Source organism: Anastrepha ludens, chromosome 4, assembly GCF_028408465.1.
Source record: "Anastrepha ludens isolate Willacy chromosome 4, idAnaLude1.1, whole genome shotgun sequence".
In the NCBI taxonomy this organism is placed as follows: Eukaryota; Metazoa; Arthropoda; class Insecta; order Diptera; family Tephritidae; genus Anastrepha; species Anastrepha ludens.
The window spans coordinates 7932845-8221202 of NC_071500.1; the positions used below are offsets into that span (position 1 = coordinate 7932845).

At 39.1% G+C, this 288358-nt stretch overlaps 3 protein-coding genes across 3 annotated transcripts; 2 read left to right on the forward strand and 1 right to left on the reverse strand.

Moving 5' to 3' along the window:
- Positions 1 to 62663: 62663 nt before the first annotated feature.
- LOC128860875 (uncharacterized) lies at positions 62664 to 63557 on the reverse strand. Its single transcript, XM_054098661.1, has one exon. The coding sequence runs from the start codon at positions 63555 to 63557 to the stop codon at positions 62664 to 62666; it is 894 nt and encodes a 297-aa protein (XP_053954636.1).
- Positions 63558 to 76433: 12876 nt separating this feature from the next.
- Positions 76434 to 221711, forward strand: LOC128861380 (G-protein coupled receptor dmsr-1-like). Its single transcript, XM_054099492.1, has 4 exons — positions 76434 to 76482; positions 174145 to 174412; positions 190397 to 191577; positions 221369 to 221711. Exons 2-4 carry the CDS (start codon positions 174351 to 174353, stop codon positions 221614 to 221616), a joined length of 1491 nt encoding a protein of 496 aa, XP_053955467.1. The 5' UTR covers positions 76434 to 76482; positions 174145 to 174350; the 3' UTR covers positions 221617 to 221711.
- A 63774-nt stretch (positions 221712 to 285485) lies between these two features.
- On the forward strand, positions 285486 to 286718 carry LOC128860880 (uncharacterized). Its single transcript, XM_054098668.1, has one exon. The coding sequence runs from the start codon at positions 285486 to 285488 to the stop codon at positions 286716 to 286718; it is 1233 nt and encodes a 410-aa protein (XP_053954643.1).
- The last annotated feature ends 1640 nt before the right edge of the window (positions 286719 to 288358 follow it).

Sequence of the window (288358 nt, forward strand, 5' to 3'; positions counted from 1 at the left end):
GTTTCGACTGGAATCTTTGAAGTATTTCGATGTTTGAGTTAGCGGCAGTGCCCTTGAGCTGGATGCCATATGTTCATGTCGGTTTCAAGATAGTTGAGTAAAAATTTCGATGTAGTAACCAGTTTAGGTTTCTAAGTTTTATTCCTAGAGCCATCCGTTGGGTGAAAATATGGGGTTTCCATGAGAGTTTGCTATCAAGATGCATGCCGAGATATTTTGTGACGTTAGTGTGTGGGATGATTATATTATTGAGCTTAAGGGGTGATCAAAATTTTCGATTTAGAGTAAAAGTGGCTTGGGAAGATTTTGTTTCGTTTGACTCTTTCAACCACTGAGTTTTTTTATCAAGTCCTTTCTGGAGTTTTTGGGGTGGCCACATGGAGGTGGGGGTCACTTGTGTATACGGCAGGGTCCTTCACGACGTTCCGACTATTGTTTCTTCAGAAGCTCGTAGATTGTTTGTGTATAGCAAGTATAGGATGGGGCCCATAATATTGCTTTGTGGTACACCAGCTGAACTTTCACTTAGCACAGACTGTTCTTCGCGATATTTGACAAGGGAATATCGATTTTCCAGATAGGACTTAATATCATAAATATGTATAATTTATTTCATAAAGTAAGCCATCATGCCAATCGCGGCCAAAGGCTTGAGATATATTAGGAAATGCCGCCTTGCAATATTTTTTTTGTTCAAATGCTTTGTGAATCCTATTTACGCGTCTGTGTACTTGTTCGATGGTACTGTGAATTTTCCTGAAACCGAATTGGTGATTCGGCATTATACGAGGGGTGCTCTTTTATATTTCGGGATTAGAAAACAAAAACAAATTTTAATCATCGAAAATCACTTTATTGTTTTTCAAAATATTCTCCATGAAGATCTATACACTTTTGCATGCTTTTGAATCAATTGTCGAAGCACTTTTGCCACTCTGAATGAGGTACCTCCAAAACATGCATTCTGAATGCCGCAACCGCTTCTTCAGGTGTCGAAAAACGTTGACCTCTCAGTTTGTTTTTTACGTACGGGAATAAAAAGAAGTCATTCGGTGCCAAGACAGGACTATACGGCGGATGACCCATTAATTCGATGTTTTGGGTGCTCAAAAATGCAGTTGTTTGAGCCGATGTGTGAGAGCTCGCATTGTGCTGGTGAAGAGTGATCCGTATTTGGCGATTGGTTTTCCTAATTTCTTGGAAGACAACTGGCAAACAAATGGTTGTGCACCACTCAGAATTTACTGTTCTGCGTTGTTCTAGTGGTACGGTTGCGACATGTCCAGTTTTTTCGAAAAAACAGGCGACCATTTGCTTGGAAGTGCTTCGTGCGCGAACAACTTTTGTTGGATTTGGCTCACCTTGAAACACCCATACAGTCGACTGCTGTTTACTTTCGGGCTCCTACGCGTAAATCCATGATTCATCACCTGTCACGATGTCATAGACGTGTTTCGAAGCCCCGCGATCGTATTTTTTGAGCATTTCCTTCGACCAATCGACACGAGCCTTTTTTTGAGCGATTCCAACGCGAACAAATTTTTTTGACAGTCAAATGTTTATGCAATATTGAATGTATGCTGGTCCCACTGATGCCTAAGATTGTCTCAATCTCATGATAGGTCACATGACGATCGTGCAATATCAGTTCGCGCACAGCATCAATGGTTTTCGGAACAACAACTGATTTTGGACGACCTTCACGAAATTCGTCTTGGAGTGAACTACGACCACGATTGAATTCACCATACCATCGATAAACACTGGTCCTTGATGGAGCTTCATCGCAAAAAAATGAATTAAGTTCATCCGCGCAATGTTGCTGAGTTAATCCACGTCGAAAGTTGTAAAAAATAATCGTACGAAAATGTTCACGATTTAATTCCATTTTTGGACCGAGATGAATCTTTTAAGTTACTGTAAACAACACAAATAGCGCTGGTATTTCAAAACGTTCTGAGTACGTAAAAGGCACCCCTCGTATTTCGTTTGTCAATTAAAGGCATCAGTTTTTTGAGCAAAACGAGTGCCATTATTTTAGAGGCAATTGCCAATAGACAGATGGGCCGATATGATTTGACTTGTTCAGCGCTTTTTCCTGATTCGACGATTATTTTTAGTTGAGCTACTTTCCATTTAGGGGGAACAAAACCAGATAATCTAATAGAATTGTAAATGTTACTACGTAAGGAAAGTTAGTGCTTCTTCTAGGAGTTGTTTTAGTACTTCTCCTGTTATGAGGTCATATGCATGGCACTTCTTTTTTTTAAGTCTTTTTTATCACTTCTTTAACAACATTTAAATTTTAAACAAAGCAACTCATTTGCAGATGAATTTATCATTTTGCTGCTAATATTACTCAAGTGAATGCTGAACAAGTACCAGCATTTTACCAGTATTTTTTCCTGCCGACTATGAACTGCCTGGCAGTGTTGTGGTGGGTAGTTATTATGGCAACTAACATTGACACTTTTCCATTGTTTTTTATATCCATATATTTTTCCATTCCGCTGATGAGAACATTTTGCTTTGTCACATCGCATGAGAACTGTTTGCTGGCACATTTGACAAGTTAAAATTGTATTTACATATTCGCTTGATGCGGTCTTAATATGGGTCAACTGCTTTCTCCGCCTGGTTAAGTGCTGTTTTGCTGCACACAAGCATTTAGCGCCTTCTCGTACACATGAAATTATTCATATTTAAGTACTACTTAAGCAATACTTACATGCATATGTATCTGTGAATAGTGGCAATCAAGATTGATTATAGGCCGGTTGCCTCATTAAAGCTGCTCGTATTGAATGCCATTCTCATTACTGCTAGTTTTTGCGGAAAATAATGATTAATCAAGCGGAATTACACGGACGTATCACGCACTAAAATTGTGTTAATCCGTTATGATTGGAAAATAGTACGGCAATGTACTGTAACTTGAAATTAGTGATGAGCGAGTACGAGATTTTTAAACAATCGAGAGAATCTCGATCGGTGCAAAAATGCAATCGGGTCAACAATGGATTGGGTGTCCGACTGTACAATCGAGATATTTTTCAGATCGGCTGACTTTTATGTAACAAATACTAATTACACTAATTGGGAGAACTTCTGGGTATGCGGGCTAAGGAAAATTAATTTATTAATAAAATCTTTTTTGTCATTTCATGTCCCATTTATAAAAGCAAAATTGTGAATAAATTTCGCAAAAGACCATTCATCCAGTATGAGCTCCTTTTGATTTCTTTTTCCTCTTGTTTGTTTTTTAACAAAATTTATAAAAGAAATTTTATATCACATATCAATTGCAGTGATTCTATTGAGCTGGACAATAAGTTCGTAGCGTTTTTATATTTGCTTTTATTTTTCAGCGATTCGTTTGCTGTTTGGCAAAGGATCAGCATTCATTCGATAGAATCCTTTCTGCTCTACAAAACTAAGCTAATTGTAATTTTGAGTTATTTAATATTTTATTAATTTTGAGGCTTAGAAATGGAATTCCATGGAGGAAAAATTCAACATTTTCGACACCTGCTCTTCTTTGCTTTTCATCGAGGTATATGGAAGAGAAATCTTAGGCGAGTCTCAGATTGAAAAGTTGAAAATGGCAACTCTGAGTTCGCTGACACGTCTCAAAGCGGAAGGCCTTCTGAATTCGATGAAGAACGTCTCAAATCACTTTTGAAGGAGAACAATCGCCAAACTAGTCGTAAATTGACGCAAAAAATGATCATAAAACGATTTTCAATCACTTTCGTTCAATGAGATTTACCGAGAAATTGGGAGCCTGGGAACCAGGGTGCCTCACGAGCTCAACGAAAGAAACAAAGAAAGTCACCTCAAAATTGCTTCTCAGCATCTCGCCCGCTATGGCGCATTGACGGCCGTGGTAGCCGAACGGGTTGGTGCGTGATTGCCATTCGAAATTCACAGAGAGAACGTAGGTTCGAATCGAAACACCAAAATGAAGAAAAAGTTTTTCTAATAGCGGTCGCCCCTCGGCAGGCAATGGCATACCTCCAAGTATATTTCTGCCATGAAAAAACTCCTCATAAAAAATATCTGCCATTCAGAGTCGGTTTGAAACTGTAGGTCCCTCCATTTGTAGAACAACATGAAGACCACCGCAGATACGAGGAGCAGCTCGGCGAAACACTCCAAAAAGGGTGTACGCGCCAATTATAAATATAGTATATAATATATATATTATATATATATTGGTAGTCAAAAAAGTCTTTTCGTATTTTGTCAGTAAATGTCGTTGGAGTCATCTATCTCCTGTGCTACCAATCACATTGTGTCAAATCATATGGTGTTAGAAAGGTGACATTTTAAGCTTCATTTAACCAAAAAAAATTAAATTCGGAGAAGTTGAAAAAAAGCTATGGCTGTTCAAAAATGAGTGAAAATAATGAAGAAATTCGCTATATTTTGAAAATTTTGTATAAAAAAGGAAGAATGCCCCGCAAGCCACCTATGAAATTTGTGAAGTTTACGGAGACGATGCTGTATCAGTTCCTGTAGCACAACAATGGTTCGCTCGTTTCCGTTCTGGAAAATTCGATGGGAAAGATGCACCTCGCTCCGGTCGACCTATCGTTGAAAAAGTCGATGAAATTATGGAAAAGATTGACCAGGACCGTCACATAAGCTGCCATGACATCGCCAATGCACTAAACATTCATCATCAAACGGTTTTGAACCATTTAAAAAAGGCTGGTTACAAAAAGAAGCTCGATGTTTGGGTACCACATGAATTGTCTGTGAAAAATTTAATGGACCGAATTAACATCTGCGATTCTTTGCTGAAACGAAATGAAATCGAACCATTTCTGAAGCGAATGGTAACAGGAGACGAAAGGTGGATCAAATACGACAATAATGTGCAAAAAAGATCAAGGTGCAAGGGTGGTGAAGCTCAACAAATGGTCACAAAGCCAGGATTGACGCCTCGAGAGGTTATGCTGTGTGTTTGATGGGATTGGAATGGAATCATCCACTATGAGCTGATCCAGCCTGCTCGAACGATTGATTCTACACTTTCCTGTCAACAACAGATGAGATTGAAGCAAGCAATCGAAAAAGAAAGGCCAGAACTGATCAGCAGAAAGGGCGTCGTCTTCCATCAGGACAACGCTAGGCCACACACATCTTTGATGACTTGGCAAAAACTGGGAGAGCTTGGCTGGGAAGTTTCGATGCATCCACCATATAGCACTGACCTTGCACCATCGGACTAACATTTGTTTCGGTCAATGCAGAACTCCCTTAATGGAGTAAAGTTGGCTTCAAGAGAAGCCTGTGAAAATGACTTGTCGCAGTTTTTCGCCGAGAAACCACAAACGTTTTACACTGATGCAATAATGTCTCTAGAAGAAAAATGGCAAAAGGTGGTCGACCAAAATGGTACATATTTGGTTTAATAAAGTTCATTATAAATATAAAAAAATGAGTTGAAGTTTGATTAGAAATACGAAAAGACTTTTTCGACTACCCATATATATATATATGTATTATATATATCTCGCCCGTCTCCAAAGAAGATCTTTTTTTGTGTTTGGTGGGACTGGGAAACGCTTGAAAAGAATGCCACTGTTGACAGCTACACGACGTGAATGTCAAACCGTTCTCCTTTACGACAACGCCACTCGCCATGTTGCACAAGTCGTCAAAGCCACACTCCGAAACTACCCACAAGTTGCAATTAAATTTTCTATGTGGAAGGGGATTCTACACATGATATCCACATACGATTACTTTTAGTTTAAATTCTGATGCAAGATGCAAAGTTTGTTATACGCAAAATAGCTTTTCGATTAAGTAAAAATCATTTAAGTAGAACTGAAGAGATTATGAACGAGAGGATGGACGTTTCATCTGAGCTGCCATACAGTTAGAAAAGTTTTATAATAAAAAGCCTTTTTGGTAAATAAAATCCTAGAGAAAAAATAACTACATGAGCAAAATGAAAAATGAAATATTCAGCAGACTAAAATTTTAATTCACTGCATCTTTCCTTTATAAAAAAAGAACAAACATGAAAACTGAATGTCGCCTGCGAACGAAGAGGTGACTGAGAGTGATTGAAATGTTTGTACGTGCACAGGAATATTAATTTGTGTGCGTTAAATCATCTTATGATAGTCAGTCAGATAACCAAACTCTTCTTGTTCTTCTTGTTATTCTTCTATTATAGGTTTTCACCTGTTTTTCTTCACACAATTACATAGTTATATATTACAAAGTATTATTAAAATTCAAAATGACGAAATGTTATTGTCCTTCCGTTGATGTCGAAAACCAGCTTTCGCGCCATCTCTTAGAAGTCTTCCAGGTCCGCGCTTTCCATATGGTATATAGTCCCTCGCTATTCGGATAATTCTGTCGTCACTAGCTCTAGAAACGTGATCATTCCAAGCTCGTCTTCTTGTTCTTATCAACTTCACTACGTCATTAACTCCAGTTTCGTCACGAATGACCTCGTTTCTAATGCAGTCAAGACGTGTTTTTCTTACGATAGATCGTTGAACTTGCATTTCAGCTGTACGCAGTAGCTGTTTTGTTTTTGCGTTTACAGCTCGTGCTTCGCCTCCATAGGTCAGTATTGGTCTTATTACAGTCTTGTATATACGCGTCTTGCTTTCAGTGGCCATATATTTATTCCACCATACAACATCCCTTATGCAACCAGCAATACGTGCGCCCTGCATACATCTCTCTCTGACTTCCTTAATAATGTCGCGGTTACTGGATATTTCTATCCCCAGGTATTTAAATTTCATAACTTGCTCTATCATCGTCCTTTCTTTTTCAAGTTTGCATCTGATCGCATTCTTGGCAACTACTAAACTTTTTGCTTTTTCTCTGGAAACCTCCATATTAAACTGTTTGGCTGTAACTACAAACTTATGTAGTAATCTTTGCAAATTGTCTTCAGAGTCGGCAATTAATATGGCATCATCCGCATAACATAAAATTGGTATGCTCATAACCAAACTCCTCATGAAAAAATTCTTTCGTCACAGCTTTAGAAGTAAAGTTTTTTTAATTCTTGTAACTCCTTGTCAGATCTAAGCATGGAATTTAGAATGTAATGCACTAGAATTTGAATAAATAATATACCGTTACAATTTTTTTTTGTTGGCACAGACCCGCAAGTACAGCACTCAGACAACATTAAGTCCACTGTACTGCACACATGTTCCCTTTGTAATTCTCTTTAAATCTACTCGACCTCCAAAAAAATCTGAGTAGGTACTGTGGTACCAAGTAGGCAAAGTGGTCGCTTCTTAGCACATCAGTGCTAAAGGCCTCAAGCCTGATTCGAGTGATCGCCGGGCAGACACACAGAAAGTGGTTCGCCGTCTCATCCCTCATCCTCCTCTTCACATGCTGGGCAGAGTGCGCTGTCTGAGATGCCCACCTTTTCCATATGCTTCGCCCGTAGAAAACGGCCCGTCATACATCCAACCAGCTGCCTGCAGTCCCTTTCGTCTACTAACAGAAAGATATGCGACAGTCAGGCGGACATGACAGGTAACATAAGTTTTGTTCATCTGTTAGAAGTTAGTGACGTTCCTAGTCGGCACATGGAGCGGAGACTAACGCGATGCATCTATTTCGATTTTGAGCAACTCCTTGAAGCTACACCGAAGCTCCCAGTTACCAATTTGTTGACATTCAGCAATTACCGTTCTTATACATGCACTTTTGGGTCGCCTTCTGCCTTGTGAACCTTGGAAGTTCCACACAAGTGCCATTATTTACCTTTCGCAAAGTGTGCCCAATCCAACGCCATTTCCGGCGTTTAGTCTCGACATTAACAGGTTCTGGAATTCTTAGTGCTAGTAGATTGCCACTCGATATAATGAAGGGACAGATACTATTTTGGGTCCATAGCGATACCTGATCAGAGCCGGCCTCTTCTTCCATTTTCCATCCATCGTTAAATACATTTACGGGGCTACTTCTCGGAATGAAGTCTATGCGCCATCCCTCGCCTTGAATAACGGTCTTTGGCGGCTTTCTAAAACTCGTTAATGGAACCATATAGTCTGAACTGACCGTGGCATTCCAAATAAGAGAGCGCGTTTTTTAGAGGTATGCTGATCTTTTGCTTGTAGCCTCACAGCCCGATTTTCTGTGTTAGGTTGAGCATAACCTAAAGAGCCGCCGTTGCAGTTGATTTCATAGCTCCCGTAATGCAAAGCACGGAGATTAGTTGAACTTTTACCAATGGCTTGAAATATGTTTGCTTCCTTACCGCCTTCCACCTCACCAATATGCCATAGAGTTTTATAAGTCTAGCAATTGCAGTGTAACACCAATGCATAAAAGCGGGTGTAAGACCCGTTGTGCTTCCAAGTATCCTTTAATATGCTTACAAAGAGCAATGATTGCCTTCTCAATTTATTATCCGCTATCACTACTTGGCGGCCTCGGTAGTCTAGCGTAAGTGCACTAGCCTGCTATCGCAGAGGTTGTGGGTTCGAGTCCTCCGTAAATCACGGTTCTGGCACTTTTCCCAATTTAGCTACTTTCCTAATTTCTATAAAAAAAGTTCATTCCACAACCCCAACAACCTTATCCTTACAATCCTAACTCCTGCGCAAAAGTCAGCGCATTACTTGCATTGTGGCTGCTAAAATAAGCAAAGTAACAAAGGAAAAGACACAGTTACACATTGCATCAGTGGCGCCAGCAAGAGCAAGCAGGCAGTCGCGGTAATAGCGCAGACACACCAAATTTAGCGAGGTCCTCAACCATCTGTGCTATCCTGCTGCCAGAAAAATGTGACACACAGATGACACTTCAAGCAGTACAAAGGTGTTGTTCCTAAGCAACGACAGGTGGGTATTCCCACTACTTGGTACTGGCAGCGGCAGGCTAATCACCTAATCTGCCAGAAAGCAAAATAGATTAACGAAACCAACGCAAGACTGAGTCTTGTCGTGGCCCTATGCTTCCAAGTGGAGGGAACAAGAAAAAAAAAAAAAAAAATTACTACAAGGGGTGTATTTGCTTCACAACTAATAACCAGAGAAATGGAGATAACACACCCCCTTGAGGAGTCCCTCTATGTGTTTCCCTTGGTCATAAAATCCCATTTCATTCTGCCATAATCCTTCTGCATCCATTTCTGGACCCATTTCTACACCAGATTTCTACAGCACTAATAGCGTTAGTTGCATGCCCCAGTAAAGTCCAGAAATACTCTTAAAGCGTAAGGGTTATATTCCAAAGTTTTTTAAACATTAAAGACACCAGCCTCCGTAGATCCGTTCTTAGTGTACAAAAAGTTTCTATAAAATTACGTTACGGTTGCTAAACTTTTCAAAGCCATTGCCTTCATACGATTTCCGATGTCAGCTTTTGAATTTATCATCACCACAAGGAACAAGGTCCCTTATATGTATTAAAGGTGCTAAGAAGGGAATTTAATGGTACTGATATCTTTAGTAGATTATCTCTCAATATACCTATTTGGAACTTGCGCGATTTCGAACTGTTTCATGTACAATTGAACAAATTCAATTATGCTTTTAATGCACCCATTGCGCGAACTTTAAGTGAATTCAGCAATGTTTAAGCTATCGACCGGCTATTTACTGGAGCGACATTGAAAATCTTAGTTCTAAGACATAACAAACTCATAGATCCCACTCAAAAGTGCGTAGTTAGTAATAACATAATTGCATTCCTTAGTTAAATAAAGAAATAAATAAAACATAGAATATCTACAATATATATATATAACTCGTTTAATGTACCTGCAAAATTAAAACAAAAAAATTATTTTCTTTTTCCTATTATTTTCAGCGCTGCAGCCTCCTCGCTATGTGCAATATATAACTCATACGCCATGGCGTACCCACAGGCATAAATTGAGATATTCGTTTCGAAACTGGTATGAAAGCTTTGCATTATTTTTGTCATGTTTAAATAATTTTTCAGTTTAAATTAATTTTTTAGCTAACAAATTTTTATCAAACAGATTTGTAACGAAATACCTGAACTACTTTCAAACTTGTCTGCAAACGCAAGAATATTTACTATTATTTCTTGATTAGTTGGTCGTAGATGCGTATGCGCCAGTGACGTTAACCAATGCTATGAGGCAAAACTTTCTCTGGTCACCATAAATTACTTTGTAAGGCGTTGGTTATAATGAATCCAAGGGAATAGCTTCAAAGAGGCAATGCATTTTGACGCCGCTTTGTTAATTGTAATGGAATAAAACTGTAGTAAAACCTTCTGGCATCACGGCTAATTTCTATTAGAGTGCGTGTAATCATCAAAAAGAAAACACAAATCATTAAAAATAAGAAAAATTAAGAAACTATCAAAAAAGTTGTGAAAAAAAGTTTTTAACTTCAGATAAAAATAACCAAAACGGGAACGCTGACCGGTACTTAATTTTACAAAACCCGAACAATTTGTAGCCAGTTTTTAGTACAAAATTTGATGTTTGCATTCAAATCAAGCAAAAGCATAGCCAAAAGTATTTGATTTCGCACACCTGCTTGTACAAGTGGACGCAAAATTAATCACCCCCGAAAACTCTTTGGCCCCAGTACAATTTACGGAGGCCTCACAAAGTTCTAGGAACTCCATATTATTTAATTTTCAAACTCGAAGCTGTTTTTACCGGTCACTGGACGATCGGCACACACGCAAAAAATGGGTTTACCATTTAATACTCATTGCAGAAGCTGTAGGGACCTTTCAGGATACTACTGAGCGACTTCACTGTAAATGTCCGGTTTTGGCAGCTAGACGATTGAGGTCACACAGATTGCTCTTTTCTTCGATAGTCTGGGGCAATGTTCCAACGTAAGTTCATCAATCCATTACATCAACAGCTCTGGTTGGCCGTAGATACCTGCCTATCTGAGCTCTCATAGTGGTATTAAACGGCTCTTTAGTGCCATTTCACCTACCTCCCATAAACCTTCATATGGGTAGTAAATAAATGAAAAAGAAGAGTTCAAGCTAGATGAATAGCAACAAAATTGCAGCACTGCATACTGAATGTATATTTTCCAATATATTTGAATGCTCGCATTTCCACTTTAACGAAGTTCATATCGTCCACTCTAAATGGCAGCGTTTATCTTGCATCGAAAGTAACATTTGGGTGCGTTGGTTAACAGTAATCCTGTGTCATTAGCCTACATTTTTTCTACAGGGAAGGTGTGTTTTTTTCTTGTTTGGTTTCAATGCAAGTCATTTTCATTTCCCGTGGTTATCAAATTACATTTGAGAGCTTTGAGTATTGATGCCAATGACGGTTTAATGTTGCAACAAAATGTCTTGTCTGAAAGCGTTAGAGCTGCTGGTGGTTGAAGGGATAAAGTAGCAACAACAAGGAAACGAATAACATTTGCGCGCCAACCAACACCCAAAGGTATTGACTGCACATCCAGAGGACGCTTTAGTGATTACATTTTAGCAGTTGTTGCAATATCTGCAACAGAAGCAATTCGCTAAGTGACAGTTTTACGTCTGAGAATTTTCCCATTTTCACATAATGTTTTTTATTCATTTTGAAAAGATTCTGTGTAAATAATAATGCAGATGATTGCGGGCATGCAGTCTTAATATATGCATACGTACGTTTATTTATATATATCTACGCCTTTTTTTGGTTACTTTGTCGCATTCCCAGTTGTGAAATGTGAGTAAATTCGATGCAAAAATCACAAATGTCACCTGAGAATGTATTGAACCACATCGGTGCTCGATTCTCTTTCTCTCGCTTAAATTCCTCAAATTCAACTGTGAAATGTTAACTGTGCGGTTAACATCTACCAGCTGCTGTATGAATGTTGTTTAGTGAGAAGAGTGGAAGAGATGCCGCTGTTGGATCAAGGCATATTTTTAGGGATAAGCGAGTAGAGGGTAAAACACGTGTAACATTAATGCCTTTAGTGAGATATGTCTCACGATGAATGTAATGCCTAACACTTCTTTTAACATTTCCTTTTAACATTTTTTACATTTTACAGCGAACCAATGAAAAATGAGTCTAAAATATGGCTCCAGCGAAATGTTAGCATACGTGCATGTAATTACGTGCATTTGTAAATAAATATGCGGTATTTTTCACTGGCTCGCTGTACGTATTTGCATATAACTCAAAAGTTATGTGAACTCCACTATGAAACTTTTAGGGATGATTGAGTATAGTCGCAGCTGTTAATGGCAAACCTGAAAAAATAAAAAAAAATTAGGAGGTATTTTTCAAAGATGACAAAAAAGCTTTATTTTCAAAAAACATTCAACAAAAAAATACATATATCATTTTTTTCGAAAATTAAAAACAAAACAAAGAAAATTTGCGGAAATTTTTTTTATGAAACATAAGTACATTTTGTGCCTTAAATGTGATTTCTTTTTTGAAAAAGAAAAAAATTAATTAAAAAAAAAAATTTGAGGGGGGTTTTTTCAAAGATGACAAAAGAACTTTATTTTCAAAATAATTTGAATTAAAAAATAAATATTTTTGGGGAAATTTGTTTTAGGAAAAAAAAACTTTTTGTGCTTTAAAGGAAAAATATTTAAAATAATATTTGAGGCGGTGTTTTTCAAAGATGACAAAAAAGCTTAATTTAAAAAAAATTTGAATTAAAAAATAAAAATTTTTTCTGTAAATTTTTTTTTTTATGAAAAACAAAACTTTTTGTGCTTGACACGTGATGTGTTTTTAAAGGAAAAATATTTAAAATAAAATTTGAGGGAGCTTTTTTCAAAGATGATAAAAAAACTTAATAAAAAAAATTTTAAATTAAAAAATAAATAATGTTTTTCCGAAAATTAAAAGCAAAAATAAAACATTTCCGGATTTTTTTTATGAAAAATATGTACATTTTGTGCTTCAAATGTGATTTCTTTTTTGAAAAAGAAAAAACTTAAAAAAAAATGTGAGAGGGCTTTTTTCAAAGATGACAAAAGAACTTTATTTTCAAGATAATTTGAATTAAGAAATAAATAATTTTTGTGGAATTTTTTTTTAGGAAAAAAACTTTTTGTGCTTAAAATGTTATTTTTTTTAAAAAGGAAAAAAATTAAAAAAAATTTATTTTTCTAATTAGCAATTAACAATTAGAAACAAAAAAAAATTTGAGGGCGCTTGTTTCAAAGATGGCGATAAAACTTTATTTTGAAAATAATTTAAATTAAAAAATAAATAATTGTTTTCCGGAAATTTTTGGAAAAGAAAAAAATTAAAAAAAAATTTGAGGGGCTTTTTTCAAAGATGGCAAAAAAACTTTATTTTCAAAATTATTTGAATTAAATACAATAATAAATAATTTTTCTGGAAATTTTTTTATAAAAAAGAACTTTTGTGCTTAAAATATGATTTTTTTTTAAAGAAAAAGATTAAAAGCAAAAATAAAACATTTGCGGAATTTTTTTTTATGAAAACTAAGTACATTTTGTGCTTCAAATGTGATTTTTTTTTTAAAGAAAAAATCTGGAAAAAAATTGAGGGGTCTTTTTTTAAAGATGACAAAAAAATGTATTTTCAAAATAATTTGAATTAAAATATATACTTTCTACGGAAATTTTTTTAATGAAAAAAACTTTTTGTGTTTAAAATGTGTTTTTTTAAAGAAAATATTAAAAAAAAAATTGAGTGAGTGTTTTTCAAATTTGACAGAAAAACTTAATGTAAAAAAATTTGAAATAAAAACTAAATAATTTCTTTCCGAAAATTAAAGCAAAAAAAAAAATTCCGGAAATTTTTCTTGTGAAAAATAAACAAATTTTTTGCTAAAAATGTAATTTTTTTTGTATTTTAAAAGGCACCGATGGTACTCGTATTTCACATCAAAAAAATCTATCCTAAATTATTATTTTTTAACTTTTTTTATAATATTTTTGCAGTTTGCTTCTTATTATACTCAAGCCTACAAATGAACCAATTCTCAGAAAATATTACGTCAATGTCCAATGTCGCTTGATATGGAATCGCGCGTGTATAGAAATTACCGGGTATTTCGTTCAAGTGGAAGCGTGACAGTGACAAAACTTTCACCCCCCATTGCCTCACACCTACCTACTCCAATGGGCATAGCTCGTGGTACGTTGTCGCAATTAACTGAGAAATCCACACAACAAAAACCATTCACCACAAATTAATATAGTTTATGTGTATCTAAGTACAATTTTCCTGCCCAATTTAATGACATATTTACTTTGGCTTTGATAACTTCATTCGGAGCTAAACTAGTTCATATATGTATTGTATATTTGTATTTATACATTTATGCGCACTAGGGTGGTCGAATTCGCGCCTGATTTTGTTTCGGCGACTGATACTACTCGCAATCCTGAACAAAAAAGGGTAGGGAAGCAGCTCTAAAATGGATTGCGAGCTTTCTTATTTCTATTTTTGTGGAAGTAAGTGTAGGTATGGTTCTAAATTTAGGGTGCGGCAAATTCATTTTCTACTGATTGGTTTAGTTTGCTCAAAACACCCCACTAGAAAGGGGTTTCTTCCACAAAATTAAAAAAAAAAATACTTGATGGCTGATTAATATCTAAGGCCTAAAACCTTTTTAAGGTCGTGGGCTAAAACTGATATATTTAATATCTTATTACACTTTCGTTATAGATCAAAAAAGTCCTTAGACGCATAGCTATAAAATGGATTTCAAGCTTCTTTGTTTATAACTTTAAGGAAGGGGCTCGACTCATTTGAAATGGTGTTTTTAGGCGTGTTCTTTAAAAGCGTGTAAAACGGAAACGAAAAAGACTTTTTTATTTTTATTTTGAGTATTTTATTTTTGGATCCTTTGTTAAAAAATAAAATTTTTTTTTCACATGGACTGTGGACACTAATATAGCCGGTTCTACTGAACCGAGTTTGATTAAATATAATTTTAATGAGGTAGAATTGATGTCGTTATCCTTGATGATTTGGAAAAAAAAATTTGGTTTTTTTTTCGGATCTTTAAAGTCAAAAAAAGGGTCAAGCAGCAGTTTTTCATTTTTGATCGTCCGCAACTTTGTCAAATTTCACTCGATAATGGCATTCATACAGAGCAAGAACCTTTTTGTTCTTTTGTTTTCAGACACCTATGAATCCCGGAATGCGTGTCGCTAGAGACATACATTTTCCTCGAAAGACCATTTTGTAAAGGCTGACAACTTTTTGAACGAACCTCGTAAGATAAAAAAAGTTATATTTTTTAACAATGGATCAAAAAATAAAATACTGGAAACAAAAATAAATTCTTTTCTCGTTTCCGTTTTACACGCTTTTAAAGGAACATCCAAAAAACACCATTTCAAATGAGCCGAGAGTCTTAAAGTCATTAATAAAGAAGCATGAAATTCATTTCAGAGCTATGCTTCTCTAGACTTTTTCGTTCAGAAACGAAAGTCTATTAAAATTTATAAATTTTGTCATTTTTATAAAAAAATTAAATATATAAAAGTTTTAGCCCGCCCTAATGCACACGCATGCTTGCAGAGAGTTTTACTTGCTACTTTAATTACCAGCTAAAGATACAAACTATGTACTTACCAACTTTGTGATCTGCAATTAGAAAGTTTGGCTGCTTTCCTGATGAGTGGCTTCGTGATGCTGCTTACGCTTTTATTTACTACTGCGTACAATTTAAGCTCAGCATTTAATTTTAATTAAACCACAGCGCAACCTCAAAGCATGCGACTATATTGCTGATCTCACCTTAAGTACCTGTACAACGTAATTGGTAATTTGCGATTAAACGTGAAACAGGCAAAGGAATAGTGCATAAATACTCCTGCAAGTGCTTTCCCATAAGCATGAAGACGGTTGAGTAGCCAACTAAACAGAAAAATGCGTATGCATGAAAATGCGGACATTGAAATCCGAGCACGTAAAAAATCGCGGTTTTAAGTCTTCTATCCAGTCTCAAATTGGCCATATCTACTCATAAATTGCGTATATAAAAGTATACTTTGCCATAAAACCTCTAAATGACGCCTTTTATTTGGAAAGTACAACAGAGCGACTATCTTTCCGCTGACAAATTTCTGCACTTCACCTGACGAATTGCGCCTCTCAAACATTACGCTGCCTTTCATTACTTCTATGTGGCCAGCAAGCATTCTTTATTGTTCCCATAAATGAAGTTATTTTTTCCTTTTTAAAGGATGATAAAATGGGAAACATTTCGAAAATCACAAACACTGCCTCTCTATGTGTACAGTTCTGAGGACGCTGGATACTCGGGCTGTTCGCAAAAGGTAAGCTGGGTTTGGTGCTTGTTAATGTGAGCTATGATATGCCTTACTGCTATTTAACTGCAGCAATTTGCATTATTTGGTTTATGACGATACTTCCTTTGTCAATCAGCCTCTTCGGCTTTCCATGCATGCAACTGTTTGTGTATGCATTTTGTCTATTAATGTTGGTTCGCAATTATCACTACTCAACTTGTTGCCTGCATTCCGTTGAACTCAATTAGTGAGTGGACTTGCAAATTCCTTTTTCGAAGTTCAGATATAGAAAGTAATCAATAGTTAAAGGAAATATACGTACATAAATGTACTGTACAAGGTGAAGTCCAAAATAAGCAAGACTGAGCTAAAACAGAAACGACAGGAGCTTTGTTCTGATAACTTCGAGTTTCAGTTGATGACATCTGTTTGCGCGCTGTGAGACCTCAAATTGCTGACAGATGCCATGCAGGAAAAGCGGTTCCAACTTTCAACCGGCCTCGAATTGAATGTCGGAAAAACGAAAGCGCTGCATCTCACTGACACCATATCGGAACCACTGATAGTGTGTGCACAACAGTTCGAAACCGTTGATGGCGGTTCTGAGGTGGATGTCGAGCATAGAATTAGCAAAGCTAAATCAGCCTTCGGCATCCTCGCTCCAATGTGGCAAAACAACAGTATCAACCCTTCACACTAAGCTGCGCAGCTTCAATCTGAACGTGAAGGTCATTCTATTATATGGTTTCACCTCCGGGAAAGCAACTGCGCAGATTACGAAGCGCCTACGAACGTTCATAAATCGCTGCATTCCGTGGGATTTTGCGAATTTTCTGGCCCCGAACAATAACCAGCGCCGGGTTGTTGGCGCAAGCTAACCAGTTCAACGTTGCATCATAAATAAAAAAAGGAAGCGGCAGTGGATTAGCCAGGCCAAGGAAAAATAACTACAACGTCGCTAAAGAAGAGCTACGCTGCACCTGACAGCGCTGAAAAGAAGTCTCTTTGATTATCGGCGAGCAAACTAAGATCCCTAGCACAAAAACGTGTCCGTTGTTTAAAAGGAGTGGTTGACGCCTTATGCTCTCTAAGCTACTCGAATATCAAATTCTTTTCGCTTACTTGTTTTCCACAAAGGAAGCAAAAAACGGGAAATAGTTAGAGGAACGAAAGTCAAAGAAAGCGTTGCATAACCGTATTTATCTACTTCTGTCTGTGGGAGAGGGATTTTGTGGCGAAGGCGTAACTCGCATAAAGGTCAAAATAAAGATTTTCCTTACTCAAAGTAGTTCTTTTTCCAATGTTGGTTCACACATATTAAAAAACAAATGATGAAACATATGATTAATTTTCCGCCACTCAAAATATTATGGGGACTCCCTTGTGTATGTAATTACTGAGAATAATCTCAGCTATTGTTTTTTTTTTTTTTTTTTATTACAAACATTTAAATATAAATATATATATTAGATATACAATGTTTGTTGGCACTACAACCATGGGTTTTGATGGGTTTTTTATTAAAAGAATTTTAAAATCTCTTCTCTACATTAACTACCAATAAGATTATATGGTTTTTTTCGCTGGAGTCGTCGGGCTTGGCCTACGGTGTTGAGAAGTTTGCTGGCTTCCTCGTTTACGTGCCTCTGAAGCCTCTTAGGCTTGTATTTTAATAACTTCAGCGACCGTAGGAATCTTGAGGTCACAATGAATATCTGCATAGCGAATGTACCAAAGTGTGTTCGCAATGTTTTTGAGAATTTTATTTTGAAATCGTTGGATTATGTTAATAATATTTTGACTGGCACATCCATATATGTGCGCCATAAGGCCACTCTGGTTTGATGATGTGATTGCGTATCATTATTTTGATATGGGGGCGGCAAGTTAAGCAAATGTAACCGGAAAGGAAATCTGGCATATCACTGATTAATTGCGGCAACCTAGTTGTATTAATAAATATTTATCTACATATACAGACATTGCACCATTTAGGAGGAATTCAACTGCCAAATGATAGCTGCCAAATCTACAACGAAAGTACTACAATCAAGCCCAAAATGTTAGCGTAGTGATGAGGTCCGCACGGAAGGGATCTGCCTGCAAGTATTTGCGAATAATATTTCTAGCTCTCCTTGTGTTGTACACAGATAAAAATAATGCCGCTGTGGGTAACATTTAATTTAAAATAATTTAAACGATTTTAGCTGTGACTTGACCGTCAGTAGATAAGGCACTTGCGTTGTCAAGCAAACGTAAGGCGACTACAAAATGTTAATGGACTTTTTCTATACCATATGCGAAGAAAATGTTTTTATATGGGAGGTTGAATTAGTTTTAAAGGTGACACACAGATGGCGCTATTTATCACTTTATCGCGTTGGCAATACTGAATATATATTCATGACAAAGCCTCATCCCTAGGCTTTGTTTATCAGTATCTGTCATTTCGCTGAAGTATAAACAACGCAGTGTTTTCGTGCTCCGAGTATGTCAACTTTCGTGCCGTCGAAACGCAATTTGCGGGAAGCTTTGCTTTTCTGCTTCAATTTGAAAAAAATACAGCCCAAGCCCGTGAATTGCTGCAGGAGGCCTACCCAGACCATACTCCGTCGATTTCAACATGTGAGTACTGGTTTCGACGATTCAAAAGTGGTGATTTTCACACCGAAGACAAGGAGCGTCTTGGCCAGCCCAAAAAGTTCGAGGACGCGGAATTGGGGGAATTGGTAAACGAGGACTCATGCCAAACCCAAGAAGAGCTTGCTGAATCATTGGGCGTTGATAAATCAACCGTTTGCAAGCGTCTAAAAGCGATGGGAATGATCCAAAAGCAAGGACATTGGGTCCCGTACGAGTTGAAGCTGCGCGACGTCGAACGGCGACTTTTTACGTGCGAATTGCTGATCGAGCGACAAAATCGGAAGGGTTTTCTGCATCGGGTGGTGACTGGCGACGAAAAATGGATCCACTACGATAACCCAAAACGCAAAAAATCATGGGGTTTGCCCGGCCACGCATCAACGTCGACGGCCAAGCAGAATATTCACGGCAAGAAAATCATTCTCTGCATTTGGTGGGATCAGGTCGGTGTCGTATATTTTGAGCTGCTCCAACCGGGCGAAACAATCACGGGGGATCGTGCAATTGATGCGTTTAAGCCGGGCATTGAAAGAAAAACGGCCGGAAACGGTAAAAAGGCACGACAAGGTTATTTTGCAACATGACAACGCTCGGCCGCATGTTGCTCAACCTGTCAAAAAATACCTTGGAACGCTTGGCTGGGAAGTGTTACCCCACCCGCCGTATAGTCCAGACATAGCTCCCTCCGATTATCATTTGTTCCGGCATATGAGTCTCGATTTGGCGGACCAGCGGTTCTCCTCGTACGAGGCTACCAAAATATGGGTTGAGTCATGGATAGCCAAGCAGCGGCCAGAATTTTGGAGAAACGGCATCCGGAAATTGCCCGAAAGATGGGCGAAAGTTGTAGCTAGCGATGGCCAATACTTCGAATAAAATATTTTGTACCGTTTTTTCACAATAAAGCGCCAAATCTTCGAAAAAAACCTTTAAAACTAATTCAACCCCATATGAATTGTACTTTGCTATTTTTGGATACCCTATGCTCCAATGGGAGATAAAGGAAAGCATGAAGGTGTTGATTTCTATTAATACGGATTCTTAGTTTATTCTTTTACTTCATTGAAGTTGACAAACAGTTGTTTTGTAAAAGAAATACAGTTAACCATCTCAAAAAATAATAAAAGTGTAATTGAATACAAAAAAATTTTTTGTAACTACTAAGAAACTCCCAGCTCCCATTGTTGACATTCAGCATGTACCGTTTTTATCTATGCCCTTTTGGGTTGTCTTCTCCTTCGTGAACCTTGGAAGTACCACTCGAGTGCCATTATTTTCCTTTCGCAAAGTGTGCCCAATCCAACGCCAAATCCGGCGTTTAATCTGGACATTAGCAAGTTCTGATATTGTTAGTGCTAGTCGATTTTTATTCGTTACAAAGTAGATTGTCATTCGTTATAATCACTTAGCATAATTCGAAGCACCTAATAAAGCCACCCACTGACGGGGACGACAGGACGTATACGTAACATACAATTTGCAGCAGTTGTACACACCGGAATTATGATTTTGTTTACATAACGACTGCTTGCAAAAGCATAAAGGAATCGAGATAGATATAGACATATACATACATTTGAATATTTATTGATTTATTTATTTACTTTTTTTTATTTATTTATTCCTTCAACATTGGTGAACCATATCCCAGAAAGGTGATTCTGCATCGACCGAAACAAGTGATAATCAGAAGGAGCTATGTCTGGGCTATAAGGCGGGTGAGGTAGAATTTCCCATCCGGCATTTTCCAAATCATTTTTGACCGGTACTCCAACATGCGGCCGAGCATTGTAATGATGCAAAATCAATATATCGTGTCTGGTCGCCCATTTTGACCGTTTTTCTGCTATTACTTGCTTTAAACGTATCAAAAGTTACCTGTTTAGCTCTACCGTGATCGTCTGACCCGATTTTAACAGCTCATAGTACAGCACACCCTTCTGATCCCACCAAATACAGAGCATTACCTTCAAACCATGAATATTCGGCTTTCGTGTCGATTTGGCTGGTTGGCCTGGCTTCACATATGATCTTTTATGCTTTGGGTTGTCATAAGGAATCCACTTTTCATCGCCAGTGACAATACGATGCAAAAACGATTTCTTTTTGTGGCGATTAAGCAGCATTTCAGACATGCAAAATCGTCTCTCGACTTCAATTCGTGTGGCATCCAATTTCGTTGTTGGTGAATGTATCCGGCTGTTTTAAACATTTAGAAATGGCTTGTTGAGTAACTTCCAATATTTTTCCAAGTTCTTCCTGAGTTTAACATGGATATTCAACAAGTAATGCCTTCAATTCTTTTGACCCTCAAACAAACATCAATAGCGCAGTGCGAATTGACAAAGTTCTTTCGTAGCCATTTGAAACGAAACGGAGTTTCAAAGCAGGCGATCCCTTAACATGCGATTTTTTCAATTTGGTGGTGGAGAAAGTGACGCGTGCAGCCAACATCGAAATCTTCGGCACTATTTTCTATAAAATAGCCAGACTGCTTGCTTACGCTGATGATATCAACATTGTCGGCTTTAGTCAGCGGGCATTAAGTTCAACTTCTCCAGTCTTGAAAAACAATCCCGGCCAGTGGGTCTTGTGGTAAACGAGGACAAGTCAAAGTCAACAACCAAAAACTCTACGCGTATTGGATAGTAGGTTGCGATTGACAATTATGAGTTCATCGCAGTTAAAGACTTTGTCTACCTAGGAGCCAATATTAACCAAAACAACAACGCCAGCCAAGAGATCCAGCGAATAATAACTCTTGCCAACAGTTGCTACTTTGTACTGGGTTGACAATTGAAAAGCAGAGCCCTCTCTCGATGGACAAAAAAAAAAAAAAAATCTATCAATCACTCAGCCTCCCGCTCTTACTATCTATATGGCGCTGAGTCCTGGACACTGACGAACACCGATGGACGAATATTAGGAGCTTTCGAGCGAAAAGTTCTTCGCCAGAGCTAAGGTCCGTGAATAATGCATATCGAATGTGATGGAACCATGAGCTGTGCGAGCTGTACGCCGGCATCGACGTAGTAAAGCGGAATAAAATTCAGCGGCTGCGCTGGCTACGTCATGTTGAGCGAATGGACAATAAAACTCCAGCAAAGTAGGTGCTCGCTTTGAAATGCACTGGTGGAACTTGCAAAAAAGGACGTCTTCATCTGCGTTGGAAAGACCAAGTCGTCGATGATCTGATCGCCTCTGGTGTTTCTAACTGGCATCAAGGCGCGCAATGCAGAGGCGATTGTCACAACATTTTGGTAGCGACCAAAATCGACCATCGGTTTTAGTTGCCCGCTAAGTAAGTAAATCAATTCGCGTTATGTCACAGGCAAGATAAAGTCTCCATGTGAAGGAAACATATTCCACTTCAGAACGAAGAAAGAGAAGACATATAATTGGCGCTCCTCCTCCTATTCGTGGCGTGCGTCTTGATGTTGTTCCACAAATGGAGGCACCTACAGTTCTATACCGACTCCGAATGACAGATATTTTTTATGGGTCCCTTTTTCATGGCAAAAAAAAAAACACTCGGAGGTTTGACGTTGCCTGCCGAGGGATGGCCGCTATTAGAAAAAAAACTATTAGAAAAAAAACTTTTCCTTCATTTTGGTGATTCGCGGAGATTAGAACTTGCGTACTCCGAATGGTAGTCACGCACCAACCAGACAGAATGAGTGCTCTCCTTCTCAGAGCATACAACCGCAATTGCCACTAAGGTCTAAAATCGCAACAAGGTCCTCAAGTCGCTTGCCGGCAGCACTTGGGGCAAAGACAAAGAACTGTTGCTATCGACATTTAAGGCAATTGGTCGGCTGGTTCTAAACTATGCTGCGCCTGTCTGTTCGCCTGGAACTAGTGACACGCAGTGGATAAAGCTACAGACTTGGCAAAATACTGCCATTCGGACAGCGACCGGTTGCCTCCTGATGTCCCCTATTCAACACCTTCACAACGAGGCACAAATGCTCCCTGTAATGGAGCACAATAAACTGCTCAGCAAACTGTTCCTGCTGGGGTGCTACCGCAGGTTTCACCCTGGCAGACACCAGCTTGAGCCAGAGCCGCCTCCTAGGCGCGTCAGAAGACACCTTTTAAACTATTCCGACGAGATCCAAGACAAAACTGACAGAAATCTACTGGACCAGACAGTATTTAGACAGTCAATAAACGACATTCACCGGGAGACCGTTACCACCTTCATGAACTCCCGTCCTGTGAATGCCGTAATCGGAGACCAACTACCACCAATTGCAGATGAAGAGCTGCAGCTTCCCCGTGAGACACGCGTAACACTGGCACAACTACGTTCTGGATACTGTAGCAGGTTAAACTCCTACTTATCCAGAATCGACCCGGACATACCAAACATATGTCCAGCATGTGAAGATAGTCCGCACGACACTAACCACCTCTTCACATGCCCACTCAAACCTACTCATCTAATACCCCTCTCCCTCTGGACCCAACCCGTCGAAACAGCATGTTTTCTGTGCCTACCTTTAGATGAGCCAGACGAAGACGACCGGTGATATACCCTACACTGACGGGGCTTCTATTGCTGTTAAAACAACGACAACAACAACAACAGTGCAAGGACTTATAAATTCTGTACTGTTGCGCTTTATGAAATTATGTAACTATATTGACTAGTAAAAAAAGTACTATAAATAGATGTCTTTGAAGGAGAAAAACACTACTGGGTCATATTTTTATAAGCTGAAAAACTAATAATCCACTTCAAGTCATTTTGTTCTTGTTGTATCTTGTTGTTACTATTGTAACAGGTATGCAACAGATTTTATTGGTTAATCGCTAAGTCGCAGCAGCCAATCCAAATAAATGAGAAGTGCAAAGCAGCGGAAACAACTGACAACAACTGAAGTGCTCGAATATCCATTTGTATGCATGAAAACGCTTTGGCGTCTCAACACTTGACAAGCAATTACGCTGCTTCACTTCAACGGTTTTAAATAGATATTTGCAGTGAGAAGAGCGACAGTAACAGTGGAGCTATAAGCGGCGCACAAACACACATTCGTATGCGTGCATGGCCAGCTATGGCAATAAAAAAATGAGGAACAAAGAATAAAGTAGAAAATGGAAAGTTAGCTCGGGGTTGTTGATGGTATTCAGTGTCGTTGACGTAAATGTAAAAATATTAAATACAAAGAAGAAGACGAAAGTGTTCTAGTTAAAACGATGAGTAATAAATCATTGTGTGAAAAAACTAAAAAAAAATTTCATATTTGGTATGTAATTTTAGTTGAACTAGGGTTAGTAAAAGCAGCAATCAAATCAAAGAGGTCACATTTAATATAGGTACGTCTGTAGGTGTACTGATAAAAAGTTTCTCTTTTAGCAGGTCATTTAAGGGGGCAGATACCTGTTCACTGATTTCCATTAAAATTATTTAAAATGAAGAAGTCAATATATTTTTTTGAAAATTGTCACACAGTTTATTTATACATGAAAATAATATACAATTTTTTTTTTTATTTTAATCATTCCCTGTATATGAAGCACCCTAAATGAAAAACATGAATGTCACCTTGAAGTTTATTAAACGCTCCCTGGAAGGAAAAAATCCCTGTTTTTTACTGCCACTTGGTCAGTAAATCTGAAAAATGTATTTATTTGCGTGTATGTCTTATGGAAAAACAAAAAAAAAATAGTAAATCGCAAGGTGTTAGAATAAAATACTTTGCTTGAACGACGGAGCAGCGCACGGCGCGTATTTGCTGCTATTTTGTAAAACTTGCCTTGTGCCATTTTTTGTGTTCATTATGTAGCACAGTTTTGAAATATGCATGCGCCAATTACCCGTAAATTTAAAATATCCCCTTCGAACATCCAACAACAATAACATATGGAACTAAGTATGATATGTACGCTTACATATTCGTTTGATTTTACTGCTGTAAACAATTTATATGTCTGTATGTGTGTAAACTACTGTATATGTATATGTTTGTGAGAGCGAGCTGGTTTACTTACGCAATGCTTGGTGGTAGCAAGTTCCCAAGTCATTGAAGCTTTCTTGCGCGTCCCTTAGCGGCGCATTGAAGTCTTGCCTTAACTAAGTAATGGCAACCTTGGAAGTTTACCTGCAGGTGCAGACACACTGGTGCAGGTGTAATAAAGCGCTCGAATTACTGTTTGGTTGTGTTCAGTTTTGCTTGCAGCACTTAAGTGCTGTTCTAGTTGTTGCTGTTGCTGAGTGAAGTTGTTTTCGTTTTTTCAATTTAGTTGAAAGACTTCGGCGACTGTCATCGCTTGCATTTCATAGGTGATTGCATATGCAATAAATTAAATATCTTCAGTGATTTTCGATAAGGATTTTTGAAAATTCGTTTTTAACTTTTACTTACGAAATTGTGCTTGAACTGAATTTCAATTGCTTATTTAATTCCAAGTAAATAAAATAATGACTTCATTTGTTATTCGTAAGGAAAAGACGTCGTTAGAGCAGCACCTACACTTTTAAGACTTAGAAGGCTAAAATTATTAAATTTTGGCTTGTCTGGGGTAGGAAGTTACTGAAAAATATACATTTCAGTGTTTGGAGAAATATATTAGACCGAAAGATCTTCAAAAAATGTACATATTTGCTTTGTGTTGCAAATTAGCGCTACCCAAAAAAAAAAATTTAAGAAAACTTAGTAAGAAAGGGCAGGAAGCTAGAGCATCACCTCATAGCCCCACAAGGTGGACTGAGGTGGGAAATGAGCAATCAAACCTTACTTGTGGTAAAGCCTATTCTCTATGGCACCACAGTTTTCTGACCCACATTTAACAAAACAACTCAAAACAACAAAAAGTGGGAATAGTTCAATAATCGGCTTTCACGCTTGACGCGCAGACTTTACCTTCTACTCCTAAGAAGCCTTTAAAATATTTATGAAACCTTCTTCCAGTAGATCTCTTTGCCAAACTTCAAGCTAACTATGAAGCCAGGACAAACTTCAACCTTGAAGAGACCATAGAATACTCTACTAATAAAATTCTCCACAAGCATCCCGATAATAAAACAATAGAAAGAAGTCACAAGTCTGGACGGAAGAACCACTATGATTTTTCCAAATGGCTGTAAGCTGTATGACAGGTTAGGTTATGCGATTCAATACAATAATCTCTCTCGAAAACGAGGCCTGCGTCTACATGTATATCAACGGGATGTAAACAAAATATGTTACAACAATTGCGTAAAGAGCGGAGTGGCGTGATAATTATTTGCAGAATTATATTCCACTAGGGCAACAACAATGAAGAACAAAATTGTTTCTCAATAATCACCTAGCAACAAACATATGTATGTACCTATAGTAGACCGACCTGCAAAGTGGCGTTAGAGAATAATGTACCACTAGTCCAGCAACAAATATCCGCTCATACATACGATTTGTACACTAAGAGCTATGCGTAATGAATTGAGTTTTGTTAAGTATTAAGCAGAAATAGAAGAGTAGTTTGTAGCAAGAAAAGAGATGAAGATCTCATTTCAAGCTTTGAGTAACTGTAGTGAATGTATATAATTATAATAATAATTATTACTTACTTAATTGTTGAACTTTACGATGACAGTGTCAAATTTCAATAAACCGTTTTCCAATAACAGGTATTATGAGTGAATGGATTGCGCTATCAGGAGATGATTAACGTTCTTTTACGGCCGGAATTGGATAGTATTGCTCCGGACAACACTTATTTTCAACAAGACGGCGCTACGTGCCACACAAGCAACGAAACCATTGAACTTTTACGGGAAAAGTTTCCGGATTGTGAGTTATGTCTCGAAGAGGTGATCACAATTGGCCACCAAGATCTTGTGATTTAACACCTTGTGACTTTTTTCTTTGGGGTCACGTGAAAGAGAAGGTCAACGGCAATAGCTCAGGGTCGATTCAAGACCTCAAAGATGGAATTCGTGAGGCTATCGAGGACATAGGGCAGCCACTTTGCAATTCGGTTATGGAAAATTTCATGAAAAGGATATTATCCTGCAAGCGTGGTCGATGTGCTCATTTGTCTGATGTTATTTTCCACTATTAACGGCATATTTTCCTCTTTATAATAATCATCTGATCATGTATATTAAAATATAGCATTTTCCTTTGAATATCAAAATAACACCTCTTATTAGATAACCCTATATAACTATAACCGTTGCTGTCATTGCGAAAATCATATGCGTAGGCCAAAGAAAAAACGTATAAAAACAGTAAATTACAAACTTCCATAACATGGACTTCCTTTCATTTAGTTTTTAATGCAAAAATAATATTTGCTTTATTAAACTCAGGTCTTTTTTGCCTAGCGTATGCAAAGCTTATGTTCGCACTCCAAATATTTTCCTGCTTTTTTATCTTTACAATATTTCTCTGTCGATTTTACAATGATTGTCCTGCCGGAATAATCATTAAAGTAGTAAATACAAGCATGTTTGCGTTGTAAAAAATAAAATATAAAAATCGAATATGAAACTTGCGGAGTACGTTACAACGGTACTCGGGATGACAGATGTATGCGCGTGCATTGATAACATTTTTTATTGCCCGCATGTATACATTTTATTATTTAATTAATGGTTTATGCAAAGGCACTGATGGATTATTTATTAATTCCATGACATCACTAGCGCATATTCGAACAACTTTGTGAGAACTAACTGCTTTTGCTAAAGTGTGAGTAAATATGCGCAATTTGCTGGTGTGAATTTTGTGGTGTTAATTTGTTGATGAATATTTGTTGATGTAAATTATTATAAATTTATTTTCAATTGTGACAACTTAAATTTAACCCTCTGCGACTGACGTGACTTAATTTTCACAATTCCACTGGCATGGTAGTATATTAGACACCATTTCGACGGCTTGCCTTTACCAAGTTCCGGCTTGTAAAGTTCGTGAAACTATTTTAATTTTTTCCTTAAAGGTTTATATTTTTATTTATTAACATATTTATTGAATTAAAAATGGCAGCTTATGTTAAACAGGTTTTGTTCTCATTTCACAAATTAAACCTTAAAACTTATACTCGTATCTATACAAAAACAACGAAAAATATTTCGTACATTATTTTTTTTTCAACAAATGTTTTACATTTACTTAAACTTAAACTCAACGATATATTAAGAAAAAAGATAAATTCAGTGGTTAAGTTAGAAATTATTTCATGTTGAACATTACTTAAAAATTCGTCCTCCAAAAGTGATGTATTTAAAAAAGAACAATATTCCATTCATTCATTCGTTCATTAAAAAATATTGTTTGCATTCTATATTAAGCTTAAACGTATCAGTCTAGTAAAAACAGATCATATGAATCGTGTAATAAAAAGTTACAAATTTTTTTGGCAGGTCTCACAAAGTGGCTTAGAGAATTGGAGGCAAATTGGCTTTAAGCGATTGCAGCAACAATATCTAGTTACTCTTTTTATTTTTGGCGGACAAATAGTGCAAAGTTTTATTCCACTCGATGAGTTAGATCGAATGGTTGGTGGGGGAGGGGGAAGATTTTTACCGAGAACCCTGTTTATAGACATTCTTAGTTCTCTTGGCTGGCAATCTTTCATTATACACCCGAAATTTCATGTGATCTAACGCCAATTCAAAACAAAGCTATTAATACCAATCATATCTATTAGTCTTTGGCAAACTGTCATAGAAATATCGAACTTTTTTTTCAACTTCGTCGGAGGAGACGACGTATGGTATGGTTGTAATCTGCTATCATAACTGTTTTTTTTGTGTCAGCATCCATTTCTTGATTGTAAGTACGTTGTTGTTCAACCATGGACCTGACTTGACTTGAAACAATAAGTTCTTCCTCTGATTCATCATTTGAAGCTTCATTGTTTTCAAAAGTTCAGTTTCTGGCTGAAAATTGGGGTCAGTGGTCAGTGCCTTCGTCATCAAAATCGCTGAACACATGCTTGGTTTCTTCCTCCAACCACTGTTGTATCTGCTCGCCACGGCTTTTAAAAGTTCCATATGATGTGCTCTTGGAAAAGTGTATCCTCTGATTTGTATTTAACTGCTCCATCAAATCAAAACTAAAAAAAATATAAGGTAATGAAACAATTTCACTGATACGTTGTTCAGGAGACACTACGAAAATATAACAAAAATACTGAGGTGATTGTTTCTCAGACAGCTACGTCAATACTGATGTGGTTGACTTGTAGACACTTTTTCACTCACACCGTCGCGTGTGCTCACTTCAACTGCCTTTTTTCACTAACATACTCATGAGAACGTAATAAGAAATGACGAAAAATTCGAGAGTGTCTGCTTATAAAAGACCGGAGCAGAATAGTGTTTTGTAGTATTTGGTGTCTGTTATATACCACGTCCGTTGCACAGGGTTAAATGATAATTAAATATGAGCACTTGGTGCCACGGCCATCGGTAGAGTAAAAATATTAGTATGTATATACGCGCCCGTAAATCGGGTTATGTGGCCACTAGTGCGCAACTAACCCTTTTCGGGGTAGTTCTATTCATTCTGCCTTATTCACACTTACGACCCAAAAGTCCAATGCAACTCGCATTTGCCGGCTGCCGTATTGAGAACAACGCTTTTTTAGGCAATTAAATTTTGGACCCTGATTTTTTTTTAGTTTGACTGCAAATAACTTTTCACGTATCCATAACTGTTTTATATTTATTACAAAAGTGGCTACAAAAAATTTAAGCTGCCGCGTTTATCATTTGCGGGCGCTATAGGAAGTTGCTTGTGAGCAATTTAACCCAAGTCGTAGTGAATTCGAATAAGATGTTAAGGCCATCGTATCGAAAAATCGGGTTGATGAAAAAACGCTGGCACATCTGCAATATATCTGAGGAGGACTAATTTCAAGGAGATAAAATAGAAATTGATAAATAAATAAATATTTTTTGAGGAAAATAAAAATTCAACTTACTTTTTGAACACACTTCGTATACAGAATTTTCTAAAGCTTTTGACAAAGTTAACCAAATCGTTCTTTTGCGTAAACTGTTCGTATACGGCTATGCCTGATGATGATGGTATTCACTTCGTACGGAAAGAGGTTTTCGCATTTTAAAGCTTAGCTATTCGTGAAGGTTATTCTTAACACAAAAGAGGTTTGTTAATAGGCTAAAATGTGGGAAAAATCATCTATTGTAGATTTTACTATAATACTATAAATAGAAAAAAATACATACAAATAAATAATGGGCGCGTACACTTCTGTTAGGTGTTTGGCCGAGCTCCTCCTCCCATTTGCTGTTCTTCTACAAATGGAGGGACCTACAGTTTTAAACCGACTCCGAACGGCGCATGGTTTTTAATGCCGAGCTTTTCCATGGCCTGCCGAGGGTCGACCGCTGTTAGAAAAAACTTGTTCTTTACTTTGGTGTTGAATGCGCGGAGTTTCGGCCCTACGAATAGCACTAACGCACCAACCTATTCGGCTACCGCGGCCGCCTTAGCTATAATTCTTCTTTGTCATGTCTGAAACCTTGAAATGTTGACTTTCTTTCTGCATCAATCGATTTTAGTTAATTATTTTCTAATACATTCACAAATTATTAAACAAAAGTGACACTTTTTCACACTAGAAACTGTTTGTGTGTATGTTCGCTGCGTGCCAAATGTATCGAACTGCGTTCAGTGGGAATAAACAGGCACATCAACAACACTTTTCGCATTGCCAAGCCACGGTAGGAGTAAGAATAATTATCATACTATATAATAAAAAACAACTAGCTGATAAGCAAAACGTTGTTGGCGTAGAAAAAGTTATTATAGGAATATCGTTTGGCAATTAAAATTGATACTGAAGTTCTTAAATTCGCGATGAAAAATTTACAACTTACTTGAATACAATGCGCGTATAGAGGATGTTGCTGAGAGCTCCACGGGTTTGATTGAGACCAACAAATGATTGTTGTTTCAGTATTGGCTGTGCTATTTTTCATTTTACAAAAATTTGTATAAGTTTGATCATCCTAATTTGTTTATAAGTACCTATATTTTTATTTTTATTTTTATTTTTTCTATTTCTTTTCTTTATTTTTTTTTATATTTTATGTTCTTTTATTTACTTCATTTTCAATATTTTTTAAAGAGAGAACCATCCACTTTGGAATTTGCTTAAAGTGCAAATGTTGGAGTTCTTAATTACATTTCGTAACTCTGGCGTCGTCTTTGATGCACGACGATGCACATGCAGTTCACTGTACTTATAACGGTAACAATTTGCTTAATGGATTGGACACAGATGCGCCCTGGTAATGAGAACATAAATTGCTTAGTGCTAAATTTCCTAGCTAAGGTACATTTTGTTGCAAGCATTACGGTGTTCGGAGAATGTCAGTGGCAGCCAGGACACAGTTTTCACTGCGGGATATCCGTACATAACTTATTTATTTATTCATTTCTGCATTTGTATATGCTTGCTTGCATATATAAACAAGGAGTTGGTGTTCACTTGTTGTAATGGCTTAGTTGGCTTATAAATTTGTCTAACATGATTGGTGTTATGTGAGATATAGACATATGTGCATAAAGCGCGATCCATATACAGGGTCCGATAGTCGAAATGTGAGCAACTTCAGACCGCGCGCAACTCACGTACGGGCATCAGCTTTCTGTTAGTTGGCTAAATGGCAGTCCACAGCATTGATTACAAGGGCGCGGAAGCATTTTGCAGAGAGTAAACGCGAAAAAAGAAAATCGGTAATGGATTTCAAACGTAATAGTTTGATTGCATTATAATTGGCTGGAAAATCACAACCAGCGATTGTTTTTGTTTATCGCAGCACCATTACTCAATACAACGATACTGGTAACATCGCGAAACGTCATGGAGGTGGTCATCAAAGGACTGCAACGTCACGCGAAATGGTTCAAAAAGCAAAGACGCGACTTGAGCGTAATCTCCGACGAAGTGCCAATTAAATGGCGAAAGAATTGAAAATATCTGACCGTAGCATCCGCCGCATACTGAAAAATTATCTCAAAGTCAAGCCTTATAAGAGCCAAAAGGCGAATGGTCTGACAACAAAGCAGCAACAAGTCAGACTTGAGAGAAGGAAGGAGTTGCTTCGAGTGTCCGAAAGCGGTCAGTTTCCGAACATTGTGTTTTCTGACGAGAAAGAGAAAATTTTTCAAATTGAGCAATTCGTAAACTCTCAAAACGATACGGTTTATTTGACCGACCGTTCATACGAGAGTTTGAGTGATGGATTGGCCACCAGGAGGCAGCACCTCAGTCACAGCCACAGGTAATGAATTGGGCCGCTGTAACCGCAGATGGGCACTCTCCAATAAATAAAGGTAAATGCGAAATATTATCGGTAAAGAATTCTGGAGGTTGCTTTGAAGAATTCTGGAGGTGGCAGACAAACTTTTTGGTGGCGCACCGCGGACGTTTCAACAGGGCTCGGCACTCTCTCACAAAGCTCGAGTGAGCCTAGAATGGCTAAAAACTACGTTCCGAACTGCGTAACGTCCACACAATGGCTCTCAAATTCATCAGATGCGAATCCGAGGGACTACTCTCTTTGAGCCATTTCGGAGAGCAAAGTCCGAATTAAAAGATTCACCAGTCTCGAGGCGCTGAAAAAAGCCATTGTCAGCGAGTGGGTCAAAACACCGGCAAGTCACATTCGGGTAACTTGCAATTCGTTGCTGTACCATCTCAAGGCCATAGTGAAGTCAAAAGGTGGTCTTATCGAGCAAAAGTAAATTGATTCTTAATTTTGTATTATTTTCACACACTTTTTACTTTGAATTGAATAAAATTAATTTGCCAAACTAAATTTAAGGACTTTGTAATTGGTTACACTTCGGATACCAGATCCTGTAGCTTGTGAAAATAAAACATCATTGGAATGTCCACCATGAGCACGCCGATGGGTAAAGTCCGCCAAACATTCAATTCATGACTCTTAGAGATCTGCTATTTCCATAATAAGTTTTAATAATTTCAACGCGTTGTCCTATCGTGTAAAATTGTAGTCTGTTTACTTGACAAATATCAAATGTACAGGAATTATTCCCCACTGACACCTAGGTGTCACTACTGAAAGACCATTTACCCAAAGGAACTGTAATCCCATGGTGGAAAAAAGCTTGAGAAAAATTTGCTGAAAACAAATGAAGGGTCGAAATCAAATTGCAGTTTTTGTTTATATTTTTATGCGTGCTAATATCTTTATTTGCTCCATTGTGATTCGAGTTTTATTCGTTTCCAAAAAACTGTGCTCTTCTTTGTTTGTTTTATTATTAAGTTATTTTTGCTTTTTTTGAGTACATTGAAGGTGCTTTTATTTTATTTCCTTATATGCGCCCATATGAAGTTGCATGCGTACCTGAATATGTATGTCCATTTGCAAGTTTTACCACTTTTTATAAATGCAGTAATGTGAGAAAACCTATTAATACTTTATATTTTAGATTTTATATTTTGTATTTTATTTCTTTTATTTATGAAAACGTTTTATAAAAAAAATCCCATTCTCGCGCCCGTCCACCGGCCAAACGTTGTTGTGCACTGCTATGGTTTAGTTGGTTCTGTTTTTGGATAGCTCGAAATTGAGTTTTGCATTTAAAATTGGCTCTGCTCCTAATAAAAACAAAAGCAGCGCGGAAAGGTTTATGTATGCTTAGAAAGCTTTGATATTGAAATTGCAAACATTTTCACTTTTGCGAATAAATGGATTAAAACTGCAAAAATATCAAAATTTCACACAACCTGTACGAAGTGGTGTTTTTTTTTTTGTATTCTTGTATAGTTACACTAAACGTAATTACAATAATATTCTTATACTGGTTCATATAAAAAATTCACTCATTTTGCGGATGATCAGATTCGAGGTACTTTTTCCAATAGGGTTTTTTTGCCAGATCACGCTGGACTACTATCAAACAAAAATAAGTAATTTTTTCAATATTCATTGACATTTAATCATGGAAAGACTTACGTCTCATGTAACGGACTACGTCCACGGACTAAGATATCCATTTTATTTCATCAATGAAAACTGACATACTTAATGCCACTAGAAAGGATTCAACGACTCGCTGCTCTGTGTATAACAGGAGCGATGAAAACCACTCCAACGGCGGCACTGGAAAAGATACTCAGCACCTATTGAGCTTATGGCGGAAATCTGGCAGCGAAAACCGCGAGTTGGTGGCTGCTGGACTATTCACCTGCAGAACCTTCGGTCACAGCTCAATAGGAAAGTGGAGGTCAGGTTGCACAGACTACATGACTCCGTACTTTAATTGGGAGAGAAGGCTTCGCACTACAATTGAAGAGGAGGGATTGCACAAAGGAATGAAGCCTGGTCATAGAACTTTTCCAATCTATACGGACGGCTCTAAAATTTAGATGGAGACCACAGCAGTGTTTTCTAAGCGGATGTTTTTGCTGTGGGGAAAGCCGCAGAGCTAGCCTACACGAGGACAAGAAAGAACTCAACATGGACAGTCAAGCATCAACAAAAGCAATAAGCTCATATTGTATTAAGTCCACAAATGTTCGACGGAGCAGGGAGGCCATAGAAAGGCTAGCCGCAAACAGTAGGCTGCATATCTACTGGGTACCTGGCCACAAAGGCATCATGGGGAACGAAATAGTAATGAGATAGCAAAAAGTGCTGTTAGACTACATTTTGAACAAGAGAATGACATACCAAAATCGCTTAATACTATATACAATGAAATGGACGACTACATGAAAAAACTAGTGGAAGTTGGGTGGACTAATTTGACCAAATGCAAAACAGCGAAAGTTATGTGTAGAACTAACGACAAAAACTGACTCAATGCGTACCTACGCTCTCGCGAAAGGACTGCAGAACTATCATAGGTATGCCAATAGGTCATAATCTATTGGCTGCACACACGTACAAGATAGGGATTGCTAACAAGGACAAATGCAGGAAATGCAGAGAGGATGCTGAGGAAACTTTAGAATCCTTCTGTGCGTCTGTCCAGCATTATTAAAAACGCGACTAAAATGCCTGGGAGCCGCATTGTTTGAGGGTCTGGAGGACGTTTCAAAAGCGGATCTCTCAGCTCTGCTTAAATTGGCCAAAAGCGCTGACATTCTGCGTGATGTCTTCTTTAGGTATTCATTGAGGTATCGCTAGGGACCAAAAGGTCTATGAGTGGCTTGTTGCCAACCAGGCTAACCTAACCTAACCTATCTCATTAATCTCAAGTACTATCTCAACCCTACCTCACCCTCCAAAATAAGTACTCTAAAATTCATTAAAAATTTGACCGAGCTCCTCCTCCTATTTGTGGTGTGCGTCTTGATGTTGTTCCACAAATGGAGAGACCTACAGTTTCGAGCCGACTCCCAACGGCAGATATTTTTATGAGGAGCTTTTTCATGGCAGAAATACACTCGGAGGTTTGCCATTGCCTGCCGAGGGGCGACCGCTATTAGAAAAATGTTTTTATTAATTTTGGTTTCACCGAGATTCGAACCAATCTATTAAAGGTGGTGTTGGTAAATCAGCTGATTTGTTTTTTTTTCGCCTCGTCCATGGGGCTCTCAGCTCAGAATGAAACAAGGCGAATTCATTATCTGTTTTCTAGCTTCCCAATAAGTTGCTTTGCAGTCAAACGTACAGAACATTTTTGTTGATTCTTAAGCAACTTTTTTGTTCAAAGCAATTTATTTTTCGTATGCCGATCAGTCAAGCAGCTATAAAGGCCTTAGACTCCAACCACATTTCATCCAAACTAGTCGTACAGTGTGGAGAGGAGCTGGAATTCCTTAGCCATTGGTTTGAAATCACTCTGATATGCGTTCCCGGTCATAGGAACATACGGGGTAATGAGATAGCGGATGAGCTAGCAAGAAAAGGTTCGACACTAGACTTAGCAGAGGCGGTGGTAGTCCCCACCCAACTGAACACATTAAAAGCATTCATTTCTTCACACTATCTTGCTTTAGCCGAAAGAAGATGAAAGTAAATAACTGCATGTATTACAACAAAAAACACATGGCCGTCATACAAAATCCAAAGGACGAATCACCTGTTAGGAGGTTTTCGGCCAAACATCTCACGCATCACTGCAGGTCATTGGAAAGTAGGGGAGCATGCAGCCAGACTCAAGCTCCCCTTCAATCCCATCTGCAGAAGCTGTCAAGCGGAAGGGGTGAAGGAAACTCTTTCCACTATTTATATGAATGTCCGGGGCTAGCCAGGGCACGACTCCGTTCCTTCGGTAAGCCTTTCCTACAGCAAATTAAGGAGATCTCAGACATCGAGATAAAGGATTTGCTGTTATACTTGGACCTCACTAAATGGATCTGACATGGAAGCACAAAAAAAACAAAACAAAAAAAAAAAACAAAAAAAAAGGAATCATCACTCGAGACAGTGGTAGTAAAACGGTGCTGTTCACTAATTAGGAGTATTCCAGTGGAAATATTCAACCACTTCAGCAACAACAACATACCGATCCGGTTCAGTGTTCACTCGCACATAACTATATTTTTGATATATCGAGACCTGAAGAGAGACAACCATTCTTTGTGGCGACTGCCGCAGCCGAATGCATTTGTGCGTGGCTAACATTCGGAAGAGCCCGTGGTTCGAGATCCACTATGGGCATGCAACACCAAAAGATAGAAAAGACCACCGCCGGTCTCTCCTCCGATTGTATTTCTACCTTGAAACATCAAGAGTACTCATAAAAACCTATCTGCCATTCGGGAAGGAGGAATAAAACTCTAGATTCCTCCACTTGTGGAATAACATCAAAACGCACACCACAAAGAGGGGATTCTCGGCCAAATACCCAATTATATGTAATTATATTCAGGGTGCACACGTTAAAAGAGGACAAGGTTAGAGTAAAAGTACTTAGCTTTTATTTTGAATTACATTAAGCTTTGGATTAGAGGATGACGACCAGCAACAGCTAATTACGTTTGCATGCTTCAAGCAATTAATGAAATTCACCATGGATGTGATATATAAATCCATAATACAGGCGTAAAAAAAATGATAGCCCAGATGGCTAAATCTTTGTCCGACAAGAGCAGTGTAGTTGAGAAAAAGAAGCTGAGTTGATTCCTTCTTATCCTCCAGACAGCTGCTGCAGAAAGAACTTGAAGCAATCCCAAGTCTCACCGCGTAGATACAAAACGGACAAAGTAAGTTAAGTATACCTAACAAATTCGAGAGCTGTGGCTTTGTTAGCTTTAAAAGTTTCCTCTAATATCCCCGATCTACCCGTGGACAGAAAAATCTCGCGACCTTGCACATTCGTGCACTAGCCCACCGCTCGCTAAGTTTACGCGAGGCCCATCTTTCCAGGAGTAGACCAAATGGTCTCATAGGTGGTCTCATTTTGACATGAGACCATCTTCAGGGTCCCCTGCCAAGCCAATCCATCAGACCAGCAGCTTTCCTCAATGTCGATGTGACCGGGAACCCAAATTAACCTAACATCGAAGTGTTCGAATGCAATCGAGAGAGAAGTCAGACATTCCCCGACTAATTTCAAACGCACGAACGACGAGTCCAATGCTGTAATTGTCGTTTGGCTGTCGAAGTAGATATTTATGTCCTTTACGGCAATAAGAGAAGCAAGCAACTAATCCACTGTTTTCTTAATTGCGGCTTACACAGCGTGGAAAACACTACAGTGGTCCGGAAGCCTAAATTTGAGCGTGATGGGGAGCTGCTCGCAGTATACGCCCCCACCAACTTTGCCGTCAAACCTCGATCTATCCGTAAACATGTTTGCCATACCCTGTCTCCAAATGTTGCAAGCAGCTCCGTGAATTACAGAACTTCCCGGAAATTTTGAATACGAGATAAATTGGGACATATTTGGCATAATTAGAAATATTTCGACGGTACTTGGGTGCAATATTTTCAGGAGAAAGTAATTTAGATATAACTTTGTTAAAAAGTTCCTTTACCCATCAGCGTAGATTTCGTCAAATTCAAAGGCCCGTTGATTGTCGAAAGTTCTTTTGATATACAGGAAGGCACAGGGACAATTCGCTCCTTATGTTCGAAGAAGGAATATAAACAGAAGAACTCAATTTGCAGATCAGCTGGTTACTAGGGTTTAGTTTAAATATCTCAGCTCTTTGTTACCATCTTTTTATGTCAGTAAAATTAAACAAAGTTATTGCAAAGTTACGGCTTATTTTGGTTTACTAAAGTTTTGAAGTTCTATCAAATAAAAGGAAAGATTAATTGTGCCGCTTCATGGTATAAAAATTTAAATATTTTCAGACAAACACACAACTGGTATGACCAAATTTAATACAAACAAAAATCACAGCCAATTCGTACGTGCCTCGGCACGTTTATGCTATTTTCACTTTAAGAGAAGCAATCACGCGTAAGACCATAAAGAATAAAAATCAATTCAACACTCACGCCAAGCCTATTAAACTTTTGCCAAACTTTCGATGGCCTTGTCATTGACTTCAATTAAATGACTCGAACAAAGCTATGGGAAAAAAGTGAAAACAAAAAGGAAAGCAAAACAAATTCCCATAAAGTGAGGCGTCGACTAGAGTGGCATCAACTGCCGTGGGGCTAGTGATGGCTTGGCAACTGGGTATTTACCCAGCCCTACACATAAATACAACCATCTTTACCCGGGTATAGAATACTCGTTGCTGCGTAGCGTAACCGAAACGTGGGCATTTTCGCATTTAATTTTGGCAATACTTTAGTGTCGTCCACGAATGTTTTGTTCATAAATTCGTTTCTACTTTCTACTCTGATGTGGTGGTTCCACCGGCAACAACAATTGAATTAGTGAATAATAATTAGTGAATCGGGGGTGCAGTTTTCGATTGCTGCAATCGGAATTCTTGACAAAAAACCACTTGAGCTTCGAAGTAATGAATAAATAGCATAAAGTGCGCGTTAAATGATTAGAAGACCAAAATCTAAAAAAAAAATGTAACTATTCGGAAACTTTTCAAAGCAAAAAAGTTGCGTACATGCAGCACAGCGAAAATGGTACAAATTTTCAAAGTATTTAATAACGTACGACATTTAGCCATTTTTAATAAAATAAGCTAAACCATGAGTTGGAAATATGCTTGTAACCGATCCACGGAAAAGACAGACTTCAACAGATTTTTCGCCACCATCTGATTTTCAAATGCTTCTTCCATCAAACTCAGCACATGAAGCAAATTAGAGAATCCCAAAAGATGCATGCACTCCAACCGCTACTCAACCTCAGCGGGTACTTAGCTTCCGCTTCATGCAGCACTCACAGTTTCCTTCACTCAAAACAAAAACACAAAAAAAAAAAAAACGATTAACAACACGAACAGCAAACCAAATAATCTTTGCGAATATACGAGTAGGTAACATGCAATTGAAATTATTTTATTCATTATAGAATCATCATCTCACCATCTTCAGTAGAAAAAACGCAATCCACTCACGTTGAAAATGTGTCGCGTTTAGAAGAATATACTAAAGGGTGTAGCTCTTCAACTTTAACCGGAATTTTCACGCCATATGACTTTTTTTATCGGATACTTAAAGCGAGAGTGACCTTAATAACCGCGCTGTTAGTTCTGCCTTTTCCAAACTGGATAGAGAAGCAAAGCAAATGATGGGTTCAATGGTGAACGAGGACAAAACGAAGTATATCAAGTATATCGAACAAGTAGTCCGCGCACTCGCGCATCCGCACCCACGTCGCTGTTGGCAGTTATAATTTCGTGGTTGTAAGAGACTTCGTTTATTTAGGAATCAGCATTAACACCAATAACAATGACAGCCTTGAAATCCAACGTAGAATCTCTCTTACCAACAACTGCTACTTTGGACTAAGTAGGCAATTCAGTAGTAAAGTCCTCTCTCGCCCAACAACACTAACACTCTAAAAGGCTCTCATTACCACCGCTCCAACATATGTCTTAGAAGATTGAACGCTGACAATCTCCGATGAGACGTGACTTGGAGGGTTTGAGAGGAAGATTGTGCGGGTTGCACATTGGCGACGGCAAGTAACGCATGTGATGGAACAATGAGCTTTACAACGACAGACCTTTGCATGTTGGTGATGGCGAGTATCGTAGGCGTGGACGTATAAATAATATACATAATTGGCTGTTCTGTTAGGTGTTTGGCCCATCTTCTCCTCCTTTTGTGGTGTGCGTCTTGATGTTGTTTCACCAATGGAGGGACCTACAGTTTCAAGCCGACTTCGAACGGCAGCTACGTTGGCTGGGTCATGTTGCCTAAATGGATGCGGCTCTAAAAGTATTCGATGCGCACTAGCTGGTGGTAACAGAGGAGGTTGAAATCAAAACGTAAGAAACATCTCAAAGGTACCGTCACACCAATGGTATGTAGAGCACGCTCCCATTAATACTATAACAATCCTCCACCTCGGCTAATTGTACTCTGAGACCACAAAAGTATAACTTCTGGGTAGAGGCGCGTTTATGTAAGAAGACACAACAGGTACCTGCGTCCAGGTTCCTGCGTCCAGGCATATGCATATACACCGTCGATAGTCCCAATTACTCCCACTGTGTTTATAAGTGGTTCCACAGTAAAGTTGACATACGAAAACTTGAGGTAGTGTTATCTTAACTCTCTACCGTCTTGTCTTTTGTACGATACTGTATTGAGTGTTTCACTCAATCGTCTGTGCTTGTTGTCGGTTCGTCAGAAACTGTCCGCCTTCTCTGGTGCTGCAACTGTTGTTTGCATCGCTTTGCGTTCCCAATCAATATGGCGAAGTCGTGTCGTAATCTTACCTGCGAACGTTTCCACTGCCCCCCACTTACCGCTGGTTGCGCACATATCTCGTATGAGGGTGCTCGTTCCTCTCTAAAGCGGTCGCAATAAAACATGACGTGTTCTGCGTTTTCGTCAGTATTCGAGGAGTTTGAACAGAAAGGGCTGTCTGCCAGCTTAAAACGGTGCAGGCATTCCTGTAAACAGCCGTGTCCGCTGAGCAACTGCGAAAGGTGATAGTCGGTGTCTCCATGTTTTCTCATTAACACACTTCTCTACGTTGGAAAGATCAGGGGAGAAGGACTTTTCTTCACATGGTGTGTCTAACAGACGCCGGTTAGCGCAAGAAATTAAGGAGTAACGCACTTTGTTAAACTCGGCCAGAATCGCTTAAGCGGTTATTGAGCTTGTCAAGAATAAGAAGAAGAAGAAGAAGTTAATTTTTTAAAGAGAAATCGGTTCATTGAAATATACAGAACATAGAGCAAACGAAATAAACGACTTATGTGTAGATATATAGGTTTATAGGTCCACATGACAGTCAAACTATAGTCTCCTGTTGAAGACCGTGCATCTAATTTAGAGCATACAAGTGAGATGAATAATAGTTTGAAGGTGTAAGGAGCATCAAAATCTGAGCTGAGTAAAACAAGCACAAAATACGACTTTGCTATAGTGCAGTTTAAGGAACTTTGGAATAGGAACTTAGGTCAAAATATTACACCGAGATCGTGAATTTCTCCTTAACTTTGCGCTATTAACAGAATCTAAATTACTTGAGACAGTCGTTAAACCTTTCAGGTCATCAGCATATAAAAGAAATTTAGAGTATTTAAATGGTAAAGGTAATAAGCAGAAGGGGATCTAAAATGCTTGCCTTAGGAGTGCCAGAGAACCCAATCAAAAGACAAGAAGTAGGATAATCCCCTACGATCCCCACATCTGCAGGACGAGAGTTATGATTTTATAAAGACAGAAAAAATATGCTCTTGGTTTGCTTAAATTTTCTGATCCCTTCGCACTCTATAAATCCTAGAAATCCCTCTACTTTTAATTAACATAAAGGCCATTGAAGTCAGAATGTCTATCCACTCGCTATCTCTTGCGCAAAGAGTTTTTCAATCCAATTAGGAGTCTTCGTTCTTATTAACCTTTTTGTATCAAGAAATTCAATACGAATTATGCAGAATATGTCCCAGTAGCGCGAGAACTAAATGTGATTTCGAATTCGTCTATGTGTGATTTTTTTCGCCCTTAAATGTGTTTTCTAAATAAATAAACTCAATATTATTTTGATATATTTTTCAAAATATTTAAGTCTACACCATTGTGTTAAAGAACTTTTAATTCATTGACTTTTCCAATAAAAATAAAAAAAAAATATTTACTCGTTTATTTGAAAAATTCTTATTCACGATTTATTATGTAGATACCTGTGAAATGTGACAGTTTTTCAATTTCAAACGTTTATTAACAAAAAATGGTTACAAATTTAATCTTCAAACTAATAGCCATCGCTAGCGACACATTTTTCCCATCTCTCAGACAATTTGTGAATGCCGCGCCAAAAAAATTGGCCGTCTTTGGCCGCAAACGAATCATCGAGCCATTTTTTGACTTCTTCGTGAGAATTGAAGCGCTGCTCGGAAAGTGCGTGGCCCATCGATGCAAACAAATGATAATCGGAAGGCGCCAAGTCTGGTGAGCAAGCCGCATGCGCCAGCGGTTCCCAATTGTACTTCACCACCAATTCCCGGGTCGCTCTTGTTCGATGTGGCGGTGCATTGTCACATTGTCAGTTCATGCGGCACCCATCTTTAAAATCATGTTGGGTCACTCCCAACTACTCTGCCATCATTTCTTGCATTTGACCATCATCTTCATCCAACAATGCTTGCAATTCGGCGTCCTCAAACTTTTTCGGTGGCCGGCCACGGTCCTCATTCTCCACGCTAAAATCACCACTTCGAAATTTTCCAAACCACCTGAGGCACTGTGCTCTACTTAAAACATGTCCACCATAAGCTTCTATAAGCATTTGATGAGCTTGAGAAGCGGTTTTCTTCAATTGCTAACAGAAAATAAACGATGTCCGCAAATCGTAGTTTGAAGGCACGAAATTCGACATTTTTAAGAGCGACAAAAATGCTTTGTTGTATGAAACGTAACAAACAATGAACTGAATATTGTTGACAGATGACAGACGAAAAAAAGCAAGATATTTGGGAAGGTTTAAAAATACTCCTAGCGACATCTATGGACTAATAGCTGAAAGTCTCATTTCATAGGTATCTACCTTAGTTTGCGAAAATGCCCAATTACTTGGTATTTGGTTACCTACCTTTAAGTACCCACTTTTTGGTTGGGTATTCACGCTTGTTCCATCACTATGCGGCATATTTGGAAGGCAAAGTTGAATAGCAGCAAACAAATTGGCGAAAAAAGGGAAAGTAAGCAAATGAAAAAAAAAAAAACTCTTTGTATTCCAAGTGGCTGAAAACAAGAAAGATGCACGAATCTCGCAGACAACCGATAAAACCACTCAAAGAAAACCCAAGTCCTAAATAAAGCAAAACAAAAAAATAAATTAAAAATAAACAACAGTAGCTAAAAATCGGAGTAAAAATTAAACAATAATAAAAGTGACAATGAAATTCAATCAATGGGCGACTGAAGAAAGTAAAAGAGGTGGTGATAACGCTGAAAACGTCCACAATGCTCAGCGAATGAATGCCGCAAATTACACATAACACACACACAGACAGACACATCTTAAGAAATTAGGATACACTTTAATCAGTTGAATCTCCAGCAAATTTAAATGCACACATACATACCCACAGGGAGTAAAGAATCTGTTACTGGTTTGATATAATGAATGGAAGACAATTTTCTTTTACGCGGAGAAAGTGCGAAACAACGTTAAGAAAAAATGTATCAAAATTCAACGAAAATGTTGAGTGATTTCAAATTTGCACTTTGTTGGACTAAAATTTAATTGGCTTTTTTTTAATTCTGGTTAACAATTTTTAAATTTTGATGAAAATTTTTCAAATTTTGCCTTTATTATAGAATAAACTACATATTTATAAAGAAAAAAAAAAGTATAATTAAAATTAAAAATTACTACTCGCCAACATCTGGTACCTTTATAATGATTTCGGGCTTGTAGTTTAGCACAAAAGGCGGGTAGAAAAATTAAGTTAAAACTACGCAAACTATTCCATTTTTTGCCAGTCGTTTATGCAACGAAGAAAAGCTGCGGCTCTGCCATTGTGCTTGAATTGGGGAATAATCATTGTTGAAGTCATATTTAGAATACTTTTGAATATAGACACCGAGCTGACTTATTTAATTATTTGCATAACCAAATTAATTTTAGAGGACAATCGCTCTTGAATTATTTATTTTTCGTTTGTATAACCAAAATGGTTTTGGAAAATATCCGAATAATGCCAATCGCTCTAATGCAATATGCGGTCACGTGCGAAAGTGTTGTGTGAATAGGCGCGATAAAATATTATATAACACCATTCGTTCAATTTGTTCAGCAGTTGGAGGCATTAATTATAATCTATAAATTAACCAAATTTAAACAAATAATATTTTGAAATTTTAATTGAAATCGGCTGGTCAGATTTTAGTGAACTACAACAGGCATACGAGTGCACACACATCAATACACAGCCACAATACAGTTATAAGTACACGCGTTAGTGGTCATTGTATATTTGATTATTTTAGGTGAAGTAATACAAGTTTTTTTTTATTATTCGACGTAATTTATCTACTGCCAAAGGGTTTTCCAATAACAGGTGTTATGAATGAGATCGATATCGAAAGATGATTAACGATTTTTTATGACCGGAATTGGCTGGTACTGATCTAAACAACGTTCATTTTCAACAAGACGGCGCTACGTGCCACACAATCAACGAAACCATTGATCTTTTATGGGAAAAGTTTCCGTGCCGTGATATCTCTCGAAGAGGTGATCACAATTGGCCACTGAGATCTTGTGATTTAACACCTTGCGACTTTTTTCTTTAGGGCCACGTGAAAGAGAAGGTCTACGCCAACAACACAGGGTCGATTCAAGACCTCAAAGATGTAATTGGTGAGACTATCGAGGACGTGGGGAAGCCACTTTGCAATTTGGTTATGGAAAATTTTATGAAAAAGATACTGTCCTGTAAGCGTGGTCGTGGTGGTCATTTGCCTGATGTTCTTTTCCACTATTAACGGCATACCTTCCGCTTTATAATGAAATAAACATCCGATCATTTATAGTAAAAAATAGCAGTTTTCTTTGAATATCAAAATAAAACCTCTTGGACGCTTGTGGCTCAATCTCGCGAAAATAACTGAACGAATTTGATTACAATTTTGCACACAGATAGTTAATGCATAATTTGATTAAAAAATCGGCTACCTTTTGAAGAAGTTGCCGCCTATTAGAAAAGTTACGCTAAATTAAAGTAGTAGGTTCAGTCAAAACTTACAATAGAGATGGCAAATAAAAATGGTTTAAGAAAGCATAATTTGGAAACTATTTTCGAAGAGAGTTGCCGCCTGTTTAAAAAATAAGATTTAAGTAAAAGTAATAAAGTAAATGAAATATATGTTCAACGCAAAAGGTCTTAATTTCGAGTGTATTTTTCAAATGAGTTGCCACCTGTTTAAAAAAATTAGTTCAGTAAGTCAACTTTTTAACAATAAATAATTAAAATTCTACATAGTGTATGCCAAACAAGAGAAATTTCTGAAATCAAATTTTAGAAAATATTTTTAGGTAGTTGCCACCTTTTTTAAAGGGTTCATTAATTTTATTAAAGATGTTAAGTGAAATACTAGTACAAGGGGGTCAAACGAGAAAATTTTAAGAAGCCATATTTCAAAAAATATTTTGGAGATAGTTGCCATCTGTTTGAAAGGGTTAGTTTAATTTAGTAAATAAGCTGATTGAAATACTTGTATGTGGGGATCAAACGAGAGAAATTTGAGAAACCATATTTTAGAAAATATGTTTGGAAATGGTTGCCACCTATTTCAAAGGGTAAATTCAATTTGTTAAATAAATTAATTGATGTGCTAGTAAATGAGGGTCAAACTAGAGAAATTTAAGAAATCAAAGCTTAGGAAATATTTTCGGAGATAGTTGCCACCTGTTTTAAAGGGTTAATTCAATTTAATAAATAAGTTAATTGAAATACTGGTATATGGAAATCAACCGAGAGAAATTTAAGAAATCATATAATAGTTAAGAAAATATTTTTAGAGATAGTTGCCACCTATGTATTTCAAAGGGCAAATTGAATTTGTTAAATAAGTTAATTCATGTGCTAGTAAATGAGGGCCAAACTAGAGAAATTTAAGAAATCAAAGCTTAGGAAATATTTTCGGAGATAGTTGCCACCTGTTTGAAAAGGTTAGTTTAATTTAATAAAGAAGTTAATTGAAGTACTAGTACATGGAGCCCAAACGAGAGGAATTTAAGAAATCATAGTTTAGAAAATATGTTTAGAGATACATAGTTGCCACCTGTTTGAAAGCGTTAGTTTAATTTAGTAAATAAGCTAATTGAAATACTAGTACGTGGAGATCAAACGAGAGAAATTTAAGAAATACAATTTTTAAAAATAATTTTAGAGATAGTTGCCACCTATTTGAAAGGGTTACCGAGAAAATGCACAAGACCGCCAACAAAAAAAAAATTGTCCAAAATCAAATAATTTTACAGCCTTTTAAAACTTTCACTTTGTTACACAAAGTTTCAATGCGTTGTAAAACTGCATACTTAAAATTTTTCTTAGTCGAAAAAGTTTGAAATTTTTAGTTTTATTTATTTTATTTATCCAAGATATGCACAGAATGTTTTATAAATGTGCGATAATTTTATCAACGCAATTCAGCGCATGCCTCTAAAAAAATATTAATAATAAATGTAATTACTGACTATGTAAACATACAAAATATGTAAGTAATTCAATGAACTCGGCGGGGTTCGCATGTTGGTTAAACATTAGCTGATTGCTAACACTCTCCTTTCCGGCCAGTCGATGCAAACACGCCAAACACTTAGGCCAAAACTACTTCCTTCCTCCCTGTCCCTTTGCGTACTTGTTGACCAGGTCATTTGCGTGTTTCGGTCACATTTTTCTTCTTAATAAATTTCATGATTAATAAGCGTTCATATTGTAACGACAAAACCCCTTTATCGGTGAAAGTGCAAACTTAAATTAGTGTAAATATACATATGTATGTATATAGTTTAAGTATATTTTGTAAGTATGTGTTGTTTGTATGTATGCATGTATTTATTGTTGTAGATGAGCGTTGAATTGGACTCTTATTTTGCTTAGTTGGTTCTTTGAATTTAATATTTTTTGCAGGCGGGTTTTTATATTGTATTTATTTGCATTTATGCCAGTCACTGCAGGGCATAAGAATTTATACGTACAACACCAAACACATCTCCATAAATATTTCCATGAAAGCCAATAAGTGTCTCGTTTGAAGTTACTAATTTAACCTTTTTGTGCCAATGCGACACACCTGGGTATGTTTCTGTGCTTTCGAACGCCTCTATGAACTTTTCCAAATACTTGTGGGAATTCAGTTTCCTAGTATTCGAACGAATATTTACTTTGTAAAGTCTACAAAGAAAGAAAATTGGGGAATACTTAGAAATTTAGTAAAGAGTTTATTTAGTATAAAGCAAATAGGATTTGAAAGTGAATCAAATTAAATTAAATAAGGCGTTGAAAGCTATTTTCAAATTTGCAAACCATGGGCATGTACAGGGTGTTGTTTTTTTAACTGCAGGGTCCGGCGCTCGAAGTGAAATCAATTAAAAAGGCATAAATTTAGTTTGAAAAATCACTTTTATTCAATTCAAAGTAAAAAATGTGTGAAAATAATACAAAACTAAGAATCAATTTATTTTTGCTCGATATGACCACCTTTAGCCTTGACTACGGCCTTGAGACGGTCCAGCAATGAACTGCAAGTTGCCCGAATGTGAATTGCCGATATTTTGGCCCACTTGCGGCGGACAATGGCTTTTTTCAGCGGCTCTAGACTGATGAATCTTTTAGTTCGGAACTTGCTCTCCGCACCCAATAAATTCGTGCGACTGCCACCCAAGGTCTCTGCCCTCGTATGGTGCGCACTGAGCAAAATGTGGGTGCTGTAGCAGTCGCTGGGAGTGTACAACTCCTTTCCGTACTGTTGACTCGCCATTGATCTCAACAACTGGATATTTCACGTTCTAATCCAATGCGAATTTCGCAGCGAGACCACGCACTCTTCGCTTACAAGGCCCAATTGACGCAGCAATCGAAGGCAGCGGACCATTCGCGTTGCTATCGCTCCTCAGTTTGGGCCTTAGAGCAGCTCGAAATTATGAACGATTTTGCTTGAAAAATCATACTTTCTGATTAGTCGCCTCTTCATATCGCCGATTTTGTTAACAAGCAAAAGTACTGCTTCTGAGGATTGGATCGTGCTTATCGAGAGCCAATGCATTCTCAGTGATTGCCGACCCGCAAATATCAGCTGAAATTGTTCATCCCCACAACACAGCCGCCTGGCGCAATGAAAAGCTGTCTCCGCCTGCGTGACTGTGGCAAATTGTAGTCGCGATCATACAAAGCAGGCTCAAGGATATCGAGCAATCAGTTAGTGCCACTCCCCGCTCTACATGCTGTTCGTAAACTTCAAAAAGGCTTTCGACATTATCAAACGAGACGCAATATGGCCGGCACTGAGTAGAACGGAAGCTCCCGCCAAGATTATCCACCCCATCAAGGCTCTGGCACGCACTGCCGGACCCTGAGAGTTAACCACAACAACGCAAGGCAGATATTGGTTGACGGATGCCCGGTGGAACTCGTCGAAAGCTTCAGCTACCTCGGCGGCATCATCACGGCAGATGGTGGAGCAGATGAAGATGTCAACTGCAGCTTAAACAAAGCAAGGGCGGCATTCGGGCGAAAGCATACAATATGGGGGAGTTCGCAAATCTTCAGGCGCACTAAACTACGAATATTCGGCGCATGCGTGAAGTCCCCATTGTTGTGCGGAAGCAAAACGTGGCTGGTCTCTAACACCATCTGACGAAGGCTACAATCCTTCACCAACAAATGCCTCCGCATCATCGTCGGAATATTCTGCTCAAACACCACCAGTAACGACGCATTGTGGAGATTAACGAACGAAGAATCCATCCTTAGGAAAATCAAACATAGAAAGTGGCGATGGATAAGTCACACATAGAGAAAACCACCAGATAGCATCACAAGAATGGCACTGGACTGGAACCCGGAAGAAAGCAGAGGTAGCAGTCGACCAAAAACCACTTAGAGAAGGTGTACGTTGCGCGAACTAGCAAATGCCGACATCTCATGGGACCGTGCAAAAACAACAGCGCATAACCGTATACGATGGAAGAGACTTGTCGAGGCCCTATGCTGCCGAGAGGAGTGAGCAAGGAACAAGAAAACTAATGCATTCTCAAATAGCACCAATTAGGTGCGGATTTTTAGGCTGTGACCGCTACAGATGCCAATATCAATATCAGCATGCCGATAAGCCATAAGTTCAAAAATTCTATAGATGGACTTGGACGATCTTTGGTTTCAGCAGGATTGCGCGTCATGTCACGTAGGCCACACCATATTTTGCGCGCAAAGTTCGGTAATCGTGTTATCAGCTGTTTCGACGATATCCGTTGGCCACGTCGGATCATCTCTTTTTTCTTTTGGCATGCCATTTATTTATTCATTAAAATAATATAATTTTTTGTTTTTTTTTTTAATAATTTAAAATGGCCGACGTACACTCAATTCTTTCAGGAAGGTCGCAGCGGGGCTTCTCAATCGGCGGGCATTGTAGCATCGGCGTCAGTGACCTGAATACAAAAAAGCAACAATTTGTTTTCTATATGAAATAAAAAGAATGGGGAAAAAACTGGCGGAGTAAAATGCTTCAAAAAAAAAACGAATTTTGGGGCGCATTTGCCTTCTATTTTTGCTTCGAAAAAATTATTTTTTCGAAAAATTTTCGAAAACTGGAAATACATAGAAAGTAATTTCATAGAAAAGATGTGTGCAATAACTTTTCGAGTTATCGTGTACGCCAATTCGAAAAATATAGTTTTGAGAAAAACGCGTCTAAAGTTTGAATACCAAGTAACTATAGGTACCTCTCCCAGCGCTCGAAAGCAAAGAATAGAGTCGTAACGGTTGACGATCTACAGGGTTGCCCTTATTCGACGGACCTGACGGATTTCAATGACTCTTTGGGCCCATTCCAATCGACGAGGCTTGTCCGCAGGCAACAATCTTTGCGTCAATTAAATCTTATACGGGAATAAATGCAAATCAATACGGATAATTCGTTGTAAAGTGGTCCGAGCAATGCCCAACTGCTGAGAACGGCGATTTTGGGATATCCTTGGCGACGTCTCAACACTGGCCGTACAATAGCAATATTCTCATCCGATCGCATTGGTCGCATCACCAGTCGAAAACCTTTCGTACAAAAGTTTAATGGTGTTCTTAGAAGGCGCACTTTTCACATTATTTAATATTTTATACGCACGTTGAGTTTCCACAATCGACTTCTTTTGTTGAATGTTAATCTCAACAATTTGGGAGCGCTCGCGTCGCGTGTACTGTTCCATGGTAAAAATCTGCTTGGATTGACGCTAATATACCAACGCGGTATATTATTAAGCGATCTGACGTCTCTGTCAAAAGATACAGGGTTGCCAGATGGGTCCGTCGAATATTGGCAACCCTGCATATCTTTAAATTATTTATGAAAATTCTTAAACTAAATTAAGAAAAACTCGCATACAAAAATAGCTTGCTGTTCAGGGAGGCATTTTTTGTGTGCCCAAACTAAATCGCTTTGTAAACACGATAGCCATGTTGAGGTGCCTTCGTCCATCTCAAATACCTTATCACAAAAAGCACACACCGTGTCATTACTAGGTGGAGCCTCTATCCAAGATCTTCATCTGCACTCGTCAGCTGCAAACTTTTTTCAGATTCGCTCGAAGAACTTTCCTTATTTGGCTTTCTACGCTTCTTACCGCTACAGGATTTAAGTGGCTTAATCTTTCGCTTCTCGACATTTCTTATGCTCTCCTCCAAAGATGCTTTGAATGGCGATGTTTTTAATACCGTCGCAGCAGATCATTTACCTCTGGTGCTAGTAGGCTGTTTTATTTTCGGCGGTAGTGACATCTTCCAAGGTGTTATAAATTTGCTGATATCTGCGTTACTAGTACTGGCGATGGGTTCTTCTAAGTTTGCTTGCATAGAAGCTTCTTCTTCGGAAGATATGCGTGGAATTTTTGGCGAAATCGTCACGAAGAACGAGTGCAGTCTGAGACGGTGCATTATCGTGATACAAAAACCAAGAGTTGTTGGCTCATAATTCTGATATTTTTAGACGAATTGCTTCACGTAAACGAAGCATAATGCTCAAATAATATTCCTTATTAACAGTTTGGCCAGGTGGAAGGAATTCATAGTGCACCACACCACGGAAATCGAAAAAAACTATCATCATGACCTTTATTTTTGAACGACTTTGTCGTGCTCTTTTCGGTCTGGCCTCGCCTTTAGCACGATATTCGCTTGATTGATCGGTTGTTTCAGGGTCGTAAGCACAAATCCAAGTTTCATCTTCCGTAATGATGCATTTGAGCTAGTCCTGATAGTCTGAAAGCATTGTTTCACACACATCAACGCGACGACTTGTTTCGAAGAAATTGAGAGTTTTCGGTGCCAAACGGGATTTGACTTTTTGTAGGTTTTTGGTTTTCACAGATCCTTCGGATATTCCGATCATATCAGTAAGGTCTTTAACAGTCAACCGACGATTTTTGAGCACTAACTCCTTCACTTTATTGACGTGTTGGTCATCTGTTGACGTCGATGGTCGTCCGGAGCGCTCCAAGTCATCTACACGTTCTCGACCCTGTTTGAAGTCTTTGTACGACTTATAAACATTTTTCTGCGCCATGGTCGAATCACCAAATGCCTTTTGCAACATGCTAAACGTCTCCGCAGCCGAAATTTCTTTCCGCAAACAAAATTTGATGGCACTTCTCTGCTCAATCAAATCAGAAAAAAAAATCGAAAAATGCACTCTTGGTCGTAAATATATTACTGATAATGACATTCACATGAAAGTTGGCCCAGGTGTTATTAACAGTGCTGCCAACTCATGAAAAAATAACTAGAGCGAAATTTTAATCCCACAAAGTTTGACAAATAAATTCACCTTACTTTTTGCCTGCAGTCTTCTTATTTCGTCAATATAATACGTTTTAAGTGGCCCCATAAACGATTTATCGAGAGGTTGCATCTTGTGGGTACCATGCGGTGGTAAAGATATAATTACAACACCATTTCGACGAGCTTTATCAAGAACCTCAATACTTCACGTATGACTATAGTGGCCGTCTAAAATGAGCAGCACTGGGTTTTCTTTTGAAGGATTTGTGAAGTGTAGGAAATGATCAAACCATTTAGTGAATATTGGTATTTGTATCCAGCCGGATAAATGGCAAGGAAAATTGAAGCCGGGAGGGGTATGTCTCATTAACAGTGAAGAAGATTTTTTTCTGGGAAAAATAAAAAAGGGTGGAACAAAAGCCACCCCTGCACTCATACAGTTCACCACGGTAATGAGTGATCCTCTTTTCGCTGACGTCATACATCCAATTTGCCTTTTTCCTTTCGCCGCCAAAATTTTTGGCTACCTACTTTGAACAATAGACAATCCGGTCTCGTTCACGTTCCATATTCGCGTTGGAGTGAAATTATACTTTTCATACTCGTTCTCCAATAAGCTATACAATTTGTTAACACATTTTGCGCATTAAATGCTTTAACCCTAGCCATTGAGGTTCCTGTCGCACTTCGTAGGCTTATTTCAGACCTGTGAAAGCCATATAACTAATCTTTACTCGCGCGTTCCTTAATCAAAGAAAATGGGTTGTCAATATGGTTGCGCTTCGCTATTTGAAACGCGAGAGAGCGGATATCACTGGGAGTGAGTGCACAAAACCGCGACTCCATATCCTTAACATACTTTACTAATTTCATTTCTAAATCTGGGTTAAATAGGGGTTTATGACCTAATAGCGTATTCAAAATATCGTCTTTAGATCGGTCACTGCGAGCGGCTCTTTGTAACGTTGCAAATGGCACACAAAATGTTTTTGAAGCCAAGAGTATGCCCATCTTTTCTCCTCTCAAGCTTAAATGGCTTTCCTCATACTCTCACATCCCACTTTCGAATATCGCCTTTCTTGGGCATGACCTAACGAAATATAGCAAAGTACATAATTTTTTTGGTGTCAACGGGTTGTACGTTTAATGTAATATGGTATATCACATTAGCCGAATTTAACTTTTTCAAATTGAGTTTGTTTTTAAAAATTGAAAAAAAAAAACATTTCATATTAATACAAAACTGTTATTTTTTTTAATCAAGCTGAAACGATATGGTGGGGTAAATGTTAATAAAAAAAAACTAAACTAAGTCAAAAATTGAACAGTAAAAAATCAAATCATCTTACCGGTTTTTAGTTCCCATAAAATTCCATTAGCATCCAAAATATTTATTTGCGATAATATTATAATTTTTCTTACATACAATTGACGCATGCTTCTACTCTCATTTGTGGTGTGCGCGTTGATGTTGTTCCACAAATGAAGTTTATTTAATGCCGCCTGGTTTTTTTCCGAGGAGCTTTATCATGACAAAAAATGCTGAGTGGCGATCGGCATTAGAAAAAAATCCCTTTCTATCATTTGGTCTTTCAAGCCCATAATGGGTTTCACACCCAGCCTCCACCGAATGGCACGTCCACCGCACAAACTTCTTCCGCTCCAGCGGCCTACACTTACACTTCATACATACACATTCACATTGCGCTAAGTAGTAAATACACCAGACTTACGTTGGTAAGTTATTACTGAAATAATTATTGCATTATTCTCGCAGAAGATATCCTTAATCCAGCAATATTTTTGCAAGGACCTGCTCAATTATTTATGTTTTAGTTATAAGCCAAATAAATAAGTTTCTCAAGGTAATTTGTATATTTTATTACAATAATTTTATATAAAAGTGACTAGTACCTGCTGCCTACATACCGGCATTAGGGATATATAAGGTAAAGTTCAAAATAAAGATTTCCATAGCTAAAAATATATTTTTTTATTTAGTCAAAAAAGTTAGTCAAAAGCAAAACTGGATATTGAATTGAGTACGCTGTCTTCCCACTGGAATTCAATCTTCAGCCTTAGCTAAAATCAGAGTAGGTTGTCTAGGTAAACACTTTTTCAATTCTCTTACAGAAGCCTCTGGCGAGGGGATTAGACCAATCCTGCGCTTCATAAGAGCCTCAAAATGGTTTCATGAAAGTAAATAAACAAGGTTCCCGCATCGCACAGTGAGTTGGTCATTCGGACCGACTACCACCATAACCTACCTAAACAACTTAATACCGTCAGTGGTAGTCAAATGACGACTGTGGCTATTAAAGGTAACTAAAACAAATTAATATTATTGATACTCGTATTCTGAAAAGAAAGTTTATTTGTTCTACTATATTTTACAAATAATCATTTTATGAAAAAATCAAAAAAAATCTATAAAATCATTTACAACGCATTTAGGGAAACATTCTAAATGCAAACCAACGTGAATACCTATGAAATGAAACTTTTTTTTCAATTTCAAACGTTTATTAACAAAAAATGGTTACAAATTTAATCTTCAAAATAATAGCCATCGCTAGCGACACATTTTTCCCATCTCTCAGGCAATTTGTGAATGCCGCGCCAAAAAAATTGGCCGTCTTTGGCCGCAAACGAATCATCGAGCCATTTTTGGCTTCTTCATGAAAATTAAAGCGCTGCTCGGAAAGTGTGTGGCCTATCGATGCAAACAAATGATAATCGGAAGGCGCCAAGTCTGATGAGTAAGCCGCATGCACCAGCGGTTCCCAATCGTACGTCTCCAACAATTCCCGGGTCGCTCTTGTTCGATGTGGCGGTGTATTGTCATCAAGAAAAATTACTTTGTGACGCCGATCGGCATATTCTGGACGTTTTCGGTGTATAGCGATGTTCAAATCAACTGTTTCACCTAGTTTAAATAGCTCGTACCAAATCATACCACGCTGATCCCAGAAAACACACAGCATTGCCTTGCGGCAGAAGCGATTTGGTTTGGCCGTTGTTTTTGGCTTGTGGCCGGGCGGACCATACGATCGTTCACGCTTGGGATTGAAGAAATACACCCATTTTTCATCACCCGTAACGATTCGATGCGAAAAAGACTTCCTTTTGAACCGGGAGAGCAGCATTACACATGTGGTTTTTCGGTTCTCTTGCTGCCTTTCAGTCAGTTCATGCGGCAGCCATCTTCCGACCCTTAAAATCATGCCCATGGCTTTCAAACATTTGGAAAAGGTTTTTTGAGTCACTCTCAACTGCTCTGCCGTCATTTCTTGCGTTTGACCATCATCTTCATACAACAATGCTTGCAATTCGGCGTCCTCAAACTTTTTCGGTGGCCGGCCACGGTCCTCATTCTCCACGCTAAAATCACCACTTCGAAATTTTCCAAACCACCTGAGGCACTGTGCTCTACTTAAAACATGTCCACCATAAGCTTCTATAAGCATTTGATGAGCTTGAGAAGCGGTTTTCTTCAATTGCTAAAAGAGAATCAACGATGTCCGGAAATCGTAGTTTGAAGGCACGAAATTCGACATTTTTAAGAGCGACAAAAATGCATTGTTGTATGAAACGTAACAAACAATGAACTGAATATTGTTGACAGATGACAGACGAAAAAAACAAGACATTTGGGAAGGTTTAAAAATACTCCTAGCGACATGTATGGACTAATAGCTGAAAGTCTCATTTCATAGGTATATGGTTTTATGTTTTAATCTCTTAGTCTTCGACTTTGCTAGGACGTTATTGTATCCAAGGCTTTGTGTAGTTCTTTCAGCACGAAATTTCTAATGTATGGTAGTAGGTTGCTGGCCTGGCTACTTAAGATTTTACGGGCATACTCCCATTGGTTCGCAGGAAGTATTTGATTTTTGTTTTCCCATTTTCCTATTCATCATCTTTTGGCTCTACAGCTCTTTGTGAGCTTTGGCCTGCTGCACGTGGGACCTCCATACGTTTCGAATGCTTGCGACTTTTATCCAGTTCGTTGCCTTAAGTTTCTTGATGTTGTCCTTTAGTTCGTCGGTCCATCTTGTTCTCGGCCTTCCTCTTGCTCTAGTATTGAACGCTCTGGCTTCTACGATTTCCTATGGCGTCATCGAAAACGAAAAAGTTGGAACTATCCGATGAGGCAGAAGCGTATTTCCAGTGTTTAAAGTGCGAGGTACTAGTTGCCACACGCCTAGTTAAAGGGTGTACTAATTAATAAAAATCATCAATAAAATTTGAAACCAGCTTTGACAGTTCCAAATGGCTGCTTGAAAAAATTTACTTCACTTCATTAAAAAAAAACAAAAAAAACAAAAAAAAAACGTTTGCATGGAAACTAATCAGAAAATAATAATATACCTCCACTTGTAAATGTACAGAAAAGTTTCAAGCTTAAAGCAACTCATACCCTCAGCATGCATGCATACATTTTCTTACAAGCGACATTTGTGATTTATGTAGCAATTTGCAATTTATTCGCTCTGATGAACCTTGAAACATACACAGCTACAAGTACACATGCATATGTATGTATGTGTAAGTACATAAGCCACATAGGAAATTAGCCGTGGTTTAACTAAGTAACTTTTCCCCATTACGATTATTTCTTCCTCCCATTTGTTGTCAACTCAAATCGCGTTTCTTACTACGTCCAGGAAATTACAATTTTGGCGGTTATTCGAAGCCATTTTGGGCTGCGGCTATTTACACGCATATGCGAATATGTACGTGGACGCACGCAATGCGAGCAAAAACTATGATACTTACTCCACTAAGCAGAATGTTTGAGAAGAGTTTGCTTTATTGTCGCTTACTCATTTTTCACTCCAAAGGTTCTGTAGTGAATTATGGCAGGGTGTCATGGAGCCGTGGATGCCAACAAGCCAATATCAATTAAGACAACAGACATATTCGGCTCAAGTGAGTTTAACCAGGCTGCAGGCTGAATAGTTAAACCAAGAAGTAGCAACATAAATACCAATAAGTAGCTGAAAAAGTTCCACATTTGCGTATGAAAACGCGACGGGAGCGTCACTGATGAATATTTTCAGGCTACCCAACATTTCATTTATTCATTTAGTAAGTCGAGAAATAAAAGGTTTCTTACAGACTACAAAGAACTAAGAGTATTTGTAAGAATTTCATATGTATATGTACTCACATGTTTCGATACTATGATATTTAAATCAAAAGCCAAAGAACTTGAAATACGAGTATGGTTGGATTCATTCAATGTTCTAATCATATATGCTTTCGAAGCATAAACAGTTCTAACACGCTCAAGGAACAATAAATCATGACTCTGAAGTTTTTTTCGAGGTATGTGAAAATGAATGCGCTCCAAGAGTACAGGCGAGTCAACTAACTGTCCCATTTATAATATCGAAAACAAAGCAGAGTTACAGTATACTGCTTCTATTTTGTAACGATTTAAAGTTTAATAATGCACACCTTGCATTATGTGAAGGAATCGGATCAGTAAAATACAAAGTGCTGAGTGCAAAGCGAAACAATTTCTTTTGAATACGTTCATGTCTATTGATGTGGCATTGATGACAAAGCCTCCAAATAAAGACGGCAGCTTGGATCGTACGAGTGAAATAAATAGTAACTTCAAAGTGTAAGGATCCGTAAAATCGGAGGTAAACGGCCGAATGAAGGCAAGTGTAGAATACGATTTGGCGATGTCAAAATTTAAATGACTAAGAAACTGAAAGGTGGAGTCGAAGATAACACCCAAATCAGTAATTTTGTTAAAAGTATTTAGACGCGAATTCTTTATAAAATAAGAGGTAGACCTTAAATGGATTGACTTAAAAAATGGCACATGAGAGCATTTCTTAATATTTAAGAGCCACGACGTTGTTGTGGTCTGATTTTAGATCGTATGAATCAGACAGGTTTTCGTACAGTTTTAAGAATTTTTAAGTCGTCTGCACATAAAAGAAACTCGGAGAAAAGAAAACATTCAGATATGTCATTAATAAAAATTACAAAGAACAAAGGGCCCAAAATGCTGCCCTCAGGGACATCGGAAGAGGCAATAAAAGCATAAGAAGATACATTACCGACAACAACTACACATTCACGATTGAAAAGGTACGACTTTATCCATTTAGGGAAAGTAGAGTGAAACCCAAAACTTATTAATTTAGAGATTGAGGTTGAATGGCATACTTTATCGAAGGTCTGAAAAAAATCCGTATTACATAGCTGCATCAACTTGAAGGCTACTATTGAAAGCCGACGTACAAAAATCTGAGAAACGAGCAAGATTAGTGACAGTTGACCTACCAGCCATAAAACCATGCTGATTACTAAATATATTATTATCAAATCATTTATTATCATTTACTCAAAGAGCTTTGAAACCGTTGAAAGTTTGGCAATAGGTCTGTAGTTCGCGATGCCATTTTTATTCCCAGCTTTGAATGTATGTGTGATAAAGGGTTTTTTTTAATAAGAGGTGTTATTTTGATATTCAAAGAAAAATGCAATTTTTTAATAATATATATATTAAATGATCGAATGTTTATTTCATTATAAGGAGAAAATGACCACCACGACCACGCTTATGAATTAGCCCTTTGAAATATGTAGGTGGCAACCATCTCCAAAAATATTTTCTAAAATATGATTTCTCAAATTTCTCTCGTTTGATCCCCACGTACAAGTATTTCAATTATATTAGCTTATTTACTAAATTAAACAAACATTTTCAAGCAGGTGGCAACCATCTCCAAAATATTTTCTGAAATATGATTTCTTAAATTTTTCTCGTTTGACCTCCATGTACTAGTATTTCACTTAATTTCTTTAATACAATTAATGAACCCTTTAAAAAAGGTGGCAACTACCTCTAAAAATATTTTCTAAAATTTGATTTCAGAAATTTCTCTGGTTTGGCATACACTATGTAGAATTTTAATTATTTATTATTAAATAGTTGACTTACTGAACTAAATTTTTTAAACAGGTGGCAACTCATTTGAAAAATAAACTCGAAATTAAAACCTTTTGCGTTGAACATATATTTCATTTACTTTATCACTTTTACTTGAATCTTATTTTTTAAACAGGTGGCAACTCTCTTCGAAAATATTTTCCAAAATATGCTTTCTTAAACCATTTTTATTTGCCATCTCTATTGTAATTTTTGACTGCCTACTTTAATTTAACGTAACGTTTTGAATAGGTGGCAACTCCTTAAACAAGTAGCCGGATTAATCAGATTATGAATTAACTATCAGAAATGCATTAACTATCTGTGTGCAAAATTGTATTCAAATTCGTTCAGTTATTTTCGCGTGAATGAGCCACAAGCGTCTAAGCCCACAAGACCACAAACATACAAACTTTCACATTGATAATATAGGGATTTCTAATAGGAGGTATCATTTTGATGTTCAAAGAAAACTGCTATTTTTTAATATAAATTATCAGATGTTTATTTCATTATAAGGAGGAAGATATGCCGTTAATAGTGGAAAATAACGTCAGGCAAATGAGCACATTGACCACGCTTACAGGACAGTATACTTTTCATGAAATTCTCCATAACGGGATTGCAAAGTGGCTGCCCTATGTCCTTGGTAGCCTCACGAGTTAATTCTTTGAGGTCCTGAATCGACTCTGGGCTGTTGGCGTAGACCTTCTCTTTCACGTGGTCCCAAAGAAGAAAGTCACAAGGTGTTAAATCACAAGATCTCGGTGGCCAATTGTGATCACCTCTTCGAGAGATAACACGGTACGGAAACTTTTCCCATAAAAGATCAATGGTTTCGTTGCTTGTGTGGCACGTAGCGCCGTCTTGTTGAAAATAAACGTACACCTGTTATTGGAAAACTCTTTAGAAGTAACTTTCCAAGCATTTAACGGGCTAATTGATTTATTGAAAATTAGCAGAAGTGGATAGGCAAAAGCAGAGCATTTTTTTAACAAAAAAAGATGCTAATCGATCAAAATCCAATTGTCATGGACTTTTTTTTGTGCTAATTATCATCCCAAATAACATCAACAATTAACTGGAGAGAACCAAAATTAACAGAAGAAGCAGGGTCCTCTTTATCATATCTAATTGATTCTGACGCTGGTACAAAATTGGAACTAAAAAAGTCCGCACAAAGGGCAACAACAGCCTAATAGGTAGAGGAAGCGCAGTTTCCATTGAAGCAGACATCTAAGGGAATGCTAGAGCAGCACTTCCTGGATTTTACATATCGTCAGAACGCTTTAGGATTCGTTTTGATTTCATTCTCAAATCCTGGAACATAATTTCACTGTAAAACTTTGTTATTACTCGTAGTAGAAGGCCATTACGCACAGCGACCAAAGCTGATCTATTGTGAAAAGCCTATTTTTGTAACCCTAGAGTTTTAGGTTTTTTTTTAATTTTAGCACAATTTATGGTTTGTTGTTCCAAAGATTGCATGGAGATTCTACGATACCACCAAGGTGATGGAGTCTCTGTCTGCCCAACGATGGACATTCACAAGGCACATGTTCTGAGCTTTCTATGTCCATTTCGCAAAAGCGGCAGACATTGGTCTCAGATAGACCAATATTATTTAAATGACACCTCCGGCTGCAGTGACCTGTAAGATATCCTGTTAAAAGATGCAGATCTACTCTGCTTAGTGAGAGTAGCTTGTTAGATATTCCTTTGTTGGGACTTAGGAACAGTTTGGCTTAACGCTGACCGGCATAATTTAGCCAGAGTACAGCAAATTTTTCCTTCTTCCCATTTCCTAAGGAATTCATTAATGTGTCACAAAAAGTCCACAGAAAGGCTCAGGACCAGTAAGTTGCATATTTGCTCCTTGTTTTGCAAGGTCATCAGCCATTTCATTTCCCTCATGTCTTTTATGTCCCGGAATCCAGCCTAGTGTTACTATGTTGAGGTTTCCTAACGTGTTGAGAAGGTTTAGGCAATCATTTACCAATTTAGAGGTGATAGTTGTTGATAGAAGGGCTTTTAGAGCCGCTTGGCTATCTGAAAGTATGTAGATGTGAGTACCTCTCATTTTCCTGCTAAGGCATTCTCACACACATATTTCAATGGCATGTATTTCTGCCTGCAATATTGTTGGGTAGCGTCCCATCGGAATCGATTTTTTGAATTTATGCCCATTGATTCCTGCCCCTGTTCTACCATTTTCCAATTTGGACCCATCAGTAAACCATATATATATATTTTCCCGTGGTTCCTAGGTGGAACAAAGGGCCTCAATAAACAAGTTAAAGTTAAATCTATTAGAAGCTAGTAATTTTATTTGCCGCCAGGAGCGGCCTGCTTGTTGCACTTCTCTTTCTACTAGTCGCCTCCACGTGTTAGATGGTCTGCCAGGTCTGCGGCTGCCTTGGGGGTTCCAATCCAGGGCTGCTCTAGTGATATCACCATATGGCTTTCGAAGTGTGTGACCGATCCATTTCCATTTGCGGCGTCGAATTCCGAGATAGACTGGTATCTGTTTCGTTATAGTCCACAGATCGGAGTTTGATATGACGTTAGGCCAAAAAATGTGCGTGATCTTGCGAAGGCTGCGGTTGATGAATACTTGCATTGCTTGTATGTCACGTGTTGACGCGTTCCACGTTTCGCATGCATACAAGAGGACAGATTTCACATTGGACTCGAAGATTCTCAGTTTCGTGCGCCTCGTTATATGCGTTGCTCTCCAGACTTTATCAAGCATGCCAAACACTACGCGAGCTTTCGATATCCGGTTACGTATGTCAGCCGCTGAACCGCCGTTTTTATTTATTACACTGCCTAGGTAGCAGAATTCATCTACAGCTTCGATGTTTGTGCCGCGTATCTGAAAGATATGTGAATCGGTGGTGTTGATGCGCATTATCTTTGTCTTCGCAATGTTTATTTTCAGTCCAGCCCTCGCTGCGAATTCGCTCACCGCCTCTATTTTTGCTTGCATATGTGAGTGTTTGTGTGATAGCAGGCAAATATCGTCAGCGTAGTCTAAGTCCTCAAGGTTGCCGCTCAGGACCCAGGATATGCCTCTGTTCGCCGCTGAGGCTTGTCGCATCACTAAGTCCAGTACCAGATTAAATAAGAGCGGAGATAGCACGCATCCCTGTCTTACTCCTGTTCGAACTCGAATAGCGTTGCTCAGGATGCCCTCATGTCTCACACGGCAGCTTGCTTCACTGTACAGTTCTTTGACAAGTGAAATGATTTTTTCAGGTACTCCTTTGCAGTAAAGTGCTCCCCAGATTGCCTCGTGGTTAAGAGTATCAAAAGCTTTTTCAAAGTCGATGAAGCAGAGATAAAGTGGCGAACGCCACTCGACCGATTGCTCGACAATCACTCTCAGGGTGTTGATTTGATCGACGCAAGAACAGCGTGGTCGGAATCCCGCTTGTTCATTCCGTAGGCCACTTTGCAGTGCGTCGGAAAGCCTTTTATTAATTATATGCGCTATTACTTTATTGACCATGCTTAATAGTGTTATGCCTCTCCAATTCTTGCAATCGGATAAATTGCCCTTTTTCGGTATGAGCGTGATGACACCCTCCTTAATGTCATTCGGGATCTTCCCGGACATCCAAATGTTTTGCAGTAGAGGGAGTAGCCTTCGAGCGCTCACCTGAGGGTCAGCCTTAAGTAGTTCAGGATTGATGTTGTCTGGTCCTGGCGCTTTATTGGCCTTTAGGGCTTTAATTGAGTTCATAACTTCGATCTCATCAGGCGAGGTGGTGGGGATATCGCGTCTTACCAAGTGACGTGGACATTCACATGGCTGTATTGCTACGGATGGTGTTGGCGCAAGGAGCTTCTCGTAGTATTTTTCCTAAATGCGTACTTGTTTAGTTTTGGGCGTCGTCATTTCGCCATGCTCATCCTTAAACGGCTTACTGGACTTCTGTGACTTGTTGGTTAAATTGCGTATGGCGAGGAAAAGATCACGGGTGCGATGCGTCTCCGCCGCGGACTGCGCGTTGCTGGCTATGTTGTCGTTCCAGATCCTTTTGTCCGTTCTTGCACTTTTCTTAACCTGCTTGTCCATGTCGCTGTATCGCTGCTGCAGGACTGTCTTAGATAGCCTTGTTTTAGCACAGTTTAGTTGGTTTTTGATGTCTCTGCGATCATTAATTAGGTTCCAGGTTCTGTCTGATATCCAGCACTTGCGCTTGATTGCCTTAAAGCCTAAATGGGTCTCTGCTGAGTTCAGGAAAACTTGCTTGGTTCGCTGCCACTCATTTTCGTGTGGTGTAGTTGGGGCAGTGGTCGAGGTTAGTGCTTCGACGAACCTAGTGGAGGCCCTCTCGTCCTTCAATTTTTCCACATTGAAGCGGCGTTGCGACTTTTGTTGGGTTATTGCCGCAACTTTTAGCCGGACTACAGCGATGAGGAGATGGTGGTCGCTTGATATGTCCGCTCCCCTCTTGTTGCGAACATCCGTGAGGGAGCCGCGCCATTTACGACTTATGGCAATGTGATCGATTTGGTTTTCGGTAGTATGGTCAGGTGACGTCCACGTTACTTTGTGAATGCGTTTGTGATTGAATAATGTGCCGCCAATAACAAGGTTATTACTTGCCCATAGCTCAGTGAATAGTTCACCATTCCCTGAGAGTACACCTAACCCATGTCGACCCATTATCTCTTCGCGGCCCAGATTGCATTGGCCAATTTGTGCGTTTAGGTCACCCATCAGGATGGTGATGTCTCCTTTTTTAACCATACTGATTACACTCGTGAGGCGACTGTAAAAAGCCTCTTTAGACTCCGTGTCCGCCAGGTTCGTTGGTGCATAGCACTGAATGATTGTCAATTTCCTCACTCTCGTACGCAGTCTCAGTGAGATAATTCTATCGGAGTGCGCTTTCCATTCTATGAGAGCCGCGGAGGCAGATTTGGAAAGAAGGAATCCGACCCCATTTTCTCTCCGCTTGCCGGGTGAGTTGCCAGAGAAGATAAGCTTCTGCCCCGTCGCTGTTGTGATTTCACCAGAGTCGGCCCATCTGATCTCACAAAGACCGAGTACTAAGAGTTGGTAACGCTGGAACTCTTTACAAAGTTGCGCTAGTTTGGATGTTTCTAACAGTGTGCGAACATTCCATGTGCCTATTCGTGATCCATATTTCATGCTGAAGGTCGTCATCAGATTTTCGGGATTTATATTTACATTGTTTACTTTGGTTTAGTTAATCCGTTATTTTGAGGTGGGTAGGGGATTAGCCTTCCGCACCCGAGCCTGTTTCCGGGGCTGCCGGTACTGCCTCCAGGCTGGCAGGAGAAAGGGAATTTCTTCCTTGCAATCTATAGGTTATACCGCCTTATTGCTCGATCGACAGAGCCTCGTTAGCGAGAAACAGGAGGCACCAAGTCCGAATGGACAGTGGGTGAGGTTGTCAATTGGGAAGGATTGGCTATATATTACGCATCACTTCCCCATCAGCCCCCCCTCAGTAAACCATAGCTCAACTAAAACTTTACTTAAGTACATCAATTTTTCAGCAAAGCGCAAATATTTAACTCTACGAACTTTGGCTTTAGATAGTTTTAATTTTTTTAAAAACTTGTTCATCAAATTCTTAAGCTTTTTTTATTTTAGTGTACACCAAGAAATGTTATAGCTCTTACTACTAGTAGATGGTATATATTTACAAAAAATAGATATACATTTTAGTTTTAAAGTAGCACTGCAAGTTGATAGATTAGATCCAGCAAATAATGAGTCCCAAACCAAAATTTTAGTATTAGCAACACTAAAATTACACCGTTTAAAGCAAAAATGTTTGTTTATTTATACCAGTTGCTTCAACTATTCACCACCTACTAACGCTTGGAAAAGAGGCCTAAGAGGCCCTATCGATTATCTTTAGCGATAAACATCAATTGTATCTCTTCCGATGTAACTTTGTGGTCTACCCATAGCGGGTATGGATGGCCAATTATGCTCACGATATGTCACATGTTGCAGCTGATTCTGGAGCTAAGCGAAAAGTGTGCAACGCAGTAGTGCTGACAGCTGACACGGACTACAAATATTCAGTTAATTCAGTATTTGTTTACATTTATCCACACACATACAAACACACATACGTACATTTGCCTTGAAGTCTGTGTTATTGTATTTTCAATTTTCTCATATTTGTCGTGCCTGGAGTAAAATGTGAAGGCAAATGGCTTCTGGGAGTTGTGCGTGTTCAATTTCAGCTAAGCACGTGATATTCTTGTAGAATTACGAACGTGACTTGTCTGGCAAATTCCAATGTACGTAGTTAGGTGAATGATAACACAAAAATACATACACACGTACATATTAATGCTACATTTTGTACATATCCTTAATATCTTCTAGTTAGAACTGAACTGTGTAGCTCCTACTATGATCCTTTCACACATACGTACATATAATTGTTTCTTTTGAGGGAAAATTGTTTTCTCACGTAGCAACAGTTTGTGTGGAGCGCAGAAGAAACGTATGCTTATATACTTTAAGAACCTGAGGTAGTTATTTTCATAGAAATTTTGAGAAGCTACAATGGTTTCATACAAATAACTACATTCATATGTATTTGTCCTTCCCTTGGCTGATTGTGCACATGTCACGGCTGTCGTGGCTGTCATGGGCGCCAGATTAACGCCAGTGGTATACTTAGATTGATTATATCCGAAAATGCTGTTCAATGATTTACCATTGGAAATTACATTGGATTTGTGTTTCTTCATGCGAATCGAATGAAGAGTAAAGTGCAATGAGGCACAAGCCAGGATTGTTAACGTGCTTTCATTTAATGAAATTACAAGTCACTAAAAGAGACCAACTAAATATCGAATTTTATGACCGAATCCAACCGAACTTTTTTGCAATACACAAGCAAAGAATGACATTTAAAAAATCAAGTATTTTTATTAATAAAAAAAACCAGTCTAACGGTTAGACGCGATAGATGTGAAACCTTCCGTAAAACAAACTGAGAGAGAATGAGACGAAACCAGCAATAGGAGCGGGATAATTATAGGTTCATTATAATATTGCTATAAAGTTCATATTTTATTTTCTTCATTTTATTATTATTCATCCTCAATGTTTTCAATTTCAACAAATGATACGAGTGGCTTATGATAGCTAAAATATGATACAAATGCTTTGGTTTCGATGTTGTCAACATATCTTTGAAATACCGCGTCAATTGTTGTTTTTGATCGTGTTGTCGATTCAGTGCGATTGTTACACATTTTTAAATTGAATGTTGTATTGAGAAAGTCAATTAAAGGAACTGCTGTGTCCAATGCAAAATTTACGTTAAAATCGCCACTTAAAATCATTGGAACTTTATCGTAATCATTTCTAAGTATCCGCGATACTTCTGGTGTAAACTTTATTAAATTTTCGTGAATGACTTCCGTGATGCTATTTATTGATTGATTTGGTGAAATATAAATTGCCACAATTATCATTTGATTGTGGTATATTGCAACATCGCCTGCAATTGCGGTAAATATTTAAAAATGAAAATATTTACGAATATAAAAATACGGACGCAATACAGCACACGCGGGTGCTTTATGAGCGACGTAACGCGTATATTACACAGACGTACTAACATACACACAAACATTCGTAGGACGCTTGGTCTAAGCAAGTATTAGGTAGTGTGGTATAGGTATACATAATGCCTTCTCGCTCACCGTGGCTCCGTAATACGCAGGCGCGCACACATACGTACTAGCATACATACAAATATACATACATATGACGCTTGAACTAAACACCAAAGCAAGTAATAGGCAGTGTAGTATACATACTACAATACTCACTATACTAGCGTGGCTCAGCAGTACGCAGCCACACACATATACTTATATCGACATATAACGCTTCGTAGTGTCGCTTTTTCGTTTCATCAAGTTTCAAATCACTCCCAACGATTCTAAAGAAATTTTCACTTCAAAAAGCAAAGCAAAGGTACATACGCGCCAATCACGTCCATTTCTGCTGATATCTTTAAGGGGTTAGGGGTAGTCAGAGGTCTTAAAAAATTATAATTTTCAATATTTTTTTTTGCTAGTCAGTTGCTTTATTTTACAAAAGTAAAAACATAGCATTAATACATCATGTTTCGACTTGACTTTAAATTTATAAAATAAAAATTTAAAAATTAAAAATTTTAAAATAAAAAAATTAACAATTGTAAAAGATATCTCTGTTTGTGTGGAGCCCGTTTCTTCAGAAGTCCCTTGCGGTGATAATCACATGTCCTTGGAGATTCCTCTAAATCCATCGGACAAGAGAAATTACTTTTCTTAGTAGATAATTTTTAAGATATTAGGTGCGCAGCTAAGTTCCCGCTGTTCTTTTGATGAAAATACAACTTTAATCTGAAAAAAGGGTTACGAGTGAATCATTGAAAGTATTACCCATCGCTGGCTGCTACTTTTTCCATCTTTCTGGTAGATCTCGTATACCGTCGCGGTAAAACTGTTCATCTTTTGAGGCTATCCACGGGTCAAGCCATTTTTTGATGTCTTCATTTGAGTGGAACTGCTAGTCAGCTAGACCATGTGCCATCGATCGGAATAGATGATAATCGGACAGCGCAATATCTGGAGAATATGGCGGGTGGGGTAGGATTTCCCATTCAATGTTTCCATGTAGGCTTAAACGGGCTTGGCAACGTGAGGCCGAGCGTTGTCATGCTGTAGAAACACTTATCTTTCCTCCCTCCCGCTTCTCGCGCAGTGCTAAGCTCAATCGCATCAATTGACGTCGATACCGATCCCCAGTGATGGTTTCGCTTGGTTTTAACAGTTCATAATAAATAACACCAACCTGGTCCCACCAAATACATAGCATAACCTTCGCAGCGTGAAAATTCGGCTGAGGCGACGACGTAGAAGCATAACCGGGCAGTCCCAATGACTTTCTTTTCTTTGGATTGCTGTAATGAGTCCAGTTTTTAATCACCCGTCACGATGCGATGAACAAAACCCTTCCCTTTTTTACCGCTGGAGCAGTTGATCACAGACGAAAAAACGACGTTCAACATCCTTTGGTTTTAACTCATAAGGAACCCAAGTCCCCTGTTTATGAAGCATTGCCAAAGCATGCCTGAGCCTGACAAAAGTTTTTATATTTTTGATTGGCAGATTTGCAGGAAATGTTGATCGTGTATCATCGGGGTTGTAGGTTTTATTGGAATGCCGGTATTTACTCCATTCTGTATGCCATGAGGGAATCGAAAAAAAGAAGAGGCTCGGAGCCTCTCAATCTGATTTCCTCTAATATCTGTATGTCCAGGTACCCACATTACTTTTATGGAGCTGTACTGAAGTAGATTTGGGCAGATTTTGTTTATGAGGTGGCTTTCGTTCGATGGATTGAGAATGGCTTCTATTGAAGACTTACTGCCTGTGCATATGATATGCTTACCATTTGTGCGCGAGGAGTACAGTACCGCTTCAAGCAGAGCACCTACTGCCAAAGCTGGGTAGTATGTGGGCAGAGCACCGACGGTAATGGTGCACCAAGTGCGTTTGTAACAGCAAACGTTGTACTACCATCAGATTTCGATCCATCGGTGTTTATAATTTCGCAGGCCTCCTTTGTATGGCTGTATGGCTTCCCTAAGTACTTGCAGGTATACGTAAGAATAGTTGTCTTTTGTCCAGGATGAAGGCAGTTTGTCATTTTCCCAGACGGCGGTGATGTGGAAATGCAGAATTTCCGCTGAGATTTCTTTATCTTAGCCGTTCTTTAACTTATTAATATTTTATTTCTATATCGAGAATCGAAGCCGGGAACCACTGCCGCTAGATACTTTCTGAAGCAATGTTGCTTAGCTCTTATAAAAGTAAAGTCGACTAGTAGTGATTCTGAATTCATTAGAAACACACCCGTACGATGGTGGTAATTTTCCTGCAGTGAATTTTACCAATACATTTCGAATTTTATTTTACAAACTATGTTGAGCGCAAAAGGGTTTCCACTGCCTCGCGCACTAGTGAACAACTTTACTCTGTGCACAATAGACACACACATACACATGCGAACGGTAAAAAATGCTAGTCTAGTGAAATTTAGAAAATTTCTAAGGCCAAAAAACCAATTAACTGCTAATGAAACCCGCAATAAAAAACTGTTCATGAGTTGTGGCAAAAATAGAAGTGGAAAACGTAAAAAAAACTGTATTAAAAAGTAAACAACGACAACATCAAAACTTATTTGCTTGATGTACAGATTCATTGCGGTTTGTAGCAAAAGTTTTATTGGTCAATATGTGGCGTTGGGGGAAATTTTCGAACCGGTTGGCAGAGGTAAGCGGAACAAAAGGGTTGCAGGCAAACAATTGAGGTAGGCAAAAGTAGTCCAAATGTACAAAAATTTGTATAATAAAAAAAAAAAAAAAAATAAAATATGGATATGGATTAAAATATGGTGATGCCGGATAGCTTTCAATCAACCATCTCTTTCATGTAGATGACGTAAAGTTATATGCTGACAAAGAAAAACACTTAGAAAAATGGATAGAATGCATAATTAGCTTCTCTAAAGATATCCGTACGCCCATAGGATTTGATAAATGACGAAAAATAAAAATTGCAAATGGCAAAGTCATAAATGTTGAACCGGGTGCAGATGGCAACACCACAGCGAACATTAAGGAAATGGAAAAAGGTGAGACTTATAAGTACCTTAAAGCAGTACAAAACAACAATGTTGATACAATGCAAATGAGAAAAAAGCTTATAGCCGAGTATCAAAGACGCCTCCACGTAGGTACTTTGCAAGACAAATCTGAATGGCAATAACCAGGTCAGAGCTATCAACTCATTTGCAATACCTGTAATTTCGTATAGTTTTGGCATAGCTAAATTGGTCAACAACTGAGCTGAACAACCTGGAACGCATGCTGCGGACAAGTTTAGGTTAGGTTTGGCAGCCGCAGCACACGTAGAGGCAACGATGCCACTTAGACCACGAAATGGGTCCGTTGTGAGCCGCAGGGGCTGGGCTACATTTCCCTCTACATATTGAACCATCCTAAGCTTTTGACAAAGCGTAAAAGGTTGTTGATATCTAAAGTGTATAGATTATCTATACTCGTTTAGAAGTAGGATTTTAAAAATCGGTTCCTGTTTCTGGCTAGAGCTGGGCATGTGAATTGTTTCCAACTCCTCCTCATTTCTGCAGCTACGACATAAATCATGCGTATAAACGCCTAATCTCCTTGCACGATTCCCTATGAAACAATGTCCTGTGAGGGCCCCTACTAAGGTCCTGATTTGAAGTCTACTCAGTTTTATAATACTCTTGGATAGACGTAAATTTAGCCTTAGTCATGTTTGCCTAGTAATTTCACAGGTGTTAGCGATAATCCTTTGATTTGTAGAACTGATTAGTGCGTCCTTAATGAGAAGCTTAGAAGTTGCGAGAGGTATCTCCATAAAACTACTTATGTCTGGCATACCGGTACCTTCTCTTGCAAGTTGGTCTGCCCTACAGTTCCCTGGAAAATCTCCTTTATTTCCACTTGAAAAACACTACAGTGATCCGGTAGTTTAAACGATTCATTAATAGAAAGCTCTTCGCAAAATAACCCTGATCTTACACCGGTGTCCATTTTAGATCCGTCCGTGTAAATCTTAACGGGTGTGTTGGGTGTTGAATCCTCTTCAAGCCATTCCAGCCTAGAAGGGATTTTCATTAGGAAATTCCTTTCGAAGCAGAGAATGGGAGAGTGATAATCACAGTCACTGGGTATATCCGTGTAGGAGTCTAAGATGGTTGAATGCCCATGTGTGACAGTCTTCCATTGTGAGCTCGCTTTGAGCCTTAAAGCGGAGCAGGCCGCTGAGTATTTGCAGAAGAGATCTAGGGGTGGCAGATGTAAAATGATATCCAAAGCCATGGATGGCGTGGTTTTTATGACGCCACATATTGCTAATTCCGCTGATCTCCGCACCTTATTCAATAAATTAGAATAGGTTTTTTTCTGCATAGCACACCATCAGACAACATATCCCTATAAAAGAATGACTCTGACGACAGCAGATGAGCAACCTTAGGATTAATTTCCCAGGTCTTACGTAAAGCTTTATTACAGGCATAAAAAGCTAGGTTCGCTTTCCTGACTATTTCTAAGATGTTTGACTTCCAAGTCAGTCTCCTATCTATGTTTAGTCCAAGTACTTGGTTTCATCCGAAATCGCAAAAGCTTCCCCCTTGAGCACAATTGGAATTAGCTGAGGGATTCTGTGCTTCCTCGTGAACAAAGTGAATTGTGTGTTTTGTCTGGGTTGATTCCTAGACCATAATTTTCTGCCCACCTAGAAAATATATCTAGAGCATTTTGTATTAGGTCTCTTCTCATGTAGATACAAATTTACCAGTGACAGGAATAACAGCATCATAGGCGTAAGCTATCACCGATTCCAATATTAACAGAAGTTTATTTACAACTGCGCTTCATAAAAACAGTGAGCGGACTCCACCTTGCGGTGTAACTCTACGTACCAATCTCTTGAGTACCGATTCTCCTAGTTTCACTTCAATGATTCTGCTATTTAGCATTTTGCCAATGAAGCCTACCAAGCCCGGTTCTAACCCAAGATCAGTGAGAGCTGTAGTCGCCCATAAGAGCCGATCCTCAGATATAGCGTCTATTCTGACTTCACGACAGCGTACTGTATCTTCCAAGTTATGCCCAGTAATGCCTCAGCAGCCTGGAAAATGAGTGTGGAGTAAAAGTACTAAAGACTCTTTACTGGTTTTAGTGAAAGTATCATCACTTTCCTGTAGCAGTTCCCAATTTTGAGGACTTCCCGCTAAAATCTTACGAAGCCTGGAGGTATCAGTTGCCCCCTCAACCTCTTCACAAAAGGATTTCCAAGATTGCCTTGCTCGGAAAGAATGCCGCGGTCAACAAGGAGCTCTACACTATTCGACTGAAAAGATCTGATTGACATGGTCAAACCATACTCCTTCACGACAACGCCATGTTGCGCAAGTCGTCAAAGCCGCATTTCAAGATTTCGAATGGCTCGGCGCCTGCCGTATTCTTCCAACCTTGCACCAACCGATTACCATCTTTTTCGCTCTTCCGCTCCCTGTCAAACCATATGAAGGGCGTTACCTTCGATAACAAAAAGGTCATTAAAAGCTGGCCCAATAACTTCTTTGACACCAGACGATGTGATTTTTAGTGGAACTACATCAACAAATTGGTCGAGCGGTCGGAAGAGGTTGTAAACAGCAGCGACGAATATATAATTGATCAACTTAGCAATGGGGCAATTCAGAATGCATGCAGGGAGGTTTGACGGATATTTTCTTTACCGATGGGTCCAAGAATGAAATAGGATATGGAGCCGGATGGTACTTAAACGATAGTAATAAGTATCACTATGCTATGGGGGAAATGACAACTGTTTTCCAAACGGAAATTTTCGCCATCCTGAAATTAGTTGAATGAATAATCGAGAAGAGATGGAGCGGGAAACAGATTGGAGTTTTCAGTGACAGTCAGGTTGCACCGAAAGCCCTGGAGAACGCGAAGAAAACCTGAAAGATTGTTCAAGAATGTAAGAAGAAGCTTAATTCTGTCGCAAGACAAAACCGACTTGTACTTATATGGGTTCCAGGACACTCCGGTGTTCAAGGAAACGAAATTGCTGATGAATTGACCAACCGTGAATCAGCGGTTCCCCCACAAGGTCCAGAGCCAATAATCGGAATCAGTTTCGCAGGAAGCATGAATTGGATCAGCGATTATGTAGGCAATCTGCATAAAGAGCGATGGTCCGGTCTAGAATGCTGCAGAACTGCAAAGTGTTTTGTGATAAGTCCGAGCAGAAAACTGTCAAACTTTCTACTAAAACTTAGAAGGAAAGACATTCGGTTGATTGTCGGTATCATTAGAGGACACAACCCATGGGGTGAGCATATGACCACAATTGGAATCATTGAGTACCCAATGCGCCTGTGCTGCTTGGTGGAGGCGAATAGCACTGAGCACTTTCTCTGTGAGTGTCCTGCCTTTGCCAGAGCAAGGCTACGAGTGTTGGGTTCCGATGTCATGAGAATGAGTAATATTCGATCTCTAAAATTGGAGGATATTTATAAATTTGCCAAAGAATCAGGAAAATTGTCACAGGACTAACTATCTCCATCTCTGTCTCTATTCTTTTCTATCTCTTTCTCTGATACTTTTCACCTTCCCTCCTTGACTATCTACCCTCTTTCCAGAGCTCTAAATACAGTGGGTTTTTTAGCCTGAGTGTTTTAGGAGCCACCAAATCTCCTGGTGCTCCTTGGCTCGATCTATTCAAATTTCAATTTCAACTTATTGATATAATTAGTGTTTTTGTTTAAATGAAAGTCTTCGGTAAAAACGTTACGAACTTATTCCCGGATGAAACTCGGAGTATGCGGCATTGCGAAAAACTTATACTGCCGCAAGATGTTATTAGGCTGGGAATAGAAAGCTCTCTAAGAGCTCGAAATTTTTGCACGTAGGTATGCAACTAATGCATTCTCATATTTTTGTATACGAAATTGGGTTAGAGTAAACGTATAAAAATCAGTTTAAATGGCACTGCTCTTCATTTTCGCAAGTTAGCTATAAGATAAGGACGTAGATCCAATGCATCGCTGCATATAGTCATTAGAAATTGGCTTTACTGTAATCGGAGAAATCCAATTAACCACACAGAGATATATTATAAATTGTCCATTAAATCATTTTACATATCTCCACGTTTGAAAATGATTTCTCTCTGCGTGCTACAAACGCACACATATACACGTACTTGTATAGATTAATCTGTAATTGTTTCAGTTGTCATTATCGCTGCCTTATTCGCTGTAATTAAATACCGGAATAACTGTCTGTTAATTATCCTGGCAGCAGGAAATTGCGCAATTGCACAATGGCCTCGAAAGTATTTTATATTTCGTTAAATGATTTGCGAGGATAATAAAAATGGCAATACATCTTTTTTCAGTTTTTCTGACATTCCATTTCATTAAGTTACGCGATATACATATATTCGACAATTCGCTTGTTCAATTGATGCAACTAGGAAATTAAACGCATTGGCGCATTAAGGGAAGTGCACGTAAGTGGTCAATTATCTCTTAGCAAAAAACAAATTAAAAGAGAAGTCTGCATCGAGGAGAAATATATTGTTAGAAATAATAAGTAAGGAAGTGATAAATACGGTGCGGACCGAACTTTATGTGCCTCCGCAGATAGGTAGGGTAGGTAAAATGGCAAGAGTGCCGCAGGCACACTTCAAGTAGCAGTTACGTGCCGTTTTGATGCCACAATGTAGACCATTACCTGTGCAAAGAAAAAATTTTGGGAAGAGAAAACCTTCTACAGTCATCCAGTGCCGTTGATGTAGTCGAGGAGAGAAAAGGGATCTAGGCTGGAGAATTTCTTCAAGTCATCCCCAAAGGGCACGCTAAGGAATCTCAAACGCCTAGCCGCCAGAGCCGGACATTTGCAGAAAAAGTGTTCAACAGTCTCTTTCTCTGCAGGATCCCCACAGCTTGTTGTACGGAATTCCAAGCTTCTCCGCATGAGTACCGATCACCCAGTGACCAGTGAACACCGCAATGAGTTTGGAAATTGAATGGCGCGAGATTCCCATCACCTTAAGCGTTCTGTTTCTATTCGTATTGGGGCCATATTGTTTGCGAAATAGCACACGATGAGACAGACCTCCATTTATCTTGCGCTTTTTGTAGATAAAAATTGTGTAGTTTCCCTTAAACAACGGACAAAGGGACGCCGATGTCTGAGAGGGGGACAGCAGACACCGGTTCTGTCGACCACTTCCTGGCAAGCTCGTCGGCAATTTCATTTCCCTCTATATTCCTGTGCCCAGGAACCCAGATAAGGGAGAAGTTTGAGTTCTTCCTTACAGGAGTTCACCAGAAGAGAGCTGCAATACGGCGACGACAGGGCCTTGATCGCAGCTTGGCTATCGGAAAAAATATTAATGTACCCCTCCCAACTGTCTGCAGGATTGTAAAGAGCTCTGCTTGAAAAACGCTGCTCGTTTCCGGCAGTTTAAAGGATACCGAAATGCTGGCTGATTTAGAGAAAACACCCGCTCCCGCTCCAGATACCATCTTGGATCCGTAGGTAAAAACAGAGGTACCTATATTCGTGCTGACTCTCCCCTCCTTCCAGTCTTGCTTGCTCGGAAAGATAGCCCCAGCACAACCCTCAAATCCCAGTTTGCGGATGGAGAGATCAGTGCGAAGAACAGAGAAGAAAGGGGAGATCTGCTTCAAGATGCTACTATGTCCTACAGGAAATTGTCTCAAGAGGTCCAGCTCCTTCAACCTATAACTCAGTTTGGGAGTATTCCATTTGTACTAAGTTTAAATAATTTTCCCATTTCGATAGGCATCTGAAGAGTATCACCAGACAACCTGGCCCGCATTTCGATATCATGCGTTGCCGAAAAGTAATAAATAGAAACTTGTTCGCCTGGATTCAATGAAGTGCCGCACGATTTGACCCAAACGGTTTTTTTTTTCATTGTGACTTTTGGGACATTAACAAACTTAACGCCCCCTTTTCCCCACCAGGCGCAGCTCAAACTGTATTGCCTGCTAACTTCCAAGCAAAAGTTTTAATTTCTATGCTTTTGAGCACTTTTCTTTAAAATTCGCTCTGATATAAAAGGTAGCATTTCAAAAAGGACATCACGAATTTGTTAAGGAGCTCACGATGGCTGGCTTACGGTGAAAATTAAAAATCTTTCAAAGCAAAAATATAGCGAAAACTGGTCGAAATCTTGAGGTGCTTTATTTTTAAAAGCCCTAGAATAAAAATAAATAATTGACGCCTGCAATTCTGCTAGGTGTTTGATAGAGTTCCTCCTCCTATTTGTGGCGTACGTCTGGATGTTGTTCCACAAATGGAGGAACCTATAGCTTTAAGCCGACTCTGAACGGAAGATAGTTTTCATGAGGAGCTTTTTCATGGCAGAAATACACTCGGAGGTTTTCCGTTGCCTGCCGAGGGGCGACCGCTGTGGTACAAATAAAATGTTCAAGAGCGTATGTATGGCCAGCATTAAACGGTTTAAGAAGAGCGGCTGCACCAAGTTCCTGCGACTTATTCTTTTAGATGGTACATTTTTGTCGTAGTCATTTAAACTATCTTAAATAACTCTCTGAATTGGTCTAGCATAGATGATCTTAAACTCACATTTATCGTCTGTGAGTATAGCAAAAGCTGGCCATCTTCGCCAAATTTTCATTCCTATTAGAAAGTACACTTAAAAGGAGTTGCAAGGTGAGGCGGGGGCTTAAATGCCTTTTAATAGTTTTATTACAATTTTGACGATTTTACAAATTTAATTTTGCCATATGAGAAATTTAGTATCTGGATACTTAAAAGAGTTAAAGTTAAGTCCTTCGTTGAAAACTCTATAACCGATGTCTTTCAATATAAAATAATAATTTTTCGATTTTAGTGTATCTTTACAATCCATTAGACTTTTCAATTAACATATAAGATGTTTTAGAAATTAGTCGAGTTATTTTTTTAACTAACAAGAGAAATATTATTTTTTACATTTCAGATTTCGAGGCAACACACAAGCATACAAAAACGCGTGCACATATAAGCAATCATGTAAGTATGAACCATGAAAAAATGTCCGTAGCTGTCGTTAATTTGATGTCTGCATAGGTTAAATTGTGTTTCACTAATTTAATGTTTTTCTATCACATTATTAACTTTAACTAAGTTAAAAAAAAAAACACAAAAATAATAAGTAAGTTAAATTTTATGGAAAAGTAGTTGTCAGCTTTCAAATAGTTGTTGAAAGAAAGTTTTCAGCCTTCCAAAAAAAGATATGCCGCTGGCGACACGGATTCGCGGACTCAAAGATGTCTGAAATCCAAAAGACAGAAAGCTTCTTATTCAGTATAAAAGTCGTTGTTGTGTGAGCTCCGACCTTTGAAAATAAAATAAACTTTGACAAAACGGCGGACGTTCACATATGAAAAACCGTTTTTTTGACCCTTTTTTATACTTTAAAGGTCCGAAAGAATACTAAAAAAATTGTTTTCCAAATGATCGTAGTTTAAACGATAACGGCATCAATTCTCAGGCAAAATATATCGCGCGTAGCAATAAGCAATAAGGCTAAACACTCTAAGTAAGTGGTCAAATTAAAGCTACGGTCACGGCAAAATCCTGGCTGGCACTTCGGGAACGAGACGATGTAAAACAGGGCGAGTCTATCCCTGTATACACAGATGGCTCAAAGCTCGAGGGCAGGGTGGGCGGAGGTGTATACTCCGAGCATCTGGGGATCCCCTTCAGTTTTCGGCTCCCCGAATGAGGAAGAGACAATTTTGCACCAACTGTGTCACTGTCCTGCTCTATCCAGACACAGATTTATGGTTCTAGGCAGACAATTTTTTAACGAATTGGAAGATCTCAGTTCCGCAGAAATAGGAGGTATTCTAAAATTTTTGAAAAGCTCTCACTGGTTTTAGGAGAAATAGGGAAAGCTCCCCATGCAGCATCTCAATGGGCTAGGAGCCTGAGTGTGTCCCACAGGACAACCGCTTCAACCTAACCTAACCTAAACCAGCTATATCTGTGTTCATTGACCATGTGAATACCATTTTTTGAAGGCTGACAACTTTTTGAATGGAAATTTTTTTTTACTTTTTAGCAGTGGATCAAAAAATGGACTCCAAAAACATGGTTTCAAATGAGGCGAGTGCCTTATGTTAGGTTGAACTGGTTGACTTGCAATCACGTCCCGCCCATAGCGATGGAATTCATTAGTCATGTGTTTTGAAATAGTCCACCCACTTGGTATCTGCTTCTATTGAGAATTTTGGAAGACATTTCCACCCTACTGCTCAGATATCTCCCAATCCATCACACTGTGGTGCCCCAAATATTTTAAACATGTTTTGAATAACGCAGCACATCCACAAAGGAGATGCTCTACAGTTTCCCTTGAGCATTGCTCTATGCATTTCCAGTATTCTTCGCTGTCCGCGATTCCTATCTTATGAACACACGCTACTACTGAGCTATGATCCGTCAGCACGGCTATCATACGAGTAGTTCTACAATCTCTACGTATCTATTAGTGAAAGTATAAATCAAGTAAGACTGTGAACGTTTTGGGTTCACTCTTTGCATTCCTGCAAGTGGGCAAGCTCTAGCATGAATTTTTAGATCATATTTTCGCCTAGTTCACTGTAAAATGTTCATATTGGTTTTACGTAGTATTTCGTTGACAAAATCCCAGAATAGAGAGACCCTATTTTTCACTATATCGTCTTCGTTATGTCCCTGCAATGCTCTTCTGGTCTGGAATTCAAAAGAAATGTAGGTTACAATTCGCTATTCGCTGCTAACCTTTCTACTGCCTCTCTGCTCCGAAAACGATCTTGGATGCTATACTAAACGAAGTAAATTATTTAGTGGCTGCTCGATTTCTTGATTGGCGCGATAGCCATTTAAGAGATTTTTTTTACTAACCGCCGCCAGTTGGAAATATCAGGTGAAGCCAAGTCCTTCTCCATCTAATTTTCCCAACGCAGAGGAGGCCGTCCTCTTTCTCTGCTACTACTCAGCTGGTATTTCATCGAATACTTTCAGAGACGGAGCATTTGTAACCATTCAGACGGCATGACCCAGCCAACATAGCCGCTGTGGACCTTTATTCGCTGCGCTATGTCTATGTTGTCGTAAGTTTCATACAACTCATCATTCCGTCGCTTGCGATATTCGCCGTCACCAACGTTCAAAGGTCCAAAAATCTTCCGCAGAATCTTTCTATCAAATATTCGAAGTGACGTCTTATCGGATATTGCCATCGTCCAAGCGTTAGGACGGGCTTGATGAGCGACTTAAAGAGCCTTAGTTTTGTTTGCCGTGTGGGGTCTTTACTACTCAATTTCCTACTTAGTCCAAAGTAGCACTTGTAGCCCTTCTTCGTCCTGTCGGTTTGAAGTCGACGAAAATAAGGTGTGTGTGCCCTCTTCTTTCATTGGTCTTTCTTGTCCAAGACTTGGCGTATTGTGAATATCTGGTCGATGGGGGACTTTCCAGGTCTAAAGCCACACTAATAAGGTCTAATCAGTTGGTTGATGGTGGACCTCAGCCTTTCACACAATACGCTCGCTAAAACTTTATAGGCGATATCTAGAAGAGTAATCCCACGGTAATTGGCAGAGATTGCAGGATCACCCTTCCTATGGATTGGGCAGAGCAAACTTAAGTTCCCATTGGCAGACATGCTTTCATCCGACCATATTTTGCATAGAAGCTGATGCATGCACCTTACCAGCTCCTTGCCGCCATGTTTGAATAGCTCACCCGGCAGTATGTCGGCGCCTGCGACTTTGTTGTTCTTTAGCCGCATTATCGCTATTCTCCCGTCATCATGGCCGGGAAGCGGAACGACAATTCCGTTGTCAACGATTGGGCTATGGAGATCTTCATATTCTCTATGACATGCGCAGCTGTCATTATTTAACTATTTCGAGAAGTGTTGCTGAGGTTCGAATAATATTGTCAGATTTTTTACTATAAACAGGAGCTTGAGCTCATTTTATTTATAGAGCAAAAACATTCTTTATTTCAGCTTAGAGTATCACCTCGATTCTTGCAATCTGCTGTTACTATTTAAAATAATCAGAGCCCGTCAACCTGCGTAGCTTTTTCGAAAATAAAATGTTGTGCAACTATGTATCTCGGGCCCATAATATTGTTGCCCTTAAATAAGAAACTTTAATGGTCTCTAAACTGATTCTTTGTTAGTAATGTTGGCATGTGGAGTTCCATTAAAAATATGCAATCCACGCGAGTGCACAAATTTTGGTCCGTGCCGCAATTAGCAGTTACTTTTTAATAATTTTTTTTAATTCTCGCATGGCGTGAATCTTTCTACTTGCATGGTTTTACAAGTACACCATTTAGTAGTCCAGCTCATAATTCGATTAATTTTTGGGTCATATTTTTAGATATACACATACACACACACATGCACGAAACAGCAAAACATATTTTATCGTGTTATGCGACCATTTGGTGCTAAGCAGCAATAAAAAGCATGGAACTAATTCCTCTCCCTAGCATACATGCACACATACATACACATGCATGCACATATTTGCTCAACAAAGGCGATGTGCTTAACAAAGCAAATGATAATAACAATGAAAGCAATTATTTATGAAGGAACGTTATTGCTGGGCCAAACAGCTCATGCCAATTTTCCATGCCACTAAATGGTCGTGCACTGCTCCTTCTGAAAAATGGGCAATCTGCGCATATTTTATTGGCCTGAAAATATGCTGCGGTTATTTTCAGGCTCGGTAATTTAGTTAATTTTTCTCATTTTCTTATTTTATCGAAATATGGATGCAGATATTTTGAAATTTGCTTTGAAATGTTTGCTATTCGAAAGTGTGAATGATTTCAAATTAAATATCAACATTTTTGTTTAACTGTTGACTCAGCTTGGAAGCTTGTTCAACTGTCTATTTATTTGAACTGTGTGGGCACGCATTGTGTAAGTTATAAATGTTCGTGCGTATGTTAACTTTCATTATTGGAAAAGTATTTACATAGCCAGCAGAGAAACTCGATGGGCCTTCAGAAATCCCATTGAGAAAACGATTGCTAATTGTTAAAAATTATGAAACACTCAATTTTGGAAAGCTAATGCCAAGATATCGATATATAGATAAGGATTAGTTAATTATTTTGAAAAGCTTTTAAGGAAGTTTGTGAAGAAAGTCTTAAGCTACGGCGACACGCTCATGCATTTGCTGTCCACCAGCTTATATGTGTGCGTGTCGGGTGACACACGTACTTGTTTCATATCACGCATACTTCTCGGCTTTTGCATGATGAAAATTAAAAATTTTAGACTTTTTCGCGGGCAAGCGTCATGCACCCGACATGTACATATACAGGGTTTGATTGAAAAGTAATTAGCCTTATTTTTTTAAGCAAGTTTATTGAACCTTTTGGCTTATACAACTAATATTCTTCAAAATAGGACCCTTGAGCGTCAATAGACCGCTAGTAGCGGTCCTTCGACTGCAGGAAATATTTTTTAAACTCATCCGCCGGAATCGCGTTCAATTCGGCTGTCACAGTTTTTTGGATCGCCTCGATGGAGTCGAAACGCCTCCCTTTCAGCTTTCTTTTCAGGGGCGGCAACAAGAAGAAGTCCGGAGGGGACAGGTCTGGGCTGTAGGGAGGGTGGGGAAGCACAGGAACCCCCATCTTGGCCAATGCAGAGGTGCAGAGGAAGGCGGTGTGCGCCGGCGCATTGTCGTCACGAAGGGTCCAATTGTTTTCAGCCGAAAGAGCACTTCTTTGTAAAATGCCGCGTTTACAGTGCTTCCTAGAGGTACAAACTCCTTGTGGACTGTTTGCGTCGTCGAAGGCCTTCCAGATCGCTGTTCGTCTTTGATGTCCTCCCGGCCTTCCTTGAACGACTTGTGCCACCGTTTTACCTGGGCACTGGACAGAGATTGGTCCCCGTAAGCTTCCTTGAGTAGCCCAATAGTTTCGGTACTCATTTTGTTGAGCTTTACGCAAAATTTGATCGAGTAACGTTGCTCCGACGATCGCTGCATTTTCGCCACTGCAAAATCCTAACACACTTTTAAAACAGCTTTCACGGGCGGAGCGATGTTAACTGCACCGCTGTTGCCAGCGAACTGGGACCGGTTTCTAGTGGAAGGGGAAGGTCCAACGATCATTTTCCCCCACCAGCCGATTCGGTTGATGGCTTGGCAGACCGGGAAGGCGCATTACTTTTCAATCTAACCCTGTATAAGCTGTTGGATAGCAAATACATGAACGTGTCGCCGTAGCTTTACTTAATCTTCATGTCTACTGCATAGCAAAATGCATTAGTTCACAATTTCTTCTCGTGAGACATTCGGGAGGGAGACATTCAGGTTCCCTAATGTGACCCACATCACTAAGAGAAAGCACCCGTCTCTTATCTCTGCAGTATTTCGCTGCAGCTTTCACCAGCCAAACAGCAAAAAAATTGTTGTAAAATACAAGAAAATAAAGGTTGTCAAAAAATTCTTGCGGTATTTTTATTGAATTTTCAATTGTTCATAAAATTGGTTATAATAATGCGATTTAAGTCAAATATGCGCCGTTTTGTTCGATGACGAGTTCCCAACGAGATGCCAACTTCATAATGCCCCTCTTATAGAAGCTCGCTTCCCTATTGTCAAAAAACTCGGAGAGCCAATTTTCACAGGACTCTCTTGTGGACAACTTCCGACTACCAAGCTCGTTCGCCATGGACAGAAATAGGTGGTATTCACTTGGTGCGAGATCCGAACTATGCGGTGGATGCAAAAGAACCTCCCATCCGAGCTCCCGGAGCTTCTGGCGCGTCACCAAAGATGTGTGTGGCCTGGCGTTGTCCTGATGGAAGACAATTCGTCCTCTGTTGATCAAAGATGACCTCTTTTGCATGAGTGCTGCATTCAAGCGGTCCAGTTGTTGGCAGTACAGGTCCGAATTGAGCGTTTGGCCACAGGGGAGCAGCTCATAGTGGATGATTCCCTGCCAATCCCACCAAACACACAGAAGAACCTTCCTGGCCGTCAATCCAGGCTTGGCCACCGTCTGGGCAGCTTCACCGCTTTTCGACCGCGACCGTTTGCGCTTCACGTTGTCGTAAGTGACCCACTTTTCATCGCCAGTCACCATCCGCTTCAAAAACGGGTCGATTTTGTTGCGATTCAGAAGCGATTCGCATGCATCCATACGGGCAAAAATGTTTTTTTGCGTCAAGTCGTGTGGCACCCATACATCGAGCTTCTTTTTGAATCCAAGCTTCTTCAAATGGTTTATAACGGTTTGATGACTCATGCCCAGCTCTTGGCCGATGCTACGGCTGCTACTATGCCGGCCTCTTTCGATCAATTCAGCGATTTTATCGCAATTTTTGACGACAGGCCTTCCGGACCGTGGCGCATCTTTGATCACCTCTGCACCAGAACGAAAACGTTGAAACCATCGTTGTGCGGTGGAAATGGAAACTGTATCGGGTCCATAAACTGCACAAATTTCATTGGCAGCATGAGATGCATTTTTGCCTTTATCGTAGTAGTACTGTAAAATATGCCGTATTTTCTCTTTATTTTGCTCCATGTTTGCGACGCTATAACTCACGAACGACTACAAGCAAACAACAATTAATCAAACACGTGTTAGCACGTGAAAAGAGCTTTCCAAAAAGCTCTAGCGTGAACCGATGCGACGCATACAACTAGAACTACGCGCTTGCAAAGACAAGCTTGCGGAAATACCGCAAGACTTTTTTGACAACCTTTATAAAAACGCTATGAACCTATTCCCCAATGCAATCCAATAGTTACATACCATATACATACATGAAGATTTGCAAAACTGTGGGCCAGAAGTCTTACCGTACTTTGTGCTTTCACCAGATTTAGAGCCTTCCCATTTTCATTTATTTCGGTCGGTGTAGAATGAGCTTCCAGGAACGTAATTCAATTGCCCTTAAAGCATCAAAAATTAAGTTAATTTTTTCTTAATCTCAAAACATGGCTTTTTTTGACAAAGCAGCGATAAATTACCAGAGAGCTGGAAAATGTTGTAGTTTCGCACGGAGCGACAATACTGTGAATAAGGTAATCTTTGGTAGGCATTTGAGATAAACCCAAATTTTTGCATGTTATACCCCTTTTCAATTTCAAGTCACACAACTCAGTAAAGACGTGTATTTCAAATCTTCTTCTTTCATAGCGTTACAACGCGGGTTGTGTCAAAGCTTCCTTCAAAATGCTCCTCCAAAGCGGTCTATCTTGAGCTGTTGCTTCGTAGTTGCGTATTCCCAGCTTCTTAAAATCGTGTTCCACTGCGCCTATCCAACGGTTCCTCGGTCTGCTTTTGGCCTTCACGCCCATTAGCTTTCCTGTCAAGGCTTTCTTCACGGTACAGTCAACAGGCATACGGATCACATGACTTAGCCTTCTTATGCGCTGCGCTTTAACAAAACACACAGCTGTCTCGTTCTGAGTTAGATCGTTCAGTTCGGAGTTCAATCGGATTCTATAGGTACCATCATCCATTCTTATTGGGCCAAAGATCTTTCTTAAAATTGTTCTTTCCATGCGAGCAATCAGAGCAGAATCATCAACCTTAAGAGTCCATACCTCACAACCATATGTTAGGATTGGTCGAATAAGGGTCTTGTACATAGTGAACTTTGTAGCTTTAGACAAAAGTCGGGACTTGAATAAGTTAAGGGGGGCGTAATACGCTTTGTTGGCGACGTTGATGCGATCCCTGACGGCAGAAGTTGAGCCAATGCTACATGCGAACATAACTCCTAGGTACTTAAAATGCTGCACTTCTTCAAAAGTATAGGCTCCCACATGGAAATTTGGCATTTGTGCAGGCCGCCTCGATTTCAACAGTTATTTGGTTTTGCCATCGTTTACAAAAAGGCCAATATCTTTCGCAATTTTGTTAATTTTTAAGAAAATTTCTTTTAAGTCATTCCTATTTCTTGCGAGAATAGCGATGTCATCTGCATAAGCGCATATTTGGGTTGTTTTAGTCATCAGGGTACCACCTTTGTTGACTTCCCTTACGACAAAGTGCAGCATCAAATTGAATATGACTGTTGATAGGGCATCACCTTGTTTTACAACTGTTTCAATAGGGTACGACTCTGTGAGCTTCCCTTGAATGATCACTTTTGCTTGTGTATTTGTGAGCGTTGCGCTAACGAGCCTTATTAGTTTGGCAGGTATTCCAAGAATGAGCAATATGGCTCGTTTGAAATCAATGAACAGGCAGTGAACATCTAGCCCGTATTCATAGTGTTTTTCAAACACTTGGCTAAGAACGAAACATTGGTCGGTGGTAGACTTACCGTGTATTTCAAATAGTAGATTGATTAACAATAAAAGCGCACCTGCGCACACATACATACATATGTATATATGGCCATTTGTTTGTATGAATTGTGTTGGTGCCGCATAAAGGTGTTTGAGCAATATTGGATATATTTCATCGTTACTTCTAATAATCTATTTGTTGAAGAATCTTCTGATTACAATTCAGTTTGTGCTCATAGTGGAGTCATTTCTAATGAACTGGTCGCCGGGCTGAAGTTTTTTGTTGTTCTCAGAACCGAATGCGCACATAGCCATTCATACTCAGTCATAATTATTACTTTGCTAAAGCGCATTCGTTCTAGGCCTGCACCAGTATTACTCTAGAGAAATGCTGAATTCCTTACGAAAATTTGTACGAAAATAATTAATATGAAATTTGTGTAACTTGCGACCAGCGCGTCCGTTGAAGATTCGTACTTTCAGTCGAATAATTTGTAATTAGATTTTAAAGCAGTGATGTGAAATAATTGAAAACAGCTCTTCTAAAATATCGCAACCGCCAACAAAAAGCCAACAAATCAGCACAAAGCAGTTCCCCACCTATGAATTCAGCATTTAACAAAGCAATCGGTTTCGGCTAAAATGATGTGGTAGTGTGCGCTTCTTCGTATGAGAGAAGGGCGAGATTTTTATTCTAGTATCAGAAAAAAGAGTTGGTGGGTTCAATTGGCTTATTAGTGATTTGTGTGCCGATTTTATTTACCATAAATTAAAAAGTTTAGAGAATAATAAAGACACGATAATGGGGGAAAAAATTAAAGGATGCACTCCTCGGAAAAATGGTAGCATACCAATATTTTGAATAATTCCGACTACTTTTCCTTTTGTTATTTGAATTTTCAATTTTTCTTGTGCAAATAAAAAAGCTATCTTGATTATATCGAACTCAATTAAGGCTTTAATAATATTGGGTAGACGAAAAAGTCTTTTCGTATATCTAATCAAACTTCAACTCATTTTTTTTATATTTATAATGAACTTTATTAAACCAAATATGTACCATTTTGGTCGACCACCTTTTGCCATTTTTCTTCTAGAGACATTATTCCATCAGTGTACAACTTTTGGGGTTTCTCGGTGAAAAACTGCGACAAGTAATTTTCAAAGGCTTCTCTGGAAGCCAACTTTACTCCATTAAGGGAGTTCTGCATTGACCGAAACAAATGTTAGTCCGATGGTGCAAGGTCAGTGCTATATGGTGGATGCATCGAAACTTCCCAGCCAAGCTCTCCCAATTTTTGCCGAGTCATCAAAAATGTGTGTGGCCTAGCGTTGTCCTGATGGAAGACGACGCCCTTTCTGCTGATCAGTTCTGGCCTTTTTTTTCGATTGCTTGCTTCACTCTCATCAGTTGTTGACAGTAAAGTGTAGAGTCAATCGTTCGAGCAGGCTGGATCAGCTCATAGTGGATGATTCCTTTCCAATCCCATCAAACACACAGCATAACCTCTCGAGGCGTCAATCCTGGTTTTGCGACCATTTGTTGAGCTTCACCACCCTTGCACCTTGATCTTTTTCGCACATTATTGTCGTATTTGATCCACCTTTCGTCTCCTGTTACCATTCGCTTCAGAAATGGTTCGATTTCATTTCGTTTCAGCACAGAATCGCAGATGTTAATTCGTTCCATTAAATTTTTCACAGACAATTCATGTGGTACCCAAACATCGAGCTTCTTTTTGTAACCAGCCTTTTTTAAATCGTTCAAAACCGTTTGATGATGAATGTTTAGTGCCTTGGCGATTTCATGGCAGCTTATGTGACGGTCCTGGTCAATCTTTTCCATAATTCCATCGACTTTTTCAACGATAGGTCGACCGGAGCGAGGCGCATCTTTCATATCGAAATTTCCAGAACGGAAGCGAGCGAACCATTGTTGTGCTACACGAACTGATACAGAATCGTCTCCGTAAACTTCACAAATTTCATTGGTGGCTTGCGTGGCATTCTTCCTTTTTTATACAAAATTTTCAAAATGTAGCGAATTTCTTCATTATTTTCATTCATTTTTGAACAGCCATAACTTTTTTTCAACTTCTCCGAATTTAATTCTTTTAAAATGTCACCTTTCTAACACCATATGATTTGACACAATGTGATTGGTAGCACTGGAGATAGATGACTCCACGACATCTATTGACAAAATACGAAACGACTTTTACGACTGCCCAATAGAGAGCATAAAGAGATTTTGAAAGACCAACTTAAAAGAACTCCGAGCTACGAAGAGTTTTGCCCGGAATATTAAGGTAAATCCTTTAAAGGATCACCGGACAGTCAACTGCACCACGAATCGAATCAAAAATGAAAGACAAAAATAAGATTATTGATTTTAAGTTAATCAATAAGCATTGCGCTTCATAGTTAGGAATAGAATACAAAAAGCGTAAATTACTCAACGCAAATTGTAAGTACACTTTCTACGTTACATTTTCAATAGATTTACGCTCTCATATTTTATATTCAGCCACCTCCATTAAGATTACCACTTGCTGTGGTTTCAACTAACTGGCTTGTCTGGCTGGACTGTAAGAGCAAAGGTAGCATTCAGTGGACCCTTCAATGATACTTTAGGGGCTGCACAGGGCAAAAAATATGATCGCAACTGTAAGAGTTTTACAAGTCCCATTGCAGCAGTGAATTCACCGCAGCAGCTCGCCACCAGTAGCCACAAAACAACGCGTGTTGAGAGTTTTCAGAGCTCGGCGCCAAAAAACTACACACTTTTCTTTGTTAAATCCGCATCCACGCCAGTGTCAGCCACGAGGGATTATTGCTTGCCTTTTTTGCTTAGAAAGATGACTGTTAACGCGGCTACAAATAACAACAATAACAGCGACAACAATAAAAGTAGGCTGTTCCGGCTGGGTGGGTAAATTTCGTAAAGCCTCAATGCCTTAATGCATTAGGAAGAAGATGAAGCAAAAGTGTTTGAAAGGAAAATAGTGAAAATATATGTACGAGTATGTGTGTGTGTGTGTGTACCACATTTATTTGCATAAAAGATGAAATTATTTTAAAGCATTTTTTACCTCGTATTTTATTGTAACACATTTTAATATTATGGGGGCGATTTCAAATGTGTTCAAGAGTGTATCTTCCAAAAAAAAAGATGTCAGGGTCGCCTATTTAGCCTAAGTTCACTTGCCACTCACTTCTGCTTTTATGTAATTTTCATGAATTGCAACTTTATTTACGTAAAAATCAAGTGGGGTTAACTTAATTGTATTTGTATATTCCATTTCGCAGATGAGTCCGGCCAGGCTTTTTTTGGTTCAAATCATAAATAGAAAAAGAACATTTCTAACTGAGTTAACTTTCTGGAGTTTAATGTAGGCTGTGTGGTAGTAATGTGGCCTGAGTCCGACACGAAATTGGGATTGGCTGTTAACTCTTGCAATCAACGAAACTCATTTCTAAAATATTTTCTTCACCGTATATCCTTTTTTTGACTGCATCACTTTTACCAAATGTGAGTATCTCGACTTTATTTGCAACAGAGATATTACGTTTTGTTCTATTGCTTTTTTAGTTTCCGTAAAATGAAAGGGGGCATGGCTATTGACCGATATCGCCCACTGTAATATCTACCTGCCTTGGACAATGAAATAAAATTAAAATTTTTACATAACGATGCATCTCCTATAGTAGATAGACTGCCATTTGAATAGCTTTGCCATGTGGCATCGATTCATAGCGAACCCCTGTCGTAACCGGAGAACAATGAGCACGCATTTGATAATATTTGTATGCTTCTATTTCAAGTAAATGAATAAATAAGAACCGTTCGAAACGCAAGGTGGCGCAAAATTAATCATCGTATCTGACGCGGCACTTATTGCCAGAGGAAAGTGTTTAGATACTCTAATGGAACTGATGCAGGGTAATCTGAGTCTAAGTATGAAATGGGCCGCAAATTGCGGCCTATCGATAAATCCTCTGAAGACGCAGCTCATCTTATTTACGAGGAAATATAAAATACCTGGAGTTTTCCTCCCCTCAATAGCAGGTGCCACGTTGGTGCTCTCTGACAGGGAGAAAAATCTGAGACTTGTCCTGAACAGAAAGCTAACGTGGAAGCCCAACATTGAGGAGAGAATTAGAAAGGCAACAGTCGCCTTGAATGGTTGTAGGGGCGCTATCTGCAAAAATGGGGTCTCTCACCTAAAGTAGCGTTTTGGCTTTTTAACACAATTCTAAATCCAATTTTTCTGTACGGATCCTTGTCTGGAGGAACTCGTTGGAAAAGATGACATCAGTTAAGAAGCTGGAGAGGGTCCAAAGGTCTGCCCTCATTGGAATCAGTGGGGCGCTTCGTACCGCTGCTACTCTAGCACTCAACGCTATGCTGAATGTGACACCCGTGGATATTGCACGAAAAACTGCTGCTGCACGCGCCGCAATCAGATTGAGGTGTTCGGGCCATAAACTAGACTTAAGCTACGGACATTCTTACATTTTTATAAACTTCGAGTTCATCCCCATGGTGCTGAATAATCTTAGACCCACGCTAGGTCCAAGCGAAACCTTTCCCAATTCATATTCTTTCAAGTGAAGAGTGGTCGGGGTGTAACATTTGGAGGCAGGGCATGCAAAACATGTCCACGGATGGCTCGAAGTTGAACCGAAGAGTTGGTGTGGGAGTATTGTGCAAAGAGCGCCCCATCGAGCTCAAATTTAGGCTTCCGGACCACTGTAGTGTTTTCCAAGCGTAAGTAGCCGCAATTAAGGAAGCCATGGATTGGTTGATCGCTTCTGTAATTACTGTAAATGTGGTAAACAACCACTCCGACAGCCAAGCGAAAATTAAGGCCTTGGGCTCGTTGTTTGTGCATTCGAAATAAGTCGGGAAATATCTGACTTCTCTCTCGATTGCATCGCAATACTTCGACATTGGGCTCATTTGGGTTCGCGGTCACATCGACATTGAGGGAAGCTGCTAGTCTGAGGAGTTGGCTGGAGAGGGGACCCTTTAGGTGGTTTCATCGCAACATGCAAAGATTGGAGTTTCCTTAAGAACTTGTGGTCTGCTACTGGAAATATGGGTCTCACGTAAACTCAGCGAGTGCTGGACTAGTGCGCAAACGTGCAAAGTTGTGAGATCCTTCTAGCCATGGGTAGATCGGGGGTGATCGAGAGAACTTATATGACTAAGAAAGCCACAGCTATCGAAAGCGGTAGGTATCCTCACCGCACATTGTCCGTTAGGTGTCCATGCGGTGATGTCTGGGATTGTTTCAGAAGCTTTCTGCAAAAGATTTTAGGAGAACGAGGTGAAATCATCTCAACACCTCTTCTCAGATGTCCCGCTCTCGTCGAGCAAAGGTTTAGACTTCTGGGCTCTCACTTTTCGGTTGCACCAGCGGATATTGCGGGTTTAAATATCTGGTGAAATTCATAATCTGGTAAATATAATCGTAAATTGCCACTGGTGGTCGTCATTCTCAAGTCCAAGTCACTTCCTCCTTTTTCTTTTACCTAGTCTGGTTCCTTCCCCTCTCCTTTCCCCTTCCCCTCCCGATGTATGGAATCACAGCGGATAAATTACAAATTTTTTGTCTGAGGGCCAAGGCTAGGGGCCCAGAAAGGGCAGCCATTTAACCTAATATATTCAAAAACAAAATTGGATGATTAATTTTGCGCCACCTCGTATATGCTCAAATTTCTTTAACACAAACCTTACTTACATATAAACCAATTTCGTTAAGAATCAACCAGAGGTATTCCTCCGGTTTATGATGTGATTTTTCGCACCAGAAGAAAAGTGCTCTTTATTATTTTTACAACAAAAACTACTTCAAAATTAACAGGCTCTATGCCATGCACAGGCACAGGCGATGCTGACAGCCAACTTACATACATACGTACATACACCCACACACATACATGCATACCTACTCTTTTCATTTTGCGTTAAATAAGCCATAACTCATTTTCATGCAGACTGGCCCATATTTTAAAGTTTTTCCGCTGACCCAAGCTCCCATCCCACTAAGCTTATTATTAATTTATTTACATACGTTTTTATAAAATGGGATTATTTGGCTCATATTGAAATCAGAGCTGAAGTGCATAAGACTGGAATTTATTATTATGCCATTAATTTGGTCAACTTTCCTTGGGCCCCTTTTTGTTTTCGTTGTTAAATTGTTGATGCTGGTCAGCATTTTTCGTCTAACGCTTGTGCATGTTTATGTATAAGCAAATACAAGGTGGCGCAAAATTAATCAACTTTACGGAAATTTATAATTTTTTGCAAATGATGTCGTAGGTCAATCATATTTGACACTTGTGAAGTGAACAGCTGCAGACACACAGGCAAACAGTGGGGTGCGCAAAATCTAAAATAAAGATTTTCATAACTCAAAATTATTTTTTTTATTTTGTAAAAAGTTGTGCAAACACAAAATTGGATGATTAATTTTGATCCACCCTGTATACGTAGGCACAGCTATGTATGCATTAATTTGTGCGGACAAATTAAGAAATTCTCAACAGACCAACTATAAAGACTTTGAATAATTATGAAATGACAAAAATGAATAATTAGAAGCATTAAGTTCCCATACGAATGCACATTCCTTCTTATAACTGAGTTCAAAGTAAGGTTAGGTCAACTTGGCTAATCACCACTCATCTCCCATAACATAATGGGACAGAAGCTCATTAAAAGTGGCAAAAATATCAAGTCATTGGTCGATTTTTCTTGGTATTTTTGTGGTCGCTGATTACGAATCTGAAGTTGGTTTTGCAAAATTTATATGACAGATCCAATGGGAATCTTCGTTCGTCGCGTGAACGCAGCGCTTGCAGTTCAACGCAGTTGGATTGTTTTACTTCAAATAATTATAGAATTTATAGTTTTAATTAGTCAATTCCTTTGATACTTTCAAATAATTTAAGACACTATGGATAGTGTCATCCCATCTTTTCTGATCTTTCTGGAAAAAACCTTCTCGAGATGCTTGAATGGTTGTCTACTTAGTATGAACGTTTCGGGGCCTCTCGCCTAAAGTCACTTTTTGGCTTTACAACACGATTATAAAACCAATCTTGCTGTACGGAGTCCTTGTCTGGTGGAACTCGCTAGAAAGGATGATATCGGTTAAGAAGCTGGAGAGGGTACAAAGGTCTGCCCGCATTGGAATCAGTGGGGCGCTCCGTGCCACTCCTACTCTAGCGCTTAACGCTATGCTGAATGTGGCACCCGTGGACATTGTAGGAAAAACTACCGCTGCACGCCCCGCAATCAGACTAAGGTGTTCAGGCCATAGGCTAGACTTAAGTTACGGACACTCTAGCATTCTTAAAAACTTTGAGTTCATCCCCATGGTGCTGGATCACTGTACACCCACGCTAGCTCCGAGCGGACCTTTTTCTACTCACATTCCCTCAAGGGATGAGTGGGCGGGGTGTAACATTTGCAGGCAAGGCAGGGCAAACATGTTCTCGGATGGCTCGAAATTGGACGGAAGGATTGGTGGGAGAGTATTCTGCAAGGAGCCTCCCATCAAACTTAAATTTAGGCTCCCGGACCACTGTAGTGTTTTCCAAGCAGAAGTATCCGCAATTAAGGAAGCGGTGAGCTGGTTGCTTACTTCGGTAATTACCGTTAAGGAAGTAAATATTTACTCCTATAGCCAGTCGGCAATTAGGGCCTTGGCCTGTGGTCTGCTCCTGAAAAGATGGACCTCGAGTCAACTCAGCGAGCGCTGGGCTAGTGCGCAAACGTGCAAGGTCGCGAGATCCTTCTGGCCACGGTTAGATCGGGGACGCTCAAGGGAACTCCTAAGGCTAACGAAATTTGGTGGGCATTCTTACCGGACATTGTCCGTTGGGTGTTCATGCAGTGAGACTTGGGATTGCCTCAAGTCCGTTCTTCAGAAGCTTTTTGGAGGACGAGGTGAAATAATCTCAACACCTTCTTCTCAGCTGCCCTGCTCTCGTCTGGCAAAGAGTTAAATATCTGGGCTCTGATTTTTTCGCTACGCCTGCGGATATAGCGGGTCTAAATATCATAAATTTGGTGAAGTTCATCAGTAGCTTGTTGCGGTTAACTATGAACGAAAATTAGCCACCGTCGGCGTCGTCGTAAAATGTATGGTCATGATCGTCCCTAATCCCAAGGCTCCTTCTTCCTTCCCTTCTCCCTTCTCCTCTCTCATGTATGGCACCACGACGGACGAATTTTTAATATTTGTCCAAGTGAGGCCTTAGTTAGGGCAGCCATTTCACCTAACCTAAACTATGAACGTTTCGTTCATTTTTCGCCAATGATAAGTAAGACTGAAAATACAGAATTTACTTCAAGAAACTTTAGTTTATAAATATTCGTGATTCTTAATACGAGATGATGCATTAAAAGCACAACTTCAACTGCGAACTAATTTTGTGATATTTTCCTACGCTGCCAAAATGGAGATTTAATTGGCGTTCAAAAAGTTCAAATTGAAAACTGCGTAGGAAAATGAAACAAAATGTTATTCACTTGATACCCCCTTAGCATATGTTTTGAACAGTACACAGCATATATCCACAGTTTATGTATTAGGCTGGCATGAGGAAACCATTTCGGATCGCATGCAGCAAGCCCTTACAATAATAAACAAATGGTGCACGGAAAAAGGGCTCTCCATCAACCCATCCAAAACAACACTTGTACCGTTTACCAGGAGAAGGAACATAAATCTCAAATGTCCGACCCTTAATAGAACAACACTTGAACTCTCGACAGAAGCGAACTATCTTGGCGTTAGTCTTGACAAAACGCTTACGTGGAACTCCCATATTGAGAGAGTTACTTCAAAAGCCACAAAGGCATTCTTTGCCTGTACAAGGCTTTTTGGTAAGACATGGGGACTAAGCCCTAGAATGACCTTCTGGACATTCACCACAGTTGTAAAACCCATAGTCACTTATGCATCCTTAGCATGGTGGCCCAAGGTCAAGCAAAGAAAGGCGGCAAACGAATTAAGCAAACTGCATCGCCTGGTATGTGTTGGTATTACAGGGGCTATGAAAACGTGTCCCACGGATGCATTGGGTGTGCTCCTGAACATACCACCGCTTCCAATTCTAATTGAAAGGGAAGCTCGCTCGAGTGCCTTAAGACTAAAAGGTATATCTGAACTTAAAAGTGGGGATATGAAAGGACATTTAAAGATCTTAGGTGACTTCCTACACAGTCCCATTCTTCATAGGGATGATATACTATCACCCAAACCAATACTCTTCAGGAACCTCCAAGTTATAATCAATGAACGAACAGACTGGAGAACTAACTCTATCACTTTCAAACCTGGCTCCCAGCTATGGTTTACTGATGGGTCCAAATTGGAAAATGGTAGAACAGGGGCAGGAATCAATGGGCCCAAATTCAAAAAATCGATTCCGATGGGATCCAACCCAACAATATTCCAGGCAGAAATACATGCCATCGAAATATGTGTGAGAGAATGCCTTAGAAGGAAAATGAGAGGTACTCACATCTACATACTTTCAGATAGCCAAGCGGCTTTAAAAGCTCTTCTATCAACAACCATCACCTCTAAATTGGTAAACGATTGCCTAAACCTCCTAAACACGTTAGGAAACCTCAACACAGTAACACTATGTTGGATTCCGGGACATGAAGGACATGAGGGAAATGAAATGGCTGACGACCTTGCAAAACAAGGAGCAAATATGCAACTTACTGGTCCTGAGCCTTTCTGTGGACTTTTTGTGACACATTAATGAATTCCTTAGGAAATGGGAGGAAAGAAAACTTGCCGCACACTGGCTAAACTGTGCCGGTCAGCGTCAAGCCAAACTATTCCTAAGTCCCAACAAAGGAATATCTGACAAACTTCTCTCACTAAACAGAGTAGATCTGCGTCTTTTAACCGGATACCTTACAGGTCACTGCAGCCTGAGGTACCATCTAAACAATATTGGTCTATCCGAGACCAATGTCTGCCGCTTTTGCGAAATGGACATAGAAAGCGCAGAACATGTGCTTTGTGAATGTCCTTCGTTGGGCAGACAGAGACTTCATCACCTTGGTGGTATCGTAGTATCTCCATGCAATCTTTGGAACAACAAATCCAAAACTGTGCTAAAATTTCAAAAAAGCCTAAAACTCTAGGGTTACAAAATAGGCCTTTCACAATAGATCAGCTCTGGTCGCAGTGCGTAATGGCCTTCTATTAACAATAATAATATGTCCACTTAAATTGCAATGCCTACCGAGATAAGTGTGTCAGATGAACAGACTTCCAAAGCGTTTTACAACTCAATTGTTCATTTTGAAAGCAGCACCATACGAAAAAATATGGATTAGAGCAAGGAGTATTCATTAAAGGTGGTGGCGCTAGACCAACAACACTGTTCTTTACGTTTGATTGTCAAAACAAAGTATTGAGAAACTAGAAAACAAAAAATAATGAATTCGGCTTGTTTCATTTTATGTCCGCAAGGAGGAGTTCTTTATCCACTGCTATGGTCACTACTAGTTGATGGCTTGGTGCAGCACCTAAACAATAAGGGATTTATAACCATTGGTTATGCAGATGGTGTTATAGTAAAAGGCAATCATTCCAAGGCAACCCTAACAAAACCAAAATTATCCCCTTCACATGAAAAAGAAAGTTGGAGTTTCCTATATTGAAAATAAATGAAACAGTGATAGAACTAAAGGAAGAGGTCAAGTATCCAGGTTTAACCTTAGATAAAAACCCACTTGGGAGTCACATATAAATAATATAACAAAAAAAGCCACGAAATCTTTGTAGACAACCAAACAATTACTATGGAGATCCTGGGGCCTCAGCCCTAGTATGGCCCTCTGGATATACACCCAAATGGTAAGACCAATCATACTGTATGGGGCACTAGTATGGTGAAGAAAATTTATTCGAAAAACAGCGATAACCAAACTGGGAGAAGTACTAAGGCTTGCTTGCCTATGCATCACAGGGGCTATGAGAATTACCCAAACAGCTGGCATGGAAGCACTCCTTAATCTCCCACCACTTCATATAGCAATCCAAGAGGAAGCAGCTATGCAAGCACTCATGCTACACATGAAAGAAAATTTCAAATTAGGCAATCTCACCGGTCACCTAAGCATCCTAAATAAAGTCAAAAACACCATAAGCTTGGCCCAAGTTTCACACCACATTGACCCAACCCTCTGTTTCACAAAAGGATACACACTTACCTTTCCTGAGAGGAACGAGTGGAAAACAAAACAAAATGGATGAATGATGATTCACAAAAATGGTACACTGATGGATCAAAAACACCTTATGGTGTAGGAGCAGGAGTAGTGGGGCTCAGAATCCACAAATCATTCACTCTCACCAGAGACACCACCATCTTTCAAGCGGAATTATAAGCAATAATGGAAGCAGCAAACATCATGCAACGGAGAAACCACAAGAGAGTAAAGATTAGAATACTCTCGGACAGCCAATCAGTTCTAAAAGCTTTAGATAGCTATACATACAACTCAAAAACCCTCTTAGAATACCACAAGGCACTCAATAATCTGGCATCCAAAAGCAAAGTCTCATTAATTTGGGTACCAGGACATGAGGACATCTAAGCTGACAGCCAAATGGACACGGTGAAAGAGAAAAAAATAACTCAGCTGATTTACCAACACCACCTTTAATAGACTCGCCTTGGAATAGAATACATAGACGTTTCTTTTTATTATTATTAAATCAAAAATCAACATCAAATATTTCCATGGCAACTCAGCTGTTCACAAGCGTTTTGATGTAGATCGCGTTTATACGGGCATTAGCACGGCTCGGAGGTTATCTTATTACGTATTAATTATATCAAAATAATTTGAATTAAGTTAATTCGCATTAGTGCAACATTTATGCACAGTAGAATTCGTTAACCTGCCTCTTCGCTTAGCTGCACATTCCGGATAAGTGCGCAAAAACTCATATTTTCCTCATTTGCATGCATTTTTTTAGCTGCACATTTCGCTTAGCTGCCTCAAAAATTGTGTTTCATAATTATATTTCCTATATAACAAATTTCTTTTACCAGCACTTTGAGAAATCGTATCTTTTTGAGCGCTTTTAAGCTTAGTGTTATATTATCGATCTTTACATCGCACATCACTCATATAAAATATGGTCCAAATTTTCGATGACGCTGAGGCATAATTGAGGTTCTATGCCGTTAATGTGCCGAATTATCTCATCCTTTAGCTCTTGAATTGTTGCTGGCTTATCGACGTACCTACACATTTTCTTTCAAATGACCCTAAAGGAAGAAGTCCAACGGTATCGTTGACGTTTAGGTGTGGTTCACATTCATTTAGATTGGTTAAAAAAAAGAAACTTTCGGATAATTAACTTATTTGTGCATATAAAAATCCGGATAATTGCACCCTTCGCTTAAATGCGCAAAAATGCTTGCGTCAAAATTCAGTGCAGCTAAGCGAATTCGACCGTATCTCTATGTAGGAATCAAGAATGACTTCCTATTTTTTGGTTAGGTTTGAATGCAACCAATTTAATGATTTTATTACTTCATTATCCAAAGGCAAGGCCTCTTCGCAAGTGTGTATCTAAATTCAGGAGATCAATAGAAAAAATATATGCCTCTTCAAAGAGCCTCCCTCTTAAGTACCCAAATTGTCTAATATTACGTCTCCTTTTATTTATTTCTGAAATTGTTGATGTAACGTGAAATATTAGCCACTGGCTTAGCGCACAGAATCGCTTTAGTAGAAGTAATAAATGAAGCAACTGAAATGGGAATGACGCAAAAAATAAACTAAATTGAAACGTTTGTTTTATTGTTATTACTAACCGCATCGATTTCGTTGAGCAAATATTTGTACTTACATATGCACAGTCTGTCTAATAGAAGCGTGACCGCAATAAGGTGGAAACAATTGACCAATTCCATTCGAGGAAACTGTTTGCATGGGGTATAGTATTTATTATACGCAATTTATTCAATAAAATCTATAGCTTCACATTTTCGAGTCATACTTTGTGTTAATTGCTGCGCAAGTTGTGGACGCAATGGGCTTCAAATCAGCTTAATTTTCTTTGCTAACAGTTAACTATGACTCAACTATTGCCCAAACATTTTCAATATGACTGACATCAGGCGACTGTGAAGGTCAATCCCACATTTCAATCCCATTTTGCTGTTTCGACTCTATACAACTTCGGGTTGGACGCTTGGGATCGTTGTCTTCTTATAAAATCCACGGTGGTCTAGTTCTTCTGAATATCTTCGCAGCTGGTGGCAATGATGCTTTTTTGTAAATTTTATTCATAAAAACTGCTTTCAAATTGGTGGTAAACACAAATAAACGGCCAAGTTCTTTTTTTGGAGCAGCAGTCCCAAACATAAACCTTGACTGAATGTGTAACAGTTCGCTGAGATTGGCGATTTTCAGCAGTAATCTAAATTGACTAAATTCTTACAGTCAAAGTTCTATAACTACTTCAATTTTCCTCTGTTTTGCTTGACATTTTCACACTAAATTATGGAACTCTTAAACTTTTTAAATAAAAAATCTTGCGTGATTAATTACGCTTCCCAATTCCGTGCTGAATTTGTCTTAGCCCATGCAAGTCTTTTCTCTATGTATTATAATGAGAGCAACGGTTTTTTCAATGTACTCCGGAATTTGACGCCTTTTGTAGGTAAACGTCGTTGAATCGTGCCTTTAGATACATGTATACCACCTTTCCTGAAAACTGCTTTAGCCTCACGCAACGATAAGTTCCACTTTGTCGCAAATACTTCTTAACTTCGGTGTATCATTGCATACATTTATTTATGATCGTTTTCGAACCCAGGCGTTGGTGCCGCCTTTGAAAAAGAAAGAGAAAGGAAAACAAAACATTATTTATTTATTTTGGGTTTTAAAATAAACTACATTAAAGCTTAGGATAGGATAAGATAGAAATGGCTGCCCACACAAGGGGGCCCACTTGGACAAAGAATCAAAATTGGTCCGTTGTGGTACCATACAAGGAGGCAAACAGAAGGGAAAAGCACTAAAAACGTGGAAAAAGATGAAAGGGCTTTGGATTAGAGGTGGACAGCCAACAGTGGCTAATTATACTGGTATTAATTGCTTCAAGCTACCAGGTGTGGGATATTTAAACCCTCAATATCCACAGGTAAGGCAAACGAGTAAGAGTCAGAAGCCTAAATCTGATAAGAAAGGCTCTGAGATGATTCCAGTACATTCTCCAGACAGCTTCTGCAGAAATGAGCATCAAACCTAAATCAATATATTTTTCATACTGACGTTTCTCGGCAATAAGAAGCTCCGCTTAGTTCTTGCCTGCAGAAGAAAAGCAGCATTGAGAATTTACCGACATTGGAAGATTAAAAAGAAATGATAGAGCTAATGCGGATAGAAATGGATATTTTTGTTTTCTTAAGCAGCGCCACCTTTAACCCTCGCCACTTCAAATTCTTCCTTTCTTTTGTACAACTTTCAGAATCGTTATTCTGTTTTGCTGTTGCTACTATCTGTTGTACTGCCCCTGTCACAGGCACCAAAACTATTTTCATTTCCTACAAATCTGCCACCACATCGCACAGTTAGTCGCCTAGTTTGTCTGTCGTACAAGCGATAAGCTTTTGCAATTTCAGAGTACTCAACAAGCAAATACTCCTTGCCTTTCACACTAAATTTTCCACTATGCGTTTTCTCCAGCACAAAGCAGGCGAACCAAACGCACTTAGAGGTTTTACTCACGGCTTTCTTTTGTACTGCGCACGGCGCGCAAGACTTTAGTGGCTTTTTAGGCGATTGATTGCGCGTCACCCCACAGTTCTTCTTCGACACTTGCGTGCACCAATGCATGTACGATGAGGTGTAGTACTGTAGCTGCCGCACAGCCGACAGCAGGATGGGCTTTTTCTAGTGAGCGAATGAGAGTGGGCAAATATCGTATAACTCAACCTTAATCGAATGAATGGCTTTGGCATATTTGGAGAGAAGCTTGCAGGATGGCATGGTGACAATCTGCTTGGATTTGAATTGTAGTAATGAGAAACTTGCGTTTTCGATTCCTTTGACTAATTCCACAAGGACTCTTTCTCTTTCAGTGAACGCTGACTGTTCTTAACCCTCTACTGCATAAGTTAATAAGGCGTTGAATAAAATTTTCTTTCGCGGTGGGAATAACTTTAGTTAATTATCAATGAGACATATTAAAAGAAAACTATTATATTGTATTATTTATATTGGCTTGGGAAATAAATTCATAGCATTTAATATTTTCTTTTATTTTACTACGATTTGTTTGCTGTTTGGAAAAGGGTCAGTAGTCATTCGTTACAACTCTTGCTTCTCCACAAAACTACAATAAGTTAATTGTATTTTTGAGTTATTTAATTTATTAATAGTTTTGGGGCTTAGAAATGCAATGGAAGTTCTGCCATTAATATTTCGATAGGCCGATAAGGCTCTGGCGGCTTTGCTTGCCACCGTTTCGAGGTAAGAGTTGCAAGTTACAGGCTTATCTAAGACAACTCCTACATATTTTTCTTCGTGGCTTATCGTAGTTCCTTCTACAAATATTGTACCCAGGTCCAACTTGAATTTGTTTGTGAAAGGAACAATGATTATCTTCCTAGGATTAATAGATAATCCCTCAGCCCGACAGCAGTCTGTGACGAGGGTCAGCGCTTATTAATGATGTTGGAATTTGTGCCTTCAAATTTACCTCGCGCAATGTCGGAAAAATCGTCAGCATATCCAATAGCACCAAAGCCTGTCACCTTAAGATTTATTAGGAGAACATCGGTGACTAAAGATCACACAAAAGTAGTGGCAAAGCATCTCCTTTTGGACAGCCTTTCGTTGCCTTAACTGAGGCGGCAGTTTCAGTCCCTAGAGTTGAGCTAATTATTCTGCTGCTAAGCATCGTTTGCACCCACACGAAAGCCGAGGTATCGATTTTTCTACTAAGATGAGCTCTTTCTATAGAGAAATAATCCGTTTTGTCAAAGACGCCTTCAAATACCTAGGTTAGGTTAGGTTAGATTGGTAGTCGGTCTGTGCGGCCAACTCACTTAGACGTTACAGGTACGTTGTGATACCACTGAGCGAGGGAACGCCATTTACTTTCGCTCCTGGAACAGTTTTGTGGTTCCTAAGAAGCGCAGGATCGGTCCTATCTCCGAGCCAGACAGTTCCATGAGAGTATCGTAAAGATATTTACCTAGAAAACCTGTTCTGATTTTAGCTGAAGCAGCACAATTGCATAGGAAGTGCTCAACTGTTCCTTCCTCTTCCTCATCTCTACAACTTCTGCAATATTCATGAGAAAAAAGTCCTAGTCTCGAGGAATGCCGGCCAAATAGCCACTGACTGATTATACAAGCCACGACCTTCGAGATATCTTTTCTTCAGAGACTAAGCAACTCTTTTGTCTTTTTCTTTTTTTTCTTTTCTTTACATGTCTCCATGACTTATTGGCCTCTTGGATAATATTGTTTTTGAATATTAGTTTAGTCGTGGCCATAGGCATCTCAATTGAGATGTAGTAAGCTGCTGGTACAACATTAAAAAGGAACAACCGATTACGCTCACACCAACTATAAAGTTATTCAACTCACACTGGCGTGGTAACCATCTGTATTTCTTGTTTCCTTTGGATTGGTCTCCCTATCTTTGTCTTCAGTCTACTGAGTACGGATTCGGGGCTTTTTCCGGGCTTTCTCTGTTGCGCGTTTTATTTGCGCCCAAAAACCTAGTCTTGGGTCCAGTCTTAACCTTGGCACTTTATAATCCTTTTTGCGGTTAGCATATTTGAAGAACTTTGCACTCTAACTTGGTTAGTATTAGCACCGTTTTCTTTGTGGCTAATTTGAGGCTTTAGTTAAGTTTTCTACGAGCTTCTTCAAGGACTACTGTGATATCGTCTGCAAATCCGATTAGAAAGGAGGTAACGGGCACTTCGATATTGAATATCTCGTCGGAGCTGACATTCTACAAGTCGGGAAAAAGAATTGATACTTGTGACGTTTCGAAAGTGACTTATTTATTAGTCCATAGATTCGTTTATGTATTCTTTTATTATTTGGGTTGGTAGTCACTACGGCTAGAGGATGGTTCCATGTGCAGCAGTCCACACAAGTGGGAAAGTTACTGATCGCCATTCATTTGGGAGTGGCCAGGACGATTCTTCTGCATATGGTTCAAGCAGCTCATAACTTCCGGGATTAGCCCACGTATCCTCTGGGTAGCTTCCGAACACCCATTCGGAAGTGAGCTAACGTGAGAAGGCGAAGCATTCCAGGAAAGCTGGTTGTGCGCTGGGTTTGGGACCCGCCACTTTAAAATGGCAATGGCAAACCTCCGAGTGTATTTCTGCCATGAAAAGCTCCTCATAAAAATATCTGCCGTTCGGAGTCGGCTTGAAACTGTAGGTCTCTCCATTTGTGGAACAACATCAAGACCCACGCCACAAATTTGATAGGAGGAGGAGCTCGGCCAAACACCCAAAACGGGTGTACGCATCAATTATATATATCACTATGCAGTTTGGACCGTAAGTGAAAAAGGAAATAATTTTCCTTTTTGTCAAAAAATTACTCAAACAATCTTCGTCTGCCTTTTGTCCGTACGTGTGGCACAAGTCTTACATTCTGCTACCACAGAACTAAAAACTGAATGAAAGAAGTAAACAGTTGTCTAGTTTTTCCATTTCATTACTTTTCAATGACATTTACAAATTTTTTTTTTATTAATTTTAATGAAGTTAGCAATTCGCTCTGGGGCACTCTCTTCTTCATCGCCACTAAAGGTTTCTCTAACCCACACAAACGGCTTGTGGCACTTACAAATTTGCTTTATGGGATAAAACGGTAGGAGTGTCGCGATATGCTTTTGGAATAATTTGGTGGCTTTCGGCAAAAGATTGACGATCCAAAACTCAATTGCAGCTCATTGCGTAAGAACTCATTTTTCGAAGGGAGTGTCAAATATTTAATACTAACACAACGAAGTGGTAACTTAAGTTATTTATTGTGCATTCAAGCGTCAGACGTTCTCACAGTGCGAGAATGCTGGACTAGTACTTATAGCAAATTTAGATCTCTTTCAAGCTATGCTGGCAGTAGTTACCTTTTCTTTACCAATTAAGAGCTCTGCTCTTGGAACAGAGGACGCCATCAGTTCTTTTTTCTTATACAAGCTTTTCTTTATAAAAGCTGTTTTCTTTTTTAGCCGAGGGTCTCATATTTAATATTCTAATCAGCCACCTCCATTAAGATTACCACTTGCGGTGGTTTCAGCTAAACGGCTGGTCTGGCTGGACTGTAAGAGCAAAGGTAGCATTCAGTGTACCCTTCAATGATACTTCAGGTGCTGCACAGGGCAAAAAATATGGTCGCAACTGTAAGTGTTTTACAAGTCCCATTGCAGCAGTGAATTCACTGCAGCAGCTCGCCACCAGTAGCCACAAAACAACGCGTGTAGAGAGTTTTCAGAGCTCGGCGCCAAAAAACTACTCACTTTTCTTTGTTAAATCCGCATCCACGCCAGTGTCAGCCACGAGGGATTATTGCTTGCCTTTTTTGCTTAGAAAGATGACTGTTAACGCCGCTACAAATAACAACAATAACAGCGACAACAATAAAAGTAGGCTGTTCCGGCTGGGTGGGTAAATTTCGTAAAGCCTCAATGCCTTAATGCATTAGGAAGAAGATGAAGCAAAAGTGTTTGAAAGGAAAATAGTGAATATATAAATATGTACGAGTATGTGTGTGTGTGTGTATGTGTGGGTACTACATTTATTTGCATAAAAGGTGAAATTATTTTAAAGCATTTGTTACCTCGTATTTTATTGTACCAAATTTTAATATTATGGGGGCGATTTCAAATGTGTTTATCTTCCAAAAAAAAGATGTCAAGGTCGCCTATTTAGCCTAAGTTCACTTGCCACTCACTTCTGCTTTTATGTAATTTTCATCAATTGAAACTTTAGTTAGGTAAAAATCAAGTGGGGTTAACTTAATTGTATTTGTATATTTCGTTTCGCAGATGAGTCCGGTCAGACCTTTTTTGGTTTAAATTTTAAATAGAAAAAATATATTTTTAACTGAGTTAACTTTCTAAAGTTTAATGGTGCCTGTGTGGTAGTAATGTGGCCTGAGTATCCACCCAGCTTTTTTCCGGAACCTCTGTTCCGACATGATTCACTTTTTTGCACCAACGATATGGATCAAATTATTATTTGGATCTGATTAATTTTTTTCTTGTTTTTTATACTTTCAGCATTCGGATGCATACAGAATCAGAATTTTGCTTTAGTTTAAGCAAAGAAAGGGGGGATTCCCATTTCAAACGCCAAAAAATACGGTTTTTTTACGAATTTGTATTGGGAAAACTATCAGTTAAATCTTTTGGAAAATTTACAGCCATATTTATTATGCATTATATAAAATCAACTTCAATTTTTGGTCGATTTTCTTGAAAATTGTGGCTTTGACAGCGCTCGAGGTGAAATTTCTATGAAAATTCCTGGTCGCTGGCCGCCACGATAACTCAGCTCCAGGTTGTCTGAAAGGAAAAATTCAAATGGCATTTTACTACTTATGAATATCGTTTCAGTATGAGCTATTAATTAATATATCTGCGATGGTTGAAAGACAAAGTTTGTTTTTTCGCACATTTTTTCCTCGGATTTTTATTTATATTGTAAAAAAAAAGTCATGCATGTATCTTATTTTCCGTAGTTTATGTAGAGACAGATATTATTTCGAGATTCGTGACAAATTTGACAGCAATCGACCGAATAGTTCTCGAGATATCATGGCGGCTGTATAGAAAAATGCTGTTTTGAGAAAAACGCATTCAAATATTTATGTGAAAGAATTTATATATTTAAGACTCACAGCATTTTTGTGTTAATCAGCTATTCCAGGACCATATAGTACTCTTTCTTCCTCTTCAGAAAATTGGTTTTGTACCATTAGCTGATACCGACGTAAAATTCGAGCTTCTTTCGTTGCATTAAGGCTCGGCTATTGCTCGCGCGCTTTCTCAGTATTATGGAGCGCGCGGAGTTCATTGATCACGCATAACTTCGTCAATTTAACGAATTTTGTCATGAAATTTTGCACAGAGTTCTTTGAAAGTATAATAAACAAGAATCGGTAAAAACAAAAAATCGATTTTTTTAAGCCGGGTAATGGGAATCCCCCCTAAAGCACTAGCTCAAGCCATCGGCTGGACTCGAGTGCATACAAATATTTCAGATTCGTTAATTATCATCAACAAATTGATATCACAAAAGATGGGTACGCAGGAATAGGACTTGATTGCTATTCAATATAAGAGTACTTAATATTTTCCAATGTTTAGTCTTCAAAAATTGATGATTGGGGAATGAAAACTAATTTTTGAAAAATCGAAAACAATTCATATCCTTCGAAAAGGTCGGCCGATTTAGCTGAAATGTTGGGTTGGTTAAGATAAATTACTTCTAAATCGAAAATCGCATACAAAATTTTCATGGAAAGTTTTTATTACCAAATATTTTGGTATCGCAACGTCCTTTATGCTATGGCTTGAAAAGCGATCTCACGTACGCGTGCACAGCTGGCAAGTTTCGTATCCTGATAACTTTCTAATTCCCACAGCATAGCCCGTGCCTAAATAAACTGTCTACTCAATTTGGCATTTTTATTGTTTCTATTGTAGCTTAATTCCCAAAAATGTATGCGGAACGCTTAAGCGAGCACAGGAAACGATACATACACACATGCATACATATATTCATCCTATTTACATGTACAAATTCGCATATAATTGAAACATTTTATGCATAAAATCTCTGTGGTCTTACACCATAGTAGCTCAAGTCGGCTTAAGATAAAAATTAAATTGGTTTCCTTACCCTTAGATGCCTGGGTGGGCCATTCAGGATATATGCAAATATGTACATATCTCAGAAAGTTTACACTGAGCTACTCGATTTTACGAATCTAGTTTTTATCCTCATCTTTGAAATTTATGTTAAAAAAAAATAAGTTTCAGCTGGACACCACCAGTTGGCGCTTCACAGTTAGACTCGCTTGAGGTCGCTCCCAAGTGGGGTCAATGTTGATATCCCGCATTCCACAGCAAAATTGTGAGTTATAATACTTTTTCCGACAGTTTGAATATCGCAAATGCTTTGAGTGAAGCAGAAAACCCGAAGGAAAAATATGTAATAAATCAAAATTAGGACATTTCGTGATTTGCGTAAGAAAATCTGATCGAAAAAAAATAGACTATTTAAAAGGAAAGGAAATGTACCTAAAGAAAATGCCACACGCATTTTGAAAATAAAGCATGTCAGAGAAAGCCAATAATCAGTCAATTATAAGTTCATTCCACTCAAAAGAAAATTAGAATTTTTTTTAAGGGAGGAATCTGCTTTAGAGGCTTCAAAAATTCGATTTTTTCGTGGATTTTTTTGGGAAGGAAAGAAATATTCGATTGAAACGAAACTTTCAGGTTTTATTGTTATATATTTCAACAGTGTTGTTGTTTTTCATTAAAATATATGTCATATTATGCCTAGTACAATCATTTTGCCGAGGCGCCTCGAGTGTGCATGTGTCGTGCGGCGGGAAAGATGCAGGTCGCAATTTTCATCAGAAACCAAAAACCGAAAAAAAATTATTTTAGTATAGTATAGCTTCTAGTTAAACCCAGAAAGTTAAAAAAAAGTGAGGGTAGTCCTTAAAATACAAATTTTCCCAAACTTTGTTCAATAATTCACTTTTTATAGTTCTCTTTAGAAATTAGAAAAGGAAGAAGAAAAAAGTGGCTCAATTTGGGTGCAGCACGGGTTTAAAAGGCGAGATGCGTGTTTGCATATGCATTTTTTTACACTTTCTACAGGATGAACGATATGAAGTGTTGCCTATTCAAAACACCATAACTTTTTTGTGTGAAATTAGTTTTTATTGATTTCAAAGACAAAATTGTTCAAAAATGATTGCAATTTTAAGATATATTCACCTTAGCTCGATAGGACCACCTTTTGCCATGACTATAGCCTTCAAACGGTTAAAAAATCAGTTGCATGCTGCACGAATGTGATCTTGAGGTATTTTGGCCCATTCTCGTATAATCGCTTTTCTTTGCTGAGGTGAAAGATCGCGTGCTTTTTGGAACTTATAAGCCTTGATCTTGAGCTCATTTTTCAATATGCGTCGAATGTTGTCTCGCGATATTTTCAGTTCTTTGCCATTTTTCTTCCACTTCGACGTGGATTTCGTTCAAGTCGAGCCTTCACTTTCCGAACCATTTCTGGCGTTGTTGCGGTTTTTTTGGTCCACCTCCATAGCGTTTTGCAATGCTACCAGTATCATTACAAGGTTTTATAGTGTGATACACAAACATTTTATTCACTTTGAGGTGACTGAGCTCACAAACAATGGCTGGTTGTGATTTTCCAGCCAAATATAACGCAATCACACTACTACGTTTGAATTCCATCACAAAAAAAAAAAAAAATTCAACAAAACTGAGACGCAAAAGCTTTTGATGGCTTATAAACAATATATTGAACTGTCCTTAGAACAATTTTGGCGTTGATGTCATGAGCTGTTTAGAGATTCAAGCAGTGTGAAGTTGGTAACACTTCATATCGTTCACCCTGTATATTAGCGTTTTCGCCTAGTTCTCTACATTTTCTAAGTAAAATCGTCAACAAATCCACACGTGAGGAGCGAAATGAGTTTGAACCGATTTTAACGATTTGTATGCCGTCTGCGGCCTGCCTTATTTACATTTTTTTAAAAGTTCGTTCTTCTTATTCTTGTTCGAGCAATCAATTCTCTCGCTCGCAACGGCAGTGTTGCCTAGTTTTGGATATAAAAAAGCACTAAAATTTCTGTTGAGGGACTTTACTTGGGATGTATGGGATTTAGCAATACAAGGCAACGGCCTTGACTGGGTTTAACATGACAAGCTCCAGGGACCTATCCTTGTCACTTGCTTTATCCAAGTCGACACACAGCCCCCTGGATTTGATCCTGTCTTTTCCTTGCCATCCTGGATAGCTGCTGAGCACCCGCCGGGCAGTGAACGAATGTGTGAGACGAATGTCCCCCCAAGACATTAAATTTGGGTTGTGCGCTGGGTTTGGGACCCGCCACGGAAAGCAAAACACAACCAGTGAAGACCGCAATAGCCTCGGATAATAAACCCCTCAACGTTGACGACTATCGCAAACGAAAACCGGACTACGATTTACGGAAATGCACCTGGAATGCTCGAACCCTAAATAGGGAAGGTGCCTCTATCCAGTTGGCGGCAGCCCTCGAAAAAATTAAGGCTGATATCACCGCCATCCAGGAGATAAGATGGACAGGACAAGGCTGCTCTAAGCAAGCAGGCTGCGATATCTACTACAGCTGCCATGCGGAGCGGCACGAATTAGGATGCGGATTTGTTGTAAGCGGGAGGCTTCGGTCCCATTTTTCTCGAAACTAAGTTTTTGTATACGGTGTACACGATATCTCGAGTTCTGATAAATGAATCAGCTTAAAAATTTAATTATATTTCAACGCCAAAATTTTTTATCGACATAATCCTACGTCAGACGAGAGTCAATACTATGTATATGATATATTAACAATATTTTGTTTTTTTGTTTTAGATCACCGAAACGTAAGATTTCATGTACACCGTTTAGGCACCTAAGAAAAGCGGACCTGCGCTTGCAGAAGTGCCACAGCGGCCATTTTGAATATTTTGACTTAAAATTTTTTTTTCAAAAACTTAAATATATAATAAAGATAAGAGTTTAAATAGATTTTATGTACGAGCAATATTTTGTTAGAAATAAAATCCGGAAAATAAGCCTGTTTTTTCCCTTGTCACAGTAGACTTCCCCCTTAAGAAGCGACCACGTTGGCGCCCTGGCTCCAGAATTAATTTAAAGAAAATTAAAAAGGGAACCCGCGTGAAGTAGAATGGACTTAATGTTGGTTGGTCTGGTTGTCTGAGTGCTGTACTTGTTAGTCTGCCCCGACAAAAAAAACAACGCACAGTCAAACTAGTGTGCCGCTTCGTACTCACTGATGGACGTTATCTTGCTTCTATCAATCTTTTCGTTAATCCTTATTTATATTTATAGGCAAAAGGAATGATAAGATTGTTAACTGGAACAAGTGAGCCTAAAAATTAAACAAAAGTGGCTATGTGTCCAAACTGAAGCTACTATGCACGTCATACGAACACAACTTCATAGGCTGGAGAAAAGTGGGAAAATGCAATCAGGTTTCACAAAGTACTTCCTACCTATGCACATATCTATGTATGTTTGTCCCTACTAATATTGATGGGGATGTTCTTAATTGTTTGGACTTTTATTTTTTATTTTTTGAAAGATTATTGTTTATGAAAGAAGTTTGTTTAATAAGTTTTGCGGTTTGATAAAAAAAAAAAAAAATTAATTTTATGGTTTGAGATACACTTGTTGAATATCGAGGCAGTGGAAGGGCTGCTAAATACATTTCCACACCTGTTGTGACCTCATCATTTGATGAAAAACATGGATAACATGAATTTTTGTTAGGACTGAAAACAGATGGAAGTCGCTAGGGACCCAATCTGGTGATTATGGTGGATGCTCCAACAATTCGAACTTTAATTCATGGAGTTTAGTCATTGGCAAAATGCTCTTGTGACACGGTACATAGTCCTGATGGATTTCGATGAAGTTTTTTTCTCTTGCAAACTGGATATTTTTTCACAATTTTTTTGCTTCAATTGGTCTAAATCAGTAGCTGGTTTGCTTCAGTTAGTCAGCAGTAATATTTAGAATTTATTGTTTTACCATTTCGCAAATAATCCACAAACGGAACTTCTTTTGCATCCCAAAAAACTCACAACAACTAACAACTTCTTGGCTGATTTCCGGACACGAACTCGTTTCGGAGGCGTAGAATGAGGTTCACACCTCTCTTTAGCCTTTTCTTTGAATTTAGGATCATGGCAATATACCCAAATCTCATTCATAGTGAGGAATCGACGCACAAAATCCATTTTATCCTTTCTAAATGAGGCTGAATCGGTGCGGAGTCGCATTCGAATGTGAGTTGCATTCTGAAATCGAATACTTCAGTAAAAATATTGCTTACACTGCCCAGTGAAATGCCTAGGGCTTCTACTAAATCTCGTTTAGTCACTTGTCGATTTTCCAATACGATTTCCAGTATTTTTTGTAGCATTTCTAATGTTGTTGCTGTTTGTGAACGTTCTTGACGTGGATCGTCTTCAGGGCTTGTACGACCACTTTTAAATTCAGCGACCTAATTTTCTACTGTACTAATAGATGGCGAAAAGTCCTTCTACACTTCCAACATTCGTTCATAAATCTCCTTTTCTTTTAAGCTTTTAAACCTGCCAAAAATAAAAATTCCATCACTGCGCGATACCTGATTGCACTCACTCTGCAAGGACACCTCTATGTATTTGTCGACAACCTTTCTGTGGCCTAGGATATGAATAGTATAAGTCTCAAAAGGATGTGGTTCCATTGAATTTATATGGTGAGAGTTTCGAGAGTCTCGCCATCCTGCATGTTAGCGGCATTCACTGGCCACCCAGATCTATATATATAGGATTCTCCAACTCCTAATTGTAGCATAGGGTGTCGGAAACTCCTCTTCCCCATCGAACATGGTATTATGCACGGGCTCTAAAATCATTCCAAGTCTTATTCAAAGACCTTATTTCAGGTGGTTTGTCTATCTACATTTCATCCTGTCTGGAAAGAGTTGCCTGATTTTGACGTCACTCGCCCTCAGGATGTGTTCAATCCCTTGTCATTTCCTTCTGCAAATTTCAGTCGCCACATCGGATTGATTAGCCTTCCTCAGTAATTCGGTTTTAGACATAATTCGAGACCAGAACACATTGAACAAGCATAAAACAGGATAGACTTGCTTGAAAATTCACCGTTGAATGTGCGAAAAGGAAATGCTCTTTCCAACGCCGCAGCTGATCTTCGTCTGTCATTAAGTTTAAGTCTTTGATGAGTTCCTCAACACTCAAGCTTTTGTCCACTATATTCTTCATTCCCACCGAGAACCACCACCAAGAACCACCGATTCTAGCTGCTGTTTGAACATCATCTGTCCTTTTAGCTGTCTAGCTTGATCGCCGCTTCGGTCTGCCACCGATGATAATTTTTCCCTGATGGATTTTCTTTCGCATATTTTCTCCTAAGTTTCGTGCATTTTACCTTTGGGGCAACACAATTGCACTTCCTTTCAGCGGAAGGCCTTCTGAATTCGATGAAGAATGTCTCAAAGCATGGCGGAAAAAATGAACTACGATCATAAAGTGATTCTCAATAACCTTAATTAAATAGGATTTACCGAAAAATTGAGAGCCTGGGTGTTCAACGAAAAGAACAAAGTGTCGACTTGAAATTGCTTCTCAGCATCTCGTCCGCCATCGCGCAACATGCGGTCATAAACAGCGCTTTTTGTACTGAATCGTGACAGGAAATGCGAAATGGTGGCTTTACATCAAAGAAAAGAGGGGCCGGATCTTCATCCAAAGAAGATCAAGACTGTGGTGGGACTAGGAGGGCATGGTGCACTGGGAAATGCTCGAAAAGAATGCCATGGTCAACAAGGAGCTCTACATTGCCCAGCAATACCGCGTGAAAGAAGCTATTCGACTGAAAAGACCTAATCGACATGTCAAATCATACTCCTTCACGACGCCAGTCTCCACGTTGCACAAGTCGTCCAAGCCGCACTCCAAGAGCTCGAATGGGTAGTCCTTCAGCATTCGCCGTATTTTCCGGACCTTGCACCGACCGATTACCATCTTTTCCGCTCCCTGTCAAACCATATGAAAGGCGAAAGGGCGTTACCTTCGATAACAAAGAGGTTCTGAAAAGCTGGCTCAATAACTCCTTTGATACGAGACCAGGTGCTTTTTGATGGAACGACATCAACAAATTTGTCGAGAGGTGGGAAGAGGTTGTAAACAGCAAAGGCGAATATATTATTGATTAACTTATTGATATAATTATGGTTTTTTGTTTAAATTAAATCTTCGGTAAAAACGCTACAAACTTATTCCCCAATCTAAATATTTTTCCACCGTAAAAGTATCCGACGGCAAGAAGAGCATCCCCGCCGCATTTCTGTACAATTTATGCTATTAAAAGTGTCCCCAAATGACAACAGGTACCTGTCACCCGTGAGGATTTTTTGACAAATTTTATTAAAAGTAGCTACAGGATCCATTTTTTGATAAATTTTAATATATATTTTTTAAATGCTTGTAAATGATTTTCGAAGAGTTTGTCTAGGACAAAATATGAATTGAATTTTTTTTTCTATTACAAGAAAACACGCCCTTTTTACAAACTTTTATGGAAAGTTAAGAAAAACTTTGAAAACAAAAAGTTATACGTATTCAAACTCGGTTTGACGTTTTTGATAGTTTTAATTACTGGTAATACATCACGGCAAGTATGCCTAAATTATCCCAAAGTTAGCAACTTACACGCAGATAAAACTGTTGTTTAACTAATTTGAAAGTGAAAAGCAAGGGCACCCCTAATAGTTTGGCATGGATGTATGCATTTGCATATTCTCGGCTGTCGACAAAAAAGAGCAACGCACTCAGTTTCAAATCAATAGGTTTCCATGAAAACCTTTGGCAAGGTTCCTAACCACATGCAGAGTTGGTCCAATAAATTGCAAATTCGACAAATTTAAAAGTCTTCCGGTAGTGTTGACAAAGTTAATTGGAAAATCAAGCACCAACACAAGGATATATGTAAGTATTACGACGCAGAGTTCATTTTTTTTTACGTATACATACGGATGTATTAGCTCGGCTTATGACCGTTGAGGAAATTGGACTAGCGGACAAGTAGAAGTCTCGATTCATTACGAAATGTACAAATACATACTTACATTTACATATCTATACTAATATTATAAAGAGGAAAACTTTGTTTGTTTGTTTGTTTGTTTGTTTGTAACGAATAGGCTCAAGAACTACTGGACCGATTTTAAAAATTCTTTCACCATTCGAAAACTACATTATCCAAGAGTAACATGGATTACATTTTATTTTGGAAAAAACTAGGGTTCCGTAAGATATTTCGATTTTTCGGACACAAACTGAAAAAAATCGTATATATAAAATAAAGTCAACTTTTTGTGTGTGTTCGCTAACCGGCCGTGTCTGCACCGAATTAAACCAAACTTACACATATTGTTAAGAAGGTATTGAAGATGGTTTCCGTATAGTTTGGATACCTATTGGTGGATAGGGCTCGAGATATAGGTCAAAACGTGGACACGGGTAACCTTCGGATGTGTATGTATAATATGGGTATCAAATGGATGCTGTTGGTGAATGCTTTAGTTCAGAGTATTTTTCATACCGCTCCGTGACTAGGGTCTCGAGATAGAGACCAAAACGTGGACCCTAGAATGTGTTTGTACAATATGGATATCAAATTGAAGCTGTTGGTGAATGCTTTAGTACAGAGTATTTTTCATGCCGCTCCGTGACTGGGGTCTCGAGATATAGGTCAAAACGTGGACCCGGGTAACCTTTGGCTGTGTATGTACAATATGGGTATCAAATGAAAGCTGTTGATAAGTGCTTTAATACGGGGTAATTTTCATACCTATTGATGACTAGGGTCTGGAAATATATGCCAAAACGTGGACCCGCCGTGTCTTTGCACCGAATTAAACCAAACTTACACACATTGTTAAGGAGGTATTGAAGATGGTTTCCGTATAGTTTGGATGCCTATTGGTAGATAGGGTCTCGAGATATAGGTCAAAACGTGGACCCGGGTAACCCTCGGATGTGTATGTACAATTTGGGTATCAAATGGAAGCTGTTGGTGAATGCTTTAGTTCAGAGTATTTCCATCCGCTCCGTGACTAGGGTCTCCAGATAGAGACCAAAACGTGGACCCTAGAATGTGTTTGTACAATATGGATATCAAATGAAAGCTGTTGATAAGTGCTTTAATACGGGGTAATTTTCATACCTATTGATGACTAGGGTCTCGAAATATATGCCAAAACGTAGACCCGCCGTGTCTTTGAACCGAATTAAACCAAACTTATGCACATTATTAAGTAAGTATTGAAAATGGGTTTCGTAAAGTTTGGTTGTAATTCGGAGCAGTGGCAACGGGTACAGCGTTCTTTTGAGCCAGCCATAATGTCGCTTACTTTTTTAACGCTTGGGGCGGAACTGAACTGTCAAATTGACAGTGTGAGTTACAATGTGTCAATATTTCTTTCTGGTTTGGATGCCATAAGGAAAAAACGTAAGTGCAACATGTAAAAATTGTTTGTGAATTTTTTTGGAGTGGATTTTGGAACAGTGAATAATTTCTTACGAAATTTGAGAATTTAATGGGAAATCCGAATGAAATTATGTGTTCGTGGAAAAAACAATTTTTTTCGTTTTTTTTTTTTTAAATATAAATGGATAATGGTTAGAAAAGCTCCAATACTTAATAAAACATATAAATTGAAACGAAAAATTCATGGATGATCAGGAAAAAAGACGATTGTTTATTCATGTGCGTTGATTTGAAATTTAAAAACAATCTTCTTTTTTCCTGATTTTCAATTTATATTTTATATTTACTCAAAAACAAATAGAAAAACAAAAAATATTGTTTATGCCAAAGCGCTTGAATAAAGAATAAAGAAATAAATAATATGAAAACCATATATTTTCTGTTCTAAACCATATCTATTCTATTTTAGTGTGCCCAGCGAAGGGGGCCGGGTTTGCTAGTATAGGTATATCTACATTCATCCCCGCAGTCAGACAAGTATACGGTGCTTGAAGTCTGGTATATTTCCCAGGAGATGGAAGTGACAGCGTCTAGTGTTACTGATAAAACCAGGCAAATCGCCATATGATCCATCAGCACAGAGATCCTTATGCCCGTTAAATAGAGTGAGGAAGGCGTTTGTAGAAGTACCTGTAGGGACCAACAGGACTTACGTAGCTTCAGGCGAGCAAGATCCATTCACAACGCCATTCGACTGGTGAGGTATCCACCTCTATGAAATACTGCGCTGTCATAACGATTTCAACTCAGCAAATCGAACGCTAATTCTTTCGTCACTGAGTGGTATTGGAGTGCCTTTGTACCTGCTTTGGATTATGTGGAGCTATTTCGATGACAGGGTTTTTGAATACAACACCGAAAACGGACCTCAGAAATACACAGTCACGGGTGGTGTACTGCAAGACTCGGCTCTTGATCCTACTTTGTGGAACGCAATGTGCGATGGCATCATCAAAATGAAGCAGACACCGGTGGCATACGCAGACGATATTTCGGTGGTTGTAACAGCGAAACGTGTCATTTATGTGGAACTCACCTTCAACTATGTGATACCGAGGATTGAGCGGTTGTATAATTACAATGCCAGCGCAAAAAACGGAAGCAGTTCTGTTAAGTAAAAAGAAGAAGAGCGAGAGTTTGACGGTAAGTGTAGGAGATCTCAACATCTTCTCTAAACCAGTGCCCAGGGGTTATGATTGACTCACGTATGACCTTCAGAGTGCACGCGGTGAGAGTCAGCACAAAGGGCGCCTTAGTTACAAATGCTCCAATATGCTTACTGCCTAACATTGGGACTCCATGCTGTTATATGCCCATTTCATTTAGTCTCAAGTCCGAGAAACAGACCTACGAGAGGTCAGATGGGTTTATAGGGTGCTAGTAGCCTGTGCTTGCCGGACAATATCGGGGAATGCAATTTGCGTAATTGCGGTAAAAACCTCACTGGATATCCGAGCACGTGAATTAAACCGTCTCTATCCAAGGCAAGGTGCAAAACCAACAAGGGACCAAAAGTTGGAAGATGGGATCTTTCTATTAATGGCCACTGGGCACACAAACTCATCCCTAACCTAGCTACGTGGCTACAACGATGACATGGAGAAGTGGATTACTTCCTCCACACGACATTGGTAGAGAGCCCGGACATAGGCTCCTTTCGTGGTTGATAGTCACATTCGCGGATCCATCCTCAATGTAGTGCAAATGTGGTCACGGGGGGAAAGTCAGCTGAAGAGGGTAATTCTTTTAGTGGGAGCATGCCCCACATGTCATTGGTGCAACGGCAACAAGCGAAATTTTTCTATCGTCCCTTCAAAAAATCTAAAAAAAAAGAATGCTCAAATATTTGGTTGGTCTCCTCAAATGGACTGATCTCGAGCTAGCAGAAATATGGATGGTTCGAAAAACCAAAGGTTTGTTTGACAAGGAGTCCCTCTTCAGTACCTTATTCCACTTTCGCTAAACAACTAAGGTCGCCTCAGTCGTTGGCAATCAAAAGCGTCTAAACTATTGCTATGAATTTTAAATATATATTATAAATTTAAAGTCCTACAACCTTCACCGAAAGCTTTATAATTCACAATTGCCAAGGCTAAAGCTGTAATTTAGCCTGCACAAGGATTTCGTTTATACTCGACTCTCAAACCTATTACTGTTGAACTCATTTACAACCAGCTTTCTATGCAGCTGTAATAAAGGTTGTCAAAAAAGTCTTGCGGTATTTCCGCAAGCTTGTCTTTGCAAGCGCGTAGTTCTAGTTGTATTCGTCGCATCGGTTCACGCTAAAGCTTTTTGGAAAGCTCTTTTCACGTGCTAACACGTGTTTAATTAATTGTTGTTTGCTTTTAGTCGTTCGTGAGTTATAGCGTCGCAAACATGGAGCAAAATAAAGAGAAAATACGGCATATTTTACAGTACTACTACGATAAAGGCAAAAATGCATCTCATGCTGCCAATAAAATTTGTGCAGTTTATGGACCCGATACAGTTTCCATTTCTACCGCACAATGATGGTTTCAACGTTTTCGTTCTGGTGCAGAGGTGATCGAAGATGCGCCACAGTCCGGAAGGCCTGTCGTCAAAAATTGCGATAAAATCGCTGAATTGATCGAAAGAGACCGTCATAGTAGCAGCTGTAGCATCGGCCAAGAGCTGGGCATGAGTCATCAAACCGTTATAAACCATTTGAAGAAGCTTGGATTCAAAAAGAAGCTCGATGTATGGGTGCCACACGACTTGACGCAAAAAAACATTTTTGGCCGCATGGATGTATGCGAATCGCTTCTGAATCGCAACAAAATCGACCCGTTTTTGAAGCGGATGGTGACTGGTGATGAAAAGTGGGTCACTTGCGACAACGTGAAGCGCAAACGGTCGTGGTCGAAAAGCGGTGAAGCTGCCCAGACGGTGGCCAAGCCTGGATTGACGGCCAGGAAGGTTCTTCTGTGTGTTTGGTGGGATTGGCAGGGAATCATCCACTATGAGCTGCTCCCCTGTGGCCAAACGCTCAATTCGGACCTGTACTGTCAACAACTGGACCGCTTGAATGCAGCACTCATGCAAAAGAGGCCATCTTTGATCAACAGAGGACGAATTTTCTTCCATCAGGACAACGCCAGGCCACACACATCTTTGGTGACGTGCCAGAAGCTCCGGAAGCTCGAATGGGAGGTTCTTTTGCATCCACCGTATAGTCCGGATCTCGCACCAAGTGAATACCACCTATTTCTGTCCATGGCGAACGAGCTTGGTAGTCGGAAGTTGTCCACAAGAGAGTCCTGTGAAAATTGGCTCTCCGAGTTTTGTGACAATAGGGAAGCGAGCTTCTATAAGAGGAGCATTATGAAGTTGGCATCTCGTTGGGAACTCGTCATCGAACAAAACGGCGCATATTTGACTTAAATCGCATTATTATAACCAATTTTATGAACAATTGAAAATTCAATAAAAATACCGCAAGACTTTTTTGACAACCTATATTTATGAAGCTCATTCTTGTTGTTGTTGTTGAGTAAGTTATATCACCGGTCGTCTTCGTCTAGCTCATTTAAGGGTAGGCCCAGGAAACATGGTGTTTCGAAAAGGTTGGTTCCAGAGGGGGAGGGGTGTTAGATGAGTAGGGTTTAAGAGGCATGTGAAAAGGTGGCTAGTGTCGTGCGGGGAGCCTACACATGCCACAAACATAAGTTTGGTATGTCGGGGTCAATTCTGGATAAGCAGGACGTATTTGTGCCAGTGTTATGCGGGTCTCACGGGAGGAAGCTGGAGCTCTTCATCTGCTGTAGGTGGTGGTTGGACTCCGATTACGGCATTCGGTGGTCGGGAGCTTAAGAAGGTGGTAACGGTCTCCCGATGAATGTCGTCTGGTCCAGAAAATGTCTACTAGTTTTGTCCTGGATCTCGTTGGCGTAGTTTAACAGGTGTCTCCTGACGTGCCTAGGTGGCGGCTCTGGCTCAAGCTCGTCTTCATACACTGGTATCGCACGAGTTTATGAGGACAAAGACAACAGCTGTTTCTCCATCCGACAATTACGGGTATTCCTGTTTTAACCACCATTTTGTACATCCCTCACTTTGTAGTCAAAGAGGAATACTCGTTTTCCGCCTACCTCTACTGGGTCACTTTACAACTAGTGCATTTCTAACTACTCTGTAACTAGTATAACTTCTTCAAAGAAATAGCAGTTCAAGCCCTAAAATATTGACTAAGTAGTGTGGCTTTTCACGGCAGGGTATTTGCTCACAATATTTGCTCGGCACGAGTAAAATAGGTAACTGTATGTTCGTATTTAGACAAATACTCGTATTTATACATACATACGCGTATATGAATGATTACTTGTATTTTCACACTGCCGGTAGCAGACACTTCTTTGAACAATTTTTTGCATCCTTGCTTTTCTTTATTTATTCGAGGTTCTTTGCAGAACAAAAGGCAAATATTCCCGTAAACATACTTACATACATACAAACGAGGTCAAGAGCAAGAAATAAATTGAGAAGCTTAAAAAATTCGCCAGTTATATTTACATAAATTTATGTATTTCTGTTTATAATCACTGAACTCGATTGCTTTGAAAATGCCAGCGGTTTTTCAAAGACTTTTGTGCTTTTTTTGCATTCTTGTCCTTAGCTGAATTTGGTTATATGCCAAGAGGTTTGTGAGATTTGTAACCATTGACATATTTACATTTTGTTGTAAACTTGTAATACTTTAAATATAAATTTAAGTTTATAAAGAAACTATCTTGGCTCTTCATGGATTCACTTTCATCTTATGACTTTAAATATTTAAAAATTTTATTCAATGTCGGAGTTGTAAATTTGAATAAGCAGCATTATTGCATAAGCATAATTGGCATGATGCCATCGAGACATGGTTCAAAACTGTTTATTGAAAAGGCAATCTTCTCTGTATCTACTATTGAATCTATCTCGCCTTCTGTGGGGCTCTGGACAGTCCAAGTTCTTGACATGTCGTAAAGCTTGCACCCAGGAAAGTGGGATTTAACTGAGGATTCTAGCGATTCTCTGGCAGACCTATTCCGCAGCCTAGTCTCACTTCTAATGAATTTAGGGCTGAAGCGCTCTTCGGACAATATCTTACTCAGCCTTGAGGATTCTATAGAGTTTTCTATTGACAATAAGACGTCAAGACGTCAGCTTTAGCATTCTTTAGTGATATCTTGTATTTTTTCCGTTCCTCATGGTACGGCTGACGAACATTGGCCACATAACATGCGTCAAAAACTGACTTTAGTTGAAACAACATACTGTCAATGGCTGTTATATTTGCGGCTCATACGCATGGATCCAAGATTCATCGCCTGTTGCAATATCATAAACTTAGGGCCTTGAAGCACCGCAGCTAATTTCTTCAACATTTCTTTAAGCTTCCTTTTTTTGGGTAGCTCTCAAATTATGCGATATCCAATGAACACAAATCTTCTTGGCCACCAAATGTTCATGCAATCTTGAGTGCATTCTATCAAGGTCCCAATAATGCCCAAAGATGCTTTTGTGTCGATGACCACATTGCTACTCGTTGTATCAGCGTTTCTTAGTAGCTAAGTGTGGTGCTGCAAAAAATCGAAAGCTCAAAGTAAGTTGATCAAAGCACTCTGGACTGGGTAGTCCATGTCAAAAATCGTAATAAGTCATCGCATGAAAATTTTCACGTAATGGGTTTTTCAACTCTCATAAAAAAAGTGAACTAAGTTAAATGCAAGGTTTTGCTAAAGCATACCAAACTTTCTAATAAAAAGGCTTAAAATACCTCTCTAACAGAGTGATACTATTTAGATATGTGACTCGGTGTTTCAAATCAGTATTCAAGTGCTCATTTCAGGTGAAGAAATGACCACAAAAGTTGACTCATAATTGAATAACGACATTTGGTGGCATTTTCATTTCCTCCTCCTTTTGAAAGTAAATGCATGTAACTTGACTGGAGCTCGCTGACCACCTTTTAATCTTCATCCGCGTGCTTGACTTACAAGTCTAATAGAAGGGATCTTACGGCCAAATGGAATTTGCCGCTTTCTGCTAAACCAAGTTGACAGGGCTGAGACGTTGTGTTACCTTGTCGGTGTGGATCGCAACGGCATTTCAAATAGATATATTTGTATTTATATAATTGGCGCTTACACACTCTTTGAGTGCTTGGCCGAGCTCCTCCTCCTTATTTGGGGTGTGCGTCTTGCTGTTTTTCTACAAATAGGGGACCTACAGTTTCAAGCGGGCTTAAATGGCAAATATTTTTTTTATTTTTATGAGGAGCTTTTTCATGGCAGAATTACAATCGAAGGTTTGCATTTCATGCCGAGAGGCAACCGCTATTAGAAAAACTGTTTCTATTACTTGGATATTTCATGCACGGGGATTCCTGACTACGCACCTGCGAATGGTAGTCACGCATCAACCCATTCGGCTGCGTCTAATAAATAACAAATGAAAAATACCGTTAATTCGTAAATGTGAGATGGTAAAGAATCAAGCACTGCAAAATCCAGCAAAGAGAATTTACAGAAAAAATAAAAAAATTATGTACCTTAACAAAAATGAATTGTAAAATCAATTTCCTTTAGAAATTCACCATCTGCCAAAATCTTTTTTGTACTGTAAATTATTTTCTTCTTGCGAAAGCGCAGCAATTTCTAACAAATATGTTTTACCCTGTTTTTTTTTTCTTTTGATGTAAACACACTTTTGCTTCTTGCCACACCCACTACCTGACAGCTAACTATCCCATTACGGTGCATTAGCTTTTAGTGATGTTCCTTCGGTTACGGTTAGATTTCAACCATTAATCAATGTAATTTGTCTAAGGATTTAGGTACACATATAAGTATATGTATGTATGTATGTATAGGATACGCAATGCAATCAAGACATCTCCGTATACAAATTTCTGATTTTGCAACTGTCTGTAATTTTTTGTATACCCACGCGCACTTATGCAGAAGGGTGTTAAATTTTTTCCAGCATTTTTCTGCATCAGCATAAAGTAATCGAGATAGGCATAGACATACGTATATGTAGGTTTATTCTAAAAGTCTCAGAAGGATAAAAGGAGTCGACTGTCCATCCGATTGTTCGTGCGCGAGATAACTCGAGCGAAGATTAATATATTTCAATGGGACTTGGTTCACACATTACTCTGGGTCCTGTATTGTTGGTGTTATTGTTGAAGGGTTTTTTTTTTTTAAACCAGATCCATTTCCTGAGATTCAGCAAATTTTGTATTTTTCTCTATGTCTGAGATTTCATTAATTTGCTGTAGCAAAGGTTTACCGAAAGAGCGAAGTCTTGTTCTGGCTAAAGCTGGACATTCGCATAAATAGTGGAAAATACTTTCTTTCACTCCCTCGACCTGACAGCTCTCGCAGAAAGGAAGATTGAGTCTGGCTGCATGATCATGCACCTTCTAGTGACCTGTAAGGGCTTGAAATGTTTGAGCGAGAGCATCCTAAAAGGTACTTCGTCCTCTGGATGTTGTACGACGGGTATGTTTTTCTTGTTGTAGTTCACGTATGTGGTTAATTGCTTCCACCTTCGCTCCACTAAAGCATAGTAGTGTGTCGCAATGGATGATTTTATTGTATTGAATCGGGTAGCAACTGCCACCGCCTCTGCTATGTCCAATGCCTTGCTAGCTTTTTCTTTTCTTGCTAGCTTGTCTGCTTCCTCCTAACCCTCTATATTCCTGTGCCCGGGAACTCATATCAGATTAAGCCCATGACCAAGAAGCTCTAGTTCCTCTCTCCACTGTGAAACTACATAGTTTGGATGAAATGGAATTGGGATCTAAGGCCTTGATAGCTGCTCGACTGTCTGAAAGGATAGTTACTCTTGCACCAATTTTTTTTTAGCGTTTCAGTGATTTGCAAGCTTCACTGATTGGTAGTAGTTCTGGCTAGAATACGTTGGCATATTCAAGAAGTCGAATTGATTTGGATAAGTTCAGTGGTCCCAAATCCACAGTTCATCTTAACACCGTCAATGTAGATTTCGGCATCGAATCTACCAATCACTTTCTCTCTTCTCCATTCGGCTCTCGGTGGTTCTGAGTAGTTATAGTAGCTAGCAGATCGTACGCATCACTAACGCAACTCTTCAAATCGAAAATATAAAACACACTATGCAAATTGATTCCCTGCAAACCCATCATTACACCCGTCTTATGCTATGAAGCTGAATGTATATATAATTGGCGCGTACACCCTTTTTGGGTATTTGGCCGAGCTCCTCCTCCTATTTGTGGCTTGCGTCTTGATGTTGTTCCTCAAATGGAGGGACCTATAGTTTCAAGCCGACTCCGAACGGCAGATATTTTTATGAGGAGCTTTTTCAAGGCAGAAATACACTCGGAGGTTTGTCATTGCCTGCCAAGGGGCGACCGCTATTAGAAAAATCTTTTTCTTCATTTTGGAATTTCACCGAGATCTCACCTTCGTTCTCTCTGAATTCCGCATGGTAGTCATGCACCAACCCATTCGGCTACGGCGGCGGCTGAACCGTGAACGTTAATTGAAGAAGATAAAACCCAACTACAACCTTCGCACGAAAAATACTCAGAACAATTTTTGGAGAAATCAAAGATCGCGGCCAGTGGCACATAAAGTGGAACGACGAGCTTTATCAGCTTATGAATGGCGAAAATTTCATGCGCACCAGTTAAGATGGCAGACTCATATATGAAGGGGCGGGCGCAGAAGAGAATTGTGGAGCCAAAATTGTATTGGCAGAGCGTTCAATACTACAGCAAGAGGAAGACCGACATTAACATGGGCCGACGAACTAGGGAAAGACATCAATAAACTGGGGATAAGGAATTGGAAAAAAGTCGCCAGCGATCGAGATATATGAAGGTCCCACGTGCAGCAGGACAAAGCTCACATATAGCTGTAGTGCCAAAAGGTCATGAATTCGGTAATCAAAATGCCGGAAATCGTTCAACAAATGTGGGCGTACCACATTCCATAAAACGGTTTTATTAATAACAGAATATAATTAAAAACTGTGGCATTAAATCTGGCACAAATGTTGAAACCTGAAAAATTAAAAAAAATGGGCGGCGCCACGTCTATCCTTGGGAAACGACTTAAAAAAACGACTTACAATAAAACAAAGAAAATGCAATTCAATTGGACAATCTTTACTATTTTTGAGTTGTATTTTGAGTTGGTGCGTGACTACCATTCGGAATTCAGAGAGAACGTAGGTTCGATTGAAACACCTGGTTTGGTGAAACACCAAAATGAAGAAAAAAGTAGTTTCTTATAGCGGTCTCCCCTCGGCAGGCAATGGCAAACCTCCTTGAAAAAGCTCCTCATAAAAAATATCTGCCATTCGTCCAAAGGTGTGATATCACACGATCTTGGCTCTAGGTGGTCAATCCACTGGCCCGAGACGAAAGAAAAATTGCTCACCGAAACGACGACGCAGTAAATCCATTGTTTCATGGACAGTATGGCAAGTTGTGCCGACCGTCTCTTGTTGTAGTTAAATGTGGTGGAGATCACGGGCTTCAATTTTCGGCATTAAAAAGTTGTTTATCATGGCGCGATTGCATTCGCCATTCACTGTCACATTGGCGCCAACCTCGTCTTCGAAGAAAAATGGGTCGATGATTCCTCCAGCCCACAGGCCGCACCAAACGATTGTCTTCAATGGATGAAATGACTGTTCTTGAATGGTTTCGAGTTGCTTTACAGCCCAAATACAGCAATTTTGCTTATTGACGTAGCTATTAAACCAAAAATGGGCCTCGTCGCTGAACGCCGTAAGTCGGCCTAAGCGCGCGAAGAACACTTTTCACAGAGCATCGATTTTCGTAATGCAACTGTGCGATTTGTAAACATCTTTGAGGCGTAAGTCTTTCCATGATGAAATGCCAATGAATACTGTAAAAAATTATAAACTTAGTTTAACAGTAGCCACGCGTGATCTGTCAAAAAACCCCTCTTGGAAAAAGTACCTCCAATCTGATCACCTCGTATATGTCTCATGAGTTGAAATTTTCGCCAGTCCGTCTGCTGTTACATGCTAGAACTCTGAATAAAACTCTATGAGTTTCGTCGAACTCAAAACCTAACAGGCAGCATAAATTAAATTCTACTAAAATATACGCGAGTATATAAAGTTGGTTTTGAGCCGGATTTAGTACTTCCGCTCTTGTTTCTTCCAAGGGCAGAAAACACATTAGCATTTCTATTGAAATGTGTGCTATTACATTGCCTCTTTTTGGGATTCATCCGGCCACTGCTACTTCTCTCACGAGTTTTACTTAAGCATCCTGTTTCCTTTTCACTCATTTGCATAATACGAATATGTAAGTGCACTCTTCGAACTTTTCTTATCATCCTATTTTCTTCAGTTTTTTGCGTTCTTTTTTTTCAATTCTGAAGACATTTCCTTTTTTGCATACTTTTCAGAAGTCCTTCTGGTTTCTTGACACAATTCCTTTGTGGGCTGTCTGCCCTACGGCAATAAAAGTGGCTAAGTTTTGTGTTTTTTATACAAAAAACGAATATTTTTTCAGTTAGTTTGGAAGGTCAAGAGGAGACACGGCCGATGGATGACTTGTGAATTTGTATGATAATAACGTCCATGTCTCATTATCGTCGTGATGGATTTTTATAAGTATAAATACATACTTGTATGTTTATGTATATGTAAGTAAATGCCAGTAAAACTGCGTAAAAATGTGAGTTGACACATTAGTGATTTCCTTATTTAACTTCAATTGGGACATCGGTAGATAGAAGATGTTGAAGGATGACACTGCACTCAGAATTGTGTGTTGAAATATGGCATCATTTGCGTTGCGTAAGCATTTTGAGGTTACTTTGACCTACAGCGACATTTTTTATGTAGTTTTTGTGTGACAAAAAATTTGGATTTATTCAAAAAAAAAGTAAAATATTCGGCTTTTGCACTTAACATCCAAAGATTCTTTTTGTATTTGTTGGTGCAAAAATAATTTATTTATGTTAAAAAGGATTAAAATATTCGCCAAACTTCTGGTTTTTGCACTTACAACTCATTTACTTTTGAACCGAATTGAAGTATTTGCGACATGAATGAATAAAGGTTTTAAGGCTTGTATGGCCCAGTAAAAGTAGTCCAAGCACTTTTTTGCTTCATTTAAATTTATGTATACCAAATTTTAGTCCAGAACTTTGGTGCATTTTGAAACTAGTTTCATTATTCCGTTTTACTCTTTTGTTAATCAAATTAGTGCATCTCATTTCCACTAACCCCTCTTCAGATGAGTTTCGTGTTATTCGGGAAATTTGGCAATGTTTAAAAATGTGAAAATCGCGCATAGAACTTCTGATATGCACGCTGGGATTAGCTGCTTCTCTGCTAAAAATGTGTGTGGTCTGCCATTGCCTTATTGGAGTACAACATCCCTTTTATTTGCCATTTCAAGCCGCTTCTGGCTATTTTCGCCTGTTTCAGTGTGGTGGGTCAGCTGTTGATTCTGATATCCGCATTGAGCTGCTGGTGCATTATTGCCCTTCAGTCGCGCACAGCAAAACCTTCTTGCCGTTCGGTCGGTCCTGCCGTTCGTTTTGTGCGTGCCGGCTTACCCCGAATTGACCTCTATTCACTTTTTTGGTTGTTATTCCCGTGTGGTACTAACTTTTCATCGCCATCTACCATCCATTCAAAAGGTCTTCTGGCTAATCATCAATTCGTTGGAAATGGATTAAGTGCTCACATGCCGGTCAAACTCTTTCGACGATTTTATCGACTTCTTCGACAATCGGCTTACCCGAAAGGAATCGACGGATTCACCGCTTTGCTGTTACGTTTGCTACTGTATGGGATCCATGAAAGGCATAAACGTTCGTGGTTACCTGCTCCGACTTTTCAGCTTCATTCAAGTGGAACTAAAAAATGTATGGAATTTTAATTTTTTTATATCCCTTTTGGAACGCTGTAATACTCGACAGTTTGCACACTTCAACTGTTACAAAACTGTCTGCTGGCTCGGGTTCGAAAAGAATTTTTTTTTCATAGCGGGTCCACCTCGGCAGTCAATAGGAAACCTCAGACTGTAGGTATTTCTGTGATAAAAAGCTTCTCATAGAAAAACATCTGTCGCTCGGAGGCAGCATAAAACTGTAGATTTCTGAATTGGTGGAACCTCATCAGAAAGCTTCCTATAAATTAGAAGAGAAGCTCGATCAAAGCAATTATTAAAAATACTTTGCAGAGTACAAAATTGTTTTGCATACAAAAATTTTCTTAAAGTGATGCGAAGTAGGAAACACTTGGTGAAATATTTTCAATTCAAAACTAAATTTTATTTTTTCCCCATTTTTCTTTATTTATTGAATCTTTCTTGTATAACAAACTAACAATAAGTTTACAAATCTTATATACAAGAGTAATATGTTTCCTTGCCACATATATGATTAAATCGGTTGTGAATCTCCAATTCTTCATAGTTGGGAGCTGGAAAGGGCGGGTTTCCAGTCTCCGATTCTTCGTAGCTGGGAGCCAGAAAGGCTTAGTTTCCAGTCTCCCTTAGAGCTTCCGTTGACCCTCATGTCGATTGTGTAAAATGTTTTTGTTTTTTGTTTTTTTTTCGAATGTGATAGATGTGGTTGGAGGAAGTTGTGGACGGACTCTTGTGTGAGATGAGGTAATTAAGATAGTGCAGACTTGAAGATGTCTCTTTTTTTCAATCGTGTGTGACCTTCATCTAAAAGTAGATTTCGCGCTAGTTTATTGGGATGGTCTTCTAGCTTTTGTAGGTATTTTTTGCTCAACCGTACTATTTGATCGGCTACACGAACTATGCAAATATCTCTGTGAATGTTCGCGTTCTTTATATACCATGGAGCTCCTGTGATTATCCGCAAGGCTTTAGATTGCACTCTCTGAAGTTTTTCGATATTTGAGGGCGTAGCCGTTCCCCACATTTCTATACCATATGTCCATATTGGTTTTAGCATGGCTTTATATAGTAGAACTTTGTATTCTAGAGGTAATGCTGATTTCGAATTAAGCATCCAATATAGGCTTTTCATTTTAAGCTTGATATTCGACACTTTCTTTTCAATATGATTCCGCCATGTGAGTCTTCTATCTAAGTGAATTCCAAGATATTTAAAACTAAATGGAGCAGCAATTTTTAACTGTTAGAAGTCGGCACGAATTTCATTAATGATTTTTAGTAATTGAATTAAAAACCGAACTAAAAAACGAGTCGGATGCTTGACATTTAAAAAAGACGACGTCTCTCTAATCCCTAGAGGTTGAAAGGCATGGATGAGCGAAGAGAGGGAAATAAGCGAGTGAAAAACGAAGCGCAAATTGCAAACAGCTGGAACCACAGTACCGCTTCTAGCAGAAGTTCGTGCAACGTGCAGTGCGCAGCGATGAAACACGTCATATCAACGGTCTTGCGAATGAGGCTGAACTCACTGCAAGTGGCAACATTCGTACGCTCTTTAAAATCACCTAAGGTCTGATTGAAGCGGACGCCGTAGCCGAATGGGCTGGTATGTGACTACCATTCGAAAGCACGTAGGTTCCGCGCCTGAAACAGTATCCCTCGGTAGACAATGGCGAACTTGCGAGGGAATTTTGCCATGAAAAGCTTCTCATAAAAAACAATTGGCGCTCGGAGTCGGCTTAAAACTGTAGGTCCCTCCATTTGTGGAACAACACACGGACGCACACCACAAATAAGAAGATGTGCTCGGCCAAATACCGAACAGAAGTGTACGCGCCAATTAGTTATTTATTTTAAATATCTGGTTGGCGGAAAACATCCTATTAAAAATCAAAATTATAATTATAATAAAATCCGCAAAAAAAGGAGATTTCAGGGACTGCAAGAACTGCACGAGCATCTGCGTGCTACCTGTGATTGCTAAAATAATAATGCGCTTAATTCTTAACAGGCTGAAAATCCATCTGAAAGCATTTATAAGCGAGGACAGTTTCCCAGTGGTCGCTCATGTGCCGATCAAACAAACACCCTTTGAATTATAATCGAGCGGTGTGTTGAGTGTAAGTCTAAACTGCATTTGTTTTCTATTGACTTTTAAAATGCCTTCGATAGCATCAATCGAGAAACCATCTGGTCTGCACTGCGAAGCAGAAGTATCCCAGATAAGCTAATTGCTCTGATAAAGGAGAGCTGCAGAGACGTGAATTGCTTCATCTTGCACAAAGGACTACTTTCTGCGCCTTTCCAGGCTAAGCGGTGTGCGACAAGGATGCGTATTAGCTCTAATACTGTTTCTTCTTCACATTGAGGGCGTCATTTGCACTGCTTTCAGTAAAGAAAATCAGCAGCAAGGAATTCAGGGTACCGATCTCAACGGTCTCAACGCTAGAAAACCAAAAGCGCTGCATCTCAATGAGATCACATCAGAGGTGGTTGTAGTGGGGATAAATAAATACTGGTGGATAAAGGTGTACAAACTTTTAACTACTTTGGTTAACCCCCGAAGGCTGTTCTGCGTTAGATTTTGAGTGCAGAATTAGCAAGGTACTTCTTCTTTTGGTATTCTCGCGCCTTTGTGGCACAATAACATCATCAGCTTTCATACTAAATTGCACATTTTTAACATTAATATCAAATCTGTCCTTCTATATGGCGGCACCACATGGAAAGTAACCGCGGCAATCACGAGACGACTGCAAATATTTGTCAACCGCTGGTTGTGCTATCTTTTGCGATTTTTTGGGCCCGTACAATATTCAACTGTGAGCTGAAAAAGAGCTTACCAGCTTGTCGTGGCGACTGAAATTCGAAAAAGGGATTGGCAGAGGATAGGACACATGCTTAGGAAAAATATTGGCATGATGTATAGGCAGGATCTGCGTTGAAACCTCTTCAAACAAGCAAGTGGCCGAGGAGTAGCCTGGAGACACTCAGCAGAAGTTGAAATGAACTCTGTTGGTCTTGCATGGATCGAACCGGGTTGTGCAGCTCAAAACAGTGTCCGCGTGCGAAGAGACGTAGTAGTTGACGTCCTTTGCTCCAATTGGAAAGGAAAAAGAAGAAAGTAATAAAATAATAAATCATGCGGAAAAATTGTGAACACTTTTTACTTAAACTAATATTATTTCTGTACATTGACATAGCAGCCATCACAAACAGGTAAGTTCGACTTGAGATATGGCATTCCGTTGCTTGCTGAAAAACTCACAAAAAATATTCAATTCAAGAGAAGAAATACTATTGAATTTTTTTTCTTCCTGCAATTCATAATTAAGTGCAAATTACCAAGGCAACACAACCGCCTTGATAATTTGTAAATACCGTTATTTTCTTTTAATTCTGAATTACCCTTTTGGTAGAAGAAGAAAAAATAGTAGCAGGGCTGCAAATGGAGAGATGAAAATTGATGTTATCTACTGCAGCAATCAGATGACAAAAAATGTGTATTACCATTTGCCTCGTGTTTTCAACTCACTTCAGCTATTTATCGAGCTTCACATCACACTTTGACAACATTTTATACTTCGCATAAATGACGCCCAACACACACTTCTTCCGGCATCTTAATATAAAAACTAAGATTATGTAGAAAAAATAAAAATAAACCAATGAAATCTATGGTAATATCGTTAGTAACAAATGAGTTGAGTTGAGTAGTTGCCGAAAGTAGTTTACGAAAGATGAAACGTTGATACCAGGAAGCAAATAAGGATGTGTCGAATACCCACCAACCATCCAAGAAAGTAAATGCAAATAAATATTCATACTTCTACGCATTTACGTACACCAGTGTTCACAACAATAGCAGCGCGACATAACATCTTGATGAAAAATTTCACGGAACAGGCAACAGTTGACGTTTTGAGTTTTACTTTTTTGCTAGGCTGCCGTATTTGTATTCCATATCGCCATTGCTTGATAGTCATAAAAGTTGCGCCGTACTGAGTTAATTCTATGTATTTGGATTCACCTGATTTCGATTTCGAACTGCTTGAACAGCAAGGCCGTCGGCATCGAATACTGATGGAAACATCAATAAAGTGAAAGAAAAGTTGATCACTAACCACAAATTAATCAGCAGAGAGCTGGCAGAGGACATTTTGAACATTGCTTATGTATCCGTTCAGGACATTATATGTGTATAACTATGAAATGAGACTTTCAGCTATTAGTCCATAGATGCCGCTAGAAGTATTTTTAAACCTTCCCAAATGTCTTGTTGTTTTCGTCTGTCATCTGTCAACAATATTCAGTTCATTGTTTGTTACGTTTCATACAACAATTCATTTTTGTCGCTCTTAAAAATGTCGAATTTCGTGCCTTCAAACTACGATTTGCGGACACCGAAAAACCACATGTGTAATACTGCTCTCCCGGTTCAAAAGGAAGTCTTTTTTGCATCGATTTGGACTTGCATCTTGTTTCTGAAAAGTTGTTCCCAAAGGACCTGAATTTTATGCAAAAAAAGCACTGCATTGATATCGCCAAAGATATGATTTCCAAGGCCGAATCCGACACAACACTCATCAAAAGCATCACTACTAGAGCCGTGGAACCGTGGCATGAATTTATGGGTACGACACGCAATCCAACCATCAGGCGAGTGAGTGGAGAGCTCCGAATGAACCAAGACCAAAAAAAAAACACGTCGTTTTCAGTCAAAAACGAAAGCAATGTTTATGGATTTTATGAATTACAGCGGTATTATACTCCAGGAACTTTGGTCACATGGTTTTTAAGTCAGATGGCATTTCAAGCTTATAAAAATATAATTCATACTACAACAACAAAAGGAGCATAACTTAAAATTTCGAGTTTTGCACAAAATTATATAAAACAAATCAATTAGTTTTCATTAAAATTGGGCACTATTTAGTAGGAATTTTATTTCAAAAAAATTCCAGTTGCTCGGTTTTGTAGCGCATTCAATTCTGGTATAAAATTGTGCCTGCTAAAAGTGGCACAAATTTCGAACTAATTTTTGATAATTTTTTGGTTGACGGTGCTATGCAATTTCTGCCACTTTCTTTTACATGGAGAAAATGCACAACAGCGTCAGCAGAAAAAAAATTATCAAAAATGAAAACCAAAATTCAATGGGCTACATACCTATAACACATGGACTTTTCCGTCCATGGTCCATGATCACGGGCCTAACACATATATATTTAGATGGCACTGGTTATATAGCATTCACCTCTTTTTCAATTAGTATTAACCTTCAAACGACACGGATGATGCAGAACGCAGTGAACGTCCAAATGAGGCCGTAACACCAGAAAACATAAAAAAATCCACAAAGTATCATAGTTTTGAATGATCGAAAAGTGAAGTTGCGTGAGTTAGCTGACAGGCAAATACCTAAACACCGTGAGTGACATAATGAATAACACACTCGCAGCAGTGCACCAATGGACAACACAGGCAAGCGTAGGGATAAATGCTAATAAAACGGATATGATATAGTTTTCCTTTTACTAGAAGGGACAAGATCCCCTATTGACAAACCCCCGAGGTTAAACGACGTGGAACTAACTCTTAAAAACCACACAAAGTACCTCGGAGTAATTCTGGATAGCAAACTATCATAGAAGTACAATATATTAGAGAGGAAGAAAAAGGCCAGTAACGCACTATACGCATGCAAAAAGATGCTGGGAGTTACATGGGGTCTATCTCCATCTATAATGTATTGGTGCTATAGTAAGCTATAGTAAAGCCAATATTACTATACGGCGCTCTGGTGTGGTGGACTGCGCTAAGAAAACCGACATGTAAAAAGCCTATGGAAAGTATTTAACGTCTATGTAGGTGTACTCTGCACAACAGGTGCATTGAGAACTACTCCAACGGCAGCGCTTGAAAGAATACTCAACTTGTCACCGATTGATATTGCGGTGGAGTGCCTAGCCGCTAAATCCGCCGTAAGACTCAGCGCGACAGTCGAATTTACCTGGAAAACATTCGAACATAGCTCAATAGGCATTAGTTATCGGGTCCAAATGGACGGGTGAAGAAATTCCGAGCAACAATAGAAGAAGAGGGATGGAAAAAAGGAATGAAACCTAACCCAAATACTCTTAATATATTTACTGATGACTCGAAAATGTTAGATGGAGTAGGGGCAGGGATCTACTGCACCTAGCTAGGCATCAGGCAGCCATTTAAGCTTCCTGACCACTGCAGTATCGGAAATCGCAAAGACATCAAGCAACTCCAAAATAAATATATACGTTGACAGCCAAGCTGAAATACAAGCAATAAACTCAGCAGGGAAGCCATAGAGAGATTAGCTGCATACAGACGCTTGCCCCGCACATAAGGGCATTGCAGGAAATGAAATTGTAGATGGGATTGCCAAAAGCGCTGTTTACAGACAATTCGTACATGGAAACGTCATACTGAAACCTTGAGATCGCTGAGGGCATGCAAATACGGATAGATAGGAGGTGGAATAATCTACCCACTAGCAAAACCGCGAAAATCATGTGTACACAGAGTGCAGATAAATACCTTCGATTCGTACCAGCTCTGTCTAGAAAAGAAAGCAGAACTATAGTAGGTATGCTGACAGACCACAATTTGCTAGCGGCGCACGCATACAAGATAGGAATCACAAACAACGATGGCTGCAGATCTTGCAATGAACTAGAAGAGAAGGAAACGCTAGAACACCTTCTATGTCCCTACCCTGCATTAGCTAGAACCAGATTAAAATACATAGGAACTTTACAATATGAGAAGTTAGAAAACCTCTCGGGGATAGAGCTCCAAAGTTGATTTAGATTCGCAAAAGACGCAGACGTATTACAAGATGTCTTCTACAGAGACGCGTAAGGGTCCAGCTCCATCAGGTAACACGAAGAATCAATAGGTATATGTGATAGCTTTCAGCCAGCCAAGTCAAACTAACCTAACCTAGCTCACAAAGTAAAGATATCAAATTAATGCGTTGGTTTTGTATTGCGTGAGCATTTGACTATGAGAAAGCTCTGTGCAAAGTGGATGCCACGTTTACCCATTGTTGCCAAAAAATAAGTCAGTCACGAGTCAATCCAAACATGAAATCCTCCCAAACTCACCGTATTCACCAGATTTAGTTCCCAGCGACTGTTGGCTGCTCGCAGACCTAAAAAAATGCTAGCCGTTAAGAGGTTTCGTTCGAGTGAAGAGGTTGTCGCTCAAACTGAGGCCTATCTGGAGGCAAGAGATAAATCGGTATTGAATTGTAATAATGGAAATAACATTTATCAATTTAGTGTAGTTGGAATTTGGTAAGCTGTTGTTATTGCTATTGATTTTAATATTACATAGTTTCTCTTTATCGTCTTTAGAACGCAGCAACTTCTTGCCTTTCGTGGCCTTTTCGACGGCTTTGGTAGCCTTACCACCGGAAGCAGCCTTGGAGCTCACACATTTGATGACACTGACAGTCTGTCTCATATCTGTGTGTTCTCTTTCTCTAGGCACGGGACTTTTCTGCCCATGTGCTAAAACTGATTATTCGAAATTTTTCTAAAAACTCTGATTAAAAAGTTTGGGGTAATCAAAACCCTTGTCCTGGCGCTTGGTTTATCTTGGCATTTTTAGTGATTTGCTCGACTTCGGTTATTTTTACATCTTTATCAAGATTCTTATCAGTGCACGGCTTTTGTTAACTGAAGTTGATTTCGTAAGTCTAGAAAATTGTTTTTAAACTCCGTCCGTCGTGCTGCTATTATTGTGAGCGCAAGTGTATATATTTCATATGTATGTATACCATACCTACCTACATATGTCTATTTGTAGTCAGATGCGTGCGTGGCACCGTATGAGTTGTGAGTAATAGAGAATTTACGAGCTTAAGTAAGTAGTAGTTAATGAGGCAAAAGAAGTGAGTAAGTGCGTGCACTTGGAAACGAGTGGAGATAAGAGAGACAAGCAAATTGCAGACGCAGATATTGCATGTGAGCACATAATCGCAAAAACTCAGCTCGACATAAATACCACACACACATGCAAGTACACGCACGGTACCATCTGCAGCGCAACCAAGCCACCTCAGCAAATACCCTGCATGAAATCCACGAGGCCCAATTGGATCGTTTCTAGTGACTTTATAACCATGACAATTTCGCATCGCTTTTCTTTACCAAAGAAAGTGCCAACTGTGAGCCACTCCATCGATTATTCATTAGTTGACTTACTTGAGCTAAATTCGACAGAAGAGATAAAGTACCACAAAGTTCCCTTTTAGAGTACATTTGATAGTAAATGTATATATCTCGCTAATGACTTAATACAACTTATCCAAACTTTATTATCTATAAGTAGACGAGACAAAGGTATTATGGAGATCAGAGAAATCCAAGTTCCCTTTTATATTTTATTATTAAATTTCCGTCCGTCCGTCCTCTGCTGTTTCCGACTATAGCGTAAGTCAGCAAAGAAAGTTACCTTGATAAAGAATTAAATTTGTATATAAATTGGGTGAAATCGGAAAATAACCACGGCCGCCTTCTATAAAACAGGAATTTTTGAGTAAGTATATATTGGGTAGTCGAAAAAGTCTTTTCATATTTCTAATCAAACTTCAACTCATTTTTTTTATATTTATAATGAATTTTATTAAACCAAATATGTACCATTTTGGTCGACCACCTTTTGGCATTTTTCTCCTAGAGACATTATTCCATCAGTGTAAAACTTTTGTGGTTTCTCGGCGAAAAACTGCGACAAGTAATTTTCACAGGCTTCTCTTGAAGCCAACTTTACTCCATTAAGGGAGTTCTAGTCCGATGGTGCAAGGTCAGGGCTATATGGTGGATGCATCAAAACTTCCCAGCCAAGCCTCCCAGCCAAGCCTCCCAAGCCCAAAGATGTGTGTGGCCTAGCGTTGTCCTGATTTAAGACGACGCCCTTTCTGCTGATCAGTTCTGGCCGTTTTTTTTGATTGCTTGCTTCAATCTCATCTGTTGTTGAGAGCAAAGTGTTGAATCAATCGTTCGAGCAGGCTGGATCAGCTCATAGTGGATAATTATTTTCCAATCCTACCAAACACACAGCATAACCTTTCGAGGCGTCAATCCTTGAGCTTCACCACATTTGCACCATTATCTTTTTCGCACATTATTGTCGTATTTGATCCACCTTTCGTCTCCTGTTACCATTCGCTTCAGAAATGGTTCGATTTCATTTCGTTTCAGCAAAGAATCGCAGATGTTAATTCGGTCCATTAAATTTTTCACAGACAATTCGTGTGGTACCCAAACATCGAGCTTCTTTTTGTAACCAGCCTTTTTTAAATGGTTCAAAACCGTTTGATGATGAATGTTTAGTGCATTGGCGATGTCATGGCAGCTTATGTGAAGGTCCTGGTCAATCTTTTCCATAATTTCATCGACTTTTTCAACGATATGTCGACCGGAGCGAGGTGCATCTTTCACATCGAAATTTCCAGAACGGAAGCGAGCGAACCATTGTTGTGCTACGCGAACTGATACAGCATCGTCTCCGTAAACTTCACAAATTTCATTGGTGGCTTGCGTGGCATTCTTCCTTTTTTATACAAAATTTTCAAAATGTAGCGAATTTCTTCATTATTTTCATTCATTTTTGAACAGCCATAACTTTTTTTCAACTTCTCCGAATTTAATTCTTTTAAAATGTCACCTTTCTAACACCATATGATTTGACACAATGTGATTGGTAGCACTGGAGATAGATGATTCCAACGACATCTATTGACAATATACGAAGAGACTTTTTCGACTACCCAATATTACCTACGTTCGGACAGAGCTACACTCGCTGTTAATGAAAAACATTAAACTCAGGCAAAGTAAGCAATGAGAAATGAAGGAATATTTTCTAATACAGGTTAACGCAAAATTATCCCCCATTTCTTTTTTTTATTTCTTAATTTTTTTTTTTTTTTTAATTTTTTGCCAACTAAGAAAAAATATATTTTGAGTAATGGAAATCTTAATTATGAGCAAAAAGCCAAACAGCTCAGCAAACATTCTATGCAGCTCATGAACTGATTTTCATTGGGAAAAGTCATATAAGTTCGAGAGTGAGCAAAATTGTACTAGTTGCAAAATTACCAATGGAGGGGTATGTGAAAGCACTATTCTTCTATTATTACCTTGGGGACAAATAAATCCATAATTTTTGAGTAAAATTTTTGCGCAAATGGTTTAAATTGTTTTCTGGTCGATTTTTAATTATTGGGCGATGCTACGACTATTAAGATGTCGGTGATAATTTCTGTGATTTTATCGACATTTTCGACATTATTGACATTTTCTTTAACATCGAAAAATGCCTGAATGGAATCGACGAAACCGAATGGAATCGCACGTAATTAGCTGTTGCAGTATCGGCACAATAAACATCACTCACAAGCGGCCTGGCTCGCATTTTCGCCTTTATCAAAGAAAGACTGTAAAATGCACCGAATTTTCTATTTGTTGACTTCCATTGTTAGCACCCTGTAACTCACAACTGCATGGAACAAACAAAAAATAGCAAAAGCATTTCTTAGTGTGAAATGCCACCTTGATAACGAGCATAAACTTTAAATTGTTTGATCGATACTTTACAAATATAGGATTTCTTTTTCCTGTGTCAAATGTGTTGGGGTGCATGGAATGAAGAGTATACGAATATTTATGCTGGTGCAGTTAATCATCTATTTGTATTTTTGTCCATTTTGAACTATAGTTGTTCATTAATTGGTTTAACAAAGACTTGTGGGCTTACAATTAACATTTCGCAGGTCATTGCCAGTTACTCGCATTGAAAATTGATAGAAAACTAACTATTTCTGCTGCACAGCAAACTGGTTGCAAACGAGCTCAAAAGTAGCCGATTTGACTACAGGGCTATTACATACACATACATACCTGCATATCTCTTATTTGTGTAAATTCACTATACTCCTTCAAGGTTTCACTTCAATACAGCGAACATTAATGTTCTCTGCAGCGGCTTAATGAGAAAGAGCACAAAGCCAGTATAGCAACAACAAAATCTATTCAATGTAATTGAATTGAAATGATTTCGTTTAGCGTTTTTCCTGCTATAATTTCTCTCATTCAACGCGCACTGCTATGCAAGTGTATGTGTGGCTGTGTTTGACAAGCCTGTACGGTATAAATGAAGCAAATTTAATATTATAATACCTGAAAATATATTAGATGTAAATCTTTTTACTATGAAGTTATAGCATTGTGAAAAACCCTAATGAATGTGACCAATAAGCAAAGATAAAATAAAATATTGCGAGATTACCGATTTAATCTGAACACTCATTTATTTATATGTATTTGTATTTTCGCTGGTATCTGGTTTACTCGTTAGTTATGGTGACAAAAAAATGTTAGGGGAACTCTGGAGTATGCGGCATTCGTTTTGTGTTTCACAAAATTTAGCTTTGTCTTAGTGAAATACAAAACGAATTACGTCGGCATATCTGTCAAATTCGCTCAGAGAAGCTCTGACCGCGAACTTTTTCGCTTTATCTCTACGTCTCTTTGAATGGTTATTTAGTATTCCATCTTTTTGAAACCTCAAATACCATACGCGCTCACAACTGAGCCACGAAAATGTATACATTTTCTAAACTTTCGCTTTTGTTCCCAAAATATATAAAAATCTCTTTTTTCGTCCTGGCTAATTTCGTATTAAAAATTATTGTATATTAAAAATTCTTCATCCCCGCATCACCGCCGTCTGGAGCAATGAAACGCTGTCTCCGTCCTGGACAAAAGGCATCATAGTGAAGCTACTCAAGAAAGACGACCTGCGTGACTGCCGAGGAATAACTGGCGAGGAATAACCCTACTTAACACAATCTACAAAATTGTGGTCTCAACCATACAAAGAAGGCTCAAAAATATCGAACGCTCCTTAAGAGACGAGCAAGCTGGTGTTTGTCCTTTACGAGAACTCGGAACTGGCAGAGCTTCACAAAGGCGATATCAGCGATCTACTCACTCCCAACGCAGGCGTAAAGCAAAGTTGTCCCCTGCCACCCCTTCTCTTCGCCCTCATCCTTTATGACGTCATGAGCCAACTGACCCTGCACCAAAAAGGCATCGTATGGAGTTTGATTAGGCATCTTGAGGACCTAGACTTCACAAAATCTCTGACAAGCAAGCGAAGGCGGACAAACTAGTCGCGCTTGCACGCACCGTCGGACTGGAAGTCAACATCGCCAAGACCAAGGCTATGAGAGTTAACCACAATAACGCAAGGCAGATATTGGTTGACGGATGCCCGGTGGAATTTGTCGCGAGCTTCTGCTACCTCGGCTACATCATCTAGGCAGATGGTGGAGTAGATGAAGATGTCAACTGCAGGCTAAACAAAGCTAGGGCGGCATTCGGTCGAGTGCATACAGCATGGGGGAGTTCGCAAATCTCCAGGCGCACTAAACTACGAATATTCGGCTCATGCGTAAAGTCCGTATTGTTGTACGGAAGCGAAACATGACTGGTCTCTAACACCATCACACAGAGGCTACAATCCTTCATCAACAAATGCCTACAGATGATGCGTAGAATATTCTGGCCAAACACCATCAGTAACGACGCATTGTGGAGATTAACAAACGAGGAACCCATCCTTAGACAAATCAAACACAGAAAGTGGCGTTGATAAAACCATCAGATAGCATCACGCGGATGGCCCTTGACTGGAACCCGCAAGGGAGCATAGGTCGCGGTCGACCAAAAAACACTTGGAGAAGGTGGATGCTGCGCGATCTAGCAGATGCCGACATCTCATGGGACGGTGCAAAAACAACAGCACAGAACTGTGTCGAGGCCCTATGCGCCCGAGAGGAGTGAACAAGGAAAAAAATAAATAATACCAATTGAACTAATAAGGAATTCACTTAGGACACTTGTGACGGAAAGGAATGATTTTCACAGTCCTCAATTCTAAAATATGTTTAAACCAGGGCCTGTAAATATTCATTGTTTTCAAAATATTAATGAAGAAAAATTAAAGCATTCCAAGTACGGTTTCAAATATATTTGCATGTGTAGGCCACACCTTAAAATCTGTAAATGTTGTGCCACCCTAGTGTTAATAACGCCTATCGTTCCGGACTGGGTGTGAAAAATTGTATATGTACACATTTTTTAACGCCCTTTAACAGTCCCCTAAAGATTTCAAAATTTTCAAATACTAATTTGTAGTAATATTAGTAAATTAGCTCGTTCAAAAACCTAACACAAGTGAATGCGCCAATTATTTATTTTTTATTTAATTTTTTAATAGCTATTTCTGAGAGAAAAAAGAATGCTCACTAAATGTGTCTTATTCTGGCAAAAAAAAAACCCTCAAAAAATTATATTTTTTTTGGAAAAAACTTAAACTCGAAAAATAATGATTATTTCAGATCAAAAGAATATTAACTGAACAAATAATCTTTATTTCAATTCGAAAAAGTAATATCAGGTCAGTCCATAAGTCCGTGCGTATTTTACCCATAATTTCACTTTTGTACGATTTTTGCATTCAAAAAATTATTCGCGGAATATAACGGAACTATTTGTATTTTCTTTAATACACTGTGCATTCAACAAGTGATTTTAATCGCGGATAGTTAGAAAATAAAATGGAATCTTCGAACGCTTATAAGAGGCATATTTTGTATTTTTTTTATAAAAGTGGTAAAAATGCAACAACAGCTGCTGCAGAAATAAACACTGTTCACAGAGACGATAACGAGAGTGCAAGGATTGCGCAAAAGTGGTTTTCAAAATTCCGAAATGGTAACTGCGACGTGGGGGATGCCCCGCGCGCTGGTCGTCCTGAAGTCTTTAACTCCAACGCCTTGCTCGAACTCGTGGAAGCTTGGCCAAATTCGACAGTCGATATGAAAGCTCAGAGGTTAAATTCATCGCATGGAATAGTTCACAGGCACCTAGTTCAGTTGGGAAAGGTTTCAAAGCTGGGAAAATGGGTTCCGCATAGACTTTCCGTCGCCAACCTTCAGCAGAGAGTGAATGTGTGTTCTCAGCTGCTGCAACGGCTTGAAAATGAACCGCATCGCTACTGGTGTTGAAAAATGGGTCCTTTACAATAATCCTGTTCGCAAACGCCAATGGTTAGATAAGGATGAAACACCAGAACCGACCCCTAGAGATGGCCTTCACCCCAAGAAGATTCTGCTGTCTATTTGGTAGGATATGGCCGGTATTGTTTATTATGAACTTCTGGAACCAAACCAGACGATAACTGCTGATTATTATTCCCATCAGCTATCAAACCTGAACGAGGCACTTAAAAAAAGTCGACCGTCTTTAGTGATTAGACGCAAAGTTTTGTTTCACCGCGACAACGCAAGACCTCATATCGCAGTGCAAACATTAGGCAAGCTGAACGAGCTCGGATGGGAGCCAATGCCGTATCAACCATACTCTCCGGATATTGCACCTTGTGATTATCACCTTTTCCGTTGACTTCAATCCCATATGAGTAACAAGAAGTACTCCTCAAAAGAAGCTATAAAAAGGGATATCGAAGCGTATTTTGTGTGCGTATTTTTTGAGTGGGAATTAAAAATTTGCCGAAACGTTGGGAGGAAGGAATGAAGGAAAATATATTACAATTAATAAATATTTAAAAATCTTTTTTATTAATATAATTTTAAAACCAACTTTAAAAAACGCACGAACTTGTGGACTGACCTGATACTTGAAAAATGAGTTTTATCTTTGATCAAAAAAATGTGACTCGATATATGGTTATATTTTGTGTACAATATAATAAACCTCAGCAATTTTTTATTATAAGTGAGGAAATCTTAAAATTTTAAAATAATAATTATATTTAATTTCTTTTCGTTCGGTAAAATTCAATTAATGCTTCCAGCCAATTTATAAGTATATCTAAACTGACGTGAATGGCCACGAAGTAAGTGGTTAAGTGATGAATTCGCTTAGAATATGCAGAATGGATTTTGTTCCACTCTAACCCCTTCAACCTCAAAACAATACAATGGCCAAAGTCTTGCACGAAAACATGAACTAGAATTTACTCCTTGTCTAACCGCACACTTGCCAAACTAATTTGTGCATAACAAAGTGGTTTGCCATTCGACAATAAGTGAACGCTTGCTTTGTCAATGTGTTGTTGTGGTTTTTGAGGCATGCTGATTTGCTTTACAAGTTGTAATGTCACACGATCACCCGCTTCAATAACTAGCGGCATCACCATTTCCTAGGATAACTATTTTCTGTGACCGCAAGCGGTTGCCTTGTTTACGTAGATGCTTGTGATTTTGTGAATATTTGCGCTTAAATTAGTAACCGCATATCACTTAATTTAAAGCAGTCAACACCAAAAATTTGTGACAATGCCAAATAATTAAAGTGGAGTGCCTCGCTCAAGCCTATCACGCATATTTGGTAAGTACTACTCAGTTTTGGAATAGTTTTTGATGTTTTCATGCCAAACCAAGTCTAAGCAAATATCTTATGTGGAGAAGCGAAGGCATTGCCAATATGGCAGGTGCAGGTGACATTGAGAAGTTGGGGCTATTAGTTGGGGTCCTTAATCTGAGAATATTAAAGTTGCATGACTCTAGCGCTTTTTATTTAAGTGAATTAATATTATTTTACTGTTTGATTGGTGCGCGAATTAGAAACAGAAAATAAAGCGCAAGTTCTTTTCTGCAGAGAGTTGGTTAAGATGTGGCTCAGCTACAACTGGCCTAAGCTACTCCAAACCCCTGCTTAATTTGAATAGCACGAGCAGGCAAGTATTGTTGGGTATGCAAATGACCTAGCATCAATAAAATTAAGCAATGGCAACAATCTTCTAGACTAAGACTAGCAGAACATAAGACCGAACTGGTGCTCATAAGTTCTCGACGAAAAGTTGAAAACCTTCAAATAAAAGTTGGTGGTCACAATATAACATTAACAGATACCAAAAAATATTTAAGGATGATGATCGACAGAAGACTCAGATTTAAAAAGCATCTGGAATACGCACGCTCGAAAGCTGCAAAATCCTGCGCGGCCTTATCGCGACTGATGCCCAATGTGGGTGGACCAAGGCAACAAATGAGAGCATTATAAGCAAGCGTCTGCAACTCGATCCTGTTTAACGCTGAGAAAGTGTAGGGTGACGTAATGAAATATACCAGCTACTTGAGACAGGCTAAACGGGTGTACAGCTTATGCTTATTAGGGGCTACAGGACCATATCTGACGAAGCAGCAGGGGTCATGTAAAATTTGATTTTTGAATCGGCTATAAAAAAAACTAATCAACATTTTTTCAAATTTTTTTTTATTTTGAAGATTAAACATTGATTTATGAATGAAAAATAATATCGTTCAAATGACTGCCACGACTGGCTTTACAGTAGGCCATTCGATCAGCCCAATTTTTAAGCACATTCATTTCATGAATGGCAACTTTGATTTCGTGTTTTAAAGCATCAATCGTCTCTGGATGGTTCGCATAGCATTTGTCCTTAACGGCTCCCCACAAAAAACAGTCCAACGGGCTTAAATCACAGCTCCGAGACGGCCAATTGATATCGGAATTTCGGCTGATTATTCGGTTTGCAAAAACGGTACCAAAAGTTCAAGTGTAACTTTGGCAGTGTGACAAGTTGCACCGCCCTGTTGAAACCAAATGTCGTCCATGTCATCCCCTTCAATTTTTGGAAACAAAAACTCGTTGAGCATGTCACGGTAACGCTCGCCATTTACTGTAACCGCGGCTCCTTGCTCATTTTCGAAAAAAAAAAATGGCCCGATGATACCGCCAGACCAAAAACCGCACCAAACAGTGACTCGTTGTGGATGCATTTGCTTCTCTACAGAAACGTGTGGATTTTCTGAGCCCCAAATCCGACAATTTTGCTTATTAACATAGCCACCAATGTGAAAATGAGCTTCATCAGAAAAGATGATTTTTCGGTAAAAATGCTCATCTTCGGTCAAACGATTTTCTGCCCATTGAGCGAACCGAAAACGGATTGGATAGTCATTAGGTTTCAGTTCTTGCACCAATTGAACTTTGTAAGCCTTCATACCGAGGTCTTTATGCAAAATTCTCCTCAAAGAAGTGCGTGAAATGTTCAATTCTTGAGAACGATGACGAATTGAGGTTGTGTATAGCGTCCCATTTCGTAAATGTCAAACCTTTAAGTAAATTATGAACACATTTGACATGTCATTTGTGTTACCATTCTCAAAATAATAGGTGGTTCAAAAAGCAAACGCTATATGGCTACCCTGTATAAGGCAGAATCCCCCTCGATATAAAGGTAAAATGTATGAAACAAAAACACCAGCATGCAAAAAACGCGTGGTGGCAAAGCCTCACTGAGGGATGCCCTACAGAGGATCGATGATATCGCTCTGCAGAATTCGCTAGCCAAATGAAATGATAGTGGGAAGTGAAGAACCACTTTCACTATAATTCCCGAAATACAGAAATGGATACTGAGAACACATGGAAACTTTAACTTCATGCTGATACAGTTTTTAACTGAGCATGGCTGTTTCAGGTAGTATTTGTACAAACACAAGCCCACAGACTCCCCATTTTGTCTATACTGCCAAGGAAAATATGAAACTCCTGAGCTGCCCTGTTAGAATGCTCTAGATTTGATGGGAACGAAACATGTGACGCTCAAATATCGGCGAGCGCATGACAGCTGCTAGTCTAGTACAATATTTGGTGGAATCCGAAGAAAGGTGGAACTATGGTTGTAACGTAGCCTCAACAATTATGCGAAGGCTGAGACATGCTGCTAATGAACGCAGACAAATGAGTGAATAAACACATCCTACCCCCTCGAAGGAATATCTTAACTCGTAATACCGAAGAGAAAAGGCAGAACAGCGAGGCGATGGGGTGGTTTATTCCGAACCGGGAAATATCGCATGTGATTCGGGTATACGTATGAGTCGTTAGTGACTATTTATTGTAATTACTAAATTACTCACCTCACTAGTAAATTACTGTCATATACATTGAACGCCCCCTCGTTTATTTCTGCCTGCTTTGATAACCTGTCTGCACCTAAGGTGGGGCTTTCAACAATAACCTCGAACCTCTGTGACAATAACTGAAAATCAATTAATTTCTAACCTTCTGATGCGATTTCTTATCCCCACAACAGCCACCTTCCATGAGGGGTTGACCAAGGACGACCGCACACACGCACACATGCGCATGCCTTAATTAATTTATAATAGAGATGAAAATAATGTAAACGCCAATATCAGAATTGGGATACGTATAATTAACTGAAAGAAGCAAAGCAAGCGCCGAACTTAACAGGAGGAGAATTGCACGGCATTCATACTCGTACGTACGTATGCACAAACACATGAACGCATGCGGTTTTTTTTTCATATGTGGAAAAATTATAAGCAACCTGTATTTCGAAAAAGCAAACAAAAAGCATCCTCTGGCATAAAGTCTTTGAACACACAACAACATTCCTAAGAGCCTTCTAATTAATACCAAAAGTCGCGGCAACACTTGCCTCAGATATTTTTTGTGTATTTGACGCGCAAATTACTCAGTCGCCTCCTATTTCCATGAATACAAATATTTATGTGTGTGCTTGTGTGAATGTGTGTGTGCACTTGTCCAGCAGACCATAAAAGCCGAATCATAACGCAAATAGTCTGTATTATAGCCGCACCATTTCCACATTCCTAGCAATAGGCGAGTTCTTAATGCTCAAGGTCGCCTAAACGCGATGTTGCACAGTGTTTACCATCCTTAAAAATAATGGACAAAAATAGAATATCTGGTGTACGTATTCCCCTATCTTGCAGCACTCCAAAACGGTCAGTGGCATAGCTTTAAATGATGTTCAACATGTTTTCGATGAAGTTGTTTGAAGTTGTGAAATTTTTCAAAAATCTGGGACAACGAAACTCAAGGACAACATTCAACTGATTCATATAATAAATACTGATATGCATATTAAAATATATTTAATTTAATATATAGAGCTGTAGAGTTATATGTACATAACATGTAGGACATATTTTTTTGATTTTTTTTTCGGGGGTTTTTTAAATAGTAACTTGGAAATTGACGGCTGAAAGACTGAAAGGTTCTTTGGAAATGCATCAAAAGAGCATCAAAATAAAGCAGAGTTTCACTGGAGTTTCGAATGAAGTGCTAATTTAAATCCTATATATACTTATAAAGGGTTTTCCAATAACAGGTGTTATTTTGAATAGCCCGCCATTTCGGAAGATGTCACGTTTGAAGCTGTCATTTTTTGGTATTTGACAAGTAGAAACTACGCCATTAATAAAAAAGGAACGATACACGCTTAAGTAACGCATCGAATGTATTAAAACTCACTATAAAATGGTGAAAACTTGGCAGAGATGGTCCGTAAAACTCCAACATTTTTGGGTCATCGTGAAGCCGCTTGTTGGACCGCAATACAGAAATTGGTGAAAAAATTGGAGACGTTGTGACAAGTTAGTGATGTGAAGAATATAACTCGTACACGTCGCTCAAGAACAGCCCAAAATCGAAAATATTGCTGTTGTAGCCGAAAGTGTTGAAGAAAACCCAGGTTTGCCCATTCCTCGTCGTTCTTTGGAATGAGGCATTCCACGAACGTCTTTACACCGCCTTTTGCATAAATATTTGGGCTTATAAAGTCTAGTTAACACAGGAACTCAAGCCGGCCGTTCATCAACAACGTCGTTTCTTTGCTGATTGGGTCGTTGAAATGCATGAAAATTATCCGAAATTCCATTGAAAAATCATCTTGAGTGATGAGGCTCATTTTCACCTCGTTGGCTTCGGCAACAAGCAAAATTGTCGGTTCTGGGGCTCAGAAAATCCAAGAGTTATTGTTGAAAAGCCTCTCTATCCTCAACGTGTGACTATTTGGCGCGGTTCATTCGAGCTTACTTTTTGGAAAATGAAGCGAGAGCAACACTTACGGTAAATGGATTGCGCTGTCGAAAGTTGATTAACCATTTTTTATGGTCGGAATTGGATGGTATTGATCTGGATATTATCATTATTTTCAACAAGACGGCACTACGTGCCACACAAGCAACGAAATCATTGATTGAATATCAAAATAACACCTCTTATTGGAAACCCCTTTATATATATGTATAATTGGCGCTTACACTCCTTTTGGTGTTTGGCCGAGTTCCTCCTAAAAATAAAACCACTGCAATAGTACGAGAAGCAAAACGTTGGTACCGTTACTCAAAACTTGATGAACTAACTGACTACTTGGTTAGTGTTGGTAAGGAAACACGTTGTGATCTCATTTAAAAGATTCCTCATTTTGTGCTACTCTAATAGAACAGTTTCAATTTATGACAGTTAGTGAGGTAGACGCCCTGAAAGCTCTGTCCAAAATAAAGTCGAATGCTGTAGGAGATGATGACATCTCGCTAAAATTCGTCCACATAGTCATCCAATATATAATAGGACTCCTTCTTATTTATTATTATATGGGTTATAATAATCCATTGCTTGGCTAGTTCATGTTTTCTAGCAGTATGGAAAAAGGCTTTAGTTTTCACAGTTGCAAAAAGGATAAATGCTATTTATGCTGGTGACTATAGACCTATCAGCTTATATGTATATATATATATATGGTATATATATAATTGGCGCGTAAACACTTTTTGGGTGTTTAGCCGAGCTCCTCCTCCTATTTGTGGCATGCGTCTTGATGTTGGACGGACCCACAGTTTCAAGCCGACTGCGAACGGCAGATATTTTTTTATGAGGAGCTTTTTCATGTCAGAAATACAATCGAAGGTTTGCCATTACCTACCGAGGGGCGACCGCTATTAGAAAAATGTTTTTCTTAATTTTGGTATTTCAGCGATGATTCGAACCGATGTTCTCTCTCTGAATTCCGAATGGTAGTTACGCATCAACCCATTCGGCTACGGCGAGCTATCAGCATACTGGCCGCATTTTCCAAGGCTTGCGGAAACTTGATGGGCAGGCAAATTTCATCATTTGTACAGGTCAATCGGCTACTCTCTCCACAGTGTACAATTTGGCTTCAAACAAAGTCATAGTTACTCGACAACAATGTTTAAGATACTGGACGATGTTAGAATTCGTTTTGACAACGGAGACTTGACTCTACTTTGTTTACTTGATTTTTCTAAAGCATTTGACTCAGTGCATCACAAGTTGTTGCGTTCGAAGCTTAAACACTATTTTGGCTTCAAAGACAGTGCGGTGAAGTTCATGGTCAGCTACCTTGGGGGCAGAACGTAGAAAGTTAAGACCAGAATATTAACATCTCAGTCTAGATACGTACAAACTGGTGTTCGGCAAGGACCTATCCTTGGTTTACTTCTATTAAGTCTCTTTGTCAATGATGTTTTTATCGTCTGTCAGTATGTGAATGTCCACGCGTATGCTGATGATATACAATTGTACTTGTATTGTCGTATCGTATTGGCCTCGTTGAAGATTTATGTTTCAAAATCAACAGTGGTTTGTCTGCTGTTTCTGTTTGGGCTAATGATAACTCTCTATGTTTGAACGCGTCAAAGTCATATGTCTTACCTATATGTCATCATCATCATTCTCAGCATTACAACGCGAGGTGCGTCACAGCTTCCTTCACAAAACTCCTCCAAAGAGTTCTATCGCTTGCTTTTCCTTCGTAGTTGCGAATTCCCATTGCTGTGAGATCGCTTCCTATTGCGTCTATCCATCGGTTTGCGGTCTTTCCTTCGTCTTCGCACCAATTATCTTTCCAGTCATGGCTTTCCTTACAGCGGACTCAGCAGGCATACGGAGCACGTGACGTAGCCACCGCATACGCTGCGCCTTTACAAAACGCACAGCTGTCTCGTCTTGGATAAGTTCGTTCAATTCTTGTAGTGGATAAGTTCGTTCAAGTGTATGTTTATAATATCCGAAAATTGTGAATGGGTACCAGTTGTCTTACCTGTACGGATAAGGTAAAACATTTGGGGTTTATTCTTGACACAAAACTTACCTGTGCTGTCCATACAAAATAAGGTTGTGAGAAATATAGTTATAAGCTAGTTTGCGTAAGCTGAGAGTCTCTGCAACATTCACGCCAAAGAAAACGAGGCGCAAATTAGTTCTCCAGCTAATTATGCCTCTCATTACCTACTCTGAGGTGGTATACAGTAAACTCGACTCCACATCTTGCCATAAACTTAGTGTGCCATTTAATAATGCCACGCGTTATGTACAATATGTTGGCCGCCGTAGCCGAATGGGTTGGTTCGTGATTACCATTCGGAATTCACAGAGAGGTCGTTGGTTCGAATCTCGGTGAAACCAAAATTAATAAAAAAAAACACATTTTTCTAATAGCGGTCGCCCCTGGACAGGCAATGGCAAACCTCCGAGTGTATTTCTGTGTACGACAAAGCTCCTCATAAAAATATCTGCCGTTCGGAGTCGGATTGAAACTGTAGGTCCCTCCATTTGTGGAACAACATCAAGACGCACACCACAAATAGGAGGAGGAGCTCGGCCAAACACCTAACAGAAGTGTACGCACCAATTATTTATTTATTTTATTATGTACCATATATATGGGATTAGTAGATATGAGCATATCCTTGACGGTTTGGCTGCTAGGAACTGTCTACTTATGTGCAAGCTTACATTATCCAAGTTAACTCCCTATCGGTAAACTCTCGCAGACACTACAAATTCATCGTTCCAACATTTAATTACCTACTACCAAAGTAGGAGTGTCTTCAAAAAAAGGTGTTTTTTCTTAATTTTTTTTTGACGCGAAAAAAGCGACATACAAGAATAGTCTTTTGCCTTTATTTGAAGGCCTGATTGAAGAGTAATAAACAATTTTTTAACATAAATAAAAGAACAAAATGGTGGACATATGAGGGATCTCGCAAAGCTTCTCGTTGCGCGCTAGTAAATAAAACGGCGTGTAGGATTGCTTCGCAGTTTTCACCTGAAACTCAAAAGAAAAATATTGTCTTATTCAGAAGGCTTTCCCGCATATAATAGACTACTCTTGTATAAAAATATGAAAAATAAACACACAATTAATTATTGAAAAAAAGTGTTTTTTTCGCTATTGTTTTTTCTCGAAAAGGTGTTAAATAACATTAAAAAATGATTTTTTATTTTATTTTGTTAGTTAATCAGTTGCGCATTTTAATTATCTTTATATAGATTATCGGTTGAAAACGATAACTTTCGCCATTTTTGTTAAATCTTACACTCTATTTTCAAAAACATGGTTTTGAGAAAACGTGTTTCAAAGTTTTCAGAAGGTAGACAGTATACTCACACGAGGGACGTACACACGCCTGTAACTCCGAAATCACGCTGAATTCCGCTATACAATTTTGAGGGCAAATTCTCCTATAATATATCTATCGATTTCAGTAAAAAAAATCGATTTTTGAAGCCGACTGATAAGGGGGACATAAAGTTAGATATATTGGTTTGATTTATTAATGAATTGGTGTAAAAATTTAGATTAAGAAACTTTCCTGTTAAAATCATTCTAGTTGGACGAGTATAGACTAATGCTGAAGTACTCATAAAAGATCTTAGACTTACTCTGTATGATACTATTGATATAAATAAATAAATTAAATTAAATTAAGTTAAATGAAATTTGTGGCGTGCATCTTGATGTTGCTCCACAGACAAAGGGACCAATACCATCCGGCCAATCCGATAAGGCAGCGTTTAGTTTAAGACTATAAGGCTAATAAGGCTAACATCAGACCAAACCATATCACTTATTAAAAATTAACGAGAACAATTTAGCACGAAACATATTTCGAATATTTTATAAGATAAATCCATCTAATTATGTATTATTGTGTGAAATAAATCAAAAGCTCAGAATGGTGAGAGGAATCGACTTAGCCCTGTTTGTTCGGCCGTGCGTCCGTGCACATCATAATTCGAACAAAAGTTACAGTCGATGAAACTCGGTTCGCATTGAAAAAGGGCGAAATTGATCAGTAAACACGCCCATCTGCGATTTTTGTATTTTTAAAAAAAGAAAAATGCCTGAAATATCTTGATCTATCTCTATCTATCTAAATGAGGCGAAACTACTCAAATTTGGTGCAAATATTGAAATCAAAACGGAAAATTTGATGCAAGTAAAATTTTTAAAGATGGGCTGTTTCATGCGTGCATTTCGCTAACAACTTCAGAGAACTCGCACAAAATTGGCACGCGGATTGCATGCATCAAACCAACATTTAATTAAAAAAAAATGTATTTAAGAATTTCATTACTCTCTGATTAAAGTGGGGCTTTTGTGACTTCCTGGCGACACAAAATTTCTTTCGTATGCAAATTTCGACTTCCTTCTTTTAGCTGATCAATAAATAAAAGTAAAAATAAATAGAAATAAATTAGCTTCACAAAAATACCAAACTCGCTCGAATATTTCGCTATTTGCCCACTAAGACGGCACAGTGTGGCATTCTGATTCATCTGTTTTTCGTTGAAAAGTAGCTGTGCGCTATAAATGGACTTTGTATGGGTTTTTACTTTGAAAGCACATGCAAACACCTACTAATTAATTTGTTTATGGCTACACAAAATAGCTGCATTATTAACATAAATAATTGCATTAAATTTGGTGGCGAAGTATCTGGGTATAGTGACAATATATGGAATTCTATGACAATATATGAATATACTTGTATGTGTATATGTATGTATGTATGTGTGTACATACGCGTGCAAATTCATGTATGCACGTTTGAGTATGTAGAAAGGGGATGTGCATACCTACCCTGCAGGGAAAAATCGCAAAGAAATATATTAGTTGTAAGCTATAAGGTGGCGCAAAATTAATCAACCAAACATGTTTTTGAATAACTTTTTTACTAACTAAAATAAACAAAAAATATTTTTAATGATGAAAGTCTTTACTTTGATCTCTACGCACTCCATTGCTTGTCTTTTTGTAGGCTGATTAATTTTGCTCCACCTTGTAGAATACCACTAGTTCACTTTTCAGCTCAACCGATTCGTGCTCTGTTGTTGTTGTAGCATAAACATTCCTGATATTAATATCTGTGCGGGGAATGTTGCTGAAGTGACAGTCTCTGGCCAGATATAAATCCGGGTCGTTCCGGTTACGTAGAGCCCACTGTCATGGGAACGTGTTCTATCTCTTCTACCCTGCACTGGTACACAGATGGCTCGTGGACCCCAGAAGGCATAGGTGCTGGAATTTATGGCCCCAGAACCAAACTATCTGTTCCGATGCGTAGTTTTCGAAGCATCTTCCAAGCGGAGATGTATGCCATTTGACTATGTGCAGAAATAAACTTAGAATGGAATGTCCGGAATGAGCGACAGTCAGTCTGAGTGACAGTCAGGCGGCACTCATGGCCCTTACTGATGGAATGCTGAAATAGACTTTTTAGTTTAGTTTATCTGCATACGATTATTTTTGTGGTCGAAAATAATGCACCCCATCGGTGCATGGTTTTCCGGCATCACCTTTTCAATCGCCTTCATTAAGTCCTCTGCAGAGTTCAGAGAAAAACAAGTTTGAAACGAGTCTAGGCAAGGTATTCACAGTGGAAATGGAAAATCGTTTCCTTTTTCTGTGGTTGTCCACAACTGTGACAGTTTGCGTTGTGAAGGATGCCTATTTCGGCCGGTTGTTCCCCGATAGACCATAAACCAGTTATCACAGCCGTGGGTCTGCAGGATTTTCTTCGCTTGATATTTGTCAGTATTGACGTTTGTTTGTGGTTTATTTGATTCTATTAACTTTGGTTGTTGTCTGGTCTCTCTATCTGCGATCCGCGTTTCGGAGGTAATATATTTCGAGAGAATTGTATTCTTGATTGCGCTCAGTGGTGTGAATACCGATTATGCAAGAATTATTCTCATGGCAGATCCTCCTCTTGCCAGTTTATGAAATTTATCATCAGTTTCAGTGTTTCGATTTCCCGGGACCAAGATTAAGGCAACGTTATGGTTCTCACTCAAAGTATTTTTGTTTTTTTCCACCAGTTTAAAGGTTGTTGTAGCAGAATTCAGTGCCAGGATTGCAGCTTGGCTTTCCGAAAAGAAAATCGATGTTGCACTTAAAGGAGAAGTATGCGATTAGTAGCCTACAAGCTTCCCCAATTGCCAGTACTTCCGCCTGAAAGACACTGCAAGTATTAGGAAGATGCGCACGGTTTTCATTTCTATATAAGTCTATAGGAATATATGTCTGCCCCAATACCACAATCTATTTTTGAACCATCTGTATAGACTGTAGTGTTGAAGTTGTTTAGTGAGAGCCTCCTTATTCTATTCCACCCGGGATAGAAAGAGAGTTACAAAATGTGTAATGAAAGTGAACATGCGCCGCGCTTTATTTATTCTAAATGCACTCAATGGTAGTCATCTTCCTGATATGGAGATCTAACCGAGTAACATGTGTCAGTGCGTTGGAAGCCTCCCTAGGACATGATCTGATTGCACCGGCCGTTACATAAATATATATAATTGGCGCGTACACCCTTTCTGGGTGTTTAGCCGAGCCCTTCCTCCTATTTTTGGCGTGCGTCTTGATGTCAAAATGACGTTGCTCAACACCAGCAGCGCCGTCAGAAGGACCTCTCCGAGCCGTTTGATACCAAACGATGTTTCAGACAAGGTGACTCGCTGTCGTGTGACTTCTTTAACCTGATGTTGGAGAGCATCGTACGAGCCGCAGAACTTAATCGCTCAGGCACAATTTTTTATAAGAGCGTACAATTGCTGGCGTATGCCGATGATATTGACATCATCGGCCTTAACAACCGCACTGTAAGTTCTGCCTTCTCCAAACTGGATAAAGAGGCAAAGCGAATGGGTCTGGTGATGAACGAGGACAAAACGAAGTACCTACTGTCATCAAACAAACAGTCGGCGCACTCGCGTATCGGTACCCACGTCACTGTTGACAGTTATAATTTCGAGGTTGTAAAACACTTCATTTCCTTAGGAACTAGCATTAACACCGATAATAATGTCAGCCTTTAAATCTAACGTAGAATCTCTCTTGCCAACAAGTGCTACTTTGGACTAAGTAGGCAACTGAGCAGTAAAGTCCTCTCTCGACGAACAAAACTAACACTCTAAAAGGCTCTCATCATGCCCGCCCTAACGTATGGCGCAGAAGCTTGGACGATGACAACATCCGATGAAGCGACGCTTGGAGTGTTTGAGAGAAAGATTCTGCGTAAGATTTTTGGACCTTTGCACGTTGGCAACGGCGAATATCGCAGACGATGGAACGATGAGCTGTATGAGCTTTACGACGACATAGACATAGCGCAGCGAATAAAGATCCAGCGGCTACGTTGGCTGGGTCATGTCGTCCGAATGGATATAAACGCTCCGGCTTTGAAAGTATTCGATGCGGTACCAGCTGGTGGTAGTAGAGGAAGAGGAAGGGCTCCTCTGCGTTGGAAAGATCAGGTGGAGAAGGACTTGGCTTCCCTTGGTGTGCCCAATTGGCGCCGGTTAGCACGAGAAAGAAAAGACTGGTGCGCTTTGTTAAGCTCGGCCAAAATCGCGTAAGCGGTTATCGCGCCAATTAAGAAGAAGAAGTCTTGACGTTGTTCCATATGTACGATGATTAGATGTTGTAATCTCTTCGAAGAGCTTTCCACCAAACTACCAACCCGTATAGTAAACGTATATAATGTGTGGTGATTCCACTGAAAACATCTCTCCTCTTCTCTTGGACTTTTTTCTCAACCCCACGACTGCTTTCGAATTGCTTCGAGTTCGAGGTCCAAGATGGCGGCCGGCGTCCTAAGAAGAACACGTTCACTTACTCCCCCTCCATGTTCAGGGTCGCATCTTTTGAAAAATATACGCTTAATTCTCTTCAGCATAATTTCCCATTTCACGCAAAATTTTTCGGATAATATCCTCAACGAATTTTGCGACGGCATTCCGAATATGCTAGTTTGGCTTTTTCCTGCAGGGTGCACACTTCCATATGTCTGTAGTAGGGTAAGTGTCATATAAATACCATATTTTGATATAGTTAGCGTACCACCATATGGCGCATACTTGGACCCAATTTCATTTCATTTTGTATACGTACGAGTATATCTAATTAATGGCACGACTCGGACGTTTTTGCTGTCATTCAACACTGCATTAGCCACACTCAGGCCAGCATACACACAAACATATGATGAACGCATATGCGTAGCGAGGCGTACTCGAGCAGCTCTGGAAAATAACTATATTAATTTAGAGTGCGACCTACGCTTACACGCATACGCACACGCAGTTTCACCCACACACACAGACGCACCATGAGTTCAACGAGCGACTTTGTCAAGTCACAAATATTTCTTGTACTCTTTTTTGACCTTAAAATGCAATACATGGACACTCGTCGTCTCGGCTTAAGTGGCATTCAGGTTCTAAGACTTAGCGAAGCGTAGGCGTTGCTGTTATTTAGTAAAATATTTACAGCTGTTGCGCCCAGAAGCTTCTTCTCACCGTAATGAAAAGGATTTTTGAAGTAATAAAATATCTGTATTAATGTATGTGTATATGTATAGATGTATTTACATATGTGTGTACGAGATATATAAAAGTATAGTTACATATCTCTCAGTAATTGAAAGTATGTTTAGGACAAAACTCTAGCGACTTGCAACAGCTTTCAAAAATGTGCTCGCACATAGCAGTAATGAAATAAGGAATTCACAAGGTGGCACAAAATATATCACTCTAAGGAAATCTTACAAACGTACATGACAAAAGGCTTAGCTTATATGCAGAGTAAATTTTGAATGCCCACCAGTGCACATTCGCCAGGGTAAATCCTACTAGAGAAACACAGAGAGTTCGAACACTCTTGCATTGCCTGTTCATTGATTTTAAGCAATCTTCCGACAGCACTAATAGAAACCTTCTGAACGATATAATGTCTAAACAAAGTATACACTAAAACTTAGAAGGAAAGGCATTCGGTTGATGGTCGGTATCATTACAGGACACATACCATGGGGTCAGCATATGACCACAATTGGAATCATTGAGGACCCAGTGTGCCTGTCGTGCTTGGAGGAGGCGGATAGCACTGAGCACTTTTTCTGTGAGTGTCCTGCTTTTGCTAGAGCACGGCTACGATTTTTGAGTTCCGATGTCGTGAGAATGAGTAATATTCGTTCCTTAAAACTTGAGAATATTTACAGATTTGCCAAAGAATCTGGAAAATTCTCACACGACTAACTATCTCTATCTCTGTCCCTATTCTATCCTGTCTCTTTCTCTGATACTTTTCTCCTTCCCTCCTTGACTATCCACCCCCTTTCCAGAGCTTTCAATACAATGGGCTCTTTTTTAACATGAGTGTTTTAGGAGCCACCAAATCTCCTGGTGCTCCTGGGCTTGAGCTTTTCAAATTTCAATTTCAAAAAATACCGCTAAAAATCCAGATGACACTATCAAACACGAAAGTTATGATAAATGGGGGCAAAAATCAACATTTTCGACAACTGCTCTTCTTTGATTTTCATCGAGGTCAAAAAGCTGCCGAGGCGCCGAAGCAGCCCGGGACATTTGCCATGTGTATAGAAAAAGTGTCATAACCAGGTTTACAGCACGGAAATGGTTTGCAAAGCTGAAAAATGGCAACTTTGACGTCGATGACACTTTTCGCAGCGGAAGGCCTCCCAACTTCGACGAAAAACGTCTGAAGTCACTTTTGAAGGAGAAAAGTCGCCAAACCAGTCGTGAGTTGGCGAAAAATATGAACTGTGATCATAAAACTGTTCTCAGTTACCTTCATTCAATGGGATTTACCGAAAAATTGGGAGCCTGCGAGCCTCACGAGCTCAACGAAAAAAACCAAAGAAAGTCGCTTTTAAATTGCTTCTCAGCATCTCGCCCGCAATCAAGCAACACGCGGTCTAAGCAGCGCTTTTTGTACCGAATCATCACAGAAGATAAGAAATGCTGCCTATACATCAATGTGAAGCAAATAAAGGAGTAGGTGACTCAAGGATATACGCCACAGCCGAGATTCAAGTCGGATCTTCATCCAGAGAGATCATGACAAGTGTTACGTGGGACTGGGAGGGCATGGTGCATTGGGAAGTGCTCGAAAAGAATGCCACGGACAGCAAGCAGCTCGGCATTGTCTAGTTACACCGCGTGATGAAGCTATTTGACTGAAAATACCTGATCTACATAGTCAACCCATACTCCTTCACGACAATGGCAGGCCCCAGTTGCACAAGTCGTGAAAGCCGCACTCCAAGAGCTCGAATGGGAGATCCTTTAACATCCGCCACATTGTCCGGTCATTGCGCCGACCGATTACCATTTATTCCGCTCCCTCAAACCTTCGATAACAAAGACGTCCTTAAAAACTGGATCAACAACTCATTTGACACCGGACCAGACGATTTTTGGTGGAACGGCATCAACAAATTGGTCGAGAGCTGGGAAGAGATTGTATACAGCAACGGCGAATATATAATTGATTAACTTATTAACATAATTATTGTTTTTTCTTTAAATAAAAACCTGGAGTAAAAACTCTACGAACTTATTCCCGAACCCAATATAAAGCGCTTGTACGACCCATACTAACATACAGCAGCGAGGTGTGGATACTTAAGGCAGCAGCGCTGCCCAAATACCGAGATTTTGAAGAAAGGCTCTACAATAAATATAATACCAGTATAGCGTTCCATAGGCAAGTGGTTAGACGGAGAGGTCGAGGAAAACCAAACAAATGCTGGATTTATGAGGTTACAGCCGACTTGCGGAAAATGGGGATCGCAAACTGGAAGGGCGTAGCCAGAGAATCGATCGGGTACCATAGCTGTGGAAGCAATGGAGTAGAATGAAAAGGAAAAAGGAAGAAGGTGCTTTAGATTAGGGAATGACGACCAAACGGTGGGGAATTACATTTGCATGAACCGCTTCAAGCTACTGATGAAATTCCGTACCCACGACGGTCGGTTCTACGTAACCGAAACGACCCGAATTTGTAACAGGCCAAGGACTGTCACTTCAGCAGCATGTATGGGGAATGTTTATGCTGCCACAACAACAACAACAACTGATGAAACTGTTTAAACCTGCTATATACGGAGGGGTAACAAAACCCGGCGAGAACAGAGCAGCTGAGGAAAAGGTGCTGAGATAATTCCACTTCAACCTCTAGACAGCTCCCGCAGAAAGGACTTCAGGCAATCTCAAGTCTCACCGCATGGCTACCTAACAGGCAACGCTCGGTAATTACACCCATCAACAAGCAAAAACTTTTAATGGACACGACGAACTCGATTGTCTTATGCGGATGCGAAATATGGGCAGATTCCCTAAGGGTGCAATGCTGGCGGAAAACTCTGCAATCTGTGCCTGTGCCCTCAGAGTGCCTTCGTCATACAGAATAGTATCTGAAGCAGCGGTGTTAGTTATCAGCGGACCCATCCCTATAGGTATTCTAGCACAAGAGCGCAAACGGCGCTCCTCCGATATTAGAGTTCAAACGCTCACACTTTGGCAGGCAAGATGGAACTCTGAACGGTATGGTAGATAGACAGCGAGACTAATACCCGATCTAAAAAAGTGTGTAGAAAGAAAGCATGGTTAGGTTAACTATTACCTCACACAGTTTTTGTCCGGACATGGATCCTTTCGCAAGTATCTGTGGCGAATGGGAAAAGTGAGCCAACCAAACTGCATATATGGTGATACTGAGAATGATGATGCGGAGCACACCTTCTTTAAATGCGAGAGGTGGAACGTAGAGAGAACAGGTCTGCAACGAGCTATTGGTGTATTTACACCTGAAGAAATTATCGAGAAAATGATCATATTCGAAGAAAAATGGAACGCCGTTGCAAATTTTGTGGAGGACATTATCCGAAAAAAGAAGCGCGATATGGGAAGTTATGCCGGAGAGCATTGAGCATAGGTTTCTCAAAACAGGCGACCCTGGATGCAGGGGGAGTAAGTAAGTGTCCTTCTTAGGACGACGTCTTGGCCCTCTACCTCGAAGCAATGCGGAAGCAGCATTGGAGGGGTGGAGGGAAAAATCCAAGAAAAGAGGCGGGTTATTTTTAGTGGAATCACCACACACACAGTAGCGACGGTTACTATATGGTGCGAAGGCATTTTTAACCCAACCTCACCGCCGAAAAAAAAAACGTCCTCCAGGTCATCAGCTCAGCAGTTTCACGCTATGCCATTGTGGCCAAAAACCCAAATGAGCCAAATATCAAAGTATTTGGATAGAGTCGAGAGAAAAATCAAGCATTCGCCGACTAGTTTCGAATGCACTAACAACGCCCGCCTGTCGGAGTAGATATTTAACTCCCTTACAGTAATTATAATTAGAAGTAAGCAATCAATCCAGTGCTTCTTCAATTTCAACTACCTCAAGATTTCCATTACTCAGATTACTCATTGCTCAGTCCTTTTATTTAGTAGAAAATGATTCAAAAACAAAATCGGATGATTAATTTGCGCCACCTTGTACAATATGTACGTTTTAAATAGAGTTTCTCTTCATAAACTATTGCACTGTAATTACCATGGATTTGTTTTCTGTACCTGAGGCTACTAACCAAAGGCATACAAGAAGTTAAGAAATAATAGTAAAAAAAACATTGAGTAATGCTATATTTTATTATTCATGAGCACCACTTTTCCATTCACTACTTTTAAATGGAAACCACGTCGCCTTAATATCTTCACATTGCCTATTATTACCAGGATTTCTTCACAAAAGTTTAAAAATTCAATTTCATGCTTTTTAACGATTTACACACTTTTTGTTTTTCTTTTTTCATTGGAAACACTACAAAATAATGCTATGCACGCGCATCATCCTTAAGCCAAATATAAAGTACCTCTACACAGCACTGAGTCAATGTCATTCGATCGAGTTTTCAATACGCAGGGCCTTGGAAGTTCAGTAGTGTTTGCACATCTTTAAGTGGTTATTTCTCAAATTTTGTTGTTAATGACGCAAAAGCATAAAAAACGAAATTTCAGAAACATTTTTATTTAGCGCCAATTAATTATATTTGTATCGGTACACTTGAAAAAAAAAAACACTCATTGGTAAAAATATCCATAAAAAGAGTTTGAAATTCAAACTTTTTGTACACTTTATAAGTTTTAACTCGTTTCACCCTTTCTTAAAAAGCAAATAAATTATAGATATTATATTATGAATTCTGGTTACTTTATTGCAAGTCGCAATTATTTGCGTTTTGCGCGTTATACTGCCTGCTAATCACGGCATCAGGTGCAGCATCTGTTTAAAATGAAATAAATTTTTAAACCCCAAGATGAAGCTTGACAAATGTTAATCTTGCATGATGGACAAAGCTGATGTTGACTGTCATGTCCGACCGACTGTCAGACTGGCAGATTCTTCTGTCATTAAGCAGAAGGTACAGTAGGCAACTGGTTGGGCGAAGCACATGGAAAAGGTAGCCAACTCAGACAGTGCACTCTGCCCAGTATGTGAAGAGGAGGTTGATACGGCGAACCATTTTCTGTGCATCTGCCCGGCTTCGCTAGAATTAGGTTTGAGGTTTTCGGCACTGATAAGTGAGGAAGCGACCACCTTGGCTCCTTAGCAGCACAACACTCACGGCGAGTGTTTACCAATTGGCCACCGCGTTCGCACGACTTGTTATCCCTCGACTCATTTTCTAGGGAGTACTTGCCGAAATAATGTCGTAACTTGTTTGTGGGTAGGTAAAATGGTTGAAGTACCAAATAGCACTAAAGCGCCGTTTTGGAGTGAGTCATTGAAAATTCGCCGCTTGAAGCGAAGCTGAGATGAAAAATTGAATGTGACGGCGCAGTTGCGGCCAACATTTGAAAGGAATTATTTTTGAGAAATAAATTTCATAAATGGTTCTACACAAAAAAGAGGTTGTCTGTAAAGTCAGTTTACTGACGATAGTTTAACGTAATAACGTCATAAGAAAATACTAATTGAATGGTTGCATTTTTCAAAAGAAAATTTTAATTTTATTTGTTTGATAGATATTTTGTATGGATATAGAGAATGAGTTAACATTAACATAACATAATATAACATAACATAACATAACATAACATAACATAACATAACATAACATAACATAACATAACATAACATAACATAACATAACATAACATAACATAACATAACATAACATAACATAACATAACATAACATAACATAACATAACATAACATAACATAACATAACATAACATAACATAACATAACATAACATAACATAACATAACATAACATAACATAACATAACATAACATAACATAACATAACATAACATAACATAACATAACATAACATAACATAACATAACATAACATAACATAACATAACATAACATAACATAACATAACATAACATAACATAACATAACATAACATGCTGTTCAAGCAAGGTAACGACGCATGAGCAAGATAACGACGCATTTTTTGGTGCGTGCAGCTGGCTACATAGAATTACATATAAGACGTTATCACGTCAAAAAATAATACAATAATAACATTAAAACAACAGGTATTATTAACAAACTTGGTTTTATTTTAAATTCTTCAAGTAAATCAAATTAATAATAATCAATAAGAAGGCATATGCAAATACAAATAAGTGAATTTATATATGTACATATGCGCATATACATACACATATACACTCACTTAAGTAGAAGAGAGCAAGATGTGGAACGTTGCCGTTCGTTTGCTTTGCTTGCTTTGTCGTTCGCTCCGCGCTTTCGCTTGCAGTTCATTCAAGGTAACGGCAATGAGCAAGGTAACGACATGTGAGCAAGGTAACGGCAATGAGCAAGGTAACACTAATGAGCAAGGTAACACTAATGAGCAAGGTGACGACACATTTTTTCGTGCGTGCAGCCTGTGAAATCGAATTATAAGACGTTAGCACGTCAAAATAATAAAGATTGTCAAATCCATTCGTATTTTCGTTGCTTTATTTCAATTTAAAATTCCGCTGCCTATAAATTGACTACCCAACCAACACAACTTTTTAAGCAAATAATTTAAATTAAAAAGTAAATAAATAGTCAAAACTTTTAAATATGTGTTGGTGCTATACATAGTTTTTTAAATTCATTTCGAAACAATTTTTTATCTAAGCACTTTGCATCCACATTATCAAAATAAATGCAAATTAGTAATTAAAACAACACGAAAAGAGCAAAAACTGTGCAATTTTGCGTTTCCAACCGAATCGACTACTTCTCAGCCTTTAATAACATCGTCATACTGATAATTTGCTTACTGGTTGGTTTTCATGAAGTGCAAAGGAAAGAAGCATTAGCACGTACCTTAATAACCACCTTAAGCATTTGTCTAGTGGATTTAAGAACCCTTGTTACTCAGCTCATCATAATCAAAACTAATGGCCTGCACGCGCGGTAGGCACCAAGAAGAGACTTGGGCATTCTATGTACATACCCGTACTTAGTAATCTACCTAATTATTAAAGCGAAACACATAGTAAAAGCACTTCTAAGTTTGCTTTTTCATTCTAATTCTTTCAGCAACATTCAATTAACAGACGTCACACCTAAATCTTGTAGCACATGGCGTTCGAGTTGTGTAGTATTCCTTTTGTGCATTTCAACACTTTTAGCCCCATTTTTGCTGCTATACTGAGCCTTCATTTAATCGAATTCCCTTAAGCAGAGTGCTTATATACTTAAGACTATTTTCTTTCTCTTTCTCTCTCTATCTCCCTTTCTCTTTCCTTCGCTCCCTACTGCCATAGGTATGTGAAGAAATGTAAACAGCTGAAACGTGCCACCCATAAGCAAACTGTCAAAGGACGTGCCTTAATGGCTCGTGGTCAGGTGTGCTGTTATTCGATGCTGCCAAAATTGAATAAACAACAACCTTAACTTTCCACGAATTGTGCAGTATATTATGAAAATCAGCAACACCAACAAAGGCAACAAATTTCTTAATAGGTACTAATTAAAGAAAATACAAAACAATTACATATTGTTTGTGCTCAATTACTCACTGACACCGAAACTTTTGGCTGTTGTATGTAGAGCGATATGTAACCAGGTCTGCTGATTTTGTTGTTGTTTTGCTTAAGGACATGCAGGACATGTTGGGCATTCATAAGCACTTACATTTGACCAAGAGCAACAAATGTCTGGCAATGGACAGCTGGCAGGCAATTAAGCACATGGAAATAAAAATGGCCAAGACTACTTATGGCTGCATTATTAATTAATAAGTTTTGGGCAAATATTTTGTAACATTATGAATAGTTTTGTAATATTATTTATTAACTTAGTCAAGCATACAACCCTAAGTCCGTTTTACAATGTTTGATGGGGCGTCACTTGGAGTGTTTGAGAGAAAGATTCTGCGTAAGATTTTTAGACCTTTGCATGTTGGCGACGGCGAGTAAAGCAGGCGATGGAACACTGAGCTGTGTGAGCTTTACGAGCTTTTTTTCAAACTTTTATTAACAAAAACTGGGTGCAAATTTAATTTTCAAAATAATAGCCATCGCTAGCGACACATTTTTCCCATCTTTCAGGCAATTTGTGGATGCCACGCCAAAAAATTGGCCGTCTTTGGCCGCAAACCTATCATCGAGCCATTTTTTGGCTTCTTCGTGAGAATTGAAGCACTGCTCGGAAAGTGCGTGGCCCATCGATGCAAACAAATGATAATCGGAAGGCGCCAAGTCTGGTGCGTAAGCCCCATGCACCAGCGGTCCCCAATCGTACGTTTCCACCAATTCCTGGGTCGCTCGTGTTCGATGTGGCGGTGCATTGTCATCAAGAAAAATTCTGCGCTTTTCCCTTTCTGTTAATTTATAAGGACGCTCGAAAAGCAAGGAAGCTCGGAATCAAACTTTTCGCCCTAAGTTCGATATGTTAGATATGCAGCTCCTTATTAGCTTCACCGCGGATTCATCAATGCACAGGATATTGTGTAGCCGCAATCACTTCGCAATCGGAGTTGTACAGTTTTAAGACGACTCCTAATGGCATATATTTTTTATTAATTTTATGAGGAGCTTTTTCATAGCAGAAATACACTCGGAGGATTGTCATTGCCTGCCGAGGGGCGACCGCTATTAGATAAAACTTTTTCTTCATTTTGTTCTTTCACCGAGATTCGAAGCTATGCTCTCTCTGAATTCTATTCGACTACGGCGGCCGAAGTTGCATAATCCTAAAACACAAAAATGTGTTGGGTTCCCTACATAAACTTTCTCATACAAAATCATAAGCCAGTATTGAAGCAGCGCAACCTCTAGTAAATCTACTTAAAGGAGTACAAAAGGTACTAGAAGATTTAGATGGAGTTGCTTTGGTAGTTGAATCGCAGAGTGAAGTAAATGACGCTTTAAAGTACATGCAAAATTCTAATACATTCTTACATATTCCTTAAGGTGCAAAGCTTTGAACCCCTTTCGAACATCGTCCTTTGAATTTGGATCAAGAGAATTTATGCTGCCTGAAAAGATAGATCAGTAAAATCTGTACTGCATACGATTGTTGATGATATAAAGTAGTCCCTATATCAGAAAAAACTCGTAATGGACACCTCCCTCGAGTTTCTAATAAACTCCGTCCGCAGGCAATCACTGAGTCTCTAGAAAACGGGGGATCGGAAAGGCTTAGCGACAGAACATAGGCCGCAGTGTGAGGTCGTCTGCCTTCGCCAGTTACCGCCTTGTGTGTTCTTTCTTTTTTCATTGTCATTTCGCTGGGTTGATTATTTATGCAGATGACGTGGCACTTGTTGTTAGAGGGAAGTTTGTGGAAACTCTGTACGATTTGATGCAAGGATATCTAAAGGCATTTGTTGGTGGGGTCGTAAATTGCGGACCATCGGTAAATCCTCTGAAAACTCTAATATAGTGTATATAGTATATACAGGGTTGCCCATATACGACGGACCCGACGGATTTCGATGACTCTTTGGGCCCATTCCAATCGACGAGGCTTGTCCGCAGGCAACAATCTTTCAGTCAATTGAATCTTATACGGGAATAAATACAAATCAATGCGGATAATTTGTTGTAAAGTGGTCCGAGCAATGCCCAACTGCTGAGAACGGCGATTTTGGGATGTCCTTGCCGACGCCTTGGTCGGTTTTGATTTGGCCTCTTTGGATTAGAAAGAGCATCTCCAGTCGAAAACCTTTCGTACAAACGTTTAATGGTGCTCTTAGAAGGCGCACTTTTCACATTATTTAATTTTGTATACGCACGTTGAGTTCTCACAATTGACTTCATTTGTTGAAAGTAAATTTCAACAATTTAGGAGCGCTCGCGTGGCATGTACTATTCCATGGTAAAAATCTGCTCGGACTGATGCTTCCAACGCGGTATGTCATTAAGCGATCTGACGTCTCTGTCAAAAGATACAGGGCTGCCAGATGGATCCGTCGAATATTGGCAACCCTGTAGGTATAAATGCATACTGTGAGACTCGGCATTGCTTCAAGGCGTTTTTGCGTCTGCTGTATGAAAGGTCTATGGATTTGGTGGAATCATTGCAGCATCTTCTCCATAGTCGTCCTGCTCGCGAGGACCTCAGATTTAGACATTTTTACTCTGAATTCTTTGATATAACATGGTATCAGGCCTTCACTGCCGCCAATGATGAACTTCATTGAGAGTCTGAAGCGCTAATACAACACCTTCAGAATCACGCTATTTAAAAACCACTTGTTTTTCTAACTCCCCCATTCACAGTTCTTTGAAAGTATTTAATTTGTCCCCAAATTCTTGTGTGATTGGCTTTTTTTTAACCAAATATAACTGTAAGTTATTATTAAATGAAATATTTCTGTAGTTATTTCCAATAGCACCCAGTAGTCTTTATGTATCTGTGTGTTCCTCGATTATCAACGAATAGATAAATAAATATATGGGCAGGCAAAAAGCAAGAACACTAAAAGACAAAACAGCCAAGTGAATAAACAGCGCAGTATTCAAGCTAAATAGTAGAGCAATCAGACAGAAAATTAAGTTCAAGTTCAAGTCCAAGTTCAAGTTCGAGTTTAATTACTTTAGCTTCTTCATTCCGACCCATTTAGCAGTTGCGTGCGGTGTCCTGGTTATTAAGTGGTTGGCTTTTGTAGTTGTTGTTGCATTCCTGTGGCTGCCATCCATTGTTAGGAATAATTTGTCATTGGTGTGCGCTTGTGGTCTTAGATTACATCAATGTGTTTATGTAGTTGTAAGTTATTCATGATTTTTCCAATATATTTCGTATTTAATGAAGTGTAAAAATGTTTTCACTTGAAGGTTCAACGCATACTCGTACATTTGAATGTACACAGAAACACACGAATAGCGAATCAATGATTTTGCATGCCATTTAAAGGGCACAAGAATTTATAAATTCGTGCCGAGGCTACCATAGCCGAGCGGGCTCGAAATCCACAATAGGAATGAAACATCAAAATTATGGAAAATAAATTTTTCTAATTCTGTTTTGTTTTATAATTGCGCTCACCTTCAGCAGGTAATGAAAAACTTTCGAGTGTATTTCTACCATTAAAACAAAACTTCTCATAAAAACCATCTGCCGTTTGACGGCGATATAAAACTGCAGGTCCCTACGCTTATCAAGATTCACGCTACAAGTTGGAAAAAGTTCATAGAGTTTTTCTATTTTCTTTTATATTATATTACAACGATTTGGTTGCTGTTTGGCAAAGGGTAAAAATTCTGTCGATAGAACTCTTTCTGGTCTACAAAACCATGCTTTTGCATTTTTGAGTGATTTAGTTTGTTATTAGTTTCGAGTCTTAGAAATGGAATACCCAGGAGGAAAAAATCAACATTACTCGACAGCTGCTCTTCTTTGCTTTTCATTTAGGTCAAAAAGCTGCCGAAACAGCCCGGAATATTTGCGACATGTATGGAGAAGGTGTCACAAACGAATCTGCAGCACGGAAGTGGTTTGCAAAATTCAAAAATGGCAACATTGACGTCGATGACACGTCCCGCAGCGGAAGGCTTCTGAATTCGATAAAAAGCGTCTTAAATCACTTTTGAAAAGAACGGACGCCAAACCAGTCGTGAATTGGCGGAAAACTAAACTGCGATCATAAAATGATTCTCAATCACCTTCACTCAATGAAAGTTAGCGAAAAATTGGGAGCCTGGTTGCCTCACGAGCTCAACGAAAAAACAAAGAAAGTCTACTTCAAATGGGTTTTCATCTTCTCAGCACTCGCCCGCCATCGAGCAACACGCGTTCGTAAACACCGCTTTTTGTTCCGAATCGTCACGAGAGATGAGATATGGCGCCTATAAATCCATATGAAGAAAAGACAGGAGTGGCTGCTTCCAGGAGATACGCCAAAGCCGACAGCCAAACCCGATCTTTATCCAATTCATCCAAAGAAGATAATGATATGTGTTTGGTGGGACTGGGAGGGGATGGCGCACTGGGAAATGCTCGAAAAGAATACCTCGGTCCACAAGAAGCTCTACATTGCCCAGTTACACCGCGTGAATGAGGCTATTCGTCTAAAAAGAACTGATGGATAAGGTCAAACCATACGCCTTCACCACAACACCAGGCCCCATGTTGCTCAAGTCGTCGAAGCTGCACTCCAAGAGCTCGAATCGGAGGTCCTTCAGCATCCGCCGTATTCTCCGGACCTTGCACCGACCGATTTCCATCTTTTCCGCTTTTCCGATCCTTGTCAAACCATATGAAGGGGGTTACCTTCGATAACGAAGAGCTCCTTAAAAACTGTATCAATAACTTTGACACTAGACAAGGCGATTTTTTGCGAAACGGCATCAACAAATTGGTCGAGAGGTGGGAAGAGGATGTAAACAGCTACGGCGAATGTATAATTAATTAACTTATTGATATAATTATTATTTTTTTGTTCAAATAAAAAGCTTCGGTAAGAACGCTACGAACTTATTCCCCAACCGAATATGTACTTATACGAGTACGTAGATATGTACGAGTATTTATTTATGCTGAGGCGGCATAATGATTATTTATTTAATGCCACGCAACAGCCACTGCCATTTGGCTTTCTAATACCACAAAATATGCTAATAAGATCGCATTTGAGAAGGCTAAGTTCGAGTGAAAAGTTCGGTAGACTTTTTTTCGTGATAATCACCGTTTTCTTTGAAACTCAATGAGTCGCAATAAATTTTCTTGCGAATCGCATAGTTCGCTGAAGCTTGCAAACAAAACAGAAAAAAAAGCAAAAAAAAAAAAAAAACAAAGTATATCACAATGAAACAGAAAATAAAGGAACGTTTTTTGGTTTATTGTGCACGCGCATACACAAACTTAAGTAGGTTTTTATTCACACAGCACGGCCTAAAGAAATCGGACTATATATACCAAATACACCAAATTTCATATATTGTGCCATATAATTCCTTATAACGAATGCTGGAAATTTTTTTATATGGAGAAAATGCGGAGGATGAACAGCAAAAAAATGCCAAAAATCAACGCAAACCGGGTTTTTCGACTGGTGCTACATTTAGTTGACAAAAAATCCCCCTCACGGATATTGATTGTCCCACAACAATTTTGCCATGATAGCGACAATTCAAGCAGTGCGAGAAGCAGCTGAGAAAACCGGCCTGAAATACAGGAAATATGCAAAATTTCTCAATTGATGGTGTCGATCTCGAAGATGTGCAATATTTTTGCTATTTAGGCAGCGTGAAATGGGTCTCTAGAGGTTCGAGCGATGATATCAAAAGCCGAATAAAGAAAGCTATGGCAGTATTTGGCTCTCTGCAAGCAATTTGGAATGCATCACACATATCATGGCGTACAGAAACTGTAACTTTTAACTCCAACTTTACTTAATGGTTGTGAAAGGTGGAATGCAAAATCAGCTGACTCAAGCTCATTACAAGATTCTATAAGCAGATGCCTTCGAAAAATTCTCAGAATATTCTGACCAAATAAATCTTCTTTCCCAGAAGTCAATACTATCAGAGCTCCACAAAAAAAAATGGGGATGTATTGGCAATGTTCTACGCAGAGGTAATGGATAAAGTCAGCCATTGACTAGAATTCCCAAGGAGGCGACTGCTCGAGTCAGAAACAACTTAACTGGAATGAAGTTAAGAAATTGGCGCAAAACAGAACCAAACAGAATGAACGGAAGAAATTCGTTGTGGCCCTATGTTCCACACTGGAACTCCAGGAATTTATGATGATGAAATGTCAATCCTTTCCACTTACGGCTCGATAACGTTTACAAATCATACAATTGTATTATAAAAAACGACGTACTGTGAAAAGTGTTCATCGCACGCTGAGGCCAACTTATAGTGCTCAGCGATGAGGCCTATTTTTGGCTTAGAGACTACGTCAATAGGCAAAATTGTTGTATTTGGGTTGAAGAGCAGCCTTTCAAGAACAGTCATTACATCCATTGAAAACAACGGTTTAGTCGGATTCCTCCTATGGCTGGAGGAATCATCGGCCCATATTTCTTCAAAGACGAGGCAAGTCCATGACGTGGTCCTAATGGTATCGGAATCGTTTTCCTTAGTCATGACTGAGATAAGGTAAAGGCTGTACTCAGTCGCTGGGCTGCCAGTTACGGCCTCATAGTCAACTCTAACAAAACGGAGCTGGTGCTATTTACCACAAAATATAAACCTCCATACTTTAGACTTCCCAAACAAACAACCACGTTCTTCCGCTTTCTTCGGAAGCTAAGTATCTTGGAGGGACACTTGACTCCAAACTCCATTGGCAGCTACACATTGAAAATCGGATAAAGAAGACCAGTATAGCTTTCTACTCCTGCAAATGCATGTTCGGAAAAGAATGCAGACTCAAGCCACAGGTCGTATTTGGATGTACAACGTAGTGGCTGTGCCAACTTTTACGTATGAATGCCTGGTTTGGTGGAAAGCTCTTCGGAAGGGCTATAATATCTATAAACTGAGGAGGGTGCAAAGGACTGCATGTATTGGCATCACTGGAGCATGTGGAACTTGTCTCAATGCTGCCCTGAATACCTTTTTGCTACTTACTTACTTACTTCCAATCGATTTATACGTTATTTCCATCGCTGCTCAAAGTGCAATCAAGTTAAAGGAGGTTGGCCTCTAGAGGCAATCTCTCAAGGGACATGATAGCATTTTCGGGCAGTTAACACCATTTTTCTCTAAACTTCGGACAGATCTCTCAATCCGCAAATTGGAGCTTTAGGCTCGTGTCCAGGACAATCTGACCAAGTAGGCAGGATTGGAGCGAGGCGAAATTTGGCACCTCTGTCTTCACTGGCGGTTCCAAGATGAAATCGGGAGTCGGAGCAGGAGTTTTCTCTGTATTAGCCAATTTATCTATTTCTTTAAAACTGCCGAATGCTGCTATTGTTTTTCAGGCAGAAGTGTTTGCGATCCTGCAGGAATGCAAAATACTTAGGGAGCGTGGGTGTGAGGGAGATATTAACATTTTTTTCGATAGTCAAGTCGCGATCAGTGTTCTAACGACGCCTTGGTGCAGATTCAAACTAGACAAGTCCTATAAGGGGGAGTCGAAATTTCATGGATGCGCGGGTAGTATTTCTCCAATCTGGGTCCATGGGCATAGGATTATAGAGGGAGTTTGTCAGGAAGGAAACTGAATTAGTCACAGGGATCTCCTACCTGGCCATCGGCATCCCTCTGACTGTTGTTAAAGGGGAATTCCACAACTTACTTTTGAGGAAAGCGCAAAAAAGATGCAGCTCCATTTCTTCATCTGCTATTGTAAAAACTCAGGTAATAAGGTCCAATCAGTTGGTTGACGGTGGGCTTCAGCCTTTCACACAATACGCTCGCTAGAACCTTATAGGTGATATTTAGAAGCTAATCCCGCGGTAATTGGCACAGATTGCAGGATCGCTCTTCCTATGGATTGAGCAGAACACACTTAAATTGCAATCGGCAGGCATGCTTTCATCCGACCATATTTTGCATAGAAGCTGATGCATGTACCTTACCAGCTCGTCGCCGCCATGTTTGAACAGCTCAGCCGGCAGTCCGTCGGCGCCCGCGGCTTCGTTGTTCTTTAGCCGCGTTATCGCTATTCTGACCTCGTCATGGTCGGGTAGCGGAACGACAATTCCGTCGTCAACGATTGGGCTATCGAGATCTTCACATTCTCAGTGACATGCGCAACTGCCACTATTTAATAGGTTCGAGAAGTGTTCCCTCCATAATTTAAGTATGCTCTGGATGTCAGTCACCAGATTGCTGTCTTTGTTCTTACAGGGAAACGCCCTGGTCTTGAAACCTTCTGCAAGCCGCCGAATTTTCGGGCGTTGTTCCTATTGGCCAGCATCTCAATCTCCTCGCACTCATGTATTTCGGTCTCTCGTTTCTTCTTTCGGATAATACGTCTCTCTTCCTTTTTTAGCTCTCTTGCGCCCGAGGGCACCGTGGCTCTATAGGCGGCATCCTTCCTTTCCGCGGCAGCATGACATTCCTCGTCATACCAACTGTGTTTTCGAGCTCGCCGGAATCCGATTTCTTCCTCGGCGGTGGTACGTAGAGAACGAGAAATGCTGCTCCATTGCTCGTGCATGCCGGTTTGTTGGGCAGTACTTTCTGAGAGCAGGACTGAAAGTCGAGTGGCGAATCTTCAGGCTGCCTGTTGTGATTGCAGGGCTGCATACTCTAAATTTTTGCTGAAAATTCTGTTCAAAATTTTTTGAATTTTCTTGACAATTTTTTGAACCTTTTTTTTACTTTTGTACAAAGTTTGAAACTTAAATAACTGTAACTTTTATATGGTTTTCGTGCTAGTACCTAAAAATATATTTAAAAAAAAAATTTAATTATATAAAAATAATCAAAACTTTGCAAAATGTCACAGTGCTGCCATTGTGAGCAGATATGTAGAGATATATGTTCATATCTATCTCGACTTCTTTATGCCATTAGCATAATAACGGTTGTATATTTGATATAATGCCCTTGTGGACAAGTGCGCGCGGGTGTAACAAAGTTGGTTGTTGGTAGTTGGCGGCAGCACTTCGCTGCAATAATCAAGCATTACTTTTATGTTACATTGGCCATTCATGAGCACGAAAATAAAGTTTAATACATTCAAACATAGAAGACATCAATGCAAAACCAAACTCAACGAATAAGCAAAATGCGAATAGCAGGAATCGATGCCGCCAAGATAATGAACACTTCCAACGTGACGCTCAGAAGATATCAGCTAATATATGTAGATTGGAAAATGATATTTTCAAATGTGGCTTAATGTTGGGGGACTCGCTTTAGGCTACATACAGTAAATGGGAGTGAAAGCAAGTAAATATCAGGCCAATGCTGCGCGCTTCACATATTAAAAAACCATTTCACAAGTATTAAAGATGTTTATCAGGCTGGAAGCTTGAAGTTGAAATAAGATTAGGCGACTACTTTTGATTGAATGGCGCTGAAAACTCAAGCTGCAATCCGTAAAAATGTATACAAATTAGGCCAAGAGAAGGCTGAAAAACAATACTGCAGTCGGCCGAGAAAAAAGATGGGCGGCAATAAGTGCGACGCAGAAAAGGTGACTTTGAATGTAAGACTTGTGCAGCCAACTTTAAAGTTTGGCGGAACATCGTGGATTTTGTGGGGTTGTGCGAATTTATGAATTCGAATTGAAATGGAATTGTGAATAGGCGCAAATTTTTCTTAAGCACACAGCCAATATCACCAATTACTTTTAAGGTCAAGAGATAAGATTTAAAATGATGGGGAGGTTCAGGTGGGGTGGCGTTACATTACTGCTCTTCAAACTTCCCACACTTTTTATGAACTTTAGATGTTGCTGAAGAAAAGAGAATGTTGCTCGTCCGTTCTCAATTCATCTGACCACCCGAGTCTGGTGAAAGCCGGACGGCTTCCCAAGAAACGCTCTGATAATGCCGATGGTAGACTTATGTTGCCTATTATCAACTGCTTACTTTAATTAAGTGAATTATTTATTGAGTAGCTTTCAGTGGTTTTGAAATACTTGATCCGTTCATTCAATTATTGTACGCAAATCACTTTGCTTTATATTAGATTGTGGAATAAGTTCGTAGCGGTTTTACCGAAGACTTTTATTGAAACAAAAAAAAATAATTATATTAATAAGTTAATCAATTATATATTCGCCGTAGCTGTTAACATTCTCTTCCCACCTCTCGACTAATTTGTTGATGCCGTTTCGTCAAAAACCGTCCAGTCTGGTGTCAAAGTTGATGAGCCAGGTTTTAAGGAGCTCTTTGTTATCGAAGGGGAAGCCTTTTATATGGTTTGACAGGGAGCAGAAAAGATGGTAATCGGTCGGTGCGAGGTCCGGATAATACGGCGGATGCTGAAGAACCTCCCATTCGAGCTCTTGGAGCGCGGCTTTGATAACTTGTGCAATATGGGACCCGGCGTTGTCGTGAAGGAGTATGGTTTGACATGTCGGTCAGGTCTTTTCCGTCGAGTAGCCTCATTCACGTGGTATAGCTGGTCAATGTAGAGCTTGTTGTTGACCGTGGCATTCTTTTCGAGCATTTCCCAGTGCACTATGCCCTCTCGGTCTCTGCTTTGGATGAAGATCCGACTTGACTCTCCGCTTTGGCGTGCCACCCACTGCTTTCTTTGCTTTATATTGATGTATAGATTTCAACTCATTCTCATCTCCCGTGACAATTCGGTACAAAAAGCGGGCGAGAGGCTGACGACGACTTTCTTTGTTTTTTTCGTTGAGTTCGAGAGGCACCCAGGCTCCCAATTTTTCGCTAACTTTCATTGAGTGAAGGTGATTGAGAATCATTTTATGATCGCAGTTCTTTATTTCCGCACTGAATTGGCGACCACTCTTTCAAAACTGATTTGAGACGTTCTTCATCGAATTCAGAAGACATTCCGCTGCGGGACGTGTCATCGACGTCAATGTTGCCATTTTTGAATTTTGCAAACCATTTCCGTGCTGCAGATTCGTTTATGACACCTTCTCCATACACGTCGGAAATGTTCCGTGCTGTTTCTAAAATGCAGAGAAGAGCAGGTGTCGAAAATGTTGAATTTTGCGTCCTGTTTATTCCATTTTTAAGCCTTAAAACCAATAAAAATTAAATAACTTAAAAATACAATTAAGATAGTTGAGCAGAGCGGAAAGAGTTCTATCGAATGAATTCTTACCCTTTGGCAAACAGCAACCAAATCGTTGTAAGATAAAAGAAAATATAAAAACGCTATGAACTTAAAGCGAATAGCTTGAGGTATTGGACAAGGGGCGGGGCACTTTTCATGTAAATTTAAATCTCAAATCGCTTTTTTCGGTAACCACAAACTATTTTATGGTCAATCCTTATCTACTGGGCGATACTACGACTACTAACATGGCGATGAATTTCGTGTCGAGGAAATCAAAATTGCACGTAATTAACTGTTGGAATATCGACATCATAAACCATTCACAATTTCAGCGCCCTGGCTTGCATTTTCGCCTTTTTCAAAGAAAAACTGTAAAATGTACCGAATTTTCTGTTTAGTGACTTTCATTATTAGCACCCTGTGACTCACTATTGTGAGTTATTGAATGGAACAACCAAAAAACAGCAAACGAGTCTTGTTAGTGTGAAATGTTGCCTTGTCAACGAGCATAAACTTTAAATTGTTTGGCCGATACTTTACGGAGTATGGATAACTACAGCCATCTAGCGAAAAAATAATGCATTTTTTCTCCCCAACTGTGACTTGATTCTCTATACTCCCCCCAGTTCCATTCCTATGTATAGCCGTTCGTGTGTGCAAGCTGTTACAAAAAAGCTAAATCGTATCATAATTCATTTTCAGTTGCGCAGTTGAGTAGTCAGTCCATTAACATAATTCTTGAGTAGTATCCAACTTTATGTAGAATATAAATTAAGAGAACTGCTATAAAAATAGTAATTATAAAATTAAATAGTAGTTATCACACGCATAATTTTTCCCGTATTACTCACTACACATTTTTCTGCTTCCATCCTTTCCAGAATGCAGCATTAAAACGCAACCTTGAATTCAGAATAGCAGGACAATTTGGTGTGCTAAGTGAAGGATAAAAAAGCGCGCAGCGGCAGTCGTACGCAGAATTAATTGCAGGTGGGGAAATTTGAGAGAAGCCACAAAAAACAATTCAATCATTCAGCAACACGCCGGGGGTTATTTGATAGACGGAAAGTTAAATGACAGCAGCATAATGGTCACAAACGAATCTCAACCGATTTACTGCGGCAGAGGCTTTGACAACTTTCACACCAGGTGAACAAATAAATATACTCATGTTTACAGACTCATAAACTTCTATGGCAATACCAAAATATGGCAACATACCATTTTTTTATTTGCACTTACTTTTTTGGATTCATCATTTGTGACAGATGTCAATAAAATTACTTTATTTATGACGGAGATATCCCATTATGTGGGCGGTGGCCGACTTCGGTTATAGAAAAAATGCATAAAACCGCCAGAAAATACAATTTGTCGAAAGGCGAAGCGATTTGGAGCAACTTCAAATTTGCACTTTATTATATCAGAGCTCAATTGGCTATAAAAATCCATACTCGATATTTTTCTGAAAGTTCTGATTAAAATGTATAAAATTTTCGTACAAATTATTAATTTCTTTATTTGCCTATAACAATTTTTTTTTAATTTTTGCAAAAAAAAACATTTTTATTATATTTTTGCAAAAAAAAAACTTTTGAAAAAAAATATTTTTGTTTTAATTTTTGCCAAAAAATTTTGGAAAAAAAAATTTGGAAAAAAAAAATTTCGGAAAAAAAATTTTGAAAAAAAAATGTTGGAAAAAAAAATTTTGGAAAAAAAAATGTTTTTTTAATTTTACAAAAAAAAAGACAATTTTAATTTTCCCAAAGTTTCAAACTCGAATTTATGTTCATGGTTTTTATAGACGAATAAAGTAGATTAATACATTTATTAAAATCAAACCAGAAACAATTAAATTTTCAAAACTTGCCAGTAGTACTTGCGCTATAGTCTTTTAACGCAGTGTACTTTATATTGCCATAAACTCTGTGACAAATTTTACAATGTTTATGGCGAGAACAAATTCCCAGCCAAAAGTTCCGTTATTTTTGCTTTTGTTCGTATACGCATAAATTCTTCTCAGCTTCGTAATAAATTTCGCTAATTTGTTTGCCGATCAATCAATCGTTTTTCCCAAGCGTTTGTCTTGTCTGTCAGAAAAAGAAGTGGTCGTCCTCGCACGGTTCGAACCAGTGCAGCCATAAAAACCGTTCGATAAAGAACTCGCAGAAATTCCCTTAGACAGCGGAAAATCAAGGCCAGCGAAATGAATTTGTCGACCAGATCCATGTCAGGACTAATTAGAGATGATCTCCACATGAAAGCCTTCCGTCGCTCATCTGGTCATCTTTTGACAACGCGCTCGAAGAAAATTAGACTCGACAGATGCAAGCAGCTTCTTCGGTGGCACGTGATAAACGGCCATAAAAATATTCTTTTCACAGACGAAAAAATTTCCACTGGTGAAGAAATTTTTGATAAGCAAAACGACAAAATCTATGCTAGAACTTCTAAAGACCCAAAAAATATTGTTCCAACAGTTTAGCGTGGCCACTATCCAGCCTCTGAAATATTTAGTTTGGTAGGTAGTGTCGTGTAAAAGCGTTACATCTCTTTATTTATGCGAAAAAGGTTTAACACCTTGGCAAACGTGTACCAGGAGGATGTCTTAGAAGGCGTGATGAAGCAGTTTAGTAGTACTCTGTTCAATGGAGAACTTTGGATCTTCCAGCAAGATTCCACTACAGTCCATAAAGCAGAAATCATCCAGCAGTGGCTAAAAAACAGTATTCTTCGGTTCATTGCCGCAGAAGATTGGCCATCTGGATGCCCAAATCTGATTCCATTGGAGTACAGTTTGTGGTCCGAACATGGCCTGTCGAAGACCCCACACAAATTTTGGGAGCCTCAATATCCATGGAAACCGTGCGTGCTGCCATAGCTGAATGGCCTAATCGTTTAAAGGCTTGCGTAAAAGTAAATGGGTCATGAAAATTTAAATTTGTTTTTTTTATATTTCCAGGATTAAATAAAATTAACTTCATTAAAAAAGTATTACAATTTCATATCACCAAACGGACTTAACTTGTAACAGAACTTATGGCAGGACTAAGTATATGATTAAATCTATCGCGATTCATTTAATGTGTGCTTCGGGCTTCCCTTACTCGCATTTATTCATTTTCGCGATGCTCAATTTACGTAGAGTACATTAACCATAACAAACACATTGCGGTTCGTTAATTGCTTCCGAGCAATCCATTCCCCATTCCGCCTAAAGCAGCCTCACTCATTTTACACCTATCTGAATGATGTACCGGGCTATGCATGCGTATGTGTTTGTGTGTTGGCGTGAAATTGAGTAGGTGTTGTTGCGTGTTACCGCGCATGAAAACAGGCTGTGATTGTCGCAATGCTTTCAGTTCATGTTGATTTAGTCTAATGTTGTCGCACATCTCGCACACTCGGTTGTCCCATGCAAACATACCCTGCAGGGATTAGTACGGCCAGCTCACTTTTCTGCTCAACCAGCTATGCGATTCAGTAACTCATTTCAACGATATTCGCATTGCTATCATTCCTTAAACACGATTTTAACGATTTTTCTATTCGGTAACCCATTTCGTAACGATAATCGATAAAACAAAAGCAGCTGTTTGGGTAACCTGCGGATTATCGCAAACTAAGCGACAACAATTTTCTATTCCGCTTAACTCCACACTTTGCTGAGGTCCTAATTTCTCATTCATCTTAGAGGTTCGAGAATTACACCGATTTCGACTGATAAATAGATAAATCTTGCACTCTTCAAGCTAATTGAATTCTAAATTCTGCCTTTATATTATAAGGCTCTAGCTGCACTGCAATTTTTTGCAACTTGATGTTATCAACGACCTGAAGGTGAGCAATGGGCGGATATTCCCCAGTCATCCGTTCGCCGAAGCACACACAGATGCAATCATGCGTTCTATGCTTTGCGCAAGGTTGAGGTTTCCTATGGCCCAAGTGGAGCGGTAAAAGAAATTCTGTACAAAAAGTATTAAGTAAATATTTTTCAAATAAGGAATTATTTTACGATACTTCCTTTGTGGGAATATATTATATTTACAATAGTTGAAGAAACACTCAAACACGCAACTATTCGCTCATTTTGATATTTAGTTTGAGAATGATGCCACTCTCTATCACTTGGAATAATAGAATATCGTATATGGCTATGACATCGAAACCATAGCCCAATCGTCCCAATGGAAGAGTCCAGAGGAACCAAGCCCAAAAAAAGCACGCCAAGTTCGATCAAATGTCAAGGTTTTGCTCACTGTTTTCTTCGATTACCCTGCCATAGTGCAACAGGAGTTGTTATCGCAAGGTCGTATAGTTAATAAGGAGTATTATATTTAAGTTATGCGCTATTTGCGTAAAGCAATAAGAAAAAGACGCCCGGAATTGTGGAAAAACATTCATGGCTTTTTCATCAGTATAATGCACCTGCTTACTCATATTCTTTTGTGAGAGATTATTTGGCCAAAAACAAAGCCGTTATCATGCTTTAGCCACCGTATTCAGCAGATTTGGCCCCCTGTAACTTTTTCCTGTTCCCAAGATTGAAGAGAACTATGAAAGGACGGCGTTTTACGGCGATTGAGGAGAACCGAACCAAACTGCTGGGAGAGCTCAAGAACATATCAAAAAGTTCATATCACAACTGCTGCGAGGGTTGGAAAAAATGCTGGGGTAAGTGTATTATATCTGAGGGGGCTACTTTGAAGGAGATCAAATAGAAATTGACAAATAAATAAATAATTTTTGATAATTTTTGAGAAATACGAAAATTCATCTTATTTTTTGAGCACACCTCGTACATAGCTCTATAGCATTGGCCGATTCTATGGTGCGTACATACAGCGTTGCCCATATTCGCAAACCCGATGGATTTCGATGACTCTTGGGGCCCATTCCAAACGACGAGGCTTGTCCGCAGGCAACAATTTTTGCGTCAATTGAATCTTATACGGGAATAAATGTAAATCAATGCGGATAATTCGTTGTAAAGGTGGTCCGAGCAATGCCCAACTGCTGATAACGGCGATTTTGGGATGTCCTTGGCGTCGCCTTGGTCGGTTTTGATTTGGCCTCTTTGGATTAGAAAGAGCATCACCAGTCGAAAACGTTGAATGGTGTTCTTAGAAGGCGCACTTTTCACATTATTTAATTTTTTATACGCACGTTGAGTTTTCGAAATTTACTTCTTTTGTTAAATGTAAATTTCAACAATTTGGGAGCGCTTGCGTGGCGTGTACTGTTCCATGGTAAAAATCTGCTTGGATTGACGCTTCCAAGGCGTAATGTCATTGAGCGATCTGACGTCTCTGTCAAAAGATACAGGCTTGTCAGATGGGTCCGTCGAATATTGGCAACCCTGTAGTTCAATCCGAAATTTTCGTATTTAAAAAAAGTCTAGTTATTTGCAGACAAATTTCTCATTTTACTACTGCTTACGAGCTCGTAAGATTTCTTTTATTAAATCACAGCACCTCAACGAGCATATTTCCCCACTGGTTTGCTTTTTGCAGGGTAGTTACATATGCACACATACATATACATATTGGTAAGTACAGTTAGTTGTACCTGCAAGCATTCGTGGTTGTGTGTTCACGGTGACATTTAATGTCTACATTAATGTTCCGCCATTGGGAGCGTGCGCGTCTGCGTTTGTGTTCACGTAGATTCACTTTTCGTGCCTTTCCACTCGCTCACTTTTTCTTGTGCGACTTGCAAGCCAGAAATCCATACCAGTTCTTTTGGGTGTGCTTTAGACACGCTACAGCATGCGTCCCAAAGGCAGAGGAAGGGTTAATGTTTGCGCTCTTTGTTTGGGCCGTGTTAGATAATATAACTGCACATTTTTTTTTGTTTAAGATGAACCAAATTTCCCATTTTTCCTCTTTCTGTACTTTAACTCATATTTGCTTAGAAGATTTAAAAAATCCAATAAAGTAAGAATATAATAACTGTATAACTATCGCTTTACTGCACTAATTCATAAAGCGTTCGAGAAAAAATTGATTCGCGATGAAAGCAGCTTTATTTAATTATTAAAAAGCGGATATGGACTCTATGGAATTATTTGTTTTTTGTTAAAAAGCACTTACGTTTTACTCTGTTGTCGGTTTTTGAAAATTAATCAATCGCACATCAGATCTGCCTTTTCACCCACTTGCACAAAAGTGCGGTTATTTCGAAATGTCATCAAATTCAGTATTTGTTTGCGTTTTATTATTGCTAATAGGACTATGAATAAGTTCGTGCGGTTTTTTTTCGAAATTTGAAACTTTATTGACGTAAAATGGTTACAAATTTAATATTCAAAATATTGTCCATCGCTTTCTACTACTTTTTCCCATCTTTCTGGCAATTCACGGATTCCCTTTGTGATAAATTCGGTCGGTTTTGCCGCAATCCACGAATCGATCCATTTTTTGACTTCATCGTAATTACGGAAGTGCTGGTCAGCCAGGCCATGTTGCATCGATCGGAAGAGATAGTAATCGGATGGCGCAAGGTCCGGACTATACGGCGGGTGGGGTAGGACATCCCATTTGAGCGTTTCTAAGTATGTTTTGACCACTTGTGCAACATGTGGCCGAGCATTGTCATGTTGCAAAATAACTTTGTCGTGTCTATCGGCGTATTGCGGCCGTTTTTCTCGCAGTGCTCGGCTCAAACGCATCAATTGTCGTCGGTAGACATCCCCCGTAATCGTTTCATTCGGTTTCAGTAGCTCATAATACACAACACCCAGCTGGTCCCACCAGATACACAGCATAACCTTCAGGCCATGAATATTCTGCGCCGACGTCGATGTTGAAGCATGGCCAGGGTATCCATACGTTGCCCGACGTTTTGGATTGTCGTAATGGACCCACTTTTCATCGCCAGTCACAATTCGATGCAAAAAACCCTTTCTTTTGTGCCGTTGAAGCAGTTGTTCGCATGCCATAAAACGGCGTTCAACGTCTCTTGGCTTCAATTCATACGGCACCCAATGGCCTACCTTTCGGATCATTCCCATGGCTTTTAAACGTTTGGAAATGGTTGATTGATCAACTCCCAAAGTTTTTGCAACCTCTTCTTGCGTTTGAGCCGGATCTTGATCGAGCAATTCCTCCAATTCGGTATCCATGAACTTTGGCGGCGCACCCTCGCGTTCTTCGTCTTCCAAGCCAAAATCACCACTTTTAAAGCGTGCAAACCACTTCTGGCACGTTCGCTCAGATAGAGCATGCTCACCATAAACTTCCACCAAGATACGATGACTTTCGGCTGCTTTTTTCTTCATATTAAAATAATGAAGAAGAATTCCCCGCAAAAACACATTATTTGGCACGAAATTCGACATTTTCAAGTGTGGTAAAAATATTGTTGTTTACGCTTCAAATAAAAAACTTATACTGACGTTTGTGCCTTACGACAGTAGCTCTCCAATGAATGTTTGGAAATGTGGATCGATGGAATAATAATCAAGTTACGCCATCTGTTGTAAAACCGTAACGAACTTATTCATAGTCCTATTAAATATTTATTTAATGGATTCCACTAGCTTGAACTATTTTATAGTACTTGATTTGGAAGTAAAATTGGTGGTTTTCTTTCTCCGCTGTTGTGGTGCTTCGTCGTGGATGCACTGCGAGATGAAGGAACTCGGATTTCATGGCTGTGCGCTAGCAACGGATAAATTCAGGCTTTGCGTGAAAGTGCAGAGAATTCTGGATAAAATCGACGACTGGTGCACAAATAAGGTCTTTCCGTCGATCCGTACAAAACTACATTAGTTTTGTTCACATGGAAATGGAAATTGGATGGGCATAGTCTTTCAGCACTGAGAGGTGTAACACTCAGCCTCTGTGAGAAAGTTATATATGTTATCCTATAGTAATCTTGGATAAAAAACTGACTTGGGAGCCAAAGGTTTTGCTGAAGGTGGATCGCGCATTAGGGATTTTTCAACGTTGTCATTGAGGCTTTGGTAAAACCTGTGGTGTGAAACCTGTGGTGGTCCTTTGAATATATATATTTTTTCCTTATTCACTCCTTTAGGGAGCATAGGGCCTCGACAAGACTTGTCTTGTAAGTGAATAACCTGCTGCTACCAGCCTTCTTACTGCTTGGAGCGCCATCTGTGGTTTTCATTTTTCTGCCAGAAGGAAGGTTGAGGACTTCGCTAAATTTCGCGATTGCCCGCTTCCTCTTGCTGGCGCCACTGACGAAATGTGTAACTGTTTGTTTTGGCAGCCACAATGCAAATAATGCGCTGACTATTGTGCGGGATTAAGGGTGGAAAGGATAAGTTTTTGGATTTGAGGAGTGATATTTTTTTGTTTTTTTTAGAAGCAGGGAAAGTAGGTCAATTTGGAATAGTGCGCGGCCCATGCTTTACGTGGGATTCGAACCCACAACCTCTGGGATGGCAGGCTAGTGCACTTACGCTAGGCTACCGAAGCCGTGCTTCGGATATACATATCACTTCACAAAAAAAATCAACACTTTTTCCTCCGTGGTTTTGTAGCGACGGCCCATGGTTAAGTCCCCACTTCGGGAACTATACAGACTGCAAAGAAGTGTATGTTTATGCGTTGGCACCCATCATGTATAGAACCTCCGGCGAAGCGCTAAATGTTATATTTGATTTACTCGCCTTGAATCTTAAGACACAACAGGAAGAAATAAAAGCAATGTGTAGACCCCATAAAAATGAAACAGACTGGAGTCTTTGGTCAGTCACAGTCAGACTGCACTAAAGGCTCCGCAGACTGCAAAGCAAACCTCAGAGAATGCACAAGAATTTAAGAACAAGCTTAATTCTGTTGCAAGACAGAACAGGCTTTTACTTATATGGGTTCCAGGACACTGCAGTGTTCAAGGACATGAAACTGCCAATGAATTGGCCAACTATGGATCAGCGGAATCATGAATTAGATCAGTGATTATGTAGGCAATTTATATAACGAGCGATGGTCCGGTCTAGAACGCTGCAGAACTGTAAAGTATTTTGTGACAAGCCCGAACAGAAAACTGTCGAACTTTCTTCTACTTGTAAAGCTTGGTGGAAAAAACGTTCGTTTGATGGTGATTATTACTACAGGATACAGCGCCTGGGGTCAGCATATGACCACCATTGGAATCATTGAGCACCTGATTTGTATGCCTTGCTTCGAGAAGGCGTATCACACTAAGCATTTTCTCTGTCAGTGTCCTGCCTTTGCTAGAGCACGGTTACGCATTTTGGGTTCTGATGCCATGGGAATGCGTAAAATGCGTTCTCTCAAACTGGAGGATGTTTGCAGATTTGCCAAAGAATCTGTAACATTTTCACAGGTCTAACTACCTCTATGTCTCTTTTCTCTCCTCAGTTTTTCCTGCTGTTATTTCCCTCTTTTCCTCCTTGACTAACTACCCTTTTACTTTCCAGAGCTTTCAATGCTATGGAATTTTAGCCTAATTGTTTTATGAGTTACCAAATCTCTTGGGGCTTCTTGGCTCGATTTTTTTCAAATTTATGTTTAATTTCAAAATAATTTGGAAATAAAATTGATTCAAAACTCCCATACCATATATAGGCCCATATACGGTAAAGGGTTAAGGTAGTAGTCAGGTGTGACGACCGAAATTTCGACGTTTTTTTCATGAATCTTTTTTAAAAGAAAATAAAATGCGAAGGTTTTAAAATTTTTACATGTTTTTATTGGTGTTTTGAAGTATTTAAAAAAATTTTTTTAAAGTTAATTTTATATTAATTTGTTTAAAATTTTTGTCGTCAAAGTGGAGTCCTTAAAAAAAAGATGAGTTGGTTCGGAGAAACACACAGCCTTTCAAAGTTATCTGAAATAAAAAATTCAAAGAGATTAATATTCTGTAGAGTTTTTCTTAGGTCCCGAACCTAAAATATACATAAAAAACAAAAACAAAATGGCGGACTTGTGAAAAAAGTTCTCAAACTCTAATTTTTTACTTCATAATTTGTTTAAATTAAATAGTTTATTATTACAAAATTAAATATTTTAAAGGTCCGGGATCTAGATATGTGTATCTGGAATAACGGGTTAAATGTTTAGCCAAATCGGTTGAATAGTTTTGAGTCAGTGATTCCCCGAAATTTCGTTTGGTTTTGAGGAAAACGTGTTTAAAGTTTCGGCAACAGATTTTTTATAAAAAAAATTATACTTATAATATTAAATAATTATGATTTAGTCAATAAGTTATTGAAAACTTTACTTCGTACAGTTTAGAGATGTATTCAAAACGGCCACTCTTAATTCGTAACTCTGCGACTTTGCTCATATAAACTCAGTTTGCCATATTATAAACACTCCCCCATTTTTTCACAAAGTTCATACTGGGACTACAATCATAAAATGAAATAATTTTTCCAAAAACTTTCAACTTTTTAACTATTTCTAGAATTTTCAGAATTTTTCTAGGTATGCACTTTCATAGCTCACTGGGTTCTAGTGTGACAAAGTGCAAGTTTCAAGCGACTATAAAAAGCCATTAATTTTTGGAATTTTTTTTTTGATTTTTTTTGACGGTACTAGGTTTTTTTTCGTAGAAATAAATTGGAGCAAAATATTTATTTTACAGGAGGAAAAACATTACAAACAGAAAATTAAAAATCTTTTTGAATTATTTCAATGCTGTTTTTGTATGATATAATCAAGGTGATAAATTGGATTCAGACGAAAAAAGATTTGTATATTTGATTACAGTAAATTTATATTACTTTGATGCACAAAATGTTAAAAAAACTGCAATTAAGCATTTTAATTTTTTTTCACAAAATAATACAGAGTTTGTTTTACGAAGAAAAAATAGAAGAACAAATTAGTATATTCCAGATTAGGGCGAATTTATGTCTCTTGAATAAATGCAATTAATGACTTTTATTTTTTCAAAAAAATAAAGTAGTTTTTTTTTTAATTCACTGCAATATTTTGCATGCACAAAATAAGTTAAAACTAAACGTAGGTCTCAGCCTTATGTTATGAAATATGATAATTTTTTAAATTGGACGTTTTTGAGTGCATAAGTAAGTCTTTGTTACTTTTAAAATGTTTACTGGATATTTTAGGTAGAGGAAGATACCCATACGTTATATCGGTTTTGTAAAATATTTGCTGCGAAGCATCAAATGCTAAGGCACAAAGCTTCTGAAACTTGAATCTCCTGAAATTCTTCCTGAAATCAAAATCAACATAGAATATAAAACTTGAGAGTTTATTCGCATATCTCCTGCAGTGTTGCAAACAAAGTTTTGCAAGTTTTTCCACCAGTTTTCTAAATAAATCGGTTGTCTTGATTATTGGCGATAACTTCAACAGCACTCGCAATTATTTTATTTAATGCATCAGCGCCCACGTATGGTGCCATGTAAACCCGCTGATTTTCTTATCCAGTTTCTTAATATCTTCTCATTCAGACCCAAATTTGTAAGGTAAATTTTTCAATAAACTTGTCAGCAAGCCAAACTGTGATTTCAAAGATAAAAGGTGGTTAAGTTTTAAGGGCCGGTGTTGATTTTAAAATAAATAAAATACGATATTTTTAATAAATCATTGCAATTTCTCTTTATTATGGTAATATTTGTAGGGCTCAATTACGTACAAAACAAAATATTTGCCAAGTGGCTGCCGCGGCCTCGGCGGCACACCTGCATCCGATGGTCCAAATTTTCGATGACGCTGAGGCATAAATGAGGTTCTATGCCGTTAAAGTGCCGAATTATTCCTATTCTCATCCTTAAGCTCTTGAATTGTTGCTGGCTTATCGACGTACTCCTTTTCCTTCAAATAACTCCAAAGAAAGAAGTCCAACGGTGTCAAATCACATGACCTGGCCGGCCAATTGACATCGTCGCGACGTGAGATTATTCGCCCATCAAATTATTGACTATTTATCAAACTATTGACAGTAACTGCCTGACCGGCCTCATTTTGGAAAATATACTGACCAATCAATGATGCCGCGGGCCCATAAACCGCACCAAACAATCACTCTTTGTGGGTGCATTGCTTTTTCGGCAATCACTCTTGGATTGTCATTCGCCCAAATTCGGCAATTCTGCTTACTGACGAATCCACTGAGGTGAAAATGTGCCTTATCACTGAAGATGATTTTCTTCTCGAAGTGCGCGATATGCATTTTGATTTGAACGCCCATTTTCATAATAAGCCTGAATAACTTTAACGCGTTGCTCGATTATGTATTTTTCCATGGTTCAAATTGCGTTAATCTGAAATTAAAAACTATCAAATAAAATGCAGAAAAAAACTTGACGTTAAGGTGTGGTTCACATTCAACATCGGCCTTTAAAATTGAACCACCCTCTATAACGCAGCCACCACCAAAGTTTCCTTTTCACTTAGGTGCGTCACTTTTACGCAAATTGTAGCAATAACAACTGTACGAGTCTAGGCCATCTAGGTTGAATTTTTCTTCATCGGAGAAGACAACACTGTCCCCTCACCCAGTCGACTAACAAAATCAACACTAGCAAATGTTAGAAACGTTGTCAAAATTAGAATTCGCTGTCACCGGAATTCATAACAAGAAATGGCATCAGACAAGGTGAAAAACTTCCCTGCCTGCTGCTTAATCTCGCACTTAAACAAGTAATAAGGGAAGCTGGCGTTACCATAGACGAAACTACACTCTTCAAATCGGTACAAATCTTGGCATATGCAGATGATTTGGCTATTATAGCGACATCCCTTGATGACCTTTAAGATGTCTTTCTAAAAATTGATAGAACGGCAATAAAAATGGAATAATCACTTAAAATAGACAAGATGACGTGAACGGTGGCGTCACCTCAAGCACAAGCAGTGCAGAACATCGGCCAAAAACTTAAAATAGGTCCCAAAATTTTCGAAATAGTTCAGGATGTCAAAATGGATAACAAAAACAAGTCGTTATGACTGAGATGGATCAAAGAATATGTGCCGCAAACCGATGCTACTTTGCGCTACAAAGGCACCTAAAACGTCGCATTGTTAGAAGAGCAGCGAAAATAACAACGTTTTTGAGCGTAAAATCATACGAAAAACATTTGGTGCTGTTTGCAAAATATTGTGAATTGTCATGACAATAAAGCCTAAACGTCTACGATGAGCTGGTCTCATTATAAGGGCAGACGAAGCATACCCACCGAAGAAAATCCTAAAGGGTACGTGCAGAATAAATTGAAGCAAAATAAGGCCAAAACTCCGGTGGCTGGATGGCGTAGATCGGGACGCTTAGCTATTTGGTATACATTGTGGGAGCACTTGGGCGAATAATAAATTCAACTGGAGACAAATGTTGCAGCAAACCAAGACCCGGACCAGGTTGTTAAGTAAACAATGATGACGATGATCACTGGAAGACACAGCTACTCATTTGAGTCGAACTTAAAATAACTTTTCGAGGCTTCGTTTTTAGTTTGGTTTATTTGGCGGTTTGTCAGCTTTTTATTGCCCTTCGTAGACTTTCTCTTGTCATAATTTTTGGTGATTTTTACAAAAGAGCGCACCACTGCATATTAGTGTGAACAAATCCATCGGAAAGCTAAACACCTTTTGACGTGATAACGTCTTATAATTCGATTTAGCCGGCTGCACGCACGAAAAAATGTGTCGTTACCTTGCTCATTAGTGTTACCTTACTCTTTAGTGTTACCTTGCTCATATGTCGTTACCTTGCTCATTGCCGTTACCTTGCTCATTTGTCGTTACCTTGCTCATTGCATTGAATGAACTGCAAGCGAGAGCGCGGAACGAACGACAAAGCAAACAAAGCAAACGAACGGCAACGTTCGACATCTTGCTCTCTCCTACTTAAGTGAGCGTATATATGTATGTATATGTATGTATATGCGCATTTGTATATAAATTCACATACTTGTATTTGCATATGCCTTCTGCCTGTGTCATTGGTAATGAACCATTTCTCTGTTGAGAATAGGACGATGATAGAAAAAGTAGGAAATGAAAGGGAGTGTTTCGAGTGTAAAGTGTCTTGAAAAAGGCAAATCGATGATGGTGCCTCTTAGTGTTGTTGACTTATCAATCAATCGAAATTGAAGATAATCGAAATTGAAGATATCTTTCATGAAGTTGATAAATGTTTCGTCATTTTTCACGTTTGTGTAAATGTAACTTGACCTATTCCATTGCAATTCCATTTACCTCCTCCTCTATACCCATACAAAATATCTATCAAACAAATAAAATTAAAATTTTGTTTTGAAAATTGCAACCATTCCATCAATATTTTCTTATGACGTTGTCACGTTAAACTATCGTCAGTAAACCGACTTTACAGACAACCTCTTTTTCACTACATAAATGATTATTTGAGATTGAGAAATTATTTGATGAATCATTTGCTAGGCGAAATATAGGTAACTAAATTTTCATTGGAGTATCAATGCCTATGAAGCATCCTCTTCAAATTTATTATTCTACGTGCTGATGCCTAGTCTAAACATATAGTTAGGGCCTTCTGTTTCCAAGTATTGCACTGCATGCAGATAGGGGCTTTGCTTTTTTTTGAGTACTCTCACTTTAAAGTTTTAATTGAAGGTGTATTTAAAATCTTTAGCGAAGGTGTATTTTGATATCTAGCCCAGAAATCTGTGTTTCGAAAAATGTGTTGGTTCGGTGCCTTATGAATTAACGTGACGATATATAGACATCAGAGGGAGTTTGTACATCGTTCCACACGTAGGTAGGTAGGTAGGTAAGATGGCAAGAGACCCAAGGTAGACTACAAGTAGCACTTACGTGCCGATTTGATACCATAATGTGGGCCACTAGCTGTGAAAGGATTTAGGGAGGAGAGAAAACCGTATATAGCCTTCCAGTGCTGTTGATGTAGTGGAGGAGTGAAAAGGGATCTAGGCTGGAGATTTTCTTCAAGTCATTCCCAAAGGGCACGCTAAGGAATCTCAAGCGTCTCGCCGCCAGAGCCGGACATTTGCAGAGAAAGTGTTCCACAGTCTCTTTCTCTGCAGGATCCCTACAGCTTCTGCAATTGGGGTTGTACGGAATTCAAAGCTTCTCCGCATGAGTACCGATCACCCAATGACCAGTGAACACCGCAAAGAGTTTGGAAATTGAATGGCGGGGGATTCCCATCACCTGTTTCTATCGTATTGAGGTCTTAGTGTTTTCGAAATAGCGCACGATGAGACAGAGCTCCATCTGTCTTGCGCTTTTTTTAGAAAGAAATTGTGTAGTTTCCCTTTAACAACGGACAAAGGGACACTGATGCCTGAGAAAGGGACAGCTAGAACCGGTTCTGCCGACCCCTTTCTGGCAAGCTCATCGGCAATTTCATTTCCCTCTATATTCCTGTGCCCCGGAACCCAGATAAGGGAAATGTTTCCTGCACGTTCGAGACGTTTTAGTTCCTCCTTACAGGAGTTCACCAGAAGAGAGCTGCAATACGGTGACCACAGGGCCTTGATCGCAGCTTGACTATCGGAAAAGATATTAATTTCTCCCTGCCAACAGCGATCTCGAAACATTTTGCATGCGTGCAGGATCGCGAAGGCCTCTGCTTGAAAAACGCTGCTAGTTTCCGGCAGTTTAAAGGATACCGAAATGCTGGCTGACTTAGAGTAAACCCGCGCTCCCACTTCAGACTCCATTTTGAGGTAGAGGCATCTACATATATCCGCACCGAATCTTCCCTCTATCCAGTCTTACCTGCTCGGAAAGATAGCCGTAGCACAACCCTCAAAGCACAGTTTGCGGATGGAGAGGTCAGTGCGAATAACAGAGAAGGAAGGGGAGATCTGCTTCAAGATGCTAATATGTCCTACAGGAAGTTGTCTCCAAAGGCCAATTTCCTTCAACCTAATAGCGCTCTGAGCAGCAATGGATTTAACCTGAAGATCCACAGGAAGTAAGTTCCACATGTACTTTGCCTGCTTATTCTCGGTGGCGTAGAATTGACCTACAGCGAACATACATACAAACAAATGCACCTTTTAATTTAGAAACTTTAATAGTAATAGAAAATAATTGAAAAATTCGATTAAAGTGGAATTATATATTAGCAGACGCTTTAAGGGGGGAGCCTGGTTTATAAGGTCAAAAAAATCAATTTTTTTCCGTTTTAAGCGATTCCTAATATATTTCAGAATATTCACACAAAGTTACAGAGCCTAATTTTCAATATTTCCGTAGATACAAAGCCAAAGGTGGGCGAGCGTTAGGTAGTTACGCTGTGACCGGACAGCTATAGTACAAACTTTATCTTCTTTTCTCGACTTTTCATTTTTATGATTTCTTTGAATTGGCGTACATGAATGAAAAAAAACAAATGAACCTTTTGAAATGAATCATAGCTTGTTCCCTTCAGTATTAAATTCTCTTCTATTTGAACTAACAAAATAGATTAAAAAAAATTTTTAAGATTTTTATACCAAGTTGAAGTGATTTTTTTTTTTTTATAGAAAGGCATTTTTTTCTTTAAAACCTCCAAAAAGTTGAAATTTAGGAATTTCTCTCAGTTTTCTTAGTTCACCTAGAATAAAAAAAAAATCATTATAATTAGAAATCCATTTGAATTTTTTGCTTTAGATAATAATTACGAGCTGTATCTTGGAAACTCCAGCGTTGCAGCGCTCTACCAATTTCTATGTTAACCATTTTTTTCAACTTATTTTAACCAGTACAAAAATTTTTTATACTTTTTAAATGTTCATTAAAAAATAGAAAAAACTTTGCAGTGCTAAATTAATTTTCTCCTTAAAAAAAAAAAATCGCAAAGAGATGCAATTTTTAGACCTCATAAACCAGGCTCTCCCCTTAAGATTTTACTGTAAAAAAACCGAACTCCAAACTGTTTAGTCATTTTTAATTTGTTGTAGTTTAATGAGTCCAATTGTCCAACTTCTATCACATTTTGATTTATAGACACGCCTGTTTCTAATTAATGTCGAAAAAAAAATTCATCAGGAGAAATTAGCATCAAACTACAGTCAAACTGGTCCAACGTGCACTTAAATACCTATTTTGGGACTTTGTACTACGAAGTGTGGAGAAAGTAGAGATTTATAAAATTTCTTATTAAGTAAACCAAATATTCACTTTTATTCTTTTACATACGAAATTAAAAACTTATTGGAAATTTTTCATTCTTCTTTTGCAGCTACAAGATTTGGCATGGCTACATTTCGCTCATTGTCTGCATTCTCGGCACCATAGCCAACACACTAAACATCATCGTGCTGACGCGCAAGGAGATGCGTTCGCCGACCAATGCCATACTCACCGGACTGGCGGTGGCCGATCTCGCCGTCATGATCGAGTACATACCCTACACCACACACGACTACATACTCGCCGATCAATTGCCACGCGAACAACGCCTCAGCTACAGCTGGGCCTGTTTCATTAAATTTCACTCCATATTCGCACAAGTACTGCACACCATTAGCATTTGGTTGACCGTTACGCTTGCAGTGTGGCGTTACATTGCCGTCGGTTATCCGCAAAAGAATAGTATCTGGTGTGGGATGCGCACCACTTTATTCACCATCTTCACAGCGTATATTGTTTGTGTATTAGTGGTATCGCCATCATTGTATCTGGTGACCGCAATTGTGGAATTTCTCGAAGCGCTAGATGAACACGGAAAAATCCTCGACGTTGAGCCCTTAACGCAGTACATAATCGATTATTATAATGAGACGACCCGTCAGATGGCGGAACCGGTAACAGCATCAGAATTGGCAGCCTCAATAGCGCCAGGTAATGGCAGTACATTGGCAACAATGTTTGCCGCCACTAGCTCGGCATTAACGTGGAATGTGAGTAGTGTGACTAATACAATAGCGACAACACTTTCCACAACAACAACAGCAACGACAACGACAACGAATGCACCAACTCCATCGCCATGGCAGCGTGCGCATCATAACATTACCGTTTATAAACTCTATCACAGCGATTTGGCGCTGCACAACAAATCGCTGCTCAACTCAACGTTTCTCATATACAGTGTCCTCATCAAATTAATACCTTGTTTTGCGCTGACGATACTCTCGATACGTTTGATAGTGGCGCTGCTGGAAGCCAAACGACGACGCAAAATGTTAACTAGTAATGCCGCGAACGGTATGAAGCCCATCGTTAATGGGAAGGTGACGGAGCAGCGGCCGCGCAAAAATAGCAAAACTTTGGAGAAGGAAAAGCAAACGGATCGCACAACGCGCATGCTGCTAGCAGTTTTGTTGTTATTTCTCATAACTGAATTCCCGCAAGGCATCATGGGTCTGCTAAACACGGTGCTGGGCGATGCATTCCTCATGCAATGCTACTTGAAGCTGAGTAAGTAGAGCCAGGCAATTTGCCAAAAGCATGAATGAAAACAAATTTCCAATTAAAAAATTGTGCGTCTAGGGTCAGCGCAGTGAACAATCAGTCGAGTAGCACACTGAATATTGTGGTTGACAAATTGCATCTGGCGTGCGCTGCGGCAGCGCATTAATGTCGCTTTCAATGTTACTTATACGCCCCGCGCAGTGGGGACACATTAATGACGCTTTTAATGTTACTTATACGCCCCGTGCGGTGCTAATTAAAACTTTCCAGCCGTTTGCCTAACATTTTTTTATTTTTTATTTTTAATTAAACATTTTTTTGCGCGTTTATATTAAGAATATCCTTCCGTCGCAAGGCTTGCAGGCTCTCTTTTTTTATTACATTACATATTTTATGGATTGTTGTCATCGCCTTTCGATCTATGTTTTCTACTCTAAAACTTATTTTTAACTCGCTCTTGATGAGATACGCGTCTAACCATTTCTAACCACTCGACAGCAATTACAACGTAAACAAAATTAATTACTCTCATCCAGAGTCCAAATATGGGAAAAGTATCGTCCAAAGCAAAAATGTACAATTTTCAAATATTCCTCACTTTAACCACTTGAACAACTTTGTTAATATTTAACTTATTACTACGAGCCACCCTTGCAAAAAACAACAACACAATTACTTGCAACCATCAAAGGGATGGTAATAAGAGAAAAATGGCAACAACAACAAAAGTAATGTGCTTCTCCCAGCAAAGTCATATTTTTCATTCAGAATACAGCTGCACAAATAGAAAACTTTTCTGACAAAGTTTACAACTTTATTGTAAACAAATGATTACACTTACTTACACTTGAAAATTAGTTTCATTATTGACCAACTTTTTGTTAGTGTGAGGGTTGTGCGTAAATAAATCAGAAATAAAGCCACTACTTAGCCTCCTCTAGAGAAGGAAAGTTCTGCTTAGCCAGAACCTGCATCAGCAAGTGGATCTGGTGAAAGTTGAAACGAGCGCTGTTTGGCATAGCAGCTCGATCAAAAACTTCCCGGACCAAGCACCAAGTGATGCTCTAAGTCAACTGATTTGAGTTCTGTTTTCTGTTTTTCTTGCTGGGTTGCCACATCTGTGTTTAACACTCATACCAAAATCCTATCGCCATTCCTTGGCATTCCAAAAAGTTACGCCGTTCTGAGTAAATCTACCTCGACATACCTCGACATACTTACTTCAGAAGTCATCAGCATTATCAGAGCTCATTATGAAGGTTTTGAAGGTAAAATTTTACACAACAAACAACTCTCGGGTGCTGTAGGCCCGAAATCCGGTGTGAAACAAGCTTGCCTCTTGTCGCCATTGCTATTTCTCATAGTCCTCGACGATGTGCTGAATAAAGCGCTGACGGGCAAACGCGGCGCACTCTGGTATTTCCATGAATATTCAGAAGAATTAGCGTTTGCAGATGATATTGCGCTTTTGTCCGTCACAAGGTCAGATCTGCAAACAAAGTTGAACGAGCTCAGCGTCGTTTAAGTTGGCCTTAAAATAAACGTTGGCGAGACTGAATTCATTTCAAATTGTTTCGCAAATCGAGACCTCCGGTTTACTGTGTATGGGGAAGAGCTCAATCGTAAGACGGACTTTTGCTACCTAGGAAGTAAAATCTCACCAGCAAGCGGGACGGTTGAAGACAGTGCACACCATATCAACAAATTCGTGCAGCCTTTTCAAAGCTGTACAACATAAGGGTTTCAGATGCCCTTTCAGTCAAAACTAAGCTACGAATCTTCAATTACAATGAAAAATCCGTGTTGCTATTCGGCTGCAAATCCTGGTCGCTTACATCCGTACTCATCCGAAGGCTGCAATCCTTTGCCTACGCGTGCTTACGCAAAATTTTGAGAATCTGGTGGCCTCGTGTTATTTCAAACCAGGATTTGCTTATTTCGACCAACGAACTCCCAATCGGGCGCGACATCAATGCCAGACGATTTGGCTGGATAGGCCACACTTTGCACAAAGATGCCGGCGAAGTTTGCTGGACTGCTCTGTGGTGCAATCTGTAAGATGCAAGAATCCGTAGAAGACCAAAGACCACCTGGCGACGCATAGTGGATACGGATATATAAAACTCAAACTCTACTTGGAATTCCTTAAAACAATTTGCTCACAAAACGAAATGGCTTCAATAATTTTGTTCTCGCCCTACACCCCAACAGGAGCGAAAGGAAATTGCATATGTAAAGAAAGCAACATCTTACGAGTACCATGAATGCTTCAGAAAAGATCTTGAGCCCATAAAGGATGACGAACGTAGTGGCACTCCAACGAAATGAAAACATCAATAAAGCGATAGAAAAGTTAATCATCAGAGCGCTGGCAGAGGACTTGAATATTGCTTATGGAGCCATCCAAGTCATTGTATTTAATGTCTTAGGTTTCTGCCATGTTGCTGAAAAATTGGACGCAGCAGTTGGTTGTAGCTGAATTGCATGCAAAAAGGTGGCCACGTTGATATCGCCAATGACTTGATTTCCAAAGCAATATTCATCAAACGCACTATTACTGGAGACAAGGTATGAATTTATGGGCACGACACGCAATCCAGACTTGAGGCGAATGAGTAAAGGACTCCGAAGGAACCAAAACCAAACAACCCACGTCGTTTTTAGACGAAAAAGAAAGCGAAAGTGACGCTAGCACTGGAGGAATAATAAGCAAGTCAGTTCTTTCAAAAGAAGCGCCTGGCTGTTGTTTTAGAAAAAAACATGCAAAAGTCCAGATTCTTTGAGGTTTCGTGTTTGAAGGTTGTTCAGCAACACCCTGAACTGCAGCGGGAATATTCTCAACAGAACGTCCAGTATTGGAGTGCCAGTCCTATTTCTATAGCATTCTTTTCGAACATTTCCCAGTGCCCCATACCCTCCCAGTCACACCAAACACATACCATTATGCTCTCCTTTGGTTGAAGATCCGACTTGACGGGACATGACATGGTACGGTCATGTTACTCGATGGCGGACGAGATGCTGAGAAGCCATTTGAAGGCGACTTCAACTTTCTTTGTTTTGTTTTTTTGTTGATGTCGTAACGCACCCAGGCTCCCAATTTTTTTTGGTAGGAGCCCTTCTTTAGAGTGGATGATGAGAAATCGACTGCGAATTTTAGGAAAAATAGCATGTTTGGAGACTGTAGATTGATATCTTAGTACTAAGTAGTCATTTTTACCTCTTGCCTTTATTAGTTATATAAAAATTTGTATTGTGTTAATCTTGAGATTTGGTTGAGCAATTAACAGGGTACAAAAAGCAACCCTGTCTCTTACAGAACCCACGATTCTAGATGCGGAGGATGCTGAATCTACTCTCCCCCCTTAATCCAGGGTGTCACACAGTTCCGAGCTCATTGGATTATTTACAGTCAGAGCAGTAAAACTATTCTAGCGGAGCCTCACGGATACCGTTTCACCTCCGTGAGTATCTGCGGACTTGCTCCGGCATGAGGCTCTGCCCAAGGAAACGGCTTCTTTCACCTTAACTTTACTTCTGGTCACCGGAAGGTCTCCAAATAACTACATTACAATAATCTTTAATGAACAAGAAGCCATAAGAAAAAGTGGCACTGGAGGCATGGCGAAAAATTTAAGTCCACCTTCCTGGGCACCGCTCCAAAGGGCCATTAACTCTATGAGCCAGACTCTTCAGTTGTATGCCCTTTGAGGTAAAGCCGCTAGCTGGCGAAACCTTGCAAACTAAACCTGTTGAATGGGAGTCAAACCTGATGCGGAAGACCCGCCTCGGTAGAGCCAGCTCGGGCGCCAAAGTGCCTGATTACGAATCTTTAACGCAGCGAAATGCAGCTGCCGAGGCATGCAAGTGTTTGGCGTTGTCGGTATTCCAGGGACTGACGAGCTCCGCCAACAACCTTGTTGTCCCGAAGCCTTAAAGATACAGAAGGAACAACGCATAGCTCCCAAGGTAAAGAAGAGACTGCACGCGATACCGTAAGGTGATCTCACGCCTGAAGAAAGTGCCTCCTTCAAGTGGGCCAAAGAAGTTCTTGTTATGAGCATTCAGGGAAAAGCGACAAGAAACACCTGCACTGCACTACACTAGTAGAACGGTCTTTAAGAGGCAAAGGTCACTGAACCACTCTCAGAGTGGACCAAGCGACCTTGGCATTTGGTCCACTCACAACCCCGTAAGTCGCAGTCACAGCCCTCTAAAGCCTTTGACTAAGAAACACCTGCCACTGGCAATTATCGACTAAAGATATCCAGTGCCGGATTTACAGAAAATGCCGCCCTGTGCACCATGAAGAATGCCGCCTTAATTTTTTAAATTTGTGTGTGCGTGTTTGTATTATAGTACAGAAAATAGTCGTTACACAATAAACAGAAAATGAACGTTCTGCGCTGCAGTTTGTTGACGCTAATGTGTTAAGGTAGGAGTCTGGTAACTTATTTTGAAAATTTCGAATTTCGGTTTTTTGCATATTTTGAAAGTGCGATATATTGGTAATATACTGTACAAATTTTAGACCGAAATTCGAAATATTGACGAAATTATAGCACCTACATGAGAGCGGCTCGTACTTACGCGCGCTAAGCCGCTAAAACTTTAAACGCGTTTTTCTCAAAACAACGTTTTTCCGGATGGCCGTCGTGAAAACAAATTTTCTATCTAACGGATTGAGCTGAAATTTAGATTTAATTTAATTTATTTCGTCCCTAACTTTCCATTTTTTAGTCCGATTTCCACTTCAAAAAAAAGCCATTTTCTTCGAAGTAAGAATTGTTATTATGTTATTGTTAATATGTTAAATATTTTTTGTCAAAATCATTTGATCTTACTACCCGCCAGAACGACAAACACACTGATTAATAAGCAATTTGGTTTTTCTGTTTCAGATGATCACAAGTGACGAAATCACGCCGGCCAGCCACTATAGCTCTTTTTTTTGCCGCTTGCTGCAGTGTACAAAAATAGTATCAAAACATTAAAAAAAAAAATTTTTTTTGTACACCTTCTCATACCTTTAATAACATATCAGAAAATCAAACCGATTGAATTTTATTTTCCCTTCCAAATAATGTCCCAAACATGCCCTTAAAAAACGTGTAAGTTACCAGACTACTATTCGATATGCTATCTCCACATTTGGAAACTCAGTGTATAACTCGTTCGTCCGCAGAAGTTTCAGAAGGTCAGATAGCGAGTTACGTTCTATTTTTCGTTCAGAACAGTACGCGTGAAAGTGAATCATTTCGTCAGTGAATGAAATCTCAAGGTCTGAAGTATAAGCTTTTCTCAAATATTCCGATCTTTCACGAAGCTCTTTGAAATTCAAACCTCAAAAATCAGTAATCACTGAAAATTTCTCGTATAATCTTTCATATGCTTGGCTTCTCTTTCTCAATTCTGAATCAACGTTGTCTAGTATGATATTGAAGGTATTTACTCGAAAATTATCGCTTCCTGTCAACTGAACTTCCCCATCTCTTGATTCATCAGCTTGTAACTTTCTTCTTCTTTTTCTCGAAACAGTCGTCTGATATTCTTGACTCTCTGACATGTTCAACGCTTCTTTTCCATAAACTTCAAATGGCATTCGTGTATCTGCTACTACTTTTATTAGTTCACGATAGTCATTAACTACATCAGTAATGTTGATTTCAACCTTCTGCAATCTTTTACTAACCGCGAGGAATCGTGATAGTAAAAAATGCCAAAGAATGTGCATGAATGTTATCTCAAGTCTCTCTAGTTGAATCCTCAGAACTCTAGCTTCTTGTCGCGTTATAGCATTCTCACTTACATCTTCCTTGAATAAGATCGGAGTTTGAATGATTTTGCCATAGTAGTCAAAGATAGTAGACAAAATATTTTGTTACATCAATACGGTTATCTATGTATTATTAAGAACATATGTTAATAAAAAAGCATTTGAATGCTTTTACTGTATGCACCTGCTTTCTAACCTTGTTTTAGAAGGACTGTCGGTTTTTAACAATTTAATATACAAAATCGAATGAGTGATCAATTTTTTCCTGCGCCACATTTGCGCTAACCGGACTCTCTCCAACTTCGAAATATTTTTGTTATTGCGAATAAAATCAATTTTTATGCCCTAGAGAAGTCAATGAATAAAATCGCTCTGGCGGGTATTGTGGGCCACGTATTATATAACCATAGATAACGATTATTTCTGCGTGCACGAAGGTTTCTGAAGATGGAATTGCAAACAAACTACTAATTACAACAATTATCATGAATCAACATTGTTTGATAAGTAATTCTCAAAATAACAGTTATTCTCACTCGAATTATATATATTTATAATATATGAAAAGAAGTACTTCATTTTTTCATACACACTAATGCATTCGAGAGATTTTACGTAATTTAAATAAAAATGTTATTTTATACATTAAAACCATGACGTTTTTCAATAAAAGGTGTGGTTTCCCACAATTTCCGACACTGTCGGGTAATGTGGGCCAAAACACTTTTTTTAGGAACGTATAATTAACGTTCAGAAATTAACTTTGTTAGAAACTAATTCGAGATGAGCTTCTTATTTTGTCCATAAGCGTTTTCCCTGAGGTGGCCCCTAATACCCGCCGCTCCTCGAGTATAACTTTTTTTTTTTTTTTTTTTCTTCTCCAAATTTTGCCGCCCTTGTAGAATCTGCCGCCCTGTGCGCAGGCACCGTTGGCACTTAGTGTAAATCCGCCACTGAAGATATCCCTCACGCACATATCTCCATATAAGTGGCACAAGTTTCTAATGAGTCTCTGTAGAGTCTACACTCAAAAAATTTTATTGGTAAAACTAACCGAAAAACTATGTTAAAACGGCTCCAACCTATAAATATGGGTGAAACCAACCAATAGAAAATAGTTAGCAACCCTTACTGAAGTTGTGGTTAAAAATTGTTAATTTTACCAAAAAAATTGTTGAAATTTAACAATGTGAAATTGGTTCACTTAACCACAAAAGTAGGTTCGTATGGCTCCAACCTATAAAAATTGGTAAAATTAACTTATATTAATAGTAATGCCCACCTAACCACAAAAGTTGGTAAAAACTAATGTAAAAATTGTAATATAACCACAAAAATTGTAGAATTAACTATTTTTACTGTTACATTACTATAAAAATTGTATTGTTACTGAAGTTGTGGTACATAAACAATTAAAATTGTCAAAGGACTATTTATACTGTAATCCTACAATATAAATTGTGTGATAACAATGTTAATTGTTTAGTATTACCACAATTTTAGATACAATAAAATTTTTGTAGAATAGTTATTATACAATTAGAATCTTTATAGTAACATTTCTACTCTATATCGTTTTGATTTAAACATCAACGTTGTAAAGATAAAAACAGTATTTGTATTTTATTCAGGAAAATTTTATTTGTTTTTTTTTTTAAATGGATTGTAATAAAAATAATTCACAAAAAGTAACAATGTTGGGGATTTTTTTAAGTTATCCCTAACAGTCTTTAAGATAACGTTTTAAACATAAATAAATAAGTGTACGTACAATTAAAAAAAAAAAGGTTAAATCAGAACCTTTTACAAATCTCTTCGAGCTTTTTTAATGTAGTTTTAATCACAAGTTTTCAGTTTTATAACTAAATTATAATTATTCAATAATCTCTCTCTGATACCTTTATATAAAAAAAGTACATTAGCGTCACATAAATTATAGCCAACTGCAATAATTATTGGTTGTAAGGTCTCACCGCGATCATAAAGGGAAGTCTTCAGCTTGTTTAAACAGTTTTCAACATCATTTGCCGTAACAACATGAAGAATAAAAGACATCTGCGAATCTTTGATAGTAGACCGGTAAATCTTTCTTGCGGTATTTGCTTTTCGTTTTATTGTTGGACGCAGCAAAACATGAAGCAGTAGTGCAATGATCTGTTCTGAACCTATGTATATGTTTAGAAATAGTAAAGATATGTAAATATAAATAAATATATGTTTGAGTAAATGCCTTGACAAACCTTTTTCTCGTGATTTTATTGTTTCCAATTGATGCAAGTGCGCCGGATCCGTCAACATTGTTTTTATCAGTGGGATAATTTTGAGATTAAAGGTCTTCCATTTATCGAAGATGGATGTGGAATGTGGATGCAAATAACTAAAATCGATTCGAATCTAAAAATAGATTGATACTGTTACTATATATTGTACTATGGCAATTCGTAAAATTTGGAAAACATTCAAATTTTTATATGAGTTGCCCTATTTATAATTATCATAAGCACTATTCTAAATTTTGAATGTAAATTGAAATACTTTACAGTGAGCGTGAAAAGAAACTATACACCATAAAATAGCAATTTTTATTAAAAATTAATAATTTCGCTAATTTCTAATACAAGTATTCACAAGAATACAGCAAAAAATTAAATTTAAGATTTAATTTAATGTAATTTAAATTTTAGTATAGTACGATACTAAGAAAAAATCAAGCTTATAAATTTGTATGCAAAAAAATTCTGGGGCTTAGAAAAAAGAATTGCCAAAAATCAGGTAATTGTTTTAGCGGCTTAAGTAATAGTAGGCTTTTAAGTAATAGTATCTTATTATACCAAAATTTAACAAGCTACAAAACTGCATACTCGAACTTTAACTTATATTATTTATTGTATTTATTATTATTTATTATTTACATTTTTTATTGTATTCGTGAATGAATACTTTTACTAGGAATTTGCGAACTTGTTTTGGAATAAGTAATTTTTCGTGAATATTGCAATTTTATGATGCACAATTCCTTTTGACGTTCACTGTAGATATTTGCATATGTATATACTCACAATAGAGCCGCGGTACCCATTAGGATCGTAAATAACTTTAGAAGAAGAGCTTGTTGATTGACTGCAGTTTAAATATTGTGAATTTTCCACGTCTTCCAGGAAAGTCGTGTCTACAGATATTGTATCGCAGGCTTTGACATCAGAATATCCCTTAAATAAGAAAAGTTTTATTTTGTTTACCGAATAAAATTCAAATTTTATGTTTGCACTTACATTTGCGATTTTCCATTGCTGCAGCTTGAAACGAAACTCCACTTTTTCTCCTAACCTACGTTTCCGGAATAAGTATGTCAAGTCCTGCTCTTCCAAATATCTTAGCCGTTCAAGTATTATAGATTCATCTACGATTTGTTAAAATATTACACATTTACTTAATAAGTTTATTTCATTTACAAACAGAAATCGATGCATGCAATTATTTTCACACTTTTTATATGAGCAATAAAAGCAACAACACAACCAAAGCCAAATAACGGAATGGTTGCATGACGCCGTTTCACCAGCATTTTTGTTAATTTACAAAAGTTATTTTTAATAAACCTACCTTTTAATGTTTGTAAAATGTAGCTGAATCCCCAAGAGTCTAATATAGATTCCAGTCCGTCCTTTTCTGCTGATTCCAAAATATTATTTTCCATTTTTACAACTTGCACACACAATTTACATTCAACCGGCTTGCTCAAAGTTTTCAATCAACTGATTGCAGCGAGCGTCGGCGAAGTTCCGTTACAAACAATAACAACAGCAACAACATGGTCCGCTTCTATTGCTGCAATCGTTTATTTTTTAACTGCTGTATCAATGGTTACCTTAACACAAGGAATAGTAGTGGCACAATTGCCACTGTCAAAATAACTTATTGAAATTGTTAAAAGGCATTTTCAGGGAGAAATATTTTAACTGATTGGTACTGGTATAATTAACCAAGGTTTATGGTTGATTTAGTTTTTTTTTCAAATGTACAATTTTATTGTAAAATTAACCAAATAAGATCAGTTAAATCACACTAACAAAATAACATTAGAAAAAAAAATACGATTTACGTAGGTTAATTTTACTGAACAAATAGTAAGTGAAGAAAGTAACAATTTTTGAATTGGTTAATTCTACCATATTTGTTGGTAAGAAAACAACAACAAAATGTAAGGAAAATTTTAACTTTTTCAAACAGTTAATATAACAAGCTAAAATTGTTAAAATTACAGCAACAAATTATACAGAGCGCGCACTAACCGAAAAAAAATTTTTAATTTGACCAACGTTTACAGTTAGCTGAGAATTTTTGCAACAACAATTTACATGGTAGCAAAATTAACCACGGAAATTGTTACATTTAACCAATGTTATTTTTCTGGGTGTATAAGCTAAAATTACGAGACCGATACCGGCTGGAAATAATTGAGTGTGAAGCTAGTGTCGTGCGCCGATGAGCGATGGGTCAAGCTTTAGGAAGAAGCCATCTCTTTTGAGGCGTAGCTGTGGTCGAAGGCCTTGTTGCTGTTCATAAGGCAGCCATGCTTAGTATACCTACTAGCTAAATCCTTCATCTATACCACAAGCAATATTGAAGCTTATCCAACTTGTCAACGAAGGACTATCCACCGATAACTGGAGGGCAGTCCGAGTTGGCGAGGTCAAAGAAAACCAGCGCTACGGTGGTGCTGCACTCTCAGCTCCCACGCACCAATATTTTAGTAATTTAATTTTTTAGTACGAGTGTAATAAGGTGAAAAGTTAAATCCTTTCAATTCCATGCAAAAAAAAATTTCTGTGAGGAATATTTGAAAATATATTAATTGTAATTCGTGTTTTTCCGTTCGAGATGTTTACATACGACATTTTATAATATTTTGTGCGCAGTAGCTCTGTGCTCTTTAAATATACATTTCTTCATGCCACCTACATACGAGTAAATGTGTATTTGCGAGCTTTTTTGTTTTCTTACCTTCTTCTTCTTCTTAATTGGCGCTATAACCGCTTACGCGATTTTGGCCGAGTTTAACAAAGCGCGCCAGTCGTTTCTTTCTCGTGCTAACCGGCGCCAGTTGGACACACCAAGTGAAGCCAAGTCCTTCTCCACCTGATCTTTCCAACGCAGAGGAGGCCGCCCTCTTCCTCTGCTACCACCAGCTGGTACCGCATCGAATACTTTCAAAGCCGGAGCGTTTGTATCCATTCGGACGACATGACCCAGCCAACGTAGCCGCTGGATCTTTATTCGCTGCGCTATGTCTATGTCGTCGTAAAGCTCATACAGCTCATCGTTCCATCGTCTGCGATATTCGCTGTTGCCAACGTGCAAAGGTCCAAAAATCTTACGCAGAATCTTTCTCTCGAACACTCCAAGCGTCGCTTCATCGGATGTTGTCATCGTCCAAGCTTCTGCGCCATACGTTAGGACGGGCATGATGAGAGTCTTGTAGAGTGTTAGTTTTGTTCGTCGAGAGAGGACTTTACTACTCAATTGCCTACTTAGTCCAAAGTAGCACTTGTTGGCAAGAGAGATTCTACGTTGGATTTCAAGGCTGACATTGTTATCGGTGTTAATGCTGGTTCCTAAATAGACGAAGTCTTTTACAACCTCAAAATTATAACTGTCAACAGTGACGTGGGTGCCGATACGCGAGTGCGCCGACTGTTTGTTTGAAGACAGGAGGTACTTCGTTTTGTCCTCGTTCATCACCAGACCCATTCGCTTTGCCTCTTTATCCAGTTTGGAGAAGGCAGAACTAACAGCGCGGTTGTTAAGGCCGATGATGTCAATATCATCGGCATACGCCAGCAATTGTACGCTCTTATAAAAAATTGTGCCTGAGCGATTAAGTTCTGCGGCTCGCACGATGCTCTCCAACATCAGGTTAAAGAAGTCACACGATAGGGAGTCACCCTGTCTGAAACCTCGTTTGGTATCAAACGGCTCGGAGAGGTCCTTTCCAATTCTGACGGCGCTGTTGGTGTTGAGCAACGTCATCTTAGATAGCCGTATTAGTTTTGCGGGGATACCAAATTCAGACATCGCGGCATACAGGTAACTCCTTTCCGTACTGTCGAATGCAGCTTTGAAGTCGACGAAAAGATGGTGTGTGTCGATTCTCCTTTCATGGGTCTTTTCCAAGATTTGGCGTATTGAGAATATTTGGTCGATGGTAGACTTTCCAGGTCTGAAGCCACACTGATAAGGTCCAATCAGTTGGTTGACGGTGGGCTTCAGCCTTTCACACAATACGCTCGCTAGAACCTTCTTACCTAGAAATCTTTATTTGCTCATGCAAATGGTGTATTCATGCGCCCGTATATGTTTGTATAAACACCGTAGGGGAAAACTAAACCACGCAGCAAGCATTCCATTTCACAAATTGGTATTTGTTGAAAGAAATCGCACTAATTCTAGAGTGTCCAGAATTGTACCACTTGAAATATGACCAATTAAATCTGTACGCTAAGCGTATAAATATTCTTCGAAGGTACTGTTGTTATGTCTTTAAACAGCAATAAATATAACCCAAAAAATTAATATTTATAAACTTATATGTAAATAGAAATCCTATGGATATTACATCCCTATGGCAATTTAACCTTTTCTGAACAAAATGTTCGAGCGGATAATGCTTTCTCAGATAAACTCTTTCTTGAGACGCAATGCTTTGGCTAGTCCATACCAATCTGGTTTTCGGTAAAAAAGGAGCTGCACTACATTGAAAACGTTGAACACTTCTTCATAAAGTTATTACTTCTCAGAAGCCCAAATACCTTATTGACCGACTTCAATTTGCTAAATCGTCTCTTAACCTCATCACTGATGATCATATTTCACCGGTATCATTTTCAAAGTTGCACAGTCTGATGGACCGTCAGGCCAAAACCCACTCCAAACATTGACTCTTTCTGGGTGATTTTTGCTTTTTTTTTGGTCGGGACAACTAGCAAGTACAGCTCTCAGACAACATTAAGTCTATTGTACTGCACGCAGGTTCCCTTTTTCTTTAAATCTACCCGACCTCCGTAGAAATCTGAGTAGATGTGTTGGTGCCCAGGAGCCAAGGTGGTCGCTTCTTAACACATCAATGCCAAAGACTTGGAGCCTGCTTCGAGTGAAGGCCGGGTAGGTGCACAGAAAGTGGTCCGCCTTCTCATTCTCCTCTCCATATGCGCTGTCTTCCTTTCCAGAGTGCACTGTCTGAGATGCCTACCTTTTCCATGTGCGTCGCCCATAACGGCAAAACGGGCTCCGACCAAAGAAGTTGGCCTCGGAGTCCAACCCAGCTAAAGAGTCAGAGATCTCGTTACCCGCGATACCCACGTGCACCGGGACCCATGTTGGCATCAGGATATTATGTCTACCGACATAGTGCAGCCTGGATTTACAGGATTTACGACTACCCTTGAAGTGGTTGGAGGGCGGTCTAAGGCCATGATCGCAGGTTGGCTCTCGCTGCAGAAACATAGACATCTGCCTCTCCATCTGTTTTCCACAACAAAGTTCAGCGCTTCTTGAACAGCATATAAGTACGATTCTGATGCTATGAAGTTAAGTGGTATGTAGAGAATCATTGAACCCAAGTCCGTGCCTTTTCTGTTGTCCAATGCTAGACAGGAGTCGTACCAATTCCCATTGTGCGTCAGCCTGCATATCGCCTTCAAGGACTCTCTTTGGTTGAAAGTATCAAGTGGTGGTAGACTAACCAGAGCATCGAATGCCGAGCGTGCGTTGTAGTATAAGATCTTCTTGACATCCCACTAGAAAAAGTTTACTCATCCAGACCAGTGATGCAGAGGTGATGTACCATACGTCTTATAATAGCTGTGTGGATCCCTATGATCTTGCTAGGAGAAAGACCTCACGTTTTCCCAAAGAAACCCTTGCACTGCCAGAAGGCTGTCAGCGCTCTAAATGCTTTTGCTTCAACATGTGACTTCCAAAGGAGTTTTCAATCGAGGATTACTCCAAGATTTAATTTAATTTCTTTTTAGCTTGGGTTGGTTGATTGCTTTAAGGGATTGCGCAGCTCCAGCTCTTGAGAGCTCATCAGCTTTGCAGTTACCTTCGAATCCACTGTGACCCGGTATCCAGATAACTAGAACAGAATTCTGAACACTTATCTCGTTAAGAGATAAGGGACAGGATCGAACCACATCTGAGTGGGTATAAGAGGAGCTGAGTGCTCGAACGGCCGCTTTAGTGTCAGTGAAAAAGCGGATATCCTCCAGTGATATTCTCTTTTCTAAGATAGTTTTCACATCATACCAGATAGCGCATACTTCCGCTTGGAATACACTACAGTAGTCGGGTAATCTGAATGATAGATTGATGTGAGGGGAATTGGAAAAGATTCCAAATCCCACTTTACCGTCTTATTTTGGACCATCTGTATATATAATCAGAGGGCCATCGATTTCGGTAAGATTTGCCTTCCATTCTTCCCTAGTTGGGAGTGAACAGGAGAATAGCAAGGGTGGTGATGGAAGACCTGCATGATAGTCTATGTCGGAAGAGATAACAGTGTTCCTGTTCAGTATGGCCGAATGGCCAAGATACTTATTCCATTTCGATATAGCATTCATGCGTGTCGCTGCTTCGGAGGGAACAAGTGAAGCAACGTATTTAGAGCCTAAGTAGGTGCTGTACTTAAGCATCCTGTTATCAGGAGGCAGGCTGTTCTTTGGACTCGATCAATTGTGGCTACTCTACACCGGTTTTCGAGTGCTGTCCACCATACAACCACACCGTAGAGGAGTATCGGTTTGAGGATCGAGGTATATATCCAATAAATGATCCGAGGTGAAAAACCCCAGGTTTTGCCTATAGCTCTCTTACAAGTATAAAGAGCTATGAAAGCTTTTTCTACATCTGTTTTCGATGTTCAATTTCCAACTCAACTTCCTAGCCTTCCTAGCTTCTAGATACTTAGCTGAATCTGATAGAAGTAATGATTCCCCTTTTAAAGTTATGGTTTGCAGTGGAGGAGATTGTTGTTTCCTATTGAAGAGAACAAGATCTGTCTTTTTAGTCTTTAGTCAGAACGTGTACATCAACCTTCCCTCTTCTGGTAAAAAGTAGAATACCAGCCCTGGTTGGGTTTGCCGATAGTCTATTAGCACATCACATAGTGTCCGTCATATCCAGAGTTTTCTGCACTTTTCTCTTTTTGGGGCATAGTTTTTTTCTTAAATAAAATGTAAATTTTCAGAACACCAAATGTGGCAAATTTACGCAAAATGCAAGGTTTTGGTTTTTTATTTTTTAAACCTAAAGTCTTTGGAAGTAAGAAGATCAGTCCTCTCACTTTAATTTCCTAATAGCATCAACTCATTTATGAATGAATGAATTAATTTTTAGAATGAATAAATTTTAGTTCAGTTCAGTGTAATCTTCGTAGCTCTTGACCGTTCTACCTCCTTTTGCTAGAGCTTTAAGTGAATTAATTCAATCTCGGGTTCTATCTGACTCTTTTTTTCTTCTCCGAAAGGTATATTTTTAATTACTTTATATTCGATTTATTAGGCTTTTAAATTATGTTCGATAGATGAGTGGCTTGCGTTCATAGACTAAGGAAATAAACAAATAAATAAATAAAAAATAATAAAATAAAGAAATTCACTTCCTGCAGAACGACCATTTTCACAAAACGTGTGGATGACTTTTGCGCGTTGTTCTACTGAGTATCACCTCATGACTAAATTTGCCAAAGCCTGTAGTACAAATTGTCTGCATAAAAAATAAAAAATAAAATAAAAATAAAGTATACCACAGATACTTGCGGTCAGAGATCTGCCCCCACTTGATTCATTCTATACCTGAAATCATAATAAAATATTTTTGAAGATTTCGTTCATTAGTTTTTATTAACTTTTTCACACACCCATAACTAATCAGACTAAAATTTTTGTGTCTGTTATGGACTAGTTCAATGAGTGGTATAAAACTGATGCGTCCTGTTGAAATTCTCACTTGCCGTCATGGGGAAAATACAGGAGACGGGCTAATTCAGTCGCAAACCGAACTGGCAGTCAGGTAGTTCAGAACGAGTAGACCTGATCTGCATATGTATATGTAAATAGAAAGCAACGTGCGGGCATAATTTAAATAAATGGCGGCAAATGAGATACTTCACGAAACCTTATAAATAATGGCAAACGTGCAACGTACACAGCTAAGCAAAGTTGGTGCGGTGATATTCGTAATGTACACTAATGGATATAAATGCTAAATAATGAATGCGTTTCTCACACCACCAACCTTAAGCGGGCAGAGTGGAGTATTTTTTCAATGGGAATTTTCGCTTTATTCAATTGAAAGCTTTAATATGAATTTAATAAAACTGAAGCTTAAAACTGAACTGAAATAAAATAACGAGCTCAATATTAGCGATTTAATAACTAATATGCGGATGCAATTCCTTGGATCCTGCCCCAGTATCAGTATTGGAGCTGATTCTTGAATATTCAACCTGAATCTCAGCGCATGCATTATTGCAGACTATCTTCAATAGGAGTAGTTTAAGTTTGCTTAAGTTAAATGGTTGCCAGAGAGAAGGCACATCTGGACAAATTCGTCTTTTGTGATATTTTCGCAGAGGAAATAAGGAAGAGGTAACGGGTAGGTGGAATTCAAAAGCTGAAGCTCAACAAAGCTGCGGGCGAAGATGGCATGCAGCCTGAACTAATTATTGCCGACCCGCAAATATCAGCGGAAATTCTTCATTCCCACATCACCTTCGTCTGAACAAAAGGCATAATCCTGAAGCTGCTCAAGAAAGGCGACCTGCGTGACTGCGGTAACTGGCGAAGAATAACCCTTTAACATCATATACAAAATTGTAGCCTCAACCGTACAAACAAGGCTCAAAGATATCGTCCTCTACGAGAAGTCCGAACTGGCAGTGTTTCACAAAGGCGATATCAGCGATCTATTCACACCCCACGCAGGCGTAAGGCATGTCACCCCATCTCTTCGCCCACATCCTTGACTAAGCCATAAGCCAACTGACCCTGCACAAAAAAGGCATCATATGGAGTTTGATTAGGCACCTTGAGGACCTGGACTTCACAAACTCTCTGACAAGCAAGCGAAGGCGGACAAACTAGTCGCGCTGGCACGTATTGCCGTACTGGAGGCCAGCATCGCCAAGACCAAGGCCATGAGAGTTAACCACAATAACGCAAGGCAGATATTGGTTGACGGATGCCCGGTGGAATTCGTCGAAAGCTTCTTGTACATCGGCTGCATCATCACGGCAGATAGTGGAGCAGATGAAGATGTCAACTGCAGGCTAAACAAAGCAAGGGCGGCATTCGGTCGAATGCGTACAGTATGGGGGAGTTTGGAAATCTCTAGGTGCACTGAAGTACGATTTTTCAGCTCATGCGTAAAGTCCGTATTGTTGTACGGAAGCGAAACATGGCTGGTCTCTAACAGCATCACACAGAGGCTACAATTCTTCATCAACAAATGCCTCCGCATCATCTGTAGGAAATTCTGGCCAAACACCATCAGTAACGGCGCGTTGTGGAGATTAATAAACGAGGAACCCATCCTTAGACAAATCAAACGCAGAAAGTGGCGATGGATAGGTCACACATTAAGAAAACCACCAGATAGCATCACGAAAATGGCACTGGACTGGAACCCGCAAGGGAGCTCAAGTCGCGGTCGACCAAAAAACACTTGGAGAAGGTGGATGCTGCGCGAACTAGCAGATGCCGACATCTCATGGGACAGTGCAAAAACCACAGCACAAAAGTGTGTACGATGGAAGAGTCTTGTCGAAGCTCTATGCTCCCCTGAGGAGTTAACAAGGAAAAAAAACGAGTAGGACCGAAATACCAATAGGACGATGACTGAGTTAGAGTTGTGTTAACCGCTTGATGCGATTCACGAGGAGGTTAATATAAAGGCCCACACATAAGCAAACAAATAAGAGCCAAGATGTCTAGATCTTAGCCCCGCGTAAGCAGGATAGTCTTTAGTGAATAGACGCAAAGTTTTGTTTCACCACGACAATGCAAGACCTCATACCGCAAGGCAAACATTAGGCAAGTTGAACGAGCTCGGATGGAAGCTAATGCCGCATCCACCATACTTTCCGGATCACCGTTTCCATATGAGTAACAAGAACTACTCCTCAAAAGAAGCTATAAAAAGGGACATCGAAGCGTATTTTGGCTCCAAGGCAAACAATTTTTTGAGCAGGGAATTAAAAATTTGCCTAAACGTTGGGAAGACATTGTAGATAATGAAGGAACATATATTATTGATTAATAAATACTTTAAACATCTTTTTTATTAATTTTAAAACCACCTTTAAAACACGGACGAAATTATGGACTGACCTGATAATATTGCTTGGTATACTAAGAATTATCGATCACTATTAAACTTAAGTGTACAATACATATTTAATTTGTCTTTTTTTGATTTAATACAGGGATATTCATAAAAAGTTTTGTGAGGTGCCACATTTCCTACTTCAGTGGCTGCACTTCCTTTACGGCCAGTAAAATTAGGAATATATTTAATTCGACAACAACAATAATTTGCAGTTTTGTAGCCTGAAGTCGGGATGTCGTTAAAATAATTTTGCTCATAGGAATTTGTGTATTTTAGCATTTGACGACTGCTGCCTGTCGCCAATCTGTTTACACTATTAGTCGGAGTATTTCAATTGGACGCGTTCGAGAGGATTAATATAAAATTTTGTTGTGCGCACAAATAATACGCTTTACTAAAGCACATTAACATTTACATATTAATTACATATTTCAGTAGTGCAAAATATTAGTATTCCACCACAAACAGAATTTGCGATTTTCACTAACTAATATACAAATTGGATTTTACAGTTTCAATGTGATTTCGACATAAACACTTCGTGGCCTCCAGTTAAGGCAAGCGTGCGGTATTAAACTAACCAAATTTTATTTATTCGATTATTTATGAATATTAAAAATTCTAAACCGTATACCATACACACATATATGCATTCTGTACATACTTGCATCTCACATAAATATTCACGAAAATAATTTGGCAATTCCACACATCCGTTCCAACCCACGCCATAAACAAAAGCTGACAGAAATGAGGCTGTAGGAAAAGTAAATTGTCAGCTTGTTTGAAATTCGTTTACTGAAAATGTTTACACGCAAATATATACAACTAGATAACGGGTGTTCTTTTAAGAGTTTGAGAACGTAAAATGCTAATATAAATACAAAATAGAAAAATTCTTGGAATGAACTATTTTTATTATAATCTACTAAATGGGTAAGGTTAACCAGGTTACTTGCCTAACACGCGACACTCGGTGGCCCTTGGGCCCATTGCGATACTTGCTTTTGATTTCCGTCCCCGAACTAAGTTGCTTGAACCACTTAGATTCCTTTAAGAAGGTAACTCTTCCCTCCAGTGAAATTCGCAGAGGAGGTTTTGTACCCACTCAATTTATTCCGCATCTCCACAACTCCTGCAGACGTAGCGTGCAGTTAATTTGTTAAATCGAAGCAGACATTTTGTCCTTTTAAGGTTCAGTTTTGGCCAGAGCGGTTTGAAGCCCCTGCAGTTAGTAGACAGAGATCACCATCTATTGGTTTCCGTGATTACGCTCAAGTCAATCCCAGTGTAAAGTTCATTTCGCGGAATGCTAGTGTCCTCTACCATTCGCTGAAGGTCAAGCTGATAGCCTTTCCTTGCACACTCATCCGCTCTTTCATTTTCCTCCACTCCAGAGTGGTCGAGGACCCAACAAAGTGTGGTGTTGTGTCTTCTTTAACACATCTTGAATTGATGCGCGTTTGCCGGAGGTAAGTCCATTAGTCTTATCGTTTTTGCTGCTTTGCCTATAACGTAGATCTCAGCTTGATCTGGGAGTCTAAAAGAGCAATTTAAGAGTGATTGTTCCGAGTGCACTCCCGATCCAGTGTCATTGTCTGTCTTTGAGCCGTCAGTGCAAATATGGTGACCACTACCGTCTGACTTGTCTAGTCTACCAATCTTTTCTGTCGGGTATCCATATTTGATATAGTCTTTGTTCAAATCTATCTTGGGAACCAGGTAGTCTGTTTTCGATGCGTCTTGCAAGTGTTCCACAGATAGCAGAACTGATGCATGACCGGGCGTGTTTTGCTTTAGCAAGTCTGCTGATTTAATTCTGAAAGCAAATTTGGCCGCTATCGCTTTAACATATCATTTCAATGGGATAGGATCACTTCCAGCGCAGCCTGAGATAACGATCGCAGCACACCTGTTATTCGTAAACAAGCTAATCGTTGAACTTTTATGAGATTCTTTATGTTGGATTGCAACTGAACAGTTCTGAACAGAACTAGTTCGGTCTTGGCTGGATTAACCATTAGACTTTGAGAGCTCCTTTAACGCTGATTGCATGAGTCCGCAGATAGACTGGAGAAACATCCCTACCATCAGAATGACTACTACATCGTCTGCATAAGCAACTATCTGGATCCTCTTCTTGCTCATGTTTGTGAGCAATTCATGTAAGACTAGGTTTCACAGTAATAGCGAGATAAACCCGAGATAACCCAGCTTCCCTGCATTAAGAATAAAGACCAATCTAAGCTTTCTCTTTGAGTTTGGGTTATACCCTGAAGATAGAGATTCCCTGAAGATCTTAGCTAATTGTCCATCTGATTAGTCCAATAAATCGATTGTGGAAATGAACCACAAATGTCATTGATGTTTAGCTGATTAATTTTTGCAAAAAAAAAAAAACAGTCAACATGGCTCGATGGCGCTCACCATTCCTCATTGCGAAAGACATAAAGACATCAGAATTCGCTTTAGAGGTATGGTTCTTTCGGCAAAGTTTCTTATTTTGATCCCTAGAATATGATTTTCATAGAGCAATGGGCGATTTTTTTGCCTCCCCACAAATCGCCCCGGCTTGGTACGTAGGCATACGTCTGGCCACACTTTGGATATGAATTCAACATATTTCTATTATAGCAAACGATTTTTGCTTCAAAGTAGCCTCCTAAAATTAAAGTTTGTATCGATTGATGGATATAACTTTTTAAAAGGGGTCTTAAAACAGGACGAAAAAAGGTCATATCTGGATGTTCAATAGCAGGTTTTAAAAAACGCGTCCAAAGGGGGGGTTAAAACATATGAGGAGGGTTCAATAAAGTACCGGTGTTAGAAATGAAGACACCATTTTTTTCAAATATTATTTTTTTTTTCAACATAGTCCTCTTTGACCGCGTCTCCTTCGATTTTTTATGAAAGCGGTTCAATAGCTCACTGTAGTATTTTCCAGTAATCGTTCTTCCTTTTTTTTAAATTCATGAGGATTATGGCGTTCGCATCCCAAAATATCGACGCCATCATCTTTCCGGTCGATGGGACTGTCTTCACTTACTTTGGAGCAGCTTCACCGAGAAAAATCCATTTTTTTGATTGTTGCTTAGTTTCTGGTGTACAATGATGAATCCAGGTTTCGTCAACGGTGACAACTCGACACAAAAATTCCTTCGGATCTCACTTAAATCGCTCCAAACACTGTTTCGAAGTTAACAGTCGCAGCCGCTTCTTCTCCACCGTGAGCAATCGCGACACCCATCGGGCCAACAACTCTTTCATCGCGGCACTTATAACGTAAAATATTAATTGTCATTCCGGTCGATATACCTATGGCCTCTGTTACTTCGCGCACTTTCGTTCGTCGATCAGTGAGAATCATGTCGTGAACTTTTTGAATGATTTCCTCGGTAACCACGTCTGCCGGATGTCCTGGTCCCTCCTCATCAAAAACGGATGTTGGCCCACGTTTAAATTCGTTGAACCAATCTGTGATCTAAATGTGGTCATAAGTGGCGAAACCTCCCCATAGACAGCATCCAACTTTACTTATATCTCCTCGCATTTTTTCCCATACAAAAGCAAAAAAGCGAATTATCGAACGATTCTGCTCTTCTTTCATCTTAGCGAATATCACGAAACACGTCTTACTCGAATAGCTGCCAAATCCACACTAATCTATAAATCAGTCTAAAATTTGTTTTTTTTTTTTTTGTCGTTTGATATACGGCAGACCACGATGCTAACGCCTCTGTCATCAAACACGGGTACCTACTTAACCGCCCTTGTACAATACGCGACGAAACGAGAGCACATCATTTTCATCAGTTTTGACAATTGAAAAAAAAAATTTTGTATTTGTTAATGTTGCAACAAAGCATAGCTGATTGTCTAACAAAAACCGTATACCCGAGTTTCAAACTTCATATACAAATTAGAAAAATTCTACAAACTTTTCAACCCAGTTCCACGGGCTTTAGTTAGAATTTCTAGCAAGTTTTTGCTATGCAGTTGTGGAGCTTTTTAAATTTCATTATACTGCAAGTACGTAAAATGCTCGTTTCAGGTTGCCGAAAAATTTCGTTGAATTGTCATAATATTTTTCGTGAAATTTCTTCATATAAAAATAATTATGTTCATGATTATTTAGCGATAGAGAAAATGCGCAAGATAGCCGGAAAACCATCACTGCGATTTTTGAGCCACTTCTAACTTGTACTTTAGTACACCAAAATTCAATCTACTGTAAAATTGCATACTACATTTTTTTTATTTTTTTTTTATTTTTGAAATTTTCATTAAAAGTTTGAATTTGTGATAAAAATTGTCTTAATTTGCACAAAGTTTGAAACTCGGACTTGAATGGTTTTTATATGTAACACAGTGAACTGTATTAACTTACAAAAATAATTAAAATTAAATATAAAGCAAATGCATTGGCAAAACTTTTTAGTAAGTCCAATTGCTATGGCTATTTAAAGCCGTGCATGTGTCCATATCTAGCGGCATCCGTTCGTGGGAACAAAATTATAATAAACTTGTGCACAAGTACGCACGGGTATACAAATTTGATATTTTTGTTATTTGGTAAAGTTTTTTCTTTGTTAACACCCATTTTTCATTTTCTAATCGGAAAGCTTCAACTGCCTTAATTCGCCCCTTGAGCAATAAATAATTTTCATTTAATTAAATTTGTATTTTATTAAAATTTTACTTTTATCTACCATTTACGTATTTACATTTGAACTAGAAAAGCAATTAGTAGTTTGCGGCCAAAGATAAAAATAAACGATGTGGACTCTAAAACTAAATATGCACATGGGAATGATGACAGGGCAATTAATTGTATTTAATTGGTACCAATTACATTAGTTGATGGTCACACACTGAAAACTGTTTGCATATTTGCAATTCTGCAAACTGCACTTATTCCTTGCGTGATATTGCAAATTGAAAACCAGCGACCACATGTGGCGACTACTGCTCGGGTGTAAGCAGAATTTGCAATTTAACATTTGAAACATTTAGTCTACTTGAGATTGGAAGCCATCGCGGATGATTGGCATTCTCCATAGAGTTGTAGCTGTAAGTCCACTTAGGCCCCCAGGTCCATTGAGATTCACACGTGTAAGTTTTCAGACAATTTCTGTCCTTCAATAGCCAACGCACACAGATCAATCAATTCTGTTCGATCTCAAGTTGAGGAGCCTTTGACAACTAACGACTTCGTCACATCTCGAACGTTGGTTCTCAAATGCGCCTAGACTTGCCGCATATGGCGTTCTCACACTAAAAGCTACACTTTTAATAAGGGATTCAATTGTTGCTCAAATAGGAAAAGGTCATATTCTCAACCCCATCTCGAACAGGATGGCTGGTGTCCTTTGCTCTCAAAACATATTTGCAAATTGCGATTACAAATTAATTTTCATTTATATTTTATATTATCTAATTCATTACTTTGCATACATACACACATTACAGGCATTACATTAGGGCGGGTGAAATGTTTTTTCAACTTTGTGTCGGCGACTGAAATATATTTCATAAAATGGACTCGACCTCCTTCCTTTTAATTTACTTTTAATTTTAGTTAAACGTGAAACGTTAAATAATAGAAAAAGTTTGGAAGAAAAAAAAATATATTTGCGGATGGGGTTGTTGTTGTTGCTGAAGTGATTGAGTATTTCCCCTGAAATAATCCTAATTAGTGACAAGCACTGTTTTACTACCACCGTCCTCGTAAAGTGATGTTGTTTTTTTTCTTTTTTTGTTTTTATTATTTTTTTTAATTTTTTTTTTTGTCAGATCCATTTAGTGAGGTCCAAGTATAACCGCAAATTCTTTATCTCGATGCCTGAGATCTCATTCATTTGCTGCAAGAAAGGCTTACCAACGGAGCGGAGTCGTGCCCTAGGTAGCCCTGGACATTCACATAAGTAGTGGAAAAGACTTTCTTTCGCTACTTCCGCTTGACAGCTCCTGCAGATAGAATTGAAGGGAGATTGAGTCTAGCTGCATGATCCCCTGTTTTCCAATGACCTGAAAGGGTTGCCGTGATACGTGAGATGTTTGGCCGAGAGCATCCTAACAGATCATTCGTCCTTTGGATTTTGTATGGGTATGGGGTACTACAAATTCATTTATATATTGGGTTGGGGAATAAGTTCAAAGCGCATTTATATTTTCTATTATTTTACAACGACATACGCTGTTTCGCAAATTATTATTATTTTTTCGATAGAACTCTTTCTGCTCTACAAAAATGTGTTAATTGCATTTTTGAGTTACTTAGTTTTTTATTAAAAAAATTTAATAAAAATATCAAAAATGAAATCTATAGAGAAAACACTTGTAAATATTGTAAAACAAGCCGCATCAAAAAATATTACAAGCTTTATCAGTTATCATAGAGACCGTCCCGGAAAAAGTAGCGTTTGAGGTATAGGACGCGCGCACCGCTCTCTACCTAGTTAATAGGCTGTAGAAGCTAAAGGGTGATTTTTTAAGAGCTATAGAAAAGTTTTTAAAAACAACACACGTAAAATTCAGAAAAATGCATGACATTTTTATATAAATCGATTGAACAGTCCATATAATTTAATGTTTGAAGCTCATTTCATGTAAATTTTGACCCTGACTGCGCTTCAAATGGTTCATCCTCCGGCCGCTTAGTCCAATTTTGGCATACTCTTTCCAATGTTTCGGCCGGTATCTCACATATAAATGCTTTAGTGTTGTCTTCCAATGCGATAATTGAAGCAGGCTGAAGCAGGTCTGAATAGATATGAGCTTTAACATAGCCCCACATAAAATAATCTAAAGGCGTTGTATCGCACGATCTGGGTGGCCAATTGACAGATCCCGAACGTGAAATAAAATGTTCACCGAACTCGCCTCTCAACAAGTCCATTGTTACGCATGCTGTGTGGCATGTGGAACCGTCTTGCTGAAACCACATACCATGCAAGTCAAGCTCTTGTATTTTGGGCAAAAAAAAGTTGGATATCATTTCACGGTAGGGCTCACCATTCACAGTTACGTTACGATTCGCAGCATCTTTGAAGAAGTACGGTCCAATGATACCTCCAGCTCATAAACCGCACCGAACTGTGACCTTTTCTGGATACATTGGTAGCTCTTGCAATTCTTCTGGCTGATCTTCACTCCAAAATCGACAATTCTGCTTATTTACGTACCCATTGATCCAAAAATGAGCTTCGTCGCTGAACACAATTTTTCGATAAAAAAGTGGGTCTCAAACTTTCTTAACAGAACACGCATTTTTATAATAAAATTCAATGATTTGCAAACGTTGTTCGTTTGTAAGGCGATTCATGGTTAAATTATATAGGGTGGGCCATGTAAAATTTGCTTTTTAAATCGGCTATAAAAAAAAACTAATCAATATTATTTCAAACTTTTTTTTTTATTTTGAAGATTGAACATTGTCATTTATGCATGAAAAATAATATCGTTCAAATGACTGCCACGACTGGCTTTACAGTAGACCATTCGATCAACCCAATTTTTAAGCACATTTTCGATTGTTGGGCTCCAATTTCATGAATGGCAACTTCGATTTCGTGTTTTAAAGCATCAATTGTCTCTGGATGGTTCGCATAGGATTTGTCCTTAACGGCTCCCCACAAAAAATAGTCCAACGGGCTTAAATCACAGCTCCGAGGCGGCCAATTGATATCGGAATTCCAAAACGGTAGCCAAAAGTTCGAGTGTAACTTTGGCAGTGTGACAAGTTGCACCGTCCTGTTGAAACCAAATGTCGTCCATGTCATCCTCTTCAATTTTTGGAAACAAAAACTCGTTGAGCATGTCACGGTAACGCTCGCCATTTACTGTAACCGCGGAAATAGGTTTTCAATATTTCCCAATTTTGTTCAAGCGTATAGCGTCCCATTTCGTAAATGTCAAACCTTTAAGTAAATTATGAACACATTCGACATCTCATTTGTGTTACCATTCTCAAAAAAATAGGTGGTTCAAAAAGAAAACGCTATATGGACCACCCTGTAGTCCAAACTGAAAATGCTTGACAGTGAAACAAAACACGAAACGTGCGACAGCTGTTTAAATCAACTGTTTAAAAAGATAATAGTTAATATTGGGAATTTCCGCATGAAAATTTCACGGTATATTCTTTCGAAATATCGAAAAATTGTAGACTTTTTGAAAAATCTGGACATATAGTATAACCCCTTAAAATTTAGGACTCACTTATAATGCAAGTTTGAACGAATATGAGAATGTTTAACCCGTTACTGCACCTGAAAGAAGTCTAATTAATGTCAAGAAAAAGAACAAAAAATATAAAACTTTTACAACACAAGAATCGAATGGAACCGTTTCTTAATTTTGACTGGCCTCAAATTGGTTACTTTAGAAACATATTGGCCTAGAATTTTTGCACTGGCATTTTGCTGATGCACGTCCGCTCAATTGACATTTCGTAGGGCAAGGCCGTCTTAAAAATTACACTTACTAACATCCAAGAAAGACACAACATCAACTGGTTGAGCTGTGAAGTAAACTGTTAGTATTCTAGTGCGCAACTAGTATTTTTCCTACAGGGATGCTGCACGCCTAAATAAATTCAACTCATCATCAGTATGCATGCCAATTACACGCATCCATATGTTTATTGCATGTGTCTAGCTGTCGTCTGACAATAATCGCTAGCGGACTCAACAGTTGGCACATGACCACACAGCAGCACCACCACCATCCTCAACATCCAATTTGAGTGAACAGTACTCGCTCCATGTGGCTCATATGCGACGTGTGATCATTATACAAGTAGAATCAATGATTTCATATGCTGTCGCTGCTGGAAAATTTCAATTTATCTATGCATGAACACGAGCCTGTTGCATGCCCGGCTGCTGTTCACGAGCATATGCATGTGCTAGAAAATGTTTGGTTAATAAAACAAAAATAAAATACATTTCTGATTATCTACTTTATATAGCATAATCAATGTGCAGACTACCGATCCAAATGGTACACACACACACAGCAGCTGCATATATTACGTAGGAAATAATTAATTCCATGCTACTTCGCCACTTTTGTTAGACACCTACTCAGCTGAATATATCACTAAATTATTCGGACAAAATGAGCATTCATGTCTACATAGTATCCACATGCCACTTAGATTATTTTGATATTTATGGGATTGAAATTACTGCCTACTGGCAAATGGATTGTGCAGTTGGTAGTCCAACTAATGAATGCGTAATCCGTGCGTGTGTGGGTCTTTGCACTTGTGTCAGCTGCGGCGTGAGAGAAAATTCAAAGGCAGAGTTCAAATTATGAGAATTGATTTGCATAATTAATTGCATTACGTAGACTCGACTTTTGGAACTAAATGGAGTTTATTGCTCCTGCTTCCAGTATTTTTAATTTCTCTTTAAATGCACACAGACTGCGACGCGAGTGATAAATTCAGCCACCTGAAAGGAAAATATATAGAATTAAAGGCTCCCAAATTAAAGGGTTACATTCGTCCAAAATTTTAAACAAGTCTATTTTTTTACAGATTATTTTTCTTTATAAAGGGTGGTTAAATTTCAAGGGCCGATGTTGGATGTAAACCACACCTAAACGTCAAGCTGTTTTCTACATTTCATTTGACATTTTTCAATTTCAGACTAACTCAATTTCAACCATGGAAAGACACAAAATCGAGCAATACGTTAAGGTTATTCAGGCTTAATATGAAAATGGGCATCCAAATCAAAATGCATATCGCGCACTTCGTGAAGAAAATCATCTTCAGTGATGAGGCACATTTTCACCTCAGTGGATTCGTCAATAAGCAGAATTGCCGCATTTGGGCGAATGATAATCCAAGAGTGATTGCCGAGAAACCAATGTACCCACAAAGAGTGACTGTTTGGTGCGGCTTATGGGCCGGCGGCATCATTGGGCCGTATTTTTTCCAAAATGCGGCCGGTCAGCCAGTTACTGTGAATAGTGTTCGCTATCGTGAGATGATAACGAACTTTTTATGGCCCGAATTGGAAGATATGGATGTGGACGATATGTGGTTTCAACCGGACGGTGCCACTTGTCACACAGCTCACGAAACAATGGCTCTTTTGCGCGAAAAATTTGATGACCAAATAATCTCACGTCGTTTGTATCCGTAAAACAGCTTATGACATCAACGTCAAAATTGTGCTAATGACAGTTCAATATATATTATTTTTTATAAACCTATGAAAGCATTTGCGTCTCAGTTTTGTTGAATTTTTTTTTCTGTGATGGAATTCAAACGTAGTAGTGTGATTGCGTTATATTTGGCTGGAAAATCACAACCAGGCATTGTTCGTGAGCTCAGTCACCTCAAAGTGAATAAAATGTTTGTGTATCGCACTATAAAACGTTACAATGGTACTGGTAGCATTGCAAAAGGCTATGAAGGGGGACCAAAAAAAACCGCAACAACGCCAGAAATGGTTCGGAAAGTAAAAGCTCGACTTGAACGAAATCCACGTCGAAGTGGAAGAAAAATGGCAAAGAACTGAAAATATCGCAAGACAGCATTCGACGCAAATTGAAAAACGAGCTCAAGGTCAAGGCTCACAAGTTCAGAAAAGGCACGCGATTTTTCACCCCAGCAAAAACAAGTTCGGTGCGAAAGAGCAAAGGAGTTGTTGTGTGTTTTCTGATGAAAAAAAATGTTCAAATTGAGCAGTTCATAAACACTCAAAACGATCGTGTTTACTTGACCGAACGCTCATACGAGAATTTGAGCCTAGGCATGGCCACTCGAAGCAATTCCCCATCGCAAGTAATGGTTTGGGCCACAGTGATCGCTGATGGACGCTCTCCAATCGTTTTTATCGAGCCTGGTTTCAAAGTGAATGCGACTTATTATCAGGAAAATGTTTTAGAAGCTGTGTTTTAGAGCCGTGGACACGCAAACATTTCGGTCGAAGACCATGGACGTTCCAACAGGAATCGGCAACGTCTCATAAAGCTCGTGTGAACCAAGAATGGTTAAAAAATCATGTTCCACACTTCATTTCGTCCACACAATGGCTTTAGAATTCACCAGGCGCAAATCCGATGGACTATTCCATCTGGTCCATTTCGGAGATCAAGGTGAGGAGTAAAAAATATGCCAGTATGGATGCACATTTGTGCAGCATGCAACTCATTTTTTGAACGTTTGAAGGCTATAGTCAATGCAAAGGGTGGTCCTATCGAGCTAAAGTGGATATATGTTAAAATTGTAATCATTTTTCAACAATTTTGTGTTTGAAATCAATAAAAACGAATTTCACTCAAAAAAGTTATGGTGTTTTGAATAGGTAACACTTCATATCGTAGTTTAAGTTGTTTTTTAAAGCGTTTATTTTTGCCGGCATTATTGCTTTTAAAAGTTTATATTTATTGCTGAATTTAAATAGAAATAAGCACTTTTATACCTACATATTTATGGCGCTTAAGCCGATTTACTTGCACACAAAATATTTAAGACTGCGTAAAATCTGAATTTATCACCAGAACCATCATACCAATAAGCTTCCCTTTCATGCCATAAGCAACTCACAAATGATACTTTATTTGCCTGACTCAAATTTTGTTTTTTTCTCTGCTCTTTACTTCCATATTCGCTAGGTGACATCATGGACATACTGGCTCTACTCAATTCCAGCATCAATTTTATACTCTACTGTTCGATGAGCCGTCAATTCCGCACCACATTCACCAAGCTCTTCCGACCCAAATTCCTCGACAAGTGGCTGCCGGTGGCTCAAGACGATGAGGGTGGCATCGGCGCCAATGGCCGGCAGCGCGGAGAGCTTGCGAGCAAATCGCACGCCGTCGAACAGCAATGTTTGACGACGCAGGTGACGAATGTGTAGCATCGAAGTCAATTGCGTTGCTGTCGAGCGACTCCATCATACGGTGATGAGGAGACGAGTGCCGTAGCTGCTGGTAATGGATTTTGCGGTTGGGGTGGCGTACTAGTGGCCAAAGTGGCAGGCAAGAATGGTGAGCAACCGACGAACGGCAATGGCAACGCTGGACGAGACAGCAAATGTGATGGTGGCAGTAGCGAACAAGAAGTCGATTATCGACACAACAACAACAATTGCAGTAGTAGTGGTAGTGAAGGCGCCAGGGTAACTTACACGACAGTGCATTTACAACATCAGCTAGAGCAGCGACCGGGTAGAAACGGCTGGCGTAGCAGCATCCGCAGATACAGTCTGCTGCGTTGCATATTATGTAATTTCGAACAAAGCCACACGCAGCCACAACAACGCGTTTCACTAGCCGAACGGAGAGGACAAAAAGGTCAGCTGTATGTGCAAACACAAATGCAAAGAAGTGAACCGCCACAATCCCAACCGCAGGCTATTGTTGTTGCAGTGGTAGTTGGTGCCTCAATCGACCATCAAATACAACAACAAGAGCCGCAGCTGACCAGCAACATAAGCGCCAAGCACCATAGAAATGCGATAATGATAGGTGGGTATGATTGTAAGGATAATGGAGGGGGTGGCGCTGGCGGTAGCGGTGGCAGTGGCAGCGACTCGCATGGCCGTGGTCACGGTTACGATGCCTACGAATGTGAAAGCATTAATAATGGCGGTAGTGAGGCGCTGTTATAAAGAGTAGTAACGACTGCATTAGTGGCTGGTGATAAGCTCGTTAAATGTTGCATACTTCAATGCTGTTGTAGTGCTACAAGCAAATGAAAGTGGCGCATGGGTGTATGTGTTTATGTGAGTCATATAAGTGCGCGCGCACACAAAGCAAACTAAATCATATTTTTCAATTACATTAACGTAAGCTAATTAAGCAAAACTTAAGTAGGATGCACTTACTTATCTAAGTAGGTTTAAGTAATTTAAACAAAAGTGCTAATAAAAATAAATTTTTTGTTTGTTCAAATTTCCTATTCATATTGAGCTCCAAAGTGTAGTCATATAAATTCGTACATACCTGTATAGTAAATAACAAATATAAGTGCGCAACAGTAAATTAAAAATGCAAGCGAGCATGCAACTTACATGGAAAGAATTAGGCATCAGAATGATGACCAATAAAAACGAAATTTATGTGAGTGTAAAATACAAATTTAAGTATTTGCTTTAGTATTAAATTATACTTCAGCACAAGAGCGAAGCCTAAGAATATATTGGTGCTACATACACATGTTTCCTTTTCTAAGATATTATCGAACTAGTTTGAGGATAGCTTAGATGGCGGCACACAACAGCTCAGCCATAAGCGAGCAATTTGCGTTTGTGGTTTATGGTTAGATGTTTTTACCTATCCTGTCTTTAGCTGGCATGAGAGATGAGGGCAAGAAAAATTAGTATTCGGATGTCATAGATATTCTCCTATTAATAAGTTCTATTTTTCACTTTTTTCTTCTTTTTTTTTTTTTGTGCGGAACATAATTTTATTAACCCAATCGCTTGTAATTAAATTTAAGCTTAACAGTAATTTAATTTACCTACTTATTAACCCGATTCATGAGATCCGTTTGGTCTAGGTATCTCCATGTAAGGCCATCAATTATTCCCTTAAAAATAACTAAACCGATGTCGAAATCTTCACTGACGGTTCTAACATAAACCATGTTGCGGGATCTGGCCTCTATTCGGTACCACTGAACTTATCGAAATCAATTCGACTTCCTGACTATACCAGCGGGTTCCATGCTGAACTACTAGCAATCAGTGAAGCTTGCAAATCACTGAAACACTATAAAGAAATTGGTGCAAGAGTAGCTATCTTTTCAGACAGTCGAGCAGCTATCAACGCCTTAGGCTCCAACTCCATTTCCCCCAAATTAGTTTCAGTGTGTAGAGAGGAACTAGAACTGCTTGGCCACTGGCTTCAAATTAATCTGGTATGGATTCCCGAACACAGGAATATAGAAGCTAATGAGAAAGCAGACGACCTAGTAAAAAAAGTTTCGTCAAGGGACAAAGCAGAGGCGGTGGCAGTTGCTACCCGATTTAGTACAATAAAAGCATCCATTGCCTTAGCCGAAAGAGGGTGGAAACAATTAACCACATACATGAACTACAATAAGAAAAATATACCCGTCGTACAACATCCAGAGGACGAAGTACCTGTTAAGATGCTCTCGCTCAAACATTTCACGTATTACTACAGCCCTTACAGGTCACTAGAAGGTGAAGGTGGGGGATCATGCAGCCAGACTCAACCTTCCTTTCGATACCATCTGCAGAAGCTGTCAGGTGGAGGGAGTGAAAGAAAGTATTTTCGACTATTTATGCGAATAACCAGGTTTAGCCAGCACAAAACTTCGCCCTTAAGTAGGTACGTAGATGGGGTGACTGTCTCAATGACACACTCAGACCTTTTGTAGATCCATTCTGATACCACTGCAACTTATCCTTGCACTATGGGTTCATTTTTAAACCATCCGGTAGCTTTAATGAACGAGCAAAGTTAAAGTTACAAGTTACAAGAGTGCGCAGTCTCCTTTTCGCTAAGCATAAAAGATGTCTGACTGTTTCATCTTCTTCTGTATTAAGACAGTGGCTGCCTATTAAACAATGACCAATTATTACCTCTATCATTCGACCGCCGGTACAGTTCGGCCATGTCTGTCTGCTTAGTTCGCATGTTGTGAGATTGTGCCAACTTGTATTTACCTTTTTGATGGTTGCCCTATCTATAAGTAGGTTGGTCTGGCAATTGCTGTGTAAAGCCTATACACAATAGATGGGTGAAGACCCCAACTTAGTCTTATTAGTTGTTTACAAGAGTAGAGTGATATTGTCGCCTTTTTTACTCTATCTTCGACATTTGCCTTCCAACTTAGTTTTCTGTCTAGTATTAGACCTAAGTAGCAGGCCTCATCACTGAATGACAGTGCCGTTCCAACTAGAGTCGGGGGAGCTATATTTGGAATTTTATGTTTCCTGGTAAATAGTATAAGTTCAGTTTTATTGGGGTTGACGTTTAGCCCATTTGCTTTTGACCAGTTTTCAACCATGTTTAGTAAACCTTGCATGACTTCTCTAAGTGTATTGGGAAATTTCCCTCTTACTACCATGGCAACATCATCCGCATATACTACGTCGTGCTGTTCTCTCTCCTCTAGGCTTTTTAGCAAGAAGTTTAATGCCAGCACCCATAGGAGAGGGGACAGCACACCGCCTTGAGGTGTTCATCTGCTAACTTTTTTTCTTGTTCTTTGAGGTCCCTAGGGGTGCGAACACAAATCTGCTCTAGAGCATGTTTTTGATGAACTCAACCAAAGCGCCAGAGATCCCGAAATTCGTCAGTGCCTTTATTATGGTATCCGGTAGGATGTTGTTGAATGCGTCCTCGATATCAAGGAAGGCCACCAGTGTGAATTCTTTATAATAAATTGACTTCTCGATTTCTGTAACAAGTGAGTTAGGTGCTGTTTCAGTAGATTTCCCTTTACAGTACGCATGTTGTGAGATACTAAGCTTATTAGGGCTGATGTAGGCCTTAATATGCTCTTCCAATTATTCTTTCTAATGTTTTTAGCAAAAAAGAAGATAGGCTAATTGGCCTAAAATCCTTGGGTGTTGTGTGTGAACTTTTTCCTGCTTTAGGAATAAAGACAACTTTTACTTCTTTCCATACTGATGGGACACTTTTAAGTTTCAGAGCAGCTTTGAATATAGCCGTTAACCACTCCATAATATAATTCAGTGGATGTTATATTTGGGCCGGGAATAATCCATCTGTACCCGGTGATTTAAATAGTTTAAAGATGTGCACTGCCCAGGTTATCCTGGTTTCAGTGATTATATATTTAATGTCAGAATTAGGTCTTTCTGTACTATTGTTGATTAATAAGTTAGATGATTCGTTGCTGGGAAAGTGTGTGTTCACTAGCAACTTCAGAGTTTCGTCACTCGAGATAGTCCAACTCTTATCCGGTTTTTGGAGGTATCCGGAGGAATAGTGTTTTTTTGAAAGGACTTTATGCAGTCTAGAAGCTTCTGTGGTCCATTCGATTTCTCCACAGCACGTTCTCCAACCAGACCTCTTCACTTTCCTAACTTCTTTTTTGTAAATTCCAACGCACTAACTCATCAAAAAAACATCCCTATCAAAACCATTTTTATGAAATCTCAAAAACCACGTATGAAATGACAAATAATACAAGTCACAGCGCAGTACCCATGCAACTTGTATGGACAGGTTTAAATTACAAGTCGGCACGGGTTGTCGTTTATAAATCGAGCAAAAATTTTTTTTTAGACAATATTGAATTATTACGAAGCTTTTAAGAAGGTATGCGTAAAGAAATATTGAACTTGAAATTTAAGGGACACCATACTAAATATTATTCCTAATTATCACAAAGTAAAACTATCACATACGCGTATTTACTTATTATATCCATAACATTGGCCCATTACACATTTCGCGCTCTCATCTCTTGCATGCCCAGCAGCTGTTAATTTTGGTACACACTGAAAGTGCTGTTAATGAGAAGAGCTGTAAGAAATTCAAATGTTATTGATGCTATGCTAAAATGAGTACAAGCCGTTGTACATGTACAACCAGCGTATTTATGTATGTATGTATACTAGATTTGTTCTTCAACTACTTGCATACATTTGTATATTTAATATATAAGCCAGGCAGGTTTCAGAGAATGCAAAAATTTGGCTGTAGTATTTTATATAAACGAGTACATACTTCAACTAGTTATTATTAGTTAAACAAAATATTTATTCGTAAACAAATTTTAACGTTCAATGACAAATTTTAACGTTCAACATTTAAATATTTATATTAAAATATATTACAGTAAAATGAGCGTGAAAAATAATAAAAGAAAATACAATAAGTAAGAAAAATGGTGTAAATAAATATAATCTTAGTTTAGTACTTAAATTCATATAAGTTGTATGCACTAATTTGTATATTTGACAGTACACCAAATTCTGTTTTACTGCTGTAGGCATAGGCTAAAGGAAAATCCAGCAACTGGTGCGAAATTATGATCATGCAATTGCAGCAGGCAGCAAAATTTGGTAAAAAAAAGTGACCAGTGAAGGAAAAATCTTAAACACAAGACAAAAAACAAAGGGCAGAAATTGAAAAAAAAAATTGTATCGCTGAAAGTAGAGTATATTTGCTGAAAACCTGAATACAAAACAAAGAAGTAAAGAAAAAATTGATGAATTGAACACATCTTTTTATAAATCTGTAATTTACAAACATAAAGATTAACAAAAATTTCTAATCAGCTTAAAAAGTCAAACATATACAAATTTATGCTTCTTCTTCTTCTTTCATAGCGTTACAACGCGGGGTGCGTCAAAGCTTCCTTCAAAATGCTCCTCCAAAGCGGTCTATCTTGAGCTGTTGCTCGTAGTTACGTATTCCCAGCTTCTTAAAATCGTGTTCCACTGCGTCTATCCAACGGTTTTTCGGTCTGCTTTTGACTTTCACGCCCATTAGCTTTCCTGTCAAGGCTTTCTTCACGGTACAGTCAACAGGCATACGGATCACATGACTTAGCCTTCTTATGCACTGCGCTTTAACAAAACGCACAGCTGTCTCGTTCTGAGTTAGATCGTTCAGTTCGGAGTTCAATCGGATTCTACAGGTACCATCATCCATTCTTATTGGGCCAAAGATCTTTCTTAAAATTGTTCTTTCCATGCGAGCAATCTGAGCGCAATCATCAACCTTAAGAGTGCATACCTCACAACCATATGTTAGGATTGGTCGAATAAGGGTCTTGTACATAGTGAACTTTGTAGCTTTAGACAAAAGTCGGGACTTGAATAAGTTAAGGTGGGCGTAATACGCTTTGTTGGCAGCCTTGATGCGATCCCTGACGGCGGAAGTTGAATCTCCGCTACATGCGAACATAACTCCTAGGTACTTAAAATGCTGTACTGCTTCAAAAGTATAGGCACCCACATGGAAATTTGGCATTTGTGCAGGCCGTCTCGATTTCAACAGATATTTGGTTTTGCCCTCGTTTACAAAAAGGCCAATATCTTTCGCAATTTTGTTAATTTTTAAGAAAATTTCTTTTAAGTCATTCCTATTTCTTGCGAGAATAGCGATGTCATCTGCATAAGCGCATATTTGGGTTGTTTTAGTCATCAGGGTACCACCTTTGTTGACTTCCCTTACGACAAAGTGCAGCATCAAATAGAATATGACTGTTGATAGGGCATCACCTTGTTTTACGCCTGTTTCAATAGGGAACGACTCTGTGAGCTTCCCTTGAATGATCACTTTTGCTTGTGTATTTGTGTGCGTTGCGCTAACGAGCCTTATTAGTTTGGCAGGTATTCCAAGAATAAGCAATATGTGCTGGATCCTATCGCTTTTAACACTGTCCAAGGCTTGTTTGAAATCAATGAACAGGCAGTGAACATCTAGCCCGTATTCATAGAGTTTTTCAAACATTTGGTTAAGAACAAAACATTGGTCGATTGTAGACTTGCCTCTACGAAATCTGCATTGGTAGTATTCAATTATTCTTTCAGCATATTTGTTGATTCGTTCATAGAGAACATTTGTAAAGAGCTTGTAGGCCGTGTTAAGCAGTGAGATACCACGATAATTATCGCATACTCTCTTATCACCTTTTTTGTGTACTGAGGAGATTATGCAACCTAGCCAATCAGATGGTATAGATTCTTTTTCCCATACGTCTATTATTAACTGGTGGAGGCACTTATGCAACTCCTCACCACCTTCTTTCAGGAGTTCAGCCGCTATAGAGTCTTCGCCGCTTGCCTTTCCATTTCGAAGCTTTTTAAGAGCCACGATAATTTCGTCAAATTTTGGTAGAGGGATGATGTTTTCAGCTATAGCTATAGGCCCCAAGGTGAATGCTCTTCTTGATGCTTATTATTTAGAAGATTGTCAAAGTGTTGTCGCCATCTTTCTAAGATTTCTTGGTCAGTTTGTAATATATCACCATTTTCAGATAAGCAAATATTTATTCTAGGCTGAAATACTGTAGTTTTTTTTTTTAATTTTCCGATAAAACTGAGCCGCGTTCCACTTTGCACTTAATTCGATTTCCTTAATTTTATTTTTGATGAATCCTTTTTTCTTTTTTTTATAACTTTTCTAGCTGCCGATTAAAGCTTAGGTAATTACAAAAAAGAGCTGTTTTTTTATAAAAATTATAACTGCAAAAAAGCTGTTTTTTGTAATGTGGAAATAGAATTTTCCGTTTTACTTAAACCTAAAATACATTTGAATTTACTTAGAATGAATTTAGTTTTAGTTAAACTTAAAATAATTACAAAAAAGCTGTTTTTTTTAAATGATAAGTACTGGGTTGCCCATATTTTAATGCAAAGAAAAACACAATTTTTTTGATGTTGACGATAATAATTATTTTAATTGGTTCAAGTAGATTTGTTGACATCTTTTTTTGAATATGATATCTCTCAAATGGCCGCCTTGAGCCTGTACGGAGTATTGTGCCCGATTTGCAGCATTTTCCATAGTTTTAGCTAACATTTCGGCTGGAATAGCGGCTATTTCCTCACGGATGTTGTTCTTGAGCTGTTCTATGGTCTTTGGCTTATTAATATAAACCTTTGATTTTAAATATCCCCACAAGAAGAAGTCAGGTGGCCAGTCAAAATCGCCATTTTTCGACATCAAACGACGAGGAAAGAATTTCTTCAAAAAATCGATTGTGGTCCGAGTTGTGTGTGGTGGAGAGCCGTCTTGTTGAAACCAGTACTGCCTCACAAAAGTGTTTATCATATCGCGATAACGCTTCTGATTGACGCTAACAGCTTGACCATCTTCATTTTCGAAGAAAAACGGCCCAATAATCGTTTTCGCACTAACGCCGCACCAAACAATGACTTTTTCGTCGTAAAGAGGTACGTCTTGAATTTCGTGAGGATTTTCAGTGGCGTAAATACGGCAATTTTGCTTGTTTACCGTCCCATTCAATAAAAAATGAGCCTCATCGGACATGATCATTTTGTTCCAAAGTTACTCGCCATCTTCAGCCATTTCGATGACTTTTTGGGCCCATTCCAATCGACGAGGCTTGTCCGCAGGCAACAATCTTTGCGTCAATTGAATCTTATACGGGAATAAATGCAACTCAATGCGAGAGGTGATAGTCGGAGTCGCCATGTTTTCTCATTAGCCACTCATCCACACGTAGTATGAGTTTGTAGGTCCAACGTCCGCTTTGTGACTCATTCCATCGATCTTCTCAGATTGAATTGAATTACTACACGCAACTTACCTGCTCTCCGCTCAAAATATCAATATTTTGCAATGCTGCGCAAGCACAAAGGGAAGCATTTCTTGGAACAGATAGAAATAATACCAATTGAAGGTGATTACTTTCTATTCCAGCTGGAAAGAGATGAAAGAAATGTTGCAACTCAATGACAACTTTATAATTGTGCTGTCTTGTATTTAGTAACACTCAAAAGAATTATCCAGAATTAATTTTTAGAACAACTTAAACTAAGTTATACGTAGTAGCAGAAATAAAAGCTCTTTGTTTCATGCCTTTATGGCTTCATGTCTTCGTCCCTTCATCCTATGGCAACTCTGCCATTACGGGAAATGTGAAAGTGCTACTCTACCTTGCTTCTCTGGGCAATTAATAACCCGAAGCCAATTATAAACTATATTACTTTAGCTCAATACATTCAGTAGCAACTTACATGTAATACTTTTTTCATTCGAATTTTCAATTGAACGCACACAGCACAGCACGGCATGGCTTAGCAAAGCAACTAATAAATTGTAAGGGCAAAGAATTGTTTTGCTTAGAAGAAAAGTGTTCAGCTTTTAATTACACTCTCAATATTAAAAACAAACTCGAAAAGTTCCACATCAATGACCTCATTTTTCCTATCTGCAATCGACGTTCGTAAATAGTAAAATATGCGAGGATGCGAGGGCGAGTTTGACATTTATTTCTGATAAAGCATTGAATTGCATGGTCACTTAGCCATTCGAACGAAGTGACCCAGTTTAGATTAATTAGTTGTAAAAACAAAACCAAAATAGCAATACAATCAAAATGACAAATTAGAAATTTTTACGTAATTGGAATTGTTGGAAAAAGGTATCTGTCATACCTGCAGTTGCGCTTCGTATTGCAATGGCTTGGCACCTGATCATTCATTTGTTTGTTGCTATGACCTTTGAGTGCTTGCCAGCGTTTTTTTTTTTTTGCTAGAGTTGTTGTTTTTTTAGTGCAATACAGCTAATATTTTGCAGAGTCGGTAGTACTGAGGATGATAGATTACTATGCATGAGACAAACGCAATTGTGAGGGGACTTTCCGCTGCCCCGCTACTTGGGAGATTCGGCAGTCGAATTCTGCACGATCATTTCTCATATATTCACACACTCGGCTTCACACACAGTCGTTGTTCAGATGGCAACGAAGTGTCATTGGTTGGTTTGTTCATGCATCACCAATACAATCTTAGTTTTTTCGTAAACCAACCGATACCTTACCAATACAAAACAAACAAAAGGAGGAGAATTTACATGTTTGCGAAAGTTCAGTGAATGGCTTGGTAGTATTGTGATTTGAGAGAGTTAAACTAAAAAAAATACTAATTAAAAACGAAATGCCCAAGCACAAATATAAAGCCTCGAAATGCATTTTTCTACGTATTTATGCGAATGACGCAGTGTCACACACGTGTGTGTGTTCGTATAGTTTCTTGTGTTTGGTTGATTCCATTGCTTTCGCCTACTCTTTCTCTTCACAAGCAAGTAATTCTCCTTCATGTTGATTGTTTATTCATGGGATCTTACGACACGGCGTATTCGGAAGATGCAACCTTGCATTCCATCATCCTTGGTACAGCCTGAGTAGCGAAGGAAGCAATGTGGATTTATTACAGCTGATGGCATCCACCCAGATGATTTTTCGCCGTTGATATTAATAACGTCAAAATTATTTGTTTTGTTTACATCTGCGTGATTACTTTGCCATTTGTGTATATTGAGAATGTATAGTTGATGATTCATATAATATCTAAAGGGAATTACAAAAAACAACATGGCAGTGTATTGGGTTTGAAAAAAGTTAAGCAGGGTACAGTACCTTTTTGGGCGCTCCTGGAGGGGATCCGAAATGGCAAGTGTGGAGGAGAGCATACTGATTTTGACGTGATGGAGTTGAAAACACAAAAACAAAATGCACGTATGGTTTTACTTATATGCGGATGCCATCCCCTGTAATAAATTCACCTTGTAAGGAAGATTGTAGAGCCGATGTAGAGAGAAAGAGATAGAGCATCGAATTATGAAATAAACTCGGAAATGCTAGGATATTGATAAAGCCAGATATTTGAGGATAATATAATTTCAGGGTGAAAATATTTTTAAAGGTATACTAGGTCAGTCCATAAGTTCGTGCGTCTTTAAAGTTGGTTTTAAAAGTAATTAAAAAGATTTTTAAATATTTATTATCCATCAATAATATATTTTCCTTCATTATTTACAATATCTTCCCAACGTTTAGGCAAATTTTTAATTCCCTGCTCAAAAAATTGTTTGCCCTTGGAGCCAAAATACGCTTCGATATCCCTTTTTATAGCTTCTTTTGAGGAGTAGTTCTTGTTACTCATATGGGATTGAAGTCCACGGAAAAGGTGATAATCACAAGGTGCAATATCCGGAGCGGCATTAGCTCCTATCCGAGCTCGTTCAGCTTGCCTAATGTTTGCCTTACGGTATGAGGTCTTGCGTTGTCGTGGTGAAACAAAACTTTGCGTCTATTCACTAAAGACGATCAATTTTTGTTAAGTGCCTCATTCAGGTTTGGTAGCTGATGGGAATAATAATCAGCAGTTATCGTCTGGTTTGGTTCCAGAAGTTCATAATAAACAATACCGGCCATATCCCACCAAATAGACAGTAGAATCTTCTTGAGGTGAAGGCCATCTTTAGGGGTCGGTTCTGGTGTTTCATATTTATCTAACCATTGGCGTTTGCGAATAGGATTATTGTAAAGGACCCATTTTTCATCACCAGTAACGATACGGTTCAGAAAATTTTCATTTAAGCCGTTGCAGCAGCTGAGAAAACACATGCACTCTCTGCTGAAGGTTAACGACGGAAAGTCTCTGCGGAACCCATTTTTCCAGCTTTGAAACCTTTCCCAACTGACCCAGGTGAACTGTGAACTGTTCCATGCGATGAATTTAACCTGTGAGCTTTCATATCGACTGTGAAATTTGGCTCAGCTTCCACGAGTTCGAGCAAGGCGTCGGAGTTAAAGACTTTAGGACGACCAGCGCGCGGGGCATCCTCCACGTAGCAGATACCACTTCGGAATTTTGAAAACCACTTTTGCGCAGTCCTTACACTCACGGTATCCTCTCCGTGAACAGTGTTTATTTCTGCAGCAGCTGTTGTTGCATTTTTACCACTTTTATAAAAAAAATACAAAATATGCTTCTTATATGCGTTCGAAGATTCAGTTTTAGTTTTTAACTATCCGCGATTAAAATCGTTTGTTGAATGCACAATATGTCAAAGAAAATATAAATAGTTCCGTTATATTCCGCGAATAATCTTTTGTACGCAAAAATCGTGCAAAAATGAAATTATGGGTAAAATACGCACGAACTTATGGACTGACCTGATAGAAACGAAAAAATATCACTAGAATTAACATCTAAAAAAAGGCGGGCGTGGAGCAAAGCAGAAATATTTTTCTAAAATAATCTTTAAAAACAAAAATCTCGATAACGGAATAAAATTAGTCAGAAAAAAGCTAAATAGTTATGTTTTTAAGTAGCTACAACGACTCTCTCGATAACCCTGTACATAAGTAGTTCGGAAGCATGAATAACGAATGAAATGTAGAACACAGGATTACAGCGATTGCAGTCGCAGTGTAGAAAATGCATTGGCGGCGCCATCTGCCACCCGCTTCTTTATGCTTGAAGAATTGCATAGAAGAAGTGACGTCAGCACCGAAAATAAACAAACTTTTATGCGTAAAGCTACTTTTTTGCGAATCAAACAGTGAATTTATTAATTTTATTTTATATTTATTATTACAATTAATTTTTAAATTAAACGAAATAATAACAATTAAGCGCCGTATGTTAATTGAAAGCTCGAATAGTAATAAGGCCTTCAAATGGGATTTTTTTTCTTACTTTCCATTTGCTTTCGCTTATTCCTCAACCTTTTTTTCCCTTGTTAAGTTGCGCAGCTGACGTTACGGCACAATCTTGTATTATATTTTTTTTGCGTTGAAGTGGAAACATTAGCGCAACCTTGCCGTGACGTAATTCAGATGTGTGCCAGCGATAAATACCATAAATATAGGGTGTCAAAATAAACTGTTTTGGTAAATAAAAGTGACAAGTATGCAGACAAGAATGATAATAGAAAAGGGCATAATTTGTGTACACAAAACTCCACAATTATGTCAACTTAACAGCTGATTGAATCGAATTCGCTGTAATTTGAGTAGCGCCAGCGCAAAATGCGCACCCTTCTGCATTCTCTCAACCGTGGCTTGTAGACCATGCGTTTCATATGCCCGATATGAGAGTTGGCGAGTTGGAGGCTTGAATGTTGATGGTGCACACATTAGAAAAACATGAATACATACCATATCTACTTATACATAATGGCGCACACGTAGTCATGGTCCAACACAAAAGCCGACTTTATTTTTAGAATTTGTCGTAGTCTGTTTAGTATACAGCATAAAATGGCCCTCGTTTGAATAGTATATACATTGGAGTGGCACGGTTGTGTGTGGCGTCCATTTAAAGAAGAAAAATATTCTAATATAACTGATGAATATACAGCTATGCACAAAGAAACATCGAACTTCCCTACAAGAATATATAGTGATAATTATTTTATCTGGATGACCTAGTAAAACAAATTTGTTTGCCCAAATCTATCATACGAGGAGGTTCAATAAGTACCCGTGTTAGAAATGTAGACACCATTTTTCCAATTTCTTTCCTTTCAAATTTTTTTCATTTTTAAAATTTTTTCTTGTTTTTAAATTTTTTTTTTTCATTTTTCAAATTTGTTTTTTATTTCTAAATTTTATTTCTTATTTTCTATTCAAAGTTTTTTTTATTAAAAAATTTATTTTTTTTTATATTTTTCAAAATTTTTTATTTTCAAAATTTTGTTTTTTTTTTTCAACATAGTCCCCCTTTAGAAAGATACACTTCTTTCAACGCCCAAAATACGCCTCTGTCTCTGTCACGAACTAAGGATGATAGATTGCAAGGCTGCGCCTTACAAATTCACTGTGTCGTCAGGCTCCAAGAATAAACAAGCAAACGGATGGAAATTACGTGTTTGTGAAGAAGAGGAGTAGGCGACAGCAAACACTAGAAATTACACATACACGCTCAGTCCTGCTACGACGTCATCCGCATAAGTATGCAGAAAAAGAATCATTTGGAGGACTATAATTTGTGTTTTCCCAATTTCCCACGCGGCACTTCGTTTTCCTTTTATTTGTTGCACTTATTTGTTTTGTATTGGTAATTTGACATCAGACTTGTCAAAATCGCGAAAAATAAAGTAACTAAAACGTTTTTCTAATAAGAAAAATGCTTTTTTTATATATGTAAATGATCGGATGTTTATTTCATTATAAAGAGGAAGGCGTGCCATAGTGGAAAATAACATCAGGCAAATGACCACCACAACCACGCTTACAGGACAGTATCATTTTCATGAAATTGCAAAGTGGCTGTCCTATGTCCTCGATAGCTTCACAAATTCCATCTTTGAGGTCTTGCATTGACCCTGGGCTGTTGGTGAAGACCTTCTCTTTCACGTGGCCCCAAAGAAAAAAGTCACAAGTTGTTAATTCACAAGATCTCGGTGGCCAATTGTGATCACCTTTTCGAGAGTTAACACGGTCCGGAAACTTTTCCCGTAAAAGATCAATGGTTTCGTTGCTTGTGTGGCACGTAGCGCCGTCTTGTTGAAAACAAAACGTTGTCCAGTTCAATACCATCCAATTCCGGCCATAAAAAATCGTTAATCATCTCTCCTGTTTAACACCTAACACCTGTTATGCGAAAACCCTTTATTTTTTCCATTATTGCCACCTTCAGTACTCAATTCGCCTTGAGCCAGAACGTGTTGCTATCTGATGAGAGATAGTATTACAGCTCCAACACACTCAAAGTGATTGTGATTATGCGCCAACATTTTTCAAGTTGCTTGATTTAAGGGGTTATATACCTTGGGAGCACGAAATAATGGACGATTGTCAGAACTTTTTTTAAATATGTTTTAGAACTTACATTCAAATGAGGCATATATCGTACTGAAGGGTAACTCTCGAAGAATAAATTTTGGTGTTTTTATTTAAAAACTGTTATTATTTATTGTTGATATCGACCCTCACCCGAAACGCCGTTTTTTAGAAGAGGCTTGCGGTGATCGCGGTAGCTCATGAGCAGCTCAACTGAAATCACAAACATTAAATGATTATTGTAGAAAAATGTTTTTCAGTGAATCTCAACTCAAAAAAAATTGTTCTCTATATGAAAACCGCTTTGCACCAAAAAAACTGTTTTTGAGGGGTTGAAATATTTAAAAAAAATTAATTCCAGCGAACTATGCAAATATTTGGAAAAAGTGAACCATTCAGATTCACGAGGTTGTAACTTCGCATAATTAAAAAAAAAGTTTATGCAAGTAATTCAAATAGTTTTTGATAAATATTGATCACCGCGACGGTAATTTTCACAAAACACGACTTCGAGATAATCGCGCCTAAAGTTTTGCGTGCACTTCTCGTTCCAAGAAAGGTCGCGTGCTTCCACGGCCCGTAACTTTCGTTCTGGTGCTCCGATCTTTATGATTTTTTGAATTTATATTTTTAAGATGATGTACTTTTAGAATATGCCATAAAAAAAATTTTTGATTTTTAGTCCAACGCAAGGTATAAAACCCCTTAAATTGCCTCTTGTTTTTTAGTGAAAATGGAGCTTCAAGTTTTTATGGCACAAATGACAAAACAACCCCGAAAATTAATATCAGAGCTCCACTACAAATTTTGACTATTTACTTATTTATTTTTTTAATTTCAATATTTTCTTTTATATTGAAAAAATATGGTTCATACCAGAATAATCCAAGCTTCGCACTTTGTACAGAACCCATAAAAATGCGACAAATTTTATTCGAAATTTCAAAATTTGTAATCAGCATTAAACAAAAAATTAGTACGCAGTTGTATAATCATTTAAATTTGAGGATAAAAAATTCACCTTTTTTTTTGTTGTTGACTTTCGATAATTTTTTTCGCTGATAATGTTTCGCATTCCCCCTGTAAAAAAAAAAATTGTTGCAATGCAAAACAGTTCGAACGTTAGCTAAAAAACAGTTTGATGGTGGTTATAAATCCGAAACGCTCTTTATTTATTTGAATTATTTATTGTGTAGTGCCATCAGCGTGCTTTCATTTTACTAAAATTATGCGACACTTTCAGTATGCAAATCAAAATAATTATACAATCCTGGCGTCGTACGTCAATCATATTTGACACCTGTGAACCAGACAGCTGCGGTTAACAGACAAGCAATGGAGGTCAAAATAAAGATTTCCATCACTCAAATCCTCGTGTAGAGTTGCCTGGTCGCCCATCGGGCGCGTCCCAGGTGGTGGATAGGGAAGCCCGGGCATCATAATAGTGGCCTTCCCAGCTGGGTTAGGTTCCAATACTCGCGTGATGACTCAAACCCCATTACATTTTTATTATTTTTATTTGTAGTAAAAAAGTTATTCAAGCACAAAGTTGGATGATTAATTTCGCGCCACCTTGTAAATTTGTATATAAATATGTATGTAAAGAAAAAAAAAACAAAATGTCGCCTAAGGCTATAATAATTAGTAATTAGATATGTAAATAATTTGTAAAATTTGTAATGCATAAATTTCAACAGCAACGAAATTGTAAAGAGGTCTGAGCAAAAAGTAGCTTTTAAAGTCAAAGGAATCTTGTCCACAAACCAAAGCAACGGTACAAAGTAAGCATAAATATAACGCATACTTGTGGCACAAATATGTGTGTGTGTGTATATGTTTAAAAAAAACCAAAAATATTTTTATATAAAATTTGAAATGGATAAAATATTTGTTAATGAGCCCCACAAATATTTTCATTCATTTCGAGGTCACAATAAAGAGTTTAAAGAATTTACTAGCTACAACTAAGTAACTGAGAAACAAAGAACCATAGAAACACAGAAACTAAAAGGGAACTGACCAGGTAGCTGCAAAAGGTAGAAAAGTATGATAGTTAAGCGAAGTCAAACGTGTGCTATAAATTTTTTTTAAATATAAATACTTGTAATAGTTAAATAAAAATGTTTAGTAAGTACTAAAACGAAAAGTTTGTAGGCGTACAATTTAATTATTTAAAAAAAAATTGTATTAAATAATTTTTCATAAACAGTAAAACAGTAATTTGTCATTTAAATCTGCGATATATGACATGCGTACATTAAATATTTAAGTGAACAGATGGAAGATGGATATCATACATCCGTGTGGTGTATGGCAGTTATTTGTAAAAGTGTGTGTATGTACACAAATTAAATGTGAAAACTTTCATAATAACTAATAAGAATAAATTTGAATTTTCAAAGAAATCTCTTTCACTAATCCCGCCTTTATTATGAATTTTATTACTTATTAAAGCAAAAAGCTTGGTTGCAGGGAAATTAATGCGGTCGCAAGAGGGGCTAAAGTCACTAGATTCGTTCCACAGGGGGACGCCGCAGGGAGGTGTCCTTTCGCCCCTACTTTAGCTAGTTGTAATTGACGAAGCTCTGATAATGCTAAATAAGGGTGGGGTTAAGCTAGTAGCAAACGTTTCCCTCAGTCATGGCTGAGATTTTGGAAAGGTCTTTGGCTGTACTCAGTCGCTGGGCTGCCACTTGTGGCCTCCGAGTCAATTCTAACAAAACTGAGCTGGTGCTATTTACCAGAAAATAAAAGCCTCCAGCCTTTTGACTTCCCAAATTAAACAACCACGTTCTGCCGCTCTCATCGGAAGTTAGGTATCTGGGAGTGATACTTGCCTCCAAACTCCATTGGAAGCTGCACATTGAAAATCGGGTAAAGAAGGCCAGTATGCCTTCTACTCCTGCAAATCTATGTTCGGTGAAAAATGGGGACCTCAGGTTGTGCTGTGGATGTACAATGCAGTGGTTTTGCCAATTTTAACGTACGGATGCCTGGTTTGGTGGGAAGCTCTCTATTAACGATTCTTTAAGTCCCTTGAAAAACCCTCGCTTTTATGAAGTTTTTCATACAAAAATTCTCTATAGTTGCAGTTAGTAACAGAAGTAAGTATACACCGGATACGTTCTCAATTTCCCCCTATCGTTTCTTTCAAACAACCTAAGTTATAACAAAATTGTGTTTTATTTACAGGGATGATATGCAAAAATCATATTTAATCCAAATAATGACAAAATTTTAAAAAGGAACAAAATTATAGCTTTTTATATTAAACTTTATAAAAATTCATGTCTCAAAAGTAAGTATTCAGTTCATCATATTATTAATTTGTGAAATCAAAAACATAATTAAAATCAAATCCTAGTATTTTGGGAGGATAACCATTAGACTTTACAATCGCTTTAAGTCGTGATGGCATTGATTTCACCAAGTTTTCAGTTACAGCTGGTGGTATTTTATTCCATTCCTCTTGAAGGACGTTTTTCAGTTTTTCATTATTTCTAATCGAGTGTTTACGTATTTGCCGCTTTAAATGTTCCCATAAATGTTCGATTGGGTTGGTGTCCGGGGACTGTTTTCGCACATTGTATAACAGCCACTCTCGTACAATGTTGGATGTGTGCTTGGGGTCATTATCCCGCTGGAAGATAGAGGAACGTCAAGGCCCAATTTCGTAGCGCTTTCCTTTAAAATACTTTTTAAAATATTTAAATAACCAGATCGGTCCATAATATTTTCGATAAATAGTAAGTTTACAACCCCGTTCGCAGCCATACATCGCCAAATCATCACAGCGCCCACTCCATGCTTCACAGTGCCGGTCCTATTGTTTGGATCCCATTCCGCGTTAACTTTTCTCCGAACTTTTACACGGCCATCAGATCCACAGATACTGAACTTACACTCATCAGATAATATAACTTGGTTTCAAAACGTTTGCTCATATTTTTCATGAACTTTTACGAATGAAATCCGTTTACTCCGATGGGCACTACTCACGAAGGGCTTTTTCCTAACACTGCGCCCATGATAACCAGCACTATGCGAAACTCGGTGAATAGTTTGGGTGCTAAATTGTTTTCCAGTCTCATTTTCAACTTCTGATTTCAATTTGGGGGCACTTATTTTGGGGTTTGTCCTGATTTTCCGTACGTCTAAGCTTTTTTCTCTGGGACTTAAAAGCGGCGGTGGTGCTTCCCGCACTTTTATATTTATTCACAATCTTTTGAACTGTAGCAAAACTCCTATATATCAAACGACCGATTTCTCGCAATGATTTATGTTCTATGTTCCTATTTCATAATCAGTTTTTTGAAATCATCAGAAAGCTCTTTTCCTCTTGGTGTCATCACTAAAAATGTCGCAAAAATTAATACAAAATGCACTTCCCTAAATTTGTATACTGACTTTAATTATTTGCTTTTAAAAGCTTTACCTTTTTTAATCAATACGTAATAAATAAATGCTAACTGAACAATCGTTTGCTGTATACAAACTTTTGTGACATAAATTTCGCTAGCATCAAAGACAAAGCAAAGCGTGGATAACGGTGTGAAAGCTTATCCCAGTACACAATTATCATGTGTAAATTATTTTGAAAGGAAAGCGTTAGCGTCAAACAAATCCATAAATCAGGCTCCTGTATACTCATGTTACTAACTGTATAACGAAGAATTTCTGAGTCTGAAAGCCTCTATATAGCGAAGCAATTTTTCGAACACCCCTATACAACGAAAAAAAAAAATAAGGCCAATTGAAATTTGTGGCAAGCCGTTAAAGCTCCGTTATCGCAAACCTCAGCATAACAAAGTGAGAACAAAGCAAAATAAGCAAAAGTCCCGCAATTATGTTACGTGTACACAGAAATGTGTGAAATTGTAATCACTCGTGCCTTGACTTTTGCCAAAATGAGTTCATTAAAACGTAATTCAATTTCTATTCGCGAGAAAAAATTAATCATTGATGCCGTTGATCAAGCTGATAAATCGAAGCAAGAAATTGCTAAGCAATTTAATATTCCGCCGAGTACTCTTTCAACAATTTTAAGAAATAGGGAGATTATTTGCAACACCAAGGCATTCAAGATGAAAAAAATGCGGGCTGCTGAATATGGAGACATTGAGCACTGTTTGCTTAAATGGGTTTCACGATGTCAGACTCAAAACATTCCTTTCAGAGGTTCGTTAATTAAAGCCATAACTGAAGAATTCGCTGTACGTATGGGGCACAAGAAAATTAAGGCTAGCAGCGGATGGCTTGAAAATTTTTAAAAGCGCTATGATATCGGATTTCGAAAAGTGAGTGGGGAAAGTGCCAGTGTAAGTGGCCAAGTTTGTTCTGACTGGAAAACGTTTACTATATACCATGTCTGTTGGCAGAATATCAGCCCCACAATATTTTTAATGCAGACGAAACTGGGCTATTTTTTAAATGCGCAGCAGATCGAACAATGGCACTTAAATGCCATGAGAAATGCCACAACGGAAAAATAGCAAGGAAAGACTCTCAATTTTACCTATTTACGGTAAATAGTTCTGGCACTGGGAAGAGAAAATTGCTGGTAATCGGAAAATCGGCTAATCCCCCATTTTCCGGGTAGTAGAACTCTCTCTGAAGTTGAGAGTGGCATGAACAATGACGGTGGCAACGGTGGAACCTCTAGGTACAGCTGGTATATTGCTAGTCGGATAGTGACAAGGGAATCGATAAGGTTTTCCTTATCTTCCTTTGAGAACTTTAAGTCCCCTGGACCTGACGGAATATATCCAGTAATGCTTAAAAAAGGAGGAGACTGGCTGATTGAGGCCCTGAAAAGGATCTTCACAGCCTGTCTTGCATTTGGTTATACACCATCCCAATGGCGACGCGTAAGAGTAGTATTTATTCCAAAACCAGGAAAAGATGACTATTCCCTAGCAAAAAGTTTCAGACCAATCAGTTTGACATCGTTCATGTTGAAAAGTCTGGAACGAGTGGTGGAGAAACATATTCGAGTGGGGGTATTGCCGAGAAGTCCACTTAGTAGAAATCAACACGCTTACCAGAGCGGAAAATCATGTGAATCAGCCTTACACGATCTTGTTAGCAAGATTGAAGCCGGGCTGAAAGCTGACGAGTACACAATGGGCGTGTTCGTGGGCATTGAGGGGGCTTTTGATAATGCCACTTTCGGCTCGATATGTTCTTCTGCCGAACGACACGGAGTTAATCAAGCCATTATAAAATGGATATACTCCATGCTCTCTGAGAGGCTGTTAACCGCTGGTGGGAGCGGCGACGAGCAAATCACAGTCAGGGCCAAGCAAGGATGTCCCCAAGGGGGTGTTCTTTCTCCGCTGCTGTGGTGCTTCGTCGTAGACTCTCTATTAGCGGAGATGCAGGAACTCGGCTTTCACGTCCAAGCATATGCGGACGACGTCTGTGCGCTAACATCGGATAAATCCTTAAGGAGGCTTTGCACGAAAGTGCAGAGGATTCTTGACAAAATCGATGATTGGTGCATGAGACAAGGTATTTCCGGTAATCCGAACAAAACAACCATAGTCTTGTTTACGAGAAAACGGAAATTGGATGGACTCAGTCTTCCAACACTGAAAGGTGTGACACTTGGTCTTTCCAACGAAGTTAAATATCTAGGAGTAATCTTGGATAAGATGCTGACCTGGGAGACACACGTTTCACTGAAGGTGAATCGTGCATTGAAGATTTTTCAGCAATGCCGTAGAGCCTTTGGCAAAACTTGGGGTCTGAAACATGCTGTGGTCCTATGGATATACAAGGCACTTATCAGACCAATCATCACTTACGCTTCTGTGGTCTGGTGGCGACGGAACATGGTTAAGTCCACAATCCGGGAACTATACAGGCTGCAAAGAAGTGTATGTTTATGCATCACGGGTGCCATGAGTACAACCTCTGGTGATGCCCTAAATGCTATGCTTGATTTGCTCCCCCTGGATCTTATGATACAACAGGAAGCAATAAAAGCAATGTGTAGACTCCATAAATATGGTTTCTGGCACGAAGATGGAACTTCGGGACACAGAGAAATCTTTAAGTTGCTGTCGGAGCAGTATCCACTGTTTTTGGCACCTAAAGATGACCTGATACTCACAGTTTCATTCGGAAGGAAATTTGATGTCAGATTTCCATTGCGTGAGCAATGGAGCAATCCAGAATGCATGCACGGAGGTTTGACGGATATTTTCTTTACCGATGGGTCCAAGACTGAAAGAGGGTCTGGAGCCGGATGGTACTTAAACGATAGTAATAAGTATCACTATGCTATGGGGGGAATGGCAACTGTTTTCCAAACAGAAGTTTTTGCCATCCTAAAAGTAGCCGAATGGATAATCGAGAGGAGATGGAGCGGGAAACAGATTGGAGTCTTCAGTGACAGTCAGGCTGCATTGAAGGCCCTGGAGAACGCGAATCAAACCTCGAAGATTGTTCAAGAATGTAAGAAGAAGCTTAATTCTGTCGCAAGACAAAACAGGCTTGTACTTATATGGGTTCCGGGACACTCCGGTGTTCAAGGAAACGAAATTGCCGACGAATTGGCCAACCGTGGATCAGCGGTGCCCCCACAGGGGCCAGAGCCAATAATCGGAATCAGTCCCGTAGGAATCAAGAATTGGATCAACGATTATGTAGGCAATCTACATAAAGAGCGATGGTCCGGTCTAGAACGCTACAGAACTGCAAAGTGTTTTGTAACAAGTTCGAACAGAAAATTGTCAAACTTTCTACTAAAACTTAGAAGGAAAGACATTCGGTTGATGGTCTGCATCATTACAGGACACAACCCATGGGGTCAGCATATGACCACCATTGGAATCATCGAGGACCCGGTATGCCTGTCATGCTTGGAGGAGGCGGATAGCACTGAGCACTTTCTCTGTGAGTGTCCTGCCTTTGCTAGAGCGCGACTACGGGTATTGGGTTCCGATGTCATGGGAATGAGTAATATTCGTTCTCTAAAACTGGAGGATATTTACAGATTTGCCAAAGAATCTGGAAAATTCTCACAGGACTAACTATCTCTATCTCTGTCTCTATTCTTTCCTATCTCTTTCTCTGATACTTTTCTCCCTCCCTCCTTGACTATCTACCCCCTTTCCAGAGCTTTAAATACAATGGGCTTTATAGCCTGAGAGTTTTAGGAGCCACCAAATCTCCTGGTGCTCCTTGGCTCGACCTCTTCAAATTCATTCAATTCAAGGTGCTTCAAAAATATTAAAAGCTTACCAGTGGACTACTTTGCAAACAAAAAAGCGTTGATGACTACTGAAATATGGTTGGATTACTTAGAAACATTTGACAACGAAATGACTAAGGCTAATCGCAAAGTGTTATTGCTCGTTGATAACTGCATGGCGCACATAAACCCTACATCATCTAGTAAGGCCTGAATTCAGCTAGTTGAAATGGTTGATGTACCACTCTGGCATTCTCCAGGTAGTACTAAAGCGTCGTTTTGATACTATTATTAGACCTCTAGCAGGCAGATATCTACATCCGGCCGGAGCTGTTGATATAATGGAGAATACTGATGGAATGAAGGTTGGTGCGCTGCCCCAGGATATCAAAAAAGGAGCACCCTATGACATTAATCGTCTAGTCGCCAAACTCGATCATTTGTAGTGTCCCTCTCTGGAAGGTCCCCACAGCTTCTGCAATGGTTGTTTGATGTTAAGCCTAACTTCTCCGCGTGTGTGCCGATCAGCCAATGGCCGGTAAATACAGCTACGACTTTCGAAAAGGAATGGCGTGGAATCCCCAGGACTTTCTGCGTATTGTATTGGGGCCAAACGATTTTCGATATAGCAGACGAAGAAGTGGATCTCCATTTTTTCTGCGCTTTCCTGAGAAATAAGTTATGTGATTGTCCTTTAACAATAGTCAGGCGGATGCCGGTGACTGGGGAGGAGGTCTCTGAAACCGGTTCGGCCCCCTTTCTGGCAAGCTCATCAGCAATTTAATTTCCCTGGATGTTCCTATATCCTAGAACCCAGATCAGAGAAATGTTGGCTGCCCTCCCAAGGGATTTGATCTCCTCCTTACAGGAGTTGACTAGTTTGGATCTGCACCATAGCGTCATCAGAGCCTCTATCGCGACTTGTCTATCGGAAAATATGTTAATATCTCCCACGCCCCCATGTTCCCTAAGCATTTTGCATGTCTGCAAGATCGCAAAGACTTATGCCTGAAAAACACTAACAGTATTCGGCATTTTGTTTTTAAAACCCCTGCTTCGACTCCCGATGACGTCAGTGAAGACAGAAGTTCGGTACAGATTTTCCCCTCGTTTAAATCCTGTCTATTTGGCAAGTTTGCCCTGGTTTGAGAGTCGTACTCCAGTGTGCGGATAAAGAGATCTGTCCGAATTTCGGGGAAATATAGTGTTAACTGCCCAAAAATGCTACCATGTCCCTTGCGAGATTGCCTGGAGAGGCCAATCTCTTTTAATGTACTTGATTGTACTTTGAGCAGCGATGGAAATAACGTAAAAGTCGGTGGAAGGTAAGTGCAAAACGACATACAGTTACAATTGGATCCGCTCTAATGTTATGGAAAGCACCCTCCATATTTAAGAAGGCCGCCAAAGTGAATTGTTTGCCCTCCAGAGATTTTTCTACAATCCCTACGACCTCCTGTAAGGCTGATTCCGAGGGTTTCCCTTTCAGGTAAGCTGCGCTGGAGATAATCTGGATGCGACGTGCTCTCGGTTATGATAATCAATCAATCTTTGAAACAGCTTTAGGAAAAATGAGGTAAGACTTATAAGCCTGAAGTTCTCCCTCCCTGCCTTGGGTTTCATACAACAACCCTCGTTTTCTTCCAGCTAGCGAGGACGTGATTAAGAGCGGTACACGCCATTTAGACTTCGTGCAAGGCAGGAACCACAAAGGTACTTGTTTTCTGAAGCATCACACGCAAGATATCGTGAAAACCAGAAGATGTAAAGCGGAAAAAACTATTGATTGCCGACGTGTTTCTGTCAACCGATAGGATGGATTTCAGGGAACTATCAAGTAACCCAACCTGTCGAATAGTGTCGACACTGTCATGCGGAGTAATAAAATTTTCCTCATTACTTACTATACCGTGAATGTGAAGGTGTGTAAAAATAAAGCGGCTTTTGCTGGGGTGAGTATTGCAATGCTTACCTGCTTTGCCGGCATACCAATAGCAAAATATACGAAAAGGAAACATTTCATTTGAGACAAATAGAATTATACATTGTATTTAGAATTTGTGTGTGTGTACTCGTATGCACTCCATCGTATGAGTTTATCGGCGCAATAAATTTCAATAATAAAAATACTAATCTGCTAGTCGTATTTATTCTTTTTGATCAAACATTTCCATTTTTTCTTCATTCGCATGTATGTATGTTTTCACATTCCAAACTGTCGTAGAGAAAAGCAATTTGCTATTTAATTGGAATCAATTGAAAATAAATTCATTTGCATATGTCTTGAATTGTATTTAATGAAAAATTCTGCGTAATAAATCATATCAATCTAACTGAATTTCGACAAATAATAGGCGCCTTCGACTCGCCAAGCCTTAGAGTGTGGCGAATACTTGAAGCAACTGGCATAAATAAACAAATGTTGGTAGCGCTGGAAAAGGCCTGCCAAAAATTGCATTGTTTTAATTCGGTACTTGTGAAGCTCGTGCTCTGTCAATACCCTTTGTGTTTTCGTTCTTCTCAATATTGACTAAAAGCTAGCAATTTCAAGGTGGCACTAAATGAGAGTTCACAAAGTTAAAGTAACAAACGTTTCCCTGTATGAGCGCAGAAACTTGCCTAATAAAGTCAGACTGATTAATCATTTTTTTGGTTTTTGTGTTTCAGATAAATAGAAGAGCAAAATGGACAAGACCGGCCTGGTCTGATTTTTCATGAGGGTCAGCTTCAGCGCCATTTTTAAAGTTATTAAAATTGAAAAAAAAGTTTCATTTTTCTATGCAAAAGAAGTTTAGTAAAAAGCCTAAAAAATTTAAATATCGTTTTTCATTTTCTTTATTGTAAAAAAACACCCTAAATTTTCGAGCTCTAGACCACCGAGACCCCTTAAGCTCTTATAGCCGCTGATGTGATTTTCAGATTTTTTAAAATTAAAGATTTAAAGATTATTAAAATTTAAAAAACATTTTTTTTCTTTTTTGTGTGTAAAAGAAGTTGAATAAAAAGCCTATAAAATTTTCATTTCATATTTTTTATAGTAAAAAAAAATTTCTGAAAATACCCTAAATTTTCGAGCTCCAGACCACCGAGACCCCTTAAGCTCTTCTAGCCGCTGATGTGTCTTTTAGGAGAAAATATTTTTCAAAACTAATTTTTTATAAAAAAACAAAAAATCGCTGTTTTTGGAGGTAAAACCCCAACTGTTTTGGTAACGCACCCTAAAGCCCACACGTAAATACATTTGTATGTCATATTTGGGGCAATCATTTATTTCAATGATTAAAATCAGCAATAATTCAAGGTCGGCAACACGCCAACTCAGTCAAAATACAATACATGGAAACATACTTACACACAAATATATGTAATTTTTCATTCTATGCAAATCCATTGAGCCATTATGCCTCTTGACCCACTGCAAATAATTAATAAAAATAATATTATTGCTTATGACGGATAGCTGAGCAAAGTTGAGCGGTCAGCTCAAGAGTAAGTTGAAGTGCTTAAGTATCCAAATAATTGCGTATATTTTAATATAATTCACTACGCACATAAATTACGTTGCCTCGAGGAGATGCGTACAAAGTGGAAATAAAAAAAAATTCATTTAAAGCGGAATTTAAATTTAATTTACAGCCTCTCTAACGCGGATTTCTTAGCACGCGCTTTTCATTAAACTTGTTTGTTTACGTTGATATTTTTAATAAAATTTCTAGGTACAGGATAATCAGTCTGACTTTTAAAGTTTTCATTAACTCGGCTATAAATAGGCTCTTGAATATTTGCAACCACAAAAAAAACGAAAAATATTTATTGGAAAGAGTCAGTAGATTGAGTAAAGAGTAAATGTGGAACACAACTTCCCTCAAATTATCAGTACTTCGGCGGCAGGCTATACTACATATACTAGGTTGTCCAATAAGTTTTGCAGTTGGATAAGAAAGAGCGTTGTTACTAGCCTAAATTTATTTTTTTGTTATGTTCAAAAGCCATTTAGGGGGGCCTCTTATCAGTGGCTTCAAAAAAAAGTGTTTTTTCTCAATTTTTTTTTTCGTAGCGAAAAAAGCGACACACAGGAATAATCTTTTGCATAAAGGGATGTCCGCAGGGAGGAGTTCTTCTCCACTGCTATGGTCCCCACTGCTATGGTCCCTACTAGTTGATGACTTGGTGCAGCACCTAAACAATAAGGGATTTATAACCATTGGTTATGCAGATGACATAGCTGTTATAATAAAAGGCCACCATTAAAGGACACTAACAGACTTAATGCAAAATGCCTTGAATGCAACATGGGAATGGTATAAAAAGGAGGGGCTGTCGATCAATCCTAACAAAACCACAGTGATCCCCTTCACAAGAAAAAGAAAGTTAGAGTTTCCTGCATTGAAAATAAATGAAACAGTGATAGAACTAAAGGAAGATTTCAAGTATCTAGGTTTAACCTTAGATAAAAACTCACTTGGGAGTCACATATAAATAATATAACAAGAAAAGCCACGAAATCTTTGTAGGCAACCAAACAATTACTATGGAGATCCTGGGGCCTCAGCCCTAGTATGGCCCTCTGGATATACACCCAAATGGTAAGACCAATCATACTGTATGGGGCACTAGTATGGTGGAGCAAATCTATCCAACAAACAGCGATAACCAAACTGGGAAAAGTACAAAGGCTTGCTTGTCTATGCATCACAGGGGCTATGAGACCTACCCCAACAGCTGGCATGGAAGCACTCCTTAATCTCCCACCACTTCATATAGCAATCCAAGAGGAAGCAGCTACGCAAGCACTCATGCTACACATGAAAGAAAATTTCAAATTGGGCAACCTCACCGGTCACCTAAATATCCTAAATAAAGTCAAAAACACCATAAGCATGGCTCAAGTTTCAGACCACATTGACCCAACCCTCTGTTTCACAAAAGGATACACATTTACCTTTCCTGAGAAGAACGAGTGGAAAACAAACCCAAAACCCTCAAAAGCTCTCTTGGAATGCCACAAGGCCCTCAATAAGCTGGCAACTAAAAACAATGTCTCATTAATTTGGGTACCAGGACATGAGGGATATGACGGCAACGAAAAGGCAGACTTTCAAGCCAAAAAAGGGGCAGATGTAAATTTCATCGGACCTAGTCCCATGTTTGGATTTAACAAAAACAGCCTAAAACAAAAACTGAAATACTGCGCCAAAACTCTAATAAATCAGCATTGGAACAACGTAGGGGGTATTAGACACTCCAAAAAGTTCCTAAGTTTCAACGCTAAAAGAGCTAACATGGCCCTCACGTTAAACAAAAAGGGTCACTTCACCTGCAACAAACATTTACATAAATTAGGCATAACTAACACCAGCACCTGCAGATTTTGCTGCGAAGATGAGGAGTCTATAGAACATCTCATCATCAAATGTCCGGGGTTGACGCATAGAAGGAAAACGTTTTTAAACAAGTTCAAGCTTATAGATGAAGACCTACAATCACTCCCTCGGAAGGAGCTGGTACAATTCATAAGCATACTTAACAGTCAATAGACAGCATAGGGTGCACAATAGATCAATATGGTCGCAGTGCTAAAGGCTCATACCTTAACCCTTTACTACCATTAACCATTAATCTTTTGCATTTATTTGAAGGCATGAGTAATAAACAATTTTTTAACATAAATAAAAAAACAAAATGGTGGGCATATGAGATAACTCGCACAGGTTCTCGTTGCGCGCTAGTAAAACGGCGTGTAAGAAAGTGGTTTTGGGCCAGTTGCTCCTCCCTACGTGCCGTACGAGAATCTTTAGTTGCCGTAGTAGCGCGCTTGGCCGCTCGCGCCAGTCGATCGTTATCCATCGAGTCGGCTAACATCTTGCACTGCTGGCCTATTGTCACGTTGAGCGAGTCCATCATCATCAATATAGCAGAGTAGCCTTCGTTATAACCCCCAGCAGCAATATACGTTGCAATGTCTAGTATTTTATTTCCAGAATTCAGGGGTTTTGGTGCCATACGCCACACCGTGGCGTTGAAGGATTCGTTGGCATTTTGAGTATGCCCACCCGAACATTTCGCCAGCAAATTTTCACTCGACAAATCTTCGTAGATGGGGAGAATTTCTTTTTCTATACAAAGGCCTTCAATGACAAAAAAAGGTACAATGAGCACAAAAGAGGCTATGGATTGAGCGGCCCGACTCGAGCTCGCCTGACGAGGGACGGTACACAGGCCTGTAACTCCGAAATCACTGTGAATCTGCTATAAAATTTTGACGGCATATATATATATCTATCAATTGCAGTACAAAAAAAATCGATTTTTTGAAGCCGACTGATAAGAGGCTCACCTTTAGTATCGCCATGTCACAGTTTTTTCTTGAATGGAAAAAAACAAGTATCGTGCAGTGATAGAATTTTTATTTTTGGAGGTCTTAAAAGTAATGGAATTTTATGAACGAATGTTCAAAGTGTATACGGATTTTTCGCCATCAATTAGTATTGTCGAAAGATAGTTTGTTGAATTTAAATGTGGCCGTACATGCCTTCAAGACCATCCACATCAAGGATATCCAAAAAGAGCGACAACATCAGAAATCGTAGAAGAAAACCAGAAAATCGTATTGGAAAAACGACGAGTGACTGAGAGAGATTTAAATAGTAGAAGTAGTAGTGTAAGAAAAATTTTGGCTGAAGGCCCTCGCCTTATTTGAAATTGTTTTTTGGTAGTTTCTTTAAAGCGTGTAAAACGGAAACGAAAAAAAGTATGTCGCTGGATGATTCCGGGACTCACAGATGTTCTTGTTCAGTATGAATGTAGTTATTCTGTGGTCTTAAAAAAAACAAAACAAAAAATTGACAAAATGGCGGACGTTCAAAGATGTAAAACTGTTTTTGAACTTTTTTTGGCTATAAAGGTCCTAAAAAATTACTAAGAAAATATTCACGTAATAACCACATCAATTCTACGTCATCTCAATTTTATTTCATTAAAATCCCTTCAGTAGAAGCGGCTATACCTGTGTCCATTGTTCATGTGAAGACCAGTTTTTGAAGGCTGACAACTTTTTGAACGAACCTCGTATGACGAAAAAAAATTTTTAATTTTTCACAATGGATCAAGAAATAAAATACTCAAAACAAAAATAAAAAATCTTTTTTCGTTTCCGTTTTACACGCTTTTAAAGAAACATCCCAAGCAACCATTTCAAATGAGGCGAGGGCTTGTTTCTCAACAAAATTTAGAGCTATAGATGAGATTTTGATCTATCACCTTGATCCTAAATCCAAAGGAGAGACTACAGAGTGGTGTGAACCTGGCTCTTCGACTCCGAAACAAGTTCGTGTCCAGAAATCGGCCAAGAAGGTGTTAGGATCAGTTTTTTGGGAATTTCTCTAATTTTGTTTGCGATTTAGTTGCAAACTGGTAAAATATATTAATAAATTCTGAAATTCTGCAGAACGGCTGTGGAAGCGTATTTTTGGATGGAATAAATAGAGTAGAAACAGATATGTTGTTGCTTGCTTTGGAGGATTCAAAAAGTTTAACGGTAAGATTAGATTAGATTAGATTAGATTAGATTAGATTAGATTAGATTAGATTAGATTAGATTAGATTAGATTAGATTAGATTAGATTAGATTAGATTAGATTAGATTAGATTAAATTAGATTTATGAATGGTTGGACAAGTCTAAGCACTCAGTAAGGAAGACCATCGCACTACACCTGACTAGGTTAATGTGGAAAGAATAGAGAGACAGGACAGATATAATATGATAATACGAAAAATTGGCTTGAGGTCGCTCTTCCGCAAATCTACAAGACAGGCATATTGGGTCGGCAATAATTCCATATGTTCGCCAAAGGCTTTGTATCCGGTGATTGTGCCCTCTCAGGTACTTTCTACTAAATTGTAGGAGAAAGATCCCTAATTTCCTGTTTGGTGGTTTCACAAAACACTTGGCTACCCCGCAGGAACCCAACTCAGACCAACGCTTTCCAGGGTAGAATTTATGAGGTCGTCAATCCATAGTTGAACTGATGCAAAATTTACCCCTAGGAAAGCTTCAGGACCCGGTGGTGTGCTTGCAGAGCATTCATTAGCCAGTTTATCAGACAACTCGTTCCCTGTAATATCACAGCATCCAGGCACCCAAATTAGGCAACACTATTCAGTTTTGTCTTACATTCACCGACTAATTTCGATTACTTTCCTTGGCTCACCTTCGGCCATTCTTTTAAAGAAATTTACGATATATAGAAACGACTTTTCTACAGTTTTTTACTAGTAAAGATATTTTTTTTCTTTATTAAGATTTTTTTCCTGGTGCCATATTTCCATATGTGAACAAAACAAATATTCCAGTAAACGCGTAGAGTAAAGCCTACTCAGCAGCCACGCATTTAAACAAATTAATTATTTAAATTTTTTATACAAAATGACTTTTCGTAAACTAAACTAAATTTGCCCACTCTTGCGTTTAAATATGAACCTAATTCAATGGAAGAAAATCCAACATGCCAAGGCGATGCTGCTGACAGCTCGACATCCTCACATTTTGCGCATCTTTGCATTATTCAAATTGCTTGTGCAAATATTTACATTTTCAAACTTAGCGGACGTGGACGAAATTCGAAATTGCGCGTTTGCCATTTGAAAGCATTTAAATCGCCTACACTGTCCTCTAACGGAGCATTTATTTGGACTTAAATATTGTGGCGAGTTTCACAACATGATGAAGTCGTCACTTCTGTAGTCACGTACAAAAGTTTTTTTGCGAAATAGGGTTAGAAAAATGTATGTCACAAAATGAGAAACGGGTTACAAATGCGCTAGTTAATAATAAATTATTAATGAGATCACTGCATTGCTACAAATATGTTGTTGTAATTATTGAAAAATACTCTCAAAGAGTATATACTCAAAAGAGTAAAGAGTTAGGAAGGCTAGCACAGCTTTATATGCCTGTAGGAGAGGTTTGTTTGGCTATTATAAGGCTGTTTATAAGGCTGCTTTCGATACCCGGGATAAGGGATCGCCTATATGCCACAATGTCTGAGCTCGATATTCCCGCAAAACTGATCCGACTTTGCCAAATGGCATTGGGCAACACGCCCAGCTCTGCCAAGATAGTAAAATACTTCTCCGAACCATTCAATGCCGAGCGAGATTTCAGACAAGGCGATCCACTATCGTGCGACCTCCTCAACTTCCTCATGGAAGGGGTATTGTGGAGAGCCGCTGTTTATCGAAGTGGCACTACATATTTTCACCAAAAGTGCCCAGCTCCTTGCATATGCTGATGACACTGTCATCATAGGGAACTGCAAGCGAGAGGTTACCGCAGCATTTTCCGTTATCGTTATATATCTTTGCCTCACCGTGACAAGAACAAACAATGTCAGATGTCTAGAGATGAACCGACGAATCACGCTTGCTTAGAGGTGTTACTATTTTCTCAGTAAGCAAAAGCATAGCAGAGACCTCTCTCGCCCGACAAAACTAACACCCTACCAGACGCTCTTCTTGCCCATGCTACTCTGTGGCGCTGAAGCTTGAGTTGTGTGGCAGTCTGATGCAATAGCGCTTGCAGTATTCGAGAGAAAGATATTTCGGAAAGTCGTCGGTCCACTTCGTGTTGGCTATAACTCCGAATGAACCACGCGCGGTTTGAGCTCGACGAAGAGGTGGACATAGTGAAGCATATTAATATTCAGCGCTAACAGTGCCTGCGGCACATCGAGCGTATGGATGCAGAAGCTTCAGCAAAGAAGGTTCTCGGCTGGCAAATTAGAGGGACATGCCTCCGATGGAAGGATCAAGTTGAGGGAGCCCAATCATCCCTTGGTGTAACAAATTGGAGAAGGCGCGCGCAAAGCAGAGACGCCTGACGAGACACGTTACAGTCGGCCCTAATCTGGTAACGGGATGTGATTCTTGATCAGGCCATATAAGCAAGTAAGTAAGGCGAGATTTAAAAGAAGGGAATTAAACTTAAGGTTGCTTATTGGCTTTATACTGCAGTTGTCAGACCCATTCTTCTATATGGAAATGTCTGTGTGCAATGCAGAAAAAAACCGATTCAAAGTTATTGAGTAAAGTTCAGAGATCAACGGAATTAGTAAAATGTGGCGTCATGAAAACTACGCCATCCATGGCTTCGAACTTCATGAATATCTTCTGCAAATACTCAATGGCCTGTTCCGCTTTAAGGCTCAGAGCGAGCTCACAATGGAAGACTGTCTCCCATGGACATTCAGCCATTTTAGACTCCTATACGGATATACCCAGTGATTATGATTATTTCCCTCCCTAGTGACGTGGGTGCCGATGCGCGAGTGCGCCGACTGTTTGTTTTGATTACAGCAAGTAGCTCGTTTTGTACTCGTTCATCACCAGACCCATTCGCTCTGCTTCTTTACATAGTTTGAAAAAGGCAGAACTAACAGCGCGGTTGTTAAGGCATCTAGGCACCACTCGACTAGCTCTAAAGCGCCGTTTTCGTACTTATGAGACCTCCAACTGACAGATATCTACAACCCACCAAAACTGTTCATGTAATAGAGAAGATTGACGGGATTTAGATTGGCGCACTGTCACAGGCTTTCGAAGTAAGGAGCACCCAATGACCTTAATCGACTAGCTGCCAAACCCGGATATTTACAGAAAAAGAGCTCAACAGTTTTCTTCTCTGAATTATCCCCACAGCTTTTCCGTGTGTGTGCCGATCGTCCAGTGACCGGCACACACAGCTATGAGTTTGAAATTTGTATGGCGTGGAGTCCTCAATAATTTCTAAATTCTGCGTATATTGTATTGGCACCAACGGGTTTTCGAACTTCTGCGCTTTTCTGAGAAATAAGTTGTCCAATTCCCTTTTAACAACAGTCAGGCGGATGCCGATAACCGGGTAGAAGCTCTCTGAGACCAATTTAGTACCTCTCCTGGCAATCTCATCAGCATTTTCATATCGCTCCTTGTTCCAAAGTCTTGGAATTCAGATCAGGGAAATGTTACCCGCACACCCAAAAGAGTTGATCTCTTCTTAACAGCAGTTGACTAATTTGGGTCTGCACCATGGCGTGGTCAGAGCCTCTAGTGCGGATTGACTATCGAAAAAAATGTTAATATCTCCCTCGCCCCCACGTTCCTTAAGCATTTTGCATGCCTACAGGATCGCATAGACTTCTACCTGAAATACACTGGAAGTATTCGGCAACTTTAATGAAAATAAAAAATTGGCTGATCTAAAAAAACCCCCGCTCCGACTCCCGATTCCGTCTTGGAGCCATCAGTGAAGATAGAGGTACCAGCTTTGGTGCAGATGCTCCCCTCGGTTCAATTTTGCTTGAGAGATTTGTGCGAAGTTCAGCGTTGAGAGATTGCTTTAAGAGGCCAATCACTTTTTCCTTTTTTGATTTTTGGTTATTGGTGGGTGAGGTAAAGTTCAGAATACCCTTCGTACTTACAGCGACCGTCGTTTACTGCCTCGAGTGGTGTGGCCACTAAAACAATCCCTCGTTTCCTTCTGGGGAGGCACCCTTCCCGGGACTACTTTCTGTATTACTTTGGGATGGCCCAGAACGGCATCCATAAAAACCAATTCTTTTCACCCACGTCTTGTTTTATATATTAGGTACGCAACTAAGTTCTCGCTGATAAAAATACTACTTTATTCTGAAAAAATGGTTACATGTGAATCATTGAAAGTATTGCCCACGGCTGGCTACTACTTTTTCCCTTCTATCTGGTAGATCTCGTATTCCGTCGCGGTAAAACTGTTCATCTTTTCAGGCTATCCACGGATCAAGCCATTTTTTGATGTCTTCATATGAATGGAACTGCTGGTCAGCTAGACCATGTGCCATCGATCGGAACAGGTGATAATCGGACGGCGCAATATCTGGATAATATGACGGGTGGGGTAGGATTTCCCATTTCAGTGTTTCCAGGAAGGTTTTACGGGTCTGGCAAGATGAGGCCGCCGAACGTTGTCATGCTGTAGAATCACTTTTCATGCTTGTCGCGTATTGCGGCCGCGTCTCGCACAATGCTCGGCTCAATCGCATCAATTAAAGACGATACCGATCTCCAGTGATGGTTTCGCTTGGTTTTAACAGTTCATAATAAATAACAACAACTTGGTCCCACCAAATACATAGCATAATCTTCGCAGTGTGAATATTCGGCCGAGGCGACGACGTAGAAGCGTGACCAGGCGGTCTCCATGACTTTCTTTTCTTTGTATTGCTGTAATGAATCCATTTTTCATCACCCGTCACGATGCGATGAAGAAACCCCTTTCTTTTTTTCCGCTGGAGCAGTTGATCACAGACGAAAAAACCACGTTCAACATCCTTTGGTTTTAACTCTTAAGGAACCCGAGTCTCCTGTTTCTGAATCATTTCCAAAGCATGCAATCGCTTGGAAATGGATTAGCGGCTAACTTCTAATACTGAAGCAATCTCATCTTGCGGTTCACAGGGATCCTCATTGAGCAATGCCTCCAATTCAGCGTCTTCCAAAGTTTTTGGCCTTCCTTCACGCAGATGGTCGTCAACATTAAGATCACCGTCTTTGAAGCGACATAACCACTTCACTTAAAGCATCATCTTCATAAACTTTTTGTAGCTCTCGATGCGCTTCAGCCTCCGTTTTTTTCGAATGAAAGAGGAAAATTAACACTTTCCGCAAATGACGATTACTCGGCAATTATTCAAAGCAGTTTGTTTACCATATGTCTAAGCTTGGTTTATGACGTTTAGGTTATGTTAGAATCGACTAGCACACAGTGCTGGCGGCATCTTTTGGCAAACAACGGAAACTTAGTTGCGCACCTATTACAATATTTTGTATATGTTTCTGATTAGGTTGCTCGGGGCGATGTCGTCAATCTGCTTCCTCAGAGAATATCTTTCCGCGAGCCATCTGTCACAACTACAAAACGTGTGTTCAACGCCATCGCTCGGCGCTTCGTAGTATTTGCACTTGGGATCGCTTACCTTACCTATGCGGTATAGGTATCTCCTGAAGTATCTGTGGCCCAAGAGTAACTGAGTTAAGAAATAGTTGACTTCCCCGAATTTCCTTTAGACCCATTTGCCTATTTGATGTAATGGTTTGGCATCTCCGTTCCGCGACGCTAGTGGTGACGTGTTTCTTATTGGAGTCCCACGCATCCACTCGTTCTCGGGCCATGAGGTCGATAGGTATCTCCCCGCTGACTGCAGCGTCAGAGACAGTGCGGTAGGCCGAGGCAACTCTAAGTGCCGGTGTTTGTTGCACAGCCTCCAAAGCTTTGCGCTTTGCTTTGCAGTTTAGCAAAATTCCCCATACTTCACAGCCGTACAGGAGAATTGAGCTTGTGGCCGCCATAATTAGCTTTATTTTGCTCTGTGATGTCCCACCGACGTTTTCCATAAATCTACTTAGCATACCAGTGAACTTTGCTGCTTTGGTAGCCGCATACCTTATTTGGGCCCCGCGAGTAATCTTGCAGTTAAGTTGACAACCGAGGAATTTCACTACTTTTTGGATCACTAAGGCCGTGTCAACTATTTGCATGCTGACATCCTTTTGATTGCAAAGAGAGAAGAGTTATCAAATGTTTCTACAACTTCTCCAAATACTAACCCCCAGTGACCCACTATGAAGATGCAAAAATAGAAAGCGTCAAATTCATCATTTGACACTACCTGCCGGTGACTGTGACATTTCGCACACTTTGAAAACAAGTTTCCTTTGGGAAGTGAGCATCTAAGTGCACCCCTCACTCCAACTATACAAACTTACCTGCTCATTGTGCGCGACGTCAAAGCCTTAACCGGTTGTTATCTAAACTAAGAAGGAGTTCACGCAAAGTTTGCAAATTTCCTCTACCTTTTATGTTAAAACTTAGCGGCTACCAACAACATCTGCCAACTTTTTCTCAAAAGAACATTTCCACTTAATCTCACAGAAATATTTATAATTCATTCGTATTGCGCATTTGCGTCTTCAGCAAATGAACCAGAAATTCCGCTATGTATTCTCTGAACCGCTGATTCGAAGAAATTGTGAATTCGTTCTGAAAAAGTTTTGAATTAATATTTCACCCCTTGGGGCATGCAAAACTTTAAATTTTAATTGCGGCATTTGCCAGTTTTACCGTCTTGTGCCATAAACTATTTTCGTTTAGTCTCAGCGTTTTTTTTTTCTTACTTAAGGTGTAATGGGTACAACTAAGTTTGAAGTGTAGTTTAGGGATGTACTGATTAACTAGTACAGATTTTTCTTCAGTTTCATAGCCACGCACTTGCGCATGAGGAAGAGTTAATTTTTTAGTTTTGGGGAAAAGAAATCCATTATTTTCACGGTAGATGGCGGTAGTGATCCATATCTCGGAAAGTATTGGTCAAAGAATTTAAAGTTTACGCTCGTTATTAAGGTGAAGTTGCACACTAAAAATGCGTTTGCTGTTTCTTGTGCGCGCGATTCAGTTGAGAGTTACAGGAAGTCAACAACGAAAAAACTCGTTACATTTCACAGTTCGTCTTTGATAAAGACGAAAATAAAGGGTGGTTAAATTTCAAGGGTCGATGTTGAATGTGAACCACACCTAAACGTCAACGACACCGTTGGACTTCTTTCTTTGGGGTTATTTTAAAAAAAAAGTGTACGTCGATGAGCCAACAACAAATCAAGAGCTAAAGGATGAGATAATTCGGCACATTAACGGCATAGAACCTCAATTATGCCTCAGCGTCATCGAACATTTGGACCATCGGATGGAGGTGTGTTGCAGAGACCGCGGCGGCCATTTGGCCAATATTTTGTTCCACACGTAATTAAGCCATACCAATATTATCATAATAAAGAGAAGTGACAACAATTTCTTAAAAAAATTGTATTTTATTCAAAATCAACACCGGCCCTTAAAACTTAACCACCCTTTACGGGGTTTGATCGAAAAGTAATGAGCCTTCTCGCGCGGAGCGTCTGCCAAGCGATCACCCGAATCGGCTGGTGGGGGACAATGATCGTTGGACCTTCCCCTCCCACTAGAAACCGGTCCCAGCTCGCTAGCAAAAACGGTGCAGTCAACATCGCTCCGCGCGTGAAAGCTGTTTTAAAAGTGTGTTAGGATATTGCAGTGGCGAAAATGCAGCGACCGTTGGAGCAACGTTACTCGATCAAATTTTGCGTAAAGCTTTGGGCTACTCAAGGAGGCTTACGGGGACCAATCTCTGTCCAGTGCCCAGATAAAACGGTGGCACAAGTCGTTCACGGAAGGCCGGGAGGACGTCGAAGATGAACAGTGATCTGGAAAGCCTTCGACGACGCAAACAGACGAAGATGTGAACCGGGTTCGTGAATTTTTGAACATTGACCGAACTTTGAACATTGAAGTGCTCTTTCGGCGGAAAAGCTGCGTCGCCCGGGTTCGGCCTGACCTCGTCAACAATTGTCAATTGCCAACATTCACGACTCTGCACCTCTGCATTGGCCAAGATGGGGGTTCCGGTGCTTCCCCACCCTCCCTACAGCCCAGACCTGTCCCCTCCGGACTTCTTCATGTTCCCGCGCCTGAAAAGAAATCTGAAGGGGAGGCGTTTCGACTCCATCGAGGCGATCCAAAAAACTGTGACAGCCGAATTGAACGCGATTCCGGCGGCTCATTACTTTTCAATCAAACCCTGTATAAGCCAGGCCGTTGAAATTGTAAATGGATACTCTGATTTTCGATGTTAAAGTCAAATGCCGGTAAAATCACAGAATGAATCGAAATCGACCGGCATCTTAGTAGTCGCAGCATCCCCCAGTAGCTAAAGACCGACCATAAAATAGTAATAGTTGTGCAAAAATTTTACCCAAAAATAATGGATTTAGTTTTACCCCGACTTATGATGTGCTGTTTTATATTTTAAGCCGACTCCGCCAGATATTTCTTAAGAGGAGCTTTTTCATTGCCCAAAATACATTCCAAGGTAACGCATTGCCTACTGAGGGACGACCGCTATTAGAAAAAACTTTTTCTATTATTTGATGTTCATACACGAAGACTCGAACCTAAGCACTCCCGAATGGTGTCACGCACCAACCCATTCGGGTTGTCAGAAGTTGCACCTTTCAGGTCCTCATGAACTCTATTTTCGAAAATTCGAATGTACGCGCATGCAAAGCTCAATGTCATTTTCAGTTATTGATGTCAATTAACTGACTGGCTTTCGAATTTTGTGAGCACAAACATACACAGCCTGACTTCTTACGATTAAAATTCAAAGATGAATTCTTGCATATGACGGCTTTTAAGTAGGCTGCTATAAAAAGCCGTCACCTGTTTTTCTTCATGCTTACCAAATTCTTGAAAATAATAATTATTTGATGAGAATGCTTCAAAGTCGATATTACTTAGCTTTAATACCTTTTATGCACGTACAAACATTTGTGCATCTGAATGTTGATTTGTTTGCTTTACGAATATGTAGAAATCGCTTCATTTGGTTCATCATACGCCTCAGCCAACCTTTCCTTGTACTAGCGCAATTCGGCGAATCCTGTCTGAGGTGCGTTGGTTGTATGGATGCACCTTCGCTAATTTGGCGTAAATTAAAGCACTTAACACCTTCAAGAGTTGATTCTTTTGTGTTGTTTTCCTTTTTTGACTTTTTGGCGGGTGAAAATGGTCACAGAGTGTATTTGCTGCTGTTCACGGCATTGCCCTCCGCACTTGAGTTTTTATATTAAGTAAAAATTAAAACGTAATTGTAGTAACGCAGACACGTCGTGACTATTAACGCCTTCAGTCGCTTTGGATTTTTAACAGCTTTGGTATTGGATTTCTCCGAATTGTGAAAATTAAAGACTGGCTCTGTTAGTTGTTGCAATTTTCATAATCAACTATTGTGTTTACAATTTCTCGACGCTCATCATATGAGGAGAGAAGAATTTTTTTGTATCGCTGTAGTTGTAGAGGTAATCGGCTCAAAATCAGACGAATTTGGCTTGATAATAACAGTTTGAGATTCCATATTTGGTTTTTTTTTTTTTTGTTTTGTTGCTTAACCACGAAAAATTTTCAATAAGTTTGGCATCAGGCGAATAGGGTTGTTGAAGGTCAATCCAACATTCTCATCCTCCCATTTTGTTGTTCCTACTATTCCAGCTTTTGGATTCGACGCTTGGGTGCGTTCTTCTTATAAAATGCAAGCTTGGCCAGTTCTTCCAAGCATCTCACAGCTGTTGCTAAAAATTATTTTTGGTAAATTCTATTCATCAAAACTGCACTCAAATTAACGGCAGTTTGCCTTTTTCGGAGAAACAGCACCAAACATGAGTCTCAACTCGATGCTTAACAGTTCGTTGAAGTGATCGATTATCAGCAGAACACCAAAACCGACGTGTGCGTCCATTCGTGTAAAAGGAAGGTTCATCCGTGAATGTTACGTGTGCCGAATTCCGTGCGGAATTTGCCTTGGACTAAGCAAAGTAAATGCTACTTTTTTCAATGTTTTATGATGAGAGCAGCGGTTTTTCTATGTGCTCCAGAACTTAGGCCTTCTGCACGTAAACGTCCTTGAATCGTGTATTTGCATACATTAACATCACTTCTCCTGCTTCACTGGACTCTGCTTCAGCTTAACTCAACGATAAGTTCGGCTAAGTCACAAAAAGTCAATTATCTTTTGTTCTGACTTTGATTGTTTGCAATCACTCCTAGCTCAAAGTTATTTTAAAAGCAGAACTCGGGAAAGTTCGGCCTTGAAGCTTCATGTCCCGCCACATATGGCAACGCAACCTATCCTACCTGGTGGAATGAAGATTTAAGTCAACTAAGGAAAATGAAATGAGAAATATTCAATATCTGCTACAAACACAAGCACTTAAAACCCTACAAAGATTGCCTTAGGGAATACAAGAAAGATATCAAAGAGGCTCGGACAGAGGCTTGGAGAGATTTTTGTAGTTCCATCGAATCAACCAAAGATACGGCCAGACTGGTAAGCTTTTATCCAAAGAACACTCCTGCCCTCCCTTCTTGAAGAAAGATAACGGAGAATGGACAAAACCCTCGGCCGACACACTTGAATATCTTATAAATACACATTTCCCAGGTAACACAGAATATATTGAGAACAATAGCAGCAGCGTTCCAACGTCCAACCTGGCATCCAATAGAATCAGTCACATCGTATCCCAAGATAGAATATTATGGGCGATGAAAAACCATATAAAGCAGCCGGTCCAGATGAGATATTTCCAGCCATGCTGTGGAACACTCGAGAAACGACGATTCCTTGACTGGAGGTCTTTTTCACGAAAAGCTTTATGCTAGGGCATATTCCAAAAAGCTGGAGGAGGGTTAAGATGATTTTTATCCCCAAAGCTGGTAAACGCGGTCATGATACAGCGAAAGATTTCAGACCCATCAGCTTATACTCCTTTATTTTCAAAACTCCCGAGCGATTGTTGGATGTATATCTCAGGAAGAAGATTACAGACACAACGATTTCACCATCTCAACATGCCTACCTCAAAGGAAAATCCACAGAGACAGCTCTTCATGAGGTTGTAAGTGCGATTGAGAGGAGCATAGAATACAAACAATACTCACTAGTCGCTTTTCTCGACATAGAGGGGGCGTTCAATAATGTTAGCACAAGATCCATAATTGAGGCTCTTAATATGTTTGGCATGGACATAGGTCTCAATGAATGGATAGAGAACATGCTTAAAACTAGAATAGAATAATCATCGGTGAGGTAGGCAGCAGCACGGTAAAACGCTCTGCCAACAGGGGAACTCCTCAGGGAGTCTTATCCCCTCTGCTGTGGTTACTAGTTGTCAGCAATATACTTACCAAATTCAACCGAAGGGGAATTGAAGTAGTGGCGTACGCGGACGACAGAGTGATTATGGTTTCAGAAATGTTTCCAACCACAATCAGTGAGATTATGGAAGGAGCTCTGGTATTACTCAGCAATTGGGCCACGGACTGTGGTTTAAGTGTAAACCCGAGAAAAACTGAACTGATGCTATTCTCCAAGAAAACCAAGGTGCCAAACTTTAATCTCCCAAAACTTAACGGCGTTAGTCTCACGCTAGCTAACCCAACAGGTAAAATACTTAGGTGCAAGAATTGAAGCTGCACGACGACCGCAACGCAGAATTTTTGGTGAATGTGAATGAAAAGTTAGGCGAAGATCAGCTTTTTTATCGAAATATTGTGTTCAGCGACAAAGCTCATTTTTGGATCAATGCGTACGTAAATGAGCGGAATTGTCGATTTTGTAGTGAAGATCAGCCAGAAGAATTGCAAGAGCTACCAATGTATCCAGAAAAGGTCACAGTTTGGTGCGGTTTATGGGCTGGAGGTATCATTGGACCGTACTTATTCAAAGATGCTGCGAATCGTAACGTAACTGTGAATGGTGAGCGCTACCGTGAAATGATATCCAACTTTTTTTTGCCCAAAATGCAAGAGCTTGACTTGCATGACATGTGATTGTAGCAAGACGGTGCCACATGCCACACAGCACGCGTAACAATGGACTTGTTGAGAGGCGAGTTCGGTGAACATTTTATTTTACGTTCGGGACCTGTCAATTGGCCACCCAGATCGTGCAATATAACGTCTTTAGATTAGTTTTTGGGGGGCTATGTGAAAGCTCATATCTATTCAGACCTGCTTCAGCCTGCTTCAATTAACGCATTGGAAGTCAACATTAAAGCATTTATATGTGAGATACCGGCCGAAACATTGGAAAGAGTATGCCAAAATTGTACTAAGCGGATGGACCATTTGAAGCGCAGTCGCGGTCAACATTTGCATGAAATAATCTTTAAACATTAAATTATATGGACTGTACTATCGATTTAAATAAAAGTTTCATGCATTTTTCTGAATTTTACGTGTTTTTTTTTTGAAAAACTTTCCTATAGCTCTTAAAAAATCACCCTTTACTTATCACTCTACCTACACTTAAACACACGTTTGCATATGCACACAAATACACTGAAAAACGACTATCTAAAATTTAAGCAAAACTCGCACAAACATACGATTCGGTCTTAGCCCAGCAAGATCCAGCAAATAAACTAGATTTGGTTTGATTTTGATCAAGACTTTTAATTTTTGACTCCCCTTTCAGGTATGAAATTTAACCATAGACGTGCGGTGATTATTGTGCTCACACTGAGGCATTTCTAAATATGTAAAACTTTAAATATTTTCTAGTAGGAATCTCTCTCTTGCAATGTGCGTGAACAAGTGGTGTGAAAGCTAAAATGTTATCAATGTGAGCATTTAGATTGGTTAGAAAGCGAAGCTCTCCCCTACGCATACATGTATTTGTTTGTGTACTATGCGTTAGAATGCTCTGTGACTTCATTTGCAGTCACAATTCCCCTACGGTGCTGCGAAGCTCCCCCGCATCAAACCACTTCGTTTATGCAATGAACTTTGCAAATGCACTTATTTCTAACTGTGACGCATAATGGCAAAAATTTACAAATTCTCTAAAAATAATTATGTACCGAGTCCCAACTTACTAAACATCTGTTCCGCACTGGCGACGTTATTTTCGTTTTGCATTTGCAGAGTGAGTTGCAACTTAACGACGTCTACCTTGCATATAGAGGTGATTTTATCGATGTATCGAATTCTTTCTACTTTATATTACTATAAATTAATATAAATAAAGGTCTTAAAAGTATCTCTTTATCACTACTTATACTTAAACACACGTTTGCAGATACATACAAATACACTAAGATTTAAGCAAACTTCGCACATGCGTAGGAATGAGCAGCATGATCCAATAAATAAACTAAATTTGAAAGCTATCACACTCAGTTGCCATGAGCAATGATTTTGATTTACGACTGCCCTTTCATATATGACACCTGCCCTTAGACGTGCGGCGAGTGTTATGCCCACACTGAGATCAATATCGCTCTCACGCAATGTGTAGAAGCTGAAATGGTGGGTATGTGAGCATTAATTAGAGATTGATAATAGCGAGAAGCTCTCCCCTACACATGAATATATTTGTTTGTATGGCGTGTATTAGCACGCCCTGTGGTTCCATTTGCTCTCGCACTTCCCCTACGATGCTACGAAGCTCACCCGACATCAAACCACTCCGTTTATGCAATGAATTTCGCAAATGCTTATTTTTAACTGCGATACCTCCGAAAGGTTTCTTAATAGTGGAAAGAATTTACAAATTATTACTTTGCTGAATAATGCATCTATATACATATTTATGTGTAGTCGAAATAAATCCGTATTTTTGCAACAAAAAATTATCACTTTCGAGTTATGAGATCCAATAAGGACATTTTTTTATGCTTCAATATGTACGTAGGTATGTATTAAATAAACACTTTCAGATAGATTCTTACTCTTTTTCCCATTCCCTCCAAATTATTTATCAAGGCTTGGCCTACTTTGCAGCCGCTAGAGCCATTAACTTGTGATTTTAAATTTTCTGGCAACATTTTTATCTCTCAATTCTTATGTGCATACTTTCGAATCATAAAACAGACCAACGCTATTACATATGCACATAATTATGTATGAAAAAAGGGATCCAAAGACTATAACGAGTCATCACATCCAATTACACAATCGCCTGTAATTATTAAAAGTATGACAGGTACCTGGGCTATAAATCCACTCAAGCGTTGCACGAAGGAGCATATTTTTATAAGCATATATGAGCCCTTGATTTTAAAAGTCGACTAAGTCAAAATTTTAAAAAATCGAGTTTATCAGCTACTTGTTATCTAATCCTAATGAACTAACATAATCTGAAGAGATTAGCAGTATGCCATGAAAATTACCTCGTAAAATTGAGTGTATTTTTTGGTTGTTAAACAAAATACGGAAACTGTTCATTTTGATAGTCGACTAAGTCAGTTCGTTGAGAAATTTTGGAAAATAAATAATAATTTTGTAATGCCTTCAGATACCGATTCAGGTATGATCAAGTAATCACTTAAATGTAAAAACGTACTATTTACAGTTAATTGTAGACATTGTACTGCGAAGAAGTTTAAGTAATGCTCCCAAGAAATGGAAACGAATAAGAGCAATATCGTCTTCAGATGAATCAACTGATACTGTGAAAGTGAATTCGGAACCCCTACAAATGGAAGAAATCAACATGAAATCAAGAAAGAGGAGCCGAAATCAACTTAATTATGCACAAAATATAAAAAAAATGAAGAGAAATAGTGGAGAGGAATATGAAACAAAAAAGTCTAAGCTTGTGAGTGGTAAACTTTTCGAACATAAAGATTGCCGTTGTTCCAAACAATGTATAAATGCAATTGGATATGAAGATAGGAAAGCAAATTTTGATTTTTTTTTGGAAATTAGCAAGTTTTGAAAAACAGAATTTGTTTCTGCACGGTTTGGTTCGAAAACTATCAATAAAGCAAAGACGACCCAGAAATGAAGAAGGATATATGAGAAAATGTAGTTATAAGTATCATATAAATTTACGGAATTCAGAAGTTTCCATTTGTAGAACTTTTTTTTTGGATACTTTTAAAATATCTTACGGAAGATTAAACGGTGCCTTAAATGCCAAATCACCTGGAATGGATTTACGTGGCAAAATGCTTGGTTCATCTAGAAAAACAGATGAAGATAAATTTAAAGTGGTACGAGAACATATTCTGAGTTTTCCAGCATGTGAGAGCCATTACACGAGATCACATCACACTTCAGGTCGAAAGTATTTAAGTGCTGACTTAGATATCCGAAAAATGTATGAGCTGTATGTGAAAAAATGTGATGAAAATAATATATCACGTGTGAAGGAGTGGACTTACAGGAAAATTTTCAATACGGAGTTCAACTTAAATTTTCATACTCTCGTAAAAACACTTGCCAAAAGTGTGATTCACTAAAACTAAAAATAGAAGCATCCAGTAACGAAGACGAGAAGTTGCATCTTATGGAAATTCGTGATTCACATCTTATCAGTGCCGAACAGGCCAGAAAAAGTTTAACAGATGACATACAAAAAGCAAAAGATAACCCGAGTGAATATTACGGTTTCACATTTGATCTACAGAAAGCACTTGCGTATCCAAAACTTTCTGTTTCGGTAGCTTATTATAAGCGCAACATGTATGTATACAATTTGGGGTTTCATAATTTCCACAATGAAAATGCTAAAATGTATGTATGGGATGAAACAATCGCTTCAAGAGGATCACAGGAAGTTGCGTCCTGCATCTTAAAGCACATTCAGGACATTACCACTCAAAAGCACGTCATAGCTTACAGTGATGCCTGCACAGGACAAAATCGTAACATCAATATAGCTTTAGTTTGGTTAAAAATTGTACAGTCATCTGATAACAATGTTGAAACTGTTGATCATAAATTTATTTTATCCGGCCATTCTTTTTTGCCAAATGATCGCGATTTTGGTATGATAGAAACTAAAATTAAAAAATCGAATTATTTATACATACCTGAGCATTATTATAATTTAATAGAAGTATGTAAAAAACACCCATTTTTGGTGGTACAAATGGCTCAGAAAAATTTCATTTCGACAAAACAACTAAAAGATTCCTTCGAATAATAGAAAGAAAAACACCAATGGAGAAGCTGTGTCTTGGCTAAAAATTCAATGGATCAGATTTCTAAAAAATTCTCCATATAAGATGTTTTATAAAACTTCCTTAGATGACAATTCCGAATTCAAAATATTAGACCTCTCACCTAAAATAGGAAGACCTAAAATATACAAAAATATTGATTTGCCTCCATTGTATACAACTATTAGACCAATAACAAAAGAAAAACATAAAGATATGATGGATTTACTACCCTATATTCCACCAATTTTTCACAAACACTTTACTTCCCTAATATGTATTAACAAATAATTTACTTTGTTACAATGAAATGAGTTTGAATAAAGTGTTAATTACTAATAAAAATGTTTCCTTGGAATAAGTCATTTATAAAGTCATTCTGTTAATTTTGAAAGTCGACTAAGTCATTTGCAACCTTTCAAAAGCACATATCCAGTTAAAAATGGTTATAAATTTCACAACCATAATAAATTCTTGTTTGTTGGCACTACTTTACTGTCGAAAAATCATTTCCCATAGTGCAAAAATATTTTTTAATCCTTTAAAACGCAAAACTCTAATTATCTCGAAACAAGGAAAATATGACTTAGTCGACTTTCAAAATCAAGGGCTCATATGTAGATTCCAGGTATTGAATGCACATTAGGGTGGGCATGAAAAAACAAATTATGATATATCAAAGTTTTTGATGACAAATAAAGTCTCCTATTAACTATATTACTTTCGCAGCTTTTGTAATGGTTTTACTGAAAGTCATAGAAAGCAAATTCGGGTCAGATTCTTTTTTCTGGTTATGACCCAGAAACTTAAGCACTTTTGCGATTTCTGGATTGCAGTGTCTATACAAAATTTATATTTCAAAATAATAAATCATTTCAGCCTAAATTAAGGCTTTAGCGAGATATAATATTTTTATTGGTATCTCACCAAATATTTAATTTTTAATTTTGTGCTATAGAAATCCTCAAAACCCGTATATTCTGAAAAAAAAAACTCGTGGGACTCTTAAACCAATTTTGAAAAATATTTCGAGTGCAAACAAAAAAATACTGAAATTTCCAAATTTCAAAATTAGGTTATATTACTTCTTTTTATGGGCACCCTAATGTATATCCATTAGGGCGGGTCGATTTAAAAATCGCTCATTGCTCTGTGAAAATTGTATTCTAGGGATCAAAATAAGAAACTTGCCGAAGGAACCATACCTCTAAAACGAGTTCTTATGTCTCTTAATTTGGACCGAACGAAAAATCCCACTTTGACCCATTTAGAGTGCTCCAATCGAGTCCAAATGTATGACCGACCCCCCACTAACTTTGGACGGCCGATCCACCCATGCCAGTGGCGCACCCGCTGGAACTCCCCTGGGGGGTTTCCCATACAATCATTTCAAAATATCACCATTTTTGGCCTTTACATGAAAAAAGAAACTAAAAAGTTCGACCCAAATTGGGGGACATCAGAATTCGTTTTAGAGGTATGGTTCCTTCGGCAAGTTTCTTATTTTGATCCCTAGAATATGATTTTCACAGAGCAATGGGCGATTTTTTTGCCTCCCCACAAATCGACCCGGCCTAATATCCATGCATTTGGTATAAACAAAAAATTGTAACATTGAAACACACCGCAAAACGCCCACGATTTACAGACTGTTAGCTTTAACTTGTTCATATTTATATGAAAGTCATTATGACATGCAATAAAACGAAACAAAACCGCTTTGATGATGAAATAGCGAATTAAAAACTCATATCACCAATCACCCCGCGCATGGACGAGAGTTACATATATTTAGACAATCTAGATGATGAATTCATCGCATTAATGAAGGGGAAAAGTATTAAGTCGAACACTTGGGGTTAATCAAATATGCAGTTATTCGGCAACTCATGCCGATAGAAGAACAAAGCAAAAAGGTTATTTGGGCAGCGTTACCTGCGCTGTCTAGACATTTTTCTCGATAAAAACTAAAAAGTAAACTTTCATTAGAAAAAATTGTGAAACAAAAAGTGTCCTATCATCAGGAATGACAATTCGATTCATTGCAATCTTAAAACGATGGTTTTTACTCGGAAAGAGCGCCATTTCGCAACTGCGCCTACATCCTAAACTATTCAAGCGCTTTTGTCCAAGTTAATAAAAATTGTGCACATTCGCATGGAAAAAAGATCAGCAATAATTTTTGTGTAATAAATCATATAATCTGTAGCTTATATTTGCGAAGGTATAGAGGTGATAAATTTGGAGGTATTGGCTTTTAAATTGAAGCAAAGAAAATTCAAATTGATTGGGCAAACTTTATTATATTTGTGTAGAATCACTCATGACTTTTATTTTTTAAAGATAATCGCCTTCCAGTGTTGGCCACAACTGCGGCGTAATTCGGCCTTCCGTAAACAACAATTTTGAATGACTCGCGACTCGCTGTAGGACGTGGATAACTTTAGTAATACTCACTTCCAAAGCCTCAAGCGCAGCTGGTTTATCCACAAGCATTAAGACTTTACATACCCCTCACAAATAAAAGTCCAAAAGTGTGATATCACACGGTTTTCGTGGCCTATCCACTGGTGCGAGACGAGAGATAAATTGCCCACCGAAACGACGATGCAGTAAGTCCATTGTTCCATCATTTCACGGGCTGCGTGGCAAGTAGCGCCGTCACGGACTTCAATTGCGGACATCCGGCATGAAAAGGTCGTTTGTCATGGCACTTTAGCGTTCGGCATTCACGTGCCATTGGCGCCAACCTCGTCTTTGATGAAATATGGACCAATGATTCCTCCAGTCCAGAGGCCGCACCAAACGATTGTCTTCAATGGATGAAATGGCTGTTCTTCAAGGATTTCGGGTTGCTCTTCAGCGCAAAAATGGCAATGTTGGTTATTGACGTTGCCATTAAACCAAAAATGGGTCTCGTCGCTGAACACCTTAAGTTGACATGAGCGCGCGAAGAACTCTTTTCACAGAGCGTCGATTTTCGTAATTCAATTGTACGATTTGTAAACGTTGCTGAGGCTTACGACTTTCCATGATGAAATATCAATGAATACTAAAAAAATTAGGTACTGGGTTGCCCATATTCGACGGACCCATGTGTTGTTTTTTAAATCAAAGAAAAACACAATTTTTTTGATATTGACGATAATAATCATTTTATTTGGTTCAAGAAGATTTGTTGACATCACTTTTTGAATATGATATCTCTCAAATGGCCGCCTTGCAGCATTTTCCATAGTTTTAGCTAACATTTCGGCTGGAATAGCGGCTATTTCCTCACGGATGTTGCTCTTGAGCTCTTCTATGGTATTTGGCTTGTTAATATAAACCTTTGATTTTAAATATCCTCACAAAAAGAAGTCAGGCGGCGTTAAATCGGGCGAATGCGGTGGCCAGTCAAAATCGACATCAAACGACGAGGAAACGATTTCTTCAAAAATCGATTGTGGTGCGAGCTGTGTGTGGTGGAGCGCCGTCTTGTTGAAACCAGAACTGCCTCATACGCTTTCGACAAATAATTGGCATCACAAAAGTGGTTATCATATCGCGATAACGCTCCTGATTGACGGTAACAGCTTGACCATCTTCATTTTCGAAGAAAAAAAAAGTAGCTCCAATCTGATCACTATTTTTTTATAAAAAAGGGCTAAGCAGATTTACATACATACATACATACTCTTGCAGCAAGATAATTGCAAAAACAAAGTGTGGTAGGTGGAATCTAGAAAAATATACTTACTCCGACCACCGAGGCCGCCTTAGCCGAGCGAGTTGTGCGCGACTACCATTCGGTTGGCTTGTGTGGAAATATCGAATGGCAACAAACTTTTTTTCAGTAGCGGTCGCCCCTCAGCAGGCAATCACAAACAGTGGAGTGTCATTCTACAATAAAAAAATCTTTCATACAAACTGTAGCTGCAGTTCGGGAGAGGATACGCAAAACAAAACAAAAAAAAAAAAAAAAAAAAAAAAAAAAAAACAAGGAACCAAAACAGACACCAACGACATCAAAATAGGATATACACATATGGTCATTAGGTACCTATTTCACGTTCAGACGAAAAATGCAAGTTTTTTAACTTGACAAAAGGTCTGTTGATGAAGCAAATAGTTGGTAAGAATTATTACAAATTTTCACATTTTAGTGTTCATGTACCTAAAATACTTGCAAATTAGGAGAAAGTGAGAGAGCAAAATGACATTACATTTTGAGGGGAAGTTGCAAGCTTTTAATGTATACATTTTTACTAGTAAGAATTTGGAAGTGAGTGAAACAGCTAATCGCCAAGTAAAAATAAACGCGAAATAAAATTTGCGCATTGCAATTTCTAAAGGAATGTTCTTCATCTGACAGCGATGATGAAATGCAACAAATTATTGTGGACAAAATGAAATCATGTGATTCCGAAGCTCATTACTTTGCATTTTATTTGGTAATGGTTTGGTATTTGGTAATGGTTGTACGGGTTAGGCTAAGGCCTTTATACAGGGTTGCCCATATTCGACGGACCCATCTGGCAACCCTGTATCTTTTGACAGAGACGTCAAATGTTCAAATTTACATTCAACAAAAGAAGTCCATTGTGAAAACTCAACGTGTGTATAAAAAATTAAATAATGTGAAAAGTGCGCCTTCTAAGAACACCACTACCTGTTTGTATAAAAGGTTTTCGACTGGTGATGCTCTTTCTAATCCAAAGAGGCCAAATTACTCTTGTACGGGCCAGTGTTGAGACGTCGCCAAGGACATCCCAAAATCGCCGTTCTCAGCAGTTGGGCATTGCTCGGACCACTTTACAACGAATTATTCCCATTGATTTGCATTTATTCCCGTATAAGATTCAATTGACGCAAAGACTGTTGCCAGCGGACAAGCCGCGTCGTTTGGAATGGGCCCAAAGAATCATCGAAATCCATCGGGTCCGTCGAATATGGGCAACCCAGTATGCTGTGTATTCGGCAGTATAATAGATTGCGGTCGTTACTACTGTTAACATATATCACATATTACATATTAGCAGTACATATTAGCAGTACATATTTCGCTATTCGCTAAATACTTATTTTCAATTTCATGTTCACGCTATTTTCTTTCAACTTTAAGGTTTTTCATTCTTGTACTCCCTTCAAATATTCCACTAAATAAAACCAGAGACTCTTTTGGAAACTTTGAAACTCATCTTTTTTGGAATTAAAACCCCCTTGAACAGCTGATTTCTGAAATCGTTAAAGCCTGCAAAAATACTGCCACACTAATTGACTTAGAAAGTTGCATCACCGGTGCAGTTAATATGAAATTTAAACTCACCTAAACTCTGCTGAGCACTGAGCTCCCGTCTAGCTAAACTAAAAGAATCAGCACCAAATTTGATCGAGACAACAGCACGAATTCAACTGAAATTCGAAGGTAAAGATCTGCGCTGATGTTACGTACATCGCTGAATACCTTTCGCCTTCAAACGGCTCAGTTTTTCTTGCGTTATGCCTTTGCATTCCCTCTCAACAAAGCTCAAGAGCAAGAAGCTCCTTTTAAATCAACAATTTTCTCTTCCACTCACTTACACACTAACAAAATCTTAAGAAGTGGCCAGAGCACTCGCATGAAAATTACAATTCATCACCTGGTTAACTTTCAGCGTGCGCTCCATTAACTTCGTGTATAAATCCATTTTATTTCCAAATGTACGAGTACTCGCATGTGCAGATGTCAGTTTATTCATATCCTCGAGCGCACATTGTATTTTCAGCAGGCATTTATTTAAGCCGTCCAATCATCCATCATTACAACTTCGCCTGCTTAATTTGTTTGTTTGTTTTTACTATAGTTACGAAACAACAATCATTTCATATCTGTATGTATGTATGTATGTATGTATATGGGCCCGCAACGGTGCACATGGTCGTGCTAATTTATCCAATATGAGATGCACAGAAGTTTTCTGTTTCATTAGACGGACAGACGCGCTTCTGTGTTGGCATGAATTGAAGTGCGTTAATAACTGTTTTTGTTCTTCTCAACTCACCCTTCCGATGCACTGCAATCTGACGATAAAAACAGTTACTTAATTTTCTATTGTTTGCCTGCATTTACTCATATGTCTGGCTCCAATATGTAGGGAATATATTCAGAAGACTTTAGGGAGCTTAAACTTGCAATTGGAAAACATATCGGCATTCTTATCTGCCACTCACTGCAAACTTCAACGGCAGGTTGCGGTAGCTTACGCTAAGCTGGGTGCCATTCCACATGAAATATGAGAAAGCTGACTCAACTAATCCGGAGCTCTAGCTTCGCTTTTGCTTGACTTTCTTGTAAACTGGAATCACTGAGTGCACTTAATAGAAAAGCATATGGTATGTTGTGAATGACTACCGTTTTCAAATCCTCTACATATTCGAAGAAGTAGTTACTGCAAATAACGGCATAACGCCTTAGCTAGAGCAATACAATGATACATAATAGAGGTTGGCTGGTTAGTTCACCAAGAATTCAGTTAGTGCTTCCGCATCATTTTGTGCCCACATCCTCGCTACCAACAAGTTGTACGTTTATTCATTCACGACTATATCCAGTCTGTGCGACTGAGAAATCTCACAACGTTCTTTACGTGAATACCAACGTGATTGCCTACGCGACCGCCGTGGCACTAATTGTTAGAGGAAAGTCTGTAGATACCCTGTAGGATTTGCTGCAGGTAGACCTGAACGTAGTTGTTCGATGGGCAGCGGACTGCGGCTTGTCGGTGAATCCTCTTAAGACGGAGCTCGTCCTATTCACGAGGAAATATAAAACACCCAGAGCTCAACTCCCTTCAATAGGTGGCGGTCCGCTGATGCTTCCTGACAAGGTGAAGTACCGAGGCCTAATCCTTGGAAGCCTAACATTTAGGAGAGAGAAGGCAACAAAAGCCCTATATGGAAGCAAGGGCGCTATTGGCAAAAGATGGGGCCGCTCGCCTAGAGTTGTATGTTGGCTCTATAATACCATTGTAAAACCAATTTTGTTATATGGTCGCATTGTCTGGTGAAACTCACTGGAGAGAATGACATCGGTAAAGATTCTGGAGAGAATTCATGGGTCGGCATTTATGGAAACCAGTGGGGCTCTTCGAACTATTCCTACTCTAGCGCTTAATGTAATGTTAAATGTGGTACCTGTAGACATTACGAGCAAAACTTCCGCTGCACGTACTGCAATCAGGCTGAGAGGTACGAGCTTCAGGCTCTACCTCACTACTGGGCACTCAAGTATCCTTAGAAACTTTGACAACGGAGCAGTTTGTACCCTCGCTTAGTCCAAGCGGAACTTTCTCCACTCATATCCCATCAAGGAAGGAGTGGCTCGGGTGCAAAATTTGCTGATAAGGCTTGATTAACCTGTTCACGGATGGCTCGAAGTTGAGCGGAAGGTCCTATAGCAAAAGAGCTTCTGCAAAGAGCTCCCCATCAGACTCAAAAAACAGGTTACTATATCACTGCAGTGTAAGCAGACGTAGCCGCAATTAAAGAAGCAGCTTGGCTTCTCATTTGCGTAATAACTGTTAATAAGGTAAATTTTAATCCTATAGCCACGTGGCAATTAGTTCCCTGGGCCCAATTGTTGTGCATTCGAAACTGGTCAAAGATACCTGGTTTCACTTTCGATTGCATGCGATTTCTTTGACATAAGACTAATCTGGATACCTGATCATAGTGACATTGCGGGAAACTGCGAAGCGGTCAAGCTGATCAGATGAGGCAGATGAGGCAGATGTCCTCGCGAAAGGAGAGGATCGGAATCCCCTTGGTAACCTGCGCTCTACTCCTGGAACATGTGCTTCGCGTCAACTCAGCGAGCGCTGGGTAAGTACACAAATTTTTAAAGTCACGAAATCCTTCTGGCCACGTGTGGATCGGAGGCGTTAGTTACCAACCCAACACCATTGCCATGTCAATATCATTGTGCCTGAGCGATTAAGTTCTGCGGCTCGTACGATCCTTTCCAACATCAGGTTAAAGAAGTCACACGACAGCGAGTCACCCTGTCTGAAACCTCATTTGATATCAAACGGCTCGGAGAGGTCCTTCCCAATTCTGACGGCGCTGCTGGTGTTGAGCAACGTCATCTTGCAAAGCCGTATTAGTTTTGCGGGGATACCAAGTTTAGACATCGCGGCATACAGATAACTCCTCTTCGTACTGTCGAATGCAGCTTTCAACTCGACGAAAAGATGGTATGTGTCGATTCTCCTTTCGTGGGTCTTTTCCAAGATTTGGCGTGTTGTAAATATTTGGTCGATGGCAGACTTTCCAGGTCTAAAGCCACACTGATAAGGTCCAATCAGTTGGTTGACGGTGGGCTTCAGCCTTTCACACAATACGCTCGCTAGAACCTTATAGGCGATATTAGAAGACTAATCCCGCGGTAATTGGCACAGCTTGCAGGATCGCCCTTCTTATGGATTCGGCAGAACACACTTAAATTCCAATCGGCAGGCATGCTTTCATCCGACCATATTTTGCAAAGGAGCCGATGCCTGCACCTTACCAATTCCTCGCCGTCATGTTTCAAAATAGGTCAGCCGGCAGTCCGTCGGCGCCTGCGGCTTTGTTGTTCTTTAGCCGCGTTATCGCTATTCTCACCTCGTCATGGTCGGGTAGCAGAACGTCAATTCTGTCGTCGTCGATTGGGGTATCGGGATCTTCACATTCTCTGGTTCGAGAAGTGTTCCCTCCACAATTTAAGATTGCTCTGGATTTCAGTCACCAGTTCGCCGTCTTTGTTCTTGCAGGAAAACGCCCCGGTCTTAAAACCTTCTGTAAGCCGCCGAAGAAACTAAAAACACTGAATTAAAAAATTGCTCCTGTTTTTGCATTCGAATTGAGCAGACGTTTTATGTACATAGGCAAAACCCCCCCACACACATACACACACCATCCAGCTCCCGTAACTCGTTCGAGGGATATTGTGAGGATGACAAAATCTCAGCTCTCAAGTTTTGTGGGCGTCCTCACGGGGCAATATCCGCGTGAGTCTCGAAATTACTTCGAGTCCTTTTTGCATCAGCTGTTTGGAGGATGAGGTGGAATTATCTCAGCACCTTCTCCTTAGCTGTCCCGCTCTCGTGGAACTAAGATTTAAGTACTTTGGTTTTTACCTATGCCCTACGCCTGCTGATATGGCTGATATAGCAAAAATCTGATCAACTTCATCAGCAGCATAAAGCGGCTAACATAACCGCAAATTAGCCACCGTTCGTAATCCACTCATATGATACCTAACCCACGGATTAAGAAGACGCATAGATTTGTCAATTCTATCTTCAATTTTTCAAGTCTGTGAGAATAAATGCCCCAATCCATTTTTGAACCATCTGTGTAGTAAAAATTTTTTACTCCAATCCTGCGGAGGTGGAAAGAGAGTGGCGAATTTCCAATTGAAAATCACCATCAAGACTATGTCAACCGTCCTCGCCGAGTTTAACTGAGCTTTTCGCAATAGTAGACTGTCATGATAAAGGTAGTGCTCAACAACTTCCACTTTCTCTTTACCCATTCACTTGCTTTGTCCCACCATTAAACGATGTTCGCTTTTGTTCCAACCTCTGACTATAAGGAAATAAGAACGCGATAGATTAGCGACTTAAATTTGTTTTGATTAAAAAGCGATGACATTTTTGCTCTTTATCTAGCAACCTCTTAATTCCTGGATCGATGAAAGTAAGCTGATACTTGCATGAAAAATGTGCGGTACCCGCATTTGGAGCAGAATTCACGAAAAGTAGTTTGGTTAAAAGTTGAAAACTTTTATGTAATTAAAATTTTTTTTTACTTTTATACAAAGCTTTAAATTTCATATAAAAATGTCATTAAAAAAAAAGTGATGTGTTTATAGTTTTGCAATGGAGTATATAGGCGAAGAAATCTTGGGGGTACGAATTAATAGTGGATGTGTGAATAATTAATTACTTTAAGAATATACAGGCAGAGAACGTTGATAAGCATTAAGAGAAATGTACAAGCTCTGTTGTTATTTTATTTTGCCTTACAGCAAATCATGGCATTTTACATTTCAATGCAAACGCTATATTAAATTTTGTTGACTACGCTCCGCTATGTTAACTCTCGTATGTTACCTTTTCCCCAGTTGTGTTCGAATAATAAAAAAATCTTAGACGCGTTTTTTTAGCTTTTAACATTTAACTTTCTCATTCCTTCCTGAGCTTTCTCTACGTATCTAATATACGCCCTCTGATACAACCAGAACTTTGCAGGGAATTCAGATGCTATTTGGTTTTGCGGTTGAAGTAATTAAATAAACTATATTAATTGCCCTATTAAGCAAAATATGTGTGTTTGTATGTCACCCACACAAACCTAAATACAATGCCAAATTCGATTTGAATTGGATAGGATAACTCATTTGAGCAAGGAAGGGCTAAGAATATAGGACTTGGCGCCGAATGAAAGCAATTCCAATTGGGCGTAAAAGCGGGCGTAAACTAATTACAACACCCAGAATCTTACGCCGCATCTCTGCAGTCAATCAGTTTTTGCCAATCAGCTGTCATTTTGTTCTATATTTCATTATATTATATTTTGCAAAAAGGGAGAAAACGAGTATGCAGATATTCTATTTATTTTGCTCTGTTTAATTCTTCAATATATTTGAGGAATAGGTTCCTAGCGTTTTTATACTTTCTTCTATTTTACAACGATTTGCTTGCTGTTTGGCAAAGGGTAAGAATTCATTCGATAGAACTCTTTCTGCTCTACAAAACTTTGTTAGTTCAATTTTTGAGTTATTTAATATTTTATCAGTTTTGAGGCTTAAAAATAGAATGCACAGAAGGCAAAAATCAACCTTCTCGACACCTGCGCTTCTTTGCTCTTCATCGAAGTCAAAAAGCTGTCGAGGCTGCTGAAGCAGCCTGGGACACTTGCGATGTATATAGAGAAGGTGTCATAAACGAGTCTGCAGCACGGAAATGGTTTTCGAAACCCAAAAACTGCGACTCCGAGATGACGCGTCCCGCAGCGGAAAGCCTTTTGTATTCGATGAAGAGCGTCTCAAATCACTTTTGAAGGAGAACGAACTGCAATACAGTCGTGAATTGGCGGCAGAAATGAACTGCGATCTTAAAAAAATTTTCAACCACCTTAATTCAATGGGACTAACCGAAAAATTGGTCACGAGCTCAATGAAAAAAACAAAGAAAGTGGGTCTCAAATTGCTTCTCAGCATCTAGCCCGCCATCGAGCAACACGTGGTCATAAACAGCGGCTTTTGTACCGAATCATCACGAGAGATGAGAAATTGAGCTTATAAATCAATATGAAGCAAAGAAATGAGTGAGTGACTCCAGGAGATACGCCAAGAGAGTCAAGTCGGATCTTTATCATACTCGTTATGTTTGATGGGACTGGGAGGGCATGGTGCACTGGAAAATGTTCGAAAAGAATGACACGGTCAACAAGGAGCTACGCATTGCCATATCGCGTGAATGAGGCTCGACTGAAAAGACCTGATCGACATGGTCAAACCATACTCCTTCATGGCAACGCCAGGCTTCATCTTACACAAGTCGTCAAAGCCGCACTCCACTCCGCTCGAATGGGAGGTCCTTCAGCATCCCTCGTATTCTTCGGACCGCGCACCGATCGTCCACTATCTTTTCCGCTCCCTGCAAAACCTTCAATAACAAAGAGGTGCTTAAAAACTGGCTCAAAAACTTCTTTACCACCAGACCAGGCGATTTTGGGCGGAACGGCATCAACAAATTGGTCGAGCGGTGAGAAGAGGTTGTAAACAGCAGACGCAATTATATAATTGATAACTTACTGATATAATTATTGGTTTTTGTTTAAATAAAGGTCTTCGGTATAAATGCTACGAGCTTATTCCCCAACACATTTTATATTTTTATCTAGGCCTGCAATCAGTTACGTTCTTAGAAGCGCAGGAATTTCCCCATTTGGCATTGTTTGCCTAATCTTTTGTTCGTTAAATTGACCAAAACTAACCAGGAAGTGGAGCCGAATTTTGACAGAGCTTTGGGTGTGTGAGCAAGTGACAGTTGTTGGTAGTTACACCAGCAAAAAGCTATTTTATTTATTGTTGCTTTCGTACCCATTAACTTGCAAAAAGGGGGGGAAGGGGAAACGCAAAGTGGCATTTAATTTTGCGGAGAAGTTGCAAGTTTTTACTTCATAAGTTTTTACTTGCAACGATTTGCCAGTAAGAAAAACAGTTGTCCACAAGCTTTTGAAAGTACAATAAACTCATAAAAAGCAAAATCTTGAAAAGTGTGTAGGGAAAGAGTTTAAATAGTAAAGGAAAAACGAGCAGCTGTGCTTTGTACTTAAGGTTTAATTCGCAAATTTCCACTCTTTCAACTTCTTCAAATTGTGCGCCGTGGAAGCAGAGCACAAAGTTTTCCAATTTTTTCAAACTTTGTGTTTTTCAATTCCCCTAGATAGGGATCTCTTTGAATGCTACCAAATTTCGAGATTTTAGTTACAATGACTGGTTCTTGATAAGCCTCATTGAAATTTGAATTCCGCTACGCAATGTCAGTGGCATAAAGTAAAAAACATAAAAACATACAAGTGCTGGCAGACAGGGCTAAACAAGGGCATTTAAGTGTGTCAGCTTATTCCCAAATTAACTTTTGCTATGTCGAGGAAATATAAAATACCCAGAGCTCAACTCCCCTCGATGGGGGGCGCTCCGTTGGTGCTTTCTGACAAGGTGAAGTACCTAGGTATAGGTAATCATTGACAGTAAGCTAACGTGGAAGCCCAACCTTGAGGAGTGAGTAAGGAAGGCAACAATCGCTTTGTATGGATGCAAGGGCGCAATTGGCAAAAGATGGGGCCTCTCGCCTAGAGTTGACTTTTGGCTCTATAATACCATAATAGAGCCAATCTTGTTATATGGAGTCGTTTTCTGGTGAAACTCACTGGAGAGGACGACATCAGTTAAAAAGCTAGAGAGAGTTCAAAAGTCTGCACTCATTGGAATCAGTGGGGCGCTTCGAACTACTCCTACTCTAGCGATTAATGTAATGTTGAATGTGTTACCTATAGACATCGCAGGCAGAACTGCGGCTTCACATACATACATGGGCTATAAGCTCAATCTCACACATGGGCATTCAAGCATCCTCAGAAACTTTGAGTCCATCCCCTCGTCGACGGATTAGTGCGTGCCTTCGCTTAGTTCAAGCGGAACTTTCTTCACTCATATTCCATCAAGGGAGGAATGGACCGGGGGCAACACTTGGGGACAGCGCCTGGTTAACCTGTTCACGGATGGCTCGAAGTTAGACGGTAGGGTTGGAGAAGAAGTATTCTGCAAAGAGCTCCTCATTAAACTCAAATTCAGGTTACCGGATCACTGCAGTGTATTCCAAGCAGAGGAGGCCGGGGTCCCCTTGTCAACCTGCGCTCTACTCCTGGAAGGATGGGCTTTGCACCAACTCAGCGAGCGCGAGCATCCTCACGGGGCACTACCCGCGCGAGGTATACATGCCGTGCGACTCGAAATTACTTCGAGTCCTTTTTGGGTCAGCTGTATAGAGGATGAGGTGGAATCATTTCAGCACCTTCTCCTTAGCTGCACAGCTCTCGCGGGACTAAGATTCAAGCATCTGCATAAAAAAGAGGTTGTTTTTAAAGTCGGCATACTGAAGATAGTTGAACGTGACAATGTCATAAGAAAATGGAGATGAATGGTTGCATTTTTCAAAAGAAAATTTTAATTTTATTTGCTTGATAGATATTTTTTATGGATATAGAGGAGGAGGTAAATGGAATCGCAATGAAACTGATGAAGTTGTACATAACATAACATAACAAAACATAACAAAACATAACATAACATAACATAACATAACATAACATAACATAACATAACATAACATAACATAACATAACATAACATAACATAACATAACATAACATAACATAACATAACATAACATAACATAACATAACATAACATAACATAACATAACATAACATAACATAACATAACATAACATAACATAACATAACATGCAGTTCAAGCAAGGTAACGCCGCATGAGCAAGATAACGACGCATTTTTTGCTGCGTGCAGCCGGCTACATCGAATTATAAGACGTTATCACGTCAAAAAGGAAAAAAGGTCTTCATTTAAAAAATTAAAATCTTTTTTATCAGGGAGATTTCTTTCAAGTCCAGATATTCTTCAAATACCACTTTGAAAAGAGACTGTGAGTTTATTGAGGATGAAAGTGATAGGGTACCGACATCGAAAACCGATGAAAACATCGGATAAAGGGGCTGAAAATGCAATACATGATCAATACATGCCGTTGCAGCAATGGTATGTCCGGAGACTAAAAACTTTCCCTCATTTGGAACCGTCGCCCACTCTGAAACCGCTTTCGCATTACTTCAGAGTGGCGTTCCCTTTTTCTCATTACAAAGTCAATGCTTGAGTGCCTACGTCCAGGTTCCGCTTTCCCATCCGCAGAATTTTTTCCGCAAAATCACTAATGAATTTCGTACGTTTCCTCGCTACTTAGCATCTTTTCGATTACATTTTCAGTGGTTATGTGCCCGACTGCATTCTCCAGCGTTTGATGTTACTGTTCTCAATGCATGCTTTGGCAGAATGTCTGTTCAGCATCATCTTCGGCGACATCCCCGTATATGCAGGTGGGGTGTTCGTTTTTCGCTAATTTGAATAGGTATTTCTGGAAATGCCCGTGCCTATAAAGCATTTGGGTTGTATAAAAATTGACTTCACCGAAGTTCCCGCTGTTCCATGTAACGACGTCTTTTATTAGCCTAAGCGTCCATCTGCGCCATATCCTTAGCGTTTCATCCCTTATTTCACGCGCTAAAGGTTTGCTAACCCTTCCTCCACTTCCTCTTTCTTTACAGCCCAATTGAAAATTAATAATCACACCATCAGAAAGCAGGCAGCGGGTTTGAACGTTGCTTATGGATCCGTTCAGGAAATTGTAGTTAATGATTTGTGCAAAATTCGTCCCAACGAAACTAAAATTCATACAAAAAAGAGACCACGTTGATATCACCGACTATCTATTTAAATTTAGTTCTGAAGTTTTTGTTATTATACCCTATAAATCTAGTCAATAGGGTTGTTACCGTTAACTTACATAATTTTACTTATTTTTTCTGATGCAAAAATTGTATACTAAACCATCCTGATATTTGAATCGACTAGTCCCGGCATTTACGAAATTCAAAAATGGCCGGAATACTGGTATGCCACTACTGGCATGCTTAGCTTCTATAGATTTGCAATATTCAGCGTATGCTTCCCTATGCAATCTTGCAGCATTTGTATATCTCTGTACATACAATATATCGCATTATCCGCCGACAGTTCTAGCAAAAATTATTCTCATACATGCATTTTCTAACCTTATTAATATGTGCCTGTGCATTTGTATGGTTATAGAGTCAAAGGCAATTCTTCTCCATTCTGGTCAGTTGAATTTTGAATTCATTAAATCAACTATTTGCTCATGGCGTGAGCCCTTCTCTACCCGCGCCTTTATGCAACCAACTATCGCAACTGGTTGCTATCTACATCTTCTCTCATCTATACATATGCGATCTACCCACACTAGTACACATGCATATGCACCAACTATTTTGCTGAACTTGCAACAGGCCAGCACCATGGACACTGCCATTGCCAGTGCCGACCTTGGACAAGTGAGAAGGTTCGATTGCGAAATACTGGCAATGCGCCTTTAGTGCACGCGTACGGGGCGAGGGTATGTTGGCTATTATTAATTTATGTATAGTAGCGTCCGCCGGCCTGACTTCAAGTGCATTTTCGAAAAGCACCTGAGCGCGTGGCAATAGCGGCGAGTCAACAATAGCAAATAACCGGGCGCTGTAAAACTCTTTCGCAGTGACAGCAAAGAGCCGGCATGGCTTTATTTGCATATTTGCATAGAAATGAAGACATTTACCTGCCCGCAGATTATTTAGCTACTGCATGTTTTCACTTGTGGTATTTCCGCAATGCAGTTGGCGAAATTCGCTTGAAAGTTTCGTATTTCGAAGTAAACGTTAAATATGGAAAGTGAAAGTGAAAAAATAAAGAATATAAAGGGTGGTTAAAGTTTAAGGGCCGATGTTGAATGTGAACCACACCTAAACGTCAAAATTTTTTCTGCTATTCATTTGACATTTTTCAATTTCAGACGAATTCAATTTCAACCATGGAAAGAGACATAATCGAGCAACGCGATAAAGTTATTCAGGCTTATTATGAAAACAGGCGTTCAAATCAAAATGCATATCGCGCACTTCGTGAAGAAAATCATCTTCAGTAATGAGGCACATTTTCCCCTCAGTGGATTCGTCAATAAGCAGAATTGCCGCATTTGAGCATATGATAGCCGAAAAACCAATTAACCCGGTAAGAGTGACTGTTTGGTGCGGTTTATGGGCCGGCGGCATCATTGGGACGTATTTTTTCCAAAATGAGGCCGTTATCCTGAGATGATAACGAACTTTTCATGACCCGATTTGGAAGATATGGATGTGGACGGTATGTGGTTTGAACAGGACGGTGCCACTTGTCACACAGCTAACGAAACAATAGCTCTTTTGCGCGAAAAATTTGATGGCCGAATAATCTCACGTCGCGGCGATGTCAATTCGCCGCCAAGACCATGTGATTTGACACCGTTGGACTTCTTTCTTTGTGGTTATTTGAAAAAAAGGTAAACGGTGATAAGCCAGCAATAATTCAAGAGCTAAAGAATGATATAATTCGGCACATTAACGGCATAGAACCTCAATTATGCTTAAGCGGCATCGAAAATTTTGACCATCGGATGGAGGGGTACCGCCGAGGCCACGGCGGCCGTTTGGGCAATATTTTATTCAATACGTATTTGAGCCATACCAATATTATCATAATAAAGACAAAAGACAATAATTTCTTAAAAAGAATGTATTTTATTCAAAATCAACAACGGCTCTTGAAACTTAACCACCCTTTAGATAAGGAACTATTTGTATTTGGTGGTCTTTTGAGGTGCACCATCGAGAACGCCAATATTTTGCTTCATACGTAATTGAATCATACCAATATTATCATAATAAAGAGAAAGAACAATAATTTCTTAAAAAAATTGTATTTTATTCAAAATCAACACCGGCCCTTAAAACTTAACCGCCCTTTGTATTTTTTAAGGAAGTTGCTCCAAGGCAAAATATGCTACACACCCCACGTAAGAGAATTTGCATCTTGAAATAGCATCGCCCAAAATCCCCCTGTCACTGAATATCTGTAGAAAATTAATAGGCACCCACTTTGTAGGAGCAGCTCAATCTGCGGCACAGCCATAATGTAAAGTACACTTTCCATTGTCAGGCAAGCTGCTTAGTAGGTTGCGTAGTAGTCTTGGAGAGATAGTAGATGCGTACGAGTGCATTTTGTGTTTTTGGCTAGTATTGTCTCTTGCGAAGCGAATAAAAACATAGGCAAATTTAGCAGTCTCAAATTGTGAGATGCGAATCGCCAGCGAATTCGCCGCGCAAATTAAATTTCTGTATTGCCATTGGCGAAAAAACTAGCTCTAAGTTTTAAACAGCACGTTTTCATTCCCGGTTTCGAAGCATAACAGAGGTGCAATGTTATGCCCCAACTGATCCATCAGACGATGCCTCCAAAGACGCGTTCTACTGCCAACTAAAAAGCGTCATGAGGAAAATCCCAACAGGAGACATGCGCATAGTACTTGGCGATTTCAATGCAAAAATCGGAAATAATAATGAAGGGCTCCAAACAATTATGAGCTGTAATGGTCTTGGTAGTGTAAGAAATGGAAATGGCGAGCATTTGGTGGAGTTCTGTACAACTCACAACATGTTTATTGGTGGCTCTAGATTTCCACACAAAGATATACACAAGTATACATGGCAATCTCCAGGCGGTCGAATGCAAAACCAAATAGACCACGTCCTTATTAGCCGGAGATTTCACAACACACTTTTGGATGTGAGATCACTAAGAGGAGCTGACGTTCATAGCGACCACAATCTTGTAGTTGCTAGAGTGCGCCTTCGTCCAACAGCTCTCAACAACCGCTGCATTGGGCGCCGCAAATTGAATCTTGCAAAACTCAAAAATCCAGAAAGTTGTAAAGAATACCGAAGGTATTTTAACACCAATCTCGAGAACATTGGAGCTGAATATGCGCGGAATGACGTAGCAACAGCATGTACTTCAGCGGCTAAGTCGTCATTGGGCTTTGTAAAGCAACAAAATAAGCCATGGTTACGTGAAAGCACTTGGCAAATTGTTCAAAAAAGACGGAATATTCAAAATCAGCTCCAAAGTACCCACGATCCTATACGGAAAGTGAATCTCGCTTCACGTTACAAGATTGCAGATACGGAGGTAAAAGACAAGGCTGCAAAAGATAAAGAGAGGTACTATAACGAGATTGCCAGCGCCGCTGAAAAAGCTGCTTACAAAAATGACTTAAAAGGTGTATACGTTGCCATCAACAAACTAGCAAATGTGAAACCCCATATGCCACCATTAAAAGATATAGAGGGGAACACACTAACCACCGTGGAGAAGCAGCTTACCGAGTGGAGAAGACATTATGAAACTCGCGAAAGTGTTGAAGAAGCAGACGCCGTCCCCTGCAATAGACGACGGAATCCCAACAGGAATATCTCGACTGAGCCCCCATCTAGCTCGGAAATTAAAACCACAATCCACAAGCTTAAAAACAACAAAGCTGCTGGCTTGGATGGTATACCACCTGAGTTATTAAAATTCGGTGCTGATGAAATAACCCCACTACTGCGCCCCCTATTACTTCAAATCTGGTCAACAACCATCATCCCGATTGACTGGAAAGAGGGCATAATAATATTAGAAGACAACGACATCGCAAAGATGGCCCTAGATTGTTTGCGTTGATTTTTGCGAATTTTTTTTAGAATTTAATTTCGCTTTCATATTTCTGGTATTTATCCTTCTTTAACGAAAACTTCGATATTTTAAATTTTAAATTTGACACCAATCGCTTGCTCGCACACCAGTTGAATGCCGGAGCTCAGACGTCCCTGACTATCAAAATATGGCTTACCCGTTAGTCAGCAGTGATTGCCCTTGAACTTATACTTCCACAGCAGCACTTCCAACCTTTGCAAAATACTTGCGCTTGTGTGGTGGGTTGTACTTAAAATATTTTATTTTTATTTCATTTTTTTGATTTTTTTATTCTAAAACAGTTACAAGTTAATTCCGTCTCGCTGCCCCTTTTTAAATTAAATGCCATCAATCAAGACTGTCAAAGTAAGTGAATTAAATGGCTTTGATGAAGAGTAAAAATTTTCCAGGTTTTTTTTTTTGTTTTTGCATAAACCCAAGTTTTTACTGCAAAACTTCTATAAAAACTTCAAAGTTTAGAATGTGTTTTGCCAACCCACTGAATGAGGTGTGAGTGTATGTATGTGTGTGCGTGTGAAGCGAAAAAATGTCCTTTGTTATAGGCGAAAGCAATGATTGCAGAAAAATATTTTTTTGCTTGTGCAATTACAAGGTAAAAATATTAAGAAGCATTACAAATGCTTTTTAATAATTCTGGATACTCAGTTTTTCATTTAAAACTTTTTACAATTATAAACAGGGCACGTAAACTGAGGTATTCGTTGCTTACAATTTACCACTCAGGCGAAAAGTTCATCTTTTTTCACTTTTATAAAACAAGAAGAAACAAACCACTGTCATATCTCCTGTTACGTCACTCAATCTGTTCTTTCCTTCAAAAGCGCTAAGAGTCGGTTAATGGTCTGATGTGGGCAAGGCGAATCTATTTAAGGTGGTTTCGGTAAATCAGCGGACTTGTTTTTTTTTTGTTTCATTTTCCGTGTCCATGAGGCTGTCAGCATAAAATGCAACAAGGCGAATTCTTTGTTTGCTTTTTACTTCCTCCTTAAATGAATGAGTCTTTCATGTGGGCCACAACTTCTGAAATCTCTCCACGGTGTACTGATACGATTATCAACGGAATCTCTCAAGTAGCTGGTGAGTATTGCCTCAGGCTTTTGCAAAGGTTTGCAGTACAGCTCAGCACAAACCTCCGTCTTCACACAATATGATATTTTTCGGCCGCGAAGCGCAAACAATGCTTGTCCTGTAGTTGGAAAGCTCTTCTCAACTAACGAAAGTATTCAACTCCATTGCCTTATTCTGCAAATCAAATACACGCGTACATGTCCTGACGGAGGAGTAGGATTATGCCACCAAAGACTGATTCTATGAGCGTCTGGAACGTTCTGTGAGCGCTGCCCGCGCCACGACATAAAAATCTGCTTGGCGACTTCAATGCCTGGATGGACTAGAAGGCAATTTTTGATCCCAATCGGCACAATGAATTATCCGGTAACGGACAGAGGCTGATCGACTTCGCTGGCGCACGAAACATGGCAGTCTACAGCATTGCATTCCAGCATAAAAAGGTACACCAAGCAACGTGGCTGTCTCCTGATCGAAGAAAACGAAACCAGCTCGATCATGTTGTGATAGATGGAAGACACGTTTCTAGTGTTTTAGAT

Coding starts and splice junctions, on each gene's coding strand:
- LOC128860880 (XM_054098668.1), top strand. CDS start 285,486: ATGAGGAAAATCCCAACAGGAGACATGCGCATAGTACTTGGCGATTTC.
- LOC128861380 (XM_054099492.1), top strand. CDS start 174,351: ATGGTCACAAACGAATCTCAACCGATTTACTGCGGCAGAGGCTTTGAC. Junction 174,413..190,396: donor TTTGACAACTTTCACACCAG/GTGAACAAATAA, acceptor CTTCTTTTGCAG/CTACAAGATTTGGCATGGCT. Junction 191,578..221,368: donor GCAATGCTACTTGAAGCTGA/GTAAGTAGAGCC, acceptor CATATTCGCTAG/GTGACATCATGGACATACTG.
- LOC128860875 (XM_054098661.1), bottom strand. CDS start 63,557: ATGGTTAAAAAAGGAGACATCACCATCCTGATGGGTGACCTAAACGCA.